This window comes from Eretmochelys imbricata, chromosome 5 (genome assembly GCF_965152235.1).
Source record: "Eretmochelys imbricata isolate rEreImb1 chromosome 5, rEreImb1.hap1, whole genome shotgun sequence".
In the NCBI taxonomy this organism is placed as follows: Eukaryota; Metazoa; Chordata; order Testudines; family Cheloniidae; genus Eretmochelys; species Eretmochelys imbricata.
The window spans coordinates 70080181-70368538 of record NC_135576.1 but is presented as its reverse complement, the minus strand read 5'-3'; the positions used below and the strand labels follow the sequence as shown (position 1 = coordinate 70368538).

The 288358-nt window shown below is 43.3% G+C and overlaps 2 protein-coding genes across 2 annotated transcripts; one reads left to right on the top strand and one right to left on the bottom strand.

Moving 5' to 3' along the window:
- Positions 1-48433: 48433 nt before the first annotated feature.
- Positions 48434-88188, bottom strand: SLC25A46 (solute carrier family 25 member 46). Its single transcript, XM_077817305.1, has 8 exons — positions 87840-88188; positions 81515-81557; positions 78674-78731; positions 77971-78048; positions 76929-77029; positions 63787-63843; positions 59737-59794; positions 48434-53326 (listed from the first exon to the last, which is right to left on the bottom strand). Exons 1-8 carry the CDS (start codon positions 88099-88101, stop codon positions 52748-52750), a joined length of 1236 nt encoding a protein of 411 aa, XP_077673431.1. The 5' UTR covers positions 88102-88188; the 3' UTR covers positions 48434-52747.
- Positions 88189-92005: 3817 nt separating this feature from the next.
- TMEM232 (transmembrane protein 232) lies at positions 92006-234164 on the top strand. The gene is made up of 14 exons (XM_077818018.1): positions 92006-92145; positions 114187-114340; positions 120318-120429; positions 122266-122371; positions 126129-126286; positions 131369-131468; positions 133490-133698; positions 141838-142016; positions 160381-160504; positions 160906-161131; positions 176514-176692; positions 229508-229530; positions 230286-230379; positions 233976-234164. Exons 2-14 carry the CDS (start codon positions 114207-114209, stop codon positions 234162-234164), a joined length of 1833 nt encoding a protein of 610 aa, XP_077674144.1. The 5' UTR covers positions 92006-92145; positions 114187-114206.
- The last annotated feature ends 54194 nt before the right edge of the window (positions 234165-288358 follow it).

Genomic DNA, 288358 nt, shown 5'->3' with positions numbered 1-288358 from the left:
TAAATTTTAAAGCTTTATTGGTAAAATAATAAAATAACAGCAGAAAGTGCTGCAAATGCTTCCAAGGCACTCAAAGGAAGGAAAAAAGCATTAGTGCCCCCGGCCCCAAGCCCTAACCCACTTTCATACTCACAGACGCCCAACCCAAAGCTGGCCAAGCTTGGGTGTAACGTAAGAAGAAGTGGGGGGGAAAGGTGGACGGGAGAGCTGTCCTGGGCCCAGGCCATTGAAGGATCTGCTGTGCTCTCCGAATTGCTCCAGCTCTCTGGAGGGTTTTAAGCTCTGGGCTCTTCTGGGGGTGTTCCATTCTGCGACCGCTGTTCCTGGTGCTCTTTGTGTCAGACCAAACCAGCTTGCTGTGGCCTTCTCGGCTTCCCAAAACATCCTGGCTCTGGACTTTGTTTTCTCTTCTATTGGCCTTTGCTGTAATTGCTCCAGCTCTCACTGTTCTTGCTGTTATCTTTACAGCTCTGCTCTAGTTAGTTTTTTTCTTCTTACAGTTGGTCACGGGGGTTGGACTTTCCCACTTCTTTCTTGGCAGGTAGCAGCTGGCCTTGGGCTGAAGTCAGCTTATCATCTTCGGACTGAGCTTGCTAGCTGCAGTGTTGAGTTAACCCGTTCTCTGCTGTCTTCTTTCTCTGCCCCCCTCGGCCTCTCGTACCTGCAAAGGAAACTTCCACTCCCCACTCACACACCTCTGACCCTCCCCAAAATGCTTTGTGATGCTTGCAACAGCATTAGCAATATACAGTGCTGATCTGCCTTCCCAGGGGACTCCCTAAGGGGAGGGGACCATTGGATTGTGACAGTTGCTCCATACTGGGGATAGCCTGGTGAGTGGAGGCATGGTCACCTGGAAAGATGCACTGAGAGCACTGCATGCCTGGCTGAGCAAACAGGAAGTGGATTTTCAGAATTCCTAGAGAATTTAAAAGGGCGGGTCTGACGGTTGGTCACCTGAAGGCAGGGCAGAAGAGTTCAAAGTGATGACCAGAGTGGCTAGAACAGGCATTGTGGGACACTTCTGGAGGCCGATCAGAGCGCACTATTGGACCAGGGCGTCCACACTGGTGCTGCGATGCTCCAGCTGAGACGCAGCAAGCGTTATCCTTCTAGTCGAGGTGGATTAACAGGAACACACCAGCCGCAGAGTCCAGGCAGTCTACGTGCCTTGCCAATGTGGCTGCGTCGTGAGTCAGGGCACCCGGGGCTGCTTTAATGTGCTTTAACTCGCAAGTGTAGCCATGCCCTTTGTATTGCCTGCAGTTTTAGCATAAATGACAAGCACATCCTTAATGTATAATTAGGGCTATAAAAGTTTGAGTTAATTTGTTTCTGAAGATGGTAACACATTTCTTATTCTTTAAGAATGTGCACATTATTAACAGCTGCTGCTTTCAGAAAGTGACATAATTAATCCTAGTAAAACTTTCTCCAAAAGCACTAAAAACGTTATGTTATTGAGAAAGCTAGGAGTGGAGAAATAGGAATGATACTAGAATGGCTTTTGTGACTCTGGTTCTCTGCCATGATTTCAAAATAAGAAAAATTTCCAGTGTTATCAAAACAGCTGTGCGAAGACTGGAAAAAAGTGATAAGTAAAACCCCACACTGGACAAGAATTATGTAGTTAGAAGTGTGAAACTTATATGTGGTCACAATCAATCAGAACTGGGAAGAGAAATACTATTATTTGTCAATGAACAAGAGCTAATAATTACAGTTAAGCAGACACTTAGGATACCATCCAAAAGAACTGAATTTTGAATTTGCTTTTCAAAGATCGGTGCCAAATGTGTTGTAGAAGAAATCATTTGTTTCCACTGTCATTTTTATTTGATAACACTTGCAATGGGAAATTCCACACAGACTTCTTGTAACTTCTCAGGAACAGAATCTAGGAGTCCTCAATGAAGATGTCAGCTCAATGCTTAGCAATAATCCAAAAGGAAAATAAGGCCTGATCTTCTCATAGATTTTGTACCCAGTGTAACTATGCATGTGTGATTTTGTTATCAATATAATTGTACTGGTAGAACCCCTAGTGTGGACACAGTTACATCCGTATAAATGTGAGTTACAGTAGAACCTCAGAGTTATGGACACCTCAGGAATGGAGGTTTGTCTGTAACTCTGAAATGGTCCATAAATCTGAACAAGATGTTATGGAGGAATTGGGGCTTCAGCCACAGGGGCGGGGGGGGGGGGGGGGGGAGGGGGGGAGGGGGTCAGGGCTCCTGTCTCGGGGAGGACGGTTGGGGCTTCTGACCCTAAGGGCTGTCAGGGTTCCCAGCTGGGGGCTTAGGGCTTCTGCCCCCCCAGGAGCATCAGGGTTCAGGGCTTCAGACCTGGAGGGAGTGCTGAGGCTTGGAGCTTCAGCCCTGTGGCTTTGCTCCTCTTTTCAGCCTCACAGGGGGGTGCTGGGGCTTGAGGCTTCAGCCCCACAGCTCTGTTCCCAGCTTCAGCCCTGTGGGGATCACCAGGGATCAGGGCTTCATCCCTGTGGTTCCACTCCAGGTTTCAGCCAGGGATGGTGCCAGGGCTTGGGGCATAGCTAAAGCCCCGAGCCCTGGTAACCCCCACAGGGCTCAAGCCGTGGAGGGATCCATGAAGCTGAAACCTGAGCCAGGGAGCCTCCCACAGGTCTGAAGCCGGGAATGGAGCCAAAGGTCTGAAGCCCTGAGCTCTGGTACCCCCTGCAGGGCTGAAGCCAGGAATGGAGCTGAGTCCCAGTGCACACCCCCAGTCTAAAGCCCTGAACCCTGGTGTTCCTGAGGGTCAGAAACCCACATGCAGCTGCAGCCTCAAATCATGCCCTCCCTCCTCCCCCACCCCCCCCGCCCCAGTGGCTGAAGCCATGAGCCCCAGAGCTAAAGCCCCGAGGCAGTACAGTATTTACTGGGTGGTTTGGGGTTTTTTGGTTTCTGCTGCTGCCTGATTGATAACTTCTGGTTTCACAGGGTGTCCAGTTGACCAGTCAGTCCATGGTGTTCGTATATTTGAGGTTCTACAGTATATCCAGATAGCTTATTCCCCTTGTGATGCTGAACAGAAAGAATGATAACTTGGTGTACACTTGTTACAATCACTAATGTATCACTCCTGTTGTACAGTTGCATGAAATCTGATACAAAGTATATCATGTAAGGTATCAATGGAAAAATTGTAAACTGCTAAATATGGTAATCCTGTTTGTATGCATGTATCACCTTCGTATCTAACATTACAAATATGGAATGTTGCATGCATTGTTTTCACTTATATGTATCCTGTTAGAATGTAACAGCACACATTTATATTGTATATACCCTGTAACTAAATAACCTAGCATATGAGAAAGAAGCCATGTGTAGTGCAAATGAAGAACTTTAACAGGAAAGTACTAATTCTTGCATATATGAAGGCAAGTAGTCATTGTGTGTGATGATTTGCATTTCTAAATGCATTTCTCTCTGCCCTCAAAGAAGCTACATAGGTAGTCATCGTGTCATCTTGTTTTCCATGAGAAAAAGCTATAAGTATGGACACAAGGAAAAAGTCTTCATCTCTGGACTATCTGGATTCTAACAGGACCAAATAACTGAACGAGAAGACAAAGATTCCTAGTGTTACTCTGGGTAGCCTTAAAAGACTTTTGGGAAACAGAAGGATTACTACACCTCTGTTATGCTTTGAAATTATAGACTGACTCACCTGTACATATATTTTACCTGCTTTAGCTTTTTTTAAGCTAGTAAACCTTTACTTAGTTTACTGTACATGTGAGATCTAGGTTGCAAATTGACCTGCATGAGTGACTAGTCTCTTGGGACTGGGTGCAACCTAAATATTTTGTGATATTTGGTGTAAGTGACCATTTATCATTGCCTGAGTGGCAAGATAGACTGGAGTGTCTACGGGAACTGTCTGTGATTCCATTATAAGGCTATTGTAGTACTTTGGGAATTCACATTTGGTACTGGGTTGGTGAAATCTAATTATAGAACATACCATCAGGTCTTTGTCCTGCTTTTGACAGTCTGCCCTGAGACAGGCACTCACAGTCATGAGCCATTCCAGACAGTATGACAGTCACAATGGTCCCTTCTGGCCTTAAAATCTATTAATCTAACAGCTTCATATACAGGCTATGTTTGTAACATAGACACATCTTTATTCTTAATGATCCTGACTTTCTTCTAGCAGGCCCTGATTCAAAACCGTTCAAATCAATTAGACTTTCTGGTGATGTTAAGCAGCCTTTGGATCAGGCTGGAGGAGAAGTAGCAGATAAACAAGATTAGGAAAGTTTAGAAAATTTTAAACCTCCTTCCTTCCAGCCTACGCAAGCTTTGCCCAAGGGCTCATTCTTAGAGAACTTAATGACTGGGTGCAGTTTAGTTTTCTCTCAAGATATTTAAATAAAGTACTTGTGTAAGATGTAAAATGTGGTTAGCTTTCTGACTTGTTCAATTGCTTCTGTTCAAAAGCTATGATGAGATGTTTTGGTAACTCAGTTTGCGCCTTCTTGGGTTAAGAACAACAATGCCATATAAAACAAACTATGTATACTAACTATGATGCATAAGTATTCAAGCATGTGATCTTAAAATTCACTTTCTGTGCAGATAAGATCTCCTTTGACCTGAGCCTGGCACGGGGTCTGGATTATTACACTGGGGTGATCTACGAGGCCATCCTGCTGCAGCCTCGGAACGCCCACAAGGAAGAGCCGGTCAGCGTGGGCAGTGTGGCTGGAGGTGGCCGCTATGATGGGCTGGTGGGGATGTTCGACCCCAAGGGGCGGAAGGTGCCCTGTGTGGGAGTCAGCATCGGAATCGAGCGGATCTTCTCCATCATGGAGCAGAAAGTGGAGGTGACTGCCACCTGATTCCTCCTCCTCCTTTGATCCTGGGGGACAGACTGGCACCTGCCTTTCCTCCCAGCTGACACAGGGCTGATCAAAAGCTGCAGAGCGGGGGTGAGTGGAGGCTCACAACCTGTGTTGGTCAGCCACTTAGTTGCCTAAATCAGATTTCTGTGGCTCTACATGATCAACCTATTTTAGGTACGTAAATAGCACAGTAGTGGCTGAGCAGTCTCTGTAGCTCCATCTGGCAACAAAAGACCTGGGTTCAGATCTGGAGTCAGAGCCTCTAAGGCCCTGCTCACATGACAACTCTTAAGAAAAGAGGAATTGGGCACTTCTTACATCACACAGTTCACTCTCAAGGCAGGTAAAGCTTAGAATGTCATGAGACGGAGGGGCTAGATCCCTCTTTGCAGAGTGGATGGTGGCCCTGACTATATTTACAGACAGATTTTCAAAAGTGCCCACTAATTTAGGTGCCCAGCCTGAGACGCCATGGACCTGGCTTTCTGAGGTGCTGAGCACCCAAACTCTAGCTGGAGCCAGTGGAAGCTGTTCATGCCTCTTACGGTCACACCTGACAGCTCTCGGTTTGGGCACCCAAAACCTGAGGCACTTCGACTCAAGGGCCACTTCGGGGAAGGTCAGCCATAATGGCTGGCAGCAGTGGATAACTCCAGTGCCAAACTCAACCCCTTCGGTTGCCCATACGGGGAGAAAGCAGGAGGGGATCCCATTGGCAAGGAGGAGAGTCTCATAATAGCTGGCTTTGGAGATCTGTTCCCATGTGTCACATTTACAGCAAAGGGCACTGGGGAATTCTGTATAGTGGATTTATTATTAGTGAAGTCCCCAGCCCAGCAGACAACAAAGTGACTTGAAAGGTGACACTGGAGGGCTGTGACGCTGGAGGGCAGGGATAGGATACAGAGGGACCTAGACAAATTGGAGGGTTGGGCCAAAAGAAATCTGATGAGGTTCAATAAGGATAAGTGCAAGGTCCTGCACTTAGGACGGAAGAACCCAATGCACAGCTACAGACTAGGGACTGAATGGCTAGGCAGCAGTTCTGCAGAAAAGGACCTAGGGGTGACAGTGGACGAGAAGCTGGATATGAGTCAGCAGTGTGCCCTTGTTGCCAAGAAGGCCAATGGCATTTTGGGATGTATAAGTAGGGGCATAGCGAGCAGATCGAGGGACGTGATCGTCCCCCTCTATTCGACACTGGTGAGGCCTCATCTGGAGTACTGTGTCCAGTTTTGGGCCCCACACTACAAGAAGGATGTGGATAAATTGGAGAGAGTCCAGCGAAGGGCAACAAAAATGATTAGGGGTCTGGAACACATGACTTATGAGGAGAGGCTGAGGGAACTGGGATTGTTTAGTCTGCACAAGAGAAGAATGAGGGGGGATTTGATAGCTGCTCTCAACTACCTGAGAGGTGGTTCCAGAGAGGATGGTTCTAGACTATTCTCAGTGGTGGAAGAGGACAGGACAAGGAGTAATGGTCTCAAGTTGCAGTGGGGGAGATTTAGGTTGGATATTAGGAAAAACGTTTTCATTAGGAGGGTGGTGAAACACTGGAATGCGTTGCCTAGGGAGGTGGTGGAATCTCCTTCCTTAGAAGTTTTTAAGGTCAGGCTTGACAAAGCCCTGGCTGGGATGATTTAATTGGGGATGATTTAATTGGGGATGAGCAGGGGGTTGGACTAGATGACCTCCTGAGTCCCTTCCAACCCTGATATTCTATGATTCTATGAAAGGTCTGCAGAAGTGGACAGTAGGGCCCTGATCCAAAGCCTACTGAATTCAATGGAATGACTCTCTGACTTTCAATAGATTTTGGATCAAGCCCCAAATACACATGGTCCAAGCAAATTCATTTTTAAATTCAAGCGAATACTCTCAGAATGCTTTTTTGGAGGTATTCTTCAAGCTCCAACTATTATAAACAAACACAAAAATGACTAGGTTATATTCACTCTCCAAGATGAGTGAAATGAAAAGAATAAACAACTGTTGAAAGTAAAATCAATTTTTGAAGTTCTGTTTTAATAACTTAAACCATTATTCTTTCAACATGATATTGTTAAATATGTATGCTTTAGCCTGCCAATGTCCTATAACCCTGAGACCTTTCATGAGATTACTTTTCTTTCCTTAGTTTGTAGCTCTGTTACTGAAACATTTGAAATGACTCTTAAACATTATTGTGAAATGTGGGAAAGATTATAGTTTTGGCCACATGTACAAGCTTATTTTGGTTATTTCCTTATTAAGGCATTTCATAATGTCAAATCAATGATCATTGCTTTGGAAGTTATTACATATTCATTACTGCAGATAAATTATCTTCTGAGTTTTGAAAGCCATTCTTACAATGCTGGACAAAAAGGGATTTTAGAGGTAATTGCCTACTCATTTTAATCCCTTCAAAGATGAGCGTAACATGTCTTTGGTTTTATCTTTTTTTGTGGTTGCAATGGTTAGTGGAACTTACTCTGTAATCTGCTCCAAAATGTAAAATTACTGTAAAATCATTAAGCAGTATATATAACAATCTTGAAAAGCAGAGATAAGCTTCTTAGGAGCCTAGGGAACTCACAGATGAGCACAGGAAAGATGGAGTACAGTGGAGGTAGCCACCCAGAAGCAGGCATTCAGAATGCTTCCCTAGGGTAAAGGAATATAATGCCCAGCTAGTGCAGCACATTGCCAGGTAGGTGTGAACACATGGAAGAGCAGCATGTCTCGTTCCCACAGTTCAATACATTGACTCATCAAGACATACTGTTTCAGAGTAGCAGCCGTGTTAGTCTGTATTCACAAAAAGAAAAGGAGTACTTGTGGCACCTTAGAGACTCACAAATTTATTTGAGCATAAGCTTTCATAAGCTACAGCTCACTTCATCGGATGCATTCAGTGGAAAATACAGTGGGGAGATTTATATACATAAAGAACATGAAACAATGGGTGTTACCATACACACTGTAATGAGAGTAATCACTTAAGCTGAGCTATTATCAGCAGGAGAGTGGTGGGGGGGGAGGAGGAGGGGAAAACCTTTCGTAGTGATAATCAAGGTGGGCCATTTCCAGCAGTTGATGAGACTGTCTGAGGAACAGTGGGGGGTGGAGGGGGGGAATAAACATGGGGAAATAGTTTATTTTGTGTAATGACCCATCCACTCCCAGTCTTTATTCAAGCCTAAGTTAATTGTATGCAGTTTGCAAATTAATTCCAATTCAGCAGTCACTCGCTGGAGTCTGTTTTTGAAGTTTTTTTGTTGAAGAATTGCAACTTTTAGGTCTGTAATCAAGTGACCAAAGAGATTGAAGTGTTCTCCGACTGGTTTTTGAATGTTATAATTCTTGACGTCTGATTTGTGTCCATTTATTCTTTTACATAGAGACTGTCCAGTTTGACCAATGTTCATGGCAGAGGGGCATTGCTGGCACATGGTGGCATATATCACACTGGTAGATGTGCAGGTGAACGAGCCTCTGATAGTGCGGCTGATGTGATTAGGCCCTATGATGGCATCCCCTGAATAGATATGTGGACACAGTTGCCAACGGGCTTTGTTGCAAGGATAGGTTCCTGGGTTAGTGGTTCTGTTGTGTGGTGTGTGGTTGCTGATGAGTATTTGCTTCGGGTTGGGGGGCTGACTGTAAGCAAGGACTGGCCTGTCTGGACACCCTAAAGGAGTCCTGACCCAAGACTTGAAATAGAGTCATGAACAACCAGTGCCATTCCTGACCAAAATAGGCAATATCTCATTCGGAGAAGGAATCTTCTTCTCTCTTCTTTCTTCAAACAATCAACAGTCCAACCAACTCTGAAGAAAACCCACCTTGGATACTTCAGTCCTAGACACATATCACCCAGTGTCGAATCTCCCATTCCTGAGCATGCTCATAGAGAAGCTAGCCACAGACTGACTACAAGCTCGTCTATTTGAAGCTAACATTCTGGATCTGGTACAATCTGGATTTAGGCCAAGACATGAAACTGAAACAGCTTTAATGGCACTGATGGATGATCTCCTCCTGTCAACGGATAGAGGACAGACATCCATTCTCATCTTCCTTTACTTCTTGCAGCATCTAAGAATGACCATGAGATTCTGCTGTCTTGCCTGAGAAAGGTAGCAGAAGTGCAGGATAATGTGCTAAAATGATTTTGACTCCTTTCTGGAGGGATGCATCCAATGAGTAGCGATGGAAACTGCACCTCCACCACTAAATGCCTCACTTGTGAAGTTTCACAATTCTCTCTCCAACCTTTTTCAACATCTATTTTCAACCTTAGGTGACCTGGTCAGACATGGACTCAAGTGGCAGCAGTATGATGATGACACACAATCCTACCCATCCTTCATCACATACAATCATACCACCACCACCATGAGAGCTCAGTGCTTAGATGAGATCAGGTCATGGATTAAGAGAAGCTGAATCCGAGAAAAACAGAAGTGATGCTGGTGGGCAGGGGAAGGTATTTTTCAGAGTTTGCAGTCATCGTGCAGTCTCCTTTGATTGAAGGCTCACATCCAGAATTGTGGGATTCAGTCTGTAGTCTAGGAGCATTCTTGGATTCCTTACTAACACTGAGTTCTCACATCACAACAGCCAGGAGTCATGCTTTCTACCATCGTTGGTTGGTTAGGAGACTCTGTCCCGTCCTGGTGGACAAAGACTTCGCCTCAGTTATTAATGTCTTTGTCACATCTCATCTGGAGTACAAAAATGTAATATATCCGGGCATGAACCTTCAGCACTTAGGAAACTCCAACAAGAGCAGCACATCACATCAGCAACACAAGCATTGTGAGCGAATCACAACTGTCCTCCACGCTTTCCCATAAAATTTAGAATCAAGTTTAAGGTATGAGTCCTCATCTTCAAAGCACTCCATGGCCTGGACCCAGGATACCTAGAAAAGGAAGTAAAGCACTGGGACAAAGACCATGGTCAACAATTTCACTCCCCTCAACAATAACAGTAAAGCTTATCTGTGCAGGAGACAGATCCTTGACCAGATATTGCACAGCAAATGGATAGATCCTTGACCAGATATTGCACAGCAAATGAAGCTGTACAGGAACTTCAGAACTTACAGGGGGATCTTTTTTCCTTGAAATCGTTCCCCAAACATGAATTTTCAGTAAGTGTTTAGGCTAAGTCTCTGGTGGAAAAAAAAAGCACGTTACCATGTTGTTACATTTAAACAGAGGTCTCCTACATAAATATCACATCTTGCTGGTACAAGCTATGCTTTGCCCTATTACAGCCTATTCTGCAATTCATTACTTTATACTGTTTATGTTAGTGCATTATTTAATTTTGTTCTTCAAAACTCAAAAGAGAAGTACAGTAAAGACTAATACCTGGCACCTTGATATTTCTAGAGTCTTTCACAGATTTTCAGTGCATTGAGATCATTCTCCTCATCTGTAACTTCACGAATTGCCACTCAGCTATACAGACGACAAAGAGGTTATCAAAAATGAAGTATTTAAGTATTGTAGACACATATAGCTGTGCATATGAAGTATAGCTCATAAACAGAATATGCATATTGTAGTAAGTACTACTATGTAGCACTGTATTGTAGAAAGAGATTGAAGTTCTCTGGCTCTCCTCCATTATCATTTGTTTTACCTGGTTCATCTTCCCAGCACGTGTTGGTCCTTTCTAAAATAGAAAGGAGCAGTGTCTCCAAAACATGAAATGGGATACTCTGATGCTTGTCCCAGCAACCACTTGAGTCATCTCTATGAACTTTGTATGCTCTTGACTCAACTTATTTAGGGGTCAGTCCTCAACTTATTTGGGGCATGTTTCCATGATCACAATTCCTTGAATTTCTAAATCTAGAACTTGACTGGCCATCACGGTCTCTTTTGAATAGATTTGTAGGGTTGTGGAGTGCAGGAGGGAAAGAAGAGGATCTAGTGTGTGGAATTTCCCATGCACATGCATTCCAATAGAATAAAAAGTATGTCAGGTCACAGACTGCATCAAAGTGTTTCAGCAATAAATCACAGCATTGCTTTATGTATTACTGAACCTGACGCAGGCTACTGCTGAGATGGAGATGCACCACGATGTGCAATGAGACTTGAGGAAATTCTTGTTTACTTCACAAGAGAAGGTCACTTGATTATGGATATCATCAAAGATCTGGATGGTGAATTTGAAGAGGTGTCTGGAATGATATTGCCCAGGAAAATATCTGCAAAATGAAAGGGAAGGTTATTCATGTAATTTGTGCATGGAGATACATTAAAAGCTAGTTAGCTTGTTACTGGCCACTTGCTTCTGTAATTTCTGAATTTGCACATCCAACTAGTTTAACTGCATGTATAATTTAGGCCCATAGTTTGGCATGTATGTATATATAATTGAATGTGCAGTTTTAAATATCAGTCCTTCTTCCAGCTTTCATGTAGGACAGATGAGTCTGACTAGTTCCAAAAAAAGTCACCATACCTAATAAAGAATGCAGTTTTGGATTTAGCAACAGCATTGGAAACTTCAAGGATTTGCTCAAATTTAGACTTTGGACTTTCAAATAAAGTCTTTTTGGGTGCCGACTGTAGCCACGTTGATCCATGATTTTTTTTTAAACTGAGCACTAACTTTTTAGCAAAATGCACATTAAGGGTCTGACTTTCAGAAGGGACCTCTCCCTGGCCTCCTTTTGTGCACATGCATTTCTGAAGCACTAATACATAAATAGGTAGGCTATAGGATACATATACACAAAAACTTCAGGTGGGATTCATAGAAGTGTTTTAACTTTGGGTGTAGAGCTGACACTACCCTTTCAGTGGATAACCATCCATATGAGCGCTATGGTCACTGCTAATAGCATAAAAGTTGCCATAGCATTAAGAAAACTGAGCATAAACACTGACTATTTGTCCCTTTTGGCATAAAAACCACCAAAGTGGGAGGCATTGTATGTTTATGAGCTGGGTGAAACCTTGTTGTGGGAGTGAGGTTGATAGGTGTGCACTCTCCCTTCAATGAACATAACAATAAGCATAAACCCTAGCTAAGACAAAAGGAATGTGTGAACACGCCCAAGAGCTTTTGCTGAATATTGTTTTTGGCAGTGTGTGTGTGAGAGCAGAACACACAAACTGGCAACAAACAAGGGGATGTTTACACTTAAACCACTACAGAGGCACAGCTGCTGCACATTACTTGCACCGCTGTACAGCTTCTGTAATAAACACTACTTGTGCTAACAGGAGGGGTTCTCCTAATGATGTAGATAATTCCCCTCCCTGAGAGGCAGTAGCTAGATTGACAGAAGAATTCTTCCATCAAGCTAGCTTTGTCTACATCAGGGGTTAGGTAGGCATAGCTACATCTCTCAGAGGTGTGGATATTTCATGCCCCTTAGAGACATAGTTATGCTGATGTAAGTGCCCAGTGTAGACCAGGCCTGAGCCCTGCGGCAGCTGGAAAGGCACTTGAAAGCATGGTGGGGCCTGTGGCTGATCCTGGAAAAAACCTGGTGAGAGGTTTTTGGGTCAGGAGTGCAGGCTGAAAAGAGTGCTCTTGGTGCTGTGAGCAGAAGCAGCTGCTTCCTGCTATTTGATTCCTTCTGCGTTCACAGACATATGGTTTTGTATATTCTTTGTAAATAAAAAAAAACCCTACATCAAAGACTCCATCAATTTCTGCTTCCAACTGGAACATCCCCAGGGCCCTGAAATTTGACTAGCCGCTCAGGTCAAAAGGGTTAAACAATATTAAAGGTTTGCATTGTAATAAAGCAAGTGCTACTGACCCATATAATCAAGGTTACTACACTTGGCTCTGCAATAATGCATGGCTTTGAATGTTACTGAGACTTCCCAATCTGTGCTAGGGCTATTAACAGAGTGCTCTTCCCAATTTGTCTCCCTCCCTTCCCACTAAACAAGCCACAATGTTCTACAGCTGAAAGCCATATTGCTCTGCGGTTGCTGGTGTCATGGAGGTAAACACTGGCTGGCGTGATAAGGATCATGATGCTAGGCTATTGAGAAATTCTGACTTGTACACAATGGAATGGTTGCGGGGAGGGTCACTATTCTCCAAACACAATGGGGACGCAAATATTCTTTGTATCTGCTGTGATTCATGAGGCCTAACCTACACTTTGCTTCTCTGGCTAATGAAATCATACCCAGAGTGTAAAAGGACATTCCTGGCTAATAGCACTCACTGCTGGCTGAGTGTGGCTCTGCAGTGCACTGTCTCAGTTTCCCCTTCTCTCAGGGCCCCTTAAGAACTCTACACAGTCCAAAAGGTAGAAGACAAAATTCCCCTAGTGGTGTTCTACTTTATTAAGTCCAAATAAACTCGTAATAAAGTCTCTTCCACCCAGACATTGGCCCAGTTCCTCCTACCTAAGGATCTATTGTCTGCAGCGCTCTGCCATCTCTCCACCCCTGTATTCAAGATGCTTGAGCCATTTGCTCCTGGATTTGAATCTATTAATTTTGCAATGATATGACTCCAGCAGTGTGACATCATGCCTCCAGCAGCAGCTTGGGCTGTGGTGAGAGCCTAGGTCTCCTTGCCATCTAGAAAGCAGCAGGCTTGTGTTCAGCCACGGCATGAAGAAAACCTGTTTGAGGAGATCTCAAGGCCGATGACCGAGAAGGGTCACAATGGGGATGCCACTCAGAGAGCTAAGGCAAATGTACAAAAACACCAGGGATCGATTTAAAAAAAAAAAGAAAAAGTCAGTTGCTGGCCATTTGACTTGTCCAGTTTATGGGGAGCTGGACCAGATTTTTAACCAGCATGGCACTACAGAGCCCAATGCCCTTGTGGAGCCTCAATCCCCCAAGGAAAGCAAGTGCAAGAATCATCGTCATCGGAGGAGGACAATGAAGAGTTCTCTTTAACAGTCAGGAACTCTTCTGAACTCAGAACCCAGAGTGTGACTGTAAGTGCCCAGTAGGAAGCCAACCCAATTCCCAGCCTCTGCCATAGGAGGAAGATCCTACAGATTCTAATGATTGGACGTTGGCATGTGAATGTCTATCTTTACTATTTATTATTTTGCTACTGTGCTAACTTCTTTCGTGGGTCCCTATGGCCACTACCATTTTGGACAGATGTGAGCTAGGAGTTTTTCCGAGTCTCCACCCCCGTCACCCACTCTCTCTCCCTCCCCAACATGATCCCCTTTCATTCAGTCCCTCCCAACTTTGCAAACACATTTTCTAAATGGTGACTGGACGGGCAAGGCAATCAGCTTCTATCAAGCTGAGGCACTGACCAGCAGCTATTTACAAACCCATGTCCCAGAGGGCACATATCCATCCATTGATTTCCTCCCCACATCTCTCCTGCCTGGTGATTGCCCCCTTCCCTGTCTAAGTGCTCAAAATGGTGACTGCATAGAGCAGCCACATCCTCTATCTACCCTCCCCTTGCACAACAGATTTAAATAATGACACTGTTACTTGTGCAAGGTTCAAACATTTATTGAGATGGACGTAACGGGGGGAAAAGTTTGGTTAATATTCAGTTTACATGAGCTATACACACGCTTGGACATTGCATGCCTACACAGGTAGTAAGACTACTAGCTACCTTCTGAGGTATATAAGACCTGTTACAAGAATTCATACAGGACAAGAAGTTTTGGTTGGGATAGCATAGCCATATAGCTCTTGATGGCTTTTCTGTCATGACCTATGGAACTTGAAACCATGTCCGCAGGGTTCATGGGAGTGGCTGTTGTCCAACCCTCCAGCTGGCAGGCTGCTGATAATTGCTTACCTGGGGCCCAGGAAGACAAGTCCCAGCTTGAGGCTCCACCCCTGAAGTCCTATTGGCAGAGTCTGGGAGAAGCTGATTAGCCTGCTAGCCCTACTTAAGACAATAGCAGGAACAGGAAGCTGTCTGAACGACTGGGCTCCACTCTTTTCTGCATGGTGTGTGTGTGTGTGTCTCCATATCCGTCTCGGTTTCCTGGCATCCTGACCTGGCCTGACTAGTTCCCAACTCATGATTCTGCTCACCAGTTTGTCTCCTGCTTCTGACCTTCCAGTCTTCTGACCTCAACGACACTTGACTCCTGTCTCAGGACTGCAGACTCTTGACTACTAGAATTCGCTGCCCATGACCCATGCACAGGGTTACAAATTTCATAGAAAAATGCTAGGAGTTGCTAAGGTTTCAAACAACCAATGCGGAATGAGAGCTATTTTTGTCTGCCCTTTCACGTGGGCTTTGCTGAGTCCCAGAGTTGAGCAACCCCCATGGAGTGGTCTTCTGCAACTCTCTTAGGGTACGTCTACACTGGAAACTTCAAAGGGCTGCTGTGGAAACGCTGCCGCGGCAGCGCTTTAAAGTGCAAGTGTGGTCGCGTGCGAGCGCTGGGAGAGAGCTCTCTCAGTGCTCCTGGTAATCCATCTTCACGAGGGGATTCGCTCCGAGCACTGGGAACACAGCTCCCAGCGCTCGGAGCCTCTCTACACTAGTGCTTTAAAGCGCTCAAACTGAGCCAGCAAGATAGAGCGCTATAAAATGTAAGTGTGGACAAGCCCTTACAGAAATGTATATCCCTTGTTCAGAACTCCCCTGCTGATTAATGGCAGGTGTTGGTCACCTTCTTTGTTGTAGTCACTGGAGAACTAGCAGTGGGCCACTCCCAATCTTACAACATATTTCAATAACCACCATACAGGAAAATCTCATAACTTCATACACACTAATGACATACATATTTTAACAGAACAATGGGTTTCAGCAGATCATGACCTTTCCTAGGATATCTTCCATGGAGTGCTTTGTATGAAATATTACAACCATATACGAATAATGAATAGGGGTTTACAGGGTGCTACTTTTAGGTATAGTCGGTCACACAGCCTCAAGGGGATGTTGAGGGGATTGCTATCTAGTCCTCCAACTCTCCCACTAGCCCCCCTGACACCACATAAATATCTTCAAAGCATAGCATAAACCTATGAAACGTACAAACCTATGTACACTCTACAGCCTCCAAGATATGGCACAAACCTCAGACCCAAACCTGGACCATAGCCCCCATGCACACACAACTTACCAGCTCTGAGGTCTTCCCAAAACTGGGATGAATCTCAGGGATGGAATCCAGAAGTGGAGGATAACAAAAAGAATTCCATCATTACTTCTGTAGAAATAGTTGTATTATTAACAATAACCACTTGTTTTTAACTTTGCTCCCCCAGCCACACAGTGTGCAGTACTGAGCCCCTCAAGGACAGGCCTTTTATCAGCAGCTGAGCAGCTTTCTAACCTGATGAGGGAAAAGGAGGTCTCAAGAGAAGTTTGAAGCCCCACTTCCATCTTGGAAAAAGGAAAAGAAAAACCACAGAGACCTGGAGAGCGTTATGTCATGTCAGAGAGGGAGAAAGAAATGCAGGTATCCAGAGCTAGCATTGAAGTGGACCAGGGCAGTGTTGCTATTACCAGAGACACTGTAAAGAGAGACAGGGATACCCAAAAACCAATTCCTAGATGGAATGCAGACTCAGAATACTCTGCTGAAGCCCATGCAGTTATTAGGCCTTCAGATAGTGCAGTGCTCCCAAAGCAGGACCCAGACATGTTCTGCAGCCTTGGATAATACAGGATACCAGGAGCACCAGCAGATGTTCCCCACTGTAGCTCTGCAACTATGTTCCCAGAGTCCAATACTCCCTAGCCCCAGCACAGGGCAGCAAGACCACCACCATGTTGGAGCCCTGCCTATTCAAGACATCCAGTGCACCTGGCAACTTTGAATCCCAACACTCAAACCCTGAAGGACTAGAAGAAACAAAGGCAAGATGTTCACTCACCTATGAATAGGAGGAGCTCCTTCCACCTACCCAATTCTTGTATTGGGTTCCTATCATTGTGGACCTCTTCAGATCATCCTACATTTACTTTTGTGAACCTGCCCTCGTGGTCAACAAGGCCATGGAACACCCTGGAGAAGTACCCCTTTGTTTATAAGTTATAAAGGCTAACATGGGAAGCAAATGAGAGGTACATGAGTCCTATCAATTGCCCCAGTACAGTTGGGGAACCCCATGCATGAAAAGCCATCAATGATCTCCTGAGCATTACCAAGCTTTATAACCTGGTACAAGAGTACTGTCTGCAAAGCAGCACACACCTGCATGACAATGTCCCCAGTAGTTAATCTCCCTAAGTCAATTTGGTTGGAAACTGACCAGCACTCAGTTGGCAATGGCAATCCACTTCTCAACGGGTATGTGACACCACATGTTAGTAAACCACCGCTGCAGCTCTGGGGTCTTTTCAGCGCAGAGCTCAAAAAAAGTGGTCTTAATCCTGAAATTTTGTCACCATTGCTAGTCATCCCAGGTCTGCAAAATGGTCCTCTCCCACCAATTGATGCTGGTTTCCCAAGCCCAGAAACAGCACGACGCAGTGTGAAGATGCTCTAGGAAGAGCTTGTGTAGTAGCATTTCCACGGTGTTGTCATCTTCCTCTTTTGCCCACTGCTGCAGGAGCCACTGCTGTAGTCACTTCATCTGCTTGGTGGTGCAGCAGCTGGCTTCCAAAACTAATGCCACCCTGCAATGACAGCTCATATAAATTGCAAACCGCCTCTACGTATTTGTCACAACTGGGATGTGGGCGGTCCAATTTAGGGTTAAGAGGGGAACCAGAAGAGAGACTAGGTCTGGATACCAGGAGACCAGAATCTTAGACAGGCCGGAGGGCAGACTGAGAGTCAGGTGTCAGTAGGCTGCCAGGGTCAGGTTACCAGAGAATCAGAATCCAAGACAGGCCAGAGGGCAAACTGCAAGTCAGGAACAAGAGCAGAGCTGACGCTAGGCATAAGCAGATTAAACAGTTGCTTAGGGCACCGAGCAGCTCAAGGAGGCCCCCAATTCACTTTTTATTATGTGTTGTGTCTCAAGGGGGGAGGCAAAATATTCCTGCTTAGGGCCCCCAGTGGGATAGCACTGCCTCTGGTCACCAAGCTCCCACTCTCTTTACACCATGAGGTGAATTGAAAGAGGACACAGCTGTCCAGTCTGCATGCTGTGAATGTGGCTTCAATTAATGTGCATTGTCTCAGTGCAAACTAAGCACCCCATGCAGACAAACCCCCAGGCTACCTGGACAGATGGTTACAGAAGTCAAGGCCCCCAGTCAGCAAAGCACACACTTACCTTTTTTTTTTTTTTATCTTCCTTTGTGACCAAAGATGATGCTGATGATGGTTTTAAGTCCTGCAAGTATGGCTGTGGCTAAAGAGACCGATGTGCAAGGGGCAGTCCTTTCCACATGAAGTGCATAGCTAGCTTGATGCCAAGGAAGGGATTACATTAAATCTGCCGCTGCTTATGACTCAGCCTCTCTTTCTCAAGATCCTGATGGTAGTTAAACTCAAACTTGCCAGAGTGTTCTATCTACTGCTTACTACTCCCCTCTGTCAATGTCAATGTTGCACTGTTTCAAGTTATGCTTCAGCGTGCCCATGAAGCATTTCTTTGGGCTGCCTCACATGAAGTTGTTCACTTTCAGTTTGCCACACAGCAACTGCTTTGGCATTCTGGTGTCGTCCATCCTGAACACATGTCCAACCCAATGTAACTGTGATGCGATAAGCGTGGTTTCAATCCCTGTGAAGTGATTAAGTTCCAGAACCTCCATTTGATGCAGGGTATGACATGCATGTGTCATAAATGGAACTTTCTTAGAAGCTTAATGTGATGCCTTTAGCAGATCCAAGTCTCACACCCATACACCAAGTTAGTCAGTACAACCACTTTATAGACTTTTAACTTGGTTTGAAGATTAATACCATGTTGCAGCCAGATCCTGCCAAATGATGAACTGGCTTTGTTGATACGACTTGTCAGCTCCTTGTCTGTAGTAACATCATTTGACAATATACTACCAATATAGCAGAAATTGGCAACAACTTTCAGCTGACTGTGGTTTTGTGTAGGGTTTCCCAGTTGCAAGTTAATACATTACTTCTGTCAGCTTGATTGTCAGTCTGTACCTTTCTGCAGAGTCTCTGAATCTGTTCATATTGAACATTAAGCATATTTTAAGTCCCACTAACTTGCTTAAAGTTAAGTGCTTTGCTGAATTAGGGCCCCAAAAATGTCCCAAATTAGGCAGCCTGAAGAGACAGAACATGATTAAGATTCGTCAGTTAGTGGCTGATTATTAATCATGTATTGTGTAGACATGAAGCATGCCTTTAGCCACCTGTGCACCTAATCAGTGAGAGGCCTGGTAAAAAGGTGTGTGGAGAGGCCCTCAAGGACTTATCAAGTTGCTTCAACAGCACTCCCAGACCTGAAACTTCAGACCCGAACTTGGATCCCCACAGAGGCTTCTGATATGTATGGACACACTCAATGAAACATTCTTTAAATAAAAAACATATTTGAGACAGTAAAAGTATTTCTCAGCATTTGAGACTTAATTGTGCAGGAAGGGAGTCTAGTGGAAGACTTTAGAGCAATAACGCAATATGCCTTTGATTGTGAAAGCTAGTTGTGGGTAATTCTTAAGATTGCTTTACTCATTTACAGCCATGACCATCTTTTTTCACTTACAGACATGGCAATCCTTATTTATTAGGTTGGCAATCTAGATATGCTATTTTCAGTTTCCCTTTAAGCTGAAAAATCGTGAAATTTGTTTAATTTCTCAATGAGAGAGATATTATAGTAGCCACATTAATAACACAGTAGATTACAATACCATGAATGCCTTCACAAGACATATATACAGCTATACATATATAGCTATGCAGCTATACAGACAGTAGGTAATCCTCACACTAACCAAAGAAAATGTCTGGTAAGACTGATTCAAAGCAATTAATGCATACAACTTTTCACTCTGACTTATGTGTTTCAAATGACTCAGTGATTTTGAACTCAGGTACCACATGCACGGGGTATTAAATATAGAAAAATGTACTTAGATTTTAGTTTATTTCCAATAAGTATTTGTTCTGAACACCAGTAACTAGGGGATTTTAGACTTGATTCTGACTAAAAGTGAGAAGGTTAGACTTGATTCTGAATAACAGGGATGAATTGACTGTGAATCTGAATGTTGAAAGCAATTTGGGTGACAGTGATTATGAAATGATAGATTGCATCATTCTAAGGAAAGAAAGGTGCAAGACTAGAGGAACCAGGACAATGGACTTAAAAAAAACACCAGACTTTAATGAACTCAGAGAGCTGGTAGGTAAGGTCCCATGTAAAGAAAATCTAAGGGAAAAAGGAGTTCAGGAGAGCTGGCAGTTTCTCAAAGAGACTATTGAAGACAGAACAGCAAACTATCCTGATGCAAAGGAAAAACAGAAAATAGTAAGAAGCCAATATGGCTCCATCAGGAGCTCTTTAGTCACCTGAAAATCAAAAGGAAGCCTACAAAAAGTGGAAACATGGACAAATTGCTCAGGATGAATACAAAAGAGTAACACAAGTATGTACAGAAAAATCAGAAAGGCTAAGAATGACTGTCTAGCAAGAGACATACCCAGCAATAAGAAGAGTTTCTTTAAATACATTAAGGTGAGAGAAAGACGAAGGAAAGAGTAGTGGGGAAGGAGAGCTGATAACAGATGGCAGCAAGAAGCCTGATGTGTTTAATGTCTGTTTGTCTTCACTAATAGGGTTAATTGTGACGAGATACTTAACACAATTAATATTAACAACAAAGAGGAAGGAACAGAACACAAAACAGGGAAAGAACAGGCTAAAGAATATATAAATAAGTTAGATGTATTCAAGTCAGCTGGCCTGGATGACATTCGTCCTAGGATTCTTAAGGAACTAGCTGAAGGAATCTAAGAACAGTTAGCCATTATCTTCAAGAACTCATGGAGGACTGCTGAGGTCCCGGAAGACTGGAGAAGGGCAAATATAGTACCTATGTTTAAAAGGGGGACAAAGAGGACCCAGGGCATTATAGACCAGTCAGCCTAACTTCAATACCAGGAAAGATACTGGAACAAATGATTAAATAATTAATTTGTAAGCACCTAGAGGATAATAGGGTGATAAGTAATAGCTAACATGGATTTGTCAAGAACAAATCATGCTAAACCAACCTAATTTCCTTCTTTGACAGGGTCACTTGTTTCTCCACTGTCAATGCAGCTCTCATTCTGGTGCCCCTGTGCTGGAAGGCTGGGGCAAACTTGGCACAAATGGAAGCAGTAAATGAGCTCTCTCCTGACATCTGGTGGTGAGCTGTGAAAAAGGACTTCAGGAGCTGATCTTGTTTGCCTAGGTCAGGGGTCGGCAACCTACGGCACGCGTCCCAAAGATGGCTCGAGAGCTGATTTTTAATGGCATGCTGCTACTTGCCAGGTTCCAGCCGCCAGCCTCGCTCAGCCCGCTGCTGGCCTCAGCAGCAGGCTGAGCGGGGTTGGGGCTGGGACCCCGTGCCATTAAAAATCCTGCCAGCCCCGGCCCACTCTTCTCCATTCCCCCCCCCCCCCGGGGCAGGGTGAAGAAGCTTGGTCCTGCCGGCTGCTGCTGCAAGGCGGGCAAGCTCCCCCTTCCCCCGCCGTGCTGGGTTCCTGCCCCTCCTCCTCTCCCTCCCTGTCACCGATCAGCTGATGGCCCTTGCGAGGGAGGGAGAGAAGCAGAGCTGCAGCATGCTCACTGCTCCGGGGAGGAGATGGAGACAGGGCCTTAGGGAAGGGGGATGGAATCAGGGCATAGCCCCTCCAGCCCCCTGCCGTGAGCCACTCTGGGCAGGGGGCTGGGAGCACCCCCACGACCCTAGCCCACACCCCCAGCCTTCTGCCCGGACCCCTGCACCCCCCACACAACTCCAGCCCTGACTCCAGCACCCCCCACACATGCCCCCAGCCCTCTGTCCTGACTCCTTCACCCTCCTCACACACCCCCAACCCCACCACACCCCATGCCCTGACTCTTGCACCCCTCAATTTCCCACCCCCATCCTGAGCACCGAACAGGAGCTCCTGCTCCCCTCCCACACACCTGCACCTGTTGCACCAAATGGGAGCTGCCCAGGTAAGCACTCCACACCCAAACCTCCTGCTCCAACCCTGAGCCCCCTCCCTCATTCTGGCTCCTGGCCAGACCCTACACCTCAATCCCCAGCCCTGTGTTCAGGGCACTTCCACCCCCAGCTCAGTGCAGAGAGAGAGAGGAAGAGAATAGGCTAGAACCAGGGAGAAGGTAGGTACCCACTCTATGTGGGCAGAGCTGGGATCCCAGACCAGCAGCGGGCTGAGTGGGGCCGGCAGCCGGGACTCTGGCTGGCAGGAGGCGGCGGGCGGAACCTCAAACCAGCAGTGGGCTGAGCGGCAGCGGGCTGAGCGGGCCCCTTGCCAGCTAGGGCCCCACTCAGCCTGCTGCTGGCCTAGGTGAATGGAACCCCAGGCTGATAATGGGCTGGCAGCGTAAGATCAGCATTTTAATTTAATTTTAAATGAAGCTTCTTTAAACATTTTGAAAACCTTGTTTACTTTACATACGACAATAGTTTAGTTATATAATATATAGACTTATAGAGAGAGACCTTCTAAAAACATTAAAATGTATTACTGGCCTGCGAAACCTTAAATTAAAGTGAATAAATGAAGACTCGGCACACCACTTCTGAAAGGTTGCCGACCCCCGGCCTAGGTGCTCAGCATGATAGGATTGCTTGTCCAAATGATCACTTGTGGCTGGTGTTGGATCCCCAGTCTCCTTGTTATTGGGGCAGGAGTAAGGAAGGATTGTTATCCTTGTTGTGTGAACCAAGGGTAGTAGAACTGTACCTGGCATACCTCAATGGAGGGACTCAGCCTCAACTGAATGGCACTTGCTAGGCAGGGGATATGGGTTCCAAAGCCTAATGAGTTGAGAGAGCGTGGGTTCTATTTAAGAGACCTAGACACCACTTGACCCTTCTGCTCTCCATGGTATAATAAGAGAGCTAATTTAGACTCGAGGGTTGTTACATGCTGCAGAACTGAAATCACTGATACCTAGGTCTAAGTATTAGACCTTCTTTGGGACCGTGACTCTATTGCAAGAGACTGTCTAGTGTGCACCAGCAGCGTGGCTTCCCCAGTAACAGCTGAAATCACTGAGAGCTGTGTTAAGTGGGTGTACCTGAAGACATCGTGGCGAGTGGCCAGCCGGGCGGCTGGTGGAGAGGCATGGTCAGCGGCCAGAAGGGCGGCTGGCGGAAAGGCGTGGCAAGCAGCCAGCAGGGTGGCTGGTGGAGAGGGCCAGAGCATAGCCCCACAAAGAGGTGTGGCAATTGGCCATTGGGGCTACGAGCAAGTGCCTGAGCAGCGGAGCATGTAAGGTGCCTCCTTACCCCACCTTCCACCCAGGGTGGGAGATGAACTCTGCAACTGAACCTCTGAACTCTAGGGCTGCACTGGCAAAGGATGGCAGCTGTGAGTGGGGTGCAGAGAAGGGACAGGCACATTAAAGGGACTTTTGGGTTGCTGGACTTAAGAACCTGAGGGGAAAAGGACACCGGCCAACTTACTTGGGGCTGGGTCTTTTGCTCATGGTTTGTGTTTATGAACCCTAGTTGCGGTGTTTTCCCAAATTAATGCTGAGTTACTTCCCTCCTTTTATTAAAAGTTTTTGCTACACTCAGACTCTGTGCTTGCGAGAGGGGAAATATTGCCTCTCAGGGGTGCCCAGGTGAGTAATTGTCCCAGGTCACTGGGTGGGGGCTCGAGCTGGTTTTGTGTTGTATTGTTGAGAAGGAACCCCTAGATACTGAACCTGGCCCTTGTTGCTGCTGGCTCCACCTGGCAGAAGGGTTACACAAAGTTTCAGGAATGTGACCGTGTGCATCCAAAAGTTCTGCAGCCAGTGCATGTCATCTCAAGCCTGCATTATGATGTGATCCCACCAGTCAGTGCTTGTTTCTTGGTCCCAGAAGCAGCGCTCCACCATCTGCAGCTGCGCTGTGACTGCCAAACATCACTTTCAATTGGTTCTTGCCATAGATGACTCATGCCTCCCCATACTGGGGGGGACAATCTAAAAGGGAGTACACATCACCACCCCATGTCTCCTCTGTCTAGTGACACCCCCATCCCCTTGTGCCCATTCCGAGCTCATTGTGTTCTCCCCGCCCCATGTTACCTGTGTATTGCGGGGTGGGGGGGTCTTTGTCCTCCTGCTGCTTCTCTGCTTATCAAAGAGTAGTTTACTGACATACTGGGAGGATGCATCTAATAGGGTCCTGCAGCGGTCTCTCCTGGATCTGGTACTATTTGATATCTTCATTAATTACTTGGATAATGGAGTGGAGAGTATATTTATGAAATCTGCAGATGACACCAAGCTGGGAGGGGCTGCAGCAAGCACTTTGGAGGAGAGGATAAGAATTCAAAACAACCTTGACAAATTGGAGAATTAATCTGAAATCAACAAGATGACATTCAACAAAGACAAATGCAAACTACTACACTTAGGAAGGAAAAAATCAAATGCACAACTACAAAATGGGGAATAACTGACTAGATGATAGTACTGATAAAAATAATCTGGGGATGATAGTGGATCACAAATGGAATATGAGCCAATAATGTGATGCAGTTGTGGGGTGTATTAGCAGAAGTGTCATATGTAAGTCAGGGAGGTAACGGTCCTGCTCTACTCAGCACTGGTGAGGCCTCAGCTGGAGTATTGTATCAGATTCTGGGCCCCACACTTTAGGAAAGATGTGGACAAATTGGAGAGAGTCCAGAGGAGAGCAACAAAAATTATAAAAGATTTAGAAAACCTGACCTCTGAGGAAAGATTAAAAAAACCTTGGCCTGTTAAATCTTGAGAAAAGAAGACTGAATGGGAACCTGATAACAGTCTTTAAATATGTTAATAGCTGTTACAAAGAGGATTGTGTTCAATTCTTCTCCATGTCAACTGAAAGGTAGGACAAGAATAATTAGCTTAATCCGCAGCAAGGGAGATTTAAGTTAGATATAAGGAAAAGCTTTCTAACTCTAAGGACAGTTAAGCACTGAAATTGGCTTCCAAGGGAGATTGTGGAATCTCTATGTAAGCAGAGGAATGGTCTCGCTATTGTGGGAAACTTTCCTGGCTTATACACTACCCCTGGTGGAATTGGGAGCAAAAGGATCTGAGTCCTTGCTCCCACTTCTTTTACCCAGAGGCCTGCTTGACCTCAAGGGCTCCTCTTCCACACTCTTGTGTGGCAGAGTCCTTGTAACCCCAATAAGGCTGGGCCCAGGATTCCGAGGGGGGGCTCGACCCCAAATCTTGTCATGGTCATTTAGGACAGGGGTTAGGATGTCCCCACGCCCAGGTATTCTCTGCGCACTGGACACTTCCTTCACTTATTACATATAGTTCAAGCAAATACAATTTATTAAACAGCAATTGATTTAAAAAATAAGGAAAAAATGGGAAAGGTTAAAGAAAACATGGAACTCCGCTCTGTGGCACGGGGACATCACAAAAAGCCATCTCTGGAATATAAGGGCAGTTCACAGTCTGTTCCTCACATATCCCAGGCCTCCTTCTCAGGCCCTGGCTGTGTTGCAGGGGAGCTGCAGGTTGGACAATTGCTCTGGCAGCGGCCACACACCCTCCTGTTCTTCCCAGTGTCAGCCTCCCCATCTGGCTTATGATCGTCCTCCAAGTCTGGCCTGCAAGACCTCTTGACTAGTTGCGTCTCCCTGCGCTGAGCCCGCTGCCAAGGGTCCCCATCACTTCCCCCAGCTGCTCATCACACCTGGCTCCGGACTGCTACAGCTGCTGCTCTGCCTTCGGCTCCCTGGGCTGCTCCTCTGGCCTCTCTGGCTCTGGTTGCTGCAGCTCTTCTCCCAGCACAGATCTCCTCTCTAGGCTGTTCCTATGGCTCTTGCTGCTACAGCTCTGCTCCCCAGATCAGCTCGGGCTCCTGCTCTCTCCTTAGCTCGGCCCCACTCTGGCGCAGGCAGTTCCAACTCACACAGAGGAAGGGACCCCTTGCCTCCAGATTCCCACATTAGCGTGCCTGCCCTGTCAATTATGCTGACCTCGAGCGCTGACCTCTCCCCATTTTCCCTGGGGAGTGTCAGTCTCAGGGTCTTAATTTCCCATCAACCCTTCCCCTTTCTTTCGGTACTGGGAGCTAGCCAACCAAAACTCCCCACTACATTTTAGTAAGGGGCCAACAGTCCCCCTTATACCTGTCACTGGAGGTTTTTAAGAATAAATTAGACAAACATCTGGCAAGGATGGTTTAGGTTTATTTGGTCCTGTCTCAGCTCAGTGGACTGGACTAGATGACCTTTCAAGATCCCTGTAAGCCTTACATTTCTATGATTCTATAACGGTATTAAATTTAACCTTGTCCTCAACTTTATATTATGAACAGTGAGCTTCCCTCTCATTCTGCACACTCAGAAATTCAGATCATGGTAAATTACGTACTGTGATCTAATAATGGGACACAGGCCGGGAAGGAAATAATGTGTAAGAATGCAACAGTCTCAGAGGGATGTATTTTCTTGTTACAGGAAGCCAGGAACAAAAACCAAGGGAGGAGCCTGATCAGGACAATTCCCAAAATTATCCCATCCTCCAGAGAGATGCTTTGAAGGTGGACTGAAACTTTAAAAAATAAATGGTACCAGATTGAGAATCATGGAAGAATTTAAGCAGAGAACTCACAATAGCTGAACCAGATTTTCTCTTCCAGACACACTGAAGGTATTTTTGACATCTTATCTCATGTACCAAGCATGGGCAGAGATTAGCAGAACAAGTTACTTTTAAAGACTGACTGTACAATTAAACCCAGACAGCCATAGCCACACTCCTAACAGCGCTCCTGGTGAAGACCAGCTCTGGTGATGGGGAGCACATAATGAAGTGCCTTCACTTATGGCAGTTGCGTAGGTTGTTGCTTTCACAATGGACAGTAAACCCTGCCTGCACCAGGAAATCAAGAATTGCTCTTAAGACGCATATTAGAGATATGCTATTTATGTTGCATAGGGAGAAGAGTGATGCTGCTATCTCAGCAATGGGATGGGGATAAGAGGTATTAACTAGCAGCAAAGTGTTCTTATTGGAAGAGCTATAATTACTCCACATACACAATAATTAAGCCTGGGGAATGTAGTGTGTCTGACTATATTGTTGGGGGTGTGGTGGGGGAATGTCTCCTTTTCTTCCTCCACTAATGTCTGCCAAACAGCATTTTAATTCCTATTCCCTTTATGATACTACACCCCATATTCTTTGGAGTGATATTATGATATGATTATGACATAATTATAGTGTATTTTATGCAGATAAGTCATGTGAGGTGTCATTGGAAAAGTTACAATTTGCTGAATATGATTATCCTATTTGTATGGATCTGAAGTTATGAATATTGACTATATCTTATTTCAAATGTAGTTACACCTGAGTAACACCCAGTAGACATGATGTTTTCAGTCTAGATAGTGGGTGGGGACGGGCCTATTCAGGGCAATGGGCAGTTAGGAAAAAACAATAGGCCTTAGGAGAAGCTTATCTCCCATCTGGGGAGCCTTCCTGAGAATGCTACAGACAGCCTCCAAGTAATGGCTCCTATGACTCTACAAGGACATGTGATCAGACCACATGATGGACTCCATCGTGGGATGTCAATATTTTTCCAGACTGGTCTGGGAACCAAGCTTTGAAACAAAGGGTTTCATATGCAAAAGCTACATAAAGCAGCAAGTGACATCATCTAGTGTTCTTCACTCCCCACTCAAAGAGAGTCCTGGAAACACCTGAGGAAAAAAGACTGCACTGGAGGAAGTGATGGACCCACACTAAAGGGATTTCTAGCCTGTGAATGAAAGACCTGGGGATTCCAAGCTGTAAAGAATGTGCAGTCTGCTTGTATAATCTCTTAGGGTGAAAAGAAAAGGAGTACTAGTGGCACCTTAGAGACTAACCAATTTATTTGAGCATAAGCTTTCGTGAGCTACAGCTCACTTCATCGGATGCAAAATGCGTCTGATGAAGTGAGCTGTAGCTCACGAAAGCTTATGCTCAAATAAATTGGTTAGTCTCTAAGGTGCCACTAGTACTCCTTTTCTTTTTGCGAATACAGACTAACACGGCTGCTACTCTGAAACCAATTAGGGTGAGAATCTGCTATTTATATCCAACCTATTTAGTATTGTCATAAATATAAAGGGAAGGGTAAACCCCTTTGAAATCGCTCCTGGCCAGGGGAAAGCTCCTCTCACCTGTAAAGGGTTAAGAAGCTAAAGGTAACCTCGCTGGCACCTGACCAAAATGACCAATGAGGAGACAAGATACTTTCAAAAGCTGGGAAGAGGGAGAGAAACAAAGGGTCTGTGTCTGTCTATGCTGGTCTTGGCCGGGGATAGACCAGGAATGGAGTCTTAGAACTTTTAGTAAGTAATCTAGCTAGGTATGTGTTAGATTATGATTTCTTTAAATGGCTGAGAAAAGAATTGTGCTGAATAGAATAACTATTTCTGTCTGTGTATCTTTTTTGTAACTTAAGGTTTTGCCTAGAGGGGTTCTCTATGTTTTTGAATCTAATTACCCTGTAAGATATCTACCATCCTGATTTTACAGGGGGGATTTCTTTATTTCTATTTACTTCTATTTTTATTAAAAGTCTTCTTGTAAGAAACTGAATGCTTTTTCATTGTTCTCAGAACCAAGGGTTTGGGTCTGTGGTCACCTATGCAAATTGGTGAGGCTTTTTATCCAACATTTCCCAGGAAAGGGGGGGTGCAAGTGCTGGGAGGATTGTTCATTGTTCTTAAGATCCAAGGGTCTGGGTCTGTAGTCACCTAGGCAAATTGGTGAGGCTTTTTACCAAACCTTGTCCAGGAAGTGGGGTGCAAGGTTTTGGGAAGTATTTTGGGGGGAAGGACGCGTCCAAACAGCTCTTCCCCAGTAACCAGTATTAGTTTGGTGGTGGTAGCAGCCAGTCCAAGGACAACGGGGGGGGAATATTTTGTACCTTGGGGAAGTTTTGACCTAAACTGGTAAAGATAAGCTTAGGAGGTTTTTCATGCAGGTCCCCACATCTGTACCCTAGAGTTCAGAGTGGGGGAGGAACCTTGACATGGTGGCATAGTGGTGGGATTAACCTGAAATCATTTTGAGATCCAGTTGAGATTTTTTGAACTAGAAATACAGATTTTAAAAAGGAAATTTTTTTTTCCTTTGGAAAGGAAGTCCAGAAAGCAGCTGAAACTGAAAGCTGAAACTGTGGCCAAGCAGAGACAAAAGGGGATTATCTTTGTGAATTGCAGGTTTTCTTTGCCTGGTGGCAGGGTACTTAACTCCTGCAGGGAAATTCACAGTCTTCCAACCCAGAGTTTTTTTTTTTCTCTTTTCTTCCTAAAAGTAAATAGGGGGTGTGTGTTCTACCCATTTGCTTTTTCTTTGGGCTGGGTAAGCAGGTTTCCAAGTAGTTGGAGGTTTTTTGCTTTAATTTGGGCCCAGAGCAGAGACAAGGGAATTGTCTTTTTCTGTAGGCTGACAATCACTATCAGAGAATAGGTATTCTATTCCAGCACAGCAAAATTTTACAGCCAAGTTTTGTTTGTTTATTTCTAAACCTCGGGTGTAAAGTTAGTTAAAAACAGAGAGGTTAGAATGACCAAATCCTCAGCTCGACTACAGCTGGAATTAGCCAAATTTCAGGCTGAGGAAAAACAAAGGGAACATGAAAGACAGATAGAACTCATGCGGCTGGAGAAGGAGGTACAGGAGGCTGCCCACAAGAGGGAAATGGAGGCAAGGAAGCATGTGGAGGAGGAGAAGGAAAAAGAGAGGAAGCATGTGGAGGAGGTGGAGAGGATAAAGGCCCAGCAGAATATACCAACAAACCCTAGCAATCCTTCTCCAGGTACCACTTCCCATCCCAGAAAGTTCCCCACCTACAAGGCAGGTGATGATACTGAGGCCTTCTTAGAAAACTTCGAAAGGGCCTGCCTTGGGTACAACATCTCTACTGACCAATACATGGTAGAGCTGAGGCCGCAGCTCAGTGGACCTTTAGCTGAGGTGGCAGCTGAAATGCCTAAAGAACACATGAACAAGTATGAACTGTTTAAATCCAAGGCGAGAGTCAGAATGGGGATAACACCCGAGCAGTCTCGTCGGAGGTTCAGAGCCCTAAGGTGGAAACCAGACATGTCATTTACCCGACATGCCTACCAAATGTTGTGAAACATTGGGATGCCTGGATATCAGGAGCAAGTGTTGAATCTCCAGTAAATTTGCCCTTCCTAATGCAAATGGAACAATTCTTAGAGGGTGTTCCTGAGGAAATAGAAAGATACATCCTAGATGGGAAACCCAAAACTGTAATCGAGGCAGGAGAGATTGGAGCCAGATGGGTGGAGGTGGCAGAGAAGAAGAAAACTGGTCGCAGTTGGAGCGGAGACCAGAAGGGACCACCCCAGACCACACCCTATTACCGGGGGCCGCCCAAGGCCCCACCTACCTCCCAAAGAACCCTCCAGACCCCTTATCGTCCTGCCACCCCGTTCTCCAGCAACCCTCCTCGCCCCAGTGACCCGTCAGCTGGACGATGTTTTAAATGTAACGAGCTGGGGCATGTAAAGGCCAACTGCCCCAAGAACCCCAACAGATTACAGTTCATTGCACCGGAATCACCCCAGAGGTCTGCAGGCCCAGATACCTCCCAGATACCCTTGGAGCGGAGGGAAACTGTGAGTGTGGGCGGGAAGAAGGTCACCGCGTGGAGGGACACCGGAGCACAAGTGTCAGCTATCCATGCTTCCTTAGTGGACCCCAATTTAATCAACCCAGAGATCCAAGTGACGATTCAACCCTTCAAGTCCAACTCTTTCGATTTGCCTACAGCCAAGTTGCCTGTCCAGTACAAGGGCTGGTCAGGAATGTGGACTTTTGCAGTCTATGATGATTATCCCATCCCCATGCTGTTAGGGGAAGACTTGGCCAATCATGTGAAGCAGGCCAAGAGGGTGGGAACGGTCACCCGCAGCCAGGCTAAACAAGCCGTGAGGCCTAGCTCTGTTCCGGAAACTTCTATCAGGACCCAGTCAGAGGTGATGGACCCGGACCCCAGGCCAATGTCTGCAACAGCAGTAGTGGATCCAGTCCCAGAGACCCAGACGGAACCAGTCCCAGAACCGGAACCAGCCAAACAACCAACACCAGACCCAGTGTCAGCACTGAATCCAGTACTTGCAACCTCAACACCAGAGGGCCCCACCGAACCTGAACTGGCAGCAGCCGATAACCCTACACAAGAGGCTCAGCCGGAGCCTGAATCCCAACATAGTGCACCAGCGGAGAGCGGTTCACAGTCAACAGAAACAGCTCCATCCCCTATATCGCTTCCAGAGGGACCAAGCCTAGGTCCACAATCCCATGAGGAACTGATGTCTCCAGCATCAAGGGAACAGTTCCAGACCGAACAGGAAGCAGATGAAAGCCTCCAGAGAGCTTGGACGGCGGCACGGAGCAACCCACCGCCTCTCAGCTCTTCTAATCGATCCAGGTTTGTTGTAGAAAGAGGACTTTTATACAAGGAAACTCTTTCTGGTGGACACCAGGAAGACTGGCATCCTCAGAGACAGTTGGTAGTTCCAACTAAATACCGGGCCAAGCTCTTGAGCTTAGCCCACGATCACCCTAGTGGCCATGCTGGGGTGAACAGGACCAAAGACCGTTTGGGGGGGTCATTCCACTGGGAGGGAATGGGCAAGGATGTTTCTACCTATGTCCAGTCTTGTGAGGTGTGCCAAAGAGTGGGAAAACCCCAAGACCAGGTCAAAGCCCCTCTACAACCACTCCCCATCGTTGAAGTTCCATTTCAGCGAGTAACTGTGGATATTCTGGGTCCTTTTCCGAAAAAGACACCCAGAGGAAAGCAGTACATACTGACTTATGGATTTTGCCACCCGATGGCCGGAAGCAGTAGCTCTAAGCAACACCAGGGCTAAAAGTGTGTGCCAGGCACTAGCAGACATTTTTGCCAGGGTAGGTTGGCCCTCCGACATCCTCACAGATGCAGGGACTAATTTCCTGGCAGGAACTATGAAAAACCTTTGGGAAGCTCATGGGGTAAATCACTTGGTTGCCACTCCTTACCACCATCAAACAAATGGCATGGTGGAGAAGTTTAATGGAACTTTGGGGGCCATGATACGTAAATTCGTAAATGAGCACTCCAATGATTGGGACCTAGTGTTGCAGCAGTTGCTCTTTGCCTACAGAGCTGTACCACATCCCAGTTTAGGGTTTTCCCCATTTGAACTTGTATATGGCCGTGAGGTTAAGGGGCCATTGCAGTTGGTGAAGCAGCAATGGGAGGGGTTTACACCTTCTCCAGGAACTAACATTCTGGACTTTGTAACCAACCTACAAAACACCCTCCGAACCTCTTTAGCCCTTGCTAGAGAAAACTTACAGGATGCTCAAAAAGAGCAAAAAGCCTGGTATGATAAACATGCCAGAGAGCGTTCCTTCAAAGTACGAGACCAGGTCATGGTCTTAAAGGCGCTCCAGGCCCATAAAATGGAAGCATCGTGGGAAGGGCCATTCACGGTCCAGGAGCACCTGGGAGCTGTTAATTATCTCATAGCATTCCCCACCTCCAACCAAAAGCCTAAGGTGTACCATATTAATTCTCTAAAGCCCTTTTATTCCAGAGAATTAAAGGTTTGTCAGTTTACAGCCCAGGGAGGAGACGACGCTGAGTGGCCCGAAGGTGTCTACTACGAAGGGAAATGTGGTGGTGGCGTGGAAGAGGTGAACCTCTTCATGACCCTTGGGCGTATGCAGCGACAGCAGATCTAGGAGCTGTGCACTAGCTACGAGCCAACGTTCTCAGCCACCCCAGGCCTGACTGAACGGGCATACCACTCCATTGACACAGGTAATGCTCACCCAATTAGGGTCCACCCTTACCGGGTGTCTCCTCAAGCTAAAACTGCTATAGAACGGGAGATCCAGGATATGTTACAGATGGGTGTAATCCGCCCCTCTGAAAGTGCATGGGCATCTCCAGTGGTTCTAGTTCCCAAACCAGATGGGGAAATACGTTTTTGCGTGGACTACCGTAAGCTAAATGCTGTAACTCGCCCAGACAACTATCCAATGCCACGCACATATGAACTATTAGAGAAACTGGGACGGGCCCAGTTCATCTCTACCTTGGACTTAACCAAGGGGTACTGGCAGGTACCGCTAGATGAATCTGCCAAGGAAAGGTCAGCCTTCATCACACATCTCGGGCTGTATGAATTTAATGTACTCCCTTTCGGGCTGCGAAATGCACCCGCCACTTTCCAAAGACTTGTAGATGGTCTCCTAGCGGGATTAGGAGAATATGCAGTCACCTACCTTGACGACGTGGCCATATTTTCGCTGAGCACCATAGAAAAGCACTCCTGCCACTGGACATCTGCAGCAAAACCCGTACTGCTAAGCAGAATGTTGTAATCATCACCAGAAGGTTTCACACTGTGCCCACGTGTTCTGGCTGCCCAGGATAGTCTGGGGCTGTTTGGAACACTAGGTCAGAAATTTCAAACCCGGAGATGCTCACTGCCCTGCTCGCCACCTCTCCCCTGAACTATTTACACTATGTAAATGAGTAGTTACCATGTGTCAATCATCCATTTGCACAGCAAGCCACTCAATGCCAAAGGGAATGATTTTCTAAGCCACTCAGTATCCTGGCAGAATGACTTCAGCCGCTGGGAAGCAACCGAGGACAGGCTCGGTGTGGCTGGTGGTGTTGACAGGCAACAGGAAGATATAAAGGAGAAACAGACACTCCTCTGCAACAAAGCGAGTACCAAACATGAGGAACGGTGGCACGGGTGGGCACTGCCCACCCAATTAGCACCCAGGCCCACCCAAATCTGAGCACCAGGCAGAAACTGATGTCCACATGGTTGTGGATCAGGAACTCCTGGCTCAAAAACAGGTGGCTCTTGGTCCGTCTGTGGAACACCATGGCTGGCAGGGAGCAGAAGGCAGCAGTCTGGCCAGCCCTGCTCCTGCCTCCGCTCAGTGCCACAATCTTCTTTCAGCTCCGGCCAACTTCATTGAGAGCTGGGCCCCACACAGTTGCTGCCGTCCCCATCCTCCTTTCCTGCACCCCCAGCTTAATCCATGCCTGCCTGGGGATCATCCCTCTCCACTGGCCAGCCCAGCCCATGTAACATGAGTGATAAATATCCCACTAGCATTTCAACCTATCCTTGGTGGTGTGTATGTCTGAATGGCTCCCATTGAGATTTGCAGGAAGAAAAGGAAGAACAGAATGTCAGGACGTCAGACAGACAAAAGGGACAAAAAGGGCCAAGAGGATCACAATACTTCTGCCATTAAAATGATTTAATCACTTTCACATGCTGTCAGTTACAGGGCTCCCACACTCACCCATACATTTGGGATTCAAAATGTCAACTTAACCGAGTCCCCTCACAATTGTTTTCTTCTCCCCTATTTAATTTTGATCAGCTCAGGTCTGCTGCCTGCCGACAGCCCCCTTCCGAGGCCCCATCACTAGACTCCCTGGCCTCTATCTTGCCTTGCATCCTAACATCCCCCTTTTCATATTTTTGCTTAAAATATTAGAAGGGGTAGCATACAGCTCCCACATCTCTAAACGTATCATCACACCACTGACCAACTGCCCACAGAAAGGAGAAGAGAATACTGGCAGCATCTGAGCCTTTCCTAAGAGTAACACATTTTGTTAGTCATTAAGGGTAGTATTGTCAAAAGCGCTCAGAGCTGCCCTAGCTCTGCTCTCACCGAAACCAGTGGTAAAACTCTCACTGGAGCTGACACAATCACACACAGACATAGCAAGGTGGATTAAATGCTGCAACTAATGCAGCGGAGTAACAGCACCCTTATCTCTTCCCAGCAGGAGAACTCCAGTGTGGATTTCAAGCTGCTTACAGCGGCCATAGATGTAACCAAAACCATTAGGGAGGAAAGCCACCTCTTTCCCCTCCCTATCCCTTAAATCACCAGCTAAGGGACTTGTCTAGATAGTTAAGTCCCTGTCCCATTCATCCGGGGAGGTAAGATGTGAGTATGAGGGAGCTAGAGGCTAGAACCCCCACTAAACCAAGCTAATCTCAGGACCAATGCCTGACAAAAACCCCAGCTGGGGTTAGGGGCCCACAGTTGAGCACCTGCAATCTGCACTGGTAACCTGCCAAATACATCCCAGCAGACTTCTGGAGGCAAGAGGCTTGTGAAACCCCTCCCCACAATGCTACCATGTGGGAAATAGCCCTTCCAGACCCTGAAAGGCTGTCAGCCAACACCTTCTGTCACAGCTGGGAGGGAAGAGTGGAGCTGCAGACTGAGCACCCACACCCAGGGGTTTATTATATACCCCCCCCCTTTCCCTTTAAAGATGGCAGTTTACCAGGTGTCCCAACCACTGAACTGGTCAATGTTGCTGGGATGCGAGGGGCCAGAAAAGACCTGGACTCCCCATACCAATGACACCATGCAGTACCTCACTCCCCACAGATATAGCATCTTTCCTCTGAGCCAGGGACAAAGCTAGCATGGCTGGCTTGCGCTGCATGAGGGAATGAGGAGAGAACTCTGAGCCCCCAGTCCCTGCAGCAGAGTTTCTTGCTACCTGGCCCAATCACATCCTTGTACAAGCTAGTGAGATTAGCACTGCCTTCAATGGGAGCACAGTTAGGTCAACGCTGACCACTTTTGAATATCCCTCCCTAAATTAACACTTGTTTTACAAAGGGCTCAGTTTATAACAGCTCAGCAAGGCATTTTTGTTAAGACAATGAGTACATGGGCTTAGTTGAGAAGTATAAAGCTGTACATATTGCTACCAGCTATAATTATTGCTAAATATGTATATGGTATTTTACTAGTTCAATCTAGTTATATTTGTTAAAAATGTTTCACATTCCATTGTATTCAACAACAAAATTATTAATCTTCTGTGGTTAAATGCGTCTCTGTTTTGGACAAACTAAATTCAGAGTAGGAGCTATTAGCTCAAATAAAAATGACATTCAATGGTAAAAGCTTTCACATGCTCTGGCCAGCTGAAAAACTACTCAGACACTATGTTTACCAAATGCCAAAGGAGAAATGAAATATCATAATCTCCCTTGACAACTACGTTCCACTGGAACAGTCAAGTCCCAGCAGCAAGACTCGTGTGCATAAGAGACAAGTGCTTTCTCCATAACTGGAACAAGACTGTGGAACCAAGTCTTAGAAGAGATTACAACGACCATGAATCTCACCACTTTGAGACTGAAATTTAAGATGATTTCTCTGACCTTGCCTTCCCATAGGAAGGAACAAACCCAAGAATCTATGCTGAATAAGAAGAAGGGAGAAAATGTGTATCTAGCTCCAGATTCAAACTTTGTGGCATGGGTCCATCTCTACTTTACACCTCTGAAACCTGAAAAAATGTTAAGATAATGGGATAAAACCCTGGCTCCACTGAAGCGGCAATTTAATAGAGCCTGAATTTCACTCAGTATTTTTATCATCTCAGTTGTATGCTTCCCCTTCCTTTCCCAGTAAAAAGTTCTCCCCATATTAGATAATCTAAATACAGTATTAGCTATCTAAAATATTACAAGTAAACAATTAAGTAAACTATAAATCTGGGTTGCTCAAATTTAGGCCCACATTTACAACAAGACAGGAGCCTGATGTCTATGCTATGTTTGAATTAAATGGAACAGACTGCAAACTGCTCAGATTAAATACGGTACAAGGGTCTATCATAGGTCAAATATCTGTATTAAAAGGGAGCAATGAGGTTACTATAGAGTTTTAGGAGCCACAACATTTATAGGCTGCAGTTTGGACAACCTTCCACAAATAGTATTATTATGAGCTGGGTGAAACCTTGTTATAGGTTGTGTTATAATCTCATTCAAACTGATATGTGAACATGCCCGCCACACCTAAAACAAGGCATAATAGAATCTGCCCAGAAACTAGCACCAGGTGGGCAGCAGCTTCCACTGGGTATTGTCACCAGAGGTGTAGGGATGTGGGTATGAGAACTGATAAGGGGGGAGGGAGGGGGAGAGAGAGAGAGAGAGGGGCAGGCAGGCAGGGGAAAAAAACCCAAGTAGTAACCTTTGAGCACAGTGTGACTACTGAAAAATCTAGAGAGACATCTTTTCAGTCTGTTGGCTAAAATGCTTTGGGGCTGTAACCTTAAGACTTACTGCTCCTTTTGGGTTTGATGTCTCCTATATTCATAGGAGCAGAAAACAGGCAATGCTATCATGTGATAGTTGTGTAACCAAAATAAGCATAAATGAAAGTTAAAAATATCAGTTTTACATGAAGTAATAATGATGACAAAAATCACGTAAGTTGAATGGAAAACTACTACCCCTCCAAAAAAAAAAAATAGCTGAATGACTCATTGATTTTTTTTTTGTCTAAGATTATGCTTACGAAGGTCTGATGTGATGAGCAATTTGCCTGACTACTATTAAATTATATTACGGTAAAAAACAGAAAATTTCAGGCTGGTTACTCAATAATTATCAAATTGTAGCTTTGCCTGTTTTCTTTTTACAATATGAGAAAAAGTAGATGATACTGTCTCCCACACTCATTTAAGCTCCCCTACATACAGGCAAATACATGCAAAGTTTCTTTCTTGACTTTGCTATATATTAAAAACATCCATTAAAGCCATTTTTGCCTCTTTGTCAGGTTGCTCACTTCTCTAGGCAAATATACAAATAATTTCATGGGTTTTGTTACATACATTGTTCTTTGGTTTACTCTGTCCTGTGTTGTCCTTTTCTTACATGAATTAGGCCAAGATTGAGCACTTTTGAACAACCCACTTGTCTGTATTTTTAGACAGTTTAATTGTGCTTTCTAAACTTTTAAGAAATAGAATAGACAATTGAGAACTGTGAATCAACTCAGAATGGGTTGAAAATGGCTCCTGAGAAACTGCTTTTTCCACTCTTAGCCCTAGTCTACACTACAGAGTTAGGCTGATGTAAGGGTTAGGGTCAACCTAACTATAGAAGTCTCTACACTACAGTGTTGCTTCTGCCGCTTTAACTTGCCCGCTATGTTGACCTAATGAATCTACTCGGTGAGAGGTGTAGTACTTAGGTCAACATCGTTAGGCCGATGCAGTGTCAGTATACACACTGCGCTGTTTACATCGACCTCCGTGGCCTCCAGGAGGTGTCCCACTATGCCGCACCGTGACTGCTCTGGTCACTGTTTTGAACTCTGCTGCCAGACGGACAGGTACAGAGGTGCATGCCCCTCACTTTTTAATCCCCCAGGAATTTTTTAACTTGCCCTTCCTGTTTGTTTGCCTCCCGCTGCAGCCCATAGAGAATTTCATTACAGGACCTCCATACACTCTCCCCTCCCCATTCTGTATATCTTCTGGGGCCACAGCAGTGACCAAGGCACTCCACCCCACAGGAAATTACATACAACAGCCGCCGCACAAACACCCGGCTGTGGGAGCCTCATTGGTGTACGTGCTTGTGAATTCTCTGTTCCTTTCCCTTTCAAGATACTTTCCCCTGGATGGATGAAGTTTACCTCAGCATTACAGAGGTATGTTTGCACTATAACAGTACATCACAGAAGGTCTTTTATGAAAGCTTGTAATGCACTGAACTTAATAGTCACTATGAGATATGGATACAGGTTTTGGTTATAAAGGGATGTGTGTGTGTGTGTGTGTGTGTGTATATATACACAGAAAATTGTAATTGTAACTGTGGTGCAATTTCAGCACCACATAAATACAGGGCCAAGAAGCAATCAGGCAAGGAGGGGCTACCTCTCCAACCAGATGAGAATGGCTTCAAGTGCCTAGCCATTGTGAAGACTAGGAAAAAAACAAACAATGAGGAACTGTCACAACAAACAGTTTGACTCAGAGGGAATTTTGAAATTATGTGTTTGAATGATTGGATAGAAATTTATTAGTGATGTCTACTCATTTGGTGAACCAACCAGCCCAGGATGAGGGGTTAACGGATATGGATGCACTGGAACACTGGATAGTATGCCAATGAACGATGAAAGGGGGAAGCCAGGCAGAAGGATTGAAACCCAGAGTACCTTTGTTGAAGCAATAACGTATTCCAATGAGAGTGCTTATAGATCAGGATACCGTGAGAGAGGAAGATGCCGTGGTGGTGGACAAAACACCCCAGCCCAAGGAGGTGGAGGGTGGAATAATCAAAATGAGCCCCAGAAAGGAGAAGATGTGATTCGGAATATCGCTTGGAGGTATTTGAAACTGAGGGGAGTAGATATGGATAAGTGGAATGGGAGATGAACTGATGAATTGATGAAAAATGCAAAGGATGGAAGAAGAAATGTTTAAGGAGCAGAAAAAAGTTGCAGCTATGCAAGCTGAGGGTTCAGAGAAACCTGCTCTATAGGGAAGCCCCGACAACAAGTTGCTCCCACTAGAAATGGGTCCTCAGGAGTGGGAGATGGTAACTTAATTAAGATGGGATTCAAATGGGAGGCCTAGGAGAACTGTCATTGTGGGAGATAATGAATCCAAAGATACCCTATTGGATTGTGGGTCTGGTGTAAATATTGTAAATAGAAGTTGTGATTTGACTCTATATGTGTCAGAGATCATTACAGCAGCCTCCTTTATTGGGGAAGGAGTGACAGGAAAAATGTATCATTCAGTAGAAATAGCTATTCCCAGAGAGAGAGTGGGGGATTTTTGTTGTAAAGAACAAATGCTTCAGATAGATCAGGCGGCTGAGCCAGTAATATTGGGGACTCCTTTTTTCTGAAGAGGAATCGGTTGGTTTTGGATTTAACTAATGGAGTTCTGTGGTGTTCTGGCTGGACAAAACGTGTCCTGACAGCAGGGTACATTCCAAGAATATGTGTTGCAGAAGCAGAGGAGGAGATTATACTGGATCAACAACATGTGTGGGTAAAGGAGTTCCTCCATGTATGGATTAAGAATAAAGCAGAAAGTGGTAAAATCGAACCCTGTGTTAAAATCGTGGGGGATGAAGTGCCGCCACAGAGACAGTATAAATATCCTGGTCAAGCAAAGGCAAGAACTGAGAAATAATTGAATCATTAGAACAGGGAGTGATTGAAAAGGGGAATTCCGCATACTATAGCCCAATTTAGCCCGTATTAAAAGCCTCAGGAAATTGACAGTGGATTTTAGATAAATAAAGCTACCCACCCCTTTGGCACCAATAGTAGCAGATTTACCTTAAGTGATGGCAAGAATACGGGGGGGCCCTAAATGGTTCTCTGTCATAGATTCGGCAAATTGTTTTTTTGCTATTGCATTGCATCCTGATTCTTGGGCCCACTTTGCATTTACTTTTAAGGGACAACAGTACTTATTTAAAAGAATTCCCCATGGCCCACATTGCGCTCCGGCTATTGTGAACCAACATGTGGTGCGAATGCTGGATCAATTATCCAAAGAGAATGGGGAGAATGTCACCTCATATGTAGATGACATATTCGTGTGGAGGGACACTGAAGTGGAGATGACTGAGAGGACTAAAAAAGTGTTGACACTCATCCAGGAAACGGGTTTTTAAGGCTAAGAGAAAGCCCAACTAGGGCAGAGGATAGTGAATTATCTGGGGGTGACCATAGGAGAAAAAGGAATTCAGGTAGATCACCACAGGGGAAATCATTAATGAATTTACCAAGGCCAGAGGATTCTCATGCATTAAGGGTGATGTTAGGAGGGTTTAACTATTTAAGGAAACATCTGGAATTTTGCCATCATAACTGGACCCTTGTGGCATTTACTAAAAAAGGAAGTAGAATGGAATGGGGGCCTGAACAAGAAAAAATGTTTTCTGTAATTTAAAACAAGCCTTGATGCAAGCCCCAGCATTGAAATTCCCAGAGATAAATAAGTCGTTTATGATTAAGCTGGCAGCAACCCTACAGAGTCTAGTGAGGGTAGTAATGCTGGAAATTGACAGGAAGTTAATACTGGCAGCATACGAGTCTAGAAGATTAACCACTACGGAGGAGCAGTTTGGCATCTGTGAAAGAGAATGTTTAGCTGCTCTGTGGGCCACTAAAGCTTGTGCTTTGACTACTGGCACAGTCCCAATTATAATAAACACCTCACTCTCCCCTGAAGTATATTTTATCAGGGAAACTGCAGGGGAAAGGAGTATTAAATACCAGGATGGCCCAATGGACCTTGATGTTAACTAGCAGAGATGTTATTTATGAGACTAACAAACAAGCAATGATGTTACCATATGCCCTTCTGACGGAAAGAAAGAAGCATGAATGCCCACTTCCAGAAACCAAACCGAAGTTAGTTGAAGAAGCACCCCTGGTAAATGCAGTGTTAAGCCTCGGAGAAAAAGAGGTTTGGTTTACAGATGGTAGTTCATACCATGAGAACTCTAAGCCATATACGGGATATGCAGCTGTACAAATTGATGGGGAGACTATTTCTGGTTCTATGAGTATGACTTCAGCTCAGGGAGCAGAGGTCAGAGCTCTTAGTGATCTGCTTAAACAGAAAAATAATGTTGCAGATGGTCTTTATGTCTATATGGATTCAGACTTTGTGGTACAAGGACTGTTATACTGGATTGGGATTTAGAAAAAGAATAATTGGGAAACAGTTGAGGGGAAAAATTTGGTCCAAAAGGAGGATTGGAAATCTATTTATGATTGGTGGGAAAACACTCTGGAAAATTAAGAGTAAGACGTATTAAAGGTCACCAAAAATGAAAAGAGAATGAAAAAGCAAATGCTTTAGCTAAATTAGCAGCAAAGGAACCTTTGGGAGTTATGGTAGTTACTAGAGCGCAAGACATAAAACAGGAAGTTAAACCTGAGGAAAGACGGGGAAACTGGAATATACAGGGTGGCTATGCAGTGAATAAGAAAAGAGGAGAGGTAAAGTGGGTACCTGACAAACTTCAAAGAGAAGAGATTATTAACCTGTATCACTCTGTGGCCCACCAAGGAATAGAGAATACTCTCATTAAGGTAAAACAAATTGGAATATGGCCTAAGGTGTGAGATGACGTAGAAAACTTCATTAGAAAATGCATAAGGTATGCGGCAGATGGGAATAGACCACTGAATTCGGGACACTTGCTGCACCAAAGAATTGTGGGGCCATGGAGTGGAATACAGGTTGATTATATTAATAAATTGCCTAAGACCCAAAGGGGAAATCAATATTTATTAGTGATAGTGGATTCCTTTTCTGGATGGGTGAAGGCGATTCCCACCAGAAATCATACTGGAGAGATCATTGCCAAAAAGTTGTGGGAAGTAGTGTTTTGTGGATATGGAACTCCAAAAGTAATTGATTCAGATAATGGGCCACATTTTGTAGGAGGAGTAATTAAAAGTTTATTAAAAGCTTTAGGAATAAAGAAACAACTACATATTCCCTATCATCCTCAATAGTCAGGGACAGTAGAAAGGATGAATCAAATTATTAAATAAGCTCTACGCAAAGTAGTGCAAGAAACTGGCAAAGATTGGACAATAAATTACCAGTGGTGTTGGCGGCAATTCGAGGTAGTGATCGATTGGGTACTGGCTACCAGCCTTATCAAATTATCTTTGGAAGGCCTATGAGATTGTGGAGCCCTTTATCGTACTCAGAAAAGGAGGAGGAGGAGGAGGAATCAGTTACCCAATGGGTAAGGGAGTTCCCGATAGAATTTAAGAAAATGGAATTTAAACTGACTGCCGCCATTGATAAAGCAAGAGACTGTGGATTCTTGTGTGGCTCAGGACAGTAGATTACGGAAAATCAAAGATAATGTATTTGAAATTAACATCCAAAAAATCATGTCCTGGAGTCTAAATGGGTTGGACCACTTTCAATCACGAATAAAATTTCACCTACTGTAGTGTAGATTAACAAGGGGGAAAAGGGAAAGTGGGTCCACACATCACAATTAAAGTTAAGGCCTAAAGATTAAATAATGTTCCCTTTCTTTTTCTTTTAGTTTATTTTACAGAGGGAAAGGAATGCCAAATTGCACTGGAGATTATCTTGTAAGGGCCTTGGATTTGGAGTGTGGATACGGTGCTACAATTTTTGTAATTTGTTTATTGCTTATGTTTGCTTTGCTTTGCATTGTGCTTAGTAGAAGAATTGTGTTGTGTGCGTTATATTTTATGAAGAAAAAGATAATACCGGAACTCAAGTGAAGACAGAAGAGGTTGTGTAAGTATTTAGAATAATACGGCTGGAAGCATCGGACATTAGTCCTGTGGAATAATGGCCATAGCATCAATACTGAGGAACCTTGTAATTCAAAAAGGGTGGAAATATGTTTTTTGGCTTTTATGTTTTTTGAATATTTGGGGAAATTTAGGGGTATATGGATATACATATGGGAGCACCTCTAAGATGGAGGTATGGCTCAAAGGGGATAATACATTTGACTATTCGTGGGACAGAATGGGAAAATCTCTACCAAACAAAACCAGATGTAAAGAAAAACCTTTTGAGGTAAAATTTGAAATATGGTAGGAAGATGGCAAAAATGTGACATGGGAATATCTAAAGCCAAAAGATCTGGAAAAGCAATGGAGGTATTTGTACATACTAAGTGGGGGGGGGGGGGGGGGGGAAGGGGGAAGTTCACCTAAAGTTTAGATTTAGTTATGAGAACAATCTGAATACGAATACTTTGAACTGTACCTTTTGGAGTCTGGGATTTGATGTAGGCATCCTAGATGTGACTAATGAACAAAAAATGGCTAATACGCATGTGGGATGGAATGAGTCAGTGGCTCTTAAATTATGGGAATATGGTGTAATAACAAATCTTTCCATAATGAGAAGATTGAGTTGCTTTAGGAAAATTAATGGGGGAATATATTTTCAGGGATATGGGCAGTTTATGTTTACCAATCAGATACCAGTAAACAAGTTTCAGCCAAGAATCATGGCAGACGAGTACCCATATAGAAGGGGTGAAGTAATCGAAGCCCCAACTATTGTGGATCAAACAATCAATCTGGTTGGAAGGAGCGCAAGTAAAAATAAGTGCACAACATCTGGAGTGTATGCCATATGCCTTGCCTCTATTACAAGCATGGTAACAACCATGGGGAGATGGGACTATATGACATAAGAGGTATAGGGGAATATATCATACGTAGTATTGGTGCCGGAGCTGGAGTTTTAAACTCACATGATATTGAGATGTTACAAGGGAAAACGTCAGCTTTGGGTAAGATTTTAGGGGCTATACAGACACGTGACAAAATTTTAGTGCCTTATCAGAACAAGGAATAAGAAGTGTGGAACTCCAACTGAAACAAGCCCAAGCCTTGAAAAGGTCTCTAAATATAAATCTATTTGGTATGTCTGAGATTGACAATAAAACTATACTAGCAATGCGGTGTGTACGGATGCAAATTTATGGGATAAAATCATAGAAAGAATGGTTAATCTGTTAAGTAATGGACAATGGCCTTTTGAATGGTTCAAAGATACTCATATATGGAATCAACGAATTACAGGATGGAAGAAATATATGGAGTTCAATTGGGATCAAGCAACTCTGAGGGGAGAGTGGAAAGGCAGAATGCTGTTACATAACACAGGAAGCAAAGAAAAGCAGCAATGGCCTGGGTGTTGCCAAACACTATTAATGAAGAATTATGGCAAATAGAAATAAGTGGAACACACTTGATTCAAGAAGGGGACTATAAATTAGTAGAATTAATGAAACATTGTGAAGAGTGGGGATGAAGCAAATGGGTGTGCCCACATCTAACTTGGTCCCTAGAGGGATGTCATTTGAACCATTTAAGCAGACAATGTACCATGCAATATTTAGCCTCTAATGGCACAAGTGTGTTTGATTTAGGCAATGGGTGTATTTGTGTGGTAACTACCGAAAAGCATGTATTTTGGGGAAGTCTGACAGAAAAAGCCCAATTGAGTCATGTAAATGTAATGTAACAGGTAATTATTAATGGAATTATTTACCAAGGTCCTCTATTTTTAAAAAAGGAAATTATTTGGGAACCAAAAGATGTGGACTGGTCCTTTGATTTGGGGATACATTGGGAACAAGGGAAAAAATTGATTGATGAAGGCAAAAGTATCAGGCAACATGCAAAAGATGGATCTGTGTGCTCAGTTGGGAAAAATAAACATTTTGATTCACATTGGTCAAATATTAAAATTGGGGAAAGAAGGAGAATTGGCAATTTGTCATTGGTATGATGTTTTTAAAGGATGGCCTCCCAGTGTCACAGCTCTTCTAAATTTAATGCTACATCCTATTGTCATATTATTTGTTTTAATGATTTTGTTAATCTTTATTATGCTATGTTTATACTGCCAAACAAGAAAATGAAAAGAAGTTTTGGAGCAAGTGATCTATAAAATTGAATTGCTTGGAAAATTATAAAGTGATACATGATTAATACCATTAATTATTGTATCGAGGGGGGAATGTTGGGAGATCTACCTCTCAATATATATTGTGATTCATATATTCATGTAATAGGTTATAGGTCACTGAGGCCTGGTATGAATGACACATGCTTGATATGAATACATGCATTGCAAGTTAGCAACTGAAGCAAGAATTTAAGGTCAAGAACTATTTGTGCAAAAAAAAGTTAAAAACAAAAAACGGAAAATCAGAAAAGGAAACACCACCAGCGGGACTGATAAAATAAGAATTGGAGGAAATGGCCCACCTATGATCATGGCGGCCTGCCTAGGATTATCTCTTTGGAATTGTGTGGGTAGAAGGTCTAGTAAACCAAGGCAAAGAACAGATGACGCAATGGAAAGGACTATAAATGGTTGCCTATGATTTCTGCAAATGGGAGAGTTGTTTATTGATCCAGAGTCCTGTGTGGCTATAGAAGTGGTTTTCGCCGGCTTCCAGCATCTTATGGTCTTATTCTGATGGAAAGAATTTCGACTGGCCATTGGGACCATTCTGACCTTTGGATGCTGATACAGTACATTTGGGGTGTGAATGTGGAGTGAGTAAGGTTTGTTTTGTAATCAATAAAGAGCATTTAGAGTATTATATACCAACATTATGCCTGGTATCTACTTGCTCCCCATCCCGTAGGGAGACCTTTGTTGTGGATCTAACAGCTATTGCTTATCACTCGACTATCCTCTAGGTGTTTACAAATGGATTGTTTAGGAATTTGTTCCAGTATCTTTCCAGGTATTAAAGTTAGGCTGACTGGTTTATAAGGGCCCAGGAACTCTATCTTTTAAAAAGAGGAACAAACCTGTTCTTCATAGGCCATCCCAATCTTCATGTTGATACAAGTGGCTAGTAGAAGGAGAAATTGATGTGACTATCATTCAGATTATAGTGGAAAAACGTATCAAAGAGGAAGGTTTGGCAACATTTCCAAAGGTGTCAGATTTTGGATTCATCTAATTTTCTCCAGAAGTTCCAAAATCAAAAATAAAGGAACATCATTTAGTAATTAACTGAAAGACTAGCAGTGCTGAGAAATGGAAATAACCCATTTAAAGTTACAAATAGATAGCTCTTGACACCAGAAGGGGTACATACTTTAGGCACAGTGATACTTATGTGGCATGGAGATGCTCTTTGCATGCCCATTCATATTTGTACCTGTTATGGTCTTGTTCAGAGATCCATTAATTTTGAAAATAAGGCGTTCCATGTAGAAATAAAATACATTTTCATAAATGTTGACAGACATTCCTCTCTTGACCCAGAGAAACAATTTGAAGAAAGGTTTCAGAGTAACAGCCGTGTTAGTCTGTATTCGCAAAAAGAAAAAAAGAGTACTTGTGGCACCTTAGAGACTAAAGACTGAAGTTTGCTAATAGCAAAGGGCAACATCATACCACTATTTTTAAGCAGAACTTCCCCTGTATTAACGTGGGGAGTTCTACTTTAAAAAGATGACATAATATGGCACAAAGAATAATTAAGTACAGGGAATGTGATTCACCATCTATTTCAGAATAAAACCTAATTCTTACAGAAATTGACTCATGTGAAAGAGTCATTTACAGACCACAAAGGAATCTTGAAAAATTGCATAATTGTTGGAACACATTCCTAATTGCCACTGAGCCTAAAAACTTCGCACTTACATAAACCACAAATTTTCAGAAGTGGCTATTCTGGATGCTCATCTTCAGACACCTTAATGGGGTCTTATTTTTAGAGGGTTGGTCCTTGGCACTTTCTGAAAAATCAGACCCCTTGGAAGGGTCTCAAGTTGGGCACCTTGAAACACTAGTCATGTTTAAAAAAATACCACAGGCAATATTTTCAATCCATAATTCTGAAAGGACTTTACAAATCAAACAGCATATATTTTCACCTAAAAACAAAAACAGACTTTTTAAAATCATGGGATTTAGGTCTTGAATAAGCCCTTGAAGCTAAAATATGAAAATGTAGACTCTGACATGTTAGGGAGATGTCTGAAAAGTGGGTTTTCACAGAATCTATGTCCTGAGTTTTGACAAGAAGGTTATTTGACTGCGGAGAATTTGAACCAATCATCTCTTTCAGGGTTTGGTTAGATCTTCTGAAAAATAAGGAACACATACTTATATTACCCCCCTCATATGTTTAGATTACTGCAGATGTTCAGAGTCAGCATGATCCAGTGAACTGAGCCTGAAGCAAAGAACCAGGAAGATCCAAGTGTAAGCCTCTTTCTACCAGACACTCATTGTACAGGCTTTGGGAAGTCACCTGTAAACAGACACTCCATCTGGGGAAGGACAAAGTGTCCCAATTTAAGTCCTTTTTCTCAGAGCTTGCTTTCTTGTCAAAAACAAGATTGCAAAACCAGAGCAAATCAATTCTAAATGCTGGGTGTAGCCACCAGAGTCTTCTTCAGCTTCAGCCCACTCAGAGGGCACAGAACACACCTTATGGTAACCTCCTTTGCACCAGCTTCTCTTTTGTTTTTATAACGCTACCCTGATCAGCCATGTAACTTGCAGGATTATATACCCTCATACCATTCACTCACCTTGCATTTTGAGTTAAAAATCCACAGATAGTGATGCTATGATGCAGTAGGATACATTTACTATTACACAAATTTAACAGTAGTTCAGAGATAATTCTTTCACGAACCACACAAAGAATTTGCCTCTTGTATATGACCTATTAATGTATCACTCCTTCCAGTGGAGAATTATCACCCTGCTAGGAGAATGGACTCAATGCTCTTTTATCTTGAATAAGTACTTGCCAACAGCTTTGTTATAGGTGTCTTGTAACATGCACTGTCTATGCTATCCCTCAGTAACATAATGAATAACGTTACTAAAGCCAGGTTGTTGGGTTTTTCTATTTAAATTGAACATTTTAATATACTACCGCTTCCTGACATCTTCCTTGAAAAATGAATTTGGCTTGGCTTACACACTAGCCTTGTCAGAAACTAAAATCAGCTAGTAAGACCAACAGGCAGTGAAAAAACTGCGTTGAGTTTGTGGGATATGTAGCATGAAGCTGAAGGGATTAGTGTTGAACTGTTTTATTTAACATCTTCAATAGTGGTCAGGAAAAGATAAAGAGCATATTAAGTTTACTGGCACTACATGGGTGGGTGTCAAGCACCCACTTAATCAGAGGAAAATAGATGCAGACAGGTATCTATAGGTCAGATATACAGGAAGAAAGTCAAATCAGATTAAATATGGAAAAATACAAGTGAACATATTCTGGGACGAACACAAAATACAGCCAGGAAGATCATCTTCCCATCCACCCTCTCCCCCTTGGAATTCATGCATCTCTCTTGGACTGCTACAGCTCTGTATTTTGATCCCAGGAGATTACTTCCAAAGTTAAACCAACAAAAGCTAAGTAGAAAGCATTGCCACCACCACTGTAGGTGCTGGGGTTACTAGAATGCATGGCGTAACATCTGCAAACAACTTTATTAAATATATTTTGACATGTAGAGAGGACCTTTTCAGAACAATGGATGTCCTTCATTATGAACAAAAATGACAAATTAATTTCATTGACATGTACTCGTCTGGATATTACTCTTGGGAAGTTGGAAAGGGTTCAGAAAAAAACCCTACAGTGAGTAAGGGTCTGCAAAACATGCCCTTATATTAAGAGGCTAAAGAAGCACAATGTATTTTGTTTATTGAAGAGAAAGTTAAGAGGTGGCTATCACAGTCTATAGGTACCTACTAGGGAACAGATTTCTGCTGACAGTGAGCTTTTTAAATTTAGTAAACAAAGGCATACCAAGATCCAATAGTTGAAAACTGAAGCTAGACAATTTCAGACTAAAAGCAAGGTGCATACTGCCAGTGGGGGTTATTGAATTTACCTAAGGATGTGGTGGATTCTGTCACTTGAATTATTTAAGTCAAGATTAGATATCTTGCTAAAAGTTATACTTCATCATAACTAAAAATTATGGGTATTGATACAGAAATAACTTGGTGATAATACTGTATGGCCCACATGCGCAATTCAACCTAGACGATCATAATGGTCCCTTATTGTCCTTAAAATCCGTGAAAGAATTTCTTCACCAACACCTTGTCAATAACCTTACCCAAAAATGGGCAGGTTAGAGATAGTATATCTACTATCCTATAGACAACAATTCATTGACATGAGAATCATATACAAAGCCTTTTACACTAGTTTTGATGATATTTCCTTGAAATTGGCATTTGTCTTTAAAGTGATTGAAAGGAAAGTGATGTGAATAACCAGAATTAATAAAATTACAGCATGTGAAAGATCGGAATGATGAGTTTGAAATGGAAAACAGAGGAAAATTGGTTGGATTTACCCAACACCCTTCTAATTTCATTTTCTGTTGCAGTTGAAAAGATTGAACAGTTCCTAGATAACTTGAAATGGTATCATTGGAGAAGACATCTACAGACAGGGTTTTAAGCTAATCACGTCTGAAATTTAAGAACTGCTGCCCACTCACAAAAATTAAGATTAGTTTTATGTCTAAAATTGGAGAAACAGGACTAACAAAGCCAAGTAAGCAAATAATCTAATAATTATGATAATTAAAAGCTAAAATGACTTTTCCCACTCAGCCCCGCACATGCTGAATCTGAAATGGCTGGCATGAACACAAATGGTGACTTTAGAGATGCCAGTGAGAAAGAGTTAAAAAGATTTTCTAGGGGTAAAACAGTTTACAGAAATACACGTGGAGACCTAATATTTTCACTCTAAATGAGGAAAAGATGACAAAGTAAATGTGAAGTATTCTGAGAGCAAGTTAACTTCCACATTACAAGGCAATCGCTGTATAGTTTACAATGCTCTTTGAAATCAATGTGCCACAGAGAATTACAACAGCTGAGGATTTGGCTCAATGGCAAGAATTGTGGGTCTGTGTGCAAGTCACTCAAAGTTGGCAATGAAGGCAAAAATGAGAATTTGACACTGGAGTCAGTTCTAAACTATGCATATATTTTGTGAGGGGAAGTAACCTGTGAGCTCAGACTACTTCATGCTTCCTTTGTTACCTCTCAGTGTGTGACAAACAACAGACGTGTATATTTTTTGTTAGTTTTACTCCTAGAAAAGTATTCTAACCCTTTCTGAAGGAGACAAGTCATCATTTGTGTTCTTACCAGCTATGCAAATACAATATTGAGGGCTGGTTGGTGAAAATAATTTAAATGTATAATTATCACAATTATTGGATTAATTTACTTCAATACAGCTTTTGGGTACTCAGCACCTTTGAAAGTCAGGATATTTTTATTTAGGTACCTAAATATGGATTTGAGACTTTAGTTCTTTATCTTTTAAGATATATTGGCAAATCTTTGCTGATATGCATTTTAAAAAGATGTCAGTAATTCACAAAGAATGGAATGTTTGAGCAGTGTTGCTGTCTTGAGTTTTATTGAGATTTCTCAATTCATAGAATACTTTTAAAAAAGGAACCTTGAAATGTTAAAGCACTTTAAAAAGACATTTTATATATATATAAATATATATACGGAAAGCCTACAAGACAGTGCTCTGAGTTATGTACTACATTTTAGGTATCTCTTTGATAAATTATTTTTTCAAAATAGTTACACTGCATTTCTATTTTATCTGATTGCTCCCATTTTACACACTAAACTTGCAGAAAAACAATATTCAGAATAAAGTCTCAGGTCCCAAGTTTACTATACTTTCCATTTTAACACTTATGTGCTTAAAGTACATGAAAATAAGTTTAATTGTAAACAAAGCCAAATTATTTTCAAAATATGTCAATTCATAAGTCATTGCAATTGAGTCAAAGCTGTTCATAGTTTGCCATGACTACTTTCCATAAATAAAAACTACTGTACATTTTAAGATTGATCAATTAAATACACATCAATTTACCATATTCACACAGATATACAAAGACATCTACCACAAAAGTTAATTTATAAGAAAGGCAACAACCTTTCATACTGTTTAAAAGTGATTTTCTTTTAACATGCTCCTCTGGTTTACTTGTTAAAACATCTCTTTTTAAACATCTCCATGAAATCTATTTTGGAAACCAAGCAGCAAATTAACAATTCAGAACGATCAAAACTTTTTCAAGACTGAAAATCTTGGTTTAGACGTTGGGGGAAGGGAGGAAGAAAAATAAATTTCAGTAGTCAAACATTACATATTAATTGTGAAAACTGAATATTGCCCATCAAACATTTAATCCACCAAACACATTTTTAAGCAAGGACTTCAGTGCAAAATCATAAGTGGAGGCTGTCTTAAGTAGACTGCTGCTCTACGGAAGACAAAGGACCCTGAAGACCAAATCATTATGTTTGCATCTCTCTCCCGGGATTGTAATCTAACAGAAGAGTAACTATAGAAAATAAAGACCAGTTAATCTTTTTATGCTTTCAGAGTATTATTTGAACATGGGTACTAAATCACATCTCATGATTATTCTTTTATGCAAAAATACCTTAGAAAACAAATATCTCAGATTGTGGTTATGGTTGGAAATCTGACTTTAAAAATGGCATATATGAAAAAAGTCAGCTAATTATATACATATTTATTTGATTCAAGCCATACATTTTAGCCACTATTTACCCGGTAACACTCACAGAACTGTAGAAGAGAGCTAACTAGTGTATTCTAGTTCACCTTGCACACACCAAGATGACAAAGTTCTTATTACAAAATAATTTGCTATGGGTGATGTACAAAGCATAAAACATTTAATTTTTTTTTCTGCTAGATGTACATTGCAGCACTGAAAGTCTTGTTTGTAGCTGTAAACTGAGAAAACAATGTGGAAAAAAAATATGGAAGAACAAGATTTTTTTAGTTATCATTCTGACCTAACCACATTAACAGTAAAGGTTAAAACAAGTTTTTGAAAGACCATTAAATCTTCAGATATTTTGTATACAAGTTCTGAATCCAAACCCCTTTATCAGAAGAAATTCATTGCCGAAGATGATAAAGAGTATTTGTCCTTTAGTCATATAGCATATGTGAACAGTGCCATTGGAAATGCCATTTTCCATGTCAGTCTACAAGTAGACGCAAAGGTTATCTATATGGAAATGATATAAATCATATACATCCTCTATATGAATTTGCCCATTTTAAATTATGATTCTCTTCCACATAATATTTCACATTTCAAGATATTCAAATTCTAGCAATAATCCTTGTTTTAATTTTATGGAATAGTTCTTAAAAAGGACATTTTGGAATTCAAGTTCCAGTTTTTAAATGAACACTTCAGATTGCAAAAAGAGAAACCACTACTACAGATTCTCATCTTTTAGATTTCATTTTCCTATCCATCTCTTTTTACCATAATTAAGTGACCAGATCATGTCCCCGATGATAATCAATATACGAATGTACTTTTAAGCAACATTTTGAAGCAGTGTGGAGTAAATAATTTTAGTGAGCTGTAAAACAGCCACATGCAGTGTATACTGTACAACAACAGCTCCAAACCCTTTATAAAAACCCAGCATTCCTTCTTCACGCTTTATAGTATTGATGCAGTCTCTCATTCCCTCATACTGAGTATTGATTGGAAGCACTTCATAGCCGAGATCTGTATTGTCAATTATTGTGCGTGTTCCCTGAATATGAAGGCGGTGTAAAACTGTCTCCAGTGGGTAAATCATGACATCAGCACAAAGGCTGGCAGCAAAGCTAGCTATAAGTTCTGGAAAATAAGCATCCAACATACTCTGCACAGAATTGGAACCCTCTGTAGGAAGGCTCTGGGAATTCTCCCTTTTTATGACAAGCAGAACAAACTTCTGGACGATGGAACTGATGATGTAATGAAGAACTCCATGTAGAACAGTGGGAAAGGTCAAGGCCATAAGGGGGAGGAGCCGTTTGCTATGGGGCACTCCCATGCCAATCACTCTGCCAATCCCTTCTTTCACACAATCCAAAATACCAGGATTATCTCGAATGATTTCACTCTACAACCAAAATGAAATAGTTACAATTAATATCTGCCTGGCTTGTTTGGGAAATAGTGTAGACACAGACAGTAATCAAAGCAGTATTTTTTCACCTTTCAAGGACAGTTAAATATAAATATAAGAATCATACTGGACCAAAGGTCCATCTAGCCCAGTATGCTGTCTTCCGACAGTGGCCAAGGCCAGGTGCCCCAGAGGGAATGCACAGAACAGTAATCATCAAGTGATCCATTCCCCATCGTCCATTCCAAGCTTCTGGCAAACAGAGGCTAGGGACACCATCCCTGCCCATTCTGGCTAATAGGTATTGAGGGACCTATCCTCCATGAACTTGAGAAGTTCTTTTTTGAACCCTGTTATAGTCTGGGCCTTCACAAAATACTCTGGCAAAGAGTTCCACAGACTGACTGTGTGCTGTGTGAAGAAATACTTCCTTTTGTTTGTTTTAAACCTGCCGCCTATTAATTTCATTTGGTGATCCCTAGTTCTTATGTTATGAGGAGGAGTATATAACATTTCCTTATTTACTTTCTCCATACAAGTCATGATTTTATAGACCTCTATCATATCCCCCCCTAAGTCGTCTCTTTTCCAAGCTGACAATTCCCAGTTTTACTACTCTCTCCTCATACGGCAGCCATTCTGTTTGCTTTTTTGACTGCTGCTGCACATTGAGTGGATTGGATACTTGCATATACATAATGATACCACAACAGTGATTTACTGAATTGGATCAAATCTGCATATTACAGAATGTAAACTCATTTTTAAGTAAAAAAAATCCTACAAAAATATCAATTTACAATTACCTGTTTTGTTTCTAAGTACTTTAACCCATCAAAACTAAGAGTATGTACAGTAGTCAGTGTATTCAGAAAGGGTGTTAGTTCATAGCACAGAATCCTAGAAACATTTAACTACATGAAAACAAGGATATTCTATTAAAAAACTTGAAAGGACAAATCCAATTTATTTGGAATTTCTTTACTTTTCAGATTAAAATGTGCGTCTTTACTATATCATCTATTTTTTATTTGTATGAGTTAAAAATGAAGAGCAAATCCAAACATAATTTTAACTACAAAAATTCAGATAAGTGAGTCTAAAGATTCAGGAGAGGTTATGGTAAGGGTAACAGACTCATAATTGTGTATGTGGTGTCTTTCATTCAATTCTTGATGCCTAAAATAGTGCTCTCTTTACCCATGCTGCCATCCATAAAAACTGCAAGGGTCATTTTAAGTTATTATTTTCATATTTATTTATTCATATTTTTGTCACATCCTATTATATCCCTAGATAGTCCTGATAAGCCAAAAGCACTGGTTCCATTCTGATTACATGTAGTACTTTATACCACACTAAGCCCAATGTTAGAACCTTCATAACCTTTTTTGTAAATCTCATTACACTGCCTACCCACCAGAAAATTACAAACAAAGGGGAGGTTGATTGTGCGAGTATACCTGTACACCAGAATACATTTAGGGTAATTTGTCAAATATTGTCTACCAACCTTGATGTACTGTATTTAGTTTTAAGTATACTATAATATAGGTTTTTAAAATTAAATGATTTTCATGGATCTTTTATACAAGATCTTTCAATAAACAGCACCACACAGATTTTGGTACATTTTTTCTTTTACCTTCCCATCCTTCTCAAATGTAAAATAATGTTATCTTGCTGTACATAATCACGGAGGTTTTTGGTATACTTAGTTTCTTCCTCCAAACATACACTTTGTATGCACAATAGTGACAAATAATCCAAGGTATGCATGGTTTTACTCTAGCAACATTTTGAAAACTGAAACATTTAAGATTAGCTTAAGGGATAATTTAATTGCAAAAAACAATGCTGACATATAAAACAGACTTTTATAAAGCGTTATATGTTGCCTATGAGTCAGACTCTCTCATAGTGCTTCACAGTTATGCTAAGAAGAGAAAAAACACCAACTTGTAGAATTATCAGAGAAAATAAGAATTAAGTAAGAAAAATATTTTTACCTATCTACTAACCAGAAGTACCAGACGCTTGAGCTAGCAAAATACCATGTACCCACCAAAAAGACATAAGGAAATAACAGATGTTTGATTAGGGGGTTGGGAATTTATAAAATATAAGGAAAATACTAAAAATAAGATATATCTCTCTATGAAAAAGGAAGTAATGAGAATGAAACTGTAAATAATTCTAGTATAAGTGTATCAGCTTTTAAGCAAATAATGTAACCAGACAACATACAAATCAAACTGGCATGGGCTGCGGGAGTGGTTCTATAGATCTGGGTAAAGAATATATTTGTTATGAACGAACAATTGCTTAATAACCTCACTCAAGATGAATTATCGGAGTTTCATTACTGTGTAAATTCAAACCTGTGAAAATATAATTATTAGTAACAGTGAATTAACAAATTTAGAAGTTTGCATTTAAAACAGATGATTGGTTTACAGACCGTTGTGACCTAGGTAATCTAGACGAGGTAGTATTTAAAATACATGAAAAAACTTGTATGATTCAATATGGCATTATACCTGACTGTTGTACTCTCTTTTCTGAAAACTTGCAAAAATTAAAATGTTAAAAATTTTAAATTGAGTATTTTCTGCAGGAGGTAGATGTAGTATGTAAGCAAGCACTGCCTAGTAGTTCTGATACTAAATTTAAAACATCATAGAACACACATGCACAATTCATTAGAATTTTATATTGTGAAAAGTGCAAATACCATTTTTTCCTTTATTTGTAAAGCAAGGAAAACAGGATACTAAACTGAAAAGTATCTGCTAAAATAGCAAGATAAGCACAATGGAGACATCTAGGGTAAATAAACTACAAAGGTAAATTTCAAGTTATCAGCAAAGGCTTTGTTTTAATAAACAGCTGAAATAGCTTCCTTTTAATCTCTTACAATGGAAATTTTACATTTCTTAAAAGGAATATTAGACACTTCATCTAAAAAGAATCAAAACATTGTTCATTTTTAAGGCTATGATTTAGTCACAGAGGTCGTGGAAGTCATGGAAGCCACCATGCAGCTTCCCTGCTGCAGACAGTGTGGGCACTCACAGATCCCCATTTTGTCACAGGTATTTTTAGTAAAAGTCAGAGACAGGTCACAGCTTCCGTGACTTTCTCTTTATTGCCCGTGACCTGTCCCTGACTTTTACTAAAAATACCTGTGACAAAATCTTAGCCTTCATTTCGTCATACAAAATTGACTCTAGTGCTTCAAAACTACAAATTTAATTTTATATGTCAAGTGTGCCACCATGTGGTTTAAAATGGAAAAGACCAAAAAGTGTTAAGATGACAAGAAATGTATCCAATTCAGGTTATCCATCTTTAAGACATGCAAGTACAGCCATTTTATGTGCAGAACTATAGAGAAGATAACATGTGAGCAGCAGGATTCTTGCAAGAATGCTTGCTGTGTAAAAAACAAATACTCAAAAAATAGTATTAAAAGTTATCAGTAGCAAGATATAGAACCTTAAACACTCAACAATTCTCAGCTGCCACTAATATACCTCTTCTAAAGAGCCATACCAAAGGGGAGCTCATGTTAATGGCTTTTGTCAGGACACACTCCAACTCTTCTTGATTCAGAGTAAAAAACTGAAAAGTTCATTATTGTTTCAGTGTTACTACTCATAGGAAAACTAGCTTACATTAATGTTTCCAGTAACAAGGGCAAAAATTTTACATATTGTGTGTTAAGGGACTATGCTCTGAAATATTCAGATACACATAGTTAAGTAGGCTGAGTATCATCAATAAACTTGCAGATAGACACTTGATCCCAACTCCTGACAAAAATCCCACTGAAATAAACTAAAGGCAATTCATATCAATTATCCTTTAAAAGTACCATAATACACAATGTGCCTACAATGCTCACAGTTAATGATGTGCAAGTTTCACCCTTCCCTGTGACGCTCACTGAAAATAAACCCCACCTCTGAATGACAAGACTTTTAATGATGAAAGGCGCCGGTATGGACAGAGCTCTCTCCTGGTGACAAAGAGTAGCTACATTGTGCACCTTACAACGGCACAGCTGTTGCATCACAGCCGCACCATTGTAAGGTAAGCTGTGTAGACATAGCCCAAGATAGGGTTCAGACGTGACACAGACATATCCCACACTGTCACAGTCCTGTCTTTGGAATCCATCAATGCCAGTCCCAAATTAACCAGAGGAACTAAAAGCATGAGTATTCCACAAGGAACTGACATCACTCCTCTACAACGTTCTCTAGCTCAAGGGAAGAAAACCAAGAGCTGGGAGTTAAAACTACTTCTCTTATGTGGCAGACCATCCATTGCTCTTGTGCAAAGGAATCTCTGAGATGCCTGTCCGTCTTAAACATATGTAAAAAATATACGGAAATATTAACTATAGGTGTCTTTATAATGCAAACTATAGTTAAGATTAGGTTTTAATTTACAATCCAATCTCCCTTTTGCTGTTGCTCATAACTATAAAAATTGTTTAGACTGAAATTTCTATGTCTGATTTTAAAGCTTAGACATGAACTTAAGTTGAGAAAAATCCCAGCAGCCACATAAATTATGAAAGCATAAAAAATTTCTCTAAATTCTGATGAATTTTGTGCTTGACATTTTAAACTAAAAACTTCACATGTGGCTGGTTACATAGATCTTACTGTGATTTATATTTCGAACCAAGTTTAAAGAAAATTGTTATAAAGATTATCAAATGTTGCCAAACTGTGGCTTTGGTGAACTGTTAAGTAGGGCAGAGTTTCAAAGATGATTACCTTCCACTCCAAACTGTTTTGCCACTAATCCCCAGGATTTCAGTTTTGGAAAGCAGAGAAAGCAATAGCATTCCAGGTGAACATAAATGCTACGATGTGGCCGCAGGAGGAGTTGTCTTGGAAATAGTCATGTCCTACTATGCCTTTATGTGTTTTAGAGAGAATCATTTATGCCTTGATATATACCAAGGGACCAAGCCAGTGCACAAGAACTTGCAGCCAGGTATTGTATGCTTGCAATGGGCTGCCTTGCTCCTAAGACAGGAGCAGCATTTGGCACTAGCTAAAGCTTTCAAATGGTCTTCAAGAACAGATCTAAGTAAACACATTACAATAGTCCAGACTGGGAGTGACAGAGACATGAATAACTATGGTGAAGTTCATATCTGAAAGGAACAACTAGAGGCTAGCTGAAGATATTCCTGAGTCACTGCTGTCATCTGGGAGTCCAAGAGCACCAATGGGTCTAGAAAGGCCAAAACTGAGTCATTGTAAGACTGACTCTGCAAAACACTTTCTCCCTTGGCCTGACTGTTCTAATTTTTTATCTTCATAGTGCACCGCGAGGCTCATTCATTTTGGTTGAGGGAAGGTATTTTAAGGGATGTCTGGTGGCTGGGAAAGTGTTTCCTGAGTAATTTAAAATTTGTGAATTGGGTTTGCTGGGCAAATCTTACTTGCATTTCTAATATATTTATTTATTTAAAGTTTACTAGCACCTAGGCCCACTGGAGAGGTATTTTAAGGAACTTGAAGAAAAGGGCCTCCGAGGAGCAGTCCTGGAATTGGGTAAGATAGTAGCCTTGGAGAAGGGTCCTTGGAACTCCCTACACCTCTAGAGGGAAGAGGGTTGGAGAAACAGCCAAAGAGGCTAGAGTTCACATTTTGCATTGAATAACCTAAGATGACCTCAGGAGAGAAGAGCCACTTTTTCCCAGACAGAGAGATGGAGCTGCCCAGCTAAGAGGAGGGGAAAAAGAGAGTGTGTGTTAATTTGTCTTGTGTCAGCCCTGAGAAGGGGGTTTTGTTGCCTGATCCTGGTCTCACCGGGGTCTTCTGGGACTGGGCACTGCAGAGGGAGACTGACCCTTGATATAGAGTAAAGGTTATTAGCATTTCAAGAAGCACCATTAGTAATTAGCTTGGATTCCTATCCGCTTCTTTGAAACAATAAGTCTCACTTGTTAGAGGGAATTTTGTGTGTGCGTGTGTGTGTGTGTGTGTGTGTGTGTGTGTGTGTGTGTGTGTGTGTGTGTGTGTGTGTGTGTGTGTAAATACTGGGCTAAAAGGGTAGACTGAGCTCGCAGATATCTATTAATGATATATAGGCCAATACCCTACATCTCGGTAAGTACTTGGTCTACTGTGTCAACGAATGAAGCTGAGTGTTTAATTTTTTTAAAATGAAATATATGACTACTGTTTAGAAAAAGGTAAACGGAGCTAAAAAGGAAAACCAAAACTTCAGTAGAACTGTATAGAAACTCGTAGTAATGTAAATCAAAATCCACTGAGAAAAAAAGTCAAATACTGAGTTTCTAGATAAATTCTTATTTGTAAACAGAAGAACAGCATATCTTTCTATATGTAATAGACATGTAGATGGTAAATTACCTGCACAGTTTCAACCAGGCTTGCTGAATAAAAAGGCATTGCTACCACATAGGTTAGGCTGCAGGAATTAATAAAAAGGTTAATATTTTGTTTATGAATTGTATTACTAAAATATCAATATTCTCAGACATAGGATACATTGAGTCACTGAAATCTTCATATTTATACAGTTATGAAGCCATGCCCAAGAGAAACTAGTTATCAGATACTAAACTATAATTGAATTTCTACATCAATTTTAAATAGGTCAAAATAAAGTTCAGTCAGAAGTTCCGCAAATAATCAAGTTCTTGATAATATAAAATTTTAGCCTTTTGTGGCCAATTCAGAAGTTAACAAGTTGTACTGAAATCAAAATTGAATCACTAGGGCTCTGATCCCTTAAATCAGTGGGGCTCTATGTGGGTGAACACAACTGAGCACACAGAACATTTTATTATATAATTAAGGTAATTTGAAATTGTATTGGTATTTGTAATTGTATTGTAATTGGTGGGATAACTCACATGACTGGAGTACTGTCATGGATGGTTATAAACTGTTCAGGAAGGACAGGCAGGGCAGAAAAGTTAGGGGAGTAGCACTGTATGTAAGGGAGCAGTATGACTGCTCAGAGCTCCGGTACGAAACTGCAGAAAAACCTGAGTGTCTCTGGATTAAGTTTAAAAGTGTGAGCAACAAGAGTGATGTAGTGGTGGGAGTCTGCTATAGACCACCGGACCAGGGGGATGAGGTGGATGAGGCTTTCTTCTGGCAGCTTGCAGAAGCTACTAGATCGCATGCCCTGGTTCTCACGGGTGACTTTAATTTTCCTGTTATCTGCTGGGAGAGCAATACAGTGGTGCATAGACAATCCAGGAAGTTTTTGGAAAGCGTAGGGGACAATTTCCTGGTGCAAGTGGTAGAGGAGCCAACTAGGGGGGGAGCTTTTCTTGACCTGCTGCTCACAAACCGGGAAGAATTAGTAGGGGAAGCAAAAGTGGATGGGAATCTGGGAGGCAGTGACCATGAGCTGGTTGAGTTCAGGATCCTGACACAGGGAAGAAAGGTAAGCAGCAGGATACGGGCCCTGGACTTCAGGAAAGCAGACTTCGACTCCCTCAGGGAACGGATGGGTAGGATCCCCAGGGGGACTAACATGAAGGGGAAAGGAGTCCAGGAGAGCTGGCTGTATTTCAAGGAATCCCTGTTGAGGTTACATGGACAAACCATCCCGATGTGTCGAAAGAATAGTAAATATGGCAGGCGACCAGCTTGGCTTAACGGTGAAATCCTAGCGGATCTTAAACATAAAAAAGAAGCTTACAAGAAGTGGAAGGTTGGACATATGACCAGGGAAGAGTATAAAAATATTGCTCGGGCATGTAGGAATGAAATCAGGAGGGCCAAATCGCACCTGGAGCTGCAGCTAGCGAGAGATGTCAAGAGTAACAAGAAGGGTTTCTTCAGGTATGTTGGCAACAAGAAGAAAGCCAAGAAAGTGTGGGCCCCTTAATGAATGAGGGAGGCAACCTAGTGACAGAGGATGTGGAAAAAGCTAATGTACTCAATGCTTTCTTTGCCTCTGTCTTCACTAACAAGGTCAGCTCCCAGACTGCTGCGCTGGGCATCACAACATGGGGAATAGATGGCCAGCCCTCTGTGGAGAAAGAGGTGGTTAGGGACTATTTAGAAAAGCTGGACGTGCACAAGTCCATGGGGCTGGATGAGCTGCATCCGAGAGTGCTAAAGGAACTGGCAGCTGTGATTGCAGAGCCATTGGCCATTATCTTTGAAAACTTGTGGCGAATGGGGGAAGTCCCGGATGACTGGAAAAAGGCTAATGTAGTGCCAATCTTTAAAAAAGGGAAGAAGGAGGATCCTGGGAACTACAGACCAGTCAGCCTCACTTCAGTCCCCGGAAAAATCATGGAGCAGGTCCTCAAAGAATCAATCCTGAAGCACTTACATGAGAGGAAAGTGATCAGGAACAGTCAGCATGGATTCACCAAGGGAAGGTCATGCCTGACTAATCTAATCGCCTTCTATGATGAGATTACTGGTTCTGTGGATGAATGGAAAGCAGTGGATGTATTGTTCCTTGACTTTAGCAAAGCTTTTGACACGGTCTCCCACAGTATTCTTGTCAGCAAGTTAAAGAAGTATGGGCTGGATGAATGCACTATAAGGTGGGTAGAAAGTTGGCTAGATTGTCGGGCTCAACGGGTAGTGATCAATGGCTCCATGTCTAGTTGGCAGCCGGTGTCAAGTGGAGTGCCCCAGGGGTCGGTCCTGGGGCCGGTTTTGTTCAATATCTTCATAAATGATCTGGAAGATGGTATGGATTGCACTCTCAGCAAATTTGCGGATGATACTAAACTGGGAGGAGTGGTAGATACGCTGGAGGGCAGGGATAGGATACAGAGGGACCTAGACAAATTGGAGGATTGGGCCAAAAGAAATCTGATGAGGTTCAATAAGGATAAGTGCAGGGTCCTGCACTTAGGACGGAAGAACCCAATGCACAGCTACAAACTAGGGACCGAATGGCTAGGCAGCAGTTCTGCGGAAAAGGACCTAGGGGTGACAGTGGACGAGAAGCTGGATATCAGTCAGCAGTGTGCCCTTGTTGCCAAGAAAGCCAATGGCATTTTGGGATGTATAAGTAGGGGCATAGCGAGGAGATCGAGGGATGTGATCGTCCCCCTCTACTCGACATTGGTGAGGCCTCATCTGGAGTACTGTGTCCAGTTTTGGGCCCCACACTACAAGAAGGATGTGGATAAATTGAAAAGAGTCCAGCGAAGGGCAACAAAAATGATTAGGGGTCTGGAACACATGACTTATGAGGAGAGGCTGAGGGAACTGGGATTGTTTAGTCTGCAGAAGAGAAGAATGAGGGGGGATTTGATAGCTGCTTTCAGCTACCTGAGAGGTGGTTCCAGAGAGGATGGTTCTAGACTATTCTCAGTGGTAGAAGAGGACAGGACAAGGAATAATGGTCTCAAGTTGCAGTGGGGGAGGTTTAGGTTGGATATTAGGAAAAACTTTTTCACTAGGAGGGTCGTGAAACACTGGAATGCGTTGCCTAAGGAGGTGGTGGAATCTCCTTCCTTACAAGTTTTTAAGGTCAGGCTTGACAAAGCCCTGGCTGGGATGATTTAATTGGGGATTGGTCCTGCTTTTGAGCAGGGGGTTGGACTAGATGACTTCCTGAGGTCCCTTCCAACCCTGATATTCTATGATTTGCTAAGGGCCACAAATAACCATAGGCCATGGATCAGATTAGGAACTTTAAGAAGGAATAATTAAATTCCTACAATGTTCTGTGTGTATTTCTTACGGTACACCTACACTGCACACAACTTTCAGTGGCATGTATAGTACATACACTATATGCCCCTGTCCCCAACAGTTATACACAGCATTGTAGAAGGTGAGGCACTGCTTGTGCAAGTAGAGTAAGGACATGACTGAACCCTGTGGATATGTACCTGGGTATATACCCTACTCACCCAAGCAGTGCCTCCCTGTCCTGCTGCCTCCAGCGCAGTGAAAGACTCTGGCAGTAGGGACAAGCTCCAGCAGCTCCCCACACCAGAGCTTTTCATTGACACACAGCAATACATAGCAGTGTGGATGCAGACTGCTTTTTAATGTTGCGTGTACCTACACATACCCTACGTGCCACTGCCAGTGGAGTGCAGTGAAGATGTAGCCTTACACAGCTTATTTGGGACCATCCACACATAATCTGAATTTCTCATTTGCAGCGAAGAGCACCTTTTGAAAATCCACAAAACTACCATCATCATCCTGGCAAATCTCAAAGCCTCCTTGCAGACTGAATGCCACCTGGATTGATCTCTATCTAGGTCCATAAGGTAGTTGGCTGAATAGTCAGTTTATGTATGTCATTGGTGATCTTATTACACCACTGAAACTTTTGGCAACCACATGCTTGCTGGCTCTGTAGTGGCATTCTTTGGTCTTCTATCCTAAGAACATATGTTTATATATACACATCTTATCATAAGAGTACTATCAGTTTTTAGCAAGAGCCACACTTACCTTTTCAGTAGAAGGTGTCCTCCTATTTGTCTGAGGCTCCATTTATGTGAAAGTTCCCTAAAAGTTAAAGCAGAATTTACCTGTAAAATCCAAAGACAGAAAACCCCAAGCATTTATTTCACCACTCTAACAGAATTTTAAAACATCAGTTTGATAATTAGGGTCTACGCATGTCCTCCACTACAGCTAATGGAAAGATCATGCTTAGCTTGTATAAATTATATTTTTTAAATTAGATATTTTGATTGGTTAGGACTGCTGGATATTCTAAGAGGAAAATAAGTGATGTGTATTTATCTGTTTGTAGCTCAATATGTACTAAATTGTTACACAATCATTACTGTATGGAAAATTGCAACATTCTGAAGCAAATTTGGTTTTGTTCTCTATTCCTACGTGAACAGTGATTTTTAGACACCAGTCTTCCTTTACTACCCTAGAATTACTGAAAATTGGCTAGCTACATTTGAAATGCTTGTTCTATTTCTTGAGGTTACATTTGTCTAGTTTTCATTCTTCTTCTAGAATGCTATTATATTCTCATACTTTACTAGCTCTGAAGGGCTAATTGGACTTCAGACATTTCAACTATCTAACAGACAAAGTCTCAGGCCTGCAGCTGTGTAGTAATTCTGCAAACGCTAAGAAACACAAATTATTCAGATTTGGACCCGTTTTAACTATTTCCTGCTTTTTCATGCAAAACCTGAATTAACCTCTAAAAGTAGTATATTCTAAATGCATACTTCAAAACATGGTTAGTTAATATCAACTACAGTCTATTAAACTGATAATATATCACAACATTAATTAGGGATGGCACCAGACAGCAGTAAATTTGCTAATCAATCTCAAAATTACTTAAGGTTAAAGAGGTTCCAATTTGATAGGTCAGACATACTGGACTGTCAATTTGTATTTTTTCTGCTGGAAAATAATAGACTTTAAATTACATTCAGCTTCATTCTTGTCAAAGAATCACACTCAGCAGCATGACAGCAACTCTAAGATACTAGACCACGTTACTGTACTGAGCACGCTACTATATGGAGCAGAGATTTGGCTGACAAGAGTGGCTAACAACGAGAGTGGAAACTGCCCATTACCAGAAGTCTGAGGAAGATTCTACACATTTTGTGGAAAGATAAAACAATAAATGCACAAGCAAGCAAGCCAACGGAGCAGGACATGCTAGGAAATATCAAAGAAAGACTACTCAGGTGGTTGGGACATGTATACCAGATGGGAGACATGCTAAGCAACCACTGAACTGGGAACCTGAAAGAGGAAAGAGAAAGCAAGGAACGCCAAGGAAGAACTGGCAGAAGACAGTAACAGAAGATACAGAATGCATTGGCATCACCTGGGAAGAAGTGAGCAACTGTAAAGAATGGGCGACCTGGACTGTCCAATGTGTCAGCTGCACGCCACTGTGCACGTGCAGAATTCATGTGTCCTACAGATAGAGCCGTCCCTTGGGTAGGGTGAATTGTGGTGACTGCTCCAGACCCTGTACTTTGGGGGGGCTACCGTGCTTTGAAAAAAATCGGGACTGTCCCAATATTTAGCCCTCTGTCCCGTGTCCCAAATGATGTATGATCGGAACGCCATTTGTCCTGACATTCAGGTGAGGAGGCGGGCAGGGACGTGAGGTGGGAGGGTGAGCAGGGTGAGGAGGTGAACGGGGAGGTGGGTGAGGAGGAGGATGGACTGGCGGAAGGGGGGATGCACCAGGTGGAAGGTGAGGAGACTAGTGGGGAGGTGAGCAGTGGGCAGATGGCGACAAGGAGAGCAGTGGGCAGACGGGCGGAGGTCGTGGTGGTGAGGAAGCGAGAGGCGGCCAAGATGGATGGATGGTGAGGAGACTAGCACAGAGGCTGATTTGTCTCGGGCCCTGCACCCCCCTAGGGATGGCACTGCCCGCAGATTTTATTTTTCTCTGCAGAAAATACATTCTGCTGGAAAGGCTCTGCAGTTACAGCTATTGCTCACCAGGGGCTGCTATGGTGTCAGAACAGAGGCAGCAGGCTCACAGCTCACTGGCCTTAGAAGTCAGCAGCCGATAGGGAGAGAGCAGAGGCTGTGTTCGTCACAGCACCCTGCCTGTGGGGCCAGGGGATATGCGTCAGGGCGGGGAAGGACAGACAGAGCAGGGTATGTGGGGCTGCTGGGGGGGGGTGTCACCTAGATTGGGGTTCAGAAGGGCTAGCAGGCAAGCTGAGGGTGAATGAGAATGGGGGTGCAGGACACCTTGGGATGGGGGAGGGGTGGCGGAGTGTGGGTGCAGGGACACATGGGGATGGGGGTCAGAGGAGCAGGGACACACTGGGGACGGGGGCAGATGTGCCTGACTGACTGGGAGAGGCTAGGGGTCAGCCAGGGTCTGCATGAGGGAGGCTCCCCCACTCCCCAGATATGTTCCATACTTTTCTCATTCACACCCAACAACCCTTCAGGTTCACTCCCAGGCTCTTCCCAGCAATTACTTCCCTCTCCCTCAGCTCCTCCATTATCTCAGACTCTCCCAAGCCTTTGCACTGCTTCTGAGGAGGCCGGAACGTATCTATGTCGCAGTTTAAATGAATTGCTACTTAAACTTCTGTATTAATATGCCTACTAAGAAATCTGTTTGTCAAAAAAACCCATTTCCTAAATCTTTTTTGTTGTCTGTATTGTTACAGACATACCCTGCTGACAGATATTTTGAAATAAAATTACCGAAATAATTGAAACTGGCATTATCACATTGTGTTATTTTGACCCATTTATCTCAATGAGATGCTCTGAAAGAGAATATATCCAGTGGCGATAAATAGAGCCTGAAACAATAGTTCTAAGATGTGTGAACTGCTCCATTCATGTTCATGAGCGTTCCTTCCCCACTCTCCACAGTGCTGGACAGTCTGATGTTTGTCAAGCATATCCATTCTCAGGAGCATGTTCTTTATGCATGCTCTGAGCATGTCTACACTTAAAACACTACCTACACAAATGGCAGGGCTTCTCCCAACAGCGCAGGTAATCCATCTCCTTGAGAAATGGTAGCTAGGTCTAGAATTCTACTGTCCAACTAGCACAGTCTACACTAGGGGTTAAGTCAGTATAGCTACACCTCTCAGAGGTGTGGATTTTTCATACCCTGAAAGATGTGGCAATTCTGATGCAAGTTCCTAGTGTAGACTAAGCCTCATACTCTGAGGACGCCTGTTCTAAGCTCCCTACTGAGAGGCTCAGCGATTCCCCATATCCTTGCTCACAACTGAGTGGGAAGAGGATCTCAGACACCCCCAGAAAGGCGAGTGCCCTATGAATCTGGCTCACATGGGGGAGGAGGGTCAGACCCCATAGAATGCCAGGGCCCGCCAGATCCCAGCACACATACAGGGGCAGTGAGCAGAGCTCAAATATCCCTAGGTGTGCAGAGATCCCCAGATCACATGAACATAAGAACAGCCATACTGGGTCAGACCAAAGGTCCATCTAGCCCAGTATTCTGTCTTCCAACACTGGTCAATGCCAGGTGCTTCAGAGAGATTGAACAGAACAGGTAATCATCAAGTAATCCATCCTGTTGCCCATTCTCAGCTTCTGGCAAACAGAGGCTAGGGACACAGTTCCTGCCCATCTTGGCTAAAAGCCACTGATGGATCTATCCTCCACGAATTTATCTAGTTCTTTTTTGAACCCTTTTATAGTCTTGTCCTTCACAACATCCTCTGGCAAAGAGTTCCACAGGTTGACCGTGCATTGTATGAACAAATACTTCCTTCTGTTTGTTTTAAATCTGCTGCCTATTAATTTCATTTGGTGACTCATAGTTCTTGCGTTTTGAGGAGGAGTAAATAACACTTCCTTATTTACTTTCTCCACACCAGTCATGATTTTACAGAAGGGGTTAGGACTTGGAGTTCAGACACCACTAGAAAGGCAAGCACCCTCCAGAACCTGGCTCTAGGGTGGGCAGGGAAGGTGTCACACTCCCGAAGATTAGCAGGGCCCTATATCCTGACACATATATGGGGGCAGGAATGCAGCTCTGACACCATGAGTGGCAGGGACCCACCAAATTCAAACTCACAAAGGTGGGTAGAGAGAGGAGCTCAGATCCCCCAGAAAATAACCTCCCCCTCCGGGAACCTGGCTCACATGAGGGGGGGCAGACAAGAAGGGTCACACCCGTGTAGATCAGCTAGGACTCTGGATCATGGAACATACAAGGAATGGGAATGTGCAGCTGACAGGTGCTCCTGCCCCTATTCTTCCCCCCCTCCACCCCGACACTCATCCCCTTGTCCCCCTTCCCAGTTTCCCGCCCCTCTCACTTGCCCTAGTCCAGATCCCCTCTCCATCACATGATCTCCCAACCCTTTTTAAAAGCCATAGATTTTAAATCCAGGCAGCTTGTATCCAAGAGCTGGCTGAGGAGCTTACTGGACCCTTAATGTTTATTTTCAATGCGTCTTGGAACACCATCAAAGTTCCAGAAGAACGGAAGAAAGCTAACATTGTGCCAATATTTAAAAAGTGTCAATAGGATGACAGATAATTCTAGGCCTGTCAGTCTGACATCGATCCCAGGCAAGATAATGGAGCAGCTGATACAGGACTCAATTAATAAAAAAATTAGAGGATAATGTGACTAATGCCAATGAGCATGGGTTACGGAACACAGAATCTGTCAAACTAACCTGATATACTTTTCTGATGAGATTGCAAGTTTGGTTGATAAAGGTAATAGTGTTGTTGTTACAGAGGTCTATTAGGCGTTTGACTTGGTACTGCACAACATTTTGATTAAATGTTAAATCAAAACCGTGATTTAAAGGGCCTGGGGCTGTGGTACAGGCGGCTGGGAGCGCCGGGCCCTTTAAATCACTGCTGAAGCCCCATGGTAACAGTAGCTGCAGCAACGGCCAGAAGCCCCGAGGCTCTGGCGGCAATTTAAAGGGGCAGGGGCTCTGGCCGCTGCCCGGAGCGGAGGACCCTTTTAAATTGTCGGCCTGGGGAAGCTGCCCCCTGCCAGTACGGTTGGCTGTGTACCGGCTCTTGCTGGTACACTGGACTGGACCGGCTTACTTTCACCTCTGCCTACAATAATCTTGGGACCCCCTTTTGGGTTGGGACCCACAGTTTGAGAAACACTGGATTAAAGGATTAGAAAACATGGCTTAAAGTGTCAGATTTAAGAAGCTCAATCTATTTAGTTTAACAAAGAGAAGGATTAGTGGTGGTGATTGGTCCATAAGTACCTACAAGGGGAACAAATATTTGAGAATGGGCTCTTCAGTATTGCAGAGAAAGGTGTAACACGATCCAATGGCTGGAAGATCCAGCCCGCGGGACTGTCCTGCCCAGCCCCTGAGCTCCTGGCCCGGGAGGCTGGCCCCCAGCCCCTCCCCTGCTGTTCCCCCTCCCCCGCAGCCTCACCTAACCGTGCCACCGGTGCAATGCTCTGAGTGGCGTGGCTGCAGAGCGCAGCCTGACCCAGTGTTCTGTGCTGCGTGGTTATCTGTCCTGGTGCAGCTGCGCTGCCAGCCACTGGTGCTCCAGGCAGCACGGTAAGGGGGCAGGGAGCAGGGAGAGGAGTTTGGATAGAGGGCAGGGGAGTTCGGGGGGGTGGTCGGGAGCCGGGGGTGTGGATAGGGGTTGGAGCGGTCAGAGGGCGGGGAACATGGGTCCCGGGGGTGGGGCAGTCAGGAAGGAGAGGAGGGGTTGGATGGGGCAGCGGGGGGCAGTCAGAGGCGGGGATTCCAGGGGCAGTCAGGGGACAGGGAGGGTGGGTGGGGCATGGGTCCTGGGGGGGGAGGGGGCAGTCAGGAAGGAGAGGTGGGGGTTGGATGGGGCGGCGGGGGGGCAGTTAGGGGCGGGAGGTCCGGGGGCGGTCAGGGGACCGAGAGCAGGGGGCCGTCAGGGAACAGGGCGGGTTGGATAGGGCAGGAGTCCCAGGGGAGCCGTCAGGGGGCGAGAAGCAGGGAGGTCAGATGGGGGCGGGGCCGGGCCATGCCTGGCTGTTTGGGGAGGCACAGCCTCCCCTAACTGGCCCTCCATATGATTTCAGGAATCCGATGAAGCCCTCAGGCCAAAAAGTTTGCTGCCTCCCCTCCCCCACCCCAAGCTAGACAGATAAAGACCTGGTCTACAGTACAAAATTAATTTGACCTAATTTACATCGGCAATACAGCCACTGCAGTAATTACATCGCTTGGGCATGTCTACGCTTTGCTCCTTGTGTCAGCAGTGCGCATCCTTACCAAAAGCGCTTGTATCGATTGTACTATCTGTGTGGGACATTGAGGGACAGCTCCTGAAAGCCAGTAACAGTCGATATAAGCAACACAGTGTCTACACCGACACTGCATTGACCTAATTACACTGACCGTGACTCTACACTGCTCAGAGATGTGGTATTATGTTGGCGGCATGACGCAAGATGCCTTGTGTCGACCTAACTCTGTAGTGTAGACCAGGCCTAAATCAGCTTAACTATGTTGCTCATGGCTGTGAAGAATTCACACCCCTGAGCAGCACAGCTAAGCCAACCTGACCTCTAGCGTAGACAGGATTCTTCTGTTGACCTAGCTACCTCCTCTTGGGGAGGTGAATTACCTGTGCCAAGGGAAGAACCCCTCCTGTCAGTGTAGGTAGTGTCCACACTGAAGTACTACAATGGTAGTGATGCAGCATTTCAAGTACAGACAAGCCCTTACACTGGAAATAAGGCACACATTTTTAACAGTGAGGGTAATTAACCATTGGAATAGTTTGCCAAAGGGCAAGGTGGACTCCATTACTGAGGACTTGAAAAATCAAGATTGGATGTTTTTCTAAAAAACGTGTTCTAGAAATTATTTTGGGGAAGCTCTCTAGCCTCTTATACAGGAGGTGAGACTAGATGATCACAACGGTTCCTTCTGGACTTGGAATCTATGATTCCCTCCCTCTATTTCTCCCCACTCTTCCACCCCAAAATCACCTTCCTCTCCAGCAAGCAATTGCTTGTGTAGTTATTTACTTTTTGAAAAACAGCTGTAGTACCTTCAACAAAATAAAGAAAAAACACCCTTTGATAGATGCAGATTGGAGCAACTTGCTTGCTTTGTTTTTTACTTCAGACTTTCTGCCCTGTGTTGGATTTTAACTCTTAAGACGTGGGGTGGTGTTCAGATTTGACCACTGTAACATAACCTCACAGCCACCAGGGGCCTCTGATGTAGAGTTAGTTTTGCAGATAATGTCTCTCGCTGCTCAAGTTCAGTGTAATTTATTAGGCATGTGAATAGATACATGAGCCTTAGCATGCCTAACTGGAGAAGCAAATTTTTCCAAATAATGCTTTTATTTTCTCCAAAGGGCTAGTGGTGACATGCACTCTGTAGGAGTAACCCTTGAGCATTTGAGACCTTGGCGCAATGATGTGTGCCCTGGTTTAATCTACACAGTGAGCAAAAAAAATGTTGCCAAGAACGTGTCAACTTTACAAAAAGGTATCTTGCTCTTCCCTCTTCCCCCCTGGGGAATGCATCTCAGGAATCCTTTGGTGTAATGGCCCAAATTTGGATTGCTGACCATACCCTGTGGCACACCAAATTTTAAGGCAATATGATTAACCGTATGGATTTTATAGCATTTAGGACAGACAAGAGCAAAACAGAAAGCTGGTCTTAATCTTAACTACAGAACAGCTGTCATTCTGCTATAAGAGCCATGCTCCATAAAGTGGAAGTTGGCCCCACCCTGTCAATGTGTCTTAACTTTAACAAGGAGACACCACTTCTAGGGAGTATGTTCAGTTTTCATGTCCATTGAGTCCTTAGCTTCTCTGCTGAGACTCCCAACACAAGTGTCAATTATGGGGTATTTTTGGTGATGACACTGGGAATTGGATTAAGACCAATATATCAGAAATGGTTTCCAAGTGGCAAGAGACTCCAATTCACTACTAGCTCTCTGAATCTCACTGCTGGTAAAGTTTGCAGATGACACAAAGATTGGTGGAGTGGTAAATAAGGACAGGTCAATTATATCAAGTGATCTGGATAGCGTCGTAAACTGGGTTCATTCAAGTTAGGGTGGATAAAAAGATTTTTGAAAAAAGATTTTTTGATTTAAATTATAATAGATTTATTTTAAAAAATAAACCTGTTTAAAATGAAAACTGAATTTAATACTAAATATGGTAAGACCTAAACTACTTATAATTTAGTTGTAAATGTGGAACATATATTGCTTAGAGAAGTTTATGTATCCAAAACGTTTAAGGTTGTTTTGTTTAATAAAAATACATTTTATATGATGTTGTGTGTGTTTAAATTCCAGTTACCATCCTAATAGTTTGACATAAGCCATGAGCAAAAGGTTGATTATCTAGTAAATAAGCCATATATCACTCACCATTTGCTAACATACTAAAAATGTACAAATTAATAAGAATCTGAAAATATTAAACTATATAATTGCTTAAATAAATTTGTATAGTGACAGTGTACCATTCTAGGTAGAAACATGATGTACCAAATCTAGTATAAAGGCTCAATTAAGTTGGAAAACAACATGCTTTAATGGCTATATCAACCAACGAGAATGCGTCTCTCTTTAGAAAATAACTGAAGTACACAAGGTAAGTTGATTAAAATCAAATGATTTAAAATTAGGCTTTCCACTTGGTAATTTAAATCAATCCACTCCACTCAAATTACTGTATTGAAGAGAACTCAACTTGTGTTTCAGTCTAGCAGACAAAGTTATAACAGGATTAAACATCTGGAAGCTGAAACTAGACATTCAGAAACTGCCAATAAGGTGCATGCTTTTAACAGTTAGGGTAATGAACCATTAGAATAATTTAACCAAAGATGTGGCGTACCCCATCACTTGAAGTTTTTACATGACGACTTCCAAAAACCTATCTATCTCAACTAGAAGTTACAGGCATGGTGCAGAAACTACTATGTGAAATTCAACAGCACATATTAAGCACAAAGTCAGACCAGATGATCATAAGGTACCTTCCAGCCTTAGTAATCTATAACCAACCCAATCCAACTTAAATCAGAATTTAAAAAAACCCGAGACTACTCTAAATTACCCAAAATCAACAACAGATGAGATCCTACCTAGCCAATGTCAATCGCTAAGGGCTCTTAACATCACAGCTTGCACCTGAAGCATGCTACATGTTGTTATTTAAACTAGCCTGAAGAAGCTCTACAATGAGATTGATGGGAACCAAAAATAGATACTCTTGGATTGCCCTGCCTACTGTGTCAAAAAGCTACATTGCCCCCAATTCTCTAATAGACCTTTCAAGGATCTGCCCTTCTTGATTTAAGAAGGGCGTAATCACTTTCCCTGCATTTTCCAGTAACTTTAACTTTCCCCTGAAGAGCTAGGCTTTATGCACCAATTTAGATCTGGAACCTGAATTTGCATGAACAAGTCCTCTGCCTTGGCACACATTGACGATACGCTTTTACCCTTTCACTGGTGTCTGTGTGTTAAGGGAACTGGTGGAAGTGTATATTCCATCAACCTACTCCACAGGAATAGAGACCCCAGTGTGGTCATACATTCATGAACTATAAACATGCAAGAGGCAGTTCTACCTGCAAGCTAGAAGAACTATGCATGAGTGCTGTCACTTCTCTATTAAGCTGACTGGTAGAATGGATCACTGATCAGCATCTTTTATTTCTGTCCACAAAGTAAGAACTCTCATCCAGGGACTCATTTGTCACCTTAAGTACTGCAAACTCCTCCTCTCTGGGTGACCTTACACCCATCTTATCCCCCCCAATCCATTCAAACAGCAACTAAGATAGTTTTCTTTTCTCATTGTTCTGACCAGGCCATCGTCCCCTTTTCTGTATCCTTCCACTGACTCTCCACTTCCACTGCATCAGGCTCTAGCTTCCGCCATCACTTTTGGAGTCCTTTACAACTTTGCCCTTCCCTACTTACCTATTCTCTTATTGTTTCATCATTCCACCTTCTTTCCTCATGACATCACTGTGACCCTAAAAACCCTTCAATGCCAACAGGAAAATAATTCACTATTTGGTAACTAACTCCTGAGAGGCCTGACAAAATCACTACACCCAACACATTGCTTTCATAATATTTACCCAAAGAAGCTTAAGTGAGGTCTCTAATAAAAGCTTGTGTCATACTGGTTCTCAATCATTGTGAGATGTATGTACGGATAATATTTAAGGAATTGTGTATGTATACTGAAAGGTACGGTTTAAAGTCTGAATCAAAGCAGGGTTGTCAAGCAGGTTTTAACCAAAGGATGTATGTTCACCTGCCTCCTCGGTTCACATATAAAATAGGCATTGTAAGCCAACTCAATTTACACATGATGTCAATACGAGGATGTGAAAGCAAAATGGAGCTAGCACACCAAAGAATAAACCATGGGGGTCATCCTGACTCTGGGGCCCAAAACCAATGAACTTTGGCAATATAAAGAGAAGGCAAAAGGACACTTTTTTGTCCTTGACTGAGGAAGCAAAAAGGACAATGCTTCTTGCATTCATGAAAGAGGGATCCCAGCCATGATGGTTGGAGATGCTGGGAGAGTGCTTTAGGTGAGAAACTACTTTAGACAAGGGTTTAGCCCGTTACAGTTAAGTCTAGACTCTAGGAAGCATGCTATACTTTGTTTTATATGCGACAATTTCTGTTTCCATTTTTATCCTCTCTCTCTCAAAATCTTAGCCTTTGATAATAAACTTACGAGTGTTTATAAACTACCGTGAGGATCGTTGAGAAAACGCAAGGCGCTGTTGACAGGCCAAAAGGTAGAACCTTGTACTGATAGTGGTCTGTGTCCAAAGCAAATCTCAGAGAACGCCTGTGGGCAGGCTGTATTGTAACATGAAAATAAGCATCCCGCAGGTTGAGGGCTGAAAACCAGTCCCCCTGCTCCAGTGCCAGTATTACTGTTGTTAAGGTGACCATCTTGAACCTTTGCTTTCTCACAAATTTGTTTAGTCACCTGAGATCAAGGATAGGTCACCATCCCCCACCTTTTCTTTTGTGTTAAAAAACACTTGAGTAAAATCCCTTCCCCCTGTGTTGAGCAGGAACAGTCTCCACTCTATCAAAAGGGAGATCTTCAACCGTATTATGTATCTCCCGTGGAGATGCTGAAGAATTAAACCATGAGGCTTGTCGCATAACAACAGCTGTAGTGGTGGACCTGGCGGCCGTGTCAGCAGCGTCCAGTGAGATCTGTAGAGCGGTGCGTGAAATCATCTGTCCTTCAGAGATCAGAGAATTAAATTGTTGCCTCTTTCCCTCAGGAACGTTATTAATAAAGTCCATACATTTGCCATAGTTCCTGTGATCGTATTTGGCAAGTAATGCCTCATAATTCGCCACTCTAAATTAAAGCATGAAAGAGTATACTTTGCAGCCGAATAGGTCCAACCTCTTACTCTCCTTATCGAAGAGGTGAATTGAAAGTGTCCCGTTGGTTGGCTGCTTTCACTACCAGCAGGTTGGGTGCTGGGCGTGTGAAGAGAAATTCCAATCCCTTGGAGGGAATGTAGTATTTTCAGTCCGCCCTTTTGCGGGTTCAGGGTATTGTGGCTGGAGTTTTGCACACTGTCTTGGCAGGTTCCATGATAGCCCCATTGATTGGCAATGCTATCGTGGAGGAGGAAGATGTCTGTAAGATACCAGTTAACTCATGTTGAGTTTCTGGCACTTCCTCCAGAGCAATCTTAAGCTCATTAGCCACGTTTTTGAACAAGTCTTAGAAGTGGGTAAAGTCATCTGCCATGGCTGGTGGTGGAGGCATAATAGCCTTATCCAGTGAGGAGGATGAATTGTTGTTGGTTGGCAAGGTGTCGGGAGCAGTGTCCTCTTCCTGCTCTGCCATGGGTTCCTCCCGTGTGTTCGCTGCTACAGCCTCCAAAGGTGGAGGCGGGGATCTGGTGTTTTCCCTTCATGGGCTGGGGCACCTGTTATAGTGCCTTCTGCAACACCCCCAGGGACTCCAATGTGGCCAGCGGCCAGGAAAGGGCATGGGCGGTCCCATGCATGGGTGGCAATACCAAGGTGGCATATCATGAGCGTATGTGGACCGTGATCGTAGTGGGTCAAGCAGCAACAAGTGTCCTGATTGGGGCAGAATGGCGATGGGAGAATACCCCTTCAACCTCCTCATCTCTCCGCGGTCGGGGAGACCAACACATCCTTATAGTGCAGGAAATGGCATGGTGTCGAGAGGGTCAGTGCCAAAGGGCAGGGCGCTGATTACACCAGCAGTGTGGTGTGCTGAGTCAGTGCCGATGTAGCTTGTGCTGGCACCGTCGTGCTAGCGGCATTAGTCTGTGGCGCGGAAATAGGAGCGGTTGCTGGTGCCATCTCCTTTGGAACTACCAATGGTGCTGGGGTGGAGGCAGGCAGCTTAGAGCCATTAGCCTCAGCACCGGAGTGGTGAGTGCCAGCCCTGGCCACCTCGCACACGGTGCTGAAGGTGCCCAGTGTGTTGCAGGTGCTGAGCCGCGGTGAGGCCAGCATTGATGGAACGATTTGGTCAGTGACCGTTTTGTGCTGATCTGCTCTCTATGAGGTGAGGAAGATGGCTCTCACTTTTATGACCAACTCTACTTCTCACTGGTTTAATACCCACTTAACAGAGGTATCTAACAATGCTTATATAGAGAAGGGAGAAAGCGGAGAGGAAGGTGGACTCTCCTATTCACGGTGTCTTCCTAGTCTGGAATGTTAGTTCAGACCACTACCTTTACTCTTACTAGAGGCAGTGAAACATCTGACCAGATTTTAATGCCCACCTATCATTTTCACAGTGCAAATATTTGTAATAAAAATAACATGAGCACTGTACACTCTGTATTCTTTGCTGTAAAAGAAATCAATATACTTGAAAATGTAGAAAAATATCCACAAATATTTAATAAATTTCAATTAGTATTCTATTGTTTAACAGTGTGATTAATCACAGTTGGTGATTTAAATCAATCCATTGACTGAAACCACCTAGGGAATATCTAGCGACCATAACAGAATCAAACTTTTAAACAACTCCATATTTTTAATACCTTACATGGTATTCGGTAACAAATGTTAATGTTCGACTTGCTAAATATCACCAAAAAATGAAAGTGTGATACCTTGGCAAGGGTGTAAATTCGCTGATGATGCCTTCTGTTCCCAAGGTTATGCCCTGAACCATGAAGGTGCTCCCCATTCCTTTCCAAAGAGCTTTTGGACCCTGTAATTTAAATTTCCAGTCAGATTCAGTAACACGAAAATTGGTGATAATACATTTCACACTTTTAATAAAATTGTAGAAACAAACTAGAAAGGGGCCCAAATTGAACATTGGATCTGAATGTTTCCAAATTAATGGAATTCAGACCCTGATCTGAACAATGATCATCTCTAAATACTTTTCATACCAATAACACTTTCTATCAGATAACCTGAAGCAGCTTTACAAGCATTAATACATAATGCATACCAAAACTATTGCTGAGAGACTTAATCTCCATATTTCCGCTGGGCAAAATGAGGTACAGAAAGACTAAGTGATTTATCCCAAATCACCCAGCCTGCCCTCTGCAAACCCAGAAATACATTCTCATCTTTTAACTAGTCTTGGACTTTAGACACAAAATCATCCGTCTATTGTAATAACATGGATATTTATGTTGAATTTTATAGTGGGATTCAGAGTACAGTAGTCTTCCAAAATTTAAAGAGTCACTATTTAATTTTAAATATTCTTTTTATCCACATAAATATCTAATACTTTCTGGAATCCTGCTGAATTCTTGGCCTCACTGACATGTTCTTTTCTTTTTGTGTGTATGTGTGTGTGTGTGTGTGTGTATATATATATATATATATAAATAAATAAAAGCAGAAGTGTTTGTGTGAGTGTGTGTATGTATATACACATACACACACGCACTTTTTTCCAGTAAATATTAAGCACAGTGAAATAAAGTACTAGAGAAAGTGAAGTTCTTTATTGAACTCTTTTTAGTAATTAATAAAAATAAAACTTAGAAAAATATTTTTGTAATGCTCAGCTAGCTTCTAAAAATATTTAGATATAAAGAACACTTCTGTTTCAATAAGTATATATACCACAACTGTATCTACATAATTTTGTTTTATGTATAACTACTGAGGGCTCAAAATACTGACCTGGGTCTTATTGATGCTGTACATAATATTGACAATAGTAAATGGAGTGAGATGATAATTCCGGGCATGATAATTAACCTGTTAAAATATACATGCATGTAATAAAATAAAATGCTGGAATATAACAATTGTTGTTAAAACACTTAGGTGATGAATATTCACTTAAATGTTACAATTTAGACTGCAAGATCATCCAAAACAAGAACTGTTTTCTGAGGCAACTTGAACATTCTTCGTCACTCAAACATTAATAATACTTATTTAAATCTTCACTGCCACTTAAAAGGACATAGATCAAAATTCACTTGCAAATTTAGGTTTAAGCTTTGAAAAAAAAAAAAATCTAAAAAAAAATTTCCTTTTTTTTTTCATTAAAGTCCAAGGGAAAGTCATTTTTAAAAACACCAAAACATTCTACTAGAGCATGAGAGCCCGACAGTAATTTAATTAGTAACCACTTAGACACTATTTTTCTTTGTTTTATGTTTATTATCCAAACTAAAAATACAGCATTAAAAGTGAAAGTAAATTAGATTAACATTTTAATTTAAGTTCTAAAAGTAACATAAGGAAATTTGTTTTTAAACTTTTTACCTGACAGTGTCTACTTAGAAGTCTTAGGCTTCCTTATAACTCTACAATCAGAAAACGTAGAAAGTCTGAAACTAGATTAAGTTCAATTGCAGAATTTAAAAACACGTACCTGACATTGGCGACGTAGAACAATGCAAGGATGTGCCAACACATTTTCTGTAAATAGACTTTAAAAGAGGAGTGTATTTAAAAGTACTGAAAATAAACTGAAACCTATTAATAACGGATATTCTTCTTTAGCAGCAAATTAATATTAGGTTTACAATATTTGGGGAATACACAAAAATACGTCTCAATGTTAGTCCACGTCCTACCAGCAGTTTTTTTCAGAGAGTGAACCACACACTTTCCAACAGGCCAAAAAGTCAGACACTCAGAAACTGATCACCCACTCCGTAGGGGTACACATGTACAAAAATTAATGCTCAGACCCTCCTGCTGTGAATATGAGGAAATACGCAGAGGCACAAAGTGAGTCACCCATGACCGCAGAGCTGGTCAGTGTCAGAACCAAAATTAAAAGCTCCCAACTCCCAGTTTTACAGTCATTCCTCTACACCACGGAGCCCCTCAAAGAAAGAGGACCTTGTTCTATAAGTCTATTAGGTCCCTACAGTATATCAACAGAGGTTGATATGTATGAAGGGGTTCAATAGTTGACCCAAAAACTTCATTCACCAGGCACCTTGAAAAATCTATTGCATTTGACATGGACTTGGACAGACATCGCAATGTGTGTTCTGAGAACAGAATTAATCAGTATATTAAGGTCCACCATTTTCTCAACCAAAAAGAAAAATATAATTCCATACATAAAGATAGCAGCTTTGGATAGTTTTTCCACCCCAATATTACTGCTCTAGCATGCTTTAACATTGTGCTTGGTGATATTTGCGCCTGCTTAGGAAAGATTAATACTACCTGAAAATATTCATTTGAGTGACGAATGCACAAGCACTCTTCACAGAAGCATTTCAGAATTCTCAGAAGTCTCTCCATATTTAACTGCAGATTCTCAGCGACTCCCCTCCCTCCTACCCAGGAGTCAACACTGTCTTAATTCTAGAATCATCTTCTCTAGATTCCTTGCTCTGATTACCCCACAATAAAATTTGAAGGTGTTTCTCCCAACTATAGGTGAGTGGGAAATTACATCTTTATAACTAGTCGGTCTCCAGGTACATATCACTTGGGCTATTTCTCTCTCTAGCTTATCTATACAGCACAGAATTTTAAACGGAGCAAGACTCAGCCTTTTGATTTGTTTGAACAGGATCCCAAGTTGCCAAACAGCACAGACATGCTGATGTTCTTCAGGGGTTCCTTGCATGGAAAACAGACAGCAGCAGAAGTATAGCTACGTTTTCATACTTTGCTCATAATTTGATAGCCTTAAGAAATATAGGTCTAACTCACTGGGGCCCAACTTTGGTCAATATGAAAATCTGTGCAGTCCATGGGATCCATGCTAATAGCTTCAAGCATCCTTTGCCATTTTACACCTCTACCCAGATATAACACAACCTGATATAACACGGGTTCGCATACAACATGGTAAAGCAGGCTCCCCCCCTCGGGTCTGGGAGGCAGGAGCTTTTGGGGGCCTGGGTGATTAGCGGGGGGCTGGGAGCAGCCCGCTCCGTTTCCCTTGCCCCTGCACCAGCCGTGTCACTCGGGGGAGGAGGCTTGGGGGAAGGGACTCCCCCCCACCCCGCACTCACCAGTGGTGGCGGAAGCGAAGCAGTCCGGCCCCAGCCCACTCCACTCCGCCAGCTCTCAGCCGCGGCGCTCCGCTTCCCACCGCAGGTGAGTGCTGGGAGCGTCCTTTTCCCAACCTCCCTGCACTCACCAGCAGCTGCAGAAGGGGAGCAGCTCAGTCCAGCCCGCTCCACTCTGCCAGCTCCCAACCACGGCACTCTGCTTCCCGACGCCAGTGAGTGCGGGGGGGGCGTCCTTTCCCCAACCTCCCCATACTCACCGGCGGCAGGAAGCGGAGCGCCATGGCTGGGAGCTGGTGGAGCGAAGCAGGCTGGGGCCACGTTGCTCTGCTTCCCGCCGCTGCCAGTGAGTGCCTTTCAGGGGGCAGGGGTGTGGATAGGGGTCAGGGCAGTCAGGGGACAGGGAGGTTGGGGTTCTGGGGGTGATTATGGATGGGGGTTCTCTGGAGGGGGTGGTCAGGGCCAAAGGAGCAGGGGGGCCAAAGCAAGTGCGATAGAACGCGGTTTCACATATAATGCGGTAAGATTTTTTGGCTCCCGAGGACCGCGTTATATCAGGGTAGAGGTGTATTTGAAGATAAGAGCCATAGGCTATGAGCTGGAGAGAAGACTGCTGAAAAAGATAATCATTATAATGTTCATTTCTTGGCTGGTTTCATTCAGTGCCAACAGCAATAAAGACATCCCCACTAAACCGAATGGATCCATGTGCACTCATTCTTGTAAATCATCCTTTATACAGAGTCAGTCAAAACTTAAGAAATATAGCACACACTACCTAGTTTACAGTATATTATTCTTCTGCCATTATCTAATCAATATTTTAAGTACTGTTTCTGAGGTTTAAAATTCAAGAACACTGTGCCAATGCAATTCCAGCTAGTTCCACTCATTCTAACACTATTGCTCTCTAAAGTCCAAACATATAAAAGTATTTTTATTGATGTGTGCTTCATGCAAAACATACTGTAGCAACTTATATGCTCCAAGGTTTTCAAAATTCCTATGCTATATATTTTTGTATCAAACCCATCACTGTAGTAACTGAAAGAGCTGCAGTACCTTAGCTTGAGAAAGAAGGTAAGAGAAAACAATTAACTTTGTGCTAGATTTTTAAACCTAGTTAATTAAATGCATATTGTAATTTGAACTCAGGGAGCATGACAGACTACAAAATGTAAAAGCCATAATTATCATTGAAAAATATGTTTTACACAGAACAAAATTCTTACCTGGCAAGGCCAATACCAAAGCCTGCAAATCTATTCAACTGTTCTGAAAGAAACACAATAGAAGATTATGTAGCACTGATATTTACTGCAGAACGGTGAGGAAAGAAACAAGCTGTAATACAGAGTACCAGAGCAACCAATTGTATAGCTTGCTCATTTCAACAAATTCTGAGCACTGCACCACAGTGTACAAAGTATACTACTTTCGGGATAGTTTTGCCAACTCAGCAAAAGTAAAACGTAATTGTCTACCAAAGATTACTTGCAACTGAAGTGCTTGGTTTATAATAACTTGCTGGAGCTCAAATACAAGTAACTTATTTGCCTTAAACTATCTATATGAGGAAAAGGGAGACTGCATGGCTAATGGAACTGGGAACAATTTGACTGACATCTGGGAAAACAAATGGACCCAAATCAATAATGATCAAAAACTGCTACCTAACAGCTGTTCAGCAGCATGTGTGACATGACTATGGTCTCAGTCCAGTTCTTAATGAATAAATGTCAGTACCATAATGCCACTACAAGAACTGGTGTTACAAAAAGTCACAGTGAGTGACCCTTTTACTTCCAGAAGTCCCCTCCACCGGGGGGTTGATTTAGTGGGTCTAGTGAAGCCCCGCTAAATTGACTGTCAATCGCTCTCCGGGCGACTCCAGTACTCCACCGGAACAAGAAACATAAGGTAAATCGATGGGAGAGTTTCTCCCGTCAACCCAACATGGTGTAGACACCACAAAAGGTTGACCCTAAGCTACACTGACTCCAGCTATGTTATTCACATAGCTGGAGTCGCTTAACTTAGGGCAACTGAGCCCCACAGTGTAGACTTGCCCTTGGTCTGCTAAGGCTTTGTGTCTAGTACTGTCAAATGGGAGCTTTTTACTAACACTAAATTCACTTTAAACCTTACGATAGCAGGACACACAAATGTTAGTACTATTAAATGCACAACAAAAAATGTACATTAACTTCTACAGAAAGAGGGGAGATTGAAAAAATTCAACACACTTGCCCAGAATTTCAAATATTTATCTGGTAACCCAAAATACAGATCTATTTGATTGTAATGATTCCATGGAACAGCAAGCTGCTTAGATTGTTTTGATCAATAGTTTCCCAATTAAGACTTACAACTATGGAGTGACTACTTCCAGTCCTAAGGTTTATTTGGTTTTCATTATAAGCCTGATTTTGATCCTCAGTTTCTCAAAACTGAAAATCTTTTCCATCTGAACTTTTGTACATGTTGCCACATGTTTGTACATGTTTGTACATGTAGCCAGCAAAGAATTTATATGGAAAGTTTCAGGTTAGATGAGGAGTTTATGAAACAGAATTTGAAAAGTTAAAGGGTTATCTTAAGAATACAACATGCCTAGCTGTATTTCCGAAAGCTTGGTCTAAAAACCTACAAATCTGTTTTATAAAATAACCCCCGAAGAGATCAAATCATAGGACTTTTTTTTTTTGATAAAGCTGAGTGCAAAATTTTTGAGTTAGTAACCACAGATGTTTCAATGATGCATCCAATCCAAGACGACTTCATGAGTTTTGCCAAAAGCCCAGTGGGGATTAAGTTTTGTTCAGCCCCAATTTTCAAACCTGGATGCCTAAAGTTAGGCTCCTAAATCTATATTTATGTTCCTAGATAAAAAGTAGCCTGAGTTTCAAAGGTGCTGAGTGCCTACAGCTCTGAATGAAGTCAACTTGCAGACACTCAACACTGTTGAAAATTAGGCACTTTTATACAGAAGCTTAGATATGGATTTAAAAGCCTACCTTTAGGCATATAGATTTGAAAATCCTGACTTCAATTCACTAATCTCTTTCCACTTGTAGATACTGTCATAATGTTAACCAACCATTAGTCTTCTCCTACGGAGAGTCTTCCAAACAAGAGTCAGATTCCTCTGCCTGTTGTGTGCCATGATTCCGAGCGGTCAATTGCCCTCACCCAAGCCATCAAGTCGGAACACAAAAAGATTTCTTACCCATTGCAGTAAGCATTTTCTCTCTGCCCCTACAACTTACAAGGCAGAGATAAGAACTTTTGCTCTTTGCCATACAGATACTTATTCTTTGCTTCAGTGGTTCTGCCAGTAGCTCTAGCAAGATAAATAGGTAAGGGCTCCTCCCAACAGTATCTGAGCCAAGAGCTTTCCACCCCAATCCTCTATGGAGAGATTGGAGTCCTTAGCTTGCCAGGTGACATGAATGTTTCCTGCGAGCACTCTTGGATCCTTAGGAGACTCCAGGGAATGAACTTGCACATACTGCCCATACAGCAGAAACAGCTCTCCCCAACTTTGTGTCTGAGAGTCCAAGGCACTGAACCTTCTCTCATAAACAACCATGTTTCAGCAGGTCCCCCCAGAAGGCACAGAAGACAGATGCTATGCTTCTCCTCCAGCAGTAGCACATTCACACTCTCCTCATCCCACACATCACTGAATTATTTTTCAAAAAGTCTTATTAAAAAAAAAGTCAGAAGTACCAAAAGATTGGAGAAAAGCAGTAGTAGGAAATAAGGCAAAGAGTGATTCTGCTGTCTCATAAGTCTAACTTTTACCCCTACTAAAACAATGGAACATTTGAAGAAAAAATCCAAACCTTTGGAGGGTAATAGAACCATTAGCATAAGCTGCATCATTACTGAAATGATGACATTTCCAGTAGCATGCATCATGTGTTAAGCGCTGCACAAGCAGGAGATACAGAAGCAAACAACGGTCAATGCAATTTTTAACTGCTTATGCCAAGATGCATCAGGAAATGACAGTCGCTTGATAAAGAGCTTTGCTACAACTGCATCAGGAATTCAGTGCTCAGTTTTAGGCACCATATTACCAGAAAGATATTTGCAAACCAGAAATAATTCAGGGAGGGGAAGAAAAAAAAAAAAGATCATACATTGAAGGACAGATTAAGGCCTGACCCTGCAAATTGCTGCTCTGAGGCAGAACCCCACTGACTTCAGTAGAGTTCTGTGTGGGCACAGCAGTCTACAGGTACACAATGAACTGCAGAATTGAGACCTACGAGTCACTTAGCTATAAAATGGCAAAGTGGGGGACTTAAAAATATAAATCTACAGAAATATTTTAATACACATACTGGTATTACAAAATAATTGTTTAGAAAAGCATAGAACAACAACTAGAAGTAATGAGATGAAATTGAAGACAGTTCAGGTTGAATATCATTCAATTCAAACAACTATTTTAATTGAAATTTGAAACACTAATTTCCTTTAATATTACGCTTTTATGACTTTGTAATAGACAAACTAAGAGTGCATGAACTACTTGACAATGTCCTTTTAATAAAAATATGGAAACAAAAAGAAGTAAAAGGGTTAGGATTATTATCTTGCATTTCAACAACTTGCTGTTCACAACATTCCTTTTCATATTTTACACACATCATCTCCATTTCAGGAAGACAGAAAATGATAATCCAATTGCAATGACTTCTGTTCCCTTTTGCCAACACTGCCAAGGAACCACTGGAATAGGTGCCTACATCATATTGTCATAACTCCCACCTCCTTCAATAGAAAAAGACTGACAAAACAAGAGGATGTACATTTAAAGGTGACCTATAAATGAGAAATTTGTGTTTGTCCCCTTTTTACTTCTTTATGATGCACAAAGAAGTCCTGAAAGTTTGTGTATTTTTGTTTTAAAAAGTTTATGCCTTGATTCTTGAATTTTGCAGCAAGAAAACTACTATGTTGGTGTGAAACACCAAGAAAATGAAATCTTATTAACTGACTGAAGATTGTTTCATGCTCTTTATAAACTGTTGCAAGACCCATCTATTGTCTCAGATTTTTTAATTGTACTTACAGAAGGTGGGGTATTTATGTTAATTTTGATGCTAATAGTTATATGGATGGCTGAATTTGCATGTGTAAATGTATTGCATTATAAAAGGCTCATGGAGTGTACAACCAGCACTTTTTACTAACAATGTACTTTGTGTGTCTATTATGTGCTTAGCACATACTTTTGGGCACTGTATAAATAATACCTATTTAACTTAAATATACAATCAGAAAAAAACTTCCTTTGTTAAAGATTCAACACCACCATCTCTTCAAGCTCCCAAACCACATTCAGGGGTACCACAGAAGAGAGATCCAGGAAAATAGGGAAAGTGAGATAAAAACAAAACAAAAACTTTTCAGATCTTCTTTATACATCAAACCAAAAAATGCACAAATCCATTTTGCTTTCTTATCTTCAGGTCAACTCAAAGTTTGGTGTTTTTTTAATAAACAAAGTTTTCTTTTATCTTATGTTCAAGTTTTGAAGTCAAAATACAAGAGTGAACAACTAGTTTGTATAGATTTGAGGCAAAACTGGGTTTAAGATATGTAACATCTCCTAAAAGAGGACACTTTGTCTAGGTATTTAATGTATATAGTACCTATCACTGTGGTATCATGAGCAGAAGATCAACTACTTTATGAAGCATGTCTGATGTTATAAAATACTTCAGACATTCAGTAAGAGTTTTAGAATAAGAGGGAATAAGTAGAAAATAAACAAAAAAATTTACATAATCTGATTATATGCAATGTGAACAGAAAAAAATGAACTGAAAACGCTTGAAAAAAATAAACTTTCAGATGAGACGTGAAAATAAGTGATTCAATGAGATGGCACAATTGAGCAAAGTTGATTTCAAGAGGAGGGAACTCAAGTGTAAAAAACAAACAGTAATTGTGGTTAGACCAAGTAGGATGCCACACAGGTAGCTAATACTAGGCAACTGAAGAAAAGAGTGGGTTCATTAGGTAGTCTAGCATAGCCAAGGAGGCTTATAAAAAACAAGTTTTGAACTAGATTCTAAAGTAAATGGAGGAGGGGAGGCAGAAGAGTTCCAGAATAAGAGGGAAGTTGACATGCTTCTCAATTTGCTTGGCATTCTTAGCCCTGGTCTACACAGGGGGGGGGGGCGGGGGGGGGGAGGAGGAGAGGAGAAATCGTTCTAAGTTCCCCCGTCGATTCTGCCTGCCCCTCTCGTGGTGCTGGAGTACAGGAGTCAACGGGAGAGCGTTCGGAGGTTGATTTATTGCGTCTAGACTAGACACGACATATCGATCCCCGCTTGATTGATCGCTGCCCGCCGATCTGGCGGGTAGTGAAGACATACCTTTAGGCTTGGTCTACACTACCAACTTATGTCAGTATAACTACATCACTCCAGGGTGTGGAAAATCCACACCTGAGTGATGTAGTTTTACCAACCTAACCCCTGGTGCAAACAGTGCTATGTCCATGGGACAGTTTCTCCGGTTGACATAGCTATCTCCTCTTGGGGAGGTGGAGTACCTACACTGATGAGAGAACCTCTCCTGTCAAGTGTACGTAGTATCTTCACTAAGCACTAGAGCAGCGCAAGTGGAGACAAACCCTTGGTGTTTGTAAAGCCACAATCCTTTTCTACTCTGAATTGCTCCTCAAAACTTATTTCTGCTGTGTCACCATTTAGTGAGTTAATTCACCAGTCCAATGTATTTATTTAATGCAGCCATCCAAACACCTGCACTGCGTAAGCATGCAATCATATTTCTATAACCCTTGTCTCATCTGCCTTCCCCCTTATCTCCCAGCTGGTGTGCTCCATGTGAGATTAGACCAGTGGTTCTCAAACTGGGGATTGTGACCCCAAAGTGGGCCTGGCATCACCAGGACTGGCTTAGACTCACTGTGGCCCAGGGCCAAAGCTGGAGGGTTTCAGCCCTGGGCGACAGGTCTCAGGTTACAGGCCCCCTGCCTAGGACTGAAGACCTTGGGCTTCAGCTTTGACCCCTCCCAAAGCAGTGGGGCTCAGGCTTTCGTGTCCACTCTCCCCCCTTGTGGTGTAGAAATTTTTGTTGACACAAGGGGGTCATGGTGCAATGAAGTTTGAGAACCCTTGGGTTAGACCATAAGCTCTTTGGGGGCAGGGACTCATTTATACTATCTGACACGGATACGTTTGACTGTTGATCCTCTAACATTATAACAGGAGCTGGGATGTGGGGAATCCCCTGCCTCCTAGGACAAGGAGCAGATGGATTATTTTGTATCTATTTTCCTTTACTTGGGACTGTTGATAAACCAGAACACACACAAAAAGAATCAGGGAGACACCCTAATAAAGATCCATCTCTACCTCTGTTGTTCCTTTACCCCCTCGCCCTGCGCTGCCCCCGCCCTGAGTCCAGCTCCGGCCCCTCTCCCCCCGCCAGGACCGCCCCGCCATCTCATCAGCCCCCAAGCCCAGCTCCGCCGTCTCACCCCGCCCCGGCCGGCTGGGGTCCCCTTACCGGAGCTGGAGCCGGGGCCCGCGGGGTACGGTTCGTCGTTGAGACCAACTCCCCCGAGGGGAGTCCCGGCCGGGCCGGCCCCGTACTGCGGGGTCCTCTCCCCCCAGTGCAGGTTGCGGCTGCCCGGGATGTCGGGGGGGCTGGAGACCCAGTGGCTCAGGTCCGAGGCGGAGCTGTAGGGCTTGGCCCCGGGGCCCGGCTCCTCCCGGCCGCCCACCCTGTAGCCCAACCCATCGAAGCCCTCGGGGCGCCGCGGCTGCATCGGGGGGCGTGACAGGGGCGCGGGCGCCTGCAAACTCCTGCGAACAGCAGCGATACAGGAACCCGCTGCTGGCGCCGCTCAGTATCTACTTCCGGGTCGGAACCGGAATCCGACGCCCTGAAGCCAGGCAGCGGTCTTTGAGCGTCACATGACCGTGGAGCCGGGTGCTGGGCTCTGATAGGCCAATAGGCATCCCCCACCCGGCCGCCCGCCGCTCTGGTGTCCTGCTGGTCTCGGCGGGGCGGGGGTGTAGGTGGCAGTGTCGCTCTCCCTGGGTGGGTGGTGGGTGTCTGCCCGTTCTCTTGGCTGTGTCGGGGGCGGTGTCACAGTCTCTCTGCCCCTCTCAGGGGCCGGGCAAGGCAGTAGAGGCCTTGGGCGTGCTTGGGAGTCAGCGCCAACCCAGCCACCAGTGTAGACGGGCAAAGATAGATTTGCAGCGGTTGTGCTCCCCCTCTTTTCCAGCAGGTTTAAATTCCAGCTTCCTTTTCCCCCGTTGCGGGTTGTTGCCCTGTAGCTGATCATTGCTGGCTCAATCCCAGACAAAGACAAAGCCTAAGGAGCCTCTCTACCCTATTGCAGACAGGGTAACCTGGTGTTCTGGTTTTTATAGGGACAGTCCTGACCATAGAATCATAGAATATCAGGGTTGGAAGGGACCTCAGGAGGTCATCTAGTCCAACCCCTTGCTCAAAGCAGGACCAATCCCCAACTAAATCAACTTTGTCAAACGTGACCTTAAAAATATCTAAGGAAGGAGAGTCCACCACCTCCCTAGGTAACGAATTCCAGTGTTTCACCACCCTCCTAGTGAAAAAGTTTTTCCTAATATCCAACCTAAACCTCCCCCACTGCAACTTGAGACCATTACTTCTTGTTCTGTCATCAGCTACCACTGAGATATTTGGGGCTTTTTCTTATATAGGTACCTCCTGTCCCAATTTTTCACACTTGCTATTTGGTCACCCTACAGACAGCTTCACATAAGAACAGCCATACTGGGTCAGATCAAAGGTCCATTTAGCCTAGTAGCTTATCTTCTGAGAGTGGCCAATGCCAGGTGCTTCAGAGGGAATGGACAGTACAGGTAATCATAAAGTGATCCGTCCCTTAGGCACCAATTCTGTGCATGCTCTGGGGCTGGAACACCTACAGGGAAATATTAGTGGGTGCTCTGCACCCACCGGTAACCAAGCTCCCCCCTCTTCACCTCCTCCCCCACCACCTGAGTGTGCTCCGTTCCCGCTCCTCCTCCTCCCTCCCAGCACTTCCCGCATGCCCCGCTGCCTAACAGCTGTTTGGCAAAATGAAAAAATGCTTTCTTGGCTTTAGCTGGCATATGTTGGGGACAAGCTAGAACCAGTCAGAAACAGTCTGTGCCAACCTTAGCTACTAAACTTGTTTGATCACTCACTCTCAGATATTTAGGAGGTAGTTTTTAGTTGGAAGATAAGGGCAAAAGGCTAAGTATCAGTGACAATGGGCAAATGGGATTGGTAATGTAATACACCGCTCATGATATTACATGGGTATCTTGCACTTTCAGAGTTATTAATGATGGTTGTGTCCTCAAGGCAGTGTGGTAAATTTGTAATAGGCTTGCCCCAAAATGTCATCGAAGCTGAAAATGTGCAATGTGATGTGATGATGAAGGTGCTTACAGTCTAGTATTATCTGTTCATATCAATAAAACTGAACAAAGATATATTATTGCTGGCTTTTTGTTACCGGATTAGTCACAGATAGGGAGTAGCCAGGAAAAAAACAACCACTGAGAAAAAACAAAACAAAAAAACATGCTGGTGACAAAATAATGGAATGGCTGGGGGTACCCCCAAGAAAATATTTATTTTAAACATTTCCATGCAACCACATGATGGACAGAAGAATTTAGATGAGCATTTCCTTGCCCATGTAAAGGTAAGGAGGCTGCAGACAAAGTGAAAGGTCACCACCCAATTTGTTAAGACCTCTTTGTTAGTGACAAAGGCCTGACACACATGTCACAGGAAAACTTTTGGAACATGAATCTTAAAATAACATGGGATTCATTTTTGAAGCACACCCATTTTCAATCGTTTCCGTCTCATGCCTCAGTCTGCCCGATTTCTGCAATTTGTAACAACAACGATTAATAAGGAGACATGACAGCAGGTCTGGGCAGAATGAGGGCTGCATTCCCTCCAACAGGAGTGTGCCAAAGAGCAGCTGAAAGGGGGAAAGAGCTTGCCAAGCTGGTGTGGCGCTGGGGGGAGGGGGGAGTGAGCAACTTCAGAACCCCCTGACATGTTGGGGGAGGTGGGAAAACTGGATTGAGCCCCCTGTCAAGGTTCCTCCCCCACTCTGAACTCTAGGGTACAGATGTGGGGACCTGCATGAAAATCTCCTAAGCTTACTTTTACCAGCTTAGGTTAAAACTTCCCCAAGTTACAAACTAATTTTATCCTTTGTCCTTGGAATATCCACTGCCACCACCAAACTCTAACTGGGTTTACTGGGAAACGTAGTTTGGACACGTCTTTCCCCCCAAAATCCTCCCAACCCTTGCACCCCACTTCCTGGGAAAGGTTTGGTAAAAATCCTCACCAATTTGCATAGGTGACCACAGACCCTAACCCTTGGATCTGAGAACAATGAAAAAGCATTCAGTTTTCTTACAAGAAGACTTTTAATAGAAATAGAAGTAAACAGAAGTAAATAAATCACCTCTGTAAAATCAGGATGGTAGATACCTTACAGGGTAATTAGATTCAAAACATAGAGAATCCCTCTAGGCAAAACCTTAAGTTACAAAAAAGACACAGGGACAGAAACAGTCATTCTATTCAGCACAGTTCTTTTCCCAGCCATTTAAAGAAACCATAATCTAACACATACCTAGCTAGATTACTTACTAAAAGTTCTAAGACTCCATTCCTGTTCTATCCCCGGCAAAAGCAGCATATAGACAGACACAGACCCTTTCTTTCTCTCCATCCTCCCAGCTTTTGAAAGTATCTTGTCTCCTCATTGGTCATTTTGGTGAGGTGCCAGCGAGGTTACCTTTAGCATCTTAACCCTTTACAGGTGAGAGGATTTTTCTTCTGGCCAGGAGGGATTTTAAAGGGGTTTACCCTTCCCTTTATATTTATGACACCCTCAAACATGTGGTGTGTGTGTGTGGGGGGCAACTCTGAACCCAGCAGAGGAGAGAAGAATGTGTGCGAGGGATAGCTCACTGGTTTGAGCATTGGCCTGCTAAACCCAGGGTTGTGAGTTCAATCCCTGAGGGGACCATTTAGGGATCTGGGGCAAAAATTGGGGATTAGCCCTGCTGTGAGCAGGGGGTTGGACTAGATGACCTCCTGAGGTCCCTTCCAATCCTGATATTCTATGATCCTATGAAGCAGAGGAACCTCGGCTGGTAGACAATCGCCACCTCACCTGGGTGTCCCCTCCTACAGTCTCTAACCGCTGGCCAGGTGCAATCCCAGCCCCCGCCTGTCTCTCCCAGCTTTCTTCCTGCCTGCTCCCCTGCTGAGCCAGGCCCTTCTTCCTGCCCTGGCGCTGCACGGTCCCCCCCGCCCCGCACAAGGGGAGCGCGCGCAGGGAGTTTCAATCTCCACTGGCCACCCGGCCTCCAGCTCCCGTTTGCAGCCGCCGGGCTGGTTGCTGCCTCCGGCCGGAAGCGCCTCCTCCCCCGTCACAATGGGCTGGGAGCCAGCCCGACCGCGTCCTGAGCAACCGCCCCGGCGGCGGCGCCCGAGCAGCGGCCGGGGGCCTGGGAGGCGAGTCGCCCTGGCGCGGTGCTGAGGGACGCTCCGGCCTCCACTCCCGTCACCCTCAGGTAAGCGGGAGCAGGCGCTGAGGCCAGGCGCTGGGTGCCCTGACGGAGGCACGAGAATGCCTCTAAAACGTCGGAGGTTCACGGATTGCCTCGAGCCCCCCCCCGGGCCCCATCACCCCTGCTCCGGAACGCACAGTGCACCTCGGATACTCTCCTGGCCTTGCCATCTCCTTTCCTCTCCCGGGCCTGCCAAGAATAGGCTGACTTCTCAATCCCTTCAGGTATCCCTGTTACTTGCTCTCCATTTTGCTATTTCCAGAAGGCTATTATCATGCTAAGGAACCTGTTAAATCGAGTGACAAAGACAAGTGAATTCCCTTTATGGTTAATTTTCATCTCCCTAAGCCAAATTATACCACAGCTTTCAAGGAAAGATATTTGTTAGTTAATGTGGAATGACTTCATAAAGAAACCCTAGACATCACTGATATTATTTCTGACAACTTCCCAGTGTTTTCACATTGCTTGTAAAGCTGCATAAATACAACCTGCCGTCACTCCTGGCTCTCTTTGACTAACTCACACACACTCTCTCTCAAACAATCGCTTTCCCAACTCACACACACCCTCTCTCGAACAATCCCTTTTCCAATGACAGTTAGAATAAACTACTCCTCTGTTTCTTCCTTAAGCTCCCTATCCTGTAAACATGAATTTGCATCACTTTGCACATGTGAGTAGTCCCATTGAAGCCAAAGGGATTGACTCTTCATGAATTATGAGCATAAAGCTATGCACGTGCTTAAGTATTTGCGGTAAACCCTGATCCTACCAAGACTTATCCACTTGTTTCAGAGTAGCAGCCGTGTTAGTCTGTATTCGCAAAAAGAAAAGGAGGACTTGTGGCACCTTAGAGACTAACAGATTTATTTGAGCATAAGCTTTCGTGAGCCCTTTTCTTTATCCATTTGTATAACTTTATGTCAGAGGTGAGCAAACTTTTTGGCCCGACGGCCACATTGGGGAATAGAAATTGTATGGCAGGCCATGAATACTCACAAAATTGGGGTTGGGGTGTCGGAGAGGGTGAGGGCTCTGGTTGGGGGTGCGGGCTTTGGGGTGGGGGTGGGGATGAGGAGTTTGGGATGTAGCAGGGTGCTCTGGGCTGGGACCGAGGGGTGCGGGAAGGGGTGGAGGTTCCAGCTGGGGTTACGGGCTCTGGGGTGGGGCTGGGGATAAGAGGTTTGGGGTGCAGGAGGGTGCTCCAGGCTGGGATTGAGGGGTCTGGAGAGCGGGAGGGGGATCAGGGCTGGGGCAGGGGGCTGGGGCCTGGGGAGAGGGTCAGGGGTGCAGGCTCCAAGCGGCGCTTACCTCAAGCGGCTCCCGGAAGCAGCGGCATGTCCCTCTATGACTCCTACGCGGAGGCACGGCCAGGCATCTCTGCATGCTGCCCCATCTGCAGGCTCTGCCCCTGCAACTCCCGTTGGAGTGCAGGAGGGGGCCATTGGAGTTGGAGCGGGACCATGCCACAGCTTCTGGGAGCCGGGGGGAGTAGCCCCCAGCTAGAGCGCCAGAGTGGGGCCATGCCACGGCTTCCGGAAGCCACGTGGTGCAGCCCCAACCCTGCGCCTCGGCAGGGCTAAGCCACGTGGTGCAGCGTCCGACACAGCGCCCCGGCCGGAGCGCTGGAGCGGGCCCGAGCCGCGTGGTGTGGCCCCTGACCCAGAGCCCTGGACGGAGCGCTGGAGCAGGGCCTAGCCGTGTGGTCCGGCCCGCAGCCCAGCACCCCGGTCGGAGTGGGACTGAGCCATGTGGTGCGGCTGTCGACCCCACTCTCCAGCGGGAGCTGGCGGGCCAGCTTAAAACGGTTTGCAGGCTGTAGTTTGCCCACACCTGCTTTATGTGCTGCAAGTGGTCCATTGATTTCAGTGAGATTACTCAGTGTGTAAAGTAAATTTTGCAAGAGCAGAGCCTTTGGTCCTGATCCGGCAAACATTTAGGATTGTGCTTAGTACCATGAGCAGTTCCAATGATTTCAATGGGACTAGTCAAGGTAGTAAAGTTAAGCAAATGACTGAATGTTTGTGTATTCAGAGCTGTAGACTGTAAATTCTGCAGGAGTCACTTCAGCGTGTATCTTGTACAACGCTTGGCCTATTATCAACACTTAATGAATAATAAATAATCATAATGGGAAACAAAATGATACTGTAGAAAATTTCTATAAATAAGCCAAGATATTTTCATTCCTGTCACTTTATTAGAGGGACATCACAAGCTAAAATAATGCATTTTTTTAACCTACTCTGATTATAAGTAACACCTGAAGACTTGATTCTGCAAACACTTATGCACATGCTTAACTTTAGTACTGTAAATCAGTGGGATAACTCGTGGTAGTAAAATTAACATGTGTGTATAAGTATTTGCGGAATCAGGGCCTAAATGATTACTATCAATGAAAGATACTGAAGAAAAAAATATTTTTCTCAATATTTTGAGTTTGTTTACTATATGTGCTTGACAGCACATTAGGTATGTCTACACTGCAATTAAAAACCCATGGCTGGCCTTTGCCAGCGGACTCAGGATTGTGGGGCTCTGGCTGTGGGCAGTGATGAGCTGCCAAAATCTTAACAACGGGTTCCCTCCTCACCCCACGAGGGGGTCGTTGCCCACCCCCGCCCCCTGGGACTCCTGCCCCATCCAACCCCCCCGCGTTCCTTTATGCCCCCTCCCCAGGACCCCTGTCCCATCCATCCCCCTCCCCTGTCCCCTGACTGCCCCCAGAACCGGGCAGGAGGGTCTCGTGGGCCACCGTAGTGGGTGCCCACCCCACCTCTAAGAGCCAGAGACACCTACAGGGGGGCGAGGTGGGGAGTCCCGGAGGTGCTTACCTGGGGCAGCTCCCAGGGAGCATCCCGCAGGTCCCTCTGGCTCCTAGGGGCAGGGGAGCATAGCTGGGGGGGAGCAAGGGGAGCAGCCGCTCCCTCACTGATCACATCAAAAGTGGCGCCTTAGGCTCCGACTCCCTGGGTGCTCCGGGGCGGGAGCACCCATAGGGAAAATTTGGCGGGTGCACAGCACCCACCGGCAGCTCTCCGCCCCACCTCCGGCCACAGCTCACCTTACCTCCGCTCCACCTCCACCCCTGAATACACCGCCCTGCTCTGCTTCTCCTCCCCCTGGCTTCCCACGATCAGCCGTTCGGTGGGAAGCCAGGGAGGGCTGAGAAGCAGGCGGTGGCTTCCCGCTCAGGCCCAGGGAGGTGGAGGTGAACTGGGGCAGGGAGCGGTTCCCCTGTGTGCCCCCCTCCCCGGGTTACCTGCGTGGGTGGCCCTCCTCGCGCTCCCCCACCCCAGCTCACCTCCGCCTCCCTGGGCCTGAGCAGGAAGCCGTGGCCTCCCCCAGCCTCCCGCGTGAACAGCTGATTCGCAGGAAGCCGGGGGGGGGGGGGCGGAGAAGCAGGGGAGGGCGGCGCGGCGCGTTCAGGGGAGGAGGCGGAGGCAGAGCGGAGGTGAGCTGGGGCCGGGGTTGGGGCGTGGAGCTGTCAGTGGGTGCTCTGCACCCACCAAATTTTTCCCTTGGGTGCTCCAGGGCTGGAGCACTTATGGAGTCAGCACCTAAGGCGCCACTTTTGGCCGGTTAAATTTAGAAGCCCTTTTAGAACCGGTTGTCCCTCGCGGAACAACCGGTTCTAAAAGGGCTTCTAAGTTTAACAACCGGTTCTAGTGAACCGGTGCGAACTGGCTCCAGCTCACCACTGGCTGTGGGGCTATTTAATTGCAATGTAGAATTGGGCTGCAGCGTAGACTCTGGGACCCTCTCACCTCGCAGACATGCAAGCAATTGGGCCTAAATTTGTTTCCTCTTTCTCTCACTGTTCAACTGATGCTTTTACAAAGGAATGGACTGTTTTTACAGATCTAGCGCCAAGTGTCCAGCTTATTCAAGGCATTATGCAGGTTTATAAAGGTGAGCAATCTGATGGTTGAATATCCATGAATACTCTAAAATGATAGAAAAAAATAGATCATTGAGTATTATGGAGAGCAGAACTTGGCCCGGTGGGATTGCCTGGATTGAAGCTGGGACAATTTTGCCTATTATTTGCTGTAGATCAGCAGTTATTTATGCTGTATCTTTTTGTAATTTTATGGTTGTGTAGTTTTCAACATTGTGATTCTAGCTACATGGGCTAGAAACTGTCTTGCCTGGGGTCCCTAGAGAGTTGTCCTCTGCAGCTGTAAATATCCCAAGTGACAAGGCCATCGCTACTTCCCTTCTATAGCCTAACTACATCTCAGTGGATCAATTTTTTTCCCTTTCTCAGGAGAAAAAAAATGGCAAGAATACAGAGGAGGAAAATATGTGAGGTTCCCTCCAGATCTGTTTGTCAGGAGGTAAAATGGGGCAGGAGGGAGAGTGGGGTTTGCAAGGTTACGACTCCTCAGATTGAGATGGAAGCTTTTCCTCCAGATACTGTGGTTCTCCCAAGATCCCCAAGAGGCACAGGGCTGTCTAAACAGAGGATCTTGGAGCCACTGCAGAAGACAATACACTATACACAATGTAAGGAGGAGTCCTGAACTGGCTGCGAGATTAAATAGATGGATTTATATCGGGGTCGACAACCTTTCAGAAGTCTTCATTTATTCACTCTAATTTAAGGTTTCGCGTGCCAGTAATACATTTTAACGTTTTTTAGAAGGTCTCTCTCTCTATAAGTCTATATATTATATAACTAAACTATTGTCATATGTAAAGTAAGCAAGGTTTTCAAAATGTTTAAGAAGCTTCATTTAAAATTAAATTAAAATGCTGATCTTACACCTCCGGCCTGCTCAGCCCGCTGCCAGCCTGGGGTTCTGGTCACCTAGGCTGGCAGCGGGCTGAGTGGGGCCTGCGGCCGGGACCCCAGCTGGCAAGGGGCCAGCAGCCAGAACCCCAGACCGGCAGCGGGCTGAGTGGGGCTCAGTCTGGGGTTCCATCCGCCGGCTCCTGCCAGCCAGGGTCCCGGCTGCTGGCTCCGCTTAGCCTGCTGCCGGTCTGGGATCCTGGCCCTGCCCACACAGAGTGGGTACCTTCCTTCTTCCTTGTTCTAGCCCATTCTCTTCCTCTCTCTGTGCACTGAGCTGACGGTGGGAGTGCACTGAGCACAGGGCTGGGGGTGAAGGAGCAGGCTGGGGGTTGGGGTGTAGGGTCTGGCCAGGAGCTAGAATGAAGGAGGGGGCTCAGGGATGGGGCAGGTGGTTGGGGTGTGGAGTGCTTACCTGGGCAGCTCCCATTTGGTGCGAGGGGTGCAGGTGGGAATGTGGGGGGGTGCAGGAGCTCCTGTTTGGTGCTCAGGATGGGGGTCGGAATGTGGGGGGTGCAAGACTCAGGGCATCGGGTGTGGGGGGCTGGGTATGTGTGGGGGGTGCAGGAGTCAGGTCAGAGGGCTGGGTATGTGTGTGGGGTGCAGGAGTCAGGGCAGGGAGCTGGGGGTGTGTGAGGAGGGTGCAGGAGTCATGGCGGGGGTGGGGGAGCTGGGTATGTGTGGGGGGTGCTGGAGTCAGGGCTGGGGTCATGGGGGGGTGCAGGGGTCATGGCAGAGGGCTGGGTGTGTGTGGGGGGTGCAGGGGTCAGGGCATGGGGTGTGGTGGGGCTGGGTATGTGTGGGGGTTGCAGGAGTCAGGGCAGAGGGCTGGGGGCGTGTGAGGAGGGTGCAGGAGTCAGGGCAGGGGGTGTGGGAGGGCTGGGTATGTGTGGGGGGTGCAGGAGTCAGGGCAGAGGGCTGGGTATGTGTGTGGGGTGCAGGAGTCAGGGCAGGGAGCTGGGGGTGTGTGAGGAGGGTGCAGGAGTCAGGGCATGGGGTGTGCGGGGGCTGGGTATGTGTGGGGGGTGCAGGAGTCAGGGCAGAGGGCTGGGGGTGTGTGAGGAGGGTGCAGGAGTCATGGTGGGGGTGGGGGAGCTGGGTATGTGTGGGGGGTGCTGGAGTCAGGGCTGGGGTCATGGGGGGGTGCAGGGGTCATGGCAGAGGGCTGGGTGTGTGTGGGGGGTGCAGGGGTCAGGGCATGGGGTGTGGTGGGGCTGGGTATGTGTGGGGGTTGCAGGAGTCAGGGCAGAGGGCTGGGGGCGTGTGAGGAGGGTGCAGGAGTCAGGGCAGGGGGTGTGGGAGGGCTGGGTATGTGGAGGGGGTGCTGGAGTCAGGGCAGAGGGCTGGGGGTGTGTGAGGGGGTGCAGGGGTCCGGGCAGAGGGCTGGGTTTGTCGGGGGAGGTGCAGGGGTCAGGGCCAGGGGCTGGGGTGTGTGCGTGGGGGGTTAGGGGTCAGAGCAGAGGGCTGGGGGTGTGGGCTAGGGTCGTGGGGGTGCTCCCAGCCCCCTGCCTAGAGCGGCTCACGGCAGGGGGCTGGAGGGGATATGCCCGATTCCACCCCCTTCCCCAAGGCCCCGTCCCCACCTCTTCTCCGCCTCCTCCCCGGAGCAGCAAGTGCACTGCAGCTCCGCTTCTCCCTCTTGCTGGCAAGGGCCATCAGCTGATTGGCGGCAGGGAGGGAGAGGAGGGGCAGGAATCCAGCAAGCTGCGGGAAGAGGCAGGGGAGGGGAAACTTGCCTGCCCTGCAGCAGCAGCCGGCAGAACCAAGCTTCTTCATCCTGCCCCGCGGGGGGGCGGAGAAGTGCAGGCTGGGGCAGGCAGGATTTTTAATGGCATGCTGCTGCCTTCCGGGGTCCTGGCCCCGGTCCAGCTCAGCCCGCTGCCGGTCTGGGTTCGGCAGCGGGCTGAGCGGGGCTGGTGGCTGGGACCCAGCAGGCCGCAGTGTGTCATTAAAAATCGACTAGCGTGCCTTCTGTGGCACGCATGCCATAGGTTGCCGACCCCTGCTTTATATCTTTTCTATCTCTAACTTCTAAGATGTCATGCAAAGGTTATCTTAATTTTATTTGTAAATGTTATTTACTGTGTTTATTTCAACAAAAAATTATTTATGTAACAAAGGACATATTCTCATTTTACTGCACAGGGTAATTTACCATGCATAAAACTCATTAGTTTTAGTGGGGATTAGCATGTAAACTCCCCTTCCTCCTGCATCAGACTGATGATATACACCCTAAAGAGTGTGACACACAACAGCAGTGGCCAAGAAAAAACTGAATTAAAAAGCTGAGACTCATTCCTTAACTTCTTGGCTAGTTGCTCCTTGATGTTGCGCATATTACATTATAAATTAGATCATTCAGTATAGCAGTATGCCAGCATAACAGGCATGAAAGGGACAGGACAAGAATGGAGTATCAGACTGAATTTCCTGAATCTTGTTAATATTGGTCATTACAGTACTAGTTTTACAGGGTTAATTTGCTGGGTTTTTAACATATCCTTTTAGAAAATTGAAAATTGAAAACTTAGATAAGACAATTATGTAAATACATATATATGTGTTTTTCCATGTATTCAGGGATTTAGTCACATAGACCTTAACGAGCAAGCCCAGTGGTGGGGGGAGGGTCTATTTCCCTTTGCACACCAGTTTAGCAATGAAGACAGTCCCAGTTAACACCGGCTGATACAGAGGAGAATCAGAACCATTATGTTATATTATGTAAATAGAGTATATTGTAAGTTTAGGCGATTTAAAATGTTATTGGTGTGCTGAATAAGAAAGGTAGGGTACAAGGTATTTTGGCAGGAATGTTCAGACAGATCTCATGGGTAGCTTGGGGTGGAAACTATACCACAGTCATGCTTTTTACAACAGTAAAATAAATGATATAGTGATTGAAGTTTTAGTTGATGGGAGTCACAGAACCCGATTTAAAATTGTGGGTTTGCTGCTGGATCTTTCTGTAAGAAAAAAAGTATTTAGATTAATTTGGAATTAACATAGGGGAAATAGTGATGCAACATCACGACCATGAGAAAATTGGAAGTACTTTTCATAAATTCAGAGTAATCTGCTTTTTCCTTAGATAGTAGTGCTCATTCTCATTTCTTTATAACTGCAACTGGGTGAGATGGTTGGTAGACTACAGTTTTGAAAAGTTCTGGCTCCTGAATAGAGTTATATCAAGTTTGTTAACAACCATGTTTGCTGCAAAAGCTGGTCTTGAATTAGGTATTCAATAATATGCCAGTGCACCACTAATCATTCCATGTATTTACTTAGTTCAGTTTATTCATTGTATTTTAATACGTTTTGTGGTATAAAATAAAGGAAGAGATAAAATATTTTTGACTGAGAGTACTTGACTGTGGAACTAGCTACTGGAAGAGATGAAATTGAGCCAAAACCTTAATATGGAATCCAATGGAGAATATGGGAAATATTATAATGCCATTATATAAATCAAAGATAAGCCCTCACCTGGAATATTATATTCATTTTTGGTTACCTCATCTCAAGTGTTCAAAATGAGAAATGACTGCCTAGGAAGGAGTACTGTGGAAAGTGATCTGGGGGTCATAGTGGATCACAAGCTAAATATGAGTCAACAGTGTAACGCTGTTGCAAAAAAAGCAAACATCATTCTGGGATGTATTAACAGGAGCATTGTAAGCAAGACACAAGAAGTAATTCTTCCGCTCTACTCCTCGCTGATTAGGCCTCAACTGGAGTATTGTGTCCAGTTCTGGATGCCACATTTCAGGAAATATGTGGACAAATTGGAGAAAGTCCAGAGAAGAGCAACAAAAATGATTAAAGGTCTAGAGAACATGACCTATGAGGGAAGATTGAAAAAACTGGGTTTGTTTAGTCTGGAGAAGAGAAGACTGAGAGGGGACATGATAACAGTTTTCAAGTACATAAACGTTTGTTACAAGGAGGAGGGAGAAAAATTGCTTTTTGTCCTATTCTCAGGGGTTAAGAAGAACAGTGGGCTTAAATTGCAGCAAGGGCAGTTTAGGTTGGACATTAGAAAAAACTTCCTAACTGTCAGAGTGGTTAAGCACTGGAATAAATTGCCTAGGGAGGTTGTAGAATCTCCATCATTGGGGATTTTTAAGAGCAGGTTGGACAAATACCTGTCAGGGATGGTCTAGATAATACTTAATCCCGCTTTGAGTGCAGGGGACTGGACTAGATGACCTCTCGAGGTCCCTTCCAGTTCTATGATTCTATGGTTCTAGGGATATGGGCAAAAATAATTATTATGAGCATGGAAATGCTCATATAAATAGTCCCATTTGAAGAGAGACTGAAAATATTGGGAATATTCCCCTTAAAAGGAGATGAATGAATGGGGACACAAAAAAGATATACATAGCAATGAATGATATGGAGAAAGTAGCACAGGAACTTTTAGTCATTCTCTTTCATCATACAAATATAAGGGGATATTCAATGAAACTGAAAGGTGTCAAATCATACAATTGAGTCCAAAGGTTTAGCACAATTTAAAAAAAAGAATTGGATGTTTCTTGGAATAGCAAGTATATCTGGAGTCATAATAATAAATATTTGAAACAACACAACAACAAAAACAAACAAACAAACAAACACACCTAAAAACAACCATTTTGGAAGGTTTAAAAATCCTCATGTTTCAGAACACCAAAAAATCTTTAACTATTGGGGGTTAGTAGAAAATTTTCTCTGAAGGCAGGTTAGCTCATAATTGCCTGTTACAGGTTTTCTTACACCTTCCTCTGAAGCAGCTGGTATAGGCCACTGTTGGCGATAAAATACTGAGCTAGATGAACCATTGGTCTGATACAATACGGCAATTCCTATGTTCCTGATCAGTTTTTGAGTATGCTGCAATGCCTCACTATTAGATAAACTTTTCCACCAAAACTGCAATCTAATACTAATACACTCCCAAAAAACAAAATAAAATAAAAAGCAGAGTTGCTTAGAACCTCGGAGAGTTAACAAAGTAAATGCACTGTGAAATCAGCTATTGATAATTTCTGATTGGATGAGTTCCAGCTTACCATGTTCAGTACTTTGATGCTATAGTGATAGGTGGTATAGAAACACTTAAGGTAGACACCATTAAATTATCCATTTTACTATCGATATATCCTGGATAATATTACTGGGCCTGGTTTTCTCCTTGGAATATAAGAGATGGGCCTCTACTTGCCTGCTGCCCAGGATCTTCAGAGGAAGGTCCATGGCCCCATCAGAATACCAAGGTCTTCAGCAGAGGGCTTCTAGAAGCAGGGTATCACAGGGAGCTTGCCAGTGGCAGAATCTTCTTGAGGAAGCCTGTAGTAGATTTTGCTTTCCAGCAGAAAGATCTTGTTCAGGAACTGTCCAATGTGTATATATTTCTAGTATATCATAAAAATACATTAAGGTTCCTGTTAAAGAATGATGTCATGATTCAAAAAGGGTTTCTAATTTCATCCCATAGGTTTAAATTTTTCCTTTCTTTCAGTACCTCCCGCTATGCCATTATGCTTTTATAACCCAAGATGCAAACCCCACTTCTGTACACACATAATAGAAATTGAATTACTGCTATTGAACAGAAACCTTTCTAAGAGCTTATTCCCTTGGCTATAATGAGTGCTTAATTATTGATATATATGTGACTGAACACCATAAACACAGCTCACAAGAGAGAGCAGAAAAAGATTCTGGCAGTATAAATTCTTTTTCATCTAACCTGGTGAGAGAGGTTCAAGTTAAAATAGCAACGAGAACATATTTGAACTACAAAACTTATACATTACATGTTGCTAGATAACTTCCCTCTGTAACATTTCTTTCCATGTAGTGAGTCTCCAGTCTTTCTGGATGCTGATTTAGAAATCTATTACTGAGATCACAGATCAGTAAATGCCACTAGGTCCAAGACTATCCTCGATGGAAAATATATTAAAAGAAAAAAAATCACAAAACATCAGAGAATAAAAGGAATTATGAGCAGTAAGCAGCACGGGGTAAGAAAGAATACATTTTGCAAACCAAAGCTGATTTTTAAAAATAGGATAACAACAAAATTAACAGATGGGAGGGAAAGTGATAGTTCTGGATTTTTAGTAAAACCTTTCCTAATCTGTCTATACCTCAAAATACTGCAGATAGATTATTATCACAGCTTCTGCAGCTGAGGGATCCTTTAAAAATACTTAGCAATTCTGTAGCACCTTCTAGCCAAGGATCTCAAAATGCTTAACATGTATTAATGGAAGTAGCCTCACAACACTCCATGTTAGATAAGGTAGTTGGCTTGTAGGGAGAAACATTCTTCCTTGTTACTAGAAATACTATCATTGGAGCAGAATGTCTGCAGCAAGTATGATATATCATGGCTGCGACCAGAATTTCAAAAATATACTCTACACTTACTAGTCTAGGGACTAAAGGCTCAATCCAATACCCAGTGAAGTCAATGAGAATTTTTCCATTGATTTCTAGGAGTATTGGATCAGGCCCAAGGTCTCCTAGCCTGGCTGAATAAAAATCTATGCTTCTGTGACCCCTGCATCCTGCAATTTAAATGAACAAAACTGTTGTGTGTCGTATATTGTATACTGTATTTAATTATAATATATTATCAATCAACATTATATTTAGTATGTTTTTAATGTGTAAATTACCACAAGGATTCATTGAACAGTGAAACAAATATTCACTGAACGTATTTGGTGAATTTCGCTGGTTTTCATTTAATGTTTTAATCAAAGACTATTTGACCAGCTATAAATCAGGCTGTAAACAGCAAATAAAATATTTGTAGAATATATTATTGAATCAATATTGATAAAATTCATTCAATAATGCATTCATTGAGTACCATTAGGACATTACTACATCTCTCGCCTTTTTTTTTAAAAAATACCTTCTTTCCATAACTGGTTTCACTCTACTGTATCTTGCCTACAATAGATCATAGTGTTTGTTTCCTCAGTTGTCTTCAGTGCCCATTTCCTCTCTTCTTTTTCTCTTCCTCTACCCGCATATCTCCTTCCCTCTCTTTCTTTTTCCCTTCATTATGTTCTTTATCTTCTCGTATATATTTTGTCTTTTTTTTCTTTCACCAGTTTCTCTTCCTAAAATTACTCTTAACATTGTTGAACTTAATTATATTTACACCCATTTTAAGGCTTCTTTACACAGCATAAAGTTGCCTTAGAGTAATGAGAATTAGGTCTAAATTATTTATTTACTTCACAGTGGGTGCATTCTGGACCTGATCCAATGCCCATTGTAGTAATAGATTCACAGATTTTAAGGCCAGAAGGGACCATTAAATCATTTAGGGTATGTCTACACTACGAAATTAGGTCGAATTTATAGAAGTCAGTTTTTTAGAAATAGTTTTTAAATAGTCGATTGTGTGTGTCCCCACACAAAATGCTCTAAGTGCATTAACTCGGCAGAGTGCTTCCACAATACCGAGACTAGCATCGACTTCCGGAGTGTTGCACTGTGGGTAGGTATCCCACAGTTCCCACAGTCTCCGCTGCCCATTGGAATTCTGGGTTGAGATCCCAATGCCTGATGGGGCAAAAAACATTGTTGCGGGTGGTTCTGGGTACATGTCATCAGGCCCTCCTTCCCTCCCTCCCTCTGTGAAAGCAATGGCAGACAATCGTTTTGCGCCTTTTTTCCTGAGTTACCTGTGCAGATGCCATACCACGGCAAGCATGGAGCCCGCTCAGCTCACTGTCACCGTATGTCTCTTGGGTGCTGGCAGATGCAGTACTGCATTGCTACACAGCAGCAGCAACCCATTGCCTTGTGGCAGCAGACGGTACAATATGACTGGTAGCCGTCATCGTCATGTCCGAGGTGCTCCTGGCCACGTCGGCCAGGAGCGCCTGGGCAGACATGGGTGCAGGGATTACATTAGGAGTGACTCGACCAGGTCACTCTCTTTAGTCCTGCAGGCAGCCTATCATCTTTGGTGAGCAGGTAGGCAATATGGATGACTAGCAGTCCTATTGTACCATCTTTTGCCAGGCAAGCAGGAGATGAGGATGGCTAGCAGTCCTATTGTACCATCTTCTGCCGAGCAGCCAAGAGATGTGGATGGCTTGCAGTCCTTCTGCACTGTCTGCTGCCAGCCAAAGATGTAAAAGATAAATGGAGTGGATCAAAACAAGAAATAGACCAGATTTGTTTTGTACTCATTTGCTCCCCTCTCCCTCCGTGAAGTCCTGCCTGAAATACTCCTTGATGTAAAGCCACCCCCTTTGTTGATTTTAATTCCCTGTAAGCCAACCTGTAAGCCAAGTCGTCAGTCGCCCCTCCCTCCGTCAGAGCAACGGCAGACAATCGTTCCGCGCCTTTTTTCTGTGCGGACGCCATACCATGGCAAGCATGGAGCCCGCTCAGCTCACTTTGGCAATTAGGAGCACATTAACCACCACGCGCATAATCCAGAAGTATATGCAGCACCAGAACCTGGCAAAGCGATACCAGGTGAGTAGGCGACGTCAGTGCGGTGACGTGAGTGATGAGGACATGGACACAGACTTCTCTCAAAGCATGGGCCTTGCCAATGTGGGCATCATGGTGCTAACGGGGCCGGTTCATGCCATGGAACGCTGATTCTGGGCCCGGGAAACAAGCACAGACTGGTGGGACTGCATAGTGTTGCAGGTCTGGGACGATTCCCTGTGGCTGCGAAACTTTCGCATGCATGAGGGCACTTTCATGGAACTTTGTGACTTGCTTTCCCCTGCCCTGAAGCACAAGAATACAAAGATGAGAGCAGCCCTCACAGTTGAGAAGCGAGTGGCAATAGCCCTGTGGAAGCTTGCAACGCCAGACAGCTACCGGTCAGTCGGGAATCAATTTGGAGTGGGCACATCTACTGTGGGGGCTGCTGTGAGGCAAGTAGCCAAAGCAATCAAAGATCTGCAGATATCAAGGGTAGTGACCCTGGGAAATGTGCAGGTCATAGTGGATGGCTTTGCTGCAGTGGGATTCCCTAACTGTGGTGGGGCGATAGACGGAACCCATATCCCTATCTTGGCACTGGAGCACCAAGCTGGCGAGTACATAAACTACAAGGGGTACTTTTCAATAGTGCTGCAAGCACTGGTGGATCACAAGGGACTTTTCACCAACGTCAACGTGGGATGGCCGGGAAAGGTACATGAGGCTCGCATCTTCAGGAACTCTGGTCTGTTTCAAAAGCTGCAGGAAGGGACTTTATTCCCAGACCAGAAAATAACCATTGGGGATGTTGAAATGCCTATAGTTATGCTTGGGGACCCAGCCTACCCCTTAATGCCATGGCTCATGAAGCTGTACACAGGCAGCCTAGACATTGGATCAGTCAGGAGCTGTTTAACTACAGGCTGAGCAAGTGCAGAATGGTAGTAGAATGTGCATTTGTACGTTTAAAAGCACACTGGCGCAGTTTACTGACTCAGTTAGACCTCAGCGAAACCAATATTCCCACTGTTATTACTGCTTGCTGTGTGCTCCACAATATCTGTGAGAGTAAGTGGGAGACGTTTATGGCAGGGTGGGCGGTTGAGGCAAATCGCCTGGCTGCTGGTTTCACACAGCCAGACACCAGGGCGGTTAGAAGAGCATAGGAGGGCACGGTGCACATCAGAGAAGGTTTGAAAACCAGTTTCATGACTGGCCAGGCTACGGTGTGAAAGTTCTGTTTGTTTCTCCTTGATGAAACCCCCCACCCCTTGGTTCACTCTACTTCTCTGTAAGCTTACCACCCTTCCCACCTCCCTTCAATCAGCACTTGCAGAGGCAATAAAGTCATTGTTGCTTCACATTCATGCATTCTTTATTCATTCATCACACAAATAGGGGGATAACTACCAAGGTAGCCCAGGAGGGGTGGTGGAGGAGAGAAGCACCAGCAGGGGTGTTGGAGGAGGGAAGGACAAGGCCACACAGCACTTTAAAAGTTTACAATTTTAAAACTTATTGAATGCCAGCCTTCTGTTGCTTGGGCAATCCTCTGTGGTGGAGTGGCTGGGTGGCCGGAGGCCCCCCCACCGCATTCTTGGGCGTCTGGGTGAGGAGGCTATGGAACTTGGGGTGGAGGGTGGTTGATTACACAGGGGCTGTAGCGGCGGTCTGTGCTCCAGCTGCCTTTCCTGCAGCTCAACCATATGCTGGAGCATATTGGTTTGATCCTCCAGCAGCCTCAGCATTGAATCCTGCCTCCTCTCATCACGCTGCCGCCACCTTTGAGCTTCAGCCCCCTCTTCAGCCCACCACTTCTCCTCCCGGTCATTTTGTGCTTTCCTGCACTCTGACACTGTCTGCCTCCACGCATTCGTCTGTGCTCTGTCAGTGTGGGAGGACAGCATGAGCTCAGAGAACATTTCATCATGAGTGTGGTTTTTTTTTGCCTTCTAATCTTCGCTAGCCTCTGGGAAGGAGAAGATCCTGTGATCATTGAAACACATGCAGCTGGTGGAGAAAAAAAAGGGACAGTGGTATTTAAAAAGACACATTTTATAGAACAATGGGTACACTCTTTCAGGGTAAACCTTGCTGTTAACATTACATACATAGCACATGTGCTTTCGTTACAAGGTTGCATTTTGCCTCCCCCCAGCGTGTGGCTAGCCTCTCCCTCCTCCCCGTGGCTAACAGCAGGGAACATTTCTTTTCAGCCACAGGCAAACAGCCCAGCAGGAACGGGCATCTCTGAGTGTCCCCTTAAGAAAAGCACCCTATTTCAACCAGGTGACCATGAATGATCTCACTCTCCTGAGGATAACACAGAGAGATAAAGAACGGATGTTGTTTGAACGCCAGCAAACATGCTTTGTTCTACAGTGATTCCTGAGTATGTGCTACTGGCCTGGTGTGGTAAAGTGTCCTACCATGGAGGACGGAATAAGGCTGCCCTCCCCAGAAACCTTTTGCAAAGGCTTTGGGAGTATATCCAGAAGAGCCATGAATGCCAGGGCAAATTAATCATTAAACATGCTTGCTTTTAAACCATGTATAGTATTTTAAAAGGTACACTCACCAGAGGTCCCTTCTCCGCATGCTGGGTCCAGGAGGCAGCCTTGGGTGGGTTCGGGGGGTACTGGCTCCAGGTCCAGGGTGAGAAACAGTTCCTGGCTGTTGGGAAAACCGGTTTCTCTGCTTGCTTGCTGTGAGCTATCTACAACCTCATCATCATCTTCTTCTCATCCCCAAACCCTGCTTTCGTGTTGGCTCCATCTCCATTGAAGGAGTCAAACAACATGGCTGGGGTAGTGGTGACTGAACCCCCTAAAATGGCATGCAGCTCATCATAGAAGTGGCATGTTTGGGGCTCTGACCCGGAGCGGCCGTTCGCTTCTCTGGTTTTCTGGTAGGCTTGCCTCAGCTCCTTAAGTTTCACGTGGCACTGCTTCGGGTCCCTGTTATGGCCTCTGTCCTTCATGCCCTGGGAGATTTTGACAAATGTTTTGGTGTTTCGAAAACTGGAACGGAGTTCTGATAGCACGGATTCCTCTCCCCACACAGCGATCAGATCCCGTACCTCCCATTCGGTCCATGCTGGAGCTCTTTTGCGATTCTGGGACTCCATCATGGTCACCTCTGCTGATGAGCTTTGCATGGTCACCTGCAGCTTGCCACGGTGGCCAAACAGGACATTGAAATTCAAAAGTTTGCGGGCCTTTTCCTGTCTACCTGGCCAGTGCATCTGAGTTGAGAGTGTTGTCCAGAGTGGTCACAATGGAGCACTCTAGGATAGCTCCCGGAGGCCAATACTGTCGAATTGCGTCCACAGCACCCCAAATTCGACCAGGCAAGGCGGATTTAAGCACTAATCCCCTTGTCGGAGGTGGAGTACGGAAATCGATTTTAAGAGCCCATTAAGTCGAAAAAAAGGGCTTCATCGTGTGGACGGGTTAAGGGTTAAATCGATTAAATGCTGCTAAATTTGACCTCAACTCCTAGTGTAGACCAGGGCTTAGTTTGACTTCCTGAATAACACAGGCCATAGAATTTCACCCAGTTACCTCTGCATAGACCTTGTGTTTGACTAAAGAATATCCATTTTATATAAGCATTTTATTTGAATGGGCCCAGCTCACCAAGCAATTCAGTATTGCTCTGTATGACTGTATGTCCTCATAATTATTCACCAATCTGCCAATCTTTATCTCATCCACAAATTTTACCACCAGTGGTTTTACTTCCAGTTCACTGATAAAAATGCTGAGGAACGCTGCGCCTAGTACTGATCCCAGTGGAACCTCACTAAAAACCTGCTCAATTCAAGATGATTTCCCGTTGACAGTGGAATTTTGAGATGTCAGTTAGCCAGTTTTTTGTCCACTGAACATGCTTTATTGATATTGCATAATGCTAATTTTTTAATATGAATGTCATGCAGTACTAAATCAAACACCTTACAAAAGTCTAAGTATATTACATCTATGCAAATGAGTACTTGTGGCACCTTAGAGACTAACAAATTTATTTCAGCATAAGCTTTTGTGAGCTACAGCTCACCTCACGAAAGCTTATGCTCAAATAAATTTGTTAGTCTCTAAGGTGCCACAAGTACTCCTTTTCTTTTTGCGGATACAGACTAACACGGCTGCTACTCTGAAATACATCTATGCAGGTACCTTTATCAGCCAAACTTGTTATCTCATCCAGAAATATGGAATCAGGGGTTTTTGACAAGACCTCTTTTTTATAAAACCATGTTGGCTGACATTAATTAAATTCCAGCCCTTTAATTCTTTATTGATTGAATCCTGTATCAGCTTTTCCATAGTTTAGTCTGGGATTGATGTCAGCCTAACCAGTTTATAATTAGCAAGGTAATCCTGCTTGTCCGTTTTGAATATTGGCATGACATTAGAACTCTTCATGTCTTCTAGAATTTCCCCAGTACTTCAACATTTATTAAAAATTAACATTGACAGAAATCTCCTCAGCCAACTCTTTTAGGATTCTTTGGTGCAAGTTGTCCAAACTGCTGATTTATAAATGCTGTTTAACATCTCCCTTAGTTACTAATGGATTGGAAAATATTTATTATCATCATGTGCTTTGAGTACATTACCCTGATTTTATCCAAATACTGAATATAAATATTTATTGAACACATCTGTCTTTTCTGCATCATTAATAAGAATTTTACCATTTCCATCTAGTAAAGGGCTTATACCATTTTAGGATTTCGTTTGTTCCTGATATATATAAAAAAACCTCCTTTTCCTTAGATCTGTCACCCATGGATTTTTCTCTGATGTCTTTAGCTTCCCTTACTTATTTCTACATTTTATAACTTTTACCTTGTATTGATTGCTGTCTACTTCCCCTTTTTTCCATTTGTTCTTTATTATATATAATTTCCACTTGCGGCCTTCACTCTCTCTTTTAACCAGGATGCCCTTTTACCCAAAGTTTTCTTCTTTCTCAATTATGGAATTAAACCATTTTGGCCATCTAATAAATTCTTCAGCGGCTCTCAATTTTCATTTACACTCTTCTGTCTAATTTTTTTCTTCCAATCTATTTTGCTGATAATTCCTCAGCTGTAGAAATTAGCCATTTTGCAGTACCAAGTATATATGTTAGTGGTTGGGACTGCCCTCTTTTTGCCCATCCTGAATATAATCTGGTAATGACCTTACACAACCACCAAGTTCCAGTAGAGTGATCAATTCATTTTTATTCTTCTTAATGAGGTCCAATATAGAGATATCTCGCATGGGTGCAATACCTCTTTGTTAGAAAATTAACACCCATAATTTTTAGAAACTTTCTATTGACTGCAGTGGGTGTTGGATTCGGCCTTTTGTAAACTATCATTTTTATATTCTGATAAAGGACCTGGGATCAAATCTTGTCCCAGCTGGCACCATAACTAGAAGAAACATAATTAGAAGGATGCCTGTACATTCTTTGCCCTAGCAATCTTGTTAGGGTAAAACAGGATTCCAGAAGACAAGCTGGCACACTTTGATGCATTTTTGAGGTAGATTATACGTAGATGCCTGCTACCTGCTAACTAACACTGACTGGGATGGCTAAACACACTTCTCCAAGCCATAGATCCATTCCTCCTGGGGACATGATGCAGAGGCTTGCTCTTCCTCCCAGGACTCTCTTAAATGTGTGGCTTGCCTGACAATATGTGCAAGGACAAAAGGTTCTCTTTACAGCCTCTTTCCCACAGTTGCTCACCACTGCAGTAGCAAGCTGGCTTTAGCCTCATGTAGTTCATGCTGTAGCCTCTAAACAAAATTGAGAAAAGCTGGGGTACTGTGCTAAACTTAACACAAAATTTTTGGGTCACGGGTTTTGGGGTTTTTTTTAGTTTGTTTAAATTCTTCATGACTGGTTAATTTGTGTAAGAACCTTGAAGAGCAAAAGCCCTGTATGATTCATAAGGGTTATTTATTTTACTAGCCATTTTTGATTCATTTTCTGTCTTTATTAAAATTTTGATGTTAGTACATCTCACACTGACAGCATTTTGATAGTGTAATGATTTGCCTTGACATTGTTTACCATCATAATTTGCCTTAATAAGTGGCCTCAGCAGACTTGAATTGACAAATTCTTTATTTTCTTGACATTGTAATGCAGTATCAGGCAAGTTCTTTAAGAATATTTCATGAAGTAAAGACTGTTAAATCCTTGGAGGAAAAAAAAAGAATGAAAAGTGGAGGCTGTGCAGTTGTAAAATGTGTCTCTAAACTTAAAAATCTTAGTCATTGTCAAAAAGACAGTTCATACCAAAAGTTCTATGTTAATAATTGGTATTTAGTTACTTTTTAAAACAGCTCTAGCTTTAAAATAATAGTTTGAAGCTTAATCCAAAGTGGCTTTTCTGTATTGAAAAAGAATAACCTTTAAGGGAGAAATTTGCATTCCAGCTGAAGATCCTGTATGAAGTTTCTGCTCAATGCCATAAAAATAAGGCAGTTTATCAAGAGTTTATCAGTCTCAGTTTTTAACAGTCTCAGTTAAATTAAGTTAATTTTAACAGTCTCAGTTAAATTCTTCTGCATAAGTGAGTAGATAAATGACAATTTTTTTTCATTTATAATTTTCTTTTGGCTCACAGCTCTTTATATGGCAAAACATTCTAAATTTTGTGTGTATGTTATAAACATTTTCTGTACTTTAGGATTTGTATATTGAATATTTTATATTGATTAAGTTCTGCTATTAAACCCTTTTGTTGTTTTTTGTTTTAATGCAAAAAAAAAAAAGAAAGAAAAAAGAAAAAAAGAAACCCAAACCAACATTTAGCTAGCAGTCTTCACCTCAGCAGTCTTTAGTTAAAAATCATGATTTCTTTCTTTCTTTCTTTCTTTCTTTCTTTCTTTCTTTCTTTCTTTCTTTCTTTCTTTCTTTCTTTCTTTGTACTTATAAACAGGAGGAGCTGGTAGTTGGAGGTAAGTACACCTTAAACGGAAATTCAGTAACTGGCCAACCAAACTAAAAACCAAATAGAAAAGGAGTACTTGTGGCACCTTAGAGACTAACCAATTTATTTGAGCATAAGCTTTCTTGAGCTACAGCTCACTTTACGAAAGCTTATGCTCAAATAAATTGGTTAGTCTCTAAGGTGCCACAAATCCTCCTTTTCTTTTTGCGAATACAGACTAACACGGCTGCTACTCTAAAACCTAAAAACCAAATGCTACCTATTTACCTGCACTTACGGGAAAGTTTCAGCAGCAACTCAAGCAGTGGAACTTACACTATACTGCCTCCTCTCCAAAGAGAGAAAGATCTGTGTTTACAGTTCTGGCTGTGAATAAGGATTTCTACATGTATGTTTCTGCCAAATATGAACAGGGCATAGCCCATTCTCTATCAGTATATAACTTAACCACAACGGAGATGGGCCAGAAGAGGGCTGTATTTCTCCTTGTTTTCCTCCAAAATGTCACTGTGCTCAATCTTCACAAGATTTTCAGGTTTCTGTTTTTAGCTGCTGTCTTAATTCCCACCTCGACTCACCACTTATGAATCATTTTCTGGCTTGTCCTTCTCCACAGACTCACTCCCAACTCTGAGCTGTAAACTACTACCAGCCATGGTAGCTTGCTCTGGGCTACAGAATGTATCACTTCTGCTTCTGAGCACAATAACTCATTAGCTGCCTGCTCTTCCTGATTGTGTTAAGGTGTCTTGCCTGAATTTGGCCTAAGTTATTTGTGGCTATATGCTATATACACCTCTTTAAAATGAACAAAATAAAGTACATTGAGACAAAAAAACTGTATTAGAATATTGTTAATTGTTGGACTTAATCTGATAAAGCCATACAAAAAAATCAGTGTTACATCTATGGATAGGTTACATGTGGTTCTCCATCATGGGGACTACCTGTATATTGCTGGCTAGTGGGTGGTATTGGGCATGATTTGGTAAAAAGTGTGCTTCCAAAGGCTTGAATTTTATTGAAGTCACACATTTTTGCTCAATCAGGCCCCAAATGACCTGAAAACTTCAGATACAACAGAGATAGGGCTGAAAACATTTTTATGTCAGAGTTTCATACTTGAATTTTCTGTCTTCCATTGATTCAGTACAGATCCATGGATTTAATAGTTTAGTAGGATTAACAAGTGACACTGTTATATTATCTTTATCAGTTTCTATTATAAGTGAACCCTCACATTATTACAACTGTAATGCAATAGGTATTTGTGTTCTGTGCATATGAACAGATCTCTATGGCCACAATTTCAAAAACAGCCTCTAAGCTTGCATCTTCGTTTGTCTAGGTAGAATAATTTGCAGCCACAAAGTATAGAATTTGTGTATGCAAATGACATTTGCCAGATTTGCATGCACACATGTTGTCTCTTGAGCTTCAAATGATTGTGTGTACAAAATTTTGGGTACAACTTTAGAGACCAGAACAAGACTTATTTGCAAATTCAGTCTTTAAAGTCATATTAATCACAGTAAAGTTCCTTTGTTCATACAAATGTGCAGTAAGTAGATAGATGGTACTATCTAGGTACTTCCAGGGTCTATTTTCATCCCCCCCCCTGCCATTTATAGCATCATACTTTGCACTTACTGTGTGTAGCCCTTTGCATCCAAGAGTCTCAAATAATTAATGGGTATAGCTAACAGTTCCCTTCTTTGAACGCCTCCCTGTCCATCTGTGAAGTAGGCAAATGCTGTTAATCTCATTTTACAGATGAGGAAGCTATTGGACAGAGAGTTGAAACAACTTGCCCAAAGTCATATATGACTACCTTGTTATGGTTTTTCTTAGAAAGTGTAACTGTCATCTTTGGTGAGCATGCTCATGTTCCTATGAGAAGGAACAGCAATATTGCAGAAGATATGTGTCTTCACATATAGATTGTGAATAGCTGTTTCTCTCGCTAGTGGGGATGCAATCAAAAATCCCAGTTTAGTGGATTGTAATGTATTCTGTATTTGTTTTGTGTGATTTTAGATTGATTATAGTATGAGAAGATGCCAGTTATTAAAGTGCCAGTGACACACAGATTTGGAATATTATCCAATAGACAACATAAAGAACTTCAAAAGGAACTTTTGAGAAAATATTTGCCAAGTCATTCATATGAAATCCACAGTAACAAGCCTACGTAAGTGCAATTTAAATATAAACCGTAAGATCACTTTATTATTTCCAGTAGAACAGTATGTGGTCAAAGTTTCTTTAAGTTTCAGTTTCTATGTATCATTAACTTCTTGTATACAGTTCTTGAGTTGACTAACACCTTATTATCTGTATAGCCATTCAACTCTGGATGTGCATAAGACTTGAACAAAAATTGTTCACTCCCAGTAGAAGCAACAAAATAATGACATCCGTCAGGTACACCTTAGAGGCATTTCATGGAAAGCTTGCTCCCAGTCATCCCTTCCTCCTAATCCAAATGCTTGGGGAATTGGAATGGTTGATTGCAAAACCTAGAACTTGGCCTATTACAGATAATATTGGTCTTGCCCTTTTCACATCAGTTAGGCATCTAGCTGGTATCTAACTCAGTCAACATGTTTTACATAGGTGTAGTTTGACTGCTATCTTGGGGAGGGCAAAGCACACCACACACATGCATGCACACATGTGCATACTGAAGCCAGTTCCCTTGGCTCACTGGTTCTCTCTTCCCGCCTGCAGTGGTACTTGGGCTGCTGGTGCTGGGGAGGGGGATGGGCTGGCTTAACGGGGGAACCCCAGCTGCTGCTGGCAGCCACTCCAGCACTGGCTGCTGCAGTGATGTCCCTACTTTGGTGCTGTTGTCACCTGCTGGGGCTGCTGCTACAGCTGAGGGGACACCACATTCCAGGCTCCTGCTTCCCCGCACCCATTCCTGTATCCCCTTCTCTTCCCCATCCTCTCTCTCCACTGTGCTCTGCCCCATCCCACTCTCTCTTCTCCCCCACTCTTCCCCCAGACCCTCCGTGCCCTGCCCGTCTCCCATGGGCACTAACCATTGTACAGGAAAGAGGTGGGCACTAGGATCAAGGAGACGGCATCCAGCAGCCAAAGCAGTGACCTGCAGCACATGGAAGAAGTTACTCTGTCTGGCTCACGGCGAGCCGAAATGTGCGGTGGAGGGCACGTGGGAGGAGACACAGTGTGGGAAGGACAGAGACCTCCCTCCTGGGGAAGGCTGAGCAAAGCAAGCCCTGCAGGGCAGCTCGGCACTTGCAGAAATGATGGCGGGGGGAAGTGGCATGTGACATCTTTCCATGCCTCACTACTGGCGGGGTAATGCCCCCTGCACTCCCCAAACTATGCCTATGATGTTTTATTATTCATTTGAAGACACCAGGTCTGATTAGCATATGTGTTTGTAATGCAAATGGCTTGTTTCTACATGAAGCATGTTCAGTAGACTGAAGTCTAAGGCCACGATCCCCAACCCTTGTGACTTACTTTAGCGGTATGGGAAAATTGGTCACATGGATGCAGTTTGATAAATTCTAAATGATTTGAGATCTTTAGCTGATATCAATTGGCATAGCTCCCTTGAAAAACATCCAAGATCTTACAAAACTCCGAAGATCCTGAAATCAAACATTCATAAATTCTAAGGCCAGAATCATTGTGATTATCTAGTCTGATCTCCTGTATAACATAGGGCATAGAACTTCCCCAAAACCATTTAGTTTGAACTCAAACATATCTTTTAAAAAACATCCAGTCTCGATTTGAAAATTGCCAGTGATGGAGAAACCACAATGATACTTGGTAAACTGTTCCAGTAATTGATTATCCTTGTTGTTATAAACATATGCTTTATTTCCAGTCTGAATTTGTCTAACTTCAACTTCCAGCCATTGGATTCTGTTATTCCAGGGTTTCTCAAACTGGGGGTCAGGACCCCTCAGGGGGTCGTGAGGTTATTACATGGGTGGGGGGAGTGCGAGCTGTCAACCTCCATCCCAAACCCCGCTTTGCCTCCAGCATTTATAATGGTGTTAAATATATAAAAAAGTGTTTTTAATTTATAAAGGGGGGTCACACTCAGAGACTTGCTATGTGAAAGGGGTTACCAGTAAAAAAGTTTGAGAGCCACTGTGTTATACATACATCTGCTAGTCTGAAGATCACATTAGCAAATATTTGTTCCCCAGAAGGTACTTCTATACTGTGATTGTCACCCCTTAACCTTTTCTTTGTTAGACTCAAGGAACTCAATTTATTTAGTTTATTGCTATAAGGGATGTGTTTTAATTCTTTAAGCAGTCTCATGGCTCTTCTCTGAACCCTCCCCAATTTATTTACACCTTGAATTGTGGACACCATAACTGGACCCAGTATTCATGATAGGCTCTGGCTTACTGAGACAGTTTTGGGTTTTTTTCTGCTGGATAAGGCCACAGCACAACAACCTTAAACTTGAAAAAATACCTAAGCTGATCACACAGAACCAAATTACTCTTCTCCATTTTGATTTGGACTCTCTTACAGTTTCTCTTTGTTCTAGTGAAATTTTCAGAAATTTAGGATCTCAGATGAGATATGTAAATCCAGTTTACAATCAAAAAGGAAACCACTTAAAGAAGGCATAAATCCTAAATCAGAGACAATATAATAGAAAGTTGAGCCATTAGATATATCCACGTGTTCCCTAAGAAAAACCTACTTGAAAACCTTTTATATCTGTCAGGTCCATTGATCTGCAACTTGTGCTTTCTGTGAACATGTGTACAATTTTTGTAATGCAGTGGGTGAATGACAGTGATCAAAAGCAAGTTTGCGCTAAAAAAAAATTGATATTTGTGTTATATGTTTTTGCTTTTTTCAAGAAGCAGTTTGTAACTACAAGAAGGATCTCCATGGTGATACTCTATCAAGAATAAACAAATAGGTAGTTTATCAGCTTGGGAACGTATTGACCAGACCTCAGGCTACTGCCTGTAGTTCACTTACTGTTAGTAGGACAACTGGTTCTGGCAGTTATCTCAGAAATAAAATAATACAACATGACTGCAGAAAAATGCTATGCCTGTGGTGATATTTATTTCACTCTTCAGCTGGATCTGTGTGCAAAGTATTTTGTGTAGAAGATGGACCTGTGTTCCATTCATGTTGCAGGTACTTGCTTGACCTTAGAAAAAGAGAGGAAAGGAAATTGAGAGAGAGCCAAATAATGCCTGCTTGACTCACTTGAACTGTTCAGTTGACTTCAGTGGGACTTCACAAGTGAGTGATGTGGGTCAGGATTTGGCCCAAGGTAATGAGGAAGGTGAAGTGCAAGAAAAAGGAGAGAGTAACAGACTCAGAGAAAGATGAATAGCGGAGAGCAATAGATACATTAGATTGAAGGACCAGCTAGAAAAAAGGAAGCAGGGAACAAAATACAGAGAAAGGAAGATGGGGAGAGAGAATACTGGTTGTCCTAACTTTGGTAACTGTATAATTTTTCCTTTAAAAATTATGTGGACAAATGATATGTAGATATTTGGTAAACCACAGGAGTAACAGGAAATAAATCTTTTTTTTAATCACCAATGTTTCTCAATTTAAGCTCTGGCTATTTATGTAGTGCTCTGGTAGCATTATATTCTCCTAGTTGGTCCTTACACTGATTAAAGAACAGAAGTGATTAGTAATGTTTTGGAGCTGAAGTTTTTGCTGCCAAGCTGCTTACTGTTTTTTCTTTCTTTCTTGTCTGTAATGCTTTGTCACTAGACCCTAATACCTATATTTATAAAGACTTCCTTTTTGCACCAGTCAGCTGTTGGTTAAAAATAGCTACGTTACTTTGCCATTAAATATTCATTAAGATGAGCTGTTACAGACTGTAAGAAGCATCCAATTAAGCAGTTCAACTTCTACACATAAGGCTACAAATGAGCAGTCTTCTATCTTTTCAATAATGCAACACAGAGTGCAGTTATTATGTGTAAAATAATTGATAAGGCATAAGTCATTTGTAAAATCTATACTAGAAATAGAAAAGTAGATCAGAGAGAATGATTTTGCCTTGGGACCTTCCTCTGACATTGGGTAAAATGAAACATATATATCATTTTTCCACTGCCTGAGGAAAGCTGAAATGCTATGTCTAATCTCACAGTACTTTCTATTTCTGATGTGTATTCTGTATCACAGAATCATAGAAATCAGAGATGGAAAAAACATGTTAGCTTTTATTCATCCTCCAACCCATGTAGGATTGTAACTATGGGCTTGATCCAATGGAAAGATTCCATGGGCTTTAGGTGAGCCCTATATGTTTTTTTGTAGCCAGTATGCTGACCCGGGCTCAGATTTGTTTCTAAATTGTAAATCAGCTTGGATAACGCTGGAGAATCACCAGAAGTTTTAAATCACTTTACAGTTTTAAAAAAAGTTTAAAGTTTTAAAAGGATGGGCCCCGTTTTCCTGGTTTGGCCAAGTTGAACTCAGTTCAGGACAAGAAATGGGGTTTTGTGCCATCACTGTGCACCCCGTATCCTGTGGATGCCCAGTCTGGGCCTTCATCTAAATTACTATAATCTGAAGGCATGTCATACGCTTCTTTCTAGTTACACATTCATATTGAAATTACTATCTTATATATGTCTGCCATCTACTGGTTAATTATTGCCTGCCTTAACTTAATTATAGATGTAGTGTTGTTGCAGCCATGAAGAACTCTGTGTAAGCATGAAAGCTTGTCTCTCTTGCCAGCAGAAATTGATCCAATAAAAGATACCACCTCGTCTTTTTAACTTGTTGACGTTCATTTTAATTCTCCATTTTGCTTAATTGCGGATGCCAATTCACTGTTTCTAAGCATACCTACTGCTGACTGCCAAGGCCCTGAGTACTCTGCCCAAGCTCAACCTAAATTCTGTGGCACACTGGAAATTGTACAGCAGTTTCATTTAAATTAAAAATTGAGGCTCTAATTGAATTAAATAAATAAAAAATAATAATACTGCACTGGTAGCAGTATTCCTTGTGTTATTTCATAGGAGAGTAAATTGCAATCTCTTTTGCTGTTCCTACATTTAAAATATTTATTGTCATGCAGAATTGTGTATTGATGATATAAAGCTGCATTGTAGAAGTTGTCAGGGGAGGAAGCCAGGGGTTGTGGCAGCAAGGCAGAGGACATCTGTGGTTTTTGAAACATCACAAGGCATAGGAGGCAGTGAGATTGTGGAAGGTGTCTGTTAGTGGATGCTTGGTAAACTGAACAGCAGTGAAGTAGTTTATAATGCTGTAATTTATATTGTCCTTGGTAGGTTGCAAAGTCAAAACCCTAGCAAAATGAAAGGGAAACTTCACATCTCTTTCAGAGTTATTGTTTTGGACTGTCTTCAGTCTTGAAAAGACAACTCTTTGCACTACATTGCTGGTGTAACATGACCATGAAACCAGTTTAACCAACCCACAAGGAATCACCCCAGTATATAAGGATATGTCTACACTGCAGCTGGGAAGTATAATTCCCAACCACTAGCTCTGCTTAAGCTAGCTCACCAAAAATAAGAGTGTGGCCGTGGTGGCACTGGCAACAGTTTGGGCTAGCTACCTAAGCACAATCATGTCCAAGATCTTAGGTATGTACTCAGGTGGCTAGCCCAAGCTGCCATCCATGCCGTCATGACCACATTGCTATTTTTAGTGCACTAGCTCCAGTACAGTTAGTCTATGTATGTCTACACAAGCTGGTAATTATACCTCTCAACTGCAGGTGTAGAGGCTTATATGCCACTGGCCTCCCTGCTGCCAGCGTAGTAGGGAAAAAAGGGTGAATGCAGTCCTAGCCATATTGAAGTCAATGGCAAAACTCCCATTATAGGGCCAGTGTGACTACTGAAGTGAGTGCATGGCTGGGACAACCCTGAACGATGATAATCTTTGGCTGAACTTTAAGCACCCCCTGTTTCTGTTAAAATATAGCATAAATTAGAGCAGCCTTCAGGTAAAACAGTTTGTAAAGATTGATACTGTACAGTAACTTTTTTATTAGAAAAACAACATACCATGCCTTTACTTTTTAAAATCTGCTTTAAAGTAATTCTTTCTTTGGACACTTTTATAGCACTTTGAACCTTATTATTTAGAAAATGAAACATATAACTGCAACAATTTTTTGGATATTTCTTTAGAAACCCCTTGGAAATCACAGAAAAATTCATTCAGAAGTTCAATGATGCAACAAATCCACAGGATAAAGAAGACTTACTAGAACTAGCTAAGAAAATGCTTGCCAGATGCAAGGTTTGTGTACACAATAAGGAACCATTTATATAATTATTATTATGGCATTTGCATGCTCCATTTTCTTTATTAAAAAAAACAAAGCTAAAACTTTTGTTGGGAGAAAGGACTGTGGAGGATGAGAGGAACAATTAGAAAATATAAGTGAAATGTAGTATTTAATATCTATGCTCTCAATGTGTATTGTAACATATATTAAGTTAGCCAATATAAGGGCTTGAATATAGTACCTCTGTTGATCATCTGGACCTAGGTCTCTTGACATTGCTTAATATTTGAAAAAAATATATATCAGGAGAATATTATACAGATTTTTCACTGGTTTATAGCTGAATGGACCTATTTTAAGTTTCTTCAAGAGAACTTTATCAATATGCAGTGATTAGCTATTTAGCTGGAATGCTGTTCTGACATGTTTTCATGTTTCATTTTATTTTGTCCATTAAAATGTTTGCAACTGTTTTGGAAAGTGAAAACAGTAAACACGACACTGTGAGACCACTAAATGATTCCTTGTGGGTTTACTAAGCCAACAATAGATCATGTGTAGAAACAGTGGTCATTCAAATTTGATATTTAAAAAAGCGACATAATTGGCATTTAATAGGCCTTAAAGAGGAGGCTGTGGTGCTAATATAATTTCTGCTACCATCCAAATTAAAAATTTATACATTATGAAGCACACTTAGGCCCTATTTACAAATCATGGACTTTCAGTATGAATATTATCTTTTTTTTTTAATGGACCTTCTAGTTGGCAGGAAAGGTGCATTGGCTAGCAGTGTTCCAAACCTCTTCCTCCCCCACACCTCTTCTATAACTGGCACCCTCATAGAGACATGTTAGTGAGATTTGGCTGATTTTGTGCTAGAGTGCAGATTTCATTTTGATCAGATTAATTCTGGATTTGTTTCAATTCCAGAAGAATACTTACCCTGACAGTGATAAAGATGCACCCTCCCTTTAGCACTAGTGAACAGGAAGGTAGAGCTGGAAAACTGCCTCAGCTTAGTGCACTTACTAATTGTGTTAATTCTGTCACCTCTAGTGTCCAAAAGCTGTTGCCTTCCCATCCTTCACTGTTGTGCCAATGCTAAATTTGGGTTAGATGAGAGAGGCTAATTTTAATGGCAAAAACAATGGAATTATTTGTACAGAAAGCCAATGAATACTACCAGTTGCAAGAACGTAGAAGGGAATCTAAGGGAAAGAATGTTCAAATAAAATGTTTTTCTATTATTTATCCCAAGAGCTAAATGCATGCAAAATGTTATGAAAATCAGATGTAATATATTGTGTTTTCCTTGTTTAACCAAAAGAGGTGAGCAAAAATGTCCCAACATTTTGGCTATGAAATCCTCCATAGACATCTGTCAAAAAGATTGTTTTGATCTAGAAAGAGTGGAATTTGCAAAAAGCTAAAGTTTCAGAGAGATATATTGTCAGGATAGCATATTGTTGATTCCCTATCAATTTCAGCCCTACAGAGATAATAATAGTAGTGTCCTTATACTAAATTGCTAGATCACTACTATGATTCAGAGATGGTAATTAATTGTTTTTAATGCAAGGTACTTAAGATGGGTAATAATATTGTAATTATAGTTAAGTATTCCTATTCTTAATTAAGTGTTAACCCCAGGTATTAAGCATTGCGGCCTCATTAGTTCTTGCTATTGTGTTTTGTATCAGCAAACTCTTACCAATGATGCCTTTAAAATAAGCATTTTTATTTCAAATAAATTGGCTTGAGGGAAAAGTTTTATTTTAAACTAAATATAAGAAAAAAACCTTTGGCTTTTTTCTTTCCCCTCTCATCCTTTTCCTTCCAAACAGAGAAGATCAGGCCTTGGCACATTAGGTTCTGGGAAGCATGTGGATCTTCCAGTAGCATGGGCAGAAGCAATTATATTGGCTCAGTGCAAAGGTGAAATCCAGGAAGGTACAGTATTCTTCAGCTATATTTCTGTTAATTACCTTAAGACTTTTCTAACCAAGCAGTGAAAGCAAATTTAGCTTATTCCCAACTATGAAAACCTGGAAGAAAGCCAAGACAAATATGGATTTTATTTTCCACTTGTAGAAAGAAACTTTACAAATATATGCAGAAACTATCAGTGTAGTATTTACAGAGTGTTACAGAGACCTCCGTTTTTATGCTTGATTTCTTAAATTGCAAAATCATTACCATTTAAGCACCTCTACATGACATTACCTTGTAACCTGTCTCTGAAATCAGTAACTAATTAAGTGTAATTTAAAATGACATTTAATGATCCCAAAGTAAAGTGCTTTAAATAACCTCTTGTTTTTACCTTTCCTAATTTTGCCCATTAATAAAATTGCAGAATATTGAGTTAGTTCTGAAGACTTTTTAAATGAAAATGTTAACTGTTGTTTCAGTCTAAAATGTTCTTAATTGTGGTAGTTCTTCCTTAGTAAAGTCAGGTAAATAGAGACTCCTATACAGACTCTTGCATGGACACGAAAGTATTTTCACCTTTTTTACTGACAGATAGCATTTTAGCTAGAATAAGATTTATGAAAATAATGTCCTGGCAAGTAGGTTTAAATTCATAATCATAACACATACCTTAGCTTTTCTGGCCAGGCTGGAGAGAAAATGCAGTAGAGTGGCTAAAGAGAGGATCATGCAGTCCTGCATATTTGAAACAGAAATGATGAAGTAGTGTATGTGCAACATCTATGATCTACAGTCTGCACAGCTGATGTGTAGGACAAAGCAAAGTCATTCCATTCCTATTTTATAGATGCTATGGTACTCATGCTCTTTTTTAAATGTATGGGGTCATTCCAAAAGTAAAATGGGACCTAATTTAAATAAGTCTGCCAGTGGAGTGATATTGCCTGTCAAAATCCTGGGATGTGGTGTGGGAATGTGTGCAAACATTCTCTACATTTACGGCAATATCGGATCATGATCAGAAGGTCTTTAGTTGTAGGTGTTGGATTTTTCAGTGTACTTTGAGCTAATGATTGTATTCATGTGAAAAAGGAAATCTACAAAGAAAAAGGAAACAATTCAATAGTGTGACTGTGAAAGCAATATCAAGATTACTATATAATCTTGTGTTGCTTTTATTAAGATGCGTATTCTTGGGGGGGTTGTGGATATTGTGCTATCAATAAAATGGGGAACAAATCACAATAGATGGGTGTGCAGAGAGTTCTGTGCTCATCATCTTGTTATTCCTGGTTTTTCTTTGCTTGTTTAGTGATTTTGGGCTGACCTAAACATTATTTCCCTCATAATTTGCAAGGTTTGAGTAAGATGCTGAAGCCTAAGGCACTTGATTGAAAAGTGCCTATTTCTCTTCATACTCTTTTACCTCTAAAAATCATGTGTATTTGAATTTTGTAATGATGACTAGACTGTCTTAAGAAGATAATATTCACAAAGTTATGGAGTTGCTTACACTCAGTAATCAAATAAATAGTGAGCCATACTCACCATGATGTAACCCAATTAAAGTCAATCCAGGCAAGCCAAGGATGAATTTGTCTCTATATGCTTTGCCAAAGAGTCTCTCTTCCAAAAATGAGAAGTTTGAGAAGGTAGTATACAAAATACTATCAGTGACTTTGAAAAAAAAATGTTGAGAGCTATAAAATTTATGGGGGGAGAAACAAAGAACTGAGCTGTCACTTGTTCAAAGATCACGTTCTTAAAAATGACTGATAATTTGGAATACAAGCTGAATGTAAGAATTATCAGAATTTTAGGGGTTCTAGTACTGTGCATTCTATTGTAATGCTGGGAGACTTACAAGATTTTTTTTGGTGGATGGTTTGATAAGGTTGTGAAACAGATTTTTGTAATTGCTCTGAAAGGCCTATCTTTCAAAGAGCTATTACAGTTGGGAAGGAATGCTGTGTTGATAATATGTGTATACCCTTTTCTTCTGGAGGGCCAAGAATCCCTCTTTTAGTTCAGATGACTTAGGAGCAATCTACCAATATCAACCTGCCAACAACGAACTGTTGATTATTTAAAAAGTAATAATAATTGAGTAGCTGCACCACTTAATGATAAATCCATATTCTGGTCAATTGATAAACAATGTGTCTGAATACTATTGTTTGTCTGTTTAGGCCACAATCATGCAACAGGATTCACAAATATTGACCCTTATGCTCTCATGGAGTGCCTTGAGGCAGGGACCTCTGTTTTGTGCAGGCATGAGTATGCTCTTGTCATTCAATAAATAATAAAAGAACATTGTTTTTACTGGTTGCATGGAGAAAAGGCTTTCGCATAATTAATAAATACAATATTTATCTTTTTCCATACTATTATTTTGGAGAGGAAAAGGACTTTTAAGAATTTTGCACAGCAGCTCAGGAACTCGGATAGAGCTAGGACATATACACATGATTGTAAGCTCATTGGAACAAGGACTGTGATTTACTAAATGTTCATACAGCTCCTAGCACAATATATTCCCAACCCCGTTGAGACCTCTACATGCTATGGCACTATCAATACTTCTCCTCCTCCTCTTCTATTTTTGGATAAGCGGAGGAGGCTGGGAAATTTGTTGGACAAAGACTGATCCTTTAATCATATAACGTATGGATGATCAAGATGGGGAAGAGGAAGTGTTGAATTTGGAAGATTTGGGACTGTGGTTTCACTCCTGCCTGCAGGATTTGTCGGGAGGGTAAGGGAAGTTCTTCTTCCTACAGACTTTGAAAGTTGGCAGACAAAGCAGGGGATTTTAAGTCAAGATTGAGGCACATTGGCAGGCATGTTTGAGGAAATTTGCATAGTGACTTCTTGGCTTAAACTTTACTTATGAGACCTATAAATCTGTCACTTTCATGAGCATCAGATTCACACAAATCATTAACCAAAATTGAACAAAGCCATAATGTAATTTTTAAAAAATGTAATACTTGAAAAAGCAATTTAACTGCCTTTTCAACCATAAAAAGCAATTCTATCTTTTCCACTATAGTTTTTAAGGTCATTTTCATTGATATCACAAAAAAGATCAATGCACACCTAGCAAAAAATGACAGAAAAGTTGACACTGTAGAAACTTTCTGAAATGTGACATATCTCAAGAAACAGCTTACATTATACTTCTCAGTAATTAGTTTAACATTGTAAATTCAGACAGTTTTGTACCATATATTTCAATACATACTTTAACAGAAAATTTCAGTATCTGCTGAATACATATTATCAGACAGTTGAGCTTTGTTTTCTCCTCAAAATAATAGTCACAGAAGGCAAACAAATTGAATATATTGTGAAAATAAGGATTGTTTTATTTGTTCATAACTTGGCAAGTATTTTAATTTTGTGCAAGGTGTGTAATGAGTATAGTATATACAGTACGCAATCAGAAGGAACTAAGGGCTAGAGCCATAAAATGACTTAGGCGCCTAACTCTCTTTGGGGGTGGGGCTTAGGCCATACTCCTCTCCTTGGCATTTCCTATTGTCTAGTTTACCCTACTCAGCATGCTGGCTTCCGTGGATCCCATTGTTATGTGCCTAACTCTCCCCATGTATTGTATGGTGTACTTGGGTATTTAACTCGAGGCTATGGATACCACTGGTTGACCAGGCACCTAAAAGATAGGTGCTGCAATGCCTAAATCCCTTTGTGAATTGAGCCCTAAAGACTGAACTCTGTATTGAATTTATTCTCCATTTTGTTTTCACTTTAGAAGCTTTGGACATCCTTTTAATTTCTTTGGACCATGCTCCCATGAATCCAGAGCATGTCCCTGTTTTATTTTTCATCGCTGAATCCATTTTGTATAGGATTTGTTGTGATGCGGCACAGAAATCTTATTTATACTCCAGTGAAATCAAGTTATCAAAGGTTTGTTGTATTTTTTTAAAGTAGTTTTTAGTGTTTTTTTTATATCTGTATATGTGGTATATATTCACCTACTTATTTTTTGTTGTATATTGACACTATTAAATATATGACATTACTCTGGATTTATACCACAATAAATGAGAGCAGAAGCTGATTGAATTTGTCACAAGACCTAAAACATTGTAGTGTTTTCTAATATTATGCGTAGTATGCTTGTGCTATAATTTGGTTTGATCTTAACTTTCTGTATCTCTGAATACCTGATTTCTGGGAAATCCAAAAAGAGAGATTAGGAAAATGCAGTTTAGTTTTTCACAGAGTATGTAATGAGGGAGTATAAAATACAGATAAAAGAGTACTTTTTGTTCATAATGCATATTGTTAACTTGGATTTTCTCATAATATTAGTAATATTCTTGCAGAATATCTTGTTAAATTACGCAAATTCTTTATTCTCCCAACTGGATTATAATTAATGAGGTATAGCATGCTAGGTCACATAGTCTTAGTGCAGCAGCATGAGGGTTATGCATATGAGGTCTGGTCTACACTACAGAGTTAGGTTGACATAAGACAGTTTATGTCCATCTAACTCTCTAAGTGTCTACACTAAAATGTAGCTCTGACCAATGTAACTCGCCCACTGCACTGACTTAAGTACAAGAGAGGGGTAGTGCTTAGGTCGATGTAGTTAGGTTGACTCAGTGTTAGTGTGGACAATGTGTTGCTTACATTGACTGTTACTGCCTTTCAGAAGCTGCCCCACAATGCCCCATACTGACAGTTAAATCGGTGCAAACGCTTTTGGTGAGGATGCACACTGCCAACACAAGGAGCATAGCGTGGAAATGCAAAAGCAATTTAATTACTGTGGTGGCTGTACATTGACGTAACTTAGGTCAACTTAATTTTGTAGTGTAGACTTGCCCTAAGAAAAAGGATGAAACTGAGGCACCCAAATGGGAATAATCCAAATGAGAGCAATCTCTTCTAAAAGCTGAGTAAATAGTGCAAACTTCTAGTACAATTTAAGACTTACCTGATACATCACTATTTAATGGTCTAGTTTTGAGTGTCAGTACTACACCTCTTTCCTCTTTACCTCTTAGAAACCACTTCCAAAAGTTACTGATGTGGTAACTCTTCATTCTACAACAAGATTTCAGTTAGTCACATCCCAGAAACATAAAATGTTATTCTCTCATAAAGACTGAAATTCTTATTGAAACTGTACAATATGGATGAAATTAAGGACTAAAACCAGGTGAAATTTTTTTGACTGCAGGTTTTTTTTTGGCAGAAAATGCAAATTCGGGTTGACCAAAGCACTATGAATTTGTGTCAAATTCACTGAATGGTTTTGGTTTAAAAAAAAAACCACTCTAAGGAAAAAGAAGTTTCATTTTTGATATTTTTGAAATGAAACATTTTGATTTTCCAATTTAAAATGACTTTTTGTATTGAAATTTCCTTCAATTTCATCAAGAAAATATTTAAAAGTGTTATAAAAGCTTGAAATCTAAATAACTTCTATTTGCCCAAAATTTTGAAAAATTTCATTTTGTGTCAACTTGAAACATTTCTTTTTTATTTGGATTTTTTGGAATTGCCAGCAAACAACAAAAAAAAATCACTTATTCGCACAGCTCTGTTAGGAAATTGATGCCACAGCACACATGTGAAGTACTGTTCATTAAATACTGTTCTCTGTTAGCACTTCTTCTATGGCTCTGTTATGTGTCCCCACTGTTTCTGCAGATTAAACCTTTCTTTCACTCTCACCTGACCAAAATAGCTACATGACAGGAAGGTATGTCTTACCACCTCTTTTCCCATACAATTCTTCTACCACAACAAGGAAGCCTGTTCCTTTTTAGAAGGCAGTTTGAACAATTAGAAAATGCTCCTCCACTCTCAAAACCTGATATGCCATAGATTCAAACAAGCTGCAGGAGTCTGGCAATAAACCCCCTCTTGCAATGGCTTATGACTGCCGAAACTCTCCATATTTCTAGTTTAAACTAAATTGTTAATTATTTTGGAAAGTTTAAGCAAAATTGATTCTGCCATTTTTTAGCTACATGAGTAGGAAAAGAGAGAGAATTTTTTTACATTCATGTCAAGTTTTAATGTTCACCTATGTCTAAGCTGTCTGCCTGGGGGAATAAAGCATGGCAAATACAATAAAATATACAACATACAAGCATATTTGTTACATCACATACTTCAAATCAGATTTAACAGATTTTAATTAAAACTTAAAAAAAAAATCATTTTCCACTTTGATTGAACGTGGAAAATTTCAGACCCCACAGAATATTTTATTTGGAAAATGGACAGTTTCAACTGAAGCTGTTTTGCAGCCTTAACAATTGCCAGTGCCTCATGTACTCTGTGACTGTTGGGACCTAAATTATGCAGAAAGCTTTGTGGAATTTTCTGCATCAGAACAATGCAGAATTTTGTGATAAATTTACTATGACAGGACAAAATATTTTTAAAACTTCCAGTGGTTTGGGAATCCACCAAGCACTATGGAAGGATAAGCCATTTCCAGAGATAATCAATGGTTCTTCTTAACATAGTGCTTTGCTTTCCCTGTGGATCCTTGAGATTTCTATATTTGCAGAATGCACCTCTTGCCATTTCCTTAGATCTCAAATCCCTTCCTTTTGGGATGCATGCATGCAATGCTGCAAGATAAGCCTTGTAGAATTTCAGTAGTAGTTGCCTCCTTCTTCTAGATTTTTCTGTAAGAGTGGAGCATCAGGGCCAATATTTGTTTGATTTAAACTTCCTCTTCCTCCCATTAAATTCTTTTCCAATAAAAAGCACCAGGGATGCTGCAGAAGATTTACCTTGTTGTAAGGAAGGTACATTTTGGGCCCTAAACAAGCTGACAGGGTCTCTTTTTAGTATTTGTTATGAAGTAAACAATGAGCATACTAGCTGAGCTAATTTAAAGTTGAAATTCCTAGGATGTTTCCTTGGTTTTAGTAATGTACATTTTAAGTAGTTCTCTTGGAAACTGGGAGATATTCTCACCCTCCCATTTTCTATGCGAAAGCAGGATCTCCCATTTGTTCTGTGAGATTCTTTGTATGACTGCCAGGATTCTGGTTGAAGAGCAGCAAAAACAACAACAACAACAACAAAAACATTATGGGCCCAATCCTGTTCCCACTCAAGTCAGAGAGGTTTCTGGTTTAAGTAGAACTGGCCTTAACTGTTATGGAGGATCTGAGCATTCAGTGGTGCATGAGTCTGATCTCACTTTTACTGGTGTAAATCAAGAGCAGCTCTCTGGAAGCTGATGGAATTACATGGATGACATACTGGTGTGAGAGAGAACTCAAGCCCTAGAGGCCTGACCCTGCAGTTTGTACACAGCCTGTCTAGGGCCTGCAAGTTCAGGCCATTTGTAGCTTCAGCATCTGAGCAAAGTCTTACCCATCCAGATCTGCAAATGCTTTTAACCTTTAGGGGTTGTCTGGTTTCAAAAACTAAAAGTCCTCCCCCCCCACACACACTCTCTCTCTCTCTCTCAAAATCAGTCATCTGCAGTTAAGCTACATAATCAAAAGTAAAAACACAAATCAGAAGAAAATACTCAGAAGTCTGTGAGGAGCCAATTCCAATGACACGTCCCTGATCTTACCTCTGGCTTTCTCCCTGGCTGTGCAGTGCTGCCAGGTATTGATCCTGGTCAAACGAAAAACCCTATGAAGACATAGAGAAATACAAAAGTGTCCTGTATTGTCTTAGCATCCTTGTAGAATCTCTTTACTTACTTGCAACACTTTGTGCTGATTCGGTGTTCCAAAATACATGTTTTTTCCTTAGCATCTGTCTGGGAGTTTGGACAGGAGAAGGATAGCTGCTTCAAACACTTTTCTTATATCAAATAAATTCTCTCATTTTTGCATGTTTTCAGAGGCTTATATGTGGGAAGAACAAACTTTAAAGATTTTTAAATAGAACACATCTATTATTTTTCTAGGTACTGCCAGAATTCTCTCTTTGTCACATACATAATGCCACAGTAAATATGATTGCTTTTTCTGCATCTTGCTCAGGGGTCTTAGGAGTGGAGCCCTTATTTTGATTCTATATGCTCTTTCAAAATACTCTTCTTGGATCTTTAGCTAATCCAACTGCAATATATTCAGAACCCACTGTTTCAAAAAAACAATATGATTGTTCGCTCCAGCTGCTCCAGAGAGTCCAATTATTCTGACATTTTAAATTCTGAAAGATTTTCCAAGATTTGCAATCTGTTTAACATTTTATTTTCTTTAATGATGGCTGCATGGAGGCTGTTAGTTTTCTCGTTTCTTTTCACGTGCTTTGTTGGTTTTTTCCGCTTCTGTTAGCTTGACCTCTAAGTTATAAAGCCACCATCTAAAACTGTAAGTTGTCAAATGTAGTATCTAGCTCTACAGTTGCAGAATGGATGCTACTAAAATGCCCACACATTTCATATTGGATCTCACGGATGGAGATGAAGTGTTTTTTGCCCTAACACTCCCATTGTAGGGCCTGGTCCATGCAGCACTGTTGACAAAGACTTGAGCTCTGTGGTTCTCCTGATTGGCATTGTAACCATAAAATCATACTGGGTTGAGTTTTCTTTGGTTTTGTGTCATTTTTCCTTATTTCTGTTTCCTCAAACAAACCTGTCCTTAGTAGTTTTCGGGCTTTAGTTCACAAAAGTGTGTTAATTCCCTTACACTAAGTAAATTACTAACACTTTGGCACTTGTATAGGGTTTTCTTTTCAGTGGGAGGGGCTGGTGAGAGAAAATACATCTCCTCAGAGTTTTCTGTGTACCATTAATATACAGTGAATGCAGAACACAAGACAGAGTTATTCATTATTGCTCCACATGTGTGAAATCTGAAGATATGATCTGATTTAGCACTCTCTTACTCCAATTTCATGCTGGTGTAACTCTGTGGAGTTATATCACTGTTCAAGTGGAGGAGGGCAGTGGTGAATAAGACCCATAATCCAAGGGTGGTATTTATACATCTATTGTGAGTGACATGATATAAAAAATATTTGTTGTACTTCTTTTGACAGGTTGGATTTTTGGTCTTTTTAAGGCTCCTTATTTTTCACCTGTGTGGTCATCTGGAGTCTTCTGGAGAACATACATTTAGGCTTCATACAGACTTAAAAGGTAGAACATTGTATATTTTCCATGTAAACAACATTAAAAATGAATTTTAACTACTAATTTGGGAAATGGAAGTGACCTAAGTGAATATCTCACATTGTGCTGCACTCAAGAGACTACCATTTGGTTCTTAGGAATACTGTCCACCTGAATTGAGAGTTTCATGTGCATCAGTAACCATGCAAAGCAGTCAACATTTAGCCTCGTTAAATGAGGTAAAATAGAAAAGGTGAGGTCTGTAGGTGAAGAAGGAAGAAAAATCAGAGCAACTCTGCATCATTATGTAATTAGTCAATTCAGTACGTATGCCAAAAATGCACAGCATATTGTGATTTTAAGACTACTGACTGATCTCAAATAAATTCTTGCTTATAAGCAGGAATGCTGAGTATTTTAAAAACATATATGAATCAAATCAATATCTTTTAAAGCCTATTCGGAATGCGATTAATATTAATTACCTGTAAAGTCCTTACTAAAAGCAATCTTATATCGCACCATATGTTTTAGGTCAGGGGTCGGCAACCTTTCAAAAGTGGTGTGCCGAGTCTTCATTTATTCACTCTAATTTAAGGTTTCGCATGCCAGTAATACATTTTAACGTTTTTAGAAGGTCTCTTTCTATAAGTCTCTAATATATAACTAAACTATTGTTGTGTGTAAAGTAAATAAGGTTTTTAAAATGTTTAAGAAGCTTCATGTAAAATTAAATTAAAATGCAGAGCCCCCTGGACTGGTGGCCAGGACCCAGGCAGTGTGAGTGCCACTGAAAATCAGCTCGCGTGCTGCCTTCGGCACGCGTGCCAGAGGTTGCCTATCCCTGTTTTAGGTGATAACAGGTGACAGGTCACTGCTATAAATAGAAAAAAGTGGCGCTGAAAAAACCTTAAGTTTCCCTCCGGTACAGTACTAGCATACAGCCCAATCCTGCAGGGTGCTGAGTGCCCGCAGCTCACGCAGACCGACACTGGAAAAGGAGAGTGCTCATAGGACTGGGCTCCTGTCACTTATTTGTTATGCTGACATTGCTGATAAATTAATCTAATGCTAGGTATTCATATTTTATTTCAGACTTTTCAGCATGCATGCACGCTGTATGCAATGAATCAGTAGGCTGCTGCTGTAGTAAGACTGCAGAGGCATTGCAGTATTGCTACTATCAATTGGTTGTCATGGCCACAAGTAATACACAAAATGAAGAACAAAGAATCAGATGATTTTAAAAAAATGTCTTTTTTTCCTGACACCCTTTATTCTACAAGCTTTGTCCACACTAGTCAATTATAGAAAACACATAAATATAATAGACATTCTCACAACAGAACTTCCTGAATCTGCCAGTTCTTAAAATGTATATGCAATAAGCAATATTTTGGCTTACAGGCAGTCAAATCTGCATTCACCCAACCACTGGGATGATGGTTATACGTCCTTTCAAAAACCTTTTTATTTAATGCAACTGAATTCAGATGGCTTGATATATTACTCCATCTCTTCAGTGCTAAGTGTTGTTATTGAGAGGAATCAAATCCCATTTGCAGTACAGATGTCAGCACATGAATGCTAATCATGGAGCTTCAGATCTCATCAAAGGATATACATAGTTTTGGGCGGGGGAAAAAAAAGATCCATGTTAATTTACAAAAGTTGGGTCTGGTTTCCGTGCAGAGTTAGCCAAAAATAAATGCAGTCACTGAATGAGAGTTTACATTGTGATTCATTGTTAGCTGAGATCCTCCTCACCTTGTTCAGAGTTAGCCTTAGTTAATTAGAAATTCAGTCATCATGGGAGACTTCAACTATATGTAGCTCATGGGTTACATAAGCTATTTATCTATAAATCATACTTGTAGTATTGTGTTACACCACAAGAGGTCACACAACATTTATAAATCTACTCTATGGAAAATTTGCTAATGATTTCATCAGCAAAGTAGTGAAGTTAAATAGCACATAATAAATAAAAGGCAAACATAATAAACAACAGGAAGACAATTTTTACAAAATTATTTTTCATGCCATAGTACTTTCAGCTTGTGAGGTCTGCTACCATCCATATCCAAACATCCTCTCTGCTGTGCATTTTATGCTGAAGGCTGGAGAAACCATATGTGGTGCTGTGGTATTTTCTGATGTAAGCTTGGAAGAAAGACAGAAGCAGAGTCCTCTTGGCATGGTGGGTAACATAAATCAGATGATATATGATGCATCAAAAAGGATTACTGTGATCAAATAAGCATGCTTGGTAATTCAGTGAAAATAATTAAAGCTGAGCTGAGCTAGACAAACTACCTGTGGTCCAGGGACAGGATAAACAGAATAGACACTCATTTGTGGTGATCACAGCCTGGATTTGTCAATCATATCATTTCATGAATACACTATGCAATTAATTATCAATCTGATACTATAGTGAACCAATGCATATTAGTAGCTACGGTGGTGTCAGTATTTTCCACTGAATGCAGCCAATGAAGTGAGCTGTGGCTCACGAAACCTTATGCTCAAATAAATTTGTTAGTCTCTAAGGTGCCACAAGTACTCCTTTTCTTTTTGCAGTATCCCTTTTGAGATTCTGTTTTCAAGACAGCATTTACTGATGCTCTATGACATCTGCTTCCTTCAAAGTGTGTGTGGAAATGGACAGGGATGGGTGGGTGTGGGGGTGTTCATGCACAGCCCTTCAGAAGCAACAGAGCACTTTCCTGAACCTTGCTGCCATGGGGGACAGGAGGAGCACATGGGAGGCAGGGGGAGCACAGACCTGGAAAGCAGCATAGAATAGCTGGCTTTTTGAGGGCTGCCCTGAGGAGTGCAGATTTCCCTGTACATATTGGGGGTGCCTGCATGGTTGAATGGCCGTGTTCCTTGCTCTCTTTGTGCAGCCCCATATCCCTCCCACTGGAGGAGATGATGCATCAAACACTGTGTGCAGTGGACCAAAGAGAATTTTTCTGAGTAAGTTTTCTCCTCTGGCTATCTTTGCTGTGCTAGGGAATGATAGGACCCATAATTATGTGATACACAATAGCCTATCATTTATACAATTAAAAACTGCCTAATTATGTGTCTAGCTCACAGGCTGTAATGACATCAAAAGGGCTGCTACAGTCTCTCTCAGGTAAACAATATTTCTCGCTCTTTTCTCTTTACCTAATTATGTACTTACCTGAGGGAGTGTAAGGCTGTCTGAGAACTGACCGACATTGTGTTTGTCTTTTCCTAGTCTAAGTAAATACAAATAATATTTATAATACTAATAATTTTTAAGCTCTTAAATAACTGTTTTCATCCAAGGATGTCAAAGTGCTTTACAAAGGAGGGCAAGTATCATTATCTCAATTCACGCTGAGAGAAACTAATGCCATGTCTACACTACAAAGTTTTGTTGACAAAAGTCAGCTTTCATTGACAAAACAATGGAGGTGTACACACTGAAATGCCTCTCCCACCAATGTAACTCCTCTACTATGCTGACATAATAAAACCACCGTGACAAGCGGCATAGAGCTTTTTGTGTTATAATTAGAGCGACGGAGTGTCAGTGTAGACTCCTCACTTAGTTATGTTGCCCTAATTGGCCTCCAAGAGGTGTCCCACAATGTTCATCATGACCACTCTGGTCAGCAGTTTGAATTCTGCCCTGAAGGTACACAGGTATGCACCCCTTCCACATTTAAAGGCCCAGGAATTCCTCTTCCTGTTTGCTCGCCATGCACAGTTCACAGAGCATCATCCTAGCTGACCATGCTGGCTTTCCACAGCAGATATGCTCCTGTGTGGAGCACACCGGAGCTGTTGGATCTACTAAGTATATGGGGAGAGGGGGCTGTGCAGTCGCAGCTTTTCGCCAACTGAAGGAATTTCGATGCATATGGGCTACTCGCTAGTGGCATGCAGGAGCAGGGGCACAAAAGGGACACGCAGCAGTGTCATGCTAAAATCAAGGAGCTGAAGCCGGCGTGCCAGAAAGCAAAGGAAGGCTAAGCATCACTCTGATGCAGCAACAAAAACATGCTGCTTGTATAAGGACCCCACCTCCACTCCATCCTCAGTGACGACCCCACCTCCACTGCCAAGAGCCCTGTGGATGCTCCGGGGAGACTGGAGGTAGCGGCCAGCAGACTCAACCCTGGTGAGGAAGTGGTGGACAAGAAGGTGGATCTGGAGGATGATGTGGAGCACATGGCAGGACCCTCTGGTGGCACAGCAAGTCAGGACCTCTTTTCCACTCCAGAGGGGTCTAGCCAGTCCTAGCACTCCAGCTCTAGTGCGCAAGACGGGAACTCCGGTAAGTGCTTATTTTACTTTGATATTGCACAGTGAAAGGAGATTGAGCTCTCATGAACTTTGTTATATGGTAGAAGAGGGATAAGGGACAGAAATTAACAACAGAGACTGCCCATCTATGCAGTGGGACCACAGCAGAAACGTTTGTTAATATCCAAGGGGATGTCCCTGGAATCCTCTATAGAGGTCTCTAGGAAACTTTCCTGCAGGTTTTCTGAAATCCTCTGCTAATATTTCTTGGGAGAGTTGCCTTGTTTCTCCCCCCGAACTGTAGGAAACTTTGCCACGCCCCCCGGCAATTATTTCTGCAGGGACCAGAGCAACACACAAGCGAGCAGCTTACGGAGCCAGTGTGAAGCCACATGCAGGCAGGAGATGTACCCTTGCATCCTGGATTACTCTTAGCAGTGAGACATTGGGTTTGATTACCCTAGCCTGTGGGAAAGGGTACTAATATTCAGAATAGGCTCCCTAGCGACTTATAGTAACCCCCTTCAAAAAACATTTTTTATCCCTTGTTGGCTTTTCCCCCTTGCCCCTCCTGCCCCACAAACTCACCTTAACTGGGACTTGCAGTGACCCATGTGCTAAGCAAGGGATAGTGAGAAAGAGGTATGTATAACTTTCTGATTCAGGGGTGTGAGTGCACTCTCAATACTATCTCTGTTCATTGTTTCTTTGTCTTCTGCAGATGCGCCCTTGAGAACACACTCTTCCACACCGGTGGAGCACCTCCATCAGATAAGAGGGTGACTCAGGAGGAGTAAGGAGTATACGTTTCATGAAGTGCTTCAGTGAACAGATGCAGCACATAGCGAAATGAGCGTGGAGGGAGACAGTTAATGAAAGACGGGGCTAAATAGCCAGGAAAGGACACGGGAAGGAGCGGATGATAAACCTCCTGGAGGACCAGACGGAGGTGTTGAAGTCCCTCATTAGCCTGCAATCAGAGCAAATCCGTGCCCAACTCCCACTCCAGCCACTACAGAACTCCTGTCTATGCCCTCCCCAAACTCCCCCATTGCATTCATCATGTGTTCCCGGTCCTTCACAGTACCCCGTGCACTACAAGCCTGAGGACTGGTTTTTCCAATGAAAATTGGAATTACACCCAGCTGCGAGAGCTCTAACTGTGAGACTGTTCATTTTCATGTCCCTTGTTTGTCCAAAGGTTTGTGTTTATCCCATTAATACTTAAGTCTTTGAAATAAAATGGTTCTTCACTTGTGACATACATACATTGCTCAGTGCTAACATTGAAACAGTGGCTATAGGTAGGAATATTTACTCCTTGCAATTAACACTTAAGAAGCAAGCATTACAGCAGTAATTAATGGTGGCAAGTAAACATTGCCTGGCCGAATTCATCACGTACAGATACATTCATGGGAATCATTGTCAAAATGTTCCTTCAAAGCCTCCCTGATGCCAATAGGCTGCTGCTGTGTCCCTCTAATTGCCCTTGTATCTAGCTGCTCAAAATCAGCAGCCAGCCGATCAGCCTCAGCAGCCCACCCCTGGGGAAACTTTCCCCCTTTTGATTCGCAAATATTATGGCGAGCACAGCAGGCCAAATGACCATCAGAATATTTTCTTCATTGAGGTTTAACCAGACAAAAAGAGAGCACCAGCGACCTTTTAATCAGCCAAAGGCAAGTTCAACTGTCATTTGGCACCTGCTGAACCTGTTGCTGAAGCACTCCTTGCTGCTGTCTAGGTTCCCGATCTAAGGCTTCATGAGCCATGGGAGCAAGGGGTATGTGGGGTATATGATCTCCAAAGATCACTGCGGGCCCTTGCACACTCTCATTTGGAATCGTCTGGTCTGGAAAGAAAGTCCCAGCTTGCAGTTTTCTATACAGTCCAGTGTTCTGAAAGATGCATGCATCATGCACATTCCCTGACCACCCCACATTGATGTCAGTGAAACAGCCCCAGTGATCCACCATTGTCTGCAAGATTGTGACAGGGTGGACTGGGTCTGGAGGCCGTCTGCTAGAGGCCTTGTAGCTCTGCCACACCCCACCCCAGAAAAGAGCAGTAGAGAAGTCTTCCAAGCTGCCTAGAGTGGCTGTATGGGAAGTGGCTAATCAGGGCCCAGTAAGCTAGTATAAAAGGAGCTGCAGGGCCAGAGTGAGATCAATTCCTTCCTGGAACAGTGTGGCTAGCTGCTGCTGAGCCATGAAAACAGTACATGTTCTGGGAAGAGGTTTGCTTCACTCTCTTAAAAGAGCAATGAGGAGGTATCTTAAATGGGAAAAATATTTATAAAAATGTTTAAAAGCACCTACTCAAGGTTGTAGGCACTTGTACATACATTTCTTAAGGCAGAAGGATGGTCTTCTGGTTAAGGCACTTGACCACTGGGACTCAGGAAGTCGAGGTTCAGTAGCCACAGACCGTAAAATGGGAATAACAATACTTCCTCACCTCCCACAGATATTGGGAGGGCAAATTAATTAACGTTTGAGATGTTCTGTGATACTATTGTGATGGGGCTCATATCATTACATAGAGAGGAAGAAAAACATAAGTGGCCAAATAACCATAGTAGAACATTTAACCATCCTTCTCAAAGTTGACTTCATCTCTCAAAATATAAATGGTCCCTATCAAACCACCCATGACCATCTCAGCCCACTCCCTCAGAAAAGCTTGAGGGGGAATGGGGAAAGATGAGCCTTGCAGCATACTGTGACAGTCAATAAATCTGCGCTGTCTCACACCAAGAGGGAAAGAAGGATTAAAAAAAACCCAAACACCTGGGGAAGAGGAGGTTTGTAGGAACTGGTAAGAGTGAGGGGGATGAGTCAGATGGGATGTGGGAGTGAATGGCAGATCCTATAAGTTTTATGTTGGGAGATGCTTGTAAAAGGAGATCTTTAATAGCTCACTGTGGAGAACTTTAAAGACCAACAGGGCCAAGTTAAAGTCAATTGTCTGCTTAATAGATACCCATTATAAAGAACAAAGGGCAGCTGTAGTATGATTGTTACAGGTTGAAGCCTTGAGCAAATGTTCTGCTGAGTTTTGAACAATCTGCAAGCAATGGGAATGCACTGGTGGAAGCCTTTGTAGAAAGGAATGAAAATTGAGGCTTATAATCATGGGGAGGGTGGGGGTTTGACACTTAAGGAAGGTCATCATGTTATAAATAGGGGTATAGCATATGTAAACTGTGCAACTGGAGAAAAAACACAGGTCTGCTCTTGTGCTGCACCTCTGGGAAGTGCGGTACAAAACTCTCAGCCCAAGGGGGCGAAGGTGCATGGGCTAAGAGGCTTTAAGCTACCTTTTGTACCCTTCTGCTTCTAGGCTGCTTCAGAGGCCAAAATGGGATGTAATTTATGTAGCCCTTAGGTGCCACCTATGTTACAACAGCTCACGCCAAGCTGCCTATGGGCAGCAGCACCCTGTGGAATCACTGTAATGGTGCCGGCTCTGGTCCCTCCCTCAGCCCCATACTGGTGCACCCCTATATTGGTGCATGTAGAAGAGGCTTTGTAGTTCCTGTGCTGGGGGAATTCTTTTGTGGCCAGACCTAGGCTGTTTATTATACTTGTATGCTGTAGCAGCTGTAAGATCAGGGAAAAATACTCCTCCCTACTTTGTTACCACATCCAACGTATGGAAAGGCTGCAATTGAAAATGATACCACCATTTTAATTAAGCTAATTAACTGACCGCGTGTCCTCAATAAGTGGGAAGACAAAAGGAAAGAGAACCTGTTCATAACAATTAACTCTTCAGAACATTCTTATTGGTAAGTCAGCATGGATCATTAGAGAAAGAAACCAAGGAGAAAGGGTGCTCTGCTGTCAAATCCTGTCCTTCAATCATAGAAAGTTTGGTGGATTTTGAAAGTATATACCCTTGAAAGTTTAATATTCTCTGTCTTTGTTGAAAGATGTAGCACTTCTTAACAAAAATATTTAGCACTTAAAGGGATCACCTCTGAAAACCATCTGTGCCTAAGGCTTTTGAATGCAGTCAATCCTCATAACATAGTGCTAATAGATTAGAGACAATACATGTCTTCAACACTCTTCTACACTCTTCAACAGCAGATTACAGCAGCTTCTTCCATGTCTGTTTTTATTTTCCTTTTTTCAAGGTCTGCTATTTTTTATCATAGCTCTGAATGTTTCCTAAATATGTGTAACAGAGCAGGAAGGTTGTAGACTAGTTCAGAACACACAGCTAAAATGGATTGACAATGATTCAATTACTATTAATGAAACTTAATTTCTATAGCATATTCAAGTGCACTACATAATAAAACTATCCCCCAAGGTTTACTGAATCAAGAAATAGGGTCCCTGCAGCATCCTCCAGCCAGTGAGGATGAATGACAACTCCCTCATGGGAGCCCTAGGTAATTTGAAAAACCAATTCAGTCCACTTCCTGGTCTCTGAGCTTGCTGAGTCTCTCACATACAGCCATGTAGGAGATTTTCTACAATCCTGGAGCTGTATTATCTAAAGCATTCGATGTGGCCACCAATGGGGGAATTCAAGGGCTTGAGAAATCAAGAACTGTAGGGCTCAAGGAGCAGTCTGCTCATTTGCATGAATTTCCTGCCCGCTGGGCAGCTCTGTAACTGTCCAAACCAGGAAGCAGGTATTTTGGTGGGAGAAGCTTGAGCAGACTGATTTTATGATAAGGCCACATTTTGTTCTGGATCAGGGCCTTATTTATCTCTGAACTGTGATTACACCATTATAGCCATTCTGATATATTAATACAGGGTTAGTTCAAAATCATTTTCATAGTGGAAAAAGGAGTGAACACTTAAATGGATATCAAGAATATCCAGAGTTATGATTAATGATACATTTTGTGGAAGAGTTACTAAACTTCATGCTTCAGGGTTAAGCCAATTTCTAGCTATTAGAGAAAAGGATCAGACATAACATGAGGGGTAGATTACTCCACATCTGCCTACTGCGGGAGTCATACACTTTCCTCTGAAACATCTAGTGCTGGCCACTGTCAGACAATACCTACCTTTGGCAGTTCCTGTGTTCCTATAATATACATCATTTAGCCCACAGAGCAGCTAATCAACAATCTATATTAATTTAGTAATTTCTCAAAAGTAGATTTTTATCCCATCGCTAGACTAACAACTTTTAAGGAGCTTAGAAGCTTAGCATTTGGTCATGTAAATTTATCAGGCATTGATCATGTTAATTTGATCCAGTTTAATTAGTGAATTATTACAAATTCTACATCAAGACTCTGACACTCATATGGAGTCCAACGAAGTCACGAGGACTCCACAGTGGCACAAGGCTCTGCACTAGCAGATCCTAATACAGGTTTGTCACCTAAAGTCAGTGTTTAAAAAATGATGACCTTTTAAAAATGGTTCTTATTCTAAACAGAACTCCAACTTGTAAATAAAATAATGTTGGTCCTGATCTTGCAATCTGATAAGTACAAGTGGAGATTGACATGTACCACAGAGTCCTATTGGAGTCAGTGGGACACTGCTTGAACGTGGGGCTCTGACTATGCAAATCAGATTCCAGAATCAGGACCCTGGCCACTTAAATGTTTTCCAGGATACCCAAAGTGTGCCAGTCCACATTATTGATGAATAACCTGTGTTATTTAACCTCACAGACAAACTACAGCAATTCTACTTTTTGTTAATAGTCCCAGGAGACTGAGACTTTGTTTTCATAAAGTTAATCTCAGTCTGAAGTGAAATCTTAATAAAACTGGTTTATACTGTTAATGCTGGCTCAAACGCAAGCTTAAGTGTAACAGCATAGACAGGGCCACTAATTTTTATTAGTTCAGAAGAGACAAATTTGGGTGGTAAGCACTTCATAATACATAATAGCCGCAGAGAAACAACAATAGCACATCTTCTGTTGACTGGATTCCAAGATTTTTTTGGTCCCATTGTGTGAAATATATTAGAGGCATTTGTAGCATTGTATTTTGTATGAAAATAGAATGTTGAGCAAGTGTTGTGCTGTGTAAAATTCTAAGACAAGTCTGAGTAGAAAACCAAAGATTAATTTTCTATTCAAGAGATCTTATCTAGGAATTTCACAATTTTTTTCTTAGTCCTTCTTGGATTCTGACCCATCAGTTCAATTAAAGCTTGAACAAAAAGAAACTACGATTCAGCACTTTCTTTGGCATAGTCTTGTTGTTTGGGTTTGTGTACACAACAACTCTTCTCGACTAGATGAAGTGCTCCAGCATCTTCTGTTCTATAAGGAAGAGCTCCACCAGAAAAACTGGTAAGGATAACTCTATAAAAGTGATATATTTCTTATGGAACAAACCTTTGTACTTAAATGTTAATCACACCTAACTTGCCTATGAAAAAGATTTATAATCTCAGTGCCAAAAGCAGAAGCAATTTATGTACTTTGCATTACTTCATTTTATCAATAAATTGTTCCTACCTTTTTTGCTAGAAGCACATACAGATATTATACTAGTTTGTCTTTATTAAATTAGTTATTGATAGGAACTTCATTCCAGCATTTTAAGTTGCCTTAATTTTCCAAGTAGTTAAACAGGCGAAATGAAGTGTGCCATCCTTCAGGGAAATATACAAGCTTCGATTTTTTGAGGTTTTTTTTTTTTTTTATTCCTTACTTGTGAAGTGTGACCAAAACTAATCTTGAATGATTAAAATTAATTTTGCATGGGAATGATTTCCTGAACTATTCTGTTAATTTAAGCATCAACAGGCAAAGTCAAGCTTTAAATCTGGGTTGTGTTTAGCAGAGCTATAGTATTAAATGAGTGTGTGTTTTTTATTTATTTTGTTAAGAAAATTTTTGAAAAAAAAAAAAGAAGCATCTGCAAAAGTGATGTAAGGTACATGTTCATTCATAACCAAAAAAATCTAATCAAAACATAATAGGAGATTGCCCTGAGAACCAGATGTAAGATTCCCTAGAGATCAGGGATGTTCTGTCCCAGGGTATTGGTTTAGCTGTGTAAACTCCACTGAAATGGGACAGTGAATGTAATAGACCTCTCAACAAGCATGATTTTTTCCCTTTGTTTTGTTCTTGAGCCTTAGTACATAGCTATAATGGAAGAAGCAGAAGAAAGGTTTTACCTAAACATAGAGTCTGACAGAGGAAGGCTAACTCAGGCTGTAACCCAGCCCCCCGACAATAGGATGTGAAGCTCTGCATCCTCAGAGCAAGGTGGGGACTGCAGGGGGGCCCTTGTCCTCCTCTTCTCTTTCCCCCAGCTTACAAGGTAGCAATTTTTATAGTTTCTCTTGTTCTCTCCAAGTGCCTGATTGGATCTTCAGTTTCCAGACTACATTACTCCATTATAGAAAGGAACCAAACAGCAAGTGGGTGGGTTTGCCGATGTAGGGTTTGGGCTTGAGCGTATCTCTACACAATAGTCAAACTCTGTATATAATGTAATTATGTTGCTGAGCAAATGGCCACATAATTTACCTTTTTGCCAACATGGCACACAAATCTCTGCACAATATAAGACCATTATATTATCCTGAAATTATCCTGCCACTTCTGACTCCTCACCTTGCCCACATACCACTTTGTCATTAATATCCAGATCTGTGTTACCTTGTTTGTCAGTGGCTTTGTACACTGTTGTCCTTAAAAGGACAGAGTGGGAAGAAGAGAGAAAAATCTGTCCGATACAGAGGTCAGCACTAAGACTGAAAAAGGCCTTCACAGTTACTGTTTCTCAGATGTAGATGGGAGTAAGAACTGAAGGTGGTCAACCAGAGCACCTAAGCCACAGAGGAAGGCAGCTGTCAAGCAGCTCTCTATTGCATAGAAGTGGAGCTGAGGATATCTAAACGGCAACCACTTCTTGCAAGCCTCCTCCATCTTCCCTCAAGACAGTGCTTCAGAGCCTCATGCCACTGCATACTCCCTGTTCTTGGGGACCACTAAGCCCTGCAGGAATGGGACTCCTTTTCTGCAATGCAAGGCAATGACATGCATTTTTATTTTTATTTGGGGTGACTTTTTTTTTTTAGTATTTCAGTAAAACCAAAGATTACCAAATGATTTAGTAATCAGTTAAAATCTCCTTATTTCCAGCTGGTCACCGGATTCAGTGCAACTCTGCTGTAAGATCATGTGGCCTGACTGCACAACTTCAGTCCAATATGCTACTTAGTAGAAAGAGCCTTGATAAGGGGTACTGGTGACACTGGGAAGACTCAGAGAAAAGTTGGGCTAGATCTTTGGTCCAGCCCAAGTCCCTTGTGTGTTGCTCCAGCTATCCTGGGCCAACAAATTAATCTCCAGGAACTGTTCCTGCCAGGGTAAATTAGAAACAGCTCTGTGCTGCTCTAACCTGCACGAAGACTGAAGCAGCCCCTGGCTGCCCCCAGGATTGGGTTATGGGGTTGAAAAGTGGTGTAAACACCTTTTGCACCCTATCCACTCCAGCTGCATAGAGCTCTCTATGTTTAGAGCATCTTGTCTCTATGGAACTTTTGGTTCTTTTTATTGCTAAACCTGGCAGATACAATGCAATATAATAGATGAACACAATGTAATACATGCTAGTGAAGTGCATAAGAATCACCTAGAAATAGTAATTTCCAAAGATATGTAGCATCAGCACAAAAGTATCAGTGTATAGTGCTGAAGAACTACAAAGTACTTATGATATAAATTACTCCTTTTAAAGCCAATAATGAATACAGGCCAAATTCATTGTTTCTAAAACTGAATCTATTAGGCATTTAATCAGTCTTTGTACATAACCTCTGACGGGTGAATTTCACCTGTAAGAGACTTCACTGCCATTTTTTGCTGTTATTTATTATTTGTTTATGATAGTGCCCTATATGTGTGAGGACTAGGCACTGTCTAGATCTTCAAGAAAGAGCAGTCCATACTCTGAGACTCATGATCTAGGGACAGACAAGTGGTTATAGATTCCAAGGCTATTGTGAATCACAAGGACCATTGTGATCATCTAGTCTGACCTCCTGTATAACACAGGCCATAGAACTCCCGCAAAATAATTCCTAGAGCATATTTTTTAGAAAAGCATCCAGTTGTGATTTAAAAATTGTGAGTGAAGGAGAATCCACTATTACCCTTGGTCAGTTTTTCCAAAGATAATTACACCTTATTTCTAATCTGAATTTGTCTACCTTCAACTTCTAACCACTGGATCTTGTTATACCTTTCTATGCAATACTGAAGAGCTCATTATCTATTATTTATTCCTCATGTAGATACTTACAGACTGTAATCAAGTCACCTCTTAACCTCTTCTCTTTGGTAAACTAAATGCATTAAGCTCCTTGAGTCTATCACTCTAAGGCACGTTTTCTAATCCTTTAACCATTGTTGTGGCTCTTCACTGAATCCTTTCCAATTTATGAACATCCTTCTTGAATTGTCGGACACTAGAACTAGACACAGTATTTCAGCAGCAGTTATACCAGTGCTAAATACAGAGGTAAAATAACCTCTCCACTTCTACTCAAGATTTCACTATTTATGCATCCCAGGATTGCATCAGCTCTTTTTGCCACAGAGTTGCAGGGGAAGAGTAACAACAAACCGGAATTTTTTAATATGAGTCAACCAGTTCCACTAGGGGCAGCAATAAAATAGAATGAGTTTTGGTTGAACAAGTGAAAAAAACTGCTTCACAAATATAACTATTTCACTCTCTGCTTTTGGTTGTTTTTTCATTTTTGGTTTTATTGTCTTTTAGTAAGCACTAGTTCCTTAAGGAGAGTGGTTGAGACTGAGTTGTTGCGTTTTCGTCTGTGAAGTATAATAGCTTAAATTCGCTTTGCCACAGCAGTAGCTGTAAAGGTTGTGTTTAATGTGAGCTTTATTCTAACCTCAGCAGCTCTCCAGTGTTATTTACTCTTCAAAGATTTTGGTCTTAAATCTTCAAGAATTACTGTAAATTAATTCTGCTTTGCAAACACTTAACATTCTGAAACAATTCAAGGAGCAAGGATTCTCGACCACTTCTTAAGAAAGTGATCATGTTGTTGAGCACATTCCATCCCGGTCATGATCCTGTACCATCTCTATGGCACCTACAGTGAATTTGGTGAATTTGTACATGTATTTAGTAGTTTTAAGATCAAATATGTTTCGTTTTCCAAAGCATACCTCTAATCTCATGAGCTTGTCCACATACAGTTAATAAACACAAATTGAATTTCTCTCTCTCTATATATCTATATAGAATCTTTCCTGAATTAGCTCGTCATTCCCCAGTAGGGTCTTGTCTACCTCTGGTCCTCAGCAACTCTTCTCTTAGTTTTGGTTCTAACGATATCTTTGGTCCTGCTGGCAGTTTCTGGCTCCTTAAGGGCTGGCGGGTATGGGCTTTTCTATTCTCCTCTAAGTTTGCAACAACACCGAGTGGACACTTGCTTGGCTTACTCCACTGCAGCTCTTCAGAAGTGGGGGATGAGCACCCTGCTTCAAGTGTTCAGCACTTCTATATTATATTTGTATCTGTGGTCCACATACCAGTTTGAGAACTGCTCTTTTAGATCATTCAGGCCAAAGTATAATCTCTAAACTCTCCATAAACTATATTTTAAAACATGCTGCTGGAACACATGGTGATTCCAACACTAGGAGAGTGTGATGATCCATGCTAAAAGAGCGTAGGTCTTTGTCTTCCTCAATGGTGAGTCTACATAAGAGGTTAAATAAGTCTGCTACTAATGCCAGTTTGGGGACTAAGGGTGTGTCTACATAGCGGGTTTAATCCAAAGCTTTTAGATGTGTGTCCAGTAACTCTTGTTACATGAATTGCACCAGTAGTATGCTCATAGAAGGCCTGTTTCATTCTCACTTCACATTATGTGAACACATGGCAGCTGTTTGTTGGAAACTGTACTGGAACAAGTATTGTTCAACATATTCATAAATGATCTGGAAAAAGGGAGTAAACAGTGAGATGGTAAAATCTGCAGATGATACAAAACTATTCAAGATAGTTAAGTCCAAAGCAGACTGCGAAGAGTTACAAGGGGATCTCACAAAACTGGGTGACTGAGCAACAAAGTGGCAGATGAAATTCAATGTTGATAAATGCAAAGTAATGCACATGAAAAAAATATAATCCCAACTATACATATATAATGATGGGTAAGGCTACATTTTAGTCATGGGTATTTTTAGTAAAAGTCACAGACAGGTCATGGGCAGTACACAAAAATTCATAGCCCGTGATCTGTCCATGACTTTTACTATATACTCCTGACTAAAACTTGGGCGAGGGGCTGCCCGGGGCTGCGGGGAGGGGGGGACTTGTGGGAGGGGTGGGTGCAACAGCACATGGCCCGGGACTCCCGCTGGTGCTGAAGGGGGCATGGGTGGCTGTGCGTGGCCCAGGACTCCTCCTGGTGCTGGAGGGAGAGGAGGGGGTTGGCGGGGCCCACAGGCTCCCTACCTGGCTCCGTGCCTTCCCCCCTAAGTAGCAGAGTTTGGGTGTAGGAGGGGGTTGGGGCATGGGACGAGGTGTGGCAGGCTCTGGGTGGCGCTTACCTGGGGGGCTCCCTGGAAGAGGCAACATCCCCCTTGCTCAGCTCCTAGGCAGAGGAGTGACCAGGCAGCTCTGCACACTGCCTCTGCCCAGAGTGCTGGCTTCACAGCTCCCACTGGCCAGGAACCGCAGCCAATGGGAGTTGTGAGGGCGGTGCCTGCAGGTGGAGGCAGCGCGCAGAGCTACCTGGCCCCCCTGCCTATGAGCTGAGCGAGGGGGATGTTGCCACTTCCGGGGAGCCCCCCAGGTAAGCGCCACCCCAAGCCTGCCTCACTTCATCCTGTGTCCCACACTCCTCCCACACCCAAACACTGCTGCTGCTAGTGGGGGGGCATGGTGGCCTGAATCTGTCACAGCAGCGGCCAGTGCAACTGGCACAAGGGCTGCCTGAGCTGCCCCTGAGCCAGGTGCACCGGCTGCTGCAGAAGTCACAGAGGTCACAGAAAGTCACAGAATCCGTGACTTCCATGACCTCTGTGACAAACTCGCAGCCTTAATGGGGGGTGGGGAGGGTCTAAAATTATTGTTACCACTCAAGAAAGAGATCTTTGAGTCATTGTTGATAGTTCTCTGAAAACTTCCACTCAATATGCAGCAGCAGTCAAAAAAGCTAACAATGTTGGAAATCATTAGGAAAGGGCTAGATAAGAAGACAGAAAATATCCTATTGCCTCTATATAAATCCATGGTAGGCCCACATCTTAAATACTGCGTGCAGGTCTGGTCGTCCATCTCAAAAAAGATACATTAGAATTGGAAAATGTACAGAAAAGGGCAACAAAAATGATTAGGGGCATGGAACAGCTTCCATATGAGGAGAGATTAATAGGATTTGGACTTTTCAGCTTGAAAATTAGACAACTCAGGGAGGCTATGATAGAAGTCTCTAAAATTGTGACTGCTGTAGAGAAAGTAAATAAGGAAGTATTATTTACTCCTTTTCATATCACAAGAACTAGGGGTCATCAGATGAAATTAATAGGCAGCAGGTTTAAAACAAAAGGAAGTATTTCTCCACACAACGCACAACCTGTGGAACTCTTTACCAGATGATGTTGTGAAGGCCACGACTATAACAGGGTTCAAAAAATAATTTGATAACTTCATGGAGGATAAGTCCATCAATGGCTATTAGCCAGGATGGGCAAGGATGCAAAATCATGCTCGGAAGTGTCCCTAGCCTCTGTTTCCCAGAAGCTGGGAATGGGTGCAAGGATGGATCACTTGATGATTACCTGTTCTGTTCATTCCCTCTGAAGCACCTGGCATTGGCCACTGTTGGAAGACAGGATACCAGGCTAGATGGACTATTGATCCCCGTATGGCCATTCTTATGCTCTTAGATTGAGAGGATAGCATTCTCTAGGGGTATCCCAGGGCCCGTTGCTTCATCTCTGAGTGGCCTGTTATTGTTTTTGCTGTGAATTATGGGAAGCTACATAGGTTTACATTTTAAAAAATCCCATAAATCCACTGTCTCCATCCATGCTTCCTGTTTGTACTGGTTCACACCATTTTCGAATTGCTGTGGGCCAGCATGATCTCAACAATGTTCTGTACCACTATGGTGACAACCATGACTATGCCCAGGCTGCTTGGGCTGTATTACAGTACTTGGGGTTGGAGAGATTCAGCAATGGACTTTGCCTGTTGCACCACTGAGCAGATGATGCTGAAACAGGAGAATATTCCATGGGAACAGCAGCTCCCCCACCAGCAGGAGAATACTCTGCAGCAGTGGCAGCAGGCTGAGGCAGAAGACTAGAACGATGCTGAGCTCTTGAAACAAGAGGACTGGTTCCTGGATCACCTATACAGCATACAGTGCCATTTATGGGCCTGGGAAATCAGATTGGATCGGTGGGAGAAGATCGGTCTACAGAGCTGGGACGAGCAGTAGTAGCAAGAAAATTTTAGGATAGGGAGGATTACCTTTAACAGCTGTGCAGAACTGTTCCTGGAGCTTCAGTGGCAGGATACCAACATGCAGTGCCCCATACTCATGCAGAAATGGGTCACCATTGGCATCTGGGAAGCTGGCCATCCCAGAATGTTATTAGTCTGCAGCCAACCAGTTGAGCATGGGGAGACCAACTGCTGAGGCCATTCTCATACAGGTCTGCTATGCCATTGGTGAAGTGCTGTTTAACCGGGTCATGAAGCTATGTAATGCTCAGGAGATTGATGGCTTTGCATGCATGGGGTCCCAAACTGTATAGGTGCAAGCCCCCACATCCCCTGCCAGAGCACAGAATTTATAAACAGACATATTTCTCCATGGTGCTTCAAGGACTGGTGGACCACCGCAACAGGTTTACAGGCATAAATGCAGAGTGATTCGGGAGGATCCACCATGCTAGGATCTTTTGGAACTCAGTAGTATTTAAATTAATGGAGAGAGGCTTCCAGGACCACTGTGAACATTGATGATATGGAAGTTGGTTTGGTTATTCTGGGAGACCTGGCTTATCCCCTGATGCTCTGGCTAATGAAGCTATATAGAGGCTGCTTGGACAGAAGGAAAGAACATTTTAACTATCATCTCAGTAGTTGCAGAATGGTAGTCAAGTGTGCGTTTGGCTGTTGAAAGGCAGGTGGCACTGTTTATCGAATAGGTTTGAAACAGCAGAATTTTTTTTCCAACCATTGTAACTGCATGTTGTGTTTTGCACAATATTTGTGAGAGTAAAGAGGAAAGCCTGAAGGGTAGGTAGGAGGGTGAAGGGTAGAGACTTTCTCGGAGGTTTGAGCAGCCAGCAAGGTATCCCAAAGAACACAAACAGTCAGGGGGAATGCTGTAAGGGATGCCTGTTCGTGTTTTGAGTCCCCTGGCTGAACATGTTAGCCCATGGGGGTGGTACTGGGATGCAGACATTGCAAGCATTGGAGTATTTAGTGTTCCCTATGTGCTTTTATAGAAACCATGCATTATTTCATTGTTAGTTAAATGATTTTCTGTGTTAACTGCAATGGTGGCTCATAATGAATGTTCTGTGAAGAGTTTTTATTACAAAACAATAAAAAAATCAATAATAAACTTTTAATGAAACCAATGGACAAACAACATCTTTGTAGTTGGAAATACATTTAACTAACCAATTTATAAAATAACCAGCTATACACAAACCTTTAATGAATGCAACAGTAAGAACATTTAAAATACATCAAATGAGGGGGTTGGGGGGGGCCATAAAATTACAGGCGAGCAAACACCAGGCCTTTGGTTCTTCTTGTCTGCATGGGTTCTGGGTTAAGTGCCACAGCTCAAAATTATCAGTGGTGTTGCAGGGCTTGCTGTGGGGATGCAGTGGTTAGGGGTTGCTGCTGGTCCCAGTAGCCAGCATTGTCCAGGGGCTGAATGACATGGCTAAATTCCAAATTATGGGACTGCAGGGCTTGCTGGCCTAGCAGCAGCATGTTTTGCAGGAAGACGTTCTGGCTCAGGATTGTATCCATGAGCTACCTCTCATCTCTGTCTTTTTCCATGCTCTCCTTTGCCATGGTGATGCGGTCGTTAGCCACAACCATTCTTTCCTTGGCCACTGTCATGATCTCCTGGGAGAGGTGCATTTCTTTCTCCCACTGGGTCCTCACCTACTGGCTCCACCTCTCAGTCAGCCTGGTTTTTCTGTGTGACTCAGCCATGAGTTCTGCAAACATGTCGTGAGTTTTCCTTTTTCTCCACCTCAGGCTGGCCAGCCTATAAGCAGTAGATAGAGGCCCTGTCCTTGATGGGTTGGCTGTTGCAGGTGCTGTGACTATGGGAGTAGGGGGAAAATAACCCAGTCACTTATTGTTCATATCCCAGGCAAGTAATGAGAGCTTTTTTTAAAAGTATATATATGTGATTTTACTCCCTGAGACTCTTCCCATTCTTTGGGGTAAACTCAGAGATAAGTGGCCTGCGTGTACAGAGGGTGCCTGGTCCATTTGGATTTCTATATATTGTATCTGTTTTCATGCTGGTAGGGTTGGGGTGGTCAGAGCTATGTTCCCAGGTTGCTTTTGCAGTTTTTTTTGTGGGCTGGAGGCCCTCCTGTGGTGTTGGAGGTATAAAAAGGAGGTTGGGGAGGGTGTTGTTGGGAGCAAGCTAGATAGTAATCTTTCTATATCCCCTGTAGGCTATCCTCTTGACTCGCAATGATGTTAGGCTGAGGCAGGTGACGAGGAGGTTGAGAATTGCCTTTTTCAAAAAGGCAAAGGGTGGACCAGTGAGAGAAGCTCTAAAGCTATTCACCAGGATAGTCTTCCAGAAGTGCTGCAGAATTGGAAGGGGCTTGCAAGCTATATTGGGACCATGGGCATGCAACTATTCTTTATAATGTGCAAAACAAAACTGAGCAATTTCTCAGTCTTAATTTCTGCTGCATCTCCCTGACAGACACGGAGTAAAGGCAGAGAAAAGAAGTGAGGGTCCTGGCATGATTGCCAGCTCGAATACATTTTATAGGGCATTTGTACCTCAGTGGGGAGCAGTATTGTTTGTGCCTTGACCAGGCATCCAGTGTTCAGTTGTGCCTACTGTAAGCTACAAGAACTAAGCAAATTTCTCTTCCTGTAAGCAGGGTCTCAATACACTGTTGAATTTTGCACTAATGAATGCTTTCATTATTTGACTCTTCCGCAAGAGGATAGGTGGAGAGGGGGAGGAGTTCAGACTGTGGCTGTATTATGCTGGCAAGTGCCATTTTGAAACACCAAAAGACAGGGAGATGGAGGCTCTTAGCTCACAGTTGCCAACAATAATATTAAACGGTAAAGATAGGTACTTACATGCCAAAGTTCCCTTCCAAGGAATCTGACTCTTTTGGTCCTGGCCTGGGTTTCCAACTGGGACTCTGGCTCAGCCAATGCAGGGAAGGAATCAGAGTCCATTGCAGCAGGGCAGGACTGGGTTTAGCTTTCCAGCTGGCTGTTGTCAGGGTGCTGAGTAGGCAGGCCACTCGTCTGGTGTTAAACTGGACAGTCCTGCTTTTCTAGGGTTTGTCCCTAGTCTGGTACTGAGACAAAACCAGATGTGGTTTGATCTGATATTGGATGGGGGATGCCATTTTGAAGAACACACAAGGTCACTTCCACCCGCTCAGTCTGTATCCCCAATGTCACCCACTCATGGCAGGTAATAGCCTTGACTGATGGGTAATAGCACATGCGTAATAGCACAAAAGAAGAAGGTATCTGGGACAATGGGGTCTTTCAAACACTGGGTGGAGAAAGAACACTGACCAACGAAAATAGGGAGGGAGCGGTGCTTTGGAGGAGCCCTGGCCAATGAGTGTGAGGCAGGGTGGAACTCAGGGGTATGTCCAATAGTGTGTTTTGGGGGTAGTACCCAGTGGCAGCAGTGGCCAGTGGGTGACAGGTGTGCGGTGGCTACGTAGTGAGCAACTTGGCATGCAGTACTGGGAGCTGCTGGCTAGAGGTGGAGAGAGACTCGGATCGGGGATACGGAGGAATGCACTCTTAAAAATGGCGTCACCTGTGCAGCATGACCTTGCACACCTCATATGTGTAAGGTCAAACACAATGGGGGTGAGGTCACATCAGTGACGATGGGACATGGAGTATCAGAACATCCAATATTCCGGGAATGAGTGAGTGACCACCCTAGTCCTGAGTCCCAAAAAGATCCCATCTCTCAGCGGGGCAGCTTTTCTCCAGCATCCTTTCGGTGGAGGGGTAGTTCGGGGGGGAGGGATAGCTCAGGGGTTTGAGCATTGGCCTGCTAAACCCAGGGTTGTGAGCTCAATCCTTGAAGGGGCCATTTAGGGATCTGGGGCAAAAATTGGGGATTGGTCCTGCTTTGAGCAGGGGGTTGGACTAGATGACCTCCTGAGGTCCCTTCCAACCCTGATATTCTATGATTCATCCCCCGATGGATTGAGCCGGTCAGCCTCAGTGGGGGGTGAGGGGAGAGTGCACGCAGCAACTCCTAATAGTGCATGGGATGGGTCATACTGTAATTGTGTAAAATTCTGTCCAGTGCATCAAAAAATCTTCCTCTGGATTCTCTTTTTATCCCACCTTTCAATGTACTTTCTCCTGAGCTGCTTGTTCTTTATTTGAAACTGGTCGGCAACCTGGTCATGACCCCTTGCAGACATCTGCTTTTCAATGTCCACAGAACTGTCCTTTTGTCCTCTGGCTGGCCACAAGAGCTTCCTGACCCAATGCTTCTCCTAGATCAGTGGTTCTCAAAGCTGGTCCACCGCTTGCTCAGGGAAAGCCCCTGGCGGGCCAGACCAGTTTGTTTACTTGCTGCGTCCGCAAGTTCAGCCAATCGCGGCTCCCACTGGCCGCGGTTTGACACTCCAGGCCAATGGGGGCTGCGGGAAGCGGCGTGGGCCATGGGATGTGCTGGCCACCCTTCCCACAGCCCCCATTGGCCTGGAGCGGTGAACAGCGGACAGTGGGAGCCGCGATCGGCCGAACCTGCGGACCCGGCAGGTAAACAAACCGGCCCAGCCCGGCAGGGGCTTTCCCTGCACAAGCGGCAGACCGGCTTTAAGAACCACTGTTCTAGATGACAGTGAGATCTGGGGTCTCAGCACGGCTCCCCACAACTGCAGGTGGCATGTTGTGGGCCTTCGAGACTGCAATCCCAGTTGTATTGTCAGAAAGAAACACTGGGATCCAGGAGCAAATGGGCAAAATCTGGCTCTGTACCATCTTTTAAAGGGGGAAAGGCCATCATGGAAACTTTATCAGTGCAGTAAGCAGACAGATCAGTAACGGTCAACCTGCAAAGCCGTTGGAAGCATGCAAAAAGTGGTATTTATACTTTTCAAACATTTGTAGCCTCTTAATATATTCCCCCCGCCGCCGCCCCACACACTTCCTTAACTGTTGCTCAGCCAATGTGTACTATACTCACATATTTAGGTCTTTCAATCTCTCTTAAAAGTCAGTTCCTCAGGGCCCTGATCATTTGTGATTCTTTTCTGAATTCCATCCAGTTTTTCATATCTTTGATAGTGAGTGAGGTGTCCAGAACTGAAGGCAATATTCCATGTGCACTCATATCAGAAACACGTAGAAAGGATCTATATAATCTCTGCTTCATAATGTGGTGTGACTCTGTATGAAACTCACATTTTATATAGTTTTTTTTGCTACCATGTTGCATTGCAAACTCATGTCTAATTTACTATCCACTATCACATTTTGGAAAGGAATAATGCTGAAAGTGACCAAGTTTCTGCCTTGCATTAAATATCTGTGTTTCAGATTATTCTCCCCTAAACATACTTGCTTGCATTTTACAAGGTGAATCATTTGGTTATTTTTCTGACCAAGTTACTAACCTCTCTGCATGCATTTGTATATGTGTCCTTACCGATTTTTACTTCTTCTTTTAGATCACTTAATAAAGATACTGAACAAAACTTGACATAAATATTGATTTTTCTGCAGCTCAGCATCTCCAACAATTCTGAGACATATGGACTATTCTTCTTTCTGCAGCTTTGGGAGGCAGTTCAAAGGTGTAGTACAGCCCAGGCTAGCCAGCCACACTCCCTTCTCTGGCCTGCTGCCAGATCTTCTGCCTTCACGGCAGCAAACTGGCAGTTCAGTTCTCTTTGCCAGCTTATGACTTTATCATATTTTCAGGCAGTAGTCAGCAGCCTTTCTCCTCCATCTCCTGGACTGGGTATGGAGCAGTCAGGTTGTCTCAGCCACCTCAGGTGGTCTCAGCCATGCCAGCACTGCAGCCCCTCACTTCAGACTCTTTTGTTCCTTTTCAGGCATAGCAGAGCTGTCTCACAAGCACCGAGTTCAATCCAAGTGGTGGTGTATCTGCAAGGAAGCTATTATAGACTCTTCGGAGGGCAAATTGTACCCTGCCTGTTCTCAGTCAGCAGACCCTGGTACTGCTAGGGCACAGGAATGCTGGGTCCACACCCGTGCCCCAAGAGGCCGTGACTCCAAAACAGAAAAGTCTGATTTGGAGACGCAGACCAGAGGGAGGACTCGGAGATGCCAATGACAAGGAGGTCTTCATCTGACCCAGGGCAGAACAAGACCCAAAAGAAACCCCCCCAACTCCTAAATGAGTCATAATTTCACTAAGCAGAGAAACGGCACTCATACTCAGCTCCCCTTCTTCCCAGATTGAACCATGGAACTCTGGCAATGAAACCCTATTCCCCAGGCAGTGGGAGTGCAACCCTGAGGGGGAGAACAGTGAGAGAGAGAGATCCACAGGGCTCAAGGAACTGTATAAAACAAACTGCAAAAGACCATGCCCTAGAAACAGCTGGGTGGCAACCACTGAAAAGTTGGCCAAAAAAGGCTAAAAAATCCAGAAAGAGCAAAAAAGGGAAAGGAAAGGTATATAAAAAGATAACATACAGCAGGTATTCATCCTCTGCCTCAAACACCTCCTCTTTTACTGAGGAAGGGGACCTCTCAGATTGAGGCTCTGAGCAGAACGTGTGTGTGTGGGGGTGGGGGCGCGGAGGAGATAAAAAGGTTTTGGCCCTCTGAAGCATTTGAAACCATGTGCAAAAAGGTCACATCCACAATCCAGATCCAACCTAAATAGGTGCTAGAAGACAGGTATCCCTTTAGGCTTGTCCTCTAAATCCTCTTCTGAGACAGCAATCCCACTGCACTCATCCTTCAAGGATGTGATCAGAAAGGAATAGGAAACCCCGAATAAGGGCAAACACATAAGCAGGTATACACTTAGGTATTACAAGTTGCAAGAGCCAAAAAATGCCATTAGATATACCAAAGGTCAGTGCTGCAGTGGCATCTCAGGTAAAATATATAGTAACCCCATATGAAAGTGGCTGAGGATTTCTTTCCCAAAGATCCAAGTGATATAAAGGTGAAAGACATCCTGAAGAAGGAACTTTGAGGCTTCATTGACCACCCTTAGAGCATCTGTGGCAGCTTTGCAAGAGCCACTGTGTCCTGGCTGGATGCCTTTAGAGCTATGAAAGAGATCATCCTGTCTTCTGGTCTACTCCTACGAAAATTTTCCTAGCAACAGATTTTGTGGCAGATGCATCAATGGATGCGATGAGATTTTCAGCCAGGGACATGGCATTCAGCTCAGCAACCAGATGCCACATCTGGCTCCACAGCTGGAAGGTTGACATTCACTATAAAAATGTTCTGTGCTCATCTAAATTCACAGGCTCTCTTTTCTCTGGGGAAGAACTAGACAAAATAGTGGCAGAAAGCTCTGCCAAAACAAAACAATCCCTTCTCTCAGTGCTCTAAAGAGGGACTACAAACCTAGCAACAAGGATTGTCAGTCCTCTCAAATAAAGGCACTGGAGGAAAGGCAACTGGTATATATGGAGAAAACCCTGGAATGGGGGATTGGGTGGCAAATCCAGAGGTGGTCCACTACCTCTTAGAGCCCAGTATGACAAAAAACATACATACCTCTATCCAAACTTGAATCTGCAAGGCAGAATTCTCCACTTCTCAGAATAATGGTTTTGACTGACCACAGAAGTGGGTGAGAGAGGTGGCATGTTGCAGATACTCCTCAATCCAAAGCCCCACCCTATCCCTTCTTCATCCAGTCTCCCATCTCAAAACAACAGCTCACAACTCATACCCATCACTCCAATTTGGCTTTTCATCAGCTCCCAGGGTCTTCACCAAGATTCCTGTGGTAATAATAGTGTCATAAATATAAAGGGAAGGGTAAACCCCTTTGAAATCCCTCCTGGCCAGGGGAAAGCTCCTCTCACCTGTAAAGGGTTAAGAAGCTAAAGGTAACCTCGCTGGCACCTGACCAAAATGACCAATGAGGAGACAAGATACTTTCAAAAGCTGGGAGGAGGGAGAGAAACAAAGGGTCTGTGTCTGTCTTATGGTCGTCTTGGCCGGGGATAGACCAGGAATGGAGTCTTAGAACTTTTAGTAAGTAATCTAGCTAGGTATGTGTTAGATTATGATTTCTTTAAATGGCTGAGAAAAGAATTGTGCTGAATAGAATAACTATTTCTGTCTGTGTATCTTTTTTGTAACTTAAGGTTTTGCCTAGAGGGGTTCTCTATGTTTTTGAATCTAATTACCCTGTAAGATATCTACCATCCTGATTTTACAGGGGGGATTTCTTTATTTCTATTTACTTCTATTTTTTATTAAAAGTCTTCTTGTAAAAAAAACTGAATGCTTTTTCATTGTTCTCAGATCCAAGGGTTTGGGTTTGTGGTCACCTATGCAAATTGGTGAGGCTTTTTATCCAACATTTCCCAGAAAAGGGGGGGTTCAAGTGTTGGGAGGATTGTGCATTGTTCTTAAGATCCAAGGGTCTGGGTCTGTAGTCACCTAAGCAAACTGGTGAGGCTTTTTACCAAACCTTGTCCAGGAAGTGGGGTGCAGGGTTTTGGGAAGTATTTTGGGGGGAAAGACGCGTCCAAACAGCTCTTCCCCAGTAACCAGTATTAGTTTGGTGGTGGTAGCGGCCAGTCCAAGGACAACGGGTGGAATATTTTGTACCTTGGGGAAGTTTTGACCTAAGCTGGTAAAGATAAGCTTAGGAGGTTTTTTCATGCAGGTCCCCACATCTGTACCCTAGAGTTCAGAGTGGGGGAGGAACCTTGACAAATAGCCAGACCTTAGGTCTCAGGAAACTCACCTGTTCCCTTTCTAGATGGCATCTTGATTAGAGCTTCCACCTAAGCAGTGGCACTCAGTGCCACAGTCTGGATGCTGAATCAAGCATGTGGATTTGTGATAAATACCAAGAAGAGCTCCTTGATTCCCTCCACAAAGATAGTTCATGTGGGAATGGAAATAGAAACTTATGCTCAAAGGTCTACCAATCACTGGACAAATACCACGAGATCCAGAACCTGATATCCATGTTGCTAAATGCTAAATGCAAGACCGACCATAATGTCTACAGCTACTGGGCGTCCTGGTTTCATGTTCAGGAATCAACTCATGAACATGGCCCCATTTTTCGTGCTTCAGGGCCTTGGAACTCTATTCCTCTCTTCCAGGCTAGCTTCAACACTAAAGGGCATCTGGATTAGGTTTAGCTTGTGGTGTGGAATACAACAAAAATCCCAAAGATCCTGGTATCCCAGTTATCCTGGGCTTTCTTCAGGAAGCTGATGAAAAAGGACGTTAGCCCAGCACAAAAGTGCACCAGGTGTCAGTTCTAAGTAACGATCTATTCTTGGGATCCTCTGATTCCTTGACAGAAAGCCCTCAAGTATCCAGATTTCTCTGAGTAGTCAGACTGGCTAAACTTGCAGTTAGATAACTACACACCCTTTTGAGCCACTGACATTAATATCTCTCCTACCTATCCATCAAAACATGTTTTCTGGTAGCCATCATGTCTGCTAGATTAGTTTCTGAACTAGCAGCTTTATCCATGCAGGGACCCCACTTTGCGTTCCATGATAACAAGGCGGGGTTAAGAACCCCAGAATCATTCTTATCTAAGGTGAATTTGTCATCCCATGCCTCAGAGGAAATCATTCTGTCCAAAGCCATGGCATCCAACAGAAAAGCTGTGGCACTCAGGCATTCAAAGAGCACTAAAGATCTATATGAAGCACACCAAAATCAACAAGAAGATTGGGCTCCTTGTTTGCCTCCTTTCATCCTGAGTGTCAAGGACTCAGGATATCCAAGTTGTCACTAGCTAGATGCATCAAGCTGTGCTTCACAGAGGCATACAAGATGTCAGGTACTCTTGTTCCATATGGAATCAAAGTACACTTCACAAGGTCTATGGTGATTTCTTGGGCAGAAAGAGCTTGTGCTTTCCATGCAGAGATCTGCAGGGCAGCAACGTGGTAATCAGTTAACACCTTTATTAGGCATTTTAAAATGGACTTTCTGTCTTCTGTAGAAGCCTTCTTTGTCAGGAAGGCGCTGCAAGCAGTGGTCCTGTAATAGCATTGCCAGTCTAGGCAATTAACTCAGGGTGGGCTGGGGGAGGTCTTCTCTATTTCATTCTGTTTTTCTAATCCCTCTCTGCTTCTGTTCACTAATCCCCGTACATAATCATAATTGTGGGAGATACTCAGCTGCAGAATGGTAAATTTCTTATCTGATCATTTGCCTTCTGAAAGCAGCATCTCCCACCATTCTACCATTCCTAGATGGCTTCTTAGCCAAAGGAATTTAATTTTGAGAGGTAGGCCTCTAGACTACTGTACATAGTTTACTGGTTGGCACTGAAGTTATTGTTACTAATCATATTCTACAAGTTTTTATACAGTTTTTGGAGGAATCATCTGGCAGCAGGCCAGAGAAGGGGTCGTGACTATCACAGGCTATGCTACAACTTTGAACTGCTTCCGAAACTGCAGACAGGAAGGGATAGCCCAGGTATAACAGAATTGTGGGAGACACTGCTAGCAGAATGGAACATTTCTTACCTGATAATTTCCTTTCTTGTGCCTTGCTAGAAACTTCCCACCAATTTGATTCATTGTTAGTTAACATTACCCTTGTTTACCAGTCAGAAATTATGACAAATCATCATTTTTCTCCCTTCTAGTTAGCCAAATAACTCCTACGTCACTGGTAGGGCCAGCATGTTGGCCCTAAGGGTTAGTAGAGGAATGAACTAGATATCTAATAGAGCTTTGCTAACACTAATTTCAATTTGCTAACACTAATTTCAATGGCTGTGAAAACAGTTTATGTTTTCCATTAAACAAAGTGATATAAATCATTATCTAATGACTTGTTTCCCACCATTTGAACAGAAACCTAGTACTTTTGAGATCTAGCAGTGAACCACTTGTTACCAGTACCAAAATGTTCATTCCATGAATGATGTCAAGGTGTAACAGAACTAAGACACCATTAAAGCATGGAGCTAGTTGATCTGCCTTTACTGTGGATCCAGAAAGAAATGTGGAAAGTTTGTGCTTTTCTAGGGCCTGGGTATTGTCAGATCTTTACATTAAACTCACCAAATCTCCATAAATCTGTGGTACACTTTCACTTGCTTTCTAGACTTTGATGTTAACTAGCTCCAACAAATGCCTGCATTTATTGACACTAATTGGTTCTACAAAACAGGACACTAATTGCCTCTGGCTAGCCAATATTTTAAAAATCCATTATTTTATTTTGGATTAAAGTTTTTTTTTTCTGTCTTGAAATATCTAGGTTGGATTCTGTGTTAGGTTTGTTGGTCCTTGGAGAGGCTGCCAAATTAAACTTGTCCTGCTTGAAGGTTTTAATGGATCTAGTGAGAGATTTTATTTCAAGCTCTGTGTCTCTTCAGAAGCAGGTAACAGCAGTACTAATTTAGATGTAGCAAGAAAATGTGTTTGTTACAAACACTAAATTGGATAGAAGCAAACCATTTATTTTCTTTACTATTTGAAACTGAAGGTCATGTTGATCTTAGTAGTTTGAGATGGGGATAGAATGAGCAGACCAGTTATTTCAATAGAATAAACATCTGGAAGAGTAATCTCCTATTCTTTAACCACTATGTGTGTCTGGTGAATGATTATTTTCTCTGCTATATGATGCACTCACTTCTGGGGAATTAATGTGACTAAATATGACAGTAGATTAGAGATTGTGACTCTGCTCCTATTGTATACTATACTGTTCTTTTGTTAGAACTTGGATTTTGTCAGACTTTCTAGATATTTGATGGAAGTTTTATATTTCTACTAACAGAAAGACAACTGCATAAGAAATCTATCATCCTGGCACTGGGAAATAGGCTACATATACACCACTGTGCTCAGAGACATTTGTTTAAGTGGTATTACCTCAGATTTACAAAAGACAGCTTTTCTTGGATTCTGTGATTGTACAAAACCACCTAAGCATGCAGAAGAATTAAATGGAGCAAGTTTTTTTGACCTTTTGCAATACAGTCCTTCACATGGTCCACATGACTGTAAGTACCAAATAAGCAAAAACAAAACAACCCTCCCCCCCCACACACATATTCCTGCCAATTTTACAGATATGGTAAGCATATTAAAAAGTTCAGCTACAGAAAACTCAATTTGGTGCCCCGTCTTCACTTCCCTGAAAATTTGGGGATAATTTGCTCCTTATTATTTGCCCTATGGTGTTCTTCTTAATATAGGTAATATAAGAATACAGGTGTATTAACTATATTGTATTTACATTGTAATTATTCTGAGTCATGTATTCTTAGATGAATAAGTGGTAGTTACTGGTATCAATGAACAAAAGCAAAGCACAACTGCACTGTAACTTCAATGTAACTACATGGTAGATTACAGTATACTATTCCTGGCTCTTCCAATGGCCTGCTGCAGGACTCAGGCAAGTCACTTAAACTTCCTTGCCTCAGTTTCCCTATATGTAAAACAAAGGTAATAATACTGACCTCCATTTGTAAAGTGCTTTGAGATCCACTGATGAAAAGTGCTCCATATAAAAGAGCTAAGTATTATTATTCTTATGAACTGTGACCAAGAAATTAAATGAATAAGAAATTTGAAACAGAAGCTCCTCTCTCTTTGTATAAACTCTCAAAATTACCCATTACCAATTCTTTTAACACCTTTCATTTATTTTACACTGAAAACATGGCACAGGGTGCAGAAAAGATTAATACACAGTAAAACCTCTCTCTTTCTACCAACAACAGTTTATATATATAATGGACATCTAAATATGTGGATACATGATTCATATGTGCACACAAGTGATTGCACATGATTATGTTTGCAAATACCATGATTGCATACATAGTTATACCATAGTTACATATGAAGTGGACAAACATAGAAACGGTTGGTCACCTAATTATCCTTGGAATGTGCAATTGCAGGATCAGTGCCTGCAAATGGAGGACTTGCACACACTGTCATGGAAGCACTGTTGCATATGCATGTTATGTGCACATATCTGGGCTAAATACTTGAGTTTTTAGCCTAGTACATATGGTAGATTGGAGTGATTACATACTTTTCAAGGAAATAAAGGACAGGTGTATAGAAAAATACAGGATAAAACTTTCAGAGTAGCATCCGTGTTAGTCTGTATTCACAAAAAGAAAAGGAGTACTAGTGGCACCTTAGAGACTAACCAATTTATTTGAGCATAAGCATAAGGTGCCACTAGTACTCCTTTTCTTTTAGGATAAAACTTGTTTTTATGGGACAGCACTTCACAATATTGTATTCATGGACCAAAAATCTTATATTAGTATAATACTGTGTGACCCCTTTGCATTATTATTATTTTAAAACATGCATTTTATCTTATCAGATGCTTCTTAGTAGTTGTCCTGAATTTACAATAACTCAGATAGCATTTGTTGCCATTAGAAGTTTTAACGACCCAGAGAACGCCATGTCCATGACAGATGCCAATGAAATCTGAATGAATATAAATATTTTAATTTATTTTCAACTCTAAAAATTAATCTCCTTCATTCCTCCTACCACCATTTTTCTGTCACTACTGCACTACTCCATTTATGCCTTATGCATAGTACACAGATATACATTTATTGCAGGTATATGATCATCTCTGTCTTTTTAACACCCTTTCAAAGTTATTTGCTCACTGCTCAGATCAGTCAAAAGGCTTTGTATGTTTCTTTTTGTATCTCCTCCTGGGAAAGGTAGTAGTCCTCTGACTCCTTTCGTCATGGCTTTCAGGATCCATCATCCTTTTCTTTTTGTCATATGTGCTCAGGGAAAAAATGTGTTGCACAAAAAGCCTATTATTAACCATAGTATTTCTCGAATAGTCCTATGCTCCCTAAATGATCTTCCCACATAGCAATGTTGGTGACATCTGTCATAAAAATAAAGCCAAATATATGTATTTTTTATTTTGGAGACATTCTAAAAAGCCTCACCACCTTTACTTTCAGGCTTGAAAAAAAACATTGTAAAAATTAACTTCTTAACAGCACAGCTGACCTGGATACATAAAACTTCACTGTTTTTTTTCCCCTGGTTTCCTTTTGAGACCATAAGAAATGCACTGAACTCGGGGGGCTGAGGAAAGAGGGATACAAGACAGATCTGTTACAGCCTCTTCCCCTCTAATGCCTTTCTGGTATGTTGGGATATATCATCACAACACACCAATCACTGCTGGTGCCATTAAGGAACTTCCATGTGTGTTTCTTTTCCATAGGAAGCCCCAGAGCTGGGTGAGATTTGGAATTAGGAACCAGCCTGAGTTCCCGCAAAGACACAAGAGATCAAAAGACGGGGGGAGTCAGAGTCAAGGGAAAGGGGTGAGAAACTGGCCTGGCCTGGAGATGCGAATGATTTTGGATTCAATTTGTGGGGAAACTAGAGGTATAGATTTTTGGAAGGCTATATCGGAGTGCGGGGGGGGAGGTTAAGTCAGTTGAAACAAGCAAATCATGTAAAGCACTCAGCTACTACAGCGAAGGGCATGATAAGGAAGCCTAGGTAGATAGAAAAATAGATTTTAAAAGGTTCAGGAACAGTGTTGTGATTTGAACCACTTCTTATTTGATAAGAACTAACTGACCATCTGTAGTGTTTACGTCCCATGAATAATTTAGGCAAAAATGGACATTGAAGGACAGTGAAGCCTGAGGACTAATTGACTGAACCCACTTATCTGGAAACAGGCAGGTGGACTTTAAGCTAATAATTATGTGCTTGAGAAAAGTGCCATGGAATTGTTAATGAACATACATTGTCAGAATATGGGCTTTATGTCTCTTCCAAAATATATACATATATGAGACACACACTTTCGCACCCTACCATAATCACACAGTGTCAGGGCATTCTTTGAGTATTCATTCAGGGCAAAGAGTAACATCTATTGAATGTCTTACAGCTTCTAGGTTTATCCCTAGAGGTCTCCTATCAAACTAATGACCACCTCTGGCCCTGCTTAGCTAGTTAGACACAATGAGATGATACCCTGAGGCTCTCCATATAAACACAGTATATACACACGTACATCTGTAGATTTATGGCTTACAGTGGGACTGAGATACTGGGCCTGTCAAGGTTCCCAACACTGGGAACAATGTCTGTCTTACCACTTTGTCGAAAAGCTGAGCCTTCACATTCTTCCTGAGCTGGCACGGAGCAACATTATCTGGATTTGAACACCGTTTGGTAGCTCACAAAATAACTGAAGATGACAGGTCTCCCATCCATCATCACTGTCTCATCAATCATAGCAACACTTGCAGAGCTCTCATGAAGTGGTTATTAAACTCTAGCTTTGAGAGCTTGTCCTCTGCATTTACACCAGGATCGCTACATAGAGACTCCTGAAAGGCTAAAATCATGATCAAGGGAAGATAAAAATCAAAGAAAAGTGTCACATTGATTTCTGAAAGTAAAAGAGTAGACCTTTTGGAAAGTTATACATTCCTACCTCTTTTTTATCCCCAAGAGAATCTATCACTGTGGAATAAGCATGCTAAAATCAAATCTAATTTTTTTTTTGGACACTATTAACTGAGAACATTGTAATTGGGTTTTTTCTTCTCGTTATAAAATGTGTTTGCACTTTTAGGAAATTAAGACAGAATATAAAGATTTATCTTAAGTCAGTGTAAATCTTCAAAACATGCTACTATGTTCCTTCACCACAGAAGACAGATCCTCAGGAAGAGATACAAACAGCAGCAGTGAGAAAAAGGCAAGCTAAAAACACTGTCACCTTGTGGTAATACACATAACATAGCCCTAGAACAGTTATGTCTCGATGATACAGAAACCTATTACTGCATATACAGCCTCCTTGTATTTTAATAGACACATTACATATACAGGACTATTGACCCACTTGATCTCTCCCCTAGTTAAAATTTTCCAACTTGGTGTGGCCAACTGTGGTATGGCCTTCCAGGACCCTGCCAACAATCTCAAGCAATAGGACTATACACCTATTCAACCTAGAGAGAGTCGTCCCAAGGGGAGATGCATATAGTAATCTCAATAGATGTGGAAATAAAACCCATTATCATAGAATCATAGAATATCAGGGTTGGAAGGGATCTCAGGAGGTCATCTAGTCCAACCCCCTGCTCAAAGCAGGACCAATCCCCAACTAAATCATCCCAGCCAGGGCTTTGACAAGCCTGACCTTGAAAACCTCTAAGGAAGGAGATTCCACCACCTCCCTGGGTAACCCATTCCAGTGCTTCACCACCCTCCTAGTGAAAAAGTTTTTCCTAATATCCAACCTAAACCTCCCCCACTGCAACTTGAGACCATTACTCCTTGTTCTGTCATCTGGTACCACTGAGAACAGTCTAGATCCATCCTCTTTGAAACCCCCCTTCAGATAGTTGAAAGCAGCTATCAAATCCCCCTCATTCTTCTCTTCCACAGACTAAACAATCCCAGTTCCCTCAGCCTCTCCTCATAAGTCATGTGCTTCAGCCCCCTAATCATTTTTGTTGCCCTCCACTGGATGCTTTCCAATTTTTCCACATCCTTCTTGTAGTGTGGGGCCCTAAACTGGACACAGTACTCCAGATGAGGCCTCACCAATGTCAAATAGAAGGGAATGATCACATCCCTCGATCTGCTGGCAATGCCCCTACTTATACAACCCAAAATGCCGTTAGCCTTCTTGGCAACAAGAACACACTCTTGACTCATATTCAGCTTCTCGTCCACTCTAACCCCTAGGTCCTTTTCTGCAGAACTACTGCCTAGCCATTTGGTCCCTAGTCTGTAGCTGTGCATAGGATTCTTCTGTCCTAAGTGCAGGACTCTGCACTTGTCCTTGTTGAACCTCATCAGATTTCTTTTGGCCCAATCCTCTAATTTGTCTAGGTCCCTCTGTATTCTATCCCTACCGTCCAACGTATCTACCACTCCTCCCAGTTTAGTGTCATCTGCAAACTTGCTGAGGGTGCAGTCCATGCTATCCTCCAGATCGTTAATGAAGATATTGAAAAAAAAACGGCCCCAGGGCTGACCCTTGGGGCACTCCGCTTGATACCGGCTGCCAACTAGACATGGAGCCATTGATCGCTACCCGTTGAGCCCAATGATCTAGCCAGCTTTCTATACACTTTACAGTCCATTCGTCCAGTCCATACTTCTTTAACTTGCTGGCTAGAGTACTGTGGGAGACCATATCAAAAGCTTTGCTAAAGTCAAGGAATAACACATCTACTGCTTTCCCTTCATCCACAGAGTCAGTTATCTTGTCACAGAAGGTGATTAGATTGGTCAGGCATGACTTGCCCTTGGTGAATCCATGCTGACTGTTCCTGATCACTTTCCTCTCCTCTAAGTGCTGCAGAATTGATTCCTTGAGGACCTGCTCCATGATTTTTCCAGGGACTGAGGTGAGGCTGACTGGCCTGTAGTTCCCAGGATCCTCCTTATAAATACCTATAAGGCAGTGATTCTCAACCTTTTTCATACTATGACCCCATGCTGTAACAGAAAAAAAATTCAGTAGAGCTCCTCCCATAAATTTCTCTCTCATCTCACCAATCAGAAAATGAGGGTGATAGGAACTCTCTGTGATTTAAGGCCAAATTCTGAAATCCTTTCTCACTTTTCATTTAAATCTTACTTGGACAAACTCCTATTCAGATCAGTGAGAAGTCTCTTTATGTATCCAATCCAGTATCCTGATGCTGCTGGGAAATCACACAACCGGTTACCATCAAGAAGGCAGCTCTGTTCTAGCCTAGTCCAATTCTCAGCTTGTGTAAGGTAAAGAAAGGGATGCCTCAACACATTAGTTTCACTACAGCAGCTCTCTCTTCATCACCTCACTTCTTCAAACCTTAGCTAGCCAGTTCTCTGCTAGATTATGCTGGGACTCTTTTCTTGTCTCCTCCTCCCTCCTGCTGGGGGGCTCTATTGCCATTCTGACAAAAGTGGTTTTTCCTGGTCCGCTTCCACACTATGCATTCAGTTGGCTCCTATATCTCACACTGCTCATGGCTTGGTGTCAATCCACTCTGTACAGGAAGGACCCACTCAGCGAGACTGCCAAGATGTCTAACAAAGATGGAGTTGGGTAGGCCCTGCTCCTTCTGGGTGTGTCTTTTTTCCATGTTCCCAGTGTGTTCCTTGGCCTCACTTTTGGCAGCCCCCTAGAAGATTTCATTGGAATAGCTAGCAATGCTTATGGCCAGAAGAGGTATTTTCCTAGTCTGTTGTTCTCAGATCAAGTGCTGACATGCTTATGGGCATCATTATCTATTCCAGCTAAGGTTTGCAGTCAGTCCAGCTGTATGTCATTTGTTTCAGTCAGCATATGGATGTTTTATAAATATTCACAACTGCTGATTGTGTGAGGACAGTTATATGAATACAGCCACAAATCCTGGACTTGAGTTCAACTGTCCAGTTATAAATATTCCTCTGAGCTAACTTGTCTTCCTGGCAAATCACAGGAGTCCACAAGTGAAGAAACAGAGACCATCCAAATCAAAGTATATAGGAAAAGAAACCAACAAGTGGGCCAACCCAATCACTTGTCTGCTCTTGACTGCTTGGCATGCTCGCCCCAACACAACAAGAATTTGTTTGGGGGTCAGATGGTGAAATATTTTGATTTGAAAATGGCAATTTCATGAGAATTTTTTAAACTTAAGAAGTACATAGTCTTGTATGAAATGTAGCTGCCTTAAAATCCCTGTGGCTGCATTTTTCTTTCATCAATGGTGTCAGAATTAAATAACAAATGTCTAGGAAAATATTGATCTGAGTGTTGCAACACTGAGTTTCACTGCCTATACCACAGCACTTTGCTATCTTTCCTGTACAGTTCAAACATTTGCTAAAACTATTAATCACTGTTGTATATAATTAGGTAGTGTCAGTACTCTCCTAGGTGCTTTACAGAAATGTGGGAAGACAAACTCCCTGCCCCAAGCGTTTACATTCTGAATATGCAATATATAATTGCAGGGTGGATAGGATGGGATTTAACAAAAACCTGTATTTAACTAGTCAAGCACAGAACATATCAGGTTAATTCCATGATTTAATATATATTTATTTATCTCTGCAGGGCGGAGTGGAGATTACAGGCCTTTTGATAATGTAAACTGTTGCCAAGTTTTTAAAAGTTGGGTGCCTAAAGTTAGGCTTCTAAATCCATACTTAAGTGCCTAAATAAGTGGCCTGATTTTTCAGATATGTTATTTTGAGGGTTTAGGTGCTGTTCCTCTATATAAAGAGTGCATTACATTGTAACTAACTCACCTAAGCTTCGCTCAGAGAGTAAATTCCTGAGCCAGGATAAAATCCACAGCTCCTGCTTCACTCCCTGTTGCCTTATTTCCTAGACCATTCCATTTTTCTCTAATTGCATATTAGGATTTTTTCCTATAATGTTTATGTAAAAATATCTCTAGAAAGTTTTTAAGTGACAAAGTTAACATCTGCTCAAGCTAGCACAGCTGCCTTTCAGGAAGGCATAGAGAAAAATCAACTGCCATTTTGCCTGTGCTCCATGCTATATCAGAAGGCAGCAGAATTTATAAACACTGATTAAGAGTTCAGCCTCTCATTTTCAGAGAGGTCAGTGTGTGGGAAAAATGTGTCTCATTTAAAATTTACTTGATACAGTAATTGTCTTGACTCTTGCATTAGAATTGCATTGGGGTGATACAGCTGTTGCTGAATTACCACTGACATTTTTGTCTTCAGTGCATGCTAAATTAACAATATGTTAAAAGACCAGAAAATGGAATAACCAGAAAACTCAGAATGGTTCTTTTCAGGTCCCTTAAATGGCTAATGATTCTTTCTTTCTTTCTGTCTGTCTGTCTGTCTGTCTTTCTTTCTTTCTTGGGACTTCTGTTGCTGGGGCTTTATACATTTTTGCCAGAGTAGTCACTTGGTTAGCTGTCAGAAGCAGATTTCCTTTCAATATATTTAAAGCAACATTTTTGAAAGCTGCCACTAGGTCATCCAAAGCAGAACAGAAGAGTGCCTTGTGATGCTGCAGGGGACTTGGATGAGTAGTTTTATAAGAGTCAGGTTTCTCAGCAAATGTCTAGACATGATTATTAGATTGCAGTCCACTTTTTATGACAGTTCTAACTTACTGCCATCTGTCTTTATAAGCAGAATTTTATATTTATATACATATATATATATATATATTTTTTGCACTGACTGTGTGCCATTTGGGTGCAATAAGTTCTCACAAATATTCTTCTTTGAGAAGACCGTAGCAGAGTTTAAATCAACAAGAAAAGAGCCACATGGCTCACTTGTTAAATCATCAATGGCTTTTAAAAAGGAATTGTGACTTGCTGGAGTATAGTTGGCTGAATGCTTTTATTATTTGTAATTTATCTTGTGGGTTTTAGAGCAAACCATATTCAGACTGATGATTCTTCTGTTGTGCTGGTACTATATTGTTCCTTGTTGAACAAAGATTTAGAGCTTGTAAAGAGAGATGGTTTGTGCAAAACACTTATCTTTTATGAAAGTGAGATATATTGATATTGAATGCTACATAATGGATACATTTTCACCATTGTATTTTGCTATTAATTATCATCTTTATGATAGCACCTACGGTCTGCACACACTCAGGAACACACTGCACACAGCCCCATGAGCTCATAATCTAAGCCTCCTATCATGTAAATTGTTCTGATCTGGGAGAGGAAGAAGACTTCTGTTCCTTGAATATCCCCGTTGACTTCAAGGTACATATTATATACTTTGACAAAAATGGTTAAATACACATCAGCTATACTCAGCAGCTCAAGCTATCCATTATTAGTTGGTCAAAGCTCTATTTCTGATTTAATACTGTTCAGCTAATGTATTATTCAACAGATATTGGTGAAATTAGACTAATATATTTACAAATATGTTTTCTGTGATTTTCTCCACCTCTGATGCTTGTAGCTAAATCTATTTATTTATACAGCAATCATACTCAAAAAGTTCCTTCCACTATCAGGGATATTTCTGCTTTCAATTGATTTCCCATCTAAGAACTGGAATGTCTCTGAAAGCAGCAGAATTTCCAAATGAAGGAAACTTAACTTCAACTGCTGTAATTGTGTGTGTGCATACCATTTGTATGTGTGCAGTGTATATGTGCAATTTGAATTCCCAGAGAAAAGTCAATTGTAGTTAGCAAATTAATAATTGAAATGCCTGGACACTGAGAGCTAAGGTTAAACTTACCATAAAGTATATAAATCCACAGCTAATGTACCCAAACTACCAAACTTTGTCCCTTTGACAATCCCAACCTCTCATCTACCCTTCTTTTTTTCTTTTATAGCTGCTTTGTAAGATGTGATCATAGAATCATAGAATATCAGGGTTGGAAGGGACCCCAGAAGGTCATCTAGTCCAACCCCCTGCTCGAAGCAGGACCAATTCCCAGTTAAATCATCCCAGACAGGGCTTTGTCAAGCCTGACCTTAAAAACCTCTAAGGAAGGAGATTCTACCACCTCCCTAGGTAACGCATTCCAGTGTTTCACCACCCTCATAGTGAAAAAGTTTTTCCTAATATCCAATCTAAACCTCCCCCACTGCAACTTGAGACCATTACTCCTCGTTCTGTCATCTGCTACCATTGAGAACAGTCTAGAGCCATCCTCTTTGGAACCCCCTTTCAGGTAGTTGAAAGCAACTATCAAATCCCCCCTCATTCTTCTCTTCTGCAGACTAAACAATCCCAGCTCCCTCAGCCTCTCCTCATAAGTCATGTGTTCTAGACCCCTAATCATTTTTGTTGCCCTTTGCTGGACTCTCTCCAATTTATCCACATCCTTCTTGTAGTGTGGGGCCCAAAACTGGACACAGTACTCCAGATGAGGCCTCACCAATGTCGAATAGAGGGGAACGATCACATCCCTCGATCTGCTCGCTATGCCCCTACTTATACATCCCAAAATGCCATTGGCCTTCTTGGCAACAAGGGCACACTGCTGACTCAGATCCAGCTTCTCATCCACTGTCACCCCTAGGTCCTTTTCCGCAGAACTGCTGCCTAGGCATTCGCCCCTAGTCTGTAGCGGTGCATTGGATTCTTCCGTCCTAAGTGCAGGACCCTGCACTTATCCTTATTGAACCTCATCAGATTTCCCCTGGCCCAATCCTCCAATTTGTCTAGGTCCTTCTGTATCCTATCCCTCCCCTCCAGCGTATCTACCAGTCCTCCCAGTTTAGTATCATCCGCAAATTTGCTGAGAGTGCAATCTACACCATCCTCCAGATCATTTATGAAGATATTGAACAAAACCGGCCCCAGGACCGACCCCTGGGGCACTCCACTTGACACCGGCTGCCAACTAGACATGGAGCCATTGATCACTACCCGTTGAGCCTGACAATCTAGCCAGCTTTCTACCCACCTTATAGTGCATTCATCCAGCCCATACTTCCTTAACTTGCTGACAAAAATACTGTGGGAGACCGTGTCAAAAGCTTTGCTAAAGTCAAGAAACAATACATCCACTGCTTTCCCTTCATCCACAGAACCAGTAATCTCATCATAAAAGGCGATTAGATTAGTCAGGCATGACCTTCCCTTGGTGAATCCATGCTGGCTGTTCCTGATCACTTTCCTCTCATGCAAGTGCTTCAGGATTGATTCTTTGAGGACCTGCTCCATGATTTTTCCAGGGACTGAGGTGAGGCTGACTGGCCTGTAGTTCCCAGGATCCTCCTTCTTCCCTTTTTTAAAGATTGGCACTACATTAGCCTTTTTCCAGTCATCCGGGACTTCCCCCGTTCGCCATGAGTTTTCAAAGATAATGGCCAATGGCTCTGCAATCACAGCCGCCAATTCCTTCAGCACTCTCGGATGCAACTCGTCCGGCCCCATGGACTTGTGCACGTCCAGCTTTTCTAAATAGTCCCTAACCACCTCTATCTCCACAGAGGGTTGGCCATCTCTTCCCCATTTTGTGATGCCCAGCGCAGCAGTCTGGGAGCTGACCTTGTTAGTGAAGACAGAGGCAAAAAAAGCATTGAGTACATTAGCTTTTTCCACATCCTTTGTCACTAGGTTGCCTCCCTCATTCAGTAAGGGGCCCACACTTTCCTTGGCTTTCTTCTTGTTGCCAACATACCTGAAGAAACCCTTCTTGTTACTCTTGACATCTCTCGCTAGCTGCAGCTCCAGGTGCGATTTGGCCCTCCTGATATCATTCCTACATGCCCAAGCAATATTTTTATACTCTTCCCTGGTCATATGTCCAACCTTCCACTTCTTGTAAGCTTCTTTTTTATGTTTAAGATCCGCTAGGATTTCACCGTTAAGCCAAGCTGGTCGCCTGCCATATTTACTATTCTTTCGACTCATCGGGATGGTTTGTCCCTGTAACCTCAACAGGGATTCCTTGAAATACAGCCAGCTCTCCTGGACTCCTGGACATCCGTTCCCTGAGGGAGTCGAAGTCTGCTTTCCTGAAGTCCAGGGTCCGTATCCTGCTGCTTACCTTTCTTCCCTGTGTCAGGATCCTGAACTCAACCAACTCATGGTCACTGCCTCCCAGATTCCCATCCACTTTTGCTTCCCCCACTAATTCTACCCGGTTTGTGAGCAGCAGGTCAAGAAAAGCGCCCCCCCTAGTTGGCTCCTCTACCACTTGCACCAGGAAATTGTCCCCTACGCTTTCCAAAAACTTCCTGGATTGTCTGTGCACTGCTGTATTGCTCTCCCAGCAGATATCAGGAAAATTAAAGTCACCCATGAGAATCAGGGCATGCGATCTAGCAGCTTCTGTGAGCTGCCGGAAGAAAGCCTCATCTACCTCATCCCCCTGGTCCGGTGGTCTATAGCAGACTCCCACCACTACATCACTCTTGTTGCACACACTTCTAAACTTAATCCAGAGACACTCAGGTTTTTCTACAGTTTCGTACCGGAGCTCTGAGCAGTCATACTGCTCCCTTACATACAGTGCTACTCCCCCACCTTTTTTGCCCTGCCTGTCCTTCCTGAACAGTTTATAACCATCCATGACAGTACTCCAGTCATGTGAGTTATCCCACCAAGTCTCTGTTATTCCAATCACGTCATAGTTCCTTGACATCACCAGGACCTCCAGTTCTCCCTGTTTGTTTCCAAGGCTTTGTGCATTCGTATATAAGCACTTGAGATAACCTGTTGATCGCCCCTCATTCCCAGTATGAGGCAGGAGCCCTCCCCTCACAGACATTCCTGCCTGTGCTTCCTCCCGGTATCCCGCTTTCCCACTTACCTCAGGGCTTTGGTCTCCTTTCCCCGGTGAACCTAGTTTAAAGCCCTCCTCACTAGGTTAGCCAGCCTGCTGGCAAAGATGCTCTTCCCTCTCTTCGTAAGATGGAGCCCGTCTCTGCCCAGCACTCCTCCTTCATGGAACACCATCCCATGGTCAAAGAATCCAAAGCCTTCTCTCCGACACCACCTGCGTAGCCATTCATTGACTTCGACGATTCGACGGTCCCTACTCAGGCCTTTTCCTTCCACGGGAAGGATGGACGAGAACACCACTTGTGCCTCCAACTCCTTTATCCTTCTTCCCAGAGCCACGTAGTCCGCAGTGATCCGCTCGAGGTCATTCTTGGCAGTATCATTGGTGCCCACGTGGAGAAGCAGGAAGGGGTAGCGATCCGAGGGCTTGATGAGTCTCGGCAGTCTCTCCGTCACATCGCGAATCCTAGCCCCTGGCAAGCAGCAGACTTCTCGGTTTTCCCGGTCAGGGCGGCAGATAGATGACTCAGTCCCCCGGAGGAGAGAGTCCCCGACCACCACCACCCGCCTTCTCCTCTTGGGATTGGTGGTCGTGGAACCCCCAACCTCAGGACATCGCATCTCATGCCTTCCAACCAGCGGAGTCTCCTTCTGTTTTCTCGCCCCAGACATATCATCTGGTCCACTCTCCGCAACGGTACCTGTGGAGAGAACATGAAAGTAGTTATGTTGGATCACATCCAAAAGCTACAGTTTATATTCTCATGGAGTATCCTCCATCAATTTTGAGAGAACTACCAAGTAGTCCACTGGCTCCCATTCATTTCAGGATTCCATTTACAAATTTACCTCCTTAATTTTAAAACCTTCCATGGAGTTGATTCAGCCTCTTCATGGACCTTTTTGTTCTCAAATCCCTGCTCCACACCCTCTTTAAATCTTGTACTTGACCTGTCTGTTCCTTCATGCAATCTGCCCACTATGGGCAGGGGAGGCTTTGCTGCAATTCCTGTAATCTGGAACAACCTTCCTGTAGCTCTCTGCTCATACTAGTATTCTCTCTGGTTGAAAATCTTTTGTAAACACGCACGCTGCCTCTTCCTTTGCCTAAATTTCTTAATTTCTCTCATGCCCCTGTGTTCATTTATTAATTTTAACATAGTTACAAGGTGTAAAGCCTTTTGGGATAGTTTGTATGAAAGACCCTCTACAAAACAAAATTGGATTGTATATACGTCCTGCATGGTGTCATTTATTTTTTCTTATAGTTTGCATGATCTCTTTCTCATCTAATTAATTTTCCAGTGTTTGTTTTGTGTTCTCTTCCTATAATTATCAGTCACACCATGATTTTTGGTTCTCTGTATACCTTGTATTTGCTTTAGTGCAATATTATTTACACATTCACCTTATAATTCATGGTTGAAAGAACAGATTCAGTGAATACTTTCTTTACAAGGCACTGGCTACTAAGTGTCCTCTATAGCTTTGGTTTCAGATCCACTTTTGAAGGTCTTCAGTGCAACTACTTAAAGTCTTACTGGACTTAAGTAATTCAGACAAAATGGATTTGTGTCTCCTCACTGTTTTTGAAGTACATTCGTTGTACTTCAGCCTCTGACGCTTTGTGCTTGAGGTCTCTGGGCCAAGTTCTGCTCTTAGTTACACTGACTCACTGTTTTGTGCCTGTTATCCATGCTGACTTATCAGTTATCCAGAATCTTGTTAATCAGGTTCATACCATTTGTGCTAGTTTTAAATTCTCTCAGGCTGACCTTCAAGCTTCAGATCTCCATGATGGTAACAACTTGGGTAACAGAGTTGTCCCCTAGAAATCAATAATTCTCAAATTGCAAACAACTCATCGCTTGCTTTTGGGACCTGTGCTTGACCACTAGTACACGTGAAGGGATATAATGCTCAAAACCAACGATTACCTTCAAAAACAGGAAATACAGTAGTGTTTTCTGGAACTGATCAATGATTTAATAATACCATTTGCGTATACATACATTCATTCACATAATTTTATGTTTTTTTGTGTTGTTAGACCTGAATGTTTTGGGGTCTAGTGTCCAAAAGATTCAGAATAATACTTTTATTTCCAATAGCTTTAAGCTATGCATATTTTATGTTTGTAAGATACAGCCTACAATAGTGTGGGTTTATTCCAGAGTTCATGCTACATTAATCTCAATTCTAACAAGGGCAACTAAATCTCTTATTTAATATTTATAAATCTGAATATTTTGTGCACAGTTCCCTTAAAAATACTCCAGTCCTCTTCTTCCTTAAATTCACTAGGAATACACAGTGGCACTGGCTTCTATAAAAAACTGTCTCCGATCTTGATACAGCAAGGTGCTCAGCACCATCTGCCAATTGCTAAGCCTTCTGAGCTCTTGTTGACTTCAAAGGGAATCAAACATGCTACTGAGCACCTTTCAGGAGGCACTCAGCAGACTGCAGGACCAGGCTGCTAGATAGCAAGTGAGCATTACCTCATTATTTGAAATTTCCCTTAGACTACTAACGGCGTGTAGGGGACATTATGAATGTGGAGGTAGTGTTATTTAAGACAACATGGGAAAGGTTTTCAGGGCAACCACTGTAATTTAACTTGTTTGGTTCCTTTGACACTTTAAATACTTTTATGCTTATCTGAAGTCTTCTACCTTCTGTTCCGAACAGAAAAGGGAATGGCAGTATTTTTTCATAAGAGCTGAACAATAGTGCACTGAGATCAAATCATTTTGCAAGTCTGGAATACTGTAATGGAGACTTATTTCCATTAGTGGGCTTAGGCATCTTAACTTGATACTTAATCCCTCCCACTCCATTTCCCCCTCCTTTCCCAGACACCCCCCCGCACAGTTTTCTTAGTCAGACTCACATATGCCAACAAAATCTGTGATCTAAGAGATTTGATTATTCTGTTCCAAAATCAAGTATCCCCTGTAGGATGGCTGAATTCACTAAGCCAAGCTCTCTGCAACACTTCCCACAAAAACCTAAAGCATGCTTTTCTGTATTATATTAACTCTGCATTTAATAAAGGTTTTCTGTTTCTTTGTCTCTTCCTAAAATAGATTAATGTGATACCAAAATTGTTACATGTACCACATGCTAAAATATAATTATTTGCAGGTGAAAAACTATTCTGGGTTATTCGCTATGGTGTTGTTTACAATCTCATTGTGATGTGCAATGAACTCTGTGGGGATGTGAGTCGAGAAGGCTTAAGGAATGCAGTATGGAAAGCTTTACAGAAACAAAAGAACAATGAAAAGGATAGCCGAGTCCTGGAAGCCATAAGAGTAGCTGAGGTATGTATAAAATCTAGTAACTGGAATAGACCATCACTCCAGCTGGTCACCAGTGCATCATATTTTTAGAGTGAAAAAATGAGGGTACCTTTAATTAAAGGAGCAATCTCTGAGCCGTGACTGGTAGCAAATGCATAGGTTAGTGGTATTGGTCTCTGCAGCCTACTTTGATATTTGTCAAAATGTGGAGGTACTTTAATTTAAAATAGGTTTTAAAGGGTTACTGTTTAGGTAAAAACTGACTTATTTTAAGTTTGATACAGCAAAGAATATACTTTAGCTTCTAAATCCCTTAATATTTCGATTGTTTTTTTTATATCGCCTCCATGTTATTCAAACACACCAAAAATAGTGAATGAGTTTCTCTGTCTGGTTTTCTGGTCAGCAGTTAACTATTATTAGTGATCTTTACAGTCCTGCCAATATTGCTGGTGGCTGATGCCTAGGCAGGAATAAGACACTGCTATACTACCTTTTGCTCAGATGGAAACAAAAGACTAAAAAGAATCATTGTGTTTTCTAAGGTTCAGTCCAGCTCCCATGGCAATCAGTGTTAAAACTGCTATGGATCTCAACAGTGTGGGATTATTTATTCTGTGAACGACGTTATTGCCTAGAGTCCCCAGGTGAGATCAGGTCCCCATTGTGCTAGCTACTGTACAAACACAAAGTAAGAGGCAGTCCCTGCCTCAAAGAGTTTACACTTCAAGTAGACAAGAGAAACAAAGGGTGGGAGATAGGGTGTATTATCCCCATTTTACAGATGTGGAACATAGACTCCGAGATAAAATGACTTGCCCAAGATCACACAGGAGGGTCTGTGGGAGGGTGAGGAATTGAACCCAGGACGCTGAATCACAATCAAATGCTTTTATCACAAGACTGTACCTTTTAAAAAAAATCCCAAACATCAGTGCTCACTAGACAATACCTCTGAGTTGTGTAACATTTCAAGGGGCACCAGGCAGGGTTATCTCCTATAGACATCATTGTTAACTCTATCCACTGAGCCTTTGAAAGTAGTTCTTCAGAGTTAATGAAGGAAGGAAATCAGGGGACTTAACAGGGTGAACAAGGAGCAAAAAAATCTTCTAAATGCTGATGCTGATATTTTATTTAACTTAATGAAAACAGATGATTTCATTCTGTAACTTCTTAAACTGTCAGCTATATTTTGCTATATCTCAGAGCAGAACATTAAACTGGAAACAGTGTCTGTCAATATCTAGAGGGTCTAGTCTATCATATTTTATCCACAGAATAGAAGTAGGTAAAAGGATAACATCACTGGGACTTAAGAATTTGGCAATTATTTTTTCAAGTGTGCTTTAGAGGAATGTAGACTCCATTCTTCATAATATAGAAACAGAATTACAGAAGTGGGATAAGTTACAGTTAAGACAGGTAAGGAAGATAAATGTGTTGAAAATGGTGCCTGCAGAAAAGTTAAATTATGTATTAAATTCTCTGCCCAGTCCTATTATCTTAGGAAATTAGATAAGAATGTCTGATTTATTTAACTGTGATGAAAATAGGCCTAGGAGATTAAGTATTGAAATCTTTGATAGCCTAGAGAACACAAGGGGATTTGTCAGCTATTCACTAGATATTCTTGGACATTTGCCTTTGCCCAACATAATTAAGGCATATTGTTTACCTTTTCCTGCATAAGTGCATGTGGAGTGAGGGGGTGGGTGCGTGGGGGGCAGGGGAGGGAAGGAATGCTTAGACTAGCACTCCTTGAATGCAGGTGGTAGGTAGTTTCACACCCAGCAGCAACCCACAATGATAAGGAGCGTGATGAACTGGGCTTGAGGCATGGCCATGGCCCCTCCCACTTCACATGCATACTAGCATCTGGCAGCAGGTGCAAGGAGAGGATAGTGGTGTATGGGAGGGAATATATAATGTACCTTTTACTAGCAGGAATAAGGAACATTATCCAGCATGCTTCCCACAGTGTTCTGAGAGATCCTCTCAGCAAAAGCTACAGAGCACTTCCATTCAGCTGCTACAGGTACACCTACACACAGCACTCACCCTGGGATCAAGGCAACAGTATGTTCCTGAAGCTAACTAGCACCTCAGCACAAATAGAGATCAAAAAGGTAAATTTCCCTACTTCATTTTCAGCGAACCACATTACAAGATAATTGATAATGGCCTACTTGTATGTGTACAGAAGATCTCCTGTGGACCATGCTTAGAGGTGTGCACATGACAACCTTTGCCTAAAGGTGAATAATATAATCTTTATTAATTAAATTCAGGTATGGTGTGAGCAGGTGCGACTTCTATTGAAGTCAATGGGCAATGTTCATTCCTACACTAAATTTTTGTCCTTATAGGAAGAAAATAGTTCCTCTAGGAATAATATTTTCCAGCCTTGCCAGGAATCACAATAAGATTTGACAGGTTTCAGAGTAGCAGCCATGTTAGTCTTAGAGACTAAAAAATTTATTTGAGCATAAGCTTTCGTGAGCTACAGCTCACTTCATCGGATGCATTCAATCAAATCAATAGGATCAAATCAATAGGATTTGAGTTAGAAACTTTGAAAATGGAAACAATTCCCCCAAGTAATACATATACAAGTATAAATAGATATAGATTGTACTGTTGCAGTGAAATGAATTTACGTGTGTGCTTTAAGGTTATTGCAAAATAATGAAAAATTTAACTTGCTAAAACAAAGTAGCTGTTTGTAGCCCATTAAGAGCATGTTTTCCTAGACTTATGACCTCCACATCTTTAAGCAGATTACAGTAGCTGCTTTCCAGGTACTTTAGTTGCTTCCAGGATACAGTGGAATTGCTTTTCAGATTGTGGTAGATGCGCATTTGCCATTCAACCCCACATCATGAGAACTGCAAAATTGTCTACTACCACCAGTGCTAACAGGAAGGCAGCCACAAGCTCCTCTAAATAGATCAGTCACAGGCATTAAAACCAAATAGCGGATCAGCAAGAGGGGAAAGGAGAAGCAATCAGTTCACAACTTCCTATTACCAAAGGGTATATCTCTTGATTTAAAATAAGAACTCCCTGAACTTTCCTTCAATCCCCAAACCAACTCCAAACATCCTTTGGATTTCCAAACCATTTGATAAATACTCCTCACCCCTCCCCTCCCCTCAATCCCAACACAAGGCTTTCCCATTTCTTACATGTCCTCTCAGGAGCCTGCCATCTCCCCGAAATACACACACACAATGTCAGAGTCTTGGATTATGTAGCTTGTAAGCCCCTTTGCAGGGGCAGGTCAGGGGGCCTTGTTTTCTTACTCTCTGTAAAGTGCCTCACTCACTGCTGGCAAAATAAGTAATAATTCAGGGAGAAGGAAGAAGCCTGACTCACCATCCATCTTCCAGTCCCTTAGGAAGTGATCTGCCCAGTCTGCTCTCCCAGATCCACTGAGGGTCTTCTGCTGGGGGTGGGCTTGACCAACTGACCCCCCCACACACACACACACTGAGCAGCGGAATACAGTGGTTTTGCTGATACTTTCTTACAGTTTAAACAGTATGGTAGGATTAATGCCTCAGAGTGCACCATGGCATTGTGAAGTTCCCCAAGCTAACAGGGTTTCTTTGGCAAGGAAGGCAGGAGAGAGCTCTTGTACTGTGAATTTCATGCATTTTGAGCCATACATTCCATAGTCCTTTTAGACAGAGCACCAGACTAGGAGTCCAGAGAACCAGGTTCTCTTCCCAGCTCTACCACTGGCCTGATGGGTGATGTCACTTTTCTGTGCCTCAGTTTCCCTATCTAACAATAATTACAATTCTACTGACCTCTGTTGTAAAGCACTTTGCGATCTACTGATGAAAAGTGCTAGACATTGTTATTATTTAAAAGAAGCAGTTTAGCAGAATGCTGCTGAGTAGGTATAGGGTCCTGCTGTATTAGAAAAGGAGCAGGTTACTGGTAACACTCAGAAGCTAATACTGCACTGAATTAGTAGAAAGGAGACATGCCAGACTATTGTCTTAAGAGAATAGATACATTAGGAAAGAGAACAACAAGACCATCCAGTTTCTCCTTGAAAAAATTGTCTCATGTGTAGAATGAGTTTGTAACATGCCTTCTAATTCGCATGTTTACTGTTAGGGTGCTGACCGCATTTTGGTGTCCCTATAGGAGGGCTTTTATAATATTTATAGACAAAGACTTAGGCATCATGCTGCATGCCTAACCACCATTGGGATCTGTATGCCATGCCTCATATTTTGACTTGGCAGAATTCGGTTTTTATTTTTAAGAATTTCAACAGATACAAATAAAAATTAATATTAATTTCACAGTTGGACAAAATTGTGGGGTGAGGCATCAGGAAGAAGGTCAGACAATTATTTACTGACACCGAGACTCAAAAAGCTAAAGCTTTATATCCATTAAACACACATATTGTCAACTTTACATATAAAAATAAACAAAGTTAATATCCTTAAATCAAACTCTGTGGTTCTCAAGCAGATTTTTATTACTTTGTCTATCTGTGAATTTCAGTTACCAATGGAAATTTGTTGGTTTGTGTGTGGATAGCAAAATCAAAGTTTATTGACATTTACTGATAAACTAATCCTTCCAACCCTAGTCATACTGCATTTTGTCTGTTTCTAGATGGTTTCAATTAACCATTTTTCTGATTTCTGACTACACACCAGGAAAAAAAATCATGAATGTTTTTGGGGAATGGCCCTATCACACATGTAAGATTAACTAGATATGTAAATTCTGGCACTTATGTCAACAATAAATGGGACTCAACAGCTTACAAGGAATTTCATCAGACTCTGTTGTTGATATAATATTAGTGATCCTGAATATAGCCCTGTATTCAAAGCTTAGTATAAGAATTTCTTGGATGCTTTATTTTACTTGTTAGCATTTTGTAGGTCGTTCCATTACTATATTATGCATATTACATGTGTTGATTTCACTGATTTTTTTTTAATGTTTTCAGTTGCTTCTCTTTTGCCACATGAGAATATTAATAAGTTTCCAAAAAGTGTTTTCAAAACTCCCCTAAGTTAAGACTTAGGATATGTCTAGACTACCACTTTTGTCAGTATAACTTGTTACTCAGAGGTGTGAATAAGCCATCCCCCAAGTGACATAAATTACTCCAACCTTAATGCCGGTGTGGGCAGCACTACGTCAGCGGAGAGCATCTCCTACCACCATTTGTTGAGGGTGGATTAATTAGGTCAACAGGAGAGCTCTCTCCCATCAGCTTAGAGAGGCTACGCTAGAGAGCTTATAGCAGCGCAGCTGCATCAGTACAGTGAAGTCATAGCCTTAGATTCATGTGTCACCATCTCCTTTTTCCTGTCAGACCCCACAGAAGTCTCTCAGCATGGTGCAGTGTATGCACAGGGGTAAGGGTGAAGACTGGGTTTGAATAGATGTGCTGGAGGCAGAGAGAATCACAGAAGTGTAGGACTGGAAGGGATCTCAATAGGTCATCTAGTCCAGTCCCCTGCACTGAGGCAAGACTACATATTATCTAGACCATCCCTGACAGACTTTTGTCTAGTCTGTTCTTAAAAACCTCCAGTGACGGAAATGCCACAACCTCCCTAGGTAATTTGTTCCAGTGCTTAACTGCCTTTACAGTTAGGAAACTTTTCCTAATGTCTAACCTAAATCTCCCTTGCTGCAATTTAAGCCCATTAAGTCTTGTCCTGTCCTCAGTGGACAAGGAGAACAGTTTATCACCCTCGTCTTTATAACAACCTTTTACACAATTGAGGACTGTTATCAGTGTCTCCCCTCTATTCTCCTACACCCTAGTCTTCTCCACAGTAAACAAATTCAATTTTTTCAATCTTTCCGCATAGGTCATGTTTTCTAGATCTTTAATTTCTGTTGCTCTCCTCTGGACTTTCTCCAATTTGTCCACATCTTTCCCAAAGTGTGGTACCTCAGTTGAGGCCTTATCAGTCTTGAGCAGAGCAGAAGAAGTACTGGGTACTTCTCATGTCTTGCTTACAACACTTCTGCTAATGCATCCCAGAATGATGTTTGCTCTTTTTCTCCTCCCCTCCCTGCCCCCAACAGTGTTATCCTATTGATTCGTTGCTTGTGATCCACTATAACCCCTGGATCCTTTGCTGCAGTACTCCTTCCCAAACAGTCATTTCCCAGTTGTATTTGTGCAGTTGATTATTCCTTCCTAAGTGTAGTACTTTGCATTTGTCCTTATTGAATTTCATCCTGTTTAATTCAGTAAATTTCTCCAGTTTGTCGAGATCATTTTGAATTTTCACCCTGTCCTCCAAAGTGCTTGCGACCCCTCCCAGCTCAGCATCATCTGCATGATTCACAAGTTTACTTTCTCTGCTATTATCCAAATCATTTATAAAGATATTGAATAGAACTGGACCCAGGACAGAACCCTGGGGGATCCCACTTGAGATGCCCTTCCAGCTGGATTGTGAACCATTGATAACTATTCTCCCTGTGCCTCCACACAAATGCAGCCCCAAGGGGCTCCTTGGCAGCATGATTCAAAGGGAGAAATCGTGCCAGGAAGCCAAAGGGACTACGGAGTCCAGAGATGGTGCAGAGACACAGTGTCTTTTTGTGGTTGGCCTTGATCACCTGAATATACCCAGTTGTGGGAGTGGGGCCCACAGCCTTTTCCATGAAGGAGCAAATGCTGCAACCTCACCTCCCCCAACCATAGGATAATTTGTTACAGTGGGAGGATGTTTGTGGAGGGATGATCATAGAATTCAGGAGGGGTGATCTGGGCCCAAATGCCTACATACACAGTAGCTGCCTTTAGGTGCAAGTGTGAGAGTGTTTGCTTGAAACAGTACCCTGTTCAAGCTGGCAAAGTAATGAAATTGGTTGTAGAGGCAAAAGCAATTTCACAAGTTCATGGAAAGTGAAAGAGCTGAACACACAACTACTTAACTTAGTGCACTTCCTGAGTGCTCCTGAACTTCCACTCAGCATGGATGTGCTCAATAGCTTAATGGATTCTTGCCTCTCAGCATGCTGAAGTATATGTCTTTACCAGACATCTCAGCATAAAACAACTTTTCAACGGGCTCTCCACCACAACCATGTTCAAAAGGCTGAAACCTGCTCTGTATAATTTTAAGAGCTAGAAGAGACAGGCATTGAAATTATGTTACCCCGAGTAATTAGATGTTGCAGATATTAAGCTATGATAATATAACATTTCAGTGTTACTTTGATTAATGTGGCAGAAGATTTTTTTCAAATTACTCTGGTGTTCCATTGTGTGGCATTTTCCCCCTTTCTCTTTTGCAGCTGATATTTCTGATTTCTTTCTATCAGAAACAGCAGCCTAAAGAGTATACTGAGTAGTACTATAGTGCCCCAGGCTGCTAGAGAACTGTGTGAGGAAAAAAACCTCTCTCTGATGATTTATTCCTATCAATTCTTAAGAGAACCATGGTGCTCTTTTCAAGGGCTGTCTTCTACCCTTCCTTTCTTGGGGCTAGGTTTGTGCAATCCTTACTCACACTGGTGAGTACCTATTCACATGAGTAGCCTCTCAAAATAGTGGCATAGGGAACAATGACCCTGGGATGCTATTCAAATTCTCAAAACAATTAGATGCACACAGCACCTTCTACACAGATGCTCCTGCAGTGCAGCGAAAGTGTAGTTATGCCAGGCAGAGCTCATTCACATTATTTAGTGCAGGGACTGTGGTATAGTGGTATAGTGATATACCACTATACCACTATACCATATATATAGTGGTATAGTGATATAGTATACAAAAGGCAGCAATGCCTGGGGAGAGCTTTGCATGACAGCAGCGTAATCACACACCATGGGCAGTAGTCCTCATTCCAGTTGTGGGACTCACCATAAAAAGTATACCCAGAGAGGTTAAGGATAAAGGAGGAATACAAAGGCAACAGCAAGTGTCTCAGAGGTATGGTAGAAGGAACTCCATGGCAGCTAGAAAATCATTCTGTCCATTGCAGTGAGGCAAATCCACTCCCTCAAGAATCTGACTTCTCAAAGTGTAGCTCACCCTGACTTGTCATATCAGACATGGACATGGACAGTGTCCTCAATATGACAAGTGCCATGGTTCATACTCCAGCTGTAGATTTTACTATTCCTGCTGTAAGTATCTAACAACAATGAATGGAAGTACTCCAGCATGTACAGACAAGGTGTTGTGCTTGATGCAGTTTTTGGTCAATGTGATGTGACCCCCCTTTGTGCCTCTGTTTTCACCAACAATTCCATGCAGGACAGACTGGGGGATGGCAGTGCAGAAGGAATCCTGCTTTCTCACAAGAGGAAGTGTATGCCATGCTATGCAGATGTGGGGAAATATGGTGAGGATTTGTATAGTCATCCTTATTTCTTGCTGAGATGGTCTGTCACCATTTAACTGTCCCCGTGACTGTACCCTAACTAATCCCAGTGGTGTTCCTCAAACAGTGATGGCCTCTCACAAGTAGGCATAGCACCAGGCTGTGGTCAGTAAAATGCTTAAATAAACAGGTCCTGCAATTTTTTCCCCCCTCTTAGCCTGCAGCATTGCTAATGCTAATGTCAAACAAATAAACCTTTGCTACAGATAACAAGGACACTCAGAAGACTGAAGACTCCAACAGAGGAGACTTGCCCAGGTTTCAAGGTTGAAACCTGTTGTGACGGGTTCTTCCCCCATTTGGGGTGCCACCTGGAACTGGGGTATCACTGAGCCCACCTGATCCACCAGCTTGGGTTCCCTTAACACTATACTGTTATGCAGCCTGTCAAGCCCTTCCCCAGGCTTCAGACTGCACTTTACCAGTACACATACAGGTAGGGACACACCTATCTGCAGCTATACACACAGATGCTGAGATCAGCTCTGCATGGGAAGGCTCAGCTAAGGAATGGCCCAGTTAATGAAGTGCACCCCCGCTCTAGAGTGTAAAACTAAAAACCATCTTGTACTGCACAGAGAACTGTACAGCATAAGCTCAAGAAATTCACCCCCTCCCTCAACGTGGAGAGGAATATATACAGCTTTTTGCCCCAAGTTATGATTTCCAGACACACTGGTTTTAGAGAAAACAAACGCAAGTTTATTAACTACAAAAGATAGATTTGAAGTGATTATAAGGGATAGCAAACAGATCAAAGCAGATTACTTAGCAAATAGAACATATATGCAATCTAAGCTTAATATACTAAAGAAACTGTAGCAAATTCTCACCCTAAATGTTGTTTTAGGCAGCCTGCAGAGAGTCTTGAAGGCAAGCTGCATTTGCTTGCAGCTATATCTTTCACAGGCCAGACAACCCTTTAGCCTGGGCTCAGCCCTTCTCCCCTAGTCTTTTTGTTCTCAGGCGTTTCCAGCAGTCCTCTTTCTTGGGTGGGGAGTCAATGAAGAATGCATCACAATGATGTCACTCCCCTGCTTTAGTTTTTGCATATGGCGGGAATCCTTTGTCTCCCAATTTGATCCCCAGTCGGTGGAAAAACACTGTATTATCATAGAGTCCAGTACCAGGTGACTTGGTCCCATGTCCCTGCAGCCATAACTCAGACACTGTTTGCACCATCCCCAGGAAGGCTTTTTGGTGGGTGATTAGCAACTTCTAAGACCTATTGTTCTCCCTAATGGCCCTTCCCAGTGAGCCATCGAGACTGACTGCATTCTGTCTAGTGGGTGTTCCCCAGGTGTAAATACCTTTGTAATAGATGTATAGACAATATTCCTAGCTTCAGATACAAAAATGATACATGCATACAAATAGGATAATCAATCATAACCTTTTCAATGATATCTCACATGACCTATCTTGTATAAAATACATCATAGTTAGGCCATAATATCTCATAATAGCTCTATGAAGAATACAGGGGCTGTGGTCAGATGTTGGCTGCATGTGTGTTCATTAATTGTGCTGTCCCAGCTAGCAGAGATAGCATACCTCAATTAAACTGCCCAATAAATCCACAGACTTGGTTTTCAGTGAAGGCACCTGGCCTGGTTTATTTTTGACGAAGCATGGTAATAGCACCTGGCAGACTGAGCATACTAAGACATGTATGCTCGTGACAATGGACACAGCTCAGTCAGTGGTGGGACTTCTACTGCTCCCTAAGCTAGCCAAAGATACTCCCTCTGAGATACATCTTTATACCCCAGTTCAAACAAGTTAGTACTGCCCCTTCGACATAGTTAGTTACTGCCTCTGACATCACTAGTTATCACCGATCATCTTGTTGTACATGTTGGTTCAATAAAAACATCTCTATTACGTACTGTCATCCTGACCATATCTTTTAGGAGGGGTCAGTGTGTTCCAGTTATCTTTGGGGAATGTTTTTGTACCATCCTTGATATCGGGATGTTCTGGTACCACTTGATATCAGGGTATGTTTGCGTGACCACTCTGTGACTAGCACTTCTTAGGAATGTGCATTTCTGCAATATCAGTCCTGTTCTTGCCAAATTCAGTCCTGCCTCAGACTAGGCCTCTAATACAAGGTCTTATGTCTCAGGCTCTCTTCTTATTCTGGGGCATAGTGTCACACCTGTGTATTATGAACTGCAATATCCAGTGGGGTGAGAGAAACTGCTTAATCTTGAAGTTGCCCAGTCTAACAGGGTTGAGAATTTAGACTGCATACTTATATATTTTCTTTTCTTTTGGTAACCACTCTGACTTTTTGCGTATCACTTATAATTGCTTAAAATCTATCTTTTGTCATCAGTAAACTTGTTTTACCGTTTATCTTTACCAGTGAGTTTGCCTGAAGTGCCTGGTAAATCTGCTCGGGTTTACAAAGGCTAGTCCTATGTCTACTTTCCATTGATGAAGTGGTGAACCAATTAAATTTGCACTGCTTGTCTTGAGCAGTGCAAGATGGTATATCCCTGACGTACAGTGCTGGGATGTGGGGGGATTTAGCTGGTGCCTTTCTCTGTGTGATTCATGAGTGGCTCTGGGAGCATTTATGAAATCTGGCTGGGTGTGGGACACATGCAGTTGTGCTGATAACAGTGCCTGGAGGCATTGTGAGAGACAGCCCAGGTTGGAGAATTAAGGGGGCACAGCAGTCCCACGGTTCCAGGCTGCACCCCAGGGATCATGTCAAACCAGATGCTTCCAATCTCTCAAACTCCCAGATTCATGCCAGTGAAATTAGTATCATGCTATGGACATGCATTTGCTAACAAGTCTCAAACATGTGCATTGGTACTCAGTCCAAAAATAATCAATGCAGATATTTACAGAGAAGCAGAAACAGAGCCTTAAACTGAGACCTTCATCTGGCAAATCAATAATCCAGACTAAATTGTGACCCTAACGTATGAGAGGAAAATAGAAAATTGCCACGTACACACACATTAGCATAATAAGTAAATGTTAATTGATGTGCTTTAATTGTGATAGTTCCTGGGAGATTTGCAATGAGCAAGGCTTTACTGTATGGGCACATACAGCATATGCTGGAACATCTAGGAAGAGTCATCATGTCTAAAGCACTTTCTACCATCTGCTAGAAAGACTGAAATATTGAAAGGTTTTTTTCCTCCACTTTCGCTGACTCCTCATATATACAACTGACTTCATTCTTGCCATTTATGACCCATTAATATTTTGTGTAGTTTGTCTCTTATATATTTTATGCTACTGAATTACATTATAGTAATGGGTACAGAAAGAACAAAAGATAAATAACTTTCCAGACTGACAGCCAGCCTTATGGATTCATTGCCTTACACCCACGTTTTGTGCTGTAGTTCAAGGATAGAAATTGCTGTTTACTGAAACAGATGTCAGTCATTTAAAGTTTTTCATTTTTAGGCTGTCTCACCAAGTCAGGCACAGCTAAAGCTGGAGGACTCTCACAGCTACTGGGCGCAACTTTGGGCGGCGCATTTGTGGGTTCCTTTCTCACTCCTCTTGAGGGCAATTTGATCCTTGACATAGCTCAAGAAAGCCCCACAGCTGCTCTAGACTAACCACAGCTTTCAGTAGGGCCTACAAAGGGCCATCCACCTTGATGGAGAAAAACTGTATTCTAGTTATGCACCATTTCCACCTCCAACCCAATAACCACCCTGGCTCTGCTTTGCTGGGGGCTGCTGGGAGGATGGCACAGAAAGTGTCCATGGCATTGGGGACACCCTAACAGTGGGAGAAGATCCAGGTGCTTTCTAGTTCCTTCACACCACAGGAACGGCACAAAGGAACTGGCTTGGAGCTGAGGGTTATGGCCACAGACAGTTCTGAATTGGCTTACATCACTCCCTTGGGTCATCACAAAGTGCAGCATTGATGGGTCTAAGGGCAGTTAAGTCTAGGTCTCCTATGCCAGAAGAGGGTTACTGTAACTATACTGGGCCTTTCAGAAGGGGAGACAGAGTGTGATAAGGGTTCTATGAAGGACTTGGAAAAACTACATAAGTGAACAAAAATATTTGTTTTGGTTTTAAAAACTGAAAAAGAGCAGATTACCACTTACCATGTCACATAGAAATCACCTTCAGGGGAAGGGTGAGTCACTGTCAGAGAGACTAACGTAATATGTTGACCCTAAAGCAAGAGGTTGCATATTAGTTCCTCTGTGAACATGGGGGAAAATCTACAGTGGCTCTGTTTGCCACAGGCTTAAAATCCAGAGGCTTTCTTTTGGGTATATGGAAAAAAGTAATAAAAGGTGTGACTGACAGTGAACACATTCTCTATTCACTGGGGAAAGCAAGCTCCTGTATAGTTTTTCCATGTTCATAGTTCTACTACTTGAGGAGAGACAAGGGTTCATAAAGTATCAAAAAAATGAAGTGCTATAGCATTTTTCCCATTTCTATGTTAAAGACAGCCAAAACAATTTTAATGACATTTGTACACAGACAAATCTGATGAGAAATTGTATGCCAAGTCTGTGCATAGAATGAATATCTACACCTCAGTTATAAATGCTTGGGGAAAATAGAAACAAAACGAGGATTTATAATGGAAATGCTGTCACTACATAGTTATGGCTGTGTCACTAGCAGAAGCTGCTTTAAAAAAAAAGTTAAAAGGTTTAGGAACTGAAGTAAAATGAAATAAGTTGTACAGTTACTAACTTTCTTAATTGTTTAAATCTACCTACATAATGATATTAATAAATGTTACCCAAAAAAATCAGACTTCAATAATACTAAATAGTATGATAGAATAAAGAAAGCTTTTTTTGTATCAATGTCAATCTGTTTACCATTACAAGGCTTGAGAGGCATATAAAATGAAGTCTGACTGACTGGTAAAGGGCTGCACAAAATTTGTAACATTCAGTAAATAGTTTGTCATTGGTATTTTAAAATAGAATAGACAGCATGCAACATCCTATTTACTTTCAAGAATGAACAATTATATTATGAACATAAAAAAGTGACTAATTATAACATTGTGTGCCATTTTGAAGCTAAGAGCTTCAATGGTTATAACCAGATTCTGACAAAGGAAAATATGCCTTATGGGCATCTCTAAGTTAAAACATCCTCAGAGAAAAAAAGTAATTAAAAACAGTCAAGGACATCACCAAAACAAGGTAACAGGAACAGAAACATGATACTAGGGGGGTTTGGATTTTACTATTAAAATATAAAAAACTAAGAAGAAACAAAAAATTGTTATTCCCCTCCCAAAAAATGTTTTGAATTTGTATGCAATGTTTTTGTAGCTATGTCAGTCCCAGGATATTAGAGAAACAAGGTAAGTGAGGTAATATTTTTTATTGGACTAACTTCTGTTGGCAAGAGAAACAAGCTGGGCCAATAAAAGATATTACTTCACACACCCTGTCTCTGTTCAGAGTTTGTAATTTATCTCTTGTATAGCTAATATCCTTCTAGATTGAGGGATAGTTTCAGACATTCGATCAAAACAGTTATATATATCAGCACAGCTGTATATTGACACATACAATGTCCCATTTAAATGGGAGGGACAGAGTTCAAAGTTTCTGAAACTGAGCATACATTTTTCATGTGCCTCTATTTGCACATATAAAACTAAATTAGTAATAATTGGAATTGAACATTTTACATGTGTATGTCATATACTCAAATTCTGTTCTACTGTGTGTGCACAAAACTGCCTGTTTTCATGCTTTTGGGTGGGCATGCAAAACTGCACATGCAGTTTGAGGCCATATTTCAAACCATGTCCCTGAAAGTTTACAGACTGCCTATCTGTAAGATTGGAGAGTTATTGAGGCTCTGTAAAAAGGTTTCTAATGACAAAAAATATATGTATAGAAAGATGAGATTTAAACTGGTATAAAAAGTATCAGCTTATTAAAACTGAGAAGTGCCTATTAATGTTTCCAAAGAGGGAAAAATGCAGAAGTTCTTATTTTCATCATTTTATTCTATAAATGTAAGCAAATGATCTATAGTGTACCTTTTATGTCCCTTACCTCACCCCATATACTGACTCAAAGGAGAAGCACTGAATCAAAGTGAGCCATGGAAAACAGAAAAACACTACATGCCTTATTTATAATTCTCTCTGTAGATGGATTATATCCCAGATCATTTTTGCCATTACCTTGTTTCTAGCAGTTTATTGTGGTAGGTTTAATTTTGTTTTTCTTTTCATTCAACAGGCTGAGGCAAATGGTCCAGCAAATCCTTTTATTAGTTCAAGTGCAAATGCTCCATCATCTCCCAGGACCTTAATCTCCTGCCAGTATGTGGGCTGGAGAGTTGCCAGTGTACTCTCCCAGGTCTTCTTACCACCCATTGGTCCCAACATCCCTCTGCCAAGCAAACCTAAGCAGAAGCTATCTCCTATGCAACATCAGCACTCAGAGCAGTGTGAGGTGGAGAAAAGAATTGCACTTCCTTCTCTAAGGTATTTGTTTCCTACATATAAACCTCTGTCCCTGCCCCTTCACATACTCCATTTATTCTTCTGTTTATAAGGGATATATAGATCCCAAGTTAATGACATTTATATTTTTACAACACTCCCTAGTCCCCTGAATTCAGCATCTGAAAAGGTTCAGCAAAGTATATTTGGAGTAAAATTAGTCTGGACCATGTCTAATTTTTATGCTGAAAGACTTGTGTGCTTTGCATTGCAGTCATTTGGCTGTATGTCATCTCAGCCTGGTGGATTATCAAGTTTAAGAATAAGGTCTTTTTAAAAAGGAAAAATTTTGCACACCAAAGTCATATAATTAAAGACTTTCTGAATTTATTTTAAGAACATGAGAATGGCCATACTGCATCAGACCAAAGGTCCATCTAGCCAAGTATCCTGTCTTCCCACAGTGGCCAATACCAGGTGCCCCAGAGGGAATGAACAGGACAGGTAATCAAGTGATCCATCCCCTGTTAGCCTCTGTTTGCCAAAATGGGTAAGGACACCATCCCTGCCCATCCTGGCTAATAGCCACTGATGGACCTATCCTCTATGAACGTATCTATTTCTTTTTTGAACCCTGTTATAGTCTTGGCCTTCATAACATCCTCTGGTAAGGAGTTCCACAGGTTGACTGTCTTGTGTCCAGAAATACTTCCATTTGTTTGTTTTAAACCTGCTGCCTAGTAATTTCATTTGGTGACCCCTAGTTCTTGTATTATGAGAAGGGGTAAATAACACTTCCTTATTTACTTTCTCCACATCAGTCATGATTTTATAGACTTCAATCGTATTCCCCCCTTATTCATGTCTTTTCCAGGTTGAAAAGTCCCAGTCTTATTAACCTCTCCTCATACGGAAGCCATTCCATACCCCTAATCATTTTTGTTGCCCTTTTCTGTACCTTTTCCAATTTCCATATATATTTTTTGATATGGGGCAACCACATCTGGAAGCTGTATTCAAGATGTGGGTGTACCATGGATTTATATAGAAGCAATAGGATATTTTCTGTCTTATTATCTATCTCTTTCTTAATGATTCCCAACATTGTTCGCTTTTTTGACTGCTGCTGCAAACTGAATGGATGTTTTCAGACAACTATCCCCAATGACTCAAAGATCTCTTTCTTGAGTGGTAATAGCTAATTTAGACCCCATCATTTTATTTATTTATATATTATATAGTTGGGATTACATTTTACCATAAGCATTACTTTGCATTTATCAACATAGGATTTCATCTGCCATTTTGTTGCCCAGAGATCCTTTCGTAGCTCTTCACAGTCTGCCTGGGACTTAACTATCTTGAGTAATTTTTTTTTCATCTGTAGATGTTGCCACCTCACTGTTTAACCCTTTTTCCAGATTATTTATGAATATGTTGAATAGGACTGGTCCCAGTACAGACCCCTGGGGACACCATTATTTACCTCTCTTCATTCTGAAAACTATTTATTCCTACCCTTTGTTTCCTATATTTTAACCAGTTACCAATCCATGAGAGCATCTTCCCTCTTATCCCATGACAGCTTACTTTGCTTAAGAGCCTTTGGTGAGGGACCTTGTCAAAGGCTTTCTGAAAATCTAAGTACACTATATCCACTGGATCCCCCTTGTCCACATGTTTGTTGAGCCCCTCAAATAATTCTAGTAGATTGTGAGGCATGATTTTCCTTTACAAAAAACATGTTGACTCTTCCCCAACAAATTATGTTCATCTATGTGTCTGACAGTTCTGTTCTTTACTATAGTTTCAACCAGTTTTCCTGGTACTGAAGGCAGGCTTGCCAGCCTGTAATTGCTGGGATCACCTCTGGAGCCCTTTTTAAGAATTGGCATCACATTAGCTATCCTCCAGTCATTTGGTACAGAAGCTGATTTAAATGATACGTTACAGACTACAGTTAGTAGTTCTGCCATTTCACATTCGAGTTCCTTCAGAACTCTTGGGTGAATACCATTTCATCCTGGTGACTTATTACTGTTTAGTTTATCAATTTGTTCCAAAACCTCCTCTGACACCTCAATCTGGGACAGTTCCTCAGAGTTGTCACCTAAAAAGAAAGATTCCCAAACCTGAGCCACCCTCACATCCTCGTCTGTGAAGACTGATGCAAAGAATTCATTTAGTTCCTCCACTGAGTTCTCCTTTAGCATCTTGATCCTCCAGTGGCCCCACTGGTTGTTTAGCAGGCTTCCGGCTTCTGATGTACTTAATTTTTTTTTTTTTGCTATTACTTTTTGAAGGACAAAGTTCCTTTTGAATCAGGTGATATAGCAACCCAGTTTTCAGGAAGGTATCCAATAATCAAAATAAAACAAGATCACTCAGGACTGTACACTGATTTAAATGAACTCTTTTTGGTCCAGTCCTGTCATCCTGCCACATATGAAAGTAACACCAAGGATCTCACTTATATTAGTAAACATATATTTTATTCCAGGAGGAAATGAAATGTCAAGCCACAAATTTAAAAGATGAAGTGCATGGGCAAAATACCAATATTTTACTACTAATCCTGGTACAAAAAGAGTTACAAAAATTATCAAATGTCTCAGTTGTATATATGGTAGTGTATGTGAAAGGACTGTGCAATATGATCAGTGTATATATCATAATTTTCTTTACTTGTGTCATAAATATAAAGGGAAGGGTAAACCCCTTTGAAATCCCTCCTGGCCAGGGGAAAGCTCCTCTCACCTGTAAAGGGTTAAGAAGCTAAAGGTAACCTCGCTGGCACCTGACCAAAATGACCAATGAGGAGACAAGATACTTTCAAAAGCTGGGAGGAGGGAGAGAAACAAAGGGTCTGTGTGTCTGTCTATAAGCTGGTTTCTGCCGGGGATAGACCAGGAATGGAGTCTTAGAACTTTTAGTAAGTAATCTAGCTAGGTATGTGTTAGATTATGATTTCTTTAAATGGCTGAGAAAAGAATTGTGCTGAATAGAATAACTATTTCTGTCTGTGTATCTTTTTTGTAACTTAAGGTTTTGCCTAGAGGGGTTCTCTATGTTTTTGAATCTAATTACCCTGTAAGATATCTACCATCCTGATTTTACAGGGGGAATTTCTTTATTTCTATTTACTTCTATTTTTATTAAAAGTCTTCTTGTAAGAAAACTGAATGCTTTTTCATTGTTCTCAGATCCAAGGGTCTGGGTCTGTAGTCACCTAAGCAAATTGGTGAGGCTTTTTACCAAGCCTTGTCCAGGAAGTGGGGTGCAAGGTTTTGGGAAGTATTTTGGGGGGAAAGACGCGTCCAAACAGCTCTTCCCCAGTAACCAGTATTAGTTTGGTGGTGGTAGCGGCCAATCCAAGGACAACGGGTGGAATATTTTGTACCTTGGGGAAGTTTTGACCTAAGTTGGTAAAGATAAGCTTAGGAGGTTTTTCATGCAGGTCCCCACATCTGTACCCTAGAGTTCAGAGTGGGGGAGGAACCTTGACATGGTGGCATAGTGGTGGGATTAACCTGAAATCATTTTGAGATCCAGTTGAGATTTTTTTGAACTAGAAATACAGATTTTAAAAAGGAAATTTTTTTTCCTTTGGAAAGGAAGTCCAGAAAGCAGCTGAAACTGAAAGCACCTTGTTTTTTCTCTGCTTTGTGGCCAAGCAGAGACAAAAGGGGATTATCTTTGTGAATTGCAGGTTTTCTTTGCCTGGAGGCAGGGTACTTAACTCCTGCAGGGAAATTCACAGTCTTCCAACCCAGAGGTTTTTTTTTTTCTTCCTAAAAGTAAATAGGGGGTGTGTGTTCTACCCATTTGCTTTTTCTTTGGGCTGGGTAGGCAGGTTTCCAAGTAGTTGGAGGTTTTTTGCTTTAATTTGGGCCCAGAGCAGAGACAAGGGAATTGTCTTTCTCTGTAGGCTGACAATCACTATCAGAGAATAGGTATTCTATTCCAGCACAGCAAAATTTTACAGCCAAGTTTTGTTTGTTTATTTCTAAACCTCGGGTGTAAAGTTAGTTAAAAACAGAGAGGTTAGAATGACAAAATCCGCGGCTCGACTACAGCTGGAATTAGCCAAATTTCAGGCTGAGGAAAGACAAAGGGAACATGAAAGACAGATAGAACTCATGCGGCTGAAGAAGGAACAAGAAAGGGAGGCAGCGAGAGAAGCAGAACAACACCAAGCGGCTGCTCACAGGAGAGCTATGGAAGCAAGGGACAAAGAACTGGAGGAGAAGGAAAAAGAGAGGAAGTATGTGGAGGAGATGGAGAAGATAAAGGCTCAGCAGAATATCCCAACAAACCCTAGTAATCCTTCTCCAAGTACCACTTCCCATCCCAGAAAGTTCCCCACCTACAAGGCAGGCGATGATACTGAGGCCTTCCTAGAAAACTTCGAAAGGGCCTGCCTTGGGTACAACATCTCTACTGACCAATACATGGTAGAGCTGAGGCCACAGCTCAGTGGACCCTTAGCTGAGGTAGCAGCTGAAATGCCTAAAGAACACATGAACAAGTATGAACTGTTTAAATCCAAGGCGAGAGTCAGAATGGGGATAACACCCGAGCAGTCTCGTCGGAGGTTCAGAGCCCTAAGGTGGAAACCAGACATGTCATTTACCCGACATGCCTACCACATTGTGAAACATTGGGATGCCTGGATATCAGGAACAAGTGTTGAATCTCCAGTAAATTTGCCCTTCCTAATGCAAATGGAACAATTCTTAGAGGGTGTTCCTGAGGAAATAGAAAGATACATCCTAGATGGGAAACCCAAAACTGTAATCGAGGCAGGAGAGATTGGAGCCAGATGGGTGGAGGTGGCAGAGAAGACGAAAACTGGTCGCAGTTGGAGCGGAGACCAGAAGGGACCACCCCAGACCACACCCTATTACCGGGGGCCGCCCAAAGCCCCACCTACCTCCCAAAGAACCCTCCAGACCCCTTATCGTCCCACCACCCCATTCTCCAGCAACCCACCTCGCCCCAGTGACCCGTCAGCTGGACGATGTTTTAGATGTAACGAGCTGGGGCATGTAAAGGCCAACTGCCCCAAGAACCCCAACAGATTACAGTTCATTGCACCGGAATCACACCAGAGGTCTGCAGGCCCAGATACCTCCCAGATACCCTTGGAGCGGAGGGAAACTGTGAGTGTGGGCGGGAAGAAGGTCACCGCGTGGAGGGACACCGGAGCACAAGTGTCAGATATCCATGCTTCCTTAGTGGACCCCAATTTAATCAACCCAGAGATCCAAGTGACGTTTCAACCCTTCAAGTCCAACTCTTTTGATTTGCCTACAGCCAAGTTGCCTGTCCAGTACAAGGGCTGGTCAGGGATGTGGACTTTTGCAGTCTATGATGATTATCCCATCCCCATGCTGTTGGGGGAAGAGTTGGCCAATCATGTGAAGCAGGCCAAGAGGGTGGGAACGGTCACCCGCAGCCAGGCTAAACAAGCCGTGAGGCCTAGCTCTGTTCCGGAAACTTCTATCAGGACCCGGTCAGAGGTGATGGACCCGGACCCCAGGCCAATGTCTGCAACAGCAGTAGTGGATCCAGTCCCAGAGACCCAGACGGAACCAGTCCCAGAACCGGAACCAGCCGAACAACCAACACCAGACCCCATGTCAGCACTGAATCCAGTACTTGCAACCTCAACACCAGAGGGCCCCACCGAACCTGAACTGGCAGCAGCCGATAACCCTACACAAGAGGCTCGGCCGGAGCCTGAATCCCAACATAGTGCACCAGCGGAGAGCGGTTCACAGTCAACAGAAACAGCTCCATCCCCTATATCGCTTCCAGAGGGACCAAGCCTAGGTCCACAATCCAATGAGGGACTGATGTCTCCAGCATCAAGGGAACAGTTCCAGACCGAACAGGAAGCAGATGAAAGCCTACAGAGAGCTTGGACGGTGGCACGGAGCAACCCACCGCCTCTCAGCTCTTCTAATCGATCCAGGTTTGTTGTAGAAAGAGGACTTTTATACAAGGAAACTCTTTCTGGTGGACACCAGGAAGACTGGCATCCTCAGAGACAGTTGGTAGTTTCAACTAAATACCGGGCCACGCTCTTGAGCTTAGCCCACGATCACCCTAGTGGCCATGCTGGGGTGAACAGGACCAAAGACCGTTTGGGGGGGTCATTCCACTGGGAGGGAATGGGCAAGGATGTTTCTACCTATGTCCAGTCTTGTGAGGTGTGCCAAAGAGTGGGAAAACCCCAAGACCAGGTCAAAGCCCCTCTCCAGCCACTCCCCATCATTGAAGTTCCATTTCAGCGAGTAGCTGTGGATATTCTGGGTCCTTTTCCGAAAAAGACACCCAGAGGAAAGCAGTACATACTGACTTTCATGGATTTTGCCACCCGATGGCCGGAAGCAGTAGCTCTAAGCAACACCAGGGCTAAAAGTGTGTGCCAGGCACTAGCAGACATTTTTGCCAGGGTAGGTTGGCCCTCCGACATCCTCACAGATGCAGGGACTAATTTCCTGGCAGGAACTATGAAAAACCTTTGGGAAGCTCATGGGGTAAATCACTTGGTTGCCACTCCTTATCACCATCAAACAAATGGCATGGTGGAGAAGTTTAATGGAACTTTGGGGGCCATGATACGTAAATTTGTAAATGAGCACTCCAATGATTGGGACCTAGTGTTGCAGCAGTTGCTTTTTGCCTACAGAGCTGTACCACACCCCAGTTTAGGGTTTTCCCCATTTGAACTTGTATATGGCCGTGAGGTTAAGGGGCCATTGCAGTTGGTGAAGCAGCAATGGGAGGGATTTACACCTTCTCCAGGAACTAACATTCTGGACTTCGTAACCAACCTACAAAACACCCTCTGAACCTCTTTAGCCCTTGCTAGAGAAAACTTACAGGATGCTCAAAAAGAGCAAAAAGCCTGGTATGATAAACATGCCAGAGAGCGTTCCTTCAAAGTAGGAGACCAGGTCATGGTCTTAAAGGTGCTCCAGGCCCATAAAATGGAAGCATCGTGGGAAGGGCCATTCATGGTCCAGGAGCGCCTGGGAGCTGTTAATTATCTCATAGCATTCCCCACCTCCAACCGAAAGCCTAAGGTGTACCATATTAATTCTCTTAAGCCCTTTTATTCCAGAGAATTAAAGGTTTGTCAGTTTACAGCCCAGGGAGGAGACAATGCTGAGTGGCCTGAAGGTGTCTACTACAAAGGGAAATGTGGTGGTGGTGTGGAAGAAGTGAACCTCTCCATGACCCTTGGGTGTATGCAGCGACAGCAGATCCAGGAGCTGTGCACTAGCTACGCGCCAATGTTCTCAGCCACCCCAGGACTGACTGAACGGGCATACCACTCCATTGACACAGGTAATGCTCACCCAATTAGGGTCCAACCTTACCGGGTGTCTCCTCAAGCTAAAACTGCTATAGAATGGGAGATCCAGGATATGTTACAGATGGGTGTAATCCACCCCTCTGAAAGTGCATGGGCATCTCCAGTGGTTCTAGTTCCCAAACCAGATGGGGAAATACGTTTTTGCGTGGACTACCATAAGCTAAATGCTGTAACTCGCCCAGACAACTATCCAATGCCACACACAGATGAACTATTAGAGAAACTGGGACGGGCCCAGTTCATCTCTACCTTGGACTTAACCAAGGGGTACTGGCAGGTACCGCTAGATGAATCTGCCAAGGAAAGGTCAGCCTTCATCACACATCTCGGGCTGTATGAATTTCATGTACTCCCTTTCGGGCTGCGAAATGCACCCGCCACTTTCCAAAGACTAGTAGATGGTCTCCTAGCGGGATTAGGAGAATATGCAGTCGCCTACCTTGACGATGTGGCCATATTTTCGGATTCCTGGGCAGACCACCTGGAACATCTACACAAAGTCCTTGAGCGCATAAGGGAGGCAGGACTAACTGTTAAGGCTAAGAAGTGTCAAATAGGCCTAAACAGAGTGACTTACCTTGGACACCAGGTGGGTCAAGGAACTATCAGCCCCCTACAGGCCAAAGTGGATGCTATCCAAAAGTGGCCTGTCCCAAAGTCAAAGAAACAGGTTCAATCCTTCTTAGGCTTGGCCGGTTATTACAGACGATCTGTACTGCACTACAGCCAAATCGCCGCCCCACTGACAGACCTAACCAAAAAGAAACAGCCAAATGCTGTTCAGTGGACCGAAAAGTGTCAGAAGGCCTTTAACAAGCTTAAAGCGACACTCATGTCTGACCCTGTACTAAGGGCCCCAGACTTTGACAAACCGTTGCTAGTAACCACAGATGCGTCTGAGTGTGGTGTGGGAGCAGTTTTAATGCAGAAAGGACCTGATCAAGAATTCCACCCTGTAGTGTTTCTCAGCAAAAAACTGTCTGAGAGGGAAAGCAACTGGTCAGTCACTGAAAAAGAATGTTACGCCATTGTCTACGCTCTGGAAAAGCTACGCCCATATGTTTGGGGACGGCGTTTCCACCTGCAAACCGACCATGCTGCACTGAAGTGGCTTCACACCGTCAAGGAAACTAACAAAAAACTTCTTCGGTGGAGTTTAGCTCTCCAAGATTTTGATTTCGACATCCAACACATCTCAGGAGCTTCTAACAAAGTGGCTGATGCACTCTCCCGTGAAAGTTTCCCAGAATCAACTGGTTAAAATCGTCCTTGAGATGTAGAAAATATTGTTAGTCTTTATGTACTTGGTAGTATATTTAGAGATGCATGTGTCTTATTAACTCTGTTTTTCCTAGAGCTCCAGGAAGAAATCCCAGGCAGTGTTTCACCCTAGCTGAGATTTGGGGGGGCGTGTCATAAATATAAAGGGAAGGGTAAACCCCTTTGAAATCCCTCCTGGCCAGGGGAAAGCTCCTCTCACCTGTAAAGGGTTAAGAAGCTAAAGGTAACCTCGCTGGCACCTGACCAAAATGACCAATGAGGAGACAAGATACTTTCAAAAGCTGGGAGGAGGGAGAGAAACAAAGGGTCTGTGTGTCTGTCTATATGCTGGTTTCTGCCGGGGATAGACCAGGAATGGAGTCTTTAGAACTTTTAGTAAGTAATCTAGCTAGGTATGTGTTAGATTATGATTTCTTTAAATGGCTGAGAAAAGAATTGTGCTGAATAGAATAACTATTTCTGTCTGTGTATCTTTTTTGTAACTTAAGGTTTTGCCTAGAGGGGTTCTCTATGTTTTTGAATCTAATTACCCTGTAAGATATCTACCATCCTGATTTTACAGGGGGGATTTCTTTATTTCTATTTACTTCTATTTTTATTAAAAGTCTTCTTGTAAGAAAACTGAATGCTTTTTCATTGTTCTCAGATCCAAGGGTCTGGGTCTGTAGTCACCTAGGCAAATTGGTGAGGCTTTTTACCAAGCCTTGTCCAGGAAGTGGGGTGCAAGGTTTTGGGAAGTATTTTGGGGGGAAAGACGCGTCCAAACAGCTCTTCCCCAGTAACCAGTATTAGTTTGGTGGTGGTAGCGGCCAATCCAAGGACAACGGGTGGAATATTTTGTACCTTGGGGAAGTTTTGACCTAAGCTGGTAAAGATAAGCTTAGGAGGTTTTTCATGCAGGTCCCCACATCTGTACCCTAGAGTTCAGAGTGGGGGAGGAACCTTGACAACTTGTTTGTGCTGTACAGATTTTTTCTGTGCCATACTCCATTTCTCATTTTATCTTTGAATTGCTATAGTGTGTTAGGTTAGTTAATATTTTCACCCCTTGAAGGGGGAAGGCATTATATAATTGCTATTATGTAATTAAGAAGTTACTTTCACTTAGAACAACTTAGCGTTAAAATAGAAAGCATGTCCAAGGTCAGTATGAAACATTACTTTCTAACTCAAAGGAATTAAATATCTATACAACTTCACTTCAGACTAGCATAGTAAAGGTCATACTCTAATGACTAAAGGATATTAAAAAAAAAAACAAAAAAACCCCACAATGTTCTTTCAGCTACAAATAATCCTGACAAGCTAGGCCTTTTGAAGGATGGTAAATTCTTAGAAACCAACGCATAGCAATGGTGAAAATATCCTCAGAGGAGACAGCTACATATAAACATGTGACAGCTTCTGGCAATAAATAAAGCATGACTTTTCCCACATGTATCAAAGGAAAAATGTGTCAGATCTGAATTGAAGTATGACTACTGTCTGTTGCCTAAAGAAGAAGGAATGTAATCCAGAAATTCTTGATGCTAGTTTTTGAAGTCATGCACTGCTGATTCAAGATCCAGAAAACAATTCATAACAATTACAGTAATTCAGGTTCTGAAAGCAATATGTAGCCTGATAGGCTTACTGAGCAGAGACAAGTTTGTGGAAATGGATTTTCAGACCCTCATGACCTAGATTTGCGGTGTTCTGGAAGCCAATAATATCCCTAGTAAAAGTGCTTGAACCTTCTCTTCGAAGCCTAAAACTATGTGATGCTCAACATGTGCAAGTTAAATTAGGCCTCTCTCAACTTTTGCCTACAGCCCTCTTCAACAATCGGCTCATTTTGGTTGGCACCCTCAGCCGCCACCCTTCTCAACTCAAGCAAATAGGCCTCAGAGCTGCTCTAAATTGTGTCTGTCTGCAACATTTCCCCCACCTCAAGAGACCTTTCAGGCTCACAGGGATCACTGGAGTACAGTGATGCTCTCGACGTGCCCCTTTTCTCTCAGACATGCTCCGACATATCTCCTCCATCTGGCAGCAGGCCATAGGATGGCCACCTGCTTACTCCCCTTATACTAGGAGAATCCCTATGTAGCCAGTGATGCTGCAGCAGTGTAAAGGAGCTGGGAAGGAGAGTCAGGGGCAAGGGAAGCCAATAGAGCCATGCCAGTTTACACCAGCTGAAGATCTGGGCCAATATTCTTACTGCAATAGGAACTCCATGTCCAACTCACTACAACCAACTGATCTAAAAATCTTCTTTTCAGCTGCTTCAGAATATTATGCATGGGAGAACCCAAGGGAAAGGAAATTACAGATATGAAATGAGATGGGATTGCAGCACCTTCATGGCCTGTGACCTGCCTCTCAGTGAAGTGAAAAGCAAGTTAATTACTGATTTAAAAACAAAAAACAAACCAACCCCCACACTGAGTCATGCCACAGACTAAGTACAGCAGCAGGGCTCTGACAAAAAGAGAGTGATAAACTGTGATGCATTTCACATACTGCAAAATGCTAGAAACCTAATTGCTGAGACACTACATACTTGATTTTCTATTGTATCTGAGAACCAGCTGGAACTCTTTGATCTTTAGTCATCATCCAGCACTGGTGTAAGAAAGCAGCAGGTTAACTACTCTACCAAACCCCCGACTTCCTTCCTATCCTGGCCCTTACCCACACCAATATACTGCTTCCCTCTCCTTATACTGGAGCCACATCCACCAGCCTCCCACCAGTGCAGAGTTCCTCTGTGAAGAAAGAAATCTCCATTAGCTATCTCTGGCCACTTTGCCCTGCTTACAGTGACATTAGCAGACCAGAGGAAGCAGGGCCATAGCTATTTCCATGTTCATAGCTGCTCAATATCTACTCTATCTTGAAAGAAGGGTGAAGGTATATTGTCAATCCTGGTTACTCATCAGAGTGTTTGTCTAGACTTTGCCGATGTGGTTTGCAGTCTTCTTAACCATTCTGGATCTTTCACTGCTTTTGGATTCTCAGGTGACAGCTGAGCAACACAAGTGCAATTTTCATCTATGGTTATCCCGGTGTGCTGCTGTTCCTCCTCAACACAGACCTCCTCACAGAGGTCTGTGCCTTTGTAACCTCAAGGCTAGAGTACTACCATGCACTCTGCTTAGAGCAACCCTTGAAAAGGACAAACTCATACAGCTACTCCCCTGGAGTGTAGCAAACATTTGAGGGCGTAACACTAGCCCTCAATGATCTGTGCTAGATATTCAGTAGCAGGTGGAGGTGTCAGTTAAAACCAAAGTGGTCTGTGACCCAGCCATCTGAGAAACCATCTCTTCCCTTATATCCTGCTCTGGGAGTAAGGATCTGCCAGATCACTCCCACAGCCAGTTCCAGTCAGAGCATTATGAGGGACCTACTCAGGCTAGCAGTCCATCTGAACCTGCTCAGCAAACATCAAGAAACAGCACAAGCTCTTTGTTTAGGCAGGCTTTTCATTGAACTTTATAATAAGGAATGTGGTTTATAAACAAGCAGCTGTGCTGTTAGCCTGTTGATTGGTTATTGAGTGTTTTTACTGATGTATAGCACCTAGTTGCTTTAGAGACAGGTGACACTATATATTTCTAAACAAATAAATAGGTATGTTGAGTAGCCGCTTTCAGCCTTTAGTTCCAGTCAAAGGTTATTTATTGCGTAAACTCTTCTCAGTTACCACGCTGGCCTGTGTTAGGTGTGATAAGAAAACTCTTTCAGAATTTAACAGCCAAAGAGAGGCACATGGAAGTCAAAAAGGAGCAGCTAGAGGTCCATAGTTATGCTTGTATTTGCTAAAGTTTACATAGAGAAACAACAGAGCCAGATGTGTGTGCCTCCCTCCTCTGCCCCCAGCCCCACCAGTCAGTACAAGTTCTGCTGACCTGATAATGCGCAGAAATGTGTATTTTTATAGCTTTGTTTTTCCAAACAAAGAAAATATCGTGCCAGCAGTGGATACTAATTTTGACAGACTGCCGCACTGTGTTAGCATCTGAAAAAACAGTACTAAAAAAAGTCAGATGGAAAAGGTTTAATGCAAACCGTTTTCCTTTCTGGCCAGGCAATAAACACATTTGCTTCATTTTCTAGCTATTTCTACAGCAAGGGTTCTCAGACTTTTGTACTGGTGACCCCTTTCACACAGCAAGCCTCTGAGTATGACACCCCTTATAAATTAAAAACCCTATTTAACATTATAAATGCTGGAGGTGAAGTGGGGTTTGGGGTGGAGGCTGACAGCTCACGACCCCCCACGTAATAACCTTGTGACCCTCTGAGGGATCCCGACCCCCAGTTTGAGACACTGTAGAACAGGGGTTCTTTCTTCAGAAAGAAGGCTATGAGAGACTGGATATGTTTGGCTTGATTCACCCTTGCTAGTATGAGGAGGTAAAAATTTCCTATCACTATGAGCAAAAGGGTAGGAGAGATGTACCCCAGGAGCCCTGCTGGTGGAGGCTGACCTGAAACAAGGTGAGTCAATGGCCCATGACCCCTGTACAGCCAATGCCTTTAACTACTTGCAGACTCATACACCTTGAGGCCAGAAGGGACCATCCAAGTCTGACCTCCTGCACATTTCAGGCCACAGAACCTCACCCACCCTCTCCTGTAGTAGGCCCATAGCCTCTGGCTGCATTACTGAAGTCCTCAAATCTTGATTTAAAGTCTTCAAGTTACAGAGAATTCACCATTTACTCTAATTCAAAACCAGCAAGTGACTCACGCCTCACGTTACAGAAGAAAGTGAACTCCCCCCCCCCCCCCGATCTCTGCCAATCTGAGCTCAGGGAAAATTCCTTCTGATCCCAAATATAGTGATCATTTAGACCCTGAGCATGTGGAGGAGACTGACTAGCCAAACACCTGAGAAAGAATTCCACGTAACTCACAGCCCTCTCCATCTAGTATCCCATCTCTGGCTGTTGGAGATATTAGCTACTAGCTGTTGCAGATGGGCCATGTGGCATTGTAGGAAATCTCAACATTCCATCCCCTCTATGACGTCTCAAACTCTGTCTTAAAACAAATTAGGTTTTTTGCCCCCACTGCTCCCCTTGGAACGCTCTTCCAAAACTTCACTCCTCTGATGGTTAGAATCCTTAGGCTTGAAATCAGACAAAAAACTTATTGATGGACAGTTTATATCACTTTGTTCTTGTTCCAGCATTGGTCCTTAATTTAAATAATTCCTCTTCCTCCCTAGTATTTATCCCTCTGATGTATTTATAGAGAGCAATCATATCTCCCCTCATCCTTTATTTTATTAAGCTGAAGGAGCCAACCTCCTTAAGTCTCCTATTATAAGGCAGGTTCTCCATTCCTCTGATCACCCTAGTAGTCCTGCTCTGCACCTGTTCCAGTTGAATTAATCTTTCTTAAACCTGGGAGACCAGAAGTGTGCCCCTTCCTTCTGGGAGAGTAGGGGTTAAAAGAGCCATGCAACATTCTAAGACTTCTCTAGGCTACTGTCCATAGTCTAAGCCCTCTGCTAGATCAGCACCATCCTTATAGACAGCAAACTTGATTTCCAACTACTATAGGTCTGATGAAAAGAGTAAGGGGAAAGGAGGAGTGCTAGGAAAGAGTTTTTAAGAGGACATCTTTCTGTGTGACATATCTTTACTGAGTTTGGCCTTCATTTCTTGACATGGGAAAGGCTAGCTGGCAACTTGTTTAATTAGATGCATGTACTTAGAAAGTTTCTTTGAAATAAGCAAATAGGTCTGTCTGAGAGAAGCCATGAGAGGGTCTAGAAAAGTAGCACAAGAAGCTAGCACTAAGAAAATTTTTACTAAAGCATTTCTTTTATTCCCAAGTGTTTTGTCAGATACTAATACTTGAGGCTGCATCTCAAAATTGTAAGTTACTAAAGGCTTGATCCACAAAATGACTTAGGTTTATAACTGCCACTTTAGGAGGCAAAGTCCAACATTTTGGTACCACTAGCATTCACAGAATCAGTCAGCTGCTACCTAACACATGACTTATGAGGAGAGGCTGAGGGAACTGGGATTGTTTAGTCTGCGGAAGAGAAGAATGAGGGGGAATTTGATAGCTGCTTTCAACTACCTGAAAGGGGATTCCAAAGAGGATGGATCTAGACTGTTCTCAGTGGTAGCTGATGACAGAACAAGGAGTAATGGTCTCAAGTTGCAGTGGGGGAGATTTAGGTTGGATATTAGGAAAAAATTTTTCACTGGAAGGGTGGTAAAGCACTGGAATGCGTTACCTAGGGAGGTGGTGGAATCTCCTTCCTTAGATATTTTTAAGGTCAGGCTTGACAAAGCCCTGGCTGGGATGATTTAGTTGGGGATTGGTCCTGCTTTGAGCAGGGGGTTGGACTAGATGACCTCCTGAGGTCTCTTCCAACCCTGATATTCTATGATTCTAACCCTGTAGGTGCCTATATGTTCTCCATTATAGTCCTCTAGGTGCCTGAATTTCAGCAGCGGGGCAGGTGCACAGCCACCTGACTCCTGACAGCATCCAGCAGCTTGGTCTCTAATTAATGTCTTAGTCCCAGTGGGATTCGCAAACTAGGTATTTCCCCATCTATCTTGCCTTCAGGGCTTGATCCAGGAAGCACGGAGCACAACTAAATCCACACAAGGGGCCATCTCCTCTTACACTCTTCCTACCTAACAATGCAGTGGTTATAAAACTCACCCAGGATGTGGGAGATGCAGGTTTAAATCCTCACACCCTGCCTAAGATGGAGCAGGGACTTGAATCCCACCTCCCACATGAGTGCCACAACAACTGGGCTATAGTGTGTTTTCAGGTGGGTCTGTCAACCTCTCCCGTTGAAGCTGTTCCACGTTATATAAATGATTATACATTGACGTACAGGGACTGGAACCTGGGTCCCCCCCCAGGACTGCGCTAACCACTTTGCTATACAGTCACCTCACTCTTACCCAATGAATATTTAATGATTTACATACAGTGGCACATATTCAACATGAGATTGAGAGAGTCCTGCCCTCAGAATACTCCATAACCATACAGCACTCACCTGGGAAATGGGATTCAGAACACTGCTCCATGTGAGGTAGAGTGGGGATTTGAACCCAGAGTGCCTACTTCCTGGCTGAAGTGCTCTAACCACTGGGCTACAGGTTATGGGGGGGGGCACCATTTCCTCCCCAGTTTTTGCAGGGTTTGTTTGTTTTGCACAAAATCTGACTAGCCTGCCTTAGGCACACAACTCCAGCAGAGGATTCACAGCTATGAAGCCTGAGTAGGGTTAGGCACCTAAATCCCTCTGAGGGGCAGGGTTTAAGGCCACATCCCCTCCTCAGCATTTCCCACTAGCTAGTTTAGGCAGCTCCCTGCTCAATGTGCCTGCTTCTGTGAATCCCATTCTTAGGCACCTGATTCACCCCAGGCATTGCATAAGAAACCAGGGACCTAACACAGCGTTGCTAGTTCTACTAAGCAGCAGGGTAACCTAAGTGTTAGGTGCTGCAATACTTAGCATTGCAATGCCCAAATCTCTTGGGGATCTAGCCCTAAGGGCTTGATTTTGCTCTGTCAAAAACAAAAAATGATAATTAAGATTATAGGTGTCTCACTACATGCCCTGGGCCTAAACCTGCTCTCATTGAAATCACTGGCAAAACATCTGTTATCCGCAATGCTTCAGGATCTTGTCCCATAAGGTCAGAACATTTAGATGTCAGTGACTCAATAGCAATTGCATGGATGCAAGTATGAGCACAATTTGGTCCACTATCTATTTCGTTTTAACATCTTTAACTTTTCCTCTTACCTACTTGCTGAGTTCTCTGCTTGTTCTTTCCAAAACAATGGACAAAACCCCTTTATTTTCTTTCTCACCTTCAAACTGTAATATCCTTATCCCTACGGCATACCCACATTGCATTTCAGCTGGAAACAGACACTGTATATTACAGCTCCCTTCCAACCCCCAATTACTTGTCTCCCTTTTTCAGTCTTTCCTTACAGTGATTCAGTCTTCTTCCGCTCAACCACTACTTGTTCCTTAAAAGAGTAGAGCTGCATCAAGCACTAACCATGTATCTTTAATAAATTAATTGTCATTCATTTATCTTCTTGAGCAACTTCCACTTCCCTCTCCAGCTCTGCCACTGCAATCTAAGATTAGTAATTGTTAAGCATCCATCATACGTAAAACGAATTCTCTCCATACTTAACTGTTAACCAGAGCACAGTAGCTGTCATTCCCCCACCCCTTTTCTTTTTGTTCAGATAAAAGGAACTTCAGACAAAGGGGAAAACCCATTGCTAACGTTAAGATGCCCACACAGACTGAAAAATAAGAGATAAGGAGAATTCCTGCCACCCAAGTTATTTTGTTGGCCTTATATAGTGATAAACTCTATATATTCTCATTTTTTTCAGCTGTCCTATTTCTAGGCAGGAATATGTGCTTGTTGTCCCCAAGTTTCCAAGCAAAATATTCTAAGCAGTCACCCAGTTGAACAAGTTGTCCATTAGCCATTCTAATATCAAGAATATAGAGGCAAACTCAGTGAAAACATATCACACAGACAAATGTGTCATCTGTGGAATTGTTTTCCAGCAGATCCCCCTTGCCTCTGTCTGTTCATCAAGTCTTGTTATAAACAATACATTCAGCCTGGTACAGCAACTGTGACACAACCAGCCTAACAGTATGTCACTTAAAACAACAAAACAAAAAACACCCCTAGAAAAGCAGCACTTCTTGATTTTTGCCAGGCCAAAAAGAAACCTGTTTGTAATACCCTATTTTTGTTTCCTCTGATCTGTTAAATATTGTTTTTCAGATGCTGACACAAATGTTGCTTAGATGTAGGATTCTACAAAATCCTTACTTGTGCTGAATAGCACTTACTCACGTGGGTAGCTCAACTGGGACTATACACATGAGCAAGTGCTACTTGCTGGGAAGTATCGGTTGCGAAAATGGGTCCAAAAAGAATTTACCCACTTATTTCAGTGGGAGCAGGTTTATGTAAAGGAAAAGTGATGTTTCAAGAATCATTGTTATGAAGCATGAAATTAGAGTGGCAATAAGCAAGGAGACTATTCTTCCAATAGAATTATTGTTTTATTCGTTGCATAGGAGTTTGGATTTTTTTTATCCCCAATGTGGTGAAAACGATGGAAGCCATATCATATTGCAGATAATGGATTAGCACAGTGCTGTTCTACTCACCTAGAGCCAGGTTATGCAGCCCTTGCTTACAAGGAGTAGCACTTTCTACAGTCTAGTAATCTTGATCTCAGTGAGGGTTCCTCACACAGTAAGATACTACTTAGCATTAGTGAGGATGGCAGAATCTGGCCCCTAGAAATCAGCCAGGTGTCCTTGAAAGCATTTTCATCAGTGTTGTGGGTGTGGATAGTGAGAGGAAGCTTTAACAGGAAGAGTAAATAGTTTTGTCAACTCCAATTTTGAGAGCAATTAAACTCTTCTGTATTTTAGTGTTGTAATTATTCTCATCACCAACAGGCCAATCATTCTGAGCATTGTAAAGAGGTTATTTTAACAAGACCAGTTGTCATTTTAATCAGTGGAGAGTGCCATGTAACAGTGCTTAGTGTCAAAAAAATGGTAAATCAGTAATAGAGCATACAGTGAGGAGAGAGACTGGGTAAAAGTCAGGATGGATATGAGAGATGTAGTCAAACACATAGCAGGTTTGCAGTTCACATGCACTGTGCCCAATTATCTCCTCGCTTTTACAACTGTAATAATTTAGCCCACTAGGTGTCTCAGTTTCCTATCATAAGCCCTTCAATATTGGGGTCTAATATTTGCTTCAGACTGAAACCTAGCATACAGAACCAAAAGTGTGAGGGGAGGAGCTTGCTGTAATTTTCATTACAACCCACTTTCACATTAGCATATGACTCAAAAACAACCAAACGAGTTTAAGAGTACATAGACATTAGAAGTAATTGGAGATTGTTATTAGTTGTTTGCTTCTCCATTATGTCAATAACAGCTTAGTAATAGATATTTTATGTGTAGCACAAGTGTACCTGACTACCCAGGTTAAGGTTTCCTTTACCATTCACCTTTTATACAGTGATGAGGCTTTTTAACAGGCATATAATAAAAACAGCTTCATTTTAAAACTTCTCTTTTTAAAAAAATATATATATCCAACCAGTGGTTGGAGGGGAACAGGTTGCACAGGACAGCTATTCCCTGGTTCTGCCCCCATCTTTCAGGGCATTGCCAATCATTTCCCCCGTTTGCTCTGCAACATGAGAGTTTACAGCTATATTTCACCATTGTGAAGAACGTTTCTCACCATGTGAGCTTTCAGATTGTTATGCTGAATGACACACTTACAGCTCAAAAGACAGAGACAAGCTTGTCTCTCTCACCAACAGAAGTTGCTCCAATAAAAGGTATTACCTCATCCACATTTTCTCTAATATCCTGGGACCAACATAGCTACAACACCACTGCATACAACAATTACTCCTCCTTTAAAATGATTTACCTGGAGACAGCATGAATTATTTGTATAAAAGGATAGAGTGATGGGCCTGAGGGAGCTCTTAGGGGCTGCTTGTTAGAATTCTGCACACAGACTGAAGGCAATTATCCCAGTCTGTGCTGCAGCTCACCTCCTCTCTGGCTACGCATCCCTGGGGCTCACAAAAATCTTTGAGCAGCAATATTTTCGCTTTTGGAATGGACCATGTTGCACAGATTTGCAACATGTTTAGTCCTGGTCCTTCCCAGCCTCCACAAGGCCTTCACACTACTCCACCAGTCTTACAAAAGATTTGAACATTATGCTATAGTTATCAGGGATTTTTAAACCTCTGCCCTTCACCAGTGTCTGAGCACCTTCTATGTAAAAACCTCAAGAGCAATAGCTAAGCCTCTAGTAAACTCCATGGAGTTTCTGGTACTTCTTTTTCTGGGGTTAAAATCTCTGCTTGGGTTAAGGTTTTTGTTTAAATTAATAAATAAACAAACAACAACAACAAGCCCCTTTCCGTGTACTTAACGTTTTGTTCTAGAGAAAACGCAATACCATATGAACCTTTCCAGGAGATTTTATAAGTTTATTGGCAAATGGTGGTTGATAGCTTCCTTAACTGCTGTGAGGCAGACCCCCAGTTCTGTGCCCTTCCTCCCTGCATCATGTACACCCTGCTACATGACTCCGGGGAAACATGGCTGTGAGAGCCCCCTCGGACATCCCCAAGTATTACAAGGACAAGTATTACAGAGCATGGTATGTCAGACTCTTACTAAAGTGGATCAGATTCAGTCCTGGGTTTCTGCGCACACACAGGTCCACCAATTACAGTGAAAGGTTGCTATGTGTAACTGAGACTAAAGTTTGGCTCATTACATGAAACAGCTAGGGCTTAATGTTCAAAGGGAAAGGCAGTTATGTCCTAGTGCCAAAATGCCTGTGTAATTGTGTATCTAATTTTCACACTGAATTAAATTTGGACTATATTGCTTTTGTGGTATATGGGACATAGTAAATGAATAGAAAACGGTCAGGAAATAAACATTTAACTTGTAGTACATAATTAGAAGAGGTAAATTACCTCAAAGGACCCAAAACAATCTTATAAATATAATTTCAAATGAATTATGTATGTTCTCAGAATATTCCAAACTGCACCGGCCTTCACTAAGGTGGAGTAATATTGCCGTCATGAAGAATATTATCTCATTAAAAAAACCAAACAAAAAACCTTATGACAGGTTTCAGAGTAGCAGCCGCGTTAGTCTGTATCTGCAAAAAGAACAGGACTACTTGTGGCACCTTAGAGACTAAAATTTATTAGAGCATAAACTTTCGTGAACTACAGCCCACTTCATCGGATGCATAGAATGGAACATTTAGTAAGAAGATATATATATATACACACATACAGATAAGTTGGAAGTTGCCATACAAACTGTGAAAGGCTAATTAGTGAAGATGAGCTATTAATTAGCCTCTCACAGTTTGTATGGCAACTTCCAATTTATCTTTATGTGTGTGTATATATATACACTTATTTATTTTCTTACTATATGTTCCATTCTATGCATCCGATGAAGTGGGCTGTAGCCCACGAAAGCTTATGCTCTAATAAATTTGTTAGTCTCTAAGGTGCCACAAGTACTCCTGTTCAAAAAACCTTATGTGCCACAAGATGGCAGCCTAAAATCAGTGTTCTATAGAAGTGACATTATCCATCTTTAGTTCTTAAAAAGGTTTTCCAATTATTTCTGTTAAACCAGGCTGTGAAAACGTATCAATCATGGTTATGAAATAATCAGGCCAATGTTTGCAAATCATGATCTGATCTGTACCTGATGATATTTTGAGTAGTATCAAGGGGTCAAAATTTTAGCTATTACAAAAAAAGTTACATTCATCTGATATTTAGTGTTAAAAATGCAGGGCAATGAGGAAAAGAGTGCCTAAAAATATATTTATTGATTACTGCTAAATAGAGTTAAGAAGCAGAACTACAAAATATTTTAGTGCAACATCTTGGTTCTAATTAGCAATATTGTTTATAATTTAAATATTCTGGGGATTGATGTCTAAATTTGAAGTGTGAGACTTGAATTCCATAAGAAACATTTTGCAGTTTGCTAGCAATTAAGTCAGATTCAGACTGAGTGCAAATCCCCAATTAATGCAACCAAATTTGACACTTTGCCTTTGTTTGTTGTACAGTTTCTCTTCATTTCAATAAGGGACTATTATTATTGTATCTGACATTGTTTCCACTCTGCATATTTGAACTAAATTAAGGTTCAGTCAGAAGAATTCAAAGCACAATAAAATGTGTAAGTTATTTTAACTATCCATCATCTATTCTGTGCATTTCTAAAGCACTCGTGGTAGGAAGGTCCCAATACTACTTAGTGTTATATTTCAAAGCACTGTACATTCACTAACTACTTAAGATATCCACATACTATCTAAAAATGCCTGTGAATATCAACTGAAAATATATTATATTCTTTACACCTGCGTTTGTACCCTTTGTGTGTTCCTTTATGCAGTGTTTTAACAAGTGATTTGGCTGCAGCAATGTTTGAGGAAACAGTGAGTTGTATGATTTATTCTAATGATTGCAAAGAAAGTGAATTTTGAACACAACTGAGTAGTCACACTAGAAATCCAATTCTGAGAGTTATGCTCATCCAGTTAGGGAGAAAAAACAAATAGTGTGATCTTTATATCCAATCATAGTTACCAACAGCTAAAATTTGATTCTGAATGCTCCTAAACTGTTTGAATAGAGCTGGGCAACGTTTTTCATACAAACCCCTCCCCATCCCTCACTGAAACAGTGCAGATTCAGATTTATCCAAACAATTAATGAATCTGAGGGTTTGGGGGGTTTGTTTGTTTTTAATAAAGTGACAAGATAGTTCATTTTTGGCATTTTCAAAATGAAAAAAAGTTGTAATTCCATTTCAGAAAGGTTTTCCCATTTTGGATTTCCCGCTCAGTTTTACAGAAAAAATTAAAAACATTTTCAAAACCTTGAAATTGAAATTAGATTTTTGGTTGATATAAAGTATAACGAACATTTCTGTTCACTGAACATTTTGGTTTAGCACAAAGTGATTTATTTTTTGGACCTGCACCCACACCAAATATACAGTTATTCACACAGCCCTATTTATGTCTGTACAACTAGGATTATTTGCATAAATTTTGCAGTATAATTTCACACAGATATTTTACAAGATTTCTGTTCAAATTGCCTGTTCTCAAAGAGGAGCCAATTCTTTGTATAAATTATTCATTGCAAGTGATTTTCTCTGCTCTACTTATTAATTCTTACAATATCCTTATGTGGCAGGTGGGTGGGATTATAATCCCCATTTTGCAGAGGAGGAAGAGCAAATAAAATGAAGCTGAATTATTTGTTCAAGTTAGAATGAGTCACTGACAGAGCTGGGATTAGAACTCAGGAGTTCCTAGTCCCTTTTGTCTATCCGTCTAGCTTCATTATTATTCTATGCTCATCATCTTGGTCTCGGAATGCTCCCTCCATTCTGCCTGCCGGTATGTATTGTCAGTGTATAACAAATATTGTATATTTTCACAAATTAACTGATAACCGCAAAAAATAAAGGTCTCATGACCAAGTTATTGTTGCAAATTAAATTCAGTTTGCTGCTAAACTGTATTATAATTAGAGAGACAAATTCTTTTCAGGTCCTGCATCCTGTCCCCAGTATTGTTTTTTCTTTAGGTGTGTTGAGCTCTGGAGAGCTGAGCCAGACAAAGCTAAGTGTTGTTACTTGTGCTTTTTATTCCCATAACAGCAGGATTTGGAATTTCTGCTAAATAACCAAATAATTCCCTTGTCTAGATAATTTTGTTGGTAAGAATATGTTGTGATCCATTAATGTTGGTGTATAAAAAAAAACCCCCACACTTAAAGATTATGATTTGGGGAAATTATTTAAGTATCAGTCTCCAACAGAGTTAATGTCACAAATTCTAGACTCCTAAGAAATCCATGTGATTTAAAGCCAGAAATTGTAGCTACCCAGCCAGGGTGCAGTGAAGGGGGTAGAGGTTGCAGGGAGCATATTCCGCCCACTCAAGAGGCAGCCATACACTTAAATGGTTGCTCTGCTATGCTGAAATTTGTGTCAATGCAGTGGCAAGGCCTCAGGCGCCACTTAGAATGCAGGAGTTTAGTGGGGCTCAAGTCAAGTGTAAGGCTGTAGGGAGGCCCCCTACACTCCTATCAGTTTCAGCACTCAAGTGCAAGTGGGAAGGGAAAGGAAGGCCAGCCAATGCTGCCAGCCACAATGCAGGTCCCCAGGAGGACTTGTCTACAAAGGGAAGGAGCATAATAGTTTCCCTGCCCCTTCTGCACACCAATCTGAGTGTGAGCATGCAGTCTACAATTAACACCAGTGTAAGGAGTCTGACAATTAATGCACCTTCAGAGGCATAATACCTCCTCCAGTCTTCCACAGGTAGGAGGCCTCCAGTTTCCCCTGCTGAAGCAGGGTCTTTCCTTTAGCCAATGCAGCACTGATTCTTGGGGCCACAAGAGAGCCTTTCATGATTAGGCTTCTAGGGGGAAAAAAAGCACATAATTAATAGTTATGATTCTGCAAGCTACATTTCCTAAGTCTAATTGAAGGTGATTGCATATCCACCCTCTCAAAAAGAGATCTGAGGATATAAATCAACTCACTTTTGTAGGTTCTGATGTCCACAATTAAAAAACAGCTGCCTAAAATAATGAACCATTTGTAACCACAGGATACCAGATGCATATTAAATTTCTACCCAGGAAGCAAAACTACACAGTAGTTAAGGTTAAAATGTACAAAGAAGGCTTAAAACAAAAACAAAACAAAACAAAAAAACCCCTCTGTCTGATAATGAAAACTTGTTACTGAAATTCTAATAGTGACCAATATATGCAGCGTGAGAGAGTACTGCAGTTTCATATTTCCCTACTTAAAATCTTGCTTTTCCATGTTCACTGTGAATACATACTGATTTGAAGGCATGTATTTCCAATTACATCTACCAGTCAGAGTGTAATATGGAAGAAGATATGCATTGTTAGCTTTATAGTTGCTTCAGGTTGGGGTTTCCAATGTGAGAAACCCTAAAAGGAGCTGATGTTTCAACTGTGCCGAGTACCTACCATCTAAAAAAGCCTCTTTAAGGGTATCTCAAGTTGGGAGCACAAGAACCGAGGCAGAGATTCACTAGTCCTTTCTGAAAATGTAAGTCTTCTTAAGTCAATATATTGAGTGCTCACTGAGCTTCAAGTTAAGCACATACCTAAATGTTTTGCTGGACTGGGGCTAGAATGTCTATGGTCCAAGTTCCTTTCTGCAGCTAGGCTCCTAAGCCCCAGTTCTAGGCACCACTACAATCCACAAAAACATTGCTAGACTGCCACCTAACCCTAGGTGCCTAGATGTTTCTGGGTATGCTTAATGCTTCTCACTATAGGCACTGCGACACCTATTGCCCACCTAAGCCCTAGCTTGATCCACAAGCCATGGAAAAATAAATTTTTGCCTGGGGTTGGAGCTGATTGGTATGTGGCTTCTGAGCGGAGGGGAGAATTGAACCCAGGTGTCCTGCATCTGAGGTGAGCATTTTAACCCAGGGGCTAAAAGTTACATGGGCACCACCACCATGTGCAGCCAGCCAGGTGCCTAACTCACTTTTGCAAGCAGCAGCTTATATTCCTAAGCCACCTAACCAGGAAAGGGGTGCTTGGCTGTGGATCACAGGAAGAGAGGTGCCAAACTCACGGGGAAGGGACTTAGAACGCACCCCTCTTATCAGTATCTCCCCATTGTCTAGCTTAGGTGGCTCCTCACCCAGCATGCTGGCTTTTGTGGATCCCATTCATAGGCACCTCTACCCCCAGGCATTGTACAAGGAGGCTAGGCATCTAACTCAGGCTTTGTGGATCCCATTGCTGGTCCGGTAATTTTCTAGAGGCCTAAGAGTTAAGCATTGCAACACCCAAGTCCCTTTGTAGATCTGGGCCTATGTTCTAATAGGTCTTTTCCAACGTTTCATAGAAATTAGAGGGAAAAGTGAAAAGTTTGGAGGCAGAATGAAAGCCCGTATTGGAGATGGTGTGGAGTTACAGTGCCCCACTGGGAGCTCCAGGACATATTGTCCTTCAGAAGGGCAGAAAGGCTTTTAGAGCTCCTGGGGACTACAGTCCCTACCCCTCCAATTAAGAGGGTGCTGTGTGCACTCCCCTGTGTGGCTGGCCAAGTCTGCCAGCTGCTTCAGGCTAGTCCATGACTCTGCTTCCTCACTTCTTTTCAGATGGCTTGCACAGGAATGTTTACATCAGTGTTCGAAGAAATTTGGAGGTCAAGTGTGTCTGGCATCTGTAGCAAAGGAAAGTTTCACTGTCCCCTTCTGCCAACCTTGCACACACAAACAAGGGTCAGCCACAAAATGCCACTTTATTTATATCACCATGCTCCAATGGGGGACCCTAGCAAATCTGTGACAAACTCTACCACTAATAGAATGTTTATGGAGTTGCTCTTCAGACACTGCCTCCCGTATGCTATACACTCAAACAGTACACGTCACAGCATTTTTAAAAGTTAAGGATAATCATGCACATGGCTTCCTTTGACTCTGCTATTAGTGAGTTATGCATCTGCCTGGTTTAAAAAAAGAAAAAGAGAGCTACACTTCTATCTTGTGTGTAAAAAAAGCTTCCCTTTAAGCTAATTTCACAAGAATTCTGACCTTTAAATATATGTTAGTACTATGATATACAAGTGAAAATTTACAAGGTGAAAGTCATTTTGCACGATGGAAGCTGCCTATAATTAAACTTTAAACCCAGGCTTAAATTAGGGAAAATGGGTTTAGTGTTTGTGCTTTCTGCCCCTTCATATTGTGTTTTATTGCCTCCCATTAATTTTGAGTATATACTGAAATGTGGCTTTTTTTTTTAAAGCCAACCCTATTTTGTCAATAGTCTCTATATTCTCATATCTCCAAGTCTGTAGCTACATTATAAGCTGTTCTCAAAATATTGAGCTCTGATTTGCACTGGAAAATTGAATGCAAAATTTGACATTTTCTTCTGCAGTTGAGCCTTTTTAGTACACATCAGTAGGGGAATTCACCCTTCTTCTAGAGAAAAAGAGTAAAAACAGAGAGTTTGCATTCAAATGATCTGCTTTAGAACAGCCTGAATTTTAATTGGCTCAATTAAAAAAAAATCTGTGTTTCAGAATTTGACATTTAAACACATGTATGATACTTGGAGCCAGTGGAGTCCTATGCTTGCCAGCCTCCTTCACCTACTCATTACATTTTCAAAACAATCATCTTCGAGTTTTCTCCCACACTTTTCCCTTATGCTTTGGAGGAACTTGCCCTAAACATTTACAAAGCTACTTCATTATCCACCTTCAAATCCCTCCCCTCTGCTTTTCCATGATTGCCTACAAAAAACCCAATAAAAAAAACCAAACCAAACCAAACAAGCTTGCCAATAGCTAGGCTGCTGGTAGGCTGTGATTGTGCTTTTTTGCTTGTGCTCCTGTTTGTACACATCTGTTGCCTCTTGTCTTGTACTTAGATAGTCTCGGTCCTCAAGATCATACAGTTTGTTTTGTGTTTGTACAGTACCTATCAATGAGGCAGAGGAAAGAAGGTATCAAATTGGAGAACACTTCCAGGTTCTGGAAAAATTAGCTGCCTGTCCATTTATGTGGCATGTCATTTTATTTATTTCTATTAGATATAAATGCATGGGGTCAGATTCACCCCCTGCTTGTCAGCCCTTTTGTGCTCATCCACTAGTGCAAAAGAGCTAATACAGTGGATCTGTCCAACTAGTTTTTGTGGCATAGGCAAGTCCCTAAATGGCATAGGGCTGGTAGAGCTGCCCCCTCTGTGATTTCCTTTGCTGTTTTAAGTGTAATGGGTGGTGGCACAGGAAGTGGGCCTTCTCTGCACAATGCAGAGCCCTACTTCCTATAAGCACCCTGCATAGGGCCAAGATAGTCTCCTAGGTGCCCTTTTGGAATTGCTCTCAAAAATCTTTCAGAAGAAATATGTAACATCTCCAGAATAGCATGGCTCATGAAGGAAATGCAAGCTTGGTTATTATATTGAACAGTTTATTGTCCCTGTCCAACAAAGCTGAAAATAAGCAAATGCTTCTATTGATCACATATTAGTCCATGAATCAGATTACACAAAATGAAGCCTGTGTCAGCTAATCATAGCTTTGAATTAACCATTATTCACTTTAAAATGTTTTTAATTCTAGCGAGTCTGAAACCTGCTTATTCATGACAGTACAATATTCACTTTGTAATTCATTTGAATGATAGTATTATAGACGTTTGCTTTACTGAGCCTTTTAGAAGCCAACTCATGTTTTACTTCTTGAAGCACAGTGCAGCTTTTTATTGCTAGACATGAGATTGGTTGGACAGACAGACAAGTAATTACATGTTGCTTGGCTAGTGAAGTGAGGCTGGGTGTTTCGCCTGTGAAGCATGATGGAAGTAGAGGCATTTTGTATAGTTGCAAAGCATTAGGTGGGGCACCAGTGTTGTTTCTGCTTTGACTGCTACCTAGCAGGGCAGTGAATGCCAGTGCTCTGCTTAGATCTTTTATGTGGGTAAGGTTAAAAAGAAGGCCAGTGAGGTCTGAGCCCCTGGCTCCAAAGCTGTAGGGAAACCCCCACCTCTTGTTTTGCGATAAACTATACTGTCACATATTTAATGTCATATTATGATGTTCATGATGCTCAGGGCCTCTGACAGCACTTAGTCACAGTTCAATGTGCAGTCAGTGTGTGTGTGTGTGCACACAAAATTATTGAGCTGGTTTTCTTGACATCTGTAGTTTTGAAAAGAGATAAATATTTATAGCTTTTCAAAATGACAAATAGCTAGTTTCCCCTGACCATTTATTTAATGGTTTATTTTAAAGAGGCAGGAGTGAGGCATAGCTGGATATTAAAAACTAAAAATCTGGATGCTCCTTGAATTTTTCCAAAAAAGACAAGTTGAGTCAGATCACTCGAAGGCAATTTTTGCCAGAATGGTAAGCAATTAAATTTGCCAACAATGCCAGAATAAAATAAGCTACAGTATAAAATACTTCAGTGCAGCAGCAGCAAATATTATTTGATTTGACTTTGCGGGGACAGGTCTTCTATTTGTTTAGAAGTCACTTTTCCTATGGTGGTGTTAAGTTATAAGCATGTTTATACTGATATATCAGAATAGCCTGTTAGTAAGTTTATGGAAATAACCCATAATGATACAAGTACCTTAATACTGATATAAGTATGTCATCCTTAAGTGGGTTGCACAATTTAGTTATCTAGGTTACTAAACAGATATTGTTAAGTCAGTACAAAAAACTGTTTAGATCAGCCCTAGAACTTTGTCACAGCTGTACATTTACATATTTAGCTGCTGCCACCAGGGTCAGGCAGTTTAATTTGAAGTCAATCCTTGATTTACCATGCTAAGTGTTTAAAAACTATTTGCATAAAAACCTACATACCCACACACAATTAATTTTTTAAAATCAAAAGTTGAAGAGTATCTGAATGCAAACCAACATTATTTTTGTTAACAAAAAATTCTAATACCAAAAGTTCTAGACCAAGTAAATGTGACACATCATACAGACAGAGGTGCTTGAACAATTTTTATAGTGGGGGTGTTGAGAGCCATTGAATCAAACTGTAAACACTGCAGGAACATCTCCAGATTGTACCGTAGCCACTGTCCTTAAAGCACTCTGCTACCAAGACTCCCCAGAATATGGAACAGTCTGCAAATTTCATGTATTTGCCGGGGATCATGGGAGATCAGGAAGACTGCCGTAACATGGTAAATTTGTACAAGTGGAAGAGCAGCAGCAACACAAAGGACCACAAAGGAGAGAGTGTTTTACCATGTGGTATTTTACACTGTGTTTATTTAAGAGGCTTGTATGAAAGATAGGACTCTACTCCAGTGGAGACAGAGCAAATTACAGCAGTTGAGAATCTGGCCATTAGCTAGGGTGACCAGGTGTCTGGTTTTTGATCGGAAAGCCTGGTCAAAACAGGATCCTGGTAGCTTCAGTCAGCACCACTGACCGGGCCATTAAAAGTCTGGTTGGCGGTGCTGCAGAGTTAAGGCAGGCTAGTCCCTACCTATCCTGGCTCTGCGCTGTACCCTGGAAGCGGCCAGCAGGTCCAGCTCCTAGGTGTGTGTGTGTGGGGGGGGTGCCACAGGACTCCGTGTACTGCCCCTGCCCTGAGCACCAGCTCCGTACTCCCATTGGCCGGGAACCATGGCCAGTGGGGGCAGTGCCTGTGGGCAAGAGCAGTGCGCAGAGCCTCCTGCTCCCCCCCAGTGTAGGAGCCTGCCTTCTGGGGTACAGTGCAAAGTCAGTACAGACAGGAAGTCTGCCTTAGTCTGCACTGTGCCGCTGACCAGGAGCCATGGAGGTAAGCCTGCACCCCAACCCCTAGACCCCTCCTGCACCCCAAACCCCTCATCCCTGGCCCCACCCCAGAGCCCACACCCCAAGATAGAACCTTCACCCCCTGCCACAACCCACAGGCCCCCCCACCCCCTGAACCCCTCATCCCCAGCCCCACCCTAGAGCCCACACTCCCAGCTGCAGCCCTCCCCTACCCCAACCCCCTTCCCTAGTCCAGAGCCCCCTCCTGCACCCTGAACCCCTCATTTTAGGCCCTACCCCAGAAGCTCAACCCCCCAATTAGAGCCCTCACCCCTTGCCTCACCCCCAACCCCCTGCCCCAGCCCAGTGAAAGTGTGTGAGGGTGGGGGAGAGCAAGCTACTGAGGGAGGGGGAATGTAGCGAGCAGGAGGAAGGGCCTCAGGGAAGGGATGGGGAAGGGGATGTGACCCCAGGAAGGGGCAGGGCTAGGGTATTTGGTTTTACACGATTAGAAAATTGGCAACCCTACCCTTAGCATATTTTAATATTTATCATTCTGCTTTAAAAATGCTTATTTTTAAAGTGTAATATTCTTTACTGAATATATTTTTCAGATTTAATGTTAACTAGCAAACTTTACTAAACGTAAAAGGTTTATTTGTCAATCATTTAAAAATCCCTTGATTCATGCGGTTTTAACAATCAGCTCCCACTGAACTAATATGGTAAGTTAACTCCACCAAACAAAACAAAACACAGATTTTATTAAATCAGGTCACAGGATTCTTCCTCACCACTTTATTGTGGGCTGCAGTTTTCCCTGTAAAGTTCCCAATTTTCCCTTCTGTGTAGCAGCACTCACAGATTCTGTCTTCGAGGAGTCACCATTACTATAGCACGGTATCACTTTGTCCTCTGCAGTTCCAGTTTAACAGTTGGTAGTTCAGGTGGTAAATTAGACATATCACAATTAACTAGGCTTCAAAAAGGAATATTTCCAAAGAGAGACTCCAAAGTTACACCCAAAAAATGTTCCGGTGTAAAGAGGTAGTTGCACAAGCAAAATAGAGAGTAGCTGTGTGCATAAAACAGCCATTTTAGGTGGCTGATTATGAGAAGCTAGGTCCTAAACAATGAGAGATTAAAACAGTTTCTAAACGCCTTACAGTGACATAACAAAAACAATAGCAAGCACCTTGCTCTGACAATGAGCAGAAACTTTATACTGTAGCACCCTGTGGTATAAAGTCTTTGACTAATCTGAGTCTTATAACAACGAGGCAGCAACCAGGGAACGATTGAACCTACAAATTAAGGCAAATGCAGACATGGCAATGCTGATGTCAAATAATAAGACCCAAATGAAATTTCCCAGGAGTATACGGTGTTGGAAATTGCAGATAAAAATTGGAGGTGCTTCAGCTACTTTAAAAAAAAAACCCAGGGTTTATTAACAGAGTTCCATTTCTTAAAGCTATTTAGCTGCTTCTGGCCACTTTTAGCAAATTGTAAAAAAATTAAAGCATCCGAGGCATGCATCATTTTTCATTAGGTCATGTCAGATTTCATCATCCTATATCATTTGATGTACATTAGCCCAATGCCATGTGAGGATAACATTCTATTACAAATTTAAGGGTTTTACTATCGAACATTTTCAGCAGAAATAAGTTGAGTGCAATCACCAAAAGAGCAGAGTGTGAGTGTGAAGCACTTCCTTGAAATAAAAAAAAAAGTCAGCATATCCATAGTTTAATAGATAATGATTTTCCATGCACTGGGCCGCAGCTAAAATAACTTAGCGAAGAGAAGACTGAGGAAGAGAACTTACAGGCAGAAGTCCAGCTGAAAGAATCCAGTATCCAAAAGAACAACCAACTCAAAGAAAACCCGTATACATAAGAAGTGTCAATTCAGTGCTTAGAGTAAGGAAACTGTAACTAATTCCATTAGAGAGACAGTGCTAGGAGGAAAATAAAACAAATATACTAGAATAAACAACAATCAGACAAATCTGAGAAAACTAATGCCGCAGCCAGCCAGCAATGGAGCAAGAGGAAATTGCATAGGTCACTACAAACTATAGAAAAGATCACCACCTCCTAGATTTAAAATACAAAAAGCGTAATAGGAATATTGTCAAAATGCTATTTATAAATCACCACCTCAAAAGACCCCAAACTGATTTACAGACAATGGGCCAGAGGTTTTTGCAGGGTTCTCAAACCCCTTCTGACAACAAAAATTACTACATGACACCAGGAGAAGGGACCTAAGCCAGAGCCTGCCCAAACCCCGCTGTCCCAGGCGGGTGGGCCAAAGCCCAAGGGCTACAGTCCCAGGCCTTTAACCTGAGCCCAGCCATCCAGGGCTGAAGTTCTTGGGCCCAGGCTTCGGGTCCCAGCAAGTCTAACACCAGCCCTGGTGACCCCATTAAAATGGGGTCACAACCCACAGTTTGAGAACTGCAGTATTAGAGTATGGAGGCCAAGTACCATCCCAAAGCACAATATGCTCCCTCATGGCACAACATAGCTCTGCAGGCACATTACCCTCAGGTCCCCTCTTGCCTCCCCAAATAAACTTGTTCCACACCCAAAATACACAATCATATTCTCTTTCCTAGGGTCTCATTTATTGAGTCTTTATACAGATAGTTTCCTGTGACCCTTCTCACGTGGGGTTTCCAATTTCACCCTCAGTCACCAGAGCTTCAGGTTCCCTGCTTCCCCTTCAGTTACCTCTGAGCCATGGAGCTCTGGGAGTTCTACTACAGCCCCTCATCTCTCTGGAGAGTCTTTTCCCCTCAAGCCTCCTGTCCTGGACCCTGCACTCAAGTCCAGCTTTCCTCTGGGTGAGGGATTCCACAGCCCTCCTGTGCTGTGCTGTGCTGTGCTGTGCTGTGCTGTGCTGTGCTGTGACTCAGACTCAGACTCAGACTCAGACTCAGACTCAGACTCAGACTCAGACTCAGACTCAGACTCAGACTCAGACTCAGACTCAGACTCAGACAGGATTGCTCCTACCAGTCTTCTCTGTGGGTTATCTAACCTACCATACCCCTCCCTTAGCACTCACTCTGGAGGTTTATGTTTTTATCTCCTCCCCAGATGGCCTGATTTTTGTCACCTGATCTACCTGTCATGTGACTTTGCTTATTTTCTGCACCTGGGGAGGCAAGCAAAGTGTCACAGGTGGGGCTAGACCCCTCTCCTCTTAAAGGGACAGTCACTCTGTGACATGGCCCTTCACACCACTCTGGCAACTAAAAAGAGTTGTAAAGCCAGTGGATCCAGCCTCCAGGAGTAAAGGGAGCACCCGCATGACACAGAGACAGCATAATGGCTCTGTACTACCTGGGGCAAAGGGCGTGACCTGGGGGAAGGAGACGGTTGGAGTGCTACTGCTGGAGTGGCCATTAAATAGCAAAATATAAGTTAAAGCAACCTGGAGGTTTCTCTAACTTATGCTGGCAGCCAAGTATACCTTCCTGTTGGCCTGAAAATAGGGAAATCTTAATCTGACTGTTGTCCTTTTAAAAATGTATGGGTACTCAGGAAAGAGGGTAGAACCTCACTACGTCAGCTACAAATTAAACAAAAGAGATTCAATTAAAACTTAAAAAAAATAAATATAAACGTAGCAGTGATGTTTTACAGTACAATTCAGGAAAAATCACTCCCCTCCTTGGTTGCCTGTGAGGAGAGAACAGTGTAATTTAGGAACGGGCACCAAAAGGCATTGTCTTGGCCTCTGGGGATCGCTAGAAGGCCGGGATGCCTCTGCCATGTCCCTTTATTGCTAGCTTCTCCCTGTGCTAGGCCAAATGAGGAGGTGTGATGCATTAAGCCAGCTCCACGCCATTAGAGAATCCTCAGATACAGGGGAAGCCCTGGTGTAGTCAGCTATGCTGGCTTTAGGGCAGTTGTGCACTTGTGGAACAGAACGAGGTGACTGTAACACAACTGAGGATGGAGGCCAATATGTAAATGAAAGGTACTGCTAACTGTTATACGAATTTCTCTGTGTGTTTTCAGGTAATCCTTTTGTTCCATTTAGTAAAACAAAAGGCTCTGACTTTGGAAATATAATAGTTCTGTGTTTAAATCTCCATCTTCCACAGAGGGCAATTTATAAACCTTTGCTATGGAGTATGGAGGTGTTTAGGTATTTGAAAGAAACCTTGCATTTGCAGTATGAGACTGCTGAAGAGGCACTATGTGGATAATTATCTCAATTCATTAGCATAGCTGAAAGCTTAAGAGTGAGAGCTTCATCACAATGATTTATGAGTAAAGTTAACACCACAGCTAATATTAACACTTATCTTTTATTAAACATTAAAAATTTTATTGCTATAAATGTAATGTCTATAGATGATACATCAACAATGTGAAAAAAATCAAGGATACATTGTTTTTATCCATCGTTAAATACTGTGATGTTGCTCACTATGATGGTGGCAGCTTCATTTTTAGTAAGCATTTGCTATGGGTTTCAATAAGGCAGTTCAAGCTTGTTAGCTAAGTGAATATCAAATTCACTAACCTGGGTATTTTGGTCTCATGTTAAGGTAAAGTAGTTTCATGCTGCTTGTACAGTTGGTTCATACATAGACATCTGTCAGGTACTTTAGGGATTCAGCACTGCAGTTGGTTGAAAATACTGTGGTTGCACAAATGCACTCAGGTATTGTATCAGGCTGCTTTCAGTGCTGCACAAGTCCTGCAATCCATTTTTCTTCCTCTGTTTAAAATGTATGAATAGTGTTAGTAGAAAATAAAGCAGAAGAAACATATACAGATTAGAGTAGAGGAAATGGCAAAAACCCATTAAAATGTCTGCTTTCAACACTCTTAGGTGAACCCATTGATGCTGTTCCTCTGTGCTAGAGGGCTTGTGAATACATAGAATACAGTGAACTGCTGGGAATGGCTGTTTTCTTGAAAGTCATTTTGTAAGGTGTAGGTCACAATTTTTTCCCTTTAAAATCTCACAGCTCTGAGCAAAAGTTTAAAGATTATCAATTTCAAGTTATATCCCCAGTGCAGAATCTACAAAGGAGGATTTGATCAGTAAGACAACATCTATTTTCTGTTCACTAGAAAAATCATTATTTGCATTTCTCTTTCTCTACTGTGGATCACCATGCCCTCAATTGATCTTCACTGACCAGCTTCATCTTACATCAATTCAATGCACACTGAAAAACTACCACTTGTGCTTCAGATGCTACAAAATCAGTTCCAAGGAAATTTAAGCAATTCAGATAGTTTCTCTCGATGAAACTGAACTCTTGTACTGCACAAAATTGAGAGGGAGCTGATGTGGAACTAAGAAGCTGTAAGAGATTAACCAACCAGGTAGTAAAAAATGGTATAGGTTGGCAAGAGTGCAGGACATATATGGTGTAGTCAATTGTGTGTCAGGTTTTATGGTACAATTTGTCCATCTGAGAGCTACAGTCTTACTTCGTAGCTGAGGCAAATGGGATAAGGTTGATACAGGTAAGAAACATTTGATGGGGTTGTTTTTGTTTTTAAATTTCACATACTATTCCAGTTCTCTTTTAAGCCATTGCAGGCTATTGTTGTTATAACAAGTTCCTATATCACCACTGTACGTAAGGTAGCATCAATCTTTTTACCATAAAAGAAATCCTTCTTTTCAGTATTGCCTATCTGGACTATAGAAATTCAAACTTGGCTGAGTTTTATCATATAAGATCTCAGCAGTCTGATAGAAAATGCCTAGCTCTATATGGAAAAGAAATTACTGCATGTATATAGTTTGTAAAGGTTTTGGGAGCCTCACAGATGAAAAACATTCTTATTTTTTATGTTCTTTACATTGTTCCATGCAGAAGGTGTGCCTGGTGCTTTATGGGCAAGTAAAAAAGATAGATCCCTGCCCCAGTTTTTTATGCTTTACTATTAGTAAAAAGGTGTTTTTTTCATTTGTAAAGAAAAACATTTTATTTGCGTCTCTTGGAGCATAAAGAAATATGGGTTAATCATCTCCACTACATGAGGGGAAAATACTTTGAAATTGCTAAGCTTTTTAACTTCAGAAATCCTTTATTGTGCAGGTGTGGTACATTTTAGTCACAAAATTGTATAAGGCTCTTTATAATTATTAATTGAATTTATACTATTTTTACAATTAGGCATAATTACTAAAATAAATATGCAGTAGTCAACTAAGAATGCTTTGGGGAAAAACAATTAAATATGCAAAACAAGACCTATGCTTAAAAAAATGTCTAGATTGTCAAGGAAACCCAGGGAAAAAAGGGAATTCACAGAAAGGGAGTATGCATCCAACACCATGGAATATGTAAGTAATACAGATGGCCAGGCCACATTCAGAACTGAAGTCCTTCACTCTCCTGTTCTCCCACTTAGAAAAAATAAAAAAAAAGAAACTATGAGTTTGCAAATTCCTGTGTAGTCCCATGTTGTGTGCTCCAAGTCCCTATGGCACCACATTTTGGCTGGCTACAAATGAGAGGGAAGCATAATATTGAGGCTAAAGTACAGGACTGGGAGTTAGGAGATCTGGGTTCTAGTCTCTGTATGATAGGGATCCTTCCCTATCTAACAGGTGATGTGAGGCTGAATTAATATTTGTTTTGTGCTTTGAGATCCTCACATGGCAGGCACTATACATGTGCAATATATTATGATGATTCTTTATTATTGTTACTACAGGATGATAATGCAACTTATATTTTAGGAAACTCCTTTATTTCATTTAGTTCCTGCCTTTTTCACTGTGCAGTACTGCAAAGGCATGGCAATAAAAGCAACTTCACACCATGTCCCTTTTCTTCCAGGCTGCTTACAGGACTTTGTCCTTGTCTCTTTTTAGCACCATCTGTGGGAGTAATTGTGTAAACTGTAATCTACATATGATATAGCTAATGTCTTTTTATCACCAGGTTATATAATCCTGCTCAGAGTCAGGGAGGTAATAATAGCTGGAAGCTGCACTGGTAGCAAATTACAGTTATGGAGCTTGCTAGTGTAGACAAAGGCTCAAAGAAGCCATATTCACTCACTTTAAACAATCTGCTAGCTTGTTCCAAGAGCAGACTCTTGGATGATTGTGTATAGTAGCTGTTATTGCTCCAGAGCAACTAGGTCAGTGTTGGTGTGTTGCCCACTCCCTAACCCTGACTGTGTAAAGAAAACAGGGAGGAAAAAGAGAGAGTCAGTCCAATAGGAGTGTTGCTTATCAAAACAGATACATTTGGGGAAGGAAGGGGTGACAGAAGGGACTTGGAGGCCTCTGGGAGCCCCCCATCTGCTCTATCTGAGAAGGAATCTCTCCCCCCACCCCAAGAGTCACTTATGGCAACAGCAGGAGAGTAGGTAGCATGAGGTAGCCCAGCTGCTGAAGACAGGAGGCAGGGGACGTCTCTCTAGGGCTCCCTGCAGGTGGTGAAGGGTCCAGACTAATGACCTCCCCACAAATACCTTCATTAATAGGGAAGAGGGGCATGAAAGGGACCAGCAACTCTCCCAAAAGAATACTCCTAACAGGACAACAGGAGAGAGTGGATTGCCCCTGAAATATAAGCACAGGGAGTGAGAATATTCTCCATTCCAACTTCCCCATTCCTTGCATCAGGGTGATCCTCTGAATTATCACAAGAAGGGGGACACATGGGGACCTGGTTGTCCAGATTCCCCTTTAAGGGATGGAGGAACAAATTCTCCACCCTGTGAGGAGGACTGAAAGCCTTTGGCCATGCATTTTCTTTTAGTGTGGGCCTGCTCCAAAGCCCACTGAAGTCAATAGAAGGACTGAGTGACGTCAATGGGCTTTGGATTAGAGCTCTGTTGACAACTTTGAAAGCATGCAAGGCAGCTTCATTACTTTTCTTCTTTGTGTGCTCACTATCTGATAACATAGTCTTTTACCTATGTAGTATCTGATAACACAGTCTTTTAGCTAGGTAGTTGGAATACTGTTGCCCCCCTGCTGAGCAGTAGCAGAACTCAGCATCTTACATGTTGGTTTCCCATTGAGGGAGAAATCAGTGACACTGACTTTTGGCATTTTCTTAGTATATCTTGTTGATTCACACCAGTGCTGGGACATAAGGAGTCAAACAACACTCAACCAAAACCCTCTTGCAGGAATTCCAGCCCAAATACTAATGCCTGGTTCCTTGGAAGCAACTTTGCACCAAGAACTAACTGTACAGGAAGAGTCTAGAGAGCAACTTCTCTGTTTGAAACAGCTCCTTCCAAATAGCTCCCATCACAAAAAAAGCTAACAACACAGCATTTCTTCAGAGACCACATTGCTCACAGTCTGAGTAAAAGTCGTAAGACTATTAATAGCACCCTCTTGTGACTTCTGCCATAAAAATACTTATTAACAGGATTTAGATGCTACTGGGACAAGGTAGGTGAGGTATTCCTTTTACCGGACCAACTGGTGCTGGTGGAAGGTACAACCTTTCGAGCTTCACAGAGCTCTTCCTCCGGTCTGGGGAAGGAAACCAGAGTGTCTGAGCTAATACGTTGGGACAGGTTGTTTACTTAACAACTTATATTTAGCTCAGACACTCTGGTTTCCTTCTGCAGAACGGAGGAAGAGCTCTGTGAATCAGCCTTAAAGTTTGTATCTTCCACGAACACAAGCTGGTCAAACAACAAATATCTCCTTGCCTACCTTGTCTATCTCATATCCTGGAATCAACATGGCTCCCAACAATACTGCAAACAATTTTAGATACTACTATGATGGGTGTTAGAGGTAACTCTATGGTAGGTAGACAGTTGAAACAATCATGCTGCAAGTGCAGAGGTAGCCTATTTATGTTACTGCAATATTTATGGTATTCCTTATACTTAGCACAGAATAGGGAATACAGAGAAACAGCATTAGTTGCAGTTGTGAAGATTTCAATACTGACCGCTACTCGGAGCTGGCCTGATGACACAGTGATGAAAATTCCTGAGCTCTATTTACATTAGCACTCCAACTCTTTTTTCCATTGATGGAAATGCACTGGTTGAAGATTTCCCCAAAAAGACTAGCATAGATGCAGGCATAGCACGTTCAATAGCATTTAATAAGATAAGCGCTTCCAAAATGATTTCAGAAAAATGAATGCTGATATGTAATGATGTTGGATGTTTCTTTTTTTACTAAAGGAAGGAACTTTTGCAAGCAAGAATACCAATTTATCCATATCCAGATATCCTTACCCGGACAGACAGGGAGCTAAAGAAGATAATTGAAGATCAAGTAAGATCCTTATTTCCATTTTTTTGTTTGACAAGTAGCATTGTTTACAATTATAAAAAAGCTCTTTGAGCAAGGACAAGCAGACCTGAAAAAAATATGCATTCACATAAATTGAATATTGAGCATTACAAAATTCAGCCATTGCCAAACTTTATTACCTTTTAACTCTGCCACAAGTGCATCTTATTTGCTTCCTTAAGTTATGGAAAACACTTCCCTTTGTTATTTGTTAAATAATAGCCTAATCCTAGTGTCCTGAATTAGCGCTGTTTTCTTCTGACAAGAATCTTGCATCTGAGTACAGAGCACTGATTTCTTCTGATGTGTGTTCCTAACAACTGAATCCAAAGCCTTTGACTCAGTTTTGTGGTGACCATCCTTTAACCTTGACAGATCAAAACGATTTCTTAATCACTTTGATCTTGTAGGATTTACAAGAGCGGGAGAGGCAGGAGGCTAGTCCATTAAAGCAATATATTAATCCACTGCACTGCATTCAGGCATCAACTTCTTTATCTAAAAATATATCGCTACATTCTGCTTTTATTTATTTAGAAACAATGTAGAAAGATATATTCAATTTGACCTTGTTGCTTAAACTCAACTTGACAGATATGCCAAGACTACAGAGGTAAATTTTCACTATAGCTCACGGAGACGTAGTGATGGATTGCCGTTAGCAAGTCCTGATTGGCAACAGATGCTAGTAACACTGGAGTGTATCTGGTGGCTAAATTGGAAGGCACTGAGCCGATAATTTGTGTCATAACATTTAGCTACATATTCGTATTTTAGTAATTTTGTGAGAACTGTTATATTATTAACTATTATTATTTATATTACCATACTGCCTAGGAACCCCAGTCACAGACCAGAACCTCATTGTGCTAGGTGCTGTACAAACAGAATAAAACAGTCCCTGCCCCAAAGAGACAACTGATGGTTACAGACAGACCAACAGGGGAGTCATATGAAACAATGAGACAAGATTGTTCAGCATGATCGACAGTGGTCTCAGCCACCTAACTTGTCAAGTTTTTTGAAGGCACCATGGCAGAGGGGAGTTTGAAGGAGAGATTTGAAGGAGGATAATGAGTTAGTTTTGCAGATGCTCACTGGGAGCTTCTCCCAAGTGTGAGAGGCAGCACTGCTTGGTGCTGTGATCTGGAGCTAAATAGTTTTGGTTGGAACAATAGTCGCAGATGCTTCAGAAAGTGATGTCATTAAGTACATGGCTTAGATTCAAGTAGATTCTAATACCATGATCTTGCTCCCATTAAAGTAAATAGGAGTTTTGCAGTTCAGAGACTTCAGTGATAGCAGGACCAGGCTTTGTCATTACTGCGCCAATACCCTAATGGGGCGGTAGAGGAATGCTATATCGCTACAGTAGCTACCATCTTTTGCATCAGGATTTGACCAATTGTGGGTCACTATTATGCCTTCAGTTACATTTGGGTTTCATGAGCGTAACTAAGAGCAAAATCTGATTTGTAATCATTGATGGACCCTCCATCTGCACTTTTGGAAGAGTGCTCTGTATGTCCTCAAGACTATTACTAGCTGCAATAAGATCAGCCAGTCTAGTAAGTGAGATTTACACTGACTGATCATACACATTTCCTAAATATAAGGGGCTACTATGCCCAGATCCTAAATTCCTAACTAAGGGCTAGATTCTGAGAGGTACGCAAAAGAGTGAGGGCAAATGGAGGGTCTCCCTGTCTTTTGTATCCTTGGCTAGGGGCTGGTTTGAATACGGTTACAAAGACCAATGCCAGCCCCTGGTTATTGCTACGGTGGGTGTTGGTTGTTTGGTTTTTTGGATGTGTCAGCGCTTTAATGTCTTAGAGCACACTTCACTGGGACCCAGGTAGCCTCTACAGTAAGTCTTAGTAAGCCACGCAAGCCTGCTACCTGCAGTTATGCTCATACCTTTACTCAGTATTGCGTTGTCTATTGACCTGGCAGCTAGAACTGATGTCCAGTTCAGTGGAGCAAGCTGCAATCTTTATTTAACTGGTTCTCCTAAAAGCCACATCCTACTGACAGCATTATAAGGAGAACAAAAGGTTATTTATTCATAGATTTTCAGTAGATTGTTAGCAAGAGTCCCGCATTTCTCTGCCCACTTTCTCCAAGGTCTTTGGTAGTATATAGCATTTGCTTAAACTGAAAAGCACCTTGGGGGTTGGGACCATACTCCCTATATAACATCAGGTGACCCCAAAGGTCAATGCTTTTAAGAGGGTTTAATGCCAGAAATGCATGTGCTCCCAAGGGTGGGTATTTTATTTTCAGGTATTTTGCTTCACAAAGAACAATAGTAAGTAAATAACTTTTCTTTGTTATGTTTATCAGAAGTGCTGTTTTGGTTTTTGGACTTCCTTTTGCCATCACAATTCTCTCATGAATCTCCCCTAAGAAATCCCAAATTCCTTATTCTCTATATGCTATCATATCTGATTCACCTTTCTTTGCTGACTTCATTATTGCTGATTTTATAAAGCCAGGTTTGGGAACGAAAGAAATATTATGTTAAACAGCTTTTAGATTTAATTTTCCATTGAGTTGTCACTGTGTAGACAGCAAAAATACCAAGTGAATTGAAATCTTTTTGATAATTCAGAGCACTTCTCTCAGCTGACATTCACTGTAACCATGGACAACATGCCCATGAGCCACTGGTTTGTTTCATGGTGGGGGAAGTTTTTTGAAAAAGACACCTACTTTTTAGGATTGATTATCCCATAAGGTATCAGTGGGTCTCACAATATTCCAGTCAGCTTCCCAACAGCATGAGAAAATTTACATTTCAGCCCAGAATTTACCACACCTGGTCCTGTGCTTTGAGACTGTGGTTCCTCTCTCCCCCTCCCACCCACACTTTATTCTTCTTATGAAACCTAAAAAAACCTCCAAAACACCTGACACATTTTTATTGCTGTGTTACTCAGACTTGGATTTTCTGTATTTAAGAGTCTGTAGCTGCAGGGCCTCCATTAATGCAGTAATAACATTGTCATTGAGGAACAAAAGAAGAGACATTAACTTCTGCTTCTTGATTGCAGCACTATAATACTTTCAGTCTTTTTCAGCAAAATGTTTTTACTTCTGGCAATGCCGATGTTCCCTATAAAGGCTGAAACAAACAAATACATTTCTTCCTTGATTCCTTCCCTCCCCCCCCCCGCCTCCAGTTTATCAGCATTGAGAATGTCTGTAAGTGAAACCATGAGATAGATTGGAAATATGAATACCAATTGTATTATGTTTAAGATAGAGCTGAGCAGGGCCATCCACAAATGCATGATATTTTCCACTGGACATATGAGCCTTCCTCCCTGCAAAGTCATACACTTCTGTTTTAGAAGCAATAAGGCAAGCTATGACATCCGTCCACTGTCCCAACCCTTGCACACAGCCCCAAGCCTCCAACAGAAGCCATTTTCCTAAATACCTGTCCTTAAATTATCATTAGCCTTTGCCGTTTGTGCAGTTGTTTTCCTCACATTAACCCTGGTTATGCCAAATTGTGTTTTTTCCTATATAGACATCATTCACCAAAATGAAATCATTCTCTTTTTTTGCAACAGTGGCAGAAAGAGCTGCAGATCAGACTTAAGGAAGAAGAGGACCTCCTGGAGAAAGAACTTCAGGAAAAACAAAAGAAGGAGGAAGAGCACTTCAGAGAAGTTATGAAAAGGCGAGAGGAAAAGCTGCACAAGAAAACCAAACCTTATGAGCTTCCTGTTAAACACAGAGATGAAGATTTGATACAGTGAATTAAAAGAGCCAAACTGTCAGTATTTCAGCAACCAGCACAAACGTGGGACTGAGTTTCTAATTTAAATTTAAATACTTTAAAAATAAAATTAAAAGAACAATTAGAAAAAATAACTCTGCTCCCCAGTGACAGATTGGTGTGTACTTGTAAAATGACCTAGCATGCCAGGTCTGCAGCTTCGAAACACCTAGGGAATCCATTCCCCTGAGGATTTCAGCAATCTAGGGAAAATCCCTGGATGTTACTGAGCTGTCGAGGCAGCTCTATGCCCTCAGCACAGGGGGTGTTCCTGGGGTAAGAGGAAGTGGCTAGAGCACCACAGCATCCAGTCATCCCAAACTGCTAGAGTAGTCCTTTTAGGTCATGGGCAGCCAGGTTTAATTTAGGGTAGTTCTGAGGTTGCCTTTTGTTATATGGAGGACTTGGATGGGCCTAGTGTCAGGGAGCCTCTGCCCCTCACATGCCCTGAGCCAATTGTAGATGCAGCTAAGGCTCTAGCCCATTAGTCTTAGAAACATGCAAAAAGGCTCCATTTCAGTAAATGGGCTTAGGGGAAACCTTTTTATAGCTTTGACTTCCTGAGCTTTATTTGGAGTTTCTGCTTCCAAAAATGACACTGAAGCTTCCAAATTTTACCTGATTTCAGGTCAAAATCATGTGAAATCAGAGAGATTTCTAATGGTCTCCCCTCAGAACCATACATTGGCCAAATAGCTCCTCACATTTGCCACAGGACTAGCAAACCTTTGTAAACGTTGCCTTAGTTTGGATTTGAAACAAAACCAGACACATTTTTCTGTACTGAGGTTTCCTTAAGAAAGGTTCATAAAGCTCCAGTTATTTCCTAAATGCAAAAACTTTCATGCATCATCATTTTTTGCTACACTCTTCTGAGATAAGATATATTTGAAGCGTGGTCATTATACCTGCAGCAACTAAGAATCCCAGTTGAGTGCAATTTTTCCAGTTTTTTCCAGTAGTATAATTAGCATTTCTTCCTATTAATTCTCGACTTATGATCACACAACATTTTTTGTCATTTGTAAACCAGAAGTAGCTGATGTTCATTACTAAACCATTGAATATGAATGAGTTGTAAATAATTGATCCGTGGCATTGCTGAATCATCTCTGAAAAAGAATGAGCATCAGCTGAGTTTTGCCTGTGTGAGAAAAATCTTAGAATAAAACTGGCTGTAAACTTGTCAGAATATGGGAGCAATGAATTGAAACAAATTTCTTCTTGAAAGTTTCTTTAAAAAAAAACAAACCCCGCTAAGAAATCAGTAAGAGTGGGCTAGAATCATATTACTCTTGAAATACAGCAGATCTCCCACTGCTGGCACTGGGCCTCTTGGGCATGTGGTTATGTGATTTGAATGCACAGTTGTACTACTTGCATTTGCTAATGTGGCAGGTGATTGCACACTTAATTTATTTGAAAATCTGACTCTCAAAGTGTCAGCATTAGGCATCATGGCTAAAAGAGTTGTGATGAATGGGGCAGTTCGTGCTTCTTTGAGCAGACATTTCAGGTGGCCAAAGACAATGTTACATTGATTCATGTTTGGAGGGTTACTTTTGAAGACTTGTGACATGCACATCTCAAGACCAATAGAGAAACCCTACAGATCTCAGTATCCCCAAGAAGGCCCAGTGTCTCTGAATCGTTCCCAAAGTTTTCCCTGCCATTCCCCTTCCCCCCAGCCGCCCCACAATGGGTCTGAAAGGAGTCATTCAACCCTGAATGCCTGCCTAACAACTGTCCTGAGGCCCCCTCCCCCCCAAAGGAGAATTCCTCTGTGCCTAAAATGAACCCACAGGAGTTTATGCCGATTGGTTCATGACTGTATCCCTTGAGAAAAATCTCTGCAGAATGAGGGATGAAACGCCATGTAGGATGGTCATCACATTGATCCTGCCACTCTCACCACCAGCAGCCCCCTTCCACAGCTACAGTGTGCTCAGTAACGCTGCTGAAGCTGGCTGCTCTCGTTCTGCTCTCCCCCTCTCCCCGAAGCACAGGTTGTCTCTCAGAATGTCTTCAAATTGAGCTGGTTCCCTTGTTTCAATGTCAAATGAAACTAAATCAGAACACAACAAACATATTAAAAAAATAGCCATTCATGAGCACATCTCCATCTGGTAAAAACAGTAGCAGCTACACTTACAAAACTTTGAATATTGTGACAGGGTCGGGCCAGATGGCTATAGGAGAGTAATTTTTTTTTTTGAAGCAAAAGATTTTCTTTTTATTTGCATAACACACTTACAAAGTAAAAACAGCAGCATATGCAATGTGTAACACAGCAACCAATCATAATTGTTTTCTCATTAGCTTCAGGGGAGGGAAGTGTTCAAGCTTGCCTGAGCCCAGAGCGGGGGGGCTTCCTCGACTCTCGTGGTCTTCCACCCTTCCGAGTTACCTGGTGGCCCAGAGCGAGGGGGCTTCATCGACTCTCGTGGTCTTCCACCCCTTCGAGTTACCTGGCACCATGCCCGAGTGTCACCAACAATTCCCTCCTCTGGAAGAACCCAACAAGAGGGGCAGGCTGTGGGGTGGACAGTCCGGGGGGGGGGGCACGTCCACTCACGTGTGAAAGGACCCCTCTAAGGTGGTGGTGTTCGCAGCAGCAATGGCTGGGGTCCCTTATTCTCACCCCCAATCGAAGGGTCAGACAAAGGGACCCGGACGGGGACCTCGAGCAGAGAACCTCGGCCAGCGCCCACCGCTCCTCAAAAGCATCGAGGGAGTCGGTGGATGCCACCCAGAGGAACTCCACCCGAATATGTGAATGGACCGAGGATCGGAAAACGGCCCCACAGTTACAGGAAACTCCATCGGCCAACCTCCTCTCTCTGGTTTTACAGATGGCCGTTTTAGCCAGGGCCAGGAGGAGGCTAACTAGGAGATCCCACAACTTTGTGAGACCACAGATGGGGAGTGCATAAATAAAAAGGTGAGGGGAAAAAATGCAACCAAAAACATAATAGGAGATTTGTGAGAAACTGGAACAGGGGCTGCAGTCTGGCGCACTCCAAATATACGTGCGCCAGGGTTTCCCTCACACCACAAAAGGGACAAGTATCTGGGACGGGGGTGAACTGCACCAAGTACGTGCCCGTGCTCACAGCTCCATGAAGGAACCACCAACTGATGTCCCTGATGGGCCTCGGAACCAAGGTGGAATATAGGCTGGCCCACCGGGGCTGCTCACCCTCCAAAGGTGGCAGAAGGTCTTGCCACTTTGTGTCGGGGCAGGACACTAGGGTGAGGGCATGAAGGGTGTGGAGCACGAGCTGTATGGATGTTTCCTTGGCGCAGTTTGGAAGCGTACCGGCTGCAGTTCATGCAGCAGGCTCGCAGTGAAGGGGTGAGAGGGTCGATTGGGTCTCCGGGGCAGGGGTCCAATTAAAAGGTCCAGCGGGCCTGGGGTAGAGGGTGGGTGGGGCGTGCCCTCGAGCAGGATCCGGTCGAGGTAAATTCGAGCAGCGGGCCGCAAAGAGGCCTTCACCTCCTGAAGTACGCGCCGGGGGATGCAAGGTCTGGAGAGCCCCATGCGCCGGGCGAGCATCAGGGGATCCAGCCAGTCTCCCCGGTCGTCGTCCAGGAGGTCTCCAACTTTCGTGACTCCTGCCAGGATCAAGCTCTGGCGCACTGAGCGGGACTCCGCCACCTGCACACAGAGCTGGGGGTTGTGTAGCAGCAGCTCCGCGAGGAAATCTACCCCTTTGGTGGCCGCCACGGACCTGGTCGTTAAAAACAGTTTCCAAGTCCGGAGGAGGTCCTGGTAGAAGACTGGCAGCCCTGAGAGGTATCGTGGAAGACCTCCCGGACGGAGATAAAAGAGTGCCGGTCATATCGGAGCCCTCAGATGCGGCGCAGGATGGCGTGCGCCAGTATGCTCCACGCCGAACTACTTGCACCATAGAGGAGCCACTGTAGGGCCTGGAGGCGGAAGACATGGACCTGAGTGTGTAGACACTTCAGGCCCTGTCCTCCTTCCTTCAGGGGTAGATGAAGAACCCCTACAGGGGCCCACGAACCCTGATCAAAAGAACCCCAGAATCGATCTCCGGAGGTTGGTCAGGAAACCCGGGGCCGGGACCAGGGTGTTGAGCCGGTACCAGAGCATGGACAGGACTAGTTGATTAAGCACCAGCACTCTCCCTCAGAGGGAGAGACATCGGAGTAGTCCCGTCCATTTCCGGAGCCGCTCTATCACCCCGCCCTCTAAATTTTCCCAGTTTTCCGGTGGAGAGGGATGCGTGGCAGAAAGGTAAACGCCGAGGTAGAGCAGCGGACCCTTGCTCCACCGGATGGTCTGAAGCGCGGGTGGGAGGGAGCTCGCCTGCCACCAGTCTCCTACCGCCAAGCCAGAGCTCTTGACCCAGTTGACCCGGGCGGAGGAGGCTGCCAAATAGATGGCCTGGCAAGCCTCCACCCGCGCCAAGTCGCCGGGGTCCTGGATCACGAGGACCACGTCATCAGCGTACGCCGACAGGACCAGCTGCAGCTCCGGCTCCCGCAGCACCAACCCTGTCAACCTCCTGCGGAGGAGACAGAGGAAGGGTTCGATCGTCAGAGCGTACAGTTGGCCCGAGAGGGGGCACCCCTGCCGTACTCCTCGCCCGAAGCAGACCGGTTTGGTCAGGGTCCAGTTGAGCTTAACCAGACACTCTGTGGAAGTGTACAGCACCCGGAGAAAATGCACAAACTGGGGTCTGAAGCCAAACACCTGCAGAGTGCTCAGGAGGTACCCGTGGTCCACCCTATCGAACGCCTTCTCCTGATCTAGGGACAGGAGGGCAAACGACAGACCGTCTCTACGCCCGCGTTCCAAAAGGTCCCGAACCATAAATAGGTTATCAAAGATACTGCGGTCCGGGATGGTGTAGGTCTGGTCTGGGTGGATCACGCCCGCCAGCACAGACCCTAGCCGCAGCGAGATTGCTTTCGCTACGATTTTGTAGTCTGTGCTGAGGAGCGAGATGGGAGGCCAATTTCATAAATCGCGGAGGTCCCCCTTCTTCGGCAATAAGGCGAGCACAGCTCTCCTGCACGAAAGAGGGAGGACCCCTCTCTGCAGAGACTCGGCCCAGACGGTGACTAGGTCTGGGACGAGGATGTCCCAAAACACGCGGTAGAACTCCACGGTCAGCCCGTCCATGCCTGGAGACTTATTAGTGGGCTTCCGAGAACTCAGCCAGAGTGAGAGGCAATTCTAGCCAGTCTCAGTCACTCACGCTGACCGTGGGGAGCTCCTCCCAAAGCACTCTGCAAGCGCTAGGGTCGATCAGGTCCGGGGAGAAAAGACTTGCGTAGAAGGCTTGGGCCCTCCCGCACATCTCCGCCAGTTCCGTGAAGGGGGTGCCGTCTTCTGCCAGGAGGCAGGTGACGTGTTTCTTAGCCCCCCTCATTTTCTCCAGGGCATAGAAGAAGCGGAAGCCGTGATCCATCTCCCGAAGGAGGCAGATGCCGGATCAAACAAAGGTGCCCCAGGCCCGATGGTCCTCGAGGGCCCGGAGCTCCTCCCGCTTCTCCCGGCACGCTCCGCAGAGGAGTGGGTCTTCGGGGCTGGCGGCCAAACGCCTCTCCAGCTCTAAGACCTCCCTTTCCAACTGCTCTATTGCTGCATTTCTCCGTCAGCTGGTGCCCCGCGTGTAGTCGCGGCAGAAAAGCTGGGCATGCACCTTCCCCAGGTCCCACCATCGCCGCGCTGAGGGAAAGGCACGCCGCTGCCCTCGCCAGGCCAGCCAGAATTCCCAGAAGGACGTCACGAAGCCTTCATCCTCCAATAGGCTGTTGTTAAAATGCCAATAGGCCGGCCCCGGCCTCTCCGCACAGAGGGAGGCTGTCACGGTGGCTAGGTGATGGTCAGAAAACGGGGCCGGCCGAATGCTGGAGGAGTGGGCTCGTGAGAGATGGAAGCGTGATAAATAAATGCGGTCCAACCGGGAGTGGCTCGACCGATGGGCTTCCACCCGGACAAAGGTGAACGTGGAAGTGTCATCCGGGTGGTGGTCACGCCAGATGTCCACTAGGGAGTGATGTTCAACTATCTCCCGGAGGGTTCCTGCGGCAGCCGTGCTCTGCTCGGTCCCCGAGCGGTCTCGCTCCTCGAGGGTGGTATTAAAATCCCCTCCCAGGACCAGGCACTCGTGAGAATCTAAGGTGCAGAGGAAGGCAGACGCCTGCTGATAAAATTGCAGCTGCTCCGGGCCTGATGTTGGGGCATAGACGTTAACGAGATTAACCATGAGCCCCTCTATACGGACCCGGAGATGCAGCAGGGGACCCGGCCCAGCCTCGGTGACCCCTAGCACCTCGGGCCGTAAGTTGGGGGAGAACAGGGTCGCCACTCCAGCCTGCCGAATCGTGGAATGGTTAAAGTAGACCCTGTCTCCCCACTCCAGCCACCAACTGTCTTCGTCTGTCGGATCCGTACGGATCTCCTGCAGGAAAATCACAGAGTACCCTCCCTCCCGAAGGAAGGAGAGCACCTGTGACCTGCGGAGAGCCAACCTACAACCCCAGGTGTTCAATGTTGCGATGGTGAGAGGTGTCATGGGGGGGGTCGGGGGATCCTCACTGGCAGGGACGCTCGTATCCCCCAGCAGGCCACGCAACAGTCCTTGACCCATCCCGTAGGTGAGTAATTGGTCACAGAAGATGCGGACCCGCCGGTAGGCCACGGCATCCTGCTTCCCCATCCCTTTACCTTCCCCCATGAGGGCCCTAGTGGCCCGGAGGATTTGAAAAAAATCCCCCCATCGCTGGAGAGCAAGCTGTACCTTGTTGCAAGAGCCACGGACATCCTCTAAAAACTTCCGCAGCTCTCCTCACAGCTCATGGGGGGGGGGGTGTTACGGTTTCCCGGTTGTTCGCCGGCAGGGCCCTTGGTGCAGCCTCATGGTCCACTAAAACGGACAAGCAGGGTGCGGACCCCAGACAGGGTGCCTGATGGGCTGGAGCTTCTAGGCCCACCTCAAGCTCTGGGGCAATAGGGGGCGGTGGAGGGAAGATAGCAGCTCCTAATGGGTCAGGGCAGGAGAAAACAAAGGCCGCTCCCTGGGGGTCATCAGTTGGGAAAGGGAAGGAGACAGCCCCGGTGGCGGCAATAACATTGCAGGAGGTAAACTGGATAGGGGTAGGGGCAGGGGCAGGGGCAGAGGCAAGGTTCTGGGTTTCGGGAGGCAAGCAGCTGGATGGTGGCGCCTCCCGATCAGGCTCCAGGGTTAAGGGGGTGGGGAGGGAGCTCTCAGTGATACCGGGCGCGGGCTCTATGGTGGATTTAGTGGCAACAGCATCAGGAGGTGGATTATCTTCTGTTGGGCCCCCTCCCAGGAAGGAAATCGATTGCTCCGCACCAATAGGGGGTGCCCCTGGTGACTCGTGTCCTGGCCGCATGGCGCTGGCTGTCACCTCAGCAGGCTTGGTGGTCGTCAGCGGGGTGCCATCAATGGCCGGGTCAATGGAGGAGTCTAGGGGCTCCTCGGAGGTGGGAACAGAAGCAGCAGTTAGGGGGAGGGAGCATGGGGAAAAGAGGGGTGGAGTGAGGTCACCCAAATCGAGGTTTGCTGGCAAAAGGTCGTCCTCCCCCTGGGCGACCAGGGTCAGATCTAGGGCCTCGATCTCCTTAAACATGGAGGAGAGGACACTTTCCGTCGCCCTGGGGTTCTCCCCGCTGGCACCCGCCACGACGGTTGCCTCGGAGTTCACGGGGGCTTCGGGTAGTGTCAGGACAGAAGGAGCTTCCTCAAGGGTCTCGGAGGGGAGGGTCCCCCGTGGAGGGGAGACACTACCTTCTGGTGCTACCACGTCTTTCCCAGCTGACACCAGTGGATGGGACGCACTCGTGGGCAAAGCGGAAGGTTCGGCATCGGTGCCCCCCTTCCTGGTCTTCCGGGGGGCCTCCGCCTCTGGTAGATGAGGCAGAGCTCGAGCCTTCCGCTTGCCTCGCTTCCCCTGGACTAGGGCGGAAGGAAAAGATGTGATGGAGGGTGGGGTCCTTGCAGCCCAACGGGAGAGGGCTGATGACAGAAACAGGTTTCCCAAGGGTGGAAAGGGCGGGTAACAGGGCAGCATTGGGGAGAAAAGGAGGGACAGAGGTCAGGACCAGGCGGACGCCCAGGTCCTCTAGCGGCTCTTGGGGGACAAACACCCCCCCCACCGCCAGGCCCCTCTCCACCACCTCCTGGGCGGTAGCCTCCGATGCTAAGAAGAAGACGACCTTCCCATACATTTTGGAGGCCGCCACAATGGCCGAGGGCCCTACTACCCTCGCCAACACCCGCACGTAGGTCTTCACGTGGGACAAGGCGGGCACCAGGAGGCATCGGACACCGTGCTTCCTTGTCATGGTGGGGAAGGGGCCCCAGCTGCTGTTGATGGTGGTGGAGGCGGTGGGCGGGAGAGATGACGAGGCGGCAGGCAGGGGGGCTGCATGCTGGGGGGTGAGGGAGGGACACTCGCAGAGCTGGTGAAGGGGGCAGCGGGGAGGGTCGCTGTGGTCGGTGGCGGGGCCGCAGCCGTGGGGGGGGGGGCGGGGCCCCTGCCACAGAGGGCCTGGTGGTTTTGGCGGGGCCCTTCCCTGTCTTCTTGCCCTGGCCTTTCCTGCCAGCTGGGGGGGCTCCCCTAGAGTCTGGGGAGGCGGTGGGCATGGCAGTGGCGGAGGTCATCCCGGTGCCCTCCATTGCCGATGCCCCAGCGGGGGCGGTGGCAGGTGGTTAACAGGAGTTGGGGTCAGTTAAAAAGGGACAGGCTGTGGGATGGGCAGTTCGGGGGGGGGGGCACATGAACCACCGTATGCTTGTCCAGAGAGTTCTGTTTGGTTGGCTGGTGCTTCTAGCCCACACGGTGGAATCAGGGCGAGCAGCTAAGTCCAGAGGCAGATGTTAAACAGCCAGCAATGACGGTGGAGGAGGCAGTTGTGAAGATGGTAGTGTGGGGTTTGGGAAGACACAGATGGATCGGGGGCAGCTCTGTGCCACACCCCGTGTCCCTACAAACACAGTTACGACACAGTCAAGGCCTCCCTCCACACGAGAGCAGAGTTCAAAAGTTACTCAGTCTTGGGCCTCCTCCACGGCGATTTATAAGTTCCCCGGGCGGTGTTCCTCTGGTAGACGGCTGTTTCTCTGTCTGTTCCGGGTTTTCTTTTTTGCATTCCAGAAATGCCAGAGCAAGTGATAAGATTCCTCTCAACCGGAGACGGGTCCGCAGACAAACAGCAAGCGGCTGGGTCTGGGGGCTGGGTCCTTCCACTCCCCCGCCTCCGGGGAAGCAGGCCAGCAGGCCCCCCCTCTCGCGGGGGGGGATTTCAGCTGGAGCAGCAGCAGCGTCCGAGGGTGGGCGGGGGTGGGGGGGGGCTAACAGCCGGCCGGCAGCCGGCCAGCACTCTAGCAACAGCGGAGAAAGAAAAAAAACAACAAAAGGAAAAGAAAGTGGGGAGAGCATCTGGCCCGGTCAGGGGGGAAGCTGAAAGCAGGGACAAAAAGCAAGGAAAGCCCAGGCCAGAGGGCAGCAGCAGGAGAGCAGGCTAAGTAGGTCCTTTTTCCCTGGGTAAGGTAACAGGGAAGGTTTTTTTTTTTTTTTTGGAAACAGAAAACAAGTTTATTTGTAACATTTACAAGAATTACCAAAGGAAACAAAACAAACTATGCAACAAAACAATGCAAACAGAAGGTATAACACAGCAGCTTTCAGGAGGGAGAAGTGTTCAGGCTAGCCTGGGCCCAGAGTGGGGGGGCTTCCTCGACACTCGTGGTCTTCCACCCTCCTGAGTTACCTGGTGGCCTAGAGTGGGGGGGCTTCCTCGACACTTGTGGTCTTCCACGCCCTCGAGTTACCTAGTTCCGCGCCCAGTGTCACCGATTATCCCTCTCCTGAGAATGCCCGGCAAGATGGGTACGGCTGCGGGGTGGGCAGTTTAGGGGTGGGGGGGGGTAGACACCCATGTATTATAGGACCCCTCCTAGATGACAGTAATGATGGTATCCACAGCGGCAACGGCTGGGGCTGGCGTCTCTCGCTCTTCCTCTCAATCAAAGGGTCAGACGGAGGGAGCCGGACGGGGTCACCGAGCAGAGAACCCCGGACAGCACCCACTGCTCCTTGAAGGCGTCAAGGGAGTCGGTGGACGCCGCCCAGAGGAACTCCGCCCGGATACGTGTATGTACTGAGGATCGGAAAAAGGCCCTATAATCGCAGGACGCTTCATGGGCCAACCTCCCCTCTCTGGAAACTGACCGGCTGCAGTTCATGCAGCCGGCTTGCAGTGAAAGGGTGAGGGGTTTGGCACGGTAGGGGATCAGCACGGTAGGGGCCCAATGGAAAGGTCCGGCGGGCCTGGGGTAGAGGATGGGCGGGGTGTGCCCTCGTGCAAGGCTCGGTTGACATAAACCCGAGCAGTGGGGGTCAAGGCGGCCTTCACCTCCTGAAGTACGCGCCGGGGGGTACGGAGGCTGGAGAGCCCCATGCGCCGAGCGAGCGTCAGGGGATCCAGCCAGTCTCTCCGGTTGTAGTCCAGGAGGTCTCTGACCCTCGTATCTTCCGCCAGGACCAACCTCTGGCACACCGAATGGGACTCCGCCACCTGCACACGGAGTTGGGGATTGTGTAGCAGGGGCTCCGTGAGGAGATCTGCTCCCACGGTGGCCGCCATGGACCTGGTCGTTAGAAACAGTTTCCAGGTCCGGAGGAGGTCCTGGTAGAAGACCGGCAGCCCTGAGAGGTCTCGCGGAAAACCTCTCGGACAAAGATAAAAGAGCTGCCGGTCGTATCGAAGCCCTTGGAAGCGGCGCAGGAAGGCATGCGCCAGTATGCTCCATGCCAAACTACTTGCACTATAAAAGAGTCTCTGCGGGGCCTGGAGGCGGAAAACGCGGACCTGAGTGTACAGACACTTCAGGCCCTGCCCTCCTTCCTTCAGGGGTAAATGAAGAACCCCAACAGGGGCCCAGTGCATTCCTGACCAAAAGAACTCTAGAATCAATCTCCGGAGGTGGGTCAGGAAACCCGGGGCCGGGACCAGGGTGTTGAGCCGGTACCAGAGCATGGACAGGACTAGTTGGTTAAGCATCAGTGCTCTCCCTCGGAGGGAGAGACATCGGAGTAGCCTCGTCCATTTCCAATACCGCTCTATCACCCCGGCCTCTAAATTTTGCCAGTTCTCTGGCGGGGAAGGGTGCGTGGCGGAAAGGTAAACGCCGAGATAGAGCAGTGGACCCGCACTCCACCGGATGGTCTGAAGCGCGGGTGGGAGGGAGCTTACCTGCCGCCAGTTCCCCACCGCCAAGCCAGAGCTCTTGACTCAGTTGACTCGGGCGGAGGAGGCTGCCGAGTAAATGGCCTGGCAAGCCTCCACTCACGCCAAGTCGCCCGGGTCCTGGACCACGAGGAGTACGTCATCGGCGTACGCCGACAGGACCAGCCGCAGCTCCGGCTCCCGCAGCACCAACCCTGTCATCCTCTTGCGGAGGAGAGGGAGGAAAGGCTCGATCGCCAGAGTGTACAACTGGCCCGAGAGAGGGCACCCCTGCCGCACTCCTCACCCGAAGCTGACCGGTTCAGTCAGGGTCCAGTTGAGCCTAACCAAACACTCCGCGGAGGCATACAGCACCCGGAGAAAACTCACAAACTGAGGTCCGAATCCAAACTCCTGCAGAGTGCTCAGGAGCTACCCATGGTCTACTCTATTGAACGCCTTCTCCTGATCAAGAGACAGGAGGGCGAACGACAGACCATCTCTCCGCCCGAGTTCCAAAAGGTTTCGGACTAGAAATAGGTTGTCAAAAATGCTGCGACCCGGGACAGTATAGGTCTGGTCTGGGTGGATCACGTCCGCCATCACGTCCGCCTAGCCGCAGCGAGATTGCTTTCGCTACGATTTTGTAATCCGTGCTAAGGAGTGAGACGGGACGCCAGTTTCGTAAATCGCGGAGGTCCCCCTTCTTCAGCAGCAAGATGAGCACCGCTCGCCTGCACGACAGAGGGAGGACCCCGCTCTGCAAGGACTCAGCCCAGACAGTGACTAGGTCTGGGCCGAGGATGTCTCAGAACGCGCGGTAAAACTCCACGGTCAGCCCGTCCATGCCCGGAGATTTATTGGTGGGCATGCGACGGAGGGCTTCCGAGAACTCGTCCAGGGTGAGAGGCAGCTCTAGTCGGTCTCGGTCGCCCACGCTGACCGTGGGAAGTTCCTCCCAGAGCACCCCGCAAGCGCAAGGATCGGTCGGATCCGGGGAGAAAAGGCTTGTGTAGAAGTCACGGGCCCTCCCACACATCTCCTCCAGATCCGTGAAGGGGGTGCCGTCTTCCGCAAGAAGGCAGGTGACGTGTTTCTTGGCCCCCCCTCGTTTTCTCCAGGGCATAGAAGAAGTGGGAGCCGCGGTCCATCTCCCGAAGGAGGCAGATGAGTGGGCCTGTGAAAGATGGAAACGGGATAAGTAAATACGGTCCAACCGAGAGTGGTGTGACCGATGGGCCTCCACCCGGACAAAAGTGAACGTGGAAGTGTCATCTGGGTGATGGTCACGCCAGATGTCCACTAGGGAGTGATGTTCAACTATTCCTCGGAGGATATTCACGGCGGCCGGGCTCGGCTCGGCCCCTGAGCGGTCCCGTTCCTCGAGAGTGGTGTTAAAGTCCCCTCCCAGGACCAGGCACTCGTGCGAATCTAGGGTGCCGAGAAAGTCGGACACCTGCTGATAAAATTGTGGCAGCCTTGAGCTCGTTTGCAGGGCATAGATGTTAACAAGATTGACCACGAGCCCTCCATACGGACTTGAAGGTGCAGCAGGTGGCCCGGCACGGCCTCAGTGACCCCTAGCACCTCGGGCCGTAGGTTGGGGGAGAAAAGGGTCGCCACTCCAGCTTGCCAAGTCATGAAGTGGCTAAAGTATACCCCGTCCCCCCACTCCAGCCGCCACCTGTCCTCGGCAGTAGGGTCCATATGGGTCTCCTGCAGGAAAACTACAGAGTACCCCCCTTCCCGAAGGTAAGAGAGCACCTGGGACCTGCGGAGAGCCATCCTACAGCCCCTGGTATTCAGGATTGCAATAATAAGAGGCGTCATGCGGAGGGCTGGAGGGGTGGGGGTTTCTTGTTGGTGGGGGTGTTCATGGCCCCCGGCGGGTTGCGCAGCAAACCGTGACCCATCCCGCGGATGAGTAGATCGTTTCGGAAGCCACGGGCCTGCTTGTAGGCCGCAGCACTGCGCTTTCCTTGCCCCCTGCCCTCCTGTATAAGGGCCCTTGTGGCCTGGAGGATTTGATAAAAGTCCCCCCATAGCTGAAGAGCCAGCTGTACCCTATTGCGGGCACCACGGGTGTGTTCTAGGAACTTCCGTAGTGCATGCCGCAGCTCATGGGAGGGTGGGGTTACAATTTCCGGGGTATTCCCTGGTGGGGCTCTTAATGCAGCCTTGTGGTCCGCTAAGGCGGGTAGACAGGGTGCGGACCACCGATGGGGCGTCTGACAGGCTGGGGTTATTAAATCCATTTCACGCCTTGGGGTGGAAGGGGATGGCAGGGAAAAAATTGCAACTCCTAATGGGTCGCGACTAGAAAGTGCAAAGACTGCTCCCTGGGGGGAATCTGCAAAAGGTGGGGAAAAAATAACCCCAGGGGCGGCATTAGCACTGCAGGAGGAGGGGAATTGGGCAGAGACAGGGGTGGGGGCGGGGCAGAGGTAAGGCTCTGGACTTCATGAGGCGAGCAACTAAAAGAAGGTGCCTCCTGAGCAGAGTCGAGGGTTAAGGGGTAAGGGAGGGGGCTCCCAGTGACGCTAGGCACTGGCTCCGTGGTGGTCTTGGCGGCCATGGCATCAGGTAGTGGACCACCTTCTGCGGTGCATTCGCCCGGGAAGGCAATTAGTGGGAGGGAGCATGGGGAAAGAGGGGCTGGGGTGAGGCTACCCAGATCGAGGCCAGCCGGCAGTAGATCATCTGCTCCCTGGGTGACCGGGGTCAAGTCTAGGGCCTCAATCTCCGCATACACGGAGGAGAGGCCAACTCCTGCTACCCCGGGGGCCTCTCCTCTAGGGCCCGCCTCAATGGTCGCCTCGGGGTTCGTGGGGGGTTTGGGTGGTATCCGGGCAGTAGGGGCGTCCTCAGGGGTCTCGGAGGGGAGGGTCTCCCGTGGAGGGGGGATTCTGCCCTCCAATGCCAGTCTGTCTTCCCCTCCCGACACCAGCGGATGGATCTCATTCGTGGCCGTAGCGGAAGGCTCAGTATCAGTGCCTCCCTTCCTGGTCTTCCGGGGGGCTTCTGCGTCGGATGGATGCAGCGGAGCTCGAGCCTTCCGCTTGCCTCACTTCCCCTGGACTAGGGTCCAGCCCTCCGTAGCGTCATCTGGGAGTTGGTTAGCAGGGGTCGTGTCGGGGGGCGGAGGCGATGGTTCAGGGGTTCGGGGGGGTAGCGGTGAGGCAGCATGAGGGGCGGGGGGTTCTCCTTGGGGCGGGCCCTCTCCTATACCCGGTAATATCTTTGCCACACCCTCCTCCATAGGCTCTACCAGATTGGTAATAGCAAGGGTGGGACTCCCTGCTCGCCTGGGCGTTGTAGGGAAGGTGTTTCTTGGGCCCGGATGGGAGCAGCGGTGGATCGAGTAGGAGGAGGGTTGGTTTCAGGTGCCGGGCGACCAGGGGCGTCGGCAACGATGGGGCCGATGTCTTGCCGGGTCTTGGGTGCTCCTCCCCCCTGGGCCAAAGGGCAGTCTCTGCGGACATGCCCCGCTGAGCGGCAGAGGTAGCACCGGGCCTCTCCGGTGGAGTAAAAGACCCGATAGCGGGCTCCTTGGTAGGGGACTAGGAAGGACCCCTCGAGCGCCTCTCCATCACGCACCGCTGCCGGCAGTAGAAGCTGCACTTGCTGGCGGAACGAAAGGACGTGATGGAGAATGGGGTCCTTGCAGCCCAACGGGAGAGGGCTGATGACAGAGACAAGTTTCCCCAGAGTGGAGAGAGCGGGTAACAGGGCAACACTGGGTAAAAAGGGAGGAACGGAGGTGAGGACGAGGCGAACGCCCAGGTCTTCTAGCGGCTCTAGGGGGACAAACACCCTCCCCCACCGCCAAGCCTCTCTCCACCGCCTCCTGGGCGGCAGCCTCTGAAGCTAAGAAAAAAACGACCTTCCCATACATTTTGGAGGTCGCCACAATAGCCGTGGGCCCTACCACCTTCGCCAACGCCTGCACGTATGTCTCCACATGGGGCGAGGCGGGCACCAGGAGGCAACGGACACCGTGCCTCCTGGTCAAGGTGGGGAAGGGGCCCCGGCCGCTGGTGATGGTAGCAGGGGCAGTGGGTGGGCGAGATGACGAGGCGGCAGGCAGGGGGGAGCCTGCCATCGCCCGGGCATACGTCCTGGGGCCGGGGGAGGGACGTTTGCAGAGCTGGTGGAGGGACCAGCGGGGGGGGACGTCGCGGTCGATGACGGGGCCACAGCGGTGGGGGCAGCCCCTGCCATGGAGGGCCTGGTGGTTTTAGCGGGGCCCTTTCCTTTCTTCCCGCCCTGGCCTTTTCAGCCAGCTGGGGGCCGGTGGACGTAGCAGTGGCAGTAATCGCCCCGGTGCCTCCTGCTGCTGGTGTCCCAGCGGGGGCGGTGGCAGGTATTTTGACAGTGGTGGTGGTGGGGGGGTCGGGGGTTGGGTAGGCAGGAGGTGGGGGAGGAACAACTGATATTGGTAAAGGGGCCTCGCCCCTCTCATTCCCCGCCATTGTGAGCAGCGAGAGATGGGGAGACACTGGAAGGAGGAGGGGGGAGGGGGAAGCAGATTAACCGCTCCTCTCTGCTGAGCTGCAGGCGGGGGGGGGGTGTGGTACCAAATGGGTTGGACTGGGAGGGGGGGAATAACAAAAATTGGGGTCCAGTGGTAGGGGCAAGCTGTGGAATAAGCAGTCCGGGGGGGGGGTTGTAGACCCACGCACGTTTGTCCAAAGAGTCTCATTTGGTCGGCTGTTATGTCCGGTCCGAAAGGCAAAGTTCAAAGCAAACAGCTGGATCTGAAGGTAGATGGCAGATTGCCAGCAGGGACGGATGGCGTGGGGGCCGTGACAGTTGTAGTAATGGTGGGGGGGTGGGCACCGATTGATTGGGGGGCAGCTCTGTGCCACACCCCCTGTGCCGCCGCAAACGCAATTAAACCACAGTCAAAACTACCCCCCACGAGTATAGTTCAAAAAATTACTCAGTCTTACGGCCCCCTTCACGATGATTTGTAGTTTCCCTGGGTGATTTCTTCTCCAGCTTGTTGGCTGTGTACCAAGGCTTCCGGCAGGCCGAGATAAGAAAGGAATTCCAAACAGACAGCAAAACGGCTGGGTCTAGGGGCTTCCACTCCTCCCTCCGGATAGCAAAATCGGCAATCTTCCCTCCTCTCCTCTGGGGGTTTCAGCTGAGGCAAATAGCTGCGCCCAAAAGCAGGCGTGGGGGGGGCGGGTGCTGGCGGCAAGCTGGAGGCCGACCAGCACTGAAACAGCAGCAAAAGAAAAAAACGGCAAAAAATCAAAAAAGCGTCCGGCCCGGTCGAGGGGCGGGGGGGAACAAAGGCAAAATCAAAAAGTAAGAAAAATCCAGGCCAGGGGGCTTTAGGAAAGGAGAGAAAGCAGATAGCTGAGGAGCAAGCGAGGGACGGTCCCGTTTCCCAACAGGGAAGGTTCCAGAACAATCAGGAACCTTCTGGAGACAATTAAGACAGACTGATTAGAAGACCTGCAGCCAATCAAGAAGCTGCTAGAATCAATTAAGGAAGGCTAATCAGGGCACCTGGGTTTTAAAAAGGAGCTCACTTCAGTTTGTGGTGTGCGTGTGAGGAGCTGAGAGTGAGAACGCGGACTGTTGGAGGGCTGAGGTGTACAAGCATTATCAGACACCAGGAGGAAGACCCTATGGTGAGGATAAAGAAAGTGTTGGGAAGAGGCCATGGGGAAGTAGCCCAGGGAGCTGTAGCTGTCGCACAGCTGTTCCAGTAGACACCCTAGACAGCTGCAGTCCACAGGGCCCTGGGCTGGAACCCGGAGTAGAGGGCGGGCCCAGGTTCCCCCCAAATCGTCCCAACTCCTGGTCAGACACAGGAGGAGTCGACCTGGACTGTGGGTTCAGAAAAACGGCCAAGCTGAGGGCTGCTGTGAAGCTCCAAGGTGAGCAAATCCGCCAATAAGCGCAAGACCCACGAAGGTAGAGCAGGATCTTTGTCACAATATTTTATATCTGAATGCTGCCATAGCAGTGAAAATTTTTATCACATCTGCTCTTTGGGAGAAAAGTGAAGAGCAGGGGAAAGTTCTTTGTCTGCCAGTGAGCATACTCACTCCGAGTGGTGGTACAGACTTTTTTGATGGATTCAGCCCATGTTCAGTCTCTCAGTCATAGGTTGGCCAGCTGAGATTTAAAGCATTTGGAATACTAATTCTAACAGTCTTCCCTGACATACCATGTGCACTTGGAATCTTATTTATAAACAAAGCTAATTTTGAAATGTCAAATTCTCTAACATAAATTCAAATATTTACATCCTTTAACAAATTCCATTGATGATTCTGTTACTTTTGAGCAATAGGCATTTTTCATAGTAACATACCAAGCTGACGGATAATTTAGCTTTAATGTTATTCACATGGACTTACTTAGCCCTAGCTGAGGACTAATTTCCTTAATACCTGCTTCCGTTCCATTTCCTTATTCCCTCTTCATATTTTGGAGAAAAGCAAAAAAACTCAATCAGTTTAAAAAAAAAAAGAAGTAAAAATGTTCTCAGAGGAAGGAGATGTGCTTCCTGTAGTACTGACTACAGCTACTAGGACTAGCTTGTGGCTGCAAAGCTACAGCCCTATGATAAGGGGCTGCAAAGGCACTCAGTCCTCATGGGAGCTCCAGGGGACATTGGGCCTGCGTGTCATTTACACTAATGCCATGTTACACCACCCTGATAGTGAAAAGAAACCTTAGAGCGTAAGGGCTTGGCTTCATGTACAGCTGCACTGCTGTAGCACTTTAGTGAAGACACTAACATGCCAATGGGAGAGCTTCTCCAGTCAGCGTAGTCAATCCACCGCCTTGAGAGGCGGTAGCCATGTCGACAGGAGACACCCTTCCATTGACATAGCACTGTCTACGCAGTGGGTTAGGTCAGTAGAACTATATGGCTGCAGGATGTGGATTTTTCACACCCCTGAGCGATGTATTTATACCAATATAGGTCTCTAGTGTCGACCTAGCCTAAGTGTTATTTACACCCAGGTTGAGAGCTTTTTACACTGCCAGAGTGATATAGTGGCCCTGGTGTAAATGAGAAACAGGCCCATTGTGACCGAGTGAGTCACACAGCCTCTGGGAACACCAATAGATAAAAGACCAGAGCTGCCTCTGATGCACCACTTTCAAGGATGAAGTGTGCTCTCCCTCAGCCCTATTATTCTAGCCAGTGTGGAGGAGAAATGGGGCCTGCGCCCTCTTGACCTTCCCTGCCTGCTTTGGGAGGTTAGTATCACTGTATGATTAGTAGTTTTATTACAACAGTGCCTAGAGGCCAGAACCCTATTGAGAAAAGAATGGAGAAGTTCAAGTCTTGTTGCTCTTTGTTCTTTAACGGGAAATTATGTCATCTGTAGACAATGTAAAGAAAAACTATCAATTGACATGTAAATGTGCCTAGCTCACGCATCTCATCCCAGGGTATTGGCTGAGTAGAGCATATTATTCTGCCCTCTAGTATTTTGTTGTATAGGATTTCTGTTGAAGTCCCTGTTGCTATTGAGCAACTGGTAGTGTATAAACCTCGGCACCGACAGCTCCTTCTTTTGAGCATTGAATTTGAAACTGTTTTCCATTGCCTGTACTAGAGGAGAAAACTGCTGTGACCTCTGCAAATGCCATTACCAAGGCATGAGGCTGCCGGATGAACTAAGGGCCCTATTAGACATGCTCTATTCAGTCCCATGTCTCTAAAATCCAGAAAGCATCACATGATTTTTACACAGACTTTACTCAGAAAAAACTCCGATTGGAGTCAATTAGTCTGGACTTCAGGGTTAGGCCAGTTAATTAAAATGGAAGTGTTGTTTCAGTAATGAGTAATGAATACATCTCCTATAACATAATGGGGCGAATTGTATATCCAGCAGTACAGTTTAACATATTTCATTCAAGTTCAGGATTGCTTTTATTTTATTTTCTGTCTTGCTACCAACCCACTCCAACATGCATTTCCTAGGCTTTCACTAAGATCAAGCTGAGGATAGTGGGTGGATCATCAGCTGCTTAAAAGCTGATCAGCGGGCTACATTGGCATGGCCGCAAGGGCGCTACGGGCAATGCCTTCTTAACCTTACTCGATCCCTAAAGCATCTAAAGCCGTGTAGAGATCCCAAGGCATAAAGGGCTATATTTTCAAGAGTGCTGAGCACTCAACACCATCCTCTCCCAACCTGGAGGCAGGGGGGCAGCACATCTGCACACTCTGGCTTTCAGTACCAGCCATAGGTTGTAGCAGGCTGCTGCGTCTTCTGTTGAAGTCAATGGGAGCCTTTGGGTTCTGAGCACTTTTGAAAATCATGCCACTTATTTTAGCACATAAGTAGGGACTTGGGAGCCTACATTTATGAATCCAGTTTTAGAAAACTGGGCCATATTACAGTTCCAGACTGCCTTCAAACCATTAGAGAGAAGGGGGGGGGGGGGGGACAGGGCAAGAAGTAATGTGTTCTTTACATTTAACAAATGGCAGACACAGTGATTGGTACATTATATACTGTCATCTATATGGTACCACTATGCAATATTGCTGATGTTGAGCCAAATTCATCCTTGATGTAACTCCACTGCCTTCAGCAAGGATGAATTTTGTCCCTTTTGTCTATTGTTGCTGCTATGAGCTTCTGCAGAACAAGAGCTCTATATTCAGTGGCATTTTTTCCTCCTCAAGCTTCAGTTCATTCCTGTAGGATTGACATTAGAGGAGAAACAAAAGTTTATACCGCTGTCACAGGCAGAAGCCACAAACGCAGCACTGGGATGAGCTGAGGTATGGGAAAAATCTGTTTGCTCTGGGAGTTTGTTTCAACCATTTGTAAAGTGCTCATTATGTAAAAAGTAGTCTGGTTTGCCTTCTCTACCGATGTGTACAGCACAGGGAGAGGGGGGCATTTGCTGCCACAGGACTGTGTTTATACTTCCACAATTATGGAGCTGGCCTGTTCTAAAGGGCGGGTCTACACTTAAAATGCTGCATCGGTGCAGCTGCACGCTACTATGATACTTCTCTGAAGCCGCTGCTTTGCCAATGGGAGAGTTTCTCCTGTAGATGTAGTTAATCCACCTCTGCGAGAAGCAGTAGCTATATTGATGGGAGAAGCCCTCCTGTTGACATAGCGCTGGGGGTTAGGTCAGGGCATAATGGGGATTGGATGGGGCATGAAAGAGTATGCTAGTGACAGGATGGGGTTAAGGCAGAGCACACAGCTCTTTAATTATACCAGGGATGTTTTGGCTCCTGCCCAGACTAGGATCAGCAGTCCGATGCTGCTCTCTTCAGTTGTGCCAAGTGTGTAAGCTTGGCACAGCTGAGAATCTGAGCCAATAAATGTATATTTACTGGGTTTTATACATATTTAATATTTACACACACACACAAATATAATGTATTCATATATAGATATTTTACCATGAAAAATTTCATTGAATCAAAACCCCAATTTTCCATCGAAAAACAGCTTCAATGGAACATTTTCAGCCAGCCCTAACTATTAGGTGCTTTTCATTCAACCCTTCTATTGCTGACATCTAATTTTGTGCCCCAAAATGCGGACAGGCACTTGCTATGCATGCAAACCCTGCTTTCTCACATACAAAATGAGAGTGGGCACACAATTAGCCAGTTAGCATGCACAAATGCAGATTTGCATGTGCAAAAATAAACTCTCTTTTTTTCTCCTTTTGGTAGTTGAGATTTTGACCTAGCAATGTCCAAAGCTATGCTTGAGTGCATGTTGGGTGCATAAAGGCTGTCTCCAGAGTGGCTCCATCACCAGTAACTCATTGCTTTTTAAGCACGTTGAGATGTCTTGAGTATGAACGGCTTAACATAAAGCCAAATTCAGTTTAATTTTTAACACAGCTCTATAATTCCCTGAGTTCCTATTTTTCTCCCCTCCAGCACAAATACTTTCTCTTTAATAAAGTTTGCAGCAATATTACAAAGTCACAGATTCTAAATACTATTTTATGATACAGTTTGAAAATTTCCCAGGTAACTGATTGTCCCTGTATCCCAATTGCAAAGTTGTCTTCATAGATGCTGACAGTTCATGGAAAGCTGAACTTGTACAGATCAAAACACAAATATGGGGCATTTCCAGTGAGCTTGCAAAATCCCCATAGAAGATTTTTTATATCTGGAGGCACAGTTATAGATTATTAGGTTTTTAGCTAGCAGAGTTAAAAAGGGAAACTTACAGTGGGGAAAACTTAATTTTGCTTAAAACCTAGATCTATTTCCTTTTCACATTTTTTAATTTCACTGGCTACAGTACATTTACTAATTATCAAAAGAATTTGTTCTTTAAACAAGAGTTTTCTCCAGCGTTGGAAACATGCCACCTCTGCATGCTGGTAGCTAAGGAGCCCAGTACCTCCATAATCCAGCGTCTTGCATACATATTCACTTAAATATGTTCAGTGATTTAAGATTTTCAAATGAGAAGTGCCAAATATTATGTATTCATAGTAGCCTTCTTTCTTTGCTTTACAGCATGCTGACAACCAAATCCTACCCTGGTGTAAATCTGTATAGCTCCATTGAAGTCAATGATGTCTTAGTTAAGGGTGTGCACACCAGTTCTAAAATACTCAGAACTCCCTGAAACTTTGCAAACTCAAACTGAATCTTTTGTAAGGGACAGAAAAGCCTGTGGGTGAAAGCCTGGCTCCACTGTAGTCAATAGAAAAACTCCCATGACTTCAGTGAGGCTAGGATTTCACTCTACATTTCTTTTTTTTTTTTTTTTTTTTTTCCAAATTGTTGGTTTCGGCCAGGACTGGTAGAGGCAATGCCAAAATACAGAGGGAGGTTGCTGTCACTGTATTTCTCTATAGAAAGTGGAAATTGCATGAGGTTTTACAGCCAATTTTGCAAATGCAAGGTAGTTCAGGTAAGCAGCCTAACTTCTGAATGTTTATCAAAACCTAGCTTGAACACTAAACATTTTGAGGTCCTTTCTATGCTTACCTTTGGCCCAGATCCTCAAAGGTATGTAAGGGCCTAATTTCCATTGATTTCAATGGGATTTAGGCACCCAAATAATGTTGAAGATCTGGACTTAAGTGTCTCTCAACATTGATTAAAAGAATCTATGCATTGTTTTATGGTACAGATGGATATATCGCCGTATGATTTTATTTGTAATGTATGAATAAATAATCTGTATTATTTTGAGTGGAAGACTAACAAAAATCAATTTCTGTACAAGTCTGGAGAAGATCTAGTCACACAGTGATTTTAAGCATTACTGGTATATTTGAATTTTGTTAATTGCTCTTAAGAATCCCTGCTCAAGCGTTAGGTGTCCTTCACCCAAGAATCAGATGAGATTAAACAGATTTTCAAAACATGACATCTGTATGCATTCAGTCATTAGTGCATTATCACTGTGTCTCTGTAAAGAAAAAGAATTTATATATGCAAATGTCGGTGAGGTTTCCATATATTAAGTACACGTGAGTCTATCATCAGCATGCATAAGTAATAGCGTGCACAATGTTGCACCTACAAAGTTGTATGGGAAACTGGATTGAGGCCCCTTAAAAAATGTGGAGACAAATTATTTTTTAGTGCAAACTGATATAGCTCACAGAAGTCAATGAAGCTGTCTAATTTATCCAAGAAGAGAAACTGGCCCTTGATTGCAAAGGATAATTGCTCCAGTGAATTTCCTCCCATAATCACACTGAAGACCTGAATCAGGGAACAAATAAAGGTATTCTGATTTGTCAGAACTTCTTAGGATAGTTGGATTGTTTGAGGGGAGGTGACTGATAGGATGGATTTTAACGTAAAATCAATATTTACTTTGAAGTACTTCCTCACCCTCTTGCCCAATATAATATTGAAAAGAACATTCCCTATAATAAATGGGACATGTGAGCAGGAAAGGACACCACTCAAATGGGAGCGTCAGAGGCAAATAGGTTCCATTTTATAAACATCTGCTGTCTAAGATGTTCTTAAGTACCAAGGATTCTATTGGGGTAATTTATAGTTAAGGGTTGAGATGGTCTTAATTAACATTTCTTTTTATAACCAAGCTTATAGAATAAAAATGTTCACCAAATGTTTTGAGGACCTTGAGTGATATCGTTAAAGTCTAACGATTTAATTTCTGCTTGTTTTCTCTTCCATAATTTACTGAACAATAAAATCCTAACTTGATTAGAAAACCAAAAGCAATTTTTTGTCCTTATTTTATTTTGGGACAAGGTGCTGTCGGATACTTTGTCAGAGAACAATGCCTCTGTTGTCCTCCATGAGGCAGAGAAAGCCTATAGCAAGTAATTGCCTAGTAACGAGTCATGAGTAAGGAGAAGCAGAGATGTCCATTCACACAAGATACCATTAGAAACTCTGAGGTGCACAAAGGCACCAAACAGCAACACGGCCTGAAATTAATAGTTGCTGTTACAATATAAATTTAGATTCAAAATATTGCATTTTTAATCCTGTTTAATCTTCTATCTACATGACATTAACAGCAGTCCAATCTTTAATGCCTCTAGTACAAGCTAGGATTCACAAAGGCGTAAAATAGACATCAGAGTTTAGATTCATTAGCCAGGCTACATTCATTCTGGACAGATAGTTACAGAGTACATCAGTTGCATTTATACCCAATAGCAACAACAAAAACTGAACAGGTTTTCAGTTGCAGTATGTGTTTTCCTGATGCACCCACATTACTATTACTAATAAGGGTATGGATTATGCAATGGAAAATGACAGGACATAGTAAATGCCTCAAGTACTGCTCCCGCTCATCAGCGTTCCATCAATACATGTGAATTTCCTAGGTGCTGTACTATATGACCCCTTGCCAAGTCTCACTTTGGAGGACTTCTTTTAAGGATAGCAATGCTAACACTGAAATTTGATTCAGAACCTAAAGGTGCCCCTGGATTATAGATATTTTCTCCCTTGGAGAAGCACACTAACAAATTACCACTAGTCTTTGTATCCGATATCCAGTTGAATGGATTTTTTCATGTTCATCTACTCTGTTGTATAAAAGCAATACTCCAAAAAGTTGAAAATGTGGAGTATTATGGATAAAAACAAATAGAGAAATACAGTAGTTAATGTAACTACCATTTTCACCCAGAGAAATCCCACCATTAAAAAAATTCTTAAATCCTTGACAAGAAATTCGGAGATAAAGTTTAAAAACAAACAAACAAAGCATAGTGCAGTTTAGGATGGGTTCTCACTATTCTCTGGAAAGAAGCCAGATTGCTTGAAAATTGGTTACATATCAAACTGAACATTTTCCATTGTACCCAATGTGTCTGGGGTAAGAGCCAGACAAATTTAAATACCAGATTGCTCCAGGAGCCATCTCTAGTGACATTAATTCAAGATCTGGAAACATGAGATGTCAAACAGCAACAGCAATTCTATTATACTAAGGGACAAAGTCTCCTCATTCTATTTGCATTCAGCATTTTGGGCTCATAACTGTTTTGGGATTTAAAATCTAAATCCTACATGCCTCAAAGTATAGATTTGCATGTGCACGTCTATGGGAATTTTCTCCCTCAGTAAGGATTGGACAAAGATTTCTTGTTTCAGTGAACATCAGAAATTATTGTTCTTTACCATAAATATTAACTTCCGCTTCCCCGATTCACTATTTAGCTATTGGGTTAATAAATATTGATATGCACCTCAACAGGAGTCCGCATCTAGTTGTTATACTTTTTTTCCAGTGCCATAATAATCTGAAGTCTTCTTGTTTGCTATACTGACAAAAAGGCTATGGCTGTTCATAGGGCAATAAAAGTTCTTTTTATTTCCTACTCTATATTACAATGATTGCTGCTCAGAACTTTCTTGGTATAATGTATGCAATAAAAGAGGACAAATCTTTACTGCAGGTCTTGTAGCCTTTGTTTAAAATGCCTCAGAACAACTTGTCACCACCATATTAGAATTAGCTATGCATAAATTTAAAGTAAGAGGGGAAAACATGACAGGAAGAAAGCTCAGTCTCAATGCTTCACCCTTAATAATAGCTCACAAGTTAACCCTTTGTTTACCCAATACAATATCTAGTTTTCAGTATTTGAAACATGCAGCAGTACTTAGATGGAGGTAAGAGGAAGGCCAGTGCAGAATAAAATGAATGCAGTAGTATAATGGGGTGAGTGTGTTGGGAGAGAGTACTGGAGGTGGGGAAGTATGAATGGTGTTTTCAAATACACAGCAATTAACAGCAGACACAATCCAATTTTATTTCTTATAAGATGAAAAGAACTTCTAGCTATAGACTGCACTTGATACTGGAAAAATAAACTAGACTCAAAGATAACCCAAGACTCTGGACAGATGTTGAAAGAGCAATCATCATCCTGGTTAGGGAAATTTCAAGATAGGTGAAATCCAGAAAAAAAAAGGGGTGTGTGTGTAATTAAATTGCTTCATTTTTAGCAAGGTTTAACTTAAGGAAGTACCTCTTCATCAAATTGCAGAGTGCAATGGCATCATCACAGAAATGTACATACTCTACTTCACAGAAGTACACATACTCAAATATGCACCATTACATACAGTACCTTTGAAGATCAGCAGCATCTATTTACACGGAACCTTAATAACTGGGAAAGGAAATATCTATCTGAAACAGCTTTCCTATTTCTGGAAAGGCTGTTCAGTAAGAGTAATAGACTTTTAGCTGGCTTTACTTTTCAGTATCCAGAAATGGATCTGTTGTCTGTGTTTAGGCCATCTTACCGCATCCCAATGGCTACCTATCTCAAACTACTGTTTTTTAAGGACCTGATCAAACAGGATTCTTTCCACTGACGTCAGTGGACATAATGCACACTTTATGTGGCAGTGTATCTTGATTTCTCTGGATCAACATGATTTTTAGGACATAATTTCTTCAGCCTCCATCTGGATGTAACAACCCTACTGCTTCAGTGCAAATACAACCCATGAGGTTAGATGTACATGCTGTCTACTTGTAGCAAGAGTTTCATTCTTGTGGAGCTGTTTAAAGAATGGCTTCCTATTACAATAGGCAGAAACCTGCGCTCCTTGAAAAATTGTGCACCATCTTTCAGTAGCTGGGAAGTTACAAGGGTGCTGGAATAATTTTTATAGAGGAGGTGCTGATGATGGAAACCATGGATTTGGTGTTTCGTTATTATTACTTCAAGCCAGGGGGTGCGGCAGCACCTCCAGCACCCCAAGAAGTTACCATGATTCACTATCACCTCTGAATCTAGTACAAAAACTAACAATAATTTTTACTTTAGTGCAGAGAAAAAAGGCCAAAAGAAAACAACTCATTCATATAAATGGTTGGTTTAACACACAGAAAACAAACTGATGTATAAATTGGCGATGATAAATGCTTGTCTTAAACGTGGTTATTTATTATGTGTTCCATTACATAAATTGGTTGCAGAATTATAACAAATGCTCTTTATTAATCTTACCTTCCCTGTGGCTGAAGAATGACTTGCGGCAATTATCTTCAGCATGGAGCTAAATTCCATTATTGCTGATGGGCAGAATAAGCCTTCTAATACTGCAGAGACGGCTGAAATTCTCAGGCACCTGCTTGTAGGTCCCGCTTCTAACATTTCTTTTCATCCTGACGTGGTGTGTCACTCCATTGCTTCCCAACAACATTACCTCTAGCCTCATGGAATTCTTGAGTATTTAGTATCTCGGTACGGGAAATACTAAGCATATTGATTTATACTGTCCTTGCCCTATTCTTCTTCCTTGAAATATATGTAGTTATAGAAACAAAGCAAATTGGGTTTGATCTGAGAAGTAAGGACATTCACCTCACACTGAGTACAGCTAAGCTTTCTGCTTTCATTGCTATAATATCTTTAATTGTAAATGCCCTTCAACATATAGAGGAGGAGATCTGGATTGGTGGGAGTGCGTGTTCCATCTTGTGTATTTAGATTGCAAGCTCTTCAGTACTAGGATCACATTTCTTTTAAAAAACAGACTTCCACGAGCAGTTTGCATGGTTTATTTAAGCAATAGGAGATGACCCAAAGTACAGTTCCAGACTACTTCAGTGTGGAAATTCTCAGGCCTGAGGTTTTGTGGGGCCTGATTCCAATCAACACTAGTGTTACACCAGTGTAACCACATTGACATGAATTAGGTTGTTGCTGATTTACATGAGAATGTGAGAACAGTATAAGGCCTTGTGACCATATGAAAATGAGGCTCCCACAAAAGACCCTGCACCCTCCTCCTGGAGACCCCACTCGAGCAATCACCACTTCACTGGCATAAAAGGTAACAGTGAACATCTGGCAATGGACACTGAGGGGAGATACGGACTGGCATGAGGGCCCTCTGCCTTCCCCCCACCCCCAAGAGCTTGTTGGAGCAGGCCTCTAAACACTTCTGTCACTTTGTAACAACAGATGCCAGCTGACTTTTTTTTTTCTGTCCCTGGTTTGTGCCAGGAACTCTTTCTGTGAGGTGCATGGGCTGGAATGAGCAGTGGGGGAGCTGAGCATGTGGACCAAGAGTTACAGAGGAGATGGTTTGGAGAAATCTTAAAACAAATAAATAAATAAAATAAAAGTGACCATACCTTTGACATTGGGTTAAATGCTGTTTCTTTACTATTCTTTGTCCATTTTATCTATTTAGGTTGCAAGCTCCTCAATGCAAGGACCATGTCATCTTCTGTTTATACAATGCCTACAGGCTCCCAATCCTGTCAAAGGCCTCAGGGTGAGATACCAGAAGACAAATAACAACCAATAACAACAACAGCAGGCTTTGCACACAGACAGACAATCCAGGGCTTAAAACATGTAGCTAAGGGTCCCACCCCTGGTTCAGACAGTTTAGGGCCTGTAGCCTTATAAAAAGGCATTGATTTTATCTACCATGCAGTGATCCAAATCAGCTACAGTAGTGAAGTTGTCATTAAACTGGGAACCTCATGGCCCAAACAAGAAACAATCCACTCTGATCAATAATGTTATACCTTTTATTAGCAAAACAAACAAAACCACAAACACTATAATATAGCAAGGAAGAGAGAGCCAATCCAGCATGTCTAGCACTTGCATTACCCATGTCATCCCTTGCGGGGAACCCTGAAGTACGTAAGGTGATCGATGCAGTCATCATATTAGTGTGTCCCATCACCCAGAGGCTGGGTACTAACTTTTATAAGGTGTTACACTAACACCCACTGTATCTGAAACATATTACTAATGGTTTCCACCTCTTTTCCTTCTCTGTACTTTCACACCTCAATAATATTGGTGTTACTTTCTATAGGCCAATTAGCCATTTATGATAGCCTCATTAGCATTTATGTCAGTTAGTTGCCATGGTATATTTGCAGTTAGCACATGCACATTTCGGTTAAACCCATCATTCATTAAACTTTTACTAAAATTCCAAAAGCATACCTCTGCGGTTCTCACTTCACCTTCTCCCAGCAGAGAACGCTTTTGTTTATTGTAATACCTATCTTGTGACTTAACATCACTTATCGGTTAGCTCCTCATCCCAAGCCCCTCATGTCATGGTTATTCTATTAGTTATTCTAAGATAATTTTCATACCAGCCTGAAGGTTCTTGCATTACAGCCTTATAATAATAATAATAATGCCTTATCTATATAACCTATATATGGCTCAGATGCCCACGGCAGGCTACAGGCCCCACAGCTACTAACAATTAGGCTTTGCACCATCCCCCTCAGGAAAACTACATTGACTACAGACAGCGATATTCCCAGAGAGTGATTTTACTTTAGTAATTATAATACTCAGGACTCAGAATCCCAGCAGGCTGAGGATTAGTTTATTACTGCTGGGATTTTGAGAATTGTAGGAATGCGCAGATTTTTTGGTTCTGAGTGGACCATGCATCCACAAGCAGGGCCGAGGTGCCGAGTTTCTAATCTGCCTAGGGATGCTCCCCCCAGCTCCGCCCAGGCCCTGCCCCGACTCCACCCTGCCTCTTCCTGCCCAACCCCACTTCTTCCCACCCCGCCTCTTCCCCACCCAGTTCCTCTCCCCTCCCACCCAGCACCTCCCAACACCACAAAACATCTGATCCGCAGCAGGCGGTAGGCACAGAGAGGGAGGAGGAGGTGCTAACTGGTGGGGCCTGCCGGCTGGCAGGAAACACTGTGGGGAGGGGGAGACTCTGGTAGGGGGGACTCCTCCTCACCCCCCGCTGCCCACCTGTCGCCAGCCACTCGCCTCCCACTTCACCTCCTCACGATCTTATAGAAGCACAGGGCCCCCCACAGCGTGGGACCCAGGGCAGTTGCCCCGATTCACCATACCCAAGGGACGGCTCTGTCCACAAGCCTTCATTTTTGGTTGAGGGATGAAGTGACCTGCATAGATTCCTTTTCCTCACAGTGCAGCCAGGTGCCACACCAGCTGGCCATCTCCTACCCAGAAGTACAATCAGTCATCCAAAAATGCACTTTCATGTCTGTCTTATTGCTATTATGAGATGAAGTTCATACGCAAAATGAACAGCTGGTGGGCTGTGACCACTGTTTATTCCACTGTTCAGAGCTATGTCACTGTGGACCCCTATCTGTTTGTTTTATTCCCCTGGTGTCTCTTGTCAGAAACTTAGATTGTAAGCTCTTTCAGGCAGCGACCATCTGTTGTTGTGTGTGACCAGTGCCTAGTATAGGGTGGCTTGGGCCTCAAGATATTAACACAGTACAAGTAAATAATAACACGAATGTAAGAAAAGCAATTAGGCCCATGCATTTACTGACAGCTGGGTAAAACTTCCTTTTCAGCCAATTGGAAAACTCCATTTTTGTCCAGTGAAGTCCAAAGACATTTCATACTAGTTTTTACAGTCAAAAGCTACACAGCGATTTCTAGAAAGTGTATTGAGAAGAAGTTGGAACAAAATTAAACAGAAAACTTTCAAACCCTAAATGCAAAGACGGCCTGCTGTTTGGCTAGTTATACCCATATCAGATGCGCTTACTAACTTTTTATTTATAAATTTCATAGAGTATAACAATCAAACAGTTAGGCAGTGCACTGTTTGGAAATTATTTGCATTTTTCAGGTGGTTTAAGTCATGTTGTTCCCAGCCTGCTGTCTTCGAGTATGGTCAGAGGCCTACTATAGTTACTCGGAAATGCACTGTGATATTGCATTGTTATTTAACACAGAGTTCTCAAGTTTTATTGCAAGGAACCAGCACAAGAACTTCAGTGTCAAGATAACCATCCAAACCCTTTGCTACATTAGCACATCTGCCTATTTCAGATGTTTGCAGTTAATATCTTGAAGCCCTGAGTAATTACCAGAGCAGCTACTTCTCCTCTGCTCTCCAATAAACATACTATGGCAATTGTGTTTATATATAGTTATAAAATGACAAGGCTTCGTAAAAGATCAATATGTGTATAAATGTCAGCAAGTGGGCGAAGGTTAAGGGGAAACAAAGTCTCTTCACATTTTCAGAGAAATCAGCTACTTACCTGATTTAATCTTTTACATCAATATATGGAACGTATTTGAGGCAGGAGAAGAAGCATCTTGCTGTTATTGGGAATATGAGGACAGCTATCCCGTTTCAGCAAATATCAAGTCTTATGCACCCACAGCCTCATTTTAATCACCTTCGCTTTGGACTGGATATGCTCATCAAGAAGCTTCCCTTTGACCATCCATAATCCCTAATATATATATTCATTGTTGCCTTTTCATTTTAGCTAGAGGCAAGAAAAATAGTACTAGGAGTGTTAAAAAGGTGAAATGACAGGCATGAAATATATCATTTCATATAACTGTGCTGCATGATTACAGTGCCTTAAAATGTACTGCTTGAAAAAGTGGCCATCAGCCAAACAGCAGTTCTGTAATAGTCTTACACAACATCTCCAAAGCATCATACTTGGCACTGAAAATGTATTAAAGGTAAAATGCCACCCTAGGACTTTTTTTTCTGAACTAAGGCCCAAGTCCTGCAATGAGCTCCACATGCTGGGACCCCTGTACTTGCTTAGAACTTCAATGGGATTTGTGGGGGCACTGCTATCTGCTCAGCTGGAGCTCACTGCAGGACTGGGGCTACATGTAGTGTTTGGCAGGAGAGCTATGAATAGAATGGATACCAGCAGTGGGCCCATCCTAACAAAACTTGAGACCCTTCAATCAGAAAAGATAAGGGACCAACTCCATCCCTAATATAACTACACTTTCAGAAGAGAACTACACCTATGATGAATTCGACCCACATTAGAAAAAGGTTCCTACTTCCTGACAGTGCATCTACACTTATGTTATTAATTTTTACAGTTAAAGGTAAATAGAGAGGGAGATCAAAGCCACAAAAAGCAGTTAGGTGCCTAATTACCATTGAGAAACTCATAATTCCTATTATTATAGAGTTGGAGAAATGTCTAGATCTCAGAAAGGTAGGAAAGAGGTCCTGGAGGCCAAATTTAGTCAGCTAGGTAGGAGATTAAAGTCCGGGACCTCTACAGTACCATTCTCTGAAATGCTTCCACTTCTACATGCATGGTCAGTTAGACAAGCAGAACTAGAGGGTCTTAATGTGTGGATGAGCCAATGGTGTTCAGAGGAGAGATATAGGTTTATTAGGAACTGGGAAACTTTTGGGGAAAGGAGGAGCCGATACAGGAAATATAGGCTCCACCTAAATCAAAATGGAACCAGATTTCTAGCATGCAAAATTATAATGGTTGTAGAGGTGTTTTTAAAGTACAGGTGGGAAGAAAGCCAATGGGATGGCGGGGCACACAGTTTAGAGGCATTCCTTAAGGGACGATTTATTAAAGGGAATACTCTACAGCTGAGTAAACAGACGATAGAGGTTGATAAAGTACAGGCAGGAACTGAAGGGTCCCATTCAATTATACCACAGAGAGGAAGACAAATAAATATTGACTAATTTTATCAGTGCTTGTATACAAATGCTAGAAGTCTAAACAGTAAGATGAGTGAACTTGAGTGGCTGGTATTAAATGAGGATACTGATATAATAGGTATCACAAGCTTGGTGGAATGACGATTACCAATGAGACATGGTAATACCAGGGTACAAAATATATAGGAATGACAGAGTACGTCATGTTGGTGGGGGAATGGCTTCCTATGTGAAAGAAAAGCACAGAGTCAAATATAGTAAAAATCCTAAATGAATCAAACTGTACCATAAAATCTCCATGAATAGCAATTCCTTGAATAATAAGAATAAGAATATACCACCAAAACTCTTGACCAGTATGATGACAGTGATTGTGAAAAGCTCAAGTAGATTAGAAAGGCTACACAAAACAGCAAACCCAATAATAATGGAGTATTTTAACTATCCCCTTACTGACTGGGTACACATCACCTCAGGATTGGATGCAGAAAGTTTCTAGACACCATTTATGACTGCTTCTTGGAGCAGCTAGTCCTGGAACCCAGAAGGGGAGAGAGAATTTTTGATTTAATCCTAAATGGAGCACAGGAACTGGTCCAATAGGGGAATATAGCTGAACCTCTCAGTAACAGTGACCAGAAGGTAATTAAATTTAACATCTTTGTGTGGGGGGGGGGAGCGGGAGAAGGGGGAATACCAAAGACACCCACCACAGTATCATTTAACTTAAAAAAGGGGAACTACACAAAAATGGAGAAGATAGTTAAATGGAAATTAAAAGGAGCAGTCACAAGAGTGAAACACCTACAACCTGCATAGAAACTTTTAAAAAATACCAAATAATAAAATAAATAATAAATAAAAATAAACAGTAAGAGTATTTAAAAAATGCCACGATGGCTACACAGAGTAAAAGAGAGAACGACAGGCAAAAAGACGTCCTTGAAAAATTGGAAATCAAATGCTACTGAGGAAAACATAAAGGAGAATAAACTCTGGCAGGTCAAGTGTAACAGTATAGCAACTAGCAAAAGACAGAAAAACTAAGAACATCTGAAGCAAGAAGCCTACCAAACGATCAGTAGGGACAGTGGATTATGGAGGTGCTAAAGAAACAGACAAGGAAGACAAGGCCGTTTCAGAGAAGCTAAATGAATTCTTTGCATTGGTCTTTGCTGAAGATGATGTGAAGGAGATTCCCACTGTGACGGGTTGGATCACAGAAACCCCCTGGGAGCTGCCACCTGATGTGCCAAGACTACTTCTGCTCCTGCTTTCCTGCCCAGTCAGCTTAGGACTTCAGTGCCCTGCCTGGTTTGAGCCAGACCTGCTAGCCTGCTGCAAACCCAGACCCAGGTCTGAACCATGTCCTCTAACAGCTGTAGGCTGAACTGAAAGCAACTTACAGAAGTGTGCCTGTCTTTAACAGAGAGGCTATCTCCTTAGCCAGCTGAAGACAAAATGGAGGGGTCTCCCACGGTCTTAAATAGACTTTCTCTTGTGGGTGGAGACCCCCTCTTCTCTCCTACGCAAAGTCCAGCTCCAAGATGGAGTTCTGGAGTCACCTGGGCAAGTCACATGTCCATGCATGACTCACAGTTTTTCAGGCAGAAGCCACTGCCCACATGGTATCTTGAATGTCTCCAGGAAGACTTCTTATGTGGATTGGAGCATTCCAAGATGCATTGTTCCTTCAGTGCTTCTTGATTGGGAACTTAACTTTGTGAATTCCTTTCTCCAGGAACTGACCAAATGCTCTACTAAGATTATTTAGAAATCAAGCCAGCACACGGCCAATATTCATAACTTCGAATACAAAAAATGATACATGCATACAAATAGGATTAATAGATTCAGCAGATCATAACCTTTACATAGATATGTTACATGACATATGTAGCATAGAACATATTCCAGTTATGTCATATATATTCATAAGCATATTTCCATAAAGCCCTAGGGGGAGCACCGTCACACCCACATCTAAGCCATTCTTTTTCAGTGAGAAATCTGAGGGATTGTCCCAGACTGAGGTGTCAGTGGAGGAGGTTTTGGAACAAAATGATAAATGAAATGATAAATGAAGCCAGGACCAGATGGCATTCACCCAAGAGTTCTGAAAGAACTAAAATTAATAGAATATCAGGGTTGGAAGGGACCTCAGGAGGCCATCTAGTCCAACCCCCTGCTCAAAGCAGGACCAAAATTCGAAATGGTAGAATTACTAATTGTTGTATGCAACCCATCTCTTAAATCAGCTTCTGAACCAGATGACTGGAGGATAGCTAATGTAACACAGATTTTTTAAAAAGGCCCCTACGTTGATCTGGCAATTACAGCCCAGTAAACCTAACTTCAGCACCAGGCAAATTGGTTGAAATTATAGTAAGAATCAGAATGATCAAACACATAGATGAACACAGTATGTTGGGGAAGTGTCAATATGGCTTTTGTAAAGGAAAATCATGCCTCACCAATCTACTAGAAGTTTTTGAGAGGGTCAACAAGCATGTGGAGAAGGTCGATTCAGTGGATAAAGTGTACTTGGCCTTTAAGAAAGCCGTAGAGTAGGTCCCACCCCAAAGACTCTCAAGCAGAGTAAGCAGTCATGGGATAAGAAGGAAGGTCCTCTTATGCAACAGTGATAGGTTAAAATATAGGAAACAAAGAGTAGGAATAAATGGTCAGTTTTCACAGTGGAGAGACTTAAACAGAAGGGTCCCCCAAAGATCTGTTATGAGACCAGAGCTGTTAAACATATTCATAAATTTTCTGGAAAAGGGAGTAAATAGTGAGGGGACAAAGTTTGCAGATGCTACAAAATTATTGAAGATAGTTAAGTCCAAAAGAGACTGCAAAGAGTTACAAAGGGATCTGACAAAATCAGGTGACTCGGCAAGAAAATGGCAGATGAAATTAAGTGTTGAGAAGTGTAAAGTAATGAACATTGGAAAACATAATCCCAATTAAACATAAAAAATGACGGGGTCTATGTTAGCTGTTACTGCTCAAGAAAGATGTTGGCGCCATCGTGGATAGGTCTGTCAATGGCTATTAACTAAAATGGTTAGAAACGAAACCCCATGCTCTGGGTGTCCTTAAATCTCAGACTGCCAGAACCTGGGACTGGACGACAGGGAATTGATCATTTGAAAATTGTGCTGTTCTGTTCATTCCCACTGAAGCATCTGGCACCAGCCACTGCTGGAAGACAGGATATACAAGATTTTTAGACCTATTATTTATTTTTAACCAGATTATCCCACTTGGCCCATTTTCCCCTCAAATATTTCTGTCGTTGATCTAATCCATACCATTTCCTTTCATTTTATATTCTTGGCAACCATATTTCTAAAGTGGGCATTTGGTTTTGCAACTACAGGACCTGATCCTGCAAGCACATTCACATGTACTGTCTCTTATTCCCATTCAGCGTCTCACTGAAATCAATAATCAGTCAATGAGATTCTGTAAAGGAGTAAGGAACCATGCGTCCAGATCAGAACATGTCTCCAATGCCAGAATAGGAATTTAGGGGACATATCCCTGAAATAATTCCTGCATCAATTTTCTATCAATCCATAAATCTCACAAATTTGAGACATTCCCAGAAAATATAGGGCCTGATTCTCATTTGTGTCATTCCTTCAATTGGACAGAAACAGTGGTGGCTTTACCTCACGTTTGTACTCTCTGTATTGTGAGACCATGTAGGGGGCCTATCTGATCTCCATTGTAAGTTAAGCACAGTGCCATTGTTGCTTATGTTCTGCTTCCCAGGGTTCCCTACAGGCCTAGGGAAGCTGGGAATAATTGCAGTGCAGTGCCATCCAGTGCAGAGCCTACACCCCAGTGTACCCTGAACAGCGCCTTACACCATGAACTGGACATAGGACTGCTATAGAGTCCTTTGCTAGATGGGGTGAAGACTCTTGGGTTGGTGATAGTCTTGGGGGGCATTTCTGTCTATTTTAAGGCCCCTTTACACTGCCAGAGTGGCATCAAAGGGCCTTTGCATAACTGGCAATCAGGCGACCATTAAGATGATTGCTAATACCATAATGTTTCCTCCAGCATTTTGATGTTAATTTTGCTTCTGTTTTGTTTGTAAGACTGGCATGCAAAATAGACTGTATAAAGAGATGTTTATTCTTGGATATTCACTGGTACTCCCTCCATGAGGGACTGACAATCAGGAGCCCGACACCTCAAGGAGAGAAAAGCAAGGTTAAAAGCCCAGAACTAAGCGGTTAAATTAACTGAGTGTATACAATGTTATTGTTACCATAAAATATACTGAGTAAGGTCTTTTATGAAAGTTTGTAATGTTTTGAACTTGATGGTTGTTATGTGAGCTCTGTATGCAGGTTTTGGTTATGAATGTGTGTGCGCCTATACACACAGACACACACACACACACACACACACACACACACAGAGAGAAAATTGTATCTGTGTTACAGCTTCAGCATGACCTTACAACAGGGTGGTGAAACAATCAGGTAGGGCGGTGAGACCAGCTTCAGGTACCCATCTGTTGTCCAGCACAGCCCACTGACAAATCACATATTTTTAGCAGTAAAACTTTGTTGAAAAATTGTGATCAGCTCTAAAGTTTGTGAGGTGCTCACATACTATAACTGTGGGATCATATAAGTAGGTAGATGGCTTTAGTACCTGCTGTGCTTCTTTCCAGAATCCAGTGCCTATGTAAAAGATAAAACTCGTGATTTCATATAGGCACAACATTTGCCCAAGTGCCATTAGAAATCAAAGCTATGCTGCATTCTGAAGGCACACTCTTTCAATCCCTATGCTAGACTATTAGGTATGTCTAAGGTGTCTATTGCCATGGTATCTTTTCCTCCTGCAGGAAATTGATTCTTTGTACGATGTCTGATGTGTAAGCCTTCCCACTGTGCACCTTAACACTTGTTCAGTGTGTTAGTGTTTATGATCACCACAGGTTGCAAAGGATTTCCTTATTAGACCTCATTCACCCTGTATAGATAGAGGGCTAAGGGGCAAAATGAACAAACTCTTTTGTCCTCTAGAGTCCTGAGATCCACTTTTGGGTGAAGTTCTAATTAATTTTCATGTCTCTGCCCAGTTCTTAGAGTGCCTACACTGTGCCTAGATCAGACAAAAAAGGGAATTTATTTTTACATAGCTGTGTGCATATTTCCCCTTAACTTCCTCTGGTTTCTTATTTAGATCACTTTTCATAATAGATTATTTTAGTGATGTTGGGTGTGTGGGCAAAGTAATTCTATTGGCAGCTAGAGTGTGTGTTGTATGTATCCTGATCCAAAGGAAAGCATTCCTCACTTTCACTTATTAGTAAGTCAGTCCTTCAAATTCATCAGGACTAAAGTCACAACTTTTTTTAAAAAATAAGAAGAAAGTTTGAACAGCAGCCCTGATGAATACTTTATTGCCCATGTTTGGGACAATTTTGAATCAGTTTGTACTTGTGAAAGTGAGACGCATTAGCACTTGTAAGAATCAGGCACAGGTAAGTGTAATGGGTGAGAAGGGGGCAAGCAGGGAAGGAGACAGGGGATGTTCAGGCAATATTCTGTATAATTATACACCCCCCTTCTTCCTGCTCCTCAGCTTAACTCTTTGCTGAAGCACAGACTAGAGTTCTGTTTTTTCCAGATTTTTCAAAAAGTATTATTGTTGTGGGGCTGATGCATCCCGTCACCCCTTGGGGACGGCGGAGAGGTGTGTTTCAGCCTTGCGGTTGAGTCTGTGTGGCTGCCCCTGGTCTCGGGGCTGTGTGGCCCCATAGCCTTAGTCAGTAGCCCAGTCAGGGCAGGGCGGCATAATGGCCAGAGTCAGTAGTACAGCCCCTGCTCACAGGGCAGTGTGACCTTGTGGCCAGAGTCAATATTATAGCCCTTGTCGTCAGGGCAGTGTGACCTGATGGCCAGAGTCCATACTACAGCCCTTGCTGGCAGGGCAGTGCGGCCTAACGACTAGAGTCAATTCTATTGGTGAGCGGGGCCACCACGCCAGGGTGGGTGGTGGCCAGGATAGGGGGACCCTGACCCACCCTCTCCACCAGGTCCCAACCCAGGGCTTGCCGGTTTTGGGGTTATCCACCACCAGCTTGGCAGGGCTCCTACAGAAACATGCTGAGCTTTGGTCCGGTTCTGTAATCGTTTTCCCACAAAACTTCCCTGGGTCACTTCCTACCTGAGTCTCTGAAGTTCGTCGTCTCTGGGACTCTCCAGTCTCCACTCTCTGTGACGTCACAGGCCTGTGTGTTGGGGTCTGTCTCCAACTGGCTGGCTGCCACACCTTGAAGTGCAGTCGGTCCTCTCCCAGGAGCTATCGACGCACCTCCTTCCGTTCCAGCTGTCAGCCCAGACTGAGCTGCTCTGCTGACTTTTATATCCTGGCTCCAGCTGGAGCATGCCCAGCAGAGCTGGGGCAGGGTGGGGCCTTATCAGCCAAGAGGGAAGGGTTAAACCCAGCCATACTAGTGCAGGGCTGATATACCCCGTCACAATTACACAGACTTAAACATCAGGGCTATTGTATGCAGAACCCTGATAAGTGGATGTCAATAATTCATGGTCAATTTCAAAGACAGTACCATACACCTTTCTTAATAAAACAAATATTTAAAGCACACAAAACACGTTGTAACTAGTGGAAAAACATTACAAAGAGAATTTGTAATAACTTTTAAACAAAAGCTATTAAACAATAAATCTACTGGTGTTTCTAATACAGACTCCCTTTTGTTTCTGTTACAAATATTCCAATATAAAGTTTCAGTATAACATTTTTTATACTTTAGTGCACACATCAAAACACATTCCCCTCTGATCGTCTCTCAGAGATGATTTCTCAGTCTTTATGGCATGACCATAGGGGGCGTGTCACCTGCACTCTTCAAGTTTGAGAAATGGTAGCGTCTCAAGTCCTTTCAAACACAGCCAAACCCTGTCAGCAACAAATAGTCTGAGGATTGCCACAGCTAGCAACATTCCAGCCCTTGGGTTAATCACTGACTGCTCCTCTCAGTTGCTGGTGAAATAGAAGTCTGTAGCCTGGATCCAAGGTTGGGTTCAGCCTATAAAACACCCACTTGCTAGATCTTTACATGGCTCTTGCTCTCTAGAGCACCATCTGCTCCCCATAAGTCCAGCTCAGTCAGGCATAAATTCACAAACCCTCACTTCACTAAGTACTACCCCATTCTCCCTCTGTAACAGAGAGAATCCCAGGTTAGAGCAGTTAGCCGGTGGGTAAAGGCAAGTACCACAGGCTCTGTGGTTTCTAGGGTTGACAAATGCTAACTTGCCTACCTCTCCCTCTAGCTCCATAAAAAAAATCACTGTGGACCAAATGTTATCCTAGGAGAGGGCTTCCCGAGTAAATAAAGCTGAAAGAGCACTGACCTGTATCCAAAGTGGTACAGGAATTGGGACCCAGCTCTCACAGCAGACATCTCTTGATCTTGCACCAATCAGCAGCTGAGTACCTGCCACAGTATTTATAAGCTGCACCCATTGCGCTCTGATTGATTTCACTCTCAGTTGATGATTAGGGCATGACCAGCCAGGTGGGTTGCCAACAATACAGCCTCAGAACAGCTTCAGAGCATGTCTAGTAACTGCCTGTAACAGGGCAATCTGCCTCATTAATAGCCTTGGTGGGGGAACAGGGAGTCTGCCCCAGAAAGAAACCCAGCAGGCAGGTGTTGGGTATCAGCTGATCAGCACCTCATGATCGGACCACTCTCCGAGCAAGACAATATGAAGGAGAACTCAGTTCCATGAGTGAGGAGAAAACCAGGAGAGAGAAAGGATACACTCTGATAACCAGAGCAGGCAGGCCAGCCCTGTGGAGCCCCTCCTACCCATCTCCTCCCAGGGCTGGAAAGAGCCATACCTAGTAGCTACTGGAGACCAGAGGACCCTAATCTGAACCCCTGACCAGAGAGACATTTGTGTTGTTTTTTTGCACACCTTTCTTTCATTGTTTGTGAATACAATAAACAGAGCTATGGATAAAGGGCCAGCAAACCAATCTCGTCATGGCTGATTGTCTATCCGTAGCTGGTGACTAGGGTCACCAGCATACACTGTCACACTTGTTTTGGAGGTTTCTGAGTCCTTCTAGCTGAATTGCCCTGCTCCATTCTCCGCAAGTAAGAAGAGACAGAATACCCAGCTGAGGGCACGGCTACACTTGCAGATGTAGAGCGCTGTGAGTTAAACTCGCCTTTGTAGAGCGCAGTAGGGAAAGCGCTGCAGTCTGTTCACACTGACAGCTGCAAGCGCACTGGTGTGACCACATTTGCGGCACTTGCAGCAGCATTGGGAGCGGTGCATTATGGGCAGCTATCCCACAGAGCACCTCTTCCCATTCTGGCACTGTGGTTTGTGGGAAGGGGGTGGGGAATGCAGGGCATTCTGGGTCCTGACCCAATGCCCCATGATGCATTGGTTCTCATCCCAGCATTCCCTTTGCTTCTGTCCACATTTGGCGCCATCTTTCAACATTTTTTGTACTGAGTGCTCTGTCTTCCCTTTCGGTCTGCGGGAATGGAGCCTGAACTGCTGAGGAGTATACTGACAAGTCTTGCCAGCATGTCACGTTTGACAGTCGAGTTATTCCTTATGATCCAAAGTGACAGTGCAGGTTCTGACAATGATAACGTCGTAAGTAATGCATATGACATGAGTTTGCTTGTGGCATTCACGGACATGCTCACCACCCTGGAACGCCGCTTTTGGACTTGGGAAACAAGCACTGAGTGGTGGGATCACATCGTCATGCAAGTCTGGGATGACGAGCAGTGGCTGCAGAACTTTCGGATGAGGAAAGCCACATTCATGGGACTGTGTGAGGAGCTCGCCCCCACCCTGTGGCACAAGGACACGAGATTGAGAGCTGCCCTGACGGTGGAGAAGCGGGTGGCTATTGCAATCTGGAAACTGGAAACTCCAGACAGCTACCAATCGGTCACTAACAGGTTTGGAGCGGGAACGTCGACCGTTGGAATCGTGTGGATGCAAGTTTGCAGGGCCATTAATCGCATCCTGCTCAGAAGAACCGTCACTCTGGGTAACATGCATGACATTGTGGCTGGCTTTGCACAAATGGGTTTCCCTAACTGCGGAGGGGCGATAGATGGCACGCATATTCCAATTCTGGCACCAGCCCACCTAGCCTCCGAGTACGTTAATTGGAAGGGATACTTCTTAATGGTTCTCCAGGCGCTTGTGGATCACTGTGGGCATTTCATTGACATTAATGCAAGCTGGCCCGGAAAGGTGCATGATGCACCCATCTTTCGGAACACTGGCCTGTTCCGGAAGCTGCAAGCCGGGACTTTTTTCCCAGACCAGAAGATCACCGTAGGGGAAGGCGAAATGCACATTGTGATCCTTGGAGACCCTGCTTACCCCTTAATGCCGTGGCTCATGAAACCCTACACAGGGAGCCTTGACAGCAGCAAGGAGCAGTTCAACAACAGGCTGAGTGGGTGCAAATGATTGTGGAGTGTGCTTTTGGCCATTTAAAGGGCCGCTGGTGCTCTCTGTATGGGAAGTAGGACCTGGCCAATAACAGCATCCCCACAGTTATGTCCGCGTGCTGTATCCTCCATAATATTTGTGAAGGGAAGGGTGAAAGATTCACTCAGGCATGGACCTTGGAGGTTCAACACCTGGAGGCTGAATTTGAACAGCCAGAGAGCAGGGCCCAGTGTGGGGCTGCAAGGATTAGGGATGCCTTGAGGGTGCAATTTGAGGCTGAAAGCCACCAGTAATGTGTGATGCCCTGCACAGGAGTGAAGTGCAGTGGTTCCAATGTTAGTAGGAAACTGTGTTTGCTACGCTGACTTGCAGTGCATGTTTCTTTCCTGGGCTAAGGTATCTTTTACTTTGTGCAATAATAAAGAATGTTTTCAAAGTCAAAAAATCCATTTATTGAAAAGAAAATTAATTTATTGAAAAGAGACAACTGCTTGGGAAACAGAAAGGGCAAGGGTGTGGGAAACCGTTCAGTCACAGAATTGCGTATGTCCTGTCTGGAGTGCTGTGCAATGAGGATGGCTATCCTGCATGGTGATGGGGTTTGAGTGCAGTGGGTAAGGGTCATAGCTTTCAGGGCTGGGTGGTGAAGCTACAGGTGTTGGAGGCAGCTGGTGGCAGTAAGAACCTGGATGTTGGGGAAAGTGGGTTGGAGGTGACATGGGGGCACAGGGGAATGAGTTCTGGGACAAGTGCTGCAGGGTGGGGCGGGCGCAGTAGTGCTCCACTTGCATTGCTACGAGCTCCTGTATCGAGTCTGCTTGGCGCTCCATGATGCTTAGCAGCCACTCCGTGCTTTGGTGCCAGAGATCTGCATTCTGCTGGCGGACCCTCCTTTCAGTCTCCCGCCACTCCTACACTTTTTGATTTTCATTACTTGAATGCTGCATTACTTCATGCAACATGCCTTCCTTGCTTCTACATGGCCTCTTTCTGATTCTTTGGAGTCTTTCAGCCGGTGATAACACGGATGGCTGAGATCTCAAGCTTGCATCTGTAAAGGCAAAATGCAACACTTAACAGGCAGCATTGTTCACACCAGACAGAGCAAGGATTCCCCCGTACTTAAGGGCAAACACAGTCTAAACAATAGCATAATTTACCTGTCCCAAAGTGAGCACACATAACCCACAGGAGCGCCAAAATGGTGAGTACGCACAGGGTCAAGCATGACTGATTGTTTCATGGCTGTACTGTCCTCTGGGTTTCTTTGCCTTGGGGAGAGCCAACAGCCGCAGGGGGCCCCCATACTGGACACTGTCCCCACATTTTCCACAGGAGTTCATTCTGGAAGATATCTCGGTGCTGAGGGTGGCCTGGGAAGCAAGGGAGGGTCTTCTACTGCAATGTGGCTTCCGCCCTGGCCCATATGCAGCTTGCCTGTGTGCAGCAATGGTCCCCCCGCCCCTCACGGCACAGTGGCGTGGACACGTTAGCCTGACTGGGACAAGGACCACAGTGGCTCTCCCGAGAAACCTGCACAAGCACATTGCCCAAGTTCTGGATGAGACCTTTGAAGAGATCATTGAGGCTGATTACCCCAAAGTGAGAGACTACATCAACACCCTATTCCGCATCTAGGCATGCATGCAGCCCTAACCCTCCTCACCCCAAGAGCCTGCACCGAATAACTTCCTTCCCAAAATAAAAGCCACATACCAGGAACCTCCTCTGGTGTCAGATCATCTTCCCCAAGCACCGGCCGCCACGACTGGCTACCTTCATCCTGGCTTGAGAACAGCTCCTGGCTGCATGCATCTAGGGATGCTGGGGTGTCTTCCTCCGCCTCAGCACCCTCGCTCCTGCTTTGCTCCTCCTCCTCCTGCCTTGTGGCACTGGGCTCTGAAGTGTCCATGGTGGTCCCTGGACTGGAGATGGGGTCGCCCCCAAGTATCGCGTCCAGCTCTTTGTAGAAACGGCAGGTCGCGGGGGCAGCACCGGAGCGGCAGTTTGCCTCGTGGGCTTTGTGGTAGGCATTCCGCAGCTCCTTCACTTTAACCCTGCACTGCAGTGCATCCCGGTCATGCCCCTTTCCATCATGTCCCTTGATATCTGCCCAAAGGTATTGTAATTCCTACGGCTGGAGTGTAGGGACTGGACAGCTTTCTCCCTGCAAACACTGATGAGGTCTACCACCTCGCCATTGCTCCATATTGGGGATCGCCTGGCACGTGGAGGCATGGTCACCTGGAAAGATTCACTGAAAGCACTTCACGCCTGGCTGAGCAAACAGGAAGGGATTTTTCAAAATTCCCAGAGAATTTAAAGGGCAGGTCTGACGGTTGGTCACCTGAGGGCAGGGCAGTAGAGTTCAAAGTGATGACCAGAGTGGCTAGAACAGGCATTGTGGGACACTTCTGGAGGCCAATCAAAGCGCACTATAGGACCTGGACGGCCACACTGGCGCCGCGGCGCTCTGGCAGGGGCTCAGCAAACGTTATTCCACTCGCCGAGGTAGAGTACCAGCAGCGCTGTAGCCGCAGAGTCAGAGTTCCTTGCCAGTGTGGACGGGTAGTGAGCTAGTGCACCCGGGGCTCCTTTATTGCGCTATAACTCGCAAGTGTAGCCAAGGCCCAAGAGCCATGAGTTTCTCCTGGGGAGGAGAGGAAAAAGTCAAATGCTGCAGTATAAAGCATGAGAGTTACATGAGCACTGGATTAGCTATTCTTCACAACAAAGCAAATACAGGCGCTCCTAACCCACAACACCCCTGCTGTTGTAATCCTGGATCTCACCTGAATGTAGACAGCCATTGCAGCATTTTGGACTAGGCTAAAACCATCAAACTCAATATACCAGATTCAAACCACATACAATAAAATTCTACCAACCCCTTACTGGCTTAGGCACAGTGGGAAAGCTTAAGTCTCAAGGTTAACATACAGGGGCCATGTCTGGTAAATATAGAAAAAGAAACTATAGATGAAGCACAATTATTTTATCTTGTAGGCTGGTCATTCAATATATGATTATCACAAGTTGATTTTCCTGTTTGTAATTTTAACAATCGATAGCTCTGAAAACAAGGAATGTTTCACACCACTTTACTGAAACATAGTTTGTCATTAGCCAAACTGTATCAGGGTTAAGAAAGCTGCCAACAAAAACATACCATGCACAATAATTGCATCAGGTCACAGAACAGCAGTACAGTTGTACTAATTGAAGGCTAAATGTTTAGCATGGTGGATCTGTGAATTTAAAGTACATAAGGGAAGACTTTCCACTGTATGTGTTGGAAATTTCATTTGCTCTAAAATAAAACATCTTTTGGTAGACAGAGTTTGCTTTTCTGCGAAAGAACATTAGGAGCACCAGAGATATGCCATATCACCTCTTGGATGCCACTCTTACTAAATCTATTTCAGGATCCACTATATACCTAAGACAAATTTATCAGCCAAAGTGCTCATTACAAACAAACTATTTAGCTGGTCCCTTGCTCCTTGTCTTGGCATGGGCTGGGAGTGCTTTGAAAACAGAATGCTTAGCACTTAGAGGATGAGAACCTCCCACTGCAGTACAGTAACCCCTCGAGCTAGCTTAGGAACAGCACTAACTGGCTCAGGAGATCCAACCCTACTCATTTGGTAGGACATTTTCCATGACATGCAGCCTCTGATGACAGCTGAGCAATGGGGAAATGAACGATCCTTGCTGTTCACAGAATGAAGAAGGGAGAAAAAACACACAAAAAGCCAACTTCATTTTGGAAGAGATAAATCTGAAGATAAAGATGAAAAGGAAATGGCTGAGACATGCAAAATCTTATGCTCCATTTTGAATTTACACTCCTGTGAGGACATAATGAGCAGAATTAAGGCTGGATAGTCACCTTTCACTTTGTATTTCAGGCTATCATATTTTTCCTTTGGGTCCCAGCTTGAACATGGGACACAGATGGGCTTTAGTATTCAGTTTCCTTGTTTAAAACGATAAATCCTTTCTATCAGCTATGCGCAGTGGGGAAAGTAACTAAATACTTTCCTAATGGATTGTATTTTCCCAAATGCTCAATTACTGCGGGACAATCTACACTCATTCCTATATTTGCTTTCTACAATCAACTCTCTGTATAACTTTTCATGAGTATTCGGATTCTAATCTAAACTGTATTGTTACATTTATTTACCTTAATTTCGGTGATTGCTGATTATGCACTATGTGCATTTTATGACTTTTTAAATAAAACTTTGTATTGTGGATAATCTAAGCACTATACCCAGATGTACAGACACTCTTTTCTTAACCTGTGTACTATCTAATTTTTTTTAAACATTAGCTTTAATAAAAATGTTAATTCAGTTTCCTTGTTTTAAATGATAAATCCTTTCTATCAGCTATGCGCAGACACATTTCAGTAGATTTCAAAATGTTCTCAAGCACACGGTGTATGGCATCATCAGAAAGAGGCCTAGAAAAGATTGCGGGGCTTGGAAGAAAGAGTGGAGGATGATCTTAATCTACTCTTTTGGGGCTCAATCCTGCAAAATGCTCAGGGTCCTGATCCCAAAAAACATTTAAGCACACCCCTAACTTTAGTCCCATTGAATTCAACTGGACGGAAGCCATAGGTTTGAAGGCTCTTATAACTTATACTAGAGGATCCAATAAAAAGATCTTGTGTGTCTGTGTGGGTGTCAATATATAGGTAGGTATTTTATGCTCATGACTGTGGTATCTAAGTAGAGCATGTGTGTTGTGATAAGAAGTGTGGGTACGTGTACTGGTGTGTGTCTCTGTGTGAGTACATGTCTTAGTGCATGGACAGTATATGGTTTTGCACACAGGTTTGTTAATGTGTTTTAAAACCCTTTCCCCCCACAAAGATATTCAGAGAGCTTACACAAAACTACTATAATTCATTAAAATTAATACAGATGTGTACTTTTGTGAAATCCAAAAATGTACCAAGTTTTCCCATTTCTGCTTTCTCTAAAGATACATAAATAGTATGTACTCAATAAACTAGTGACATCAAATAAGCTTGGTATTAGGAGGCCTTTTAAAACCCTATGTACCCAACCTAACAGAATGGAAGATCCCCTGCCTTGCTGGCTGCATGGAAGACATTAGTGATGCAGTCAGCTTCAAGCAGATATTCATTTGCAGTTTTCAACCCTGAAGGAAAATTGCCAGCCAGATGCTGTGTTTCTCTGAACAAGAGAATTGCTTGTTTATATGGCAGCATCCAAATGTAAAGAAAAGAGAAGTAATTTTCATATTCAATACTCAATATCAACTTTAATTAAAATAAATACATATTTAAATTGTTTAAATTAGGTAGCTCTTCTTTGATCATGAGCTCTCATTTCCAAAGAGAGAAGAGTGCACATTCCAGCCCTGATGCCCTAATTAAAGGTGATAGCCTGAATTAGCATCCAGCTACTTACTATGTGCATCACAGCTCTGGCCAAAATCTTTCTCTCGCTCGTTTTCCTTTTAAAAACAATTTCGTCTTCTCACAAAACTAAAGAATAGCATCAGTGATAGTCTGGAGTTTCTTTCTATTCCAAGACAATATGGGAAAAAGTGATAACACCAATACAGAAAACTTTTGCTGGGTATGGATGGTTGTAATCATTTTTAAACACCAAGTACTGAAACTCACTCACTCAACAGCAGCCAGCCAAATTGTTAGAAAGCACATTAGTGGGACCTTTACTTAGCTGTCTCCAGCATCAGATCACTCTCCCAGATCCTAGTGACCCTTACGGAAATCTTAAAAAAAAAAAAAATCTGACTGGCTGCCTTCTGTTCAACTGCCTTTTGAGACAACTGTTCCCCAGACCTGAAAAAAGTCTAAATGTGAATGCTGCCCCTACCTAACCCTTCATTGCAGCAAGATGGAGAATATGCTCTTGCTAAAGGCACTCTGGCTATATCTGCTGATTTTTGTAGGTAGCTCTCCTGTCACTGTTCCTGCACCGATGCAGGTCTACTTGACTTGGCATTGGTGGGAGTGCTAGTGGAGACCGGCTGCCAGCACTGATACCTTCATGCTGTAGTAGTAGGATTTTATGTTTGTATTTTGTATAGTTTAAAATAAAAAATAAAGGATAATAATGTAGTATGCATTAAATGTATTGATGTATGATTTGACCATATCCTGCCAGCCACCCTTTCTGAAAGCAGAAAGGAATGGCCTAATGGGCCATTGGTAAAGATGCATCAGCCAGAATCTTGTGTCTGGAAGTGATTTCAAGGCAGTAACAGACCTTTAAGATCACCACTTTATTATAGATTTAGCATTTAAAAATAAGTAAAAAGAATGCAATAATTGGTTTTTTTTTGTGTATTGCAATTTGATGTTCCTGCTGAAATGCTTTGTGTAAATAAATCCTGTTTTGTGTGTGAATAAGGAATGTGTGTGTTAAAAAATAAATGTGAAGGCCATCACCGGACCAGATGTTCTAGGGAGGAATCAAGGATGGATGTAAAGGCACCAGGAAGATTACAACATGCCCCTATTGAGATGTCAAAGGAGGGCAGATTGACGACTTTAAAGTTGTGGCAGGCACCCATCAATGGGGACAAAATAGCTGTAATCAAAACCAGCATGGGGTAACTCCCCAAAAAACTGATAAAAAAACAAAATAAAAAATAAAAAGAACACTCTAAAAAAAACCAAAACCACTCGTCAAATGGCAATTTATTACAGCATTACTGTGCAAAACTCATTGCTTCCAATGAAGGAAGATCTGACATCATAATCAAAAAGACTGACAAAGGAGGTGCTGTTGTCATCATGAATAGGTCGGAATATGAACAAGAGGCTGCTCGGCAGCTCTCCAACACCACTTTCTACAAGCCATTACCCTCTGATCCCACTGAGAGTTACCAAAAGCAACTACAGCATTTGCTCAAGAAACTCCCTGAAAAAGCACAAGATCAAATCCGCACAGACACACCCCTGGAACCCCAGCCTGGGATATTCTATCTACTACCCAAGATCCATAAACCTGGAAATCCTGGGCGCCCCATCATCTCAGGCATTGGCACCCTGACAGCAGGATTGTCTGGCTATGTAGACTCCCTCCTCAGGCCCTACACTACCAGGACTCCCAGCTACCTTTGAGACACCACTGACTTCCTGAGGAAACTACAATCCATCGGTGATCTTCCTGATAACACCATCCTGGCCACTATGGATGTAGAAGCCCTCTACACCAACATTCCACACAAAGATGGACTACAAGCTGTCAAGAACAATATCCCCGATAATGTCACGGCTAACCTGGTGGCTGAACTTTGTGACTTTGTCCTTACCCATAACTATTTTACATTTGGGGACAATGTATACCTTCAAATCAGCGGCACTGCTATGGGTACCCGCATGGCCCCACAATATGCCAACATTTTTATGGCTGACTTCGAACAACGCTTCCTCAGCTCTCGTCCCTTAACACCCCTACTCTACTTGCGCTATATTGATGACATCTTCATCATCTGGACCCATGGAAAAGAAGTCCTTGAGGAATTCCACCATGATTTCAACAATTTCCATCCCACCATCAACCTCAGCCTGGTCCAGTCCACACAAGAGATCCACTTCCTGGACACTACAGTGCTAATAAATGATGGTCACATAAACACCATCCTATACCGGAAACCTATTGACCGCTATTTCTACCTACATGCCTCCAGCTTTCACCCTGACCACACCACACGATCCATCGTCTACAGCCAAGCTCTGCGATACAACCGCATTTGCTCCAACCCCTCAGACAGAGACAAACACCTACAAGATCTCTATCAAGCATTCTTACAACTACAATACCCACCTGCAGAAGTGAAGAAACAGATTGATAGAGCCAGAAGAGTTCCCAGAAATCACCTACTATAGGACAGGCCTAACAAAGAAAATAACAGAACGCCACTAGCCGTCACCTTCAGCCCCCAACTAAAACCTCTCCAACGCAATATTAAGGATCTACAATCTATCCTGAAGGATGACCCAACACTCTCACAAATCTTGCCAGTCCTTGCCTACAGACGGCCCCCCAACCTGAAGCAAATACTCACCAGCAACCACATACCACACAACAGAACCACTAACCCAGGAACCTATCCTTGCAACAAAGCCCGTTGCCAACTGTGCCCACATATCTATTCAGGGGACACCATCACAGGGCCTAATAACATCAGCCACACTGTCAGAGGCTTGTTCACCTGCACATCCACCAATGTGATATATGCCATCATGTGCCAGCAATGCCCCTCTGCCATGTACATTGGTCAAACTGGACAGTCCCTACGTAAAAGAATAAATGGACACAAATCAGATGTCAAGAATTATAACATTCATAAACCAGTCGGAGAACACTTCAATCTCTCTGGTCATGCGATTACAGACATGAAAGTTGCGATATTACAACAAAAAAAACTTCAAATCCAGACTCCAGCGAGAGACTGTTGAATTGGAATTCATTTGCAAATTGGATACAATTAACTTAGGCTTGAATAGAGACTGGGAGTGGCTAAGTCATTATGCAAGGTAACCTATTTCCCCTTTTTTTTCTACCCCCTCCCCCCAGACGTTCTTGTTAAACTCTGGATTTGTGCTGGAAATGGCCCACCTTGATTATCATACACATTTTAAGGAGAGTGGTCACTTTAGATAAGCTATTACCAACAGGAGAGTGAGGAGGGGGGAGGTATTTTTTCATGCTTTGTGTGTATAAAAAGATCTACACTTTCCACAGTATGCATCCGATGAAGTGAGCTGTAGCTTCACCAAAAAAATTGGTTAGTCTCTAAGGTGCCACAAGTACTCCTTTTCTTTATGCTAATTGTTGTATCTCTAATAAACGCAGCATATTGCCTTTTCCCCTGAAAAAGATCCTGTGTGCTTCTTATAAGCATAACAATGCTGACCAACCCTAGAGCAGATCTAGATGACATGATAGTAAAAATACCAAGGGACAGTTTACAACATTGTGATTCCAGAAATGTACTGACTTTCTTTTCAAAACATATAATTGATAAAACCATATAGTGGTAAGAGCTCTTAAGATATACTGATTGCCTCATTTATCCTCTGGATACAGGCATGGAAACTACACTATTCTCTCACATGTAGAGGTGATCCCTCCAGGTCTAAATTGAGACACATTGGCAGAGGAGTATGGATGAGTTTGAACTGCTAATAATCATGCTGTATCTACTGCACAAAGGACTTCAACCTCCAATAATCTGGATCTGGCAAATAACATGAGTACTAACGTCACAAAAGAAACTTAAGAAGAAATAGTTACAGTGTCCCAAATCTGAAAATGCAAGTGGAAAGGGAATCTTTTTCACATTGGCAGCTCATGAAAAGGAAAGATTGGAAGAACATACTTATGTTTGACCTTGAACCACTCCCCTGAGATAACTGGTGTGTTTTTTCGTTCAGATGAGCTAACGGACAAAACTACAATTTCAGAAAGAAGCCAGAAGATTTTAACCACTCTTTCACCACAGTAGTTGTGAAAGAATGAATGTCATGCCATAGAAATCTTGTTATTCTTTTCCGTTAAAACTGACCTACGGAACCGTCACTGAAAATTCTTCTGGTTAATATCTACTCAATGAATTAAAGAAAGCATGCTGCAAAATTAAAGTCACATTTGTGTCATCTGTAGCTTCTTTCAACTACAAAGCATCTTAACAAATAATGGAGTAACAGTAACAGCTAGTTCATTAGAAGACTTTTTTGCTTTTCAAATCTCTCTCAGAATAATGGGTTGAAAGTTTTGTTTTTAGTTTACTTGACTCAGTGTCAGCCTTAGAGGATTTAAGGTTTTGGAAGTGATTCGCCATCACACAATGTATTTTTAAATGGTATTCTGTAAGATATAAATATAATAATGTAATGGACTGAACAATGTGTGCGCATACGCACATTTAAGAATCAGAATAATCTGCCACAGGCTCCGTAGTTCTAAATATCTAGAAGAGATTTTCCATTAGCTCAAGAAGTCTTTGGAGCAGAAAGATCTGAATTCCAGCCCCAGTTTTGCCATGTACAGCATAGTGGCAACCAGGAAGCACTAGGTAGTGATATATTTGTTCAAAGATCTACCAAAAGTGACATGTGAGAAACAACTTCTTGTAGATTTAATTTGATCTAGTATTAAAAAACGAAACAACCCAACCTCTGTGAAATATTGTGTCCCACATAAACCATATGCAGCCCCTAATGAAATAAGACAGGTTGCACAGGATGTAAATTAGGACAGAAATCAGTTCCTTAGGCGAGAAAGTTATGTAATATCTGGGACTCTTGGTGTGGTTAAGTATGGAAACCTTATTGCATTATCTTTTAACTGTATAAAACAGTTTAAGAACTCATGTGAACGAGGACAGCATTGGAAAAGTCTGAGATGAATTTAAAGCATGTGTTCCTGATAGGAAATCCATTATATTACACTGACAATATTTCATCATGCCATATTAATGTTAATTTTGCTGATCAAATTGCTAATATGACAAATCTGCAGTTGTAAAAGCAATTTTTCATCCTATCATATTAGCATTACATAAGAAATCCACTGATGCAGCAAGACTTTAAAAATGTATTAGCAAAAAAAACCCGACTAATTATAAAATTATATGATGAAAGATTGCTAATTCAATGCAGTGAGCTCATCCAGATGAAATTTTGGCACAGACTCTCTCAACCTTTCCCAAGGTAGCGTCCACCCTGCTTGTGATGCAGGAATTCATAAAGCTCAACGGTGCAACTGATAAAATGTCTAATTAGAAATTATTGGAGTGGATAGATCTTGAACAAACTGTATGCCGTCGATGCACAAAAAGGCAGCCTCATTTCTGGATTGGATTTATTGTCATCGAGATTCATCCGGTGGGGGGGTTAGCACCACTATCCTACTCTGGAGGTTTCTACCAGGGAAGGACAACTTTAACCTGCAGATGAGGCTCCATAGGAGCTTTGCCAGCAGAGGGAGCCTAAAGAAATGCAGGTTTCAGAGTAACAGCCGTGTTAGTCTGTATTCGCAAAAAGAAAAGGAGTACTTGTGGCACCTTAGAGACTAACCAATTTATTTGAGCATGAGCTTTCGTGAGCTACAGCTCACTTCATCAGATGCATACCGTGGAAACAGTTTCCACGGTATGCATCTGATGAAGTGAGCTGTAGCTCACGAAAGCTCATGCTTAAATAAATTGGTTAGTCTCTAAGGTGCCACAAGTACTCCTTTTCTTTTTAAAGAAATGCATTGAATCATCACCCTAGCCAGGCCTCTTCTTCAGATAATGCTGTCCAGTTCTGGAATTTAAACTGCAGAACAGGGATTGAAGGCATCTTGTGTCACCATAACCCCACTCCAGAGTGTCTTCCCACCTACTGGGTCCCCTACAACGTGGTTTCTGATGGCAGATGCTGACAAAACCCAGAGCTGAATCAAGCACTGCCTGTATTCAAATGGTTTTGAATGCTGCAGTCCGTCTCTCATATGTATCTTAAAAGTGACCTCACTCAAGACTAATGTTTAAAGTAACCCGCAAAACACTGTTTCTTATGTCAAACTTCATTTCATTCAAATTTATCTTGGCTGAAAATTGACACTAAAGATACTTTGTCTTTCTGAGCCCTTCACTTTGGGAGTTGGAAGTCTGATAATGGATAATTCCTCCTGAAGGTTTAATGGCAGAATTTCACAAAGCAAATATTTTCCCCCTTATTTCATATAGCCCTGACAAACAGAAATGCTGATCCATTTAATTATAGATGCTGTCTGCAACAGTTACAGGTCTGAATATTTTGGCTACTGGGATTTGAAGGGAAAAAAAATGAATTTGAATCACAAAACTACATGTCAAGAGAACTAAAAGAAGGAAGCTAGTAAATAGCCTGACTAGCTCAGCAACTGATATAACAGTTTTGCAACAACAGTTTAATGTCTCCATGTGGGAGCCATTAACTCTTCTACATATAAATATTCATATTGTATATTTATGACATGCCACTGAGAGAAGAAAGTCAAGAACAGTAGCAATGTTGGGCCTATTATATAAAAGGTTAAGCATCTTGAGGAAACATCATTGTAGCTCACAAATTAGTCCCTGAATAGAAATTTAAAAAAAAAAATCCTTAAGAACATGATACTGTGACTTCCTAAACCAAGTGTGGATAAATGACAGCTTCACTTCTCACACACACTGGAACTTTCTACCATAAGGATAAAGCTTGTCTGTGCAGGAGACAGCTATCTCAGGGAGTTGAATAAACTCCCACAGGAACTGAGGACAATCACAGACCTCACCACCTTCTGCTCCAAGTGCAAGGCGCACTTATTTAACCTTGCCTTCTCTAACAAATACGGAGCAGTGTGTACATTAAAAAAAAATAAAACAACAACAACAGCAATGACCCAAAACCAAAACTCCGCTACACACAAAAGTCTCCATTGGGAAGAAGATGAGAAAAGAATGAACCACATGTGATTGGTGTTAGTCAAGTTGCTTAAGGAACTACT

What these genes read in the sequence shown, in the direction of transcription:
- SLC25A46 (XM_077817305.1), bottom strand. Translation starts at nt 88,101, where the DNA reads ATGCAGCCGCGGCGCCCCGAGGGCTTCGATGGGTTGGGCTACAGGGTG. An exon ending in TTTGGTATTGGCCTTGCCAG is followed by an intron (nt 78,732 to 81,514) that starts GTAAGAATTTTG and finishes CCTCTTTTAAAG; the next exon opens with TCTATTTACAGAAAATGTGT. An exon ending in ACAGCATCAATAAGACCCAG is followed by an intron (nt 77,030 to 77,970) that starts GTCAGTATTTTG and finishes TTTAAATTACAG; the next exon opens with GGTCCAAAAGCTCTTTGGAA.
- TMEM232 (XM_077818018.1), top strand. Translation starts at nt 114,207, where the DNA reads ATGCCAGTTATTAAAGTGCCAGTGACACACAGATTTGGAATATTATCC. An exon ending in CTGTGTCTCTTCAGAAGCAG is followed by an intron (nt 160,505 to 160,905) that starts GTAACAGCAGTA and finishes TTCTACTAACAG; the next exon opens with AAAGACAACTGCATAAGAAA. An exon ending in TTCACATGGTCCACATGACT is followed by an intron (nt 161,132 to 176,513) that starts GTAAGTACCAAA and finishes AATTATTTGCAG; the next exon opens with GTGAAAAACTATTCTGGGTT.